Genomic DNA, 256059 nt, shown 5'->3' with positions numbered 1-256059 from the left:
AACTTCGACAATTTTTATCTGATCGCAACCAAATTTTTAGGAATCATAACTACTATAGTAATTATTATATATACCAAAATTCGTAACTCTAGCTTTAAAATTACGCTTGTTATTCGATTTTTTTTATTTGCGGGGGCGGAAGGGGGCGTGGCAAAAATTTGAAACAAACTTGATCTGCGTGCAAACATAACAAATGTTGTCGAAAAAAAATTATAGCTCTATCTCTTATAGTCTCTGAGATCTAGGTGTTCATACGGACAGACGGACGGACACACAGACGGACAGACACACAGACGGACAGACGGACATGGCTAGATCGTCTCGGCTGTTGAAGCTGATCAAGAATATATATACTTTATAGGGTCGGAGATGCCTCCTTCTGCCTGTTACATACATTTCCTGCCGGCACAAAGTTATAATACCCTTCTACCCTATGGGTAGCGGGTATAAAAATATAACACAAAAATATATCAGTGAAGAGCAAAATTTAAAAAGGAGAAAGGAGAAAAAGAATTACGATGCCATTAGGCATTGGAATTTCATTTTAAGTTTGTATATTTCAAATAGTCATTATTTTGAAACGTTTATCTTTGGCACCAAAATGCTTCTGTTGGTTGAAATCTAAATGAAAATATCGAGAACTAACATTAAATTGAAGTGAAAATATTGAAATTACTTTTGGATTTTAAACTAAGAAATTTTTCTGCAGATTCATTTAAATTCTAAATTATAAAACTTCTCTAAAACCATATGAATTCTGAAATATAAGCTTTCTATTTAGACATTTGTTTTGAGCAAAAACATATTTGTTTCCCCAGCAAATACCTTGGCTCCACTGTGCGTTGGTGGGAAACGTCGATTGTAGGCTTGTTGTTACTGGGTTACCTGTGTGCTCGAGTACGCATTCTACCATACTGCTCACAGCTCTGTGCTCCGTGCTCTGCGCTTCGGTCCAGGCGAACATGTGTCTTGCAAATTAAACGCACATGTCGCTCTCTCATCGGCCCCTTGAACGCACCTTTTTTGAGAGGAGAGAGAGAGGGAAGCGGGGAAGCGCATTGGGCCAAGTATTGGGAGTCGAGACTTGGACGGCACCATTTTGCAAACACGTTTCGCTTTTGTATGGCAATTGTTTTGATTTTGCACTGCCCTTTCCTGTTGCCAGTTGTCGGGTTGTCCAGTTGTCGAGTTTTGCCTGTACAGTGTTCACTGTCCGCTTTGTTGGCCACTCTGCTGTCAACTCGCTGTTTTTGTTTCTGTTGCACTTTTCCTTTTGCTTTTTATGCATTTTGTTCAATTGTGACACATTTTAACAATTTATGAGGCAAACACCCACCGCACCCAACGTTTCGTTGCCAGCGCAACTTTGACAACTAAATTCAAAGCAATTCATACATCACCTGCCGTGGCAACGAAACCCCTTTTCTTTCTCTCTCTTTTCCTCTTATAGAGCGGGGGCACCTGTTTGAAAAGTGCGTGTGTCAAAGTGCGTGCGTGGCATGCTTGACATTTGCAGCTGCAACAGAGACTCTGTGTATGTGTGTGTTTGTGTGCTTGTGTGTTGGCCACAACGGTATTCCGTATCTATTCCTTTGGCAGTTGTCAGCTGCGCTTTTGATAATTTCATTCACTTGCTCCACTGTTCAAAATGTTCGTATTCAGCTGCAGTTCAATTGAGTTGTTCGACGTGCCGCAATCGACCAGCACTTGGCCTAGGTTAGTTTGGGTTGAAATGCAAAATTATTCCTAAATATGTTAGCTGCTTTCTTTCTCTTTTTAAACTATTTTCTTAAATGATAATTTTATAAAAAACGATAAAATATTAAGTTTTTTTAGTATTTATTAAAAATATTTTTTATTTATCATAGTATTTTCATATAATCTTTTATATGTATTGTTGTATTTTTTGCATTATGTACGTTGTTTTCTTATGTGTCTTTGTATTTTTGGTTATCTTAGTATATTAAATATATTATTATAGTATTTTTATTTAGTGTTGTATTTTTATGTATTTCAGTATTTTTTATTTATTGCCTAATGTTTTTTATTTAATATGGTATATTTATTTATTACATTTATTTTTTGTTTTATTATTTTACATATGTACTCTATGAACTATTCTTTATAAAACATCATGAGGCTTAGAAGTGTAACTTTTAGATTATAGTCTTTATTTTAGTATTTTTGTGTATCATAGTATTTTTAACGTTTTATAGAATATTTTGATTTTTTGTGGTTATGTTATGTTCATAGTATTTGATACTATAAATTATTCTGTATAAAACAGCCTATTTTTAATTTTAGAATTTATGTGTATCCTAGTATTTTTATTTGCTATAATATTTAAGTATTTATGATAGTATTTTTAATTTTTATGGTATTTTTGTATTTATTACAGTATTTTTCATTTATAATATTTTTATTGGTGTGTTTATTACGGCATTTTTATTTATTTATTATTATTTATTTATTATAGTATTTTGTTATTTATAATATTTTTGCTTTATTATTTTACGTATGTACACTATGAACTATTCTTTATGAAACATTTTAAAGCCAAAAAGTTGCTGTAAATATTATTTATTATTTTTATGTTTATTTCTCTAGTATTTGTTGAAATATATTCCATTCTTATTGGATGACCTTCGTTTCTCCTTTAGAGTTCATTTTTAATGAAATTCCACTCTACATTCACATTTCATCAAGTTGAATCACCCGCTCAACTAAATACTATTCTAGGTGAATAAATAACGAATAAAACAAAAAAACAGAGAAGAATTTTATGGTTAGTCGTAAATTCATAATTCGGTTTGTGGGGATAGAACGCTGCTGGATCGATCGAACGATCGCTTTGAGTGACTTCCTTGTTCAGTTCGGTAATTTACATAAATTGAAAATGGAAGATGGAAGATGAAGACGGCCGCCCGAGAAAGCCACAGTTAAAGAGTTGGACGGAGTTGGCGGGGCCAAAGATCTGAAAAGCGTCCGTCAGCTGGACGACTTGAACAACACGAGCGAACGAAATCAATTTTTAAATATATTTTTATTTGCCGCCATCAACTATCGAAGCCAACGAACGAACATTCGAACGATCGATCGATCGATGGACTTGGGTCAGCAGCAGCATCAGCATCAGATTGAGTCTGAGAGTCGATTGAAAATATAGCAGACGCAGCAGCAAACTGTCATCGCATAAATGATTTGTATTTTTGTTTTGGTTATTTATGTTTCATAAATTATCGGATATATCTATGCGATGTGTTTGTCTCTGTGTGTTTGTGTGTGAGAGTAGCCAACGGATGCCGCTGTTGGCTTGCCGATCAAGATTTTATTTAAATGGAACTCATCAACGCTCATTTGGGTCTCCGTTTCCATCTTCCATCTCCCATCTCTCGATCTTCCATCTCGCATCTCTTGATCTTCGTCTCGAATCTCCATCTTTCAGCTTTGGACAGGCGACGATGATGATGAAGCTCTGTTGTCGCTTGCCTTTTGTCTCTGTTCGTCGGCTTTTGACTTGCAACGCCTTTTGTTTTTTTTTTGTTTTTTTTTGTTTTTGGGTTCAGCGCTTTAATTATAGAGGTCGGTTTCCCCTTCACTCCGCTCCCGCCCCCGCCACTCACGTTCCGAACTCTAGACTGATGATGCCTTAATGTCAAAGTTGTTTTGCTGCTGTGCTGCTTTCCACACGATTCGTCTTTAATTAATGGATTTTGTCGTATTAAACTCATTAGTTTGCTTTCGTAGCATAATTTTAATTAATCACTCAAAATCTACGGAATCTTCTCCTCCGAATTTGATTTGGAATTATCAACATATTGGCCTTTTGCATACTAAACGAATAAACGAATCGAGAGCTACCTAAAAAATAAACTGAAATGAACACAACGTTTTTAAAATCTTGAAAACGAATTAAAAATGCGTGGAGCCCCGGCTGAGATCGACAGTTTTGCGTTGCTCAATTGGTTTTTAATTTCAAAATGAAATAAATCAAAATTAAGAAAACCCGAAAAACGCTTCGCCAAATTAACATTCGCCCGCTCGCCGCCATTCGATTTGATATATTAAACTCAAATGTATATTTCATCATTAAAAACAGCGGGCAAAAAAAAAAAAAAACGGCAGAGAACGAACACCAAAGAAATAAAACGAAATCAAACAAAATGTTGTTGAAAATGGAAACTAGTTTTACAGGTAAACAGCGAACGAACAACGATCGAGTGAGTGTGGGTCCCAGAAGAGTTGAATCCGAATCCGAATCTCAATCCGAATCCGATGAGATGCGAACAGATTCGCCGTCATCGTCAACGTAATTGCCTTGTCTCTGTCTCTCGCACTCGTTCGCTCTCCTTCTCTCTGTCTGTCGTTCTCAGTCTTTCGTTCGTATGATAAATAACAAATCAAACGCTAAAATGTCGGTAATGTATGTGGCATGTCAGAGGCTTCGCTTATTTATGGCCTGGATCAATAAGAATAACGCCCCAATCAGTGACTATAAATTAACGCAAAGACAAAAACGAGAAGAAAAAAATAAAACAACTTCAAAAAACAACAACAACAACAACTACAAAAAATGTCGACAGTCGGACTGAGAATGTTTCTCTGTTCTCAATTCTCCATCTCTCTTCTTCAATCTACTCTCATTTTGGGAGTTTGGAATTGGATTTGGGATTTTTGTTTTTTGGGGGGAATTGAAAATGTTTGAAAAATGCTTTAGGAAATGTCGCGATGACTTTGACTTTGAAATGTTTACCCACAAACATTTTTCGTGTTGATCTTTGCAGGTGCGCTTAGCTAAGAAACTGTAACAGGAAATTTGAGTTTGAATTTCAATTCCAATTTGCATGTAAATGGTTTGTTATCTTTTTAAGATACATCAAAGTTGCTGGCACGTTATTTACTGCAGTTCAAAATTGTAAACTATCGAGAATACTTCAAATGTTTGGTAGATTTTTATTCTGATTTATTCTCTGTATTGAAATATACTTTCTTTGATTGGGAATCTTAAACGTCAAAGATTCAAACACTTTCTTTACTGCAGCTCAAAATTGTAATCTAACGTTGATAATACATCAAATTATGGGAAGTTTTATTTTTTTATATCACTGATTTATTCTTTTTATTGAAATCAACTTTCGTTGATTTAGAATCTTAAACGTCTAAGTTTCTGTTACATTATTTACTGCAGCTCAAAATTACAAAACTTTTTATTACTGATCTTTACTTTATTGAAATACATACTTAATGCATGATTAAACTTTAACTTTAATTTTATACTGATAATACTTACATACTGATCATTCATTCATACATACTGATTATACTTACATACTAAATTTATCTATATACTATATATACTAAAATATTGAATATACTTACATACTGAATATATCTATATACTGTATATACAAACTTATTAAATATACTTACAAACTGAATATTCTTACGTGCTGAGTATATTTACATACTGAAAATACCGGGATACTATATAAATATACTTATATACTAAATACACTTACATTCTGATTATGGTGAATCTCAAATACTGAATATATTACTGCAGCTCAAAGCTTCTCATGGTTTATAAAGTTTAATTTTGTAACTGATTTTTGATTTTTTGACAATTAACTTTTGTTGCTTTGAATTTGAAAGCAGCTGAAGTTACTTTAATGAAACCAACTTTTTGGAGATATGAAATTTATGTTCTTAATAAATTTGTGCAGATTATTGCGATTGAATAAAAAGAATGCTTAATACCTGAATCTATTCATCAGTTTTATTCTTAAGTAAATTTATACACTTAGTAATTATGTTTAAATAAAACGTGCTTGAATATATTCACCAGCTTAATTCAAAAGTCAACAGAATTTTCTCATTTAATGATTATGCTTAAATCAAACTTATGCTTGAATATATTTCATCAGCTTAATTTTCACATCAAATAATTCTGCCTAATACTAGAATATATTTCATCAGCTTAATGCCCAAGTCCACATAGTTTTCACATCAGTTTATTCACGCTTCTAAACATCATTATTAGCAAGTTTCTTGGCTGCAGCTTCCTTTTTTTGGGCAGCATTTCGAATGCGGTGTTAATGTGAGTGCATTTTCAAGATCATCAGTCTACTTAAACGTAGTTTTCCTGCCTCCTGTAAAACGCTTTCTTACACGCTCTTGGCATAAGCCAAGTTCTTCCTATGCAAACGCCTTCGACTTCAACTTCGGTTGCCGTTCCGCTTCGCTTCGACCACAAATCAACTGTGAAATATATTCAAATCGCACCAGGAGCGATAATAAAAAAAGAGAGAAAAAAAATAGTAAAAGAAATAGAGCCAAGCAAGTGCTAAAAATACGAAAATGAAGATGTAAATTATAGCAAATGTGAAGCATTGACCGGTCAAAACAACAGAGGGAAGTCTTGACCGAATAGAGAATAGAGAAGAGTCTGGCTGCCATTTCTGAATACCAGAGGCACAGCTAATGCTATCAATCTACAAGCAGATACATGCAACTTCTAGAGAGAGAAAGATATATTGAGGGGAGTTGCCAAGTAGCCAAGTAAAATGCAAGCAGTCTTTTCGTTCGTATCGTTTCGTTTTGTTTTTTTGGGCAACACCCTCCACCATGAAGCCAAAATGATTGATTGCTCATCATTTTTCATTCTTAATGAAAATGCACCCCGCTGGCAAAGAGTTGTTCGCTCGCTCGCTTTGCTGGTTGGTTGGTTGGCCAACTGCTGACTGTCTGACTGTCTGTGGCACACACACACACCTGAGATGGAGTTGGAGTTGAGAAGGTGCAGAAGTTGCGATTATCGCGCATATCTGACGGCACACAAACACCGTTGCAAAAACTTGGCCAAATTCCACCTTGGCCGCCAACGGGCATAAAAATGGCTGCCAGCTGCGCAAGATTGGGAGTACGATGGCGTCCATACACTCAGCTATAGCCATGGCCAGCTGCTTGCTCTGGCTCTTGGCCTGTCCCTCCATCCGTAGTAGTAGCAGTAACATAGAAGAGAGCCCGCCTGGTCTTGCCTGCCAGTCAACTGTCAACTGCGCCGTGCCTGTGTCATGCTATGCATCATCTTCTGGCAGTTATTAACCTTTGCCTGCCTCTCTCTCTATCTCTTTTACTACTTCTATCTCTTTCTCTATATGTTAGGTACATTTTGTTTGCAGGAAACGCGCCACTTGCTGCTGATTTAGTAGCCATGCCATTCACTAAAATTAAACACAACTCCTTGACTATAAAGCGAGCAACTAAAGTGGTCACTTTTTTTGTTATAATTTTGTAGGCAAGTGCACTTATTATGTGGGATATAAATGAATCAATATACTAAATATATAAATTGGCTATTAATACGGTCTACTATTAATATATTTACCTTTCAAACTATATAAATGTTTATAGTCACTGTAATGAGCTGTGAATAAAGAGGTTAGTAAAAAATGTAGAAGATTGTCCATCTGTCCGTCCTTTTGAATACCTATGACTATGAGAGATAGAGATAGAAATTGTTATGTTGGCCCGTAGAAAAAGATTGCTTCAAATTGATGCCTCACTTAATTCCGCCTACGAAAATCGACACAAATCGAATTACAACCGCAATTTTTAAGCTAAATCGGTGACTTTTGGTATAGAGAATATCAACTATAGTATTTGTATTACATTTACGATTCCTGAATTCCATAAGAAATTCTTTTGTACGGGAAATAAAGTTTACTTACTACGGGTCTTAGGAGCTTTGGCTGACAATCTGTCATATTGTACGCTTTAGTATATTTTAAATGTATTACTATATCAATATACCAAATATACCATTTTAAAGTATTTTTGTGGTGTATTAATATGGTATGTTTAAAATTAATACCACACTGTTATGCTTCTACTCAAAATGAGTATCAAGTTGTACGCTTTAGTATATTTTGAATGTAGTACTATATTAATATACCAAATATACCATTGAGTAGCAAGTATCTCACAGTCGAGCACACTTGACAGTTTTCTTTTAATTTTTTTTGTCTATAATATTTGTATTAGAGAAATACTGAACAACTTTAGACTGCTTTTAAACCATTAGTTGTAATTAAATTGAAATAATCATTTCACAATTTAACGCAATCAATAAATACCTTTTGAATTCCACACAAGTCAGCAGTTAATTTAAGTGTTTATAGTTCTAGGACTTTCACAGTTTTGAAGAGGTTTTTGGGTTTTTTGATCAATCAAATATTGAATACGTGTCGTTAACTAATCAATCTTGCACGGATTTTTGTATAATAAAAATCTGACATTACCTAGTTCTCTTTTAATAAACTCAAGTGAAAAGTGGGAAATTTCTTAAAATGGGCAAATCCCTGACATTATCAATGAACTTTTCGGTATTGATAAGCCAAAGAGCGATTATCAATTGAGAATTTCCTAGCGAGAGCTTAAGCACTAATCTTTGATTGTGATTATAGATTAGCTTGGGATTATTTAATGGATTAATTGAATTAATAAATCAATTTCTTTTGTGTATAATATTTGTTAATAAATCTTATGTTTTAAATGGGTTTTTGTTAGGTTGAAAAGGAAACTACATTGGGAAATTTTTGATGTTGTTTTATAGTTGCTGCAACTTGAATTTATTTGTTATATTTCGTTTGTAAATTACAAGTATTTTACTGTACGTGGATGTCGACGTCAGCGCCAGCAGCGAAGTCGACGTTGACGCCTGCGTGGCGGCCATTACAACAGTTGTTGTTGTTGTAAATGTTGTTGTAGTTGCTGTTAATATTGCTGTGGCTGTTGTTGCTCTTGTTGCTGTTGCTGCCAACGCGCATCATCATTAATCATTTTTATTTGCACGCCGCCGCATTTGTTGGCATTTTCTGTTTGAAATGCGCCCTGTCAGCCCAGGCGACGCAAGGGGAGAAGGAGGAGGGGCAGGGTCGTTGGGTGGTTGGGCGTTATACTGGCTTGACGGGTGGGCAATGGGCGATGGGGGGAGGTTGGCCTGCTAGCTGGTTTGGCGCCTGGTGAGCCACCCTTGTCAACGGCAAGCCGAAAATTCCAGCAAGTTTGTCACATGCCTGACCAGCAGCGGCAGGCAAAAAGCAGCCAAGCATCACTCCATCAACCACTCCAGCATTTAACCACTGAATCCCAGCCACCCACAAGGAGTGAAGCAGCAGCAGCGAGCCTGGCAGCCATCATCATCATCATCAGAGTAAACAACAAAACATGGACAGTAAATTGTAAGCGTCATAATGTAGTGAGAGCGGGAGAGCAACAACAATAACAACAACAACAACAACAATCAGAATAACAACAAAAATATGAAAAAGAGCAGAGAGATGTCGACGGCAACTGTATAAATTATTACATTGTGTACTCTTAGCGCACATAAAAATACATTAATAAATATTATTTATGTATATTCCGTATTCAGAATACTCGTTACATACTCTCGCAACGCGACAGTAGATGACTCTCTGCTGCTGCTCTTACTGCTGCTTCTTCTTATCCAGTAACTGATGAGTTGTTTAATACACTGAGCGAAAGGCAGAGTGTGTTAAGTTGCCCCAAATATAAAAGGAAGTGTAGGGAAGAGGAATTTATAACCTGAAACTAAACTTAGTTTTTGGTCAATCCTAAGAAAATTTGGTTATTTACTACCAAAATATACCAAAGACATAAAATATAGAAATAGTTATTTTATAGACGAAAATGAAACGCTGTTTTTGTCTAAAAAAATAACATTTTGGTATACTTTTATTTGTAATGTTATTAGCTACATATCTGGTATTATTATAAAACCAAAATATACCAAAGAAATTGTAATTAAACAACGTTTTGTTTTGATTTTCGGTACCCGTAAGTTTGGTTGCGATCAGATAAGAATTAAAGAATGGGCTTAAGAAATTATTTTCTTTGGGTAAAAACGCATACGAGTATATTGGTCTATCTGGTATATTTTGAATGTAGTACTATGTATATAAATATACCAAATATAGCGTTTATAAATATTTTTGCGTTAAATTTGTATTTTGCTTGTAGACTATAGTTTTATTGGAGATGAGTGATGGGTGTAGCTTTCTTACTTGTCATATAAAAATTGATTCAATTTTTTTAATTTCAAATTTAAATTATTATAATATAATCTTTATGTTAATTATCTTTTAAATTTTTTAATGATTTCATATACAAATTTTTGCATTTTAATAGTGCTGAAGATTTAATTAAAAAATTTTGTTTTCTTTGCAGGAAATTTAACTCAGTTTTCTTTTCTGGGACAAAGTTTATTACTGAAAATTTGCAGTGAGTATTTTTTTAATTTACATTTTTATATACATACATAACTGTTATTTACTATAACTCTCTGAGTCACTCTAAAATTTCTCGCTGTGTGGCTTCAGTGAAAAGTTGTACATAAAGTCTCATCTTCATTTCATATTTTTGACATTTGTTAAATCAAAAAAATGTATTGTGGATTCTTTCTGTTTTGTTTATGTGTCATTTTTGCCGTTTGAATTTATTTGTTTGTTTGCCATTTCGCGCGAATGCAAATTTGGTAATTGTCTTTGTTTCCCTTCTCGCTCGCTCTCTCTCTCTATCTCGCTCGCTCTCTCTCTTTTATGCTTGCTTTATTTATTTATTTGAGCGAAAAGAATTTATTTTATGGTAAATTGGGCTTAAATCGCAAAGTGAGTTATGCGAGTGAATAATGAAACACTTTCCCTAACGACTTTTGCTTTAGTTTTGTATGAAATGAAACTGAAATTGTGCTAGCAAAATTATTTATTGTATGTAGCAACATAAAAATTGAAAAATGTAGAGCTTGCTTTTAGTTAATTAGCTTAGCGCGATGAACTTTTCATTTTGCAGACAGAAATCAATACCAACTTCCTTCAAATAAATCTCACAATCAAAGCGAGTTCGTTCCTCTTTGAGTATCTCAGTCTTTTCGTTTGTTTGTCTAACGCTTTTTGGCCATTCAATCTTGAGCCGTGCAGAAAGGCAATGGGCCATTAACTTGATATATGTGTGAGCTGGTCGCCTAATGATTGCCGAATTTCTAATTATACGCATAAGAAATTATATCTGTCAATAAATTTGCCACTGTGCGGCAAAAAGGGCGTATGAAAAAAGGACGAAAAAGAAATCAGCAATGGCCATAACTCACTCAACACACACACGGACACATAGACACAAACAGACATACACAGACAGGACTAGCGTAAATCCTTCCACAAAACTCTGACAACGGGAATGGCGCACAGTGCTTATAAATGATGAGTTCAAGTCGAAAGCAAAGGCGCATAATGACCTAGGCCAGCAAGCACAAATGGGCGGGGCACACACTATGAGAGAGAGAGAGAGAGAGAGAGAGAGAGAGGAGGGATAGTGTGGAAGAGAGAGAGTGGGAAATAGAATCAGGAAATATTTGGCCGAATGACGCATAAAACAAATCCAAGGCTCTTGAGAGAGACCTGACCAAGGGTTGTTGTTGTTGTTGGCCCCACAGAAACTTGACGAACCTCGCTTGATGAGCCAAGCGAAATCGTCATCATCATCATCATTGCTATCATCATCATCATGATTATAGTAGTAGTCCAGTTGAAGCCAGAAAACGAAGACGAAGACGACGTAAAGTTTTATGAAACCCTCAAGTTGAATATACTTTTGGGGAAGCAGAGTGGGAAATGTCGGGAGAAGGGAAGAGGGGGAAGAGGAACTTGGGCATGAACATGGTGGCCCATATATTTTCGCTCGTCTGACATTAACGGCTGCTATCGCCCGACGCTCAAGCGACGACGATGTTAGCCTGGGCATCATTACTGGCAGTCCACGATTTATTGACAAAAACCGAAGCACCGAGACTAGAATCAACCGAAATTTAGAATCGTCTAACGTCCAAAGCGTCCAAAGCGTCCGAAACGTCTTGCGTCTTGGCCTGCCAAAAAAGGATTGCTTCTCCTTCCCTTTCTCCTTTGCTTTGCCCGCATCTTTCCCACTCTGTGGGTGTGGCCTAATGCTTTACGCCTTCGCTTTCGCCTTTGCCTTCTACTTCACCTCCGAGTTGAATCCCATTTGTTTCTATGGGCCATTTCGTTGACGCTTTTCGGTTGCCACTTGAAGGGCACCAAATGACGTTTCTCCCTCTCAGGCACATGGAATGCGTCAGCATTTATTTGATATGCCACATCAAACTAAAGTCTACACAAATATGTTGTGAACTTTATAGGAGTAGTGTATGTAATAGAAGTTCGTTTGTTATTAGTCAGTTGTTCTATATGCTAGCAGAATATTTAGTGGAAAGGAATATGTTTTATTATATAATTTATTGTTATAATTCCACAAACATCTTTAACACAATAAAAGTTGTGATTATCTTCAATTCAGTTTATAATTTAAACTATTTCAGAGCTTGCTTTTATTTCATTTTATGCAATTATTTGAATAGGTTAAAATATAATAACTCTGAAAGTAAAAGAATAAAGTACAATTATGTAACATATATTACTAAACAGGAACGTATATTTAATATATTTATTATTTTTATAAAAATCTTAAGTCACGATTTATAATCTACTTTTCAATACAGTTTCTTATTCTTTCTGTATAATAATTCTTTTTTTATCAAGCTGTTTAATTAATAAAATTAAATATATTTTTGTTCTAATTCGGATTGTATTTTTTTATTAATTTGCTAAATAGCTAAAATTTATAATAATAAATGATTTTTCGACTCATAATCCTGAATTGTTTTGTAAATGAAAAATGCAAATATTTTCATAAGCAAACTTTCATTAACCTGCAATGCAAGTCACAATGGAAAACTTGTTAAAAATTTTCCGAATTTCATTGGCCAGAAGAATGTTTAGTTAAAACATTTTAAATTTCAAATAATAGATAGTATTTCGACTTATATTCCTTAATAGTTTTATAAATGCAAACTTTATGGTTTAAGTTGAATTATTAAAATTGTATTCTTTCGTGACATTGAAGTCTTTCTTAAAATCTTTTTTGAAAGGTTCAACAGTAAGCAATTTTAGAAAATGACTTTCGTGCCTACAGCAAAAAAGTTTCTCAATGAATAATGATTGAACTTGAAAATTGTTAAGACCAGATATCTTTAGATTAGCGTTTATAAATAAAAGCTATACATTTTATAATATATCTTATCCATTTTATTTGCGGAGAGATTTATTTATGTTACCCATTTTTAATTAAGATTTAAATAAGATAAAAACAATTTTAAAACCTTTTATTTTTGATTTTTAAGTTAACATTAAATAAATTAAATGCTTCCCAAATTTAATAAAGGTGTTCTACTCAAAATGTGATCCATTTAGTTTAAACACTTTTCAAAATGTTCAACCTTAGTGCATTGAGTTTTAATCATGTGCATTCTTTTCCTTAAAGAGTCGCATTAATTTAGTGCAGTTAAGTTTTTTGGCACATGAGCAGCTTGCTCCCCTATCGCCTATCGCCAAGCACCCACACCAAAGCGAGGCTCTAAAACAATAAATAAATAACACTCGACGTAGTTTCATTGCAATTTGTGTGATATGTGGGTGCTGTAGTTGTGACGAGGAGGGAGTTGAAGGGGGAAGGGAGGAAGCCTAGTAAACTGCTGGAGAAGCTGCGCTGTGCCAGTTGGCTAATGTGACTACCGCAAGCTAAGGGCAATTTCGTCTCCCTTTCCCTTCCTCTCTGCACTCCCTTGCAGTTGAGCTGATGATTCATATGCCTCTACCGCAAAATGTCTAAGCTTTGCCTCCCTCCCCCCCTGGTTCCTCCTGCTCTTCCTCCACTGTGTTGTCGTCTGGCAAGTGTGCAAGGTCTAGCTCTGATGATGTTCCTGGCCTGAGCTCTGTTCTGTGTTCTGGGGCCCATTCATTTGGCTGAGAGAGCGCCTTCGGCATATTTTTAATTGCCTAATTTTGCGACTTGAGTGATGGGAAATGCCTGCTCCGAGGGTTGTTGTTGCTGCTGCTTCAGTTCCGAGTGCTTCCTTCAAATGTCGTCGTTGTTCAGCGTGATAAACGCGCCCGTTTTGGCATTTTAAAATTCGTCGCCAAAACAGAGAAATCATCCCCTCTTTTGCACCCCCTTGGCTGGCAAGTGGCTTCATTTGCTGTCGCTGAAATATTTCAGGCACACACAGGAAAAAGGGAGCGTTGTCAACCAGCGCTCGCGGCAAATTATGGGACAATATTTTAGGCTAATGTTAATGTTTTCCCAAAAATTTTCTCATTGTGCCAGCAAACCAAGCACACTCCTCTCCCCCTCCTCCTCTCCCTCCCCTTGAACGCCTTGGGGCCAAATCCGTTAAATTATTGAGCTGAAGGTACTTCTCAATGCGGTTCGCTTGGCTTCGGCTTCGGCTTCAGCCTCAGTTTGGGTCGCTTTCGTTTGCCTCCATCTCCATCTCCTTCACCTCCTTTTTTGGGGTTGGGGTTAAATGAGCAGCGACACTTTATTCTCATTGTTGTTGTTGTTGTTTGGGTTTTGCTTTGCTTTGCTTCTCCAGTTGCAGCTCTCAAGTTCTTTTTTTTTTTGGTATTCTTTATTTGTTGGCAGCACAATTTCGAGTCGAGTTGCTCAGGTTCTGTTAAATGTTTCGGAAAGGCGAAATGAATGAACGGGAAAGGCTTCGCGAATGAATTAGTTGTTGAGTTCACAAAGTGCAAAAGAGAAGGAGAGTTCAAGAGAAGCGAGACAGAGAGAGTGAGAGATGTTAAGAGAGGTAGAGCCATAGCTTGAGCTCAATCTTGGAATCTTTTTGTAGAAATGGTATTTTAAGAAACAAGTTATTATTGTAAAGTCTTCAAAATGCAGTTCGAAATTATTTGAAAATTTTATGGCAATAATAATTTGAGGATATGAAATCATTAAGTGCACAATATATTGACAAATAAGATCAGAAATTCATTAGAATAAATAAATAAATAATAATGCATATATTCTAATATTCTTAGATGTTCAATATGATGTATTCATTCAATTAATTTTATGTTTCTTAAACCTTATCAAAGACAATCTTCAAATGTTCATTAATCTAAATTATTTTAAAATTTTACAACAAAAATTGTTATAAGATTTTCAAAATATCATTGAAGATAGGATTCTTTAAAGTAAAAGCTTAGACAACAATTCTGAATATATAAAAATCTTTAAGTTTTCATTAAATTATTTTAAGATTTAAGAACAAAAATTGTTCAAATATTTATAGAATATCATAGATAGATATAATATCATTTATAAAATATAAAGATAGTATTATTAAAGTAAACAACTTGGACAACATTTCCTTTCTCAGCTATTCTAAAATTGAACAAAAAAACATTCACAAAGAATGTTTCAAGTCTTCAAGTCTTCATTTAATTATTCTAAACTATTTTAAGATGTAACGACAAAAATTGTTCAAAGATTTATAAAATATAATAATATATACATATATATATCATAGATAGATAGAATATCATTTATATAATAAAAAAAAAAATAGGATTATTAAAGTAAAAACATGGACAATATTTATGAATATAAAAAATTCTTTAATTCTTTTTTTAACTAATCTAAATTTTATTTAAATTTAATGATGATTTTTTTTTTAAGATTTTTGGAAAATCATTGAAGATAAAAAGTAAAATTTAAAAATAAAGGTTAAAGATTGTATTCTCTCTATATTAATAAGTATTCAAATTGAAAATTGTTATCTATGTCTCAACACTTTTTAATGGTAGAAACGATAAAGTCTCTATTCCAAACTCGTTCAATTTATTCCTTTATTATTATCTAGTTCTCAGAAAAATAAGGAAAACCTTTCTTAAACCTCATAATCATCAACGCAAAACTTGTTTCCACAAAATTTCTTGTAGTTTCTCTGAAGCATATTAAATTCAGATTTCTGCATAAGCAAAACCATCATTAACCTGGAATAAACTTCTTAGCCCGCTCCACAATGGAAAACATGTTCAAAATTATCCGAATTGCATTTGCCAGAAAAATGTTGTTTAGCTTTGTTTGCTTCCGTTTTTTGTTCTGTACTTTTCTTCTTTTTTGGGTGCAGCACAGAGAAATAGTTGCAGGTTGTCGGTGGGTTGATTGTGCCCCAAGCCCATCACATTGCAGACACGGTGTGTGGCACACGTCGCAGCAAGATAAAGTCCCGTTGAAGGAAAACACCACAAAAACCTGAGCCCCAAAAAGCTCTAAATCTTCTACCAAGAGTGGTGGGGGAGGAAGGGGAGGGGAAGTGAATGGTAGCTCGTCCAGCCGTGTTGCCATTATTTTCTCTAGCTGCCGCCTTGTCTCGAGCACCATAAAACACTTTAATAGTTCTTTATACCCCACACACACACACACACTCAACCTCAACCCTCAGAAGTCTGACTGACGTTCTTCTTCGATATTTTCTTTTCGACTTTTGGCTGCGGGCTCGCGTTTTTCGGCGCGTTTTAAAATTATGGCAACGCTGTCACTTCAATGGAGAACAAAACACAAAAAAGAAAGGAAAACGAAGCTCCACCTGCTGCCTTGGGGCCAATTGTATTTTTCCTTTACTTACTTTCTTCTTTTTGGTTGCTGCCTTCGTTTAATTTCTCGAGAGCAGGCGTCTTTAACTTTTATTTTTAATGATTTCTGCAGAAGCCTTTGGGGACTAATTCATGGCAAGCGACGCGCATATGCCTCGAGACGCAACAAATTAACCCCGTTCACCTGCCGGCCTCGAAGTCGCAGCAACCCTTAACCCTTAACCCCTTGGCTCATCTCACTCTCTCTCTTTCATTCTTTTTCGCTTTCTTTTGCTCACTTGAGTCAAGTGCTTAACCGCTTCAACACTTTGATTTGATTTCAGTTTCAGTTTTCGCTGCTTCACTCGAACTCTTTCCCTGGCTTCTCTCTTTTTCTCTCTCTCTTTCTCCGCTTAATCAATTGCTTCGGCTTTCCAACTTTCTCTCTCCCTGCGACCTTGTCACATGACACCTGCAACCTTTTTGCGCGTCGATTTCCGTTTCCGCCGCGCTTTTTTGGCTTTTTGCTCTCGCTTGTTTTTCCCGCTGCACAACAATTTTTGATGCCTTTTGATCTTGTGTTTGGACTTGGCGTGTTTTTAAATTAAATCCTGTACATTCGCTCCCCTCTCCTCCTCCTCCTCCACCTCTTCCCACTCACTCGTTGCGCTCTTAAAAATGGCTTCGCCATTTGCTGCTGTTGTCAGCATAATACGACAAAAAATTGCACGCTATGTTTGATGTTTAATTTTATTAAAGGATTTTTTGTTGTTGTTGCCAGAATCCAATTAAAATTAACCGCCGGCACTGTTTGTCAAAAATATTTCAAGACATCCACCAGGCCTACAACAACAACAGCAACTACAATAACGATGGCAAAAACAATATCGAAAGCGTCTACAAACATCCTACACACACTGAAATAAACAACAGGTGCGCCTCGCTAAAAAATACTTTACAATAATATGACTTGTACCATTATGATATTCTTTTAACTTAAATGAAATTTGCAACATTCCAATTAATGAATTTATAGAGCAAGTGAAAAATATGAATACTCTCTATACTCTCGTTATACTATTAGACCAATAGTATTATAATTTTGGAGGATGGAGTTACATTGAACATTTAATTGAATTAAATGACTTATCGGGACTTATTTTCTAATAATTAAATGTAAATGCTTGCAGCTCATTAAAAAAGATTAATTTTTTGATGAATGTGGAATTTTTAAACAACCTAAATATTTAGGTTTATTTTTTTTAAGCATGTAGATTTTGTTCAACAATAATAGAAATGAATGAAATTTATGTTCAAACTGGAACTTGTTACTAAACTGAATACTTATGTATATTATTTTTATGCTCGTGAAAGTTTTCCTAAATTGGATGGAATGAAGTGTATATGATATTTATGAGGAAATTTCAAACTAAACGAATTACTTAGGTATATTTGCTTTAAGCCTAACAATGTTCATTAAATAAGTACGAGATTTTTTTTTTTAAATATACCAAATTTATATGCCACAAAAATACTAAAATATACCGAAGGCTATATTCGGTAAAGTACTACATTCGAAATATACCAGATTTATTATTCTTAAAATATACCAAATATATATACTCGATAAAGTACTACATTCGAAATATACCAGATTTATTATTCTTAAAATATACCAAATATATATACTAAAATACTAAAATATACCGAAGGCTATATTCGGTAAAGTAATACATTCGAAATATACCAGATTTATTATTCTTAAAATATACCAAATTTATATACTAAAAATATTAAAATATACCGAAGGCTTTATTCGGTAAAGTACTACATTCCAAATATACCAGATTTATTATTCTTAAAATAAACCAAATTGATATACTACAAAAATACAAAAATATACCGAAAGCTATAATTGGTATGTCGATAAAGTAGTACACTCAAGATATACCAAATTGTCAACCCAAGCTACAAAATTATCCTTGCTAATCGATTTTTATACCCGCTACCCATAGGGTAGAAGGGTATTATAACTTTGTGCCGGCAGGAAATGTATGTAACAGGTAGAAGGAGGCATCTCCGACCCTATAAAGTATATATATTCTTGATCAGCGTCAACAGCCGAGACGATATAGCCATGTCCGTCTGTCCGTCTGTCCGTCTGTGTGTCTGTCCGTCTGTCCGTCTGTCCGTCTGTCCGTATGAACACCTAGATCTCAGAGACTATAAGAGATAGAGCTATAATTTTTTTTCGACAGCATTTGTTATGTTTGCACGCAGATCAAGTTTGTTTCAAATTTTTGCCACGCCCACTTCCGCCCCCGCAAATCAAAAAAATCGAATAACAAGCGTAAATTCAAAGCTAGAGCTGCGAATTTTGGTATATACTATAATTACTGTAGTAGTTATGATTCCTGAAAATTTGGTTGCGATCAGATAAAAATTGTGGAAGTTATTAAAGAAATACTTTTGTATGGGCAAAAACGCCTACTTACTAGGGGTCTGAGTTGCTTTGGCTGACAATCTGGTGTTTTGTGCCGTCTATGGTATATTTTGAATGCGGTGCTATATCGGTATCCCACATATACCATTTGGTATATTTTTAGTATTTTTGTAGTATATTTGGTATATTTTGAGAATAATACCGCAAAATATATTGCTTTTATTCAAAATGGGTAGCGGGTATCTCACAGTCGAGTACACTCGACTGTAGCTTTCTTACTTGTTGTTAATATGCGGGCGCGGAAGTGGGCGTGATAAAGACTTTATGGCGTCGGAGATGCCTTCTTCTGCCTATTATACTCTTCTATCCAATAGGTAACGGACAAAATAATATAGTTTAGATATAAATCCTAAATATTTACACTTTCCTCTGCTTGTTCTGCTTAAAATTGTAGAAATTAAACATTCGTCAAGGATACAAAGACAAAACGAACACTCTTACTACGGTAGCCGAGCGGAAAAGGTCAATCGTGACAATCGGGATCATTGTTTGACTAGAGATTTTCGGTTTGAGTGATTTACGAGGGGAAAGTCGTGACAGGGTCGAAAAGAGAAGAGAGCTCGCTATTCATAAGGATGACAGTTGAGATCGGTAGACGCATAACTGCAACAGTTTATCCTTTATCCTCGGATCTCGAAGGGAAAGTGAAATTGAGGTCATAAATCAATAGACGACACTGCGCCGGACAATTGTTTTTGGGTCGGGTTATTGTTAAATGCAAATGCTAATTTGCAACTGTGTCAGCGAGTGTTGTGCCAACACACACACGTTGCACATGCGTCGCCCCCTGGAGACAAAAACATTGTTGTTTTGTTGTGACATTGATGCAGTTGCCGGGAAAATCGCATTTGCCAACATTGCGTCGTCGTCGGCTGACGGATTAGTGCGGATTACTTTGCAACCGAAGCGCAGTCAAACCTAGAGAACGCGTCTCTCTAGTGAAAGTTGTGTCAGGTAGTTGAGCAAATCTTTTTGTTTTTGTTCTGTAAGATTCTTGTGCCGTGACGCACGCAGCGAGACGGAACAATTTGCTGCTCAGGCCCGAAAATGTGTTGGCTCAGTAGGCGTTCTGTTTGGCTACGATTTTGACCAGGATTTAGGCTCATTAAAGCGAAAGTGAAAGTGAGAAATTAACTGAAAAGGTCAAGGTTGAAAGTCTGCAAATAAATGGATATTTAAAAGGTTTCCAAAGCATTTAAATATAATAAAGACATTAATAGCTAGTAAATAAAATAAACAATAACAACAGAAAAAAATATTTTAAAAAAAAAATGATAAGTAAAGGTCAATTGTAAAGGTCCATAACAAGTTTACTAAACGCATGAAAATACAGTCATGGAATTACTAAAATTACTAAAAAAAATTAATTTGATACACAAATTAGCAAAAACCAAGTAAAAAACTGAAATCGACTATGCTCGACTGTGAAATACTGCGGTATTATTCTTAAAATATACTAAAAATACCGTAAAATACCGAATGGTATATCAATATACTAATTTCTGCCTGTTGCATTCATTTATTGCAAGTACAAAGTTATAAAACTACCAAATATACCATTAAATACTAAAGAATATCGCATGCTATATTTGGTATATAGTATATTGATATACCAAATATTGCTTCGTCTTCGCTATGGGTATAAAACCATAGTACAAATATTAAATATGGTACATTAAAATGCTAAAAGAAAAATAAATGAATCCAAGTATTAGATAGTTGAGATATTTGATTAAAATTGTTACTTTACATAAACTAAACTAAATCTATTTAAATATTTGGATATAAAGGAGATTTTAAAAGATTGATTTCATTTCCAAAATGAAAAGTTGAAAAGTTCTAAAGCTGGCTATATTTATTCTCATTTTAAGAAATTCAATGAAATGAATGAAATTTTTTTGAAAGTTTAATGAGCATTATTTTTTTCTTCACTAGTTGTTTTTCGAAAATCCTTTGTTAGTATTCGAAGTAATTGGATTATCAGTTCTTAAGAATTTATTTTATTTGATAATGCTAGTTAGTGCGACTTAATAGTGAAGCATAAAATTGGACTACAATATTTTCGCAATAGTCAGTATAACAATTTTAGAAAGTATCAAAAAATGATGTACATATAATTTTCTGATTCAAATTACTTCGATTCACTTAATTGAATAAAAGTCAATTCTTAAGCAGGATACTAAATGATAAACGCTGCTGTCTCTATACCAAACTATTTTTCTATCTGTGGCTAACTGTGTGCAAACTCTAAACAGGATCTTGTCAAGATCTTTAGCAGATAGTTGCATTACGATCACGTTGCTATTGCTTATGCTTGGTGAACGTTCAGGTGGAAAATGAAAAAGCGACTTTGAGCTGATGTAAGAGCGCGGCTTGTGTTCGTCTTGTGTCTATCATAAGATGTGTCTATCAAACGCAATGCGCAGTCAATTATCAAATTAATTAGCTAAGCCTATCAAAGGTGCTGTGGCTAATTGCGAAATTTTGCGCGATATGCTGTGCACCGTGGGACACAGTAAAAATCAAGTGCATCTTCTCGTTCGGTGATTGCAAAACTGCAAACTGCAAACAGAGAACGGGGCAACAAGCTGACAACTTGAGCTGCTAATGAATGATTGATGTGTGTGGCAATCCGCAAAGTGCATACCAAAGAGAGAGAGACTGGTAATTTGCTGACCTTGCATTTGCATTAATCATCATTGATTGATCACTCTGCAGTCACTAAGTACAGAGAGCGAGAGAGAGATCGCTCCAGAGATCGACAGGGCGGTAGCTGAATGTGGCAGCAGCTTCAGTCAAACGAAAGAATTTGATAGCAGTGACTGACTGACTGACTGACTGACTGTATGACTGACTGATTAACTGTTGGACTGACTAACCCGACTGGAGTTGGCTGCTTGAGTGACTTGGCTGAGTGACTAATTAGCGCGACGAGCGGCGTCGTATCGGGGCCTCTGATTGATGGCACCGCGAAATTTAAGAAGGATGCCAGCCAAGCTGTCAAGTCATTGCGAAAAGGATTAGCTTGGGCGATCAAATGGTGCCGCCGCCGCCACATCCACAACAGAGCTTCCACATTATAATAAAGTTGACACTGCTCCGACTTTGTTGCAGCAGCATCAGCAGCAGCATCAGCAACAGCCTGATGATGGATCAGACTGAATTGCTCTCGCTCCATGCGAAAAGAAATCAACTCGAAAAATAAAGAGACCCAACTCCAACTCTGGCAAGTTTTGAATCCAACTCGCGGAGCATATTCCATCAGCTGTCACAAAATATGTCACTGTCAGCCGCATGAGATTTACGCGAAAAGAGTTTGTGTCGAGTTCTGCGAGAGTTCTTCTCTTCTGCTTTTTTTTTTTGGGTGCGTTTTCGTGGCCAGATTGACAAGGGAACGGCTGCTAATCCAATTTAATTTGAATGTCAGTTCGTCTGGAAGACAAGAGCAACAACAACAGCAACAACAACAACAACAACTAATAATAACAAGCAACAGTCGGAGATCTGTTCCTGGATCTCTCCTCTCCACATGGAATTAAGAACTTCTGATTTGCCTTTCACTCTTTCGACTATTTTTTTGTTGCGGCGTTTCGAATTTGTCGGCAAATCTCGCGCAGATTCCCAGATCCACAAATTCTTACTTCTCCCCTTCTTTTCCGCCTTTCCCCTCTCCACAGTCTGCCAGACACATGTTCGACTTAATTTGGTTCACTGCATTTTTGGCGTAATTTATTTTTTTTTTTGCTGTCTTCTCTGCCTCTAACCATTTGATATGGCCCCTTAAAAATAAAAAACAATCGAGCAGTCAACAGAAGCTAAATGCAAAATCGACCAAGCTAAATTGTCTGATCTGAAATATGATATTATTGGACACTACTCTCCCTTTCTTTCTCTCTCCTATATACAATCAATGAATCCCTGCAGCACAGTAGTTTGTTTGGCATCTCATCTCATCCACACTGCGTTGTGATTCGATTCGTTGTGATTTTTAATTCAATTTCGGTAGCCACAATGCACAATGTTGTCAAGGCAATTCTATCCAAGAGCTTAGAGTTTGTCGCAATTTCGAGGAGCAAACAATTCAAGGAATTTCGAAATTCATTTGATGATGCCAAAATCAATTCAAGCTGATGATGAGGTAGAAATACTTGAAAATAGTTTAAAAAATATCTAAATTTAATATATACATGTATGTACATATATTAATAATCATTTCTATAGAATTTCATGAAATTTGATTCGAATTACTGTCTTATTTAAAGGAAACGTTTTCAGGCTTTTGCAAAATAAATTTTAATGAAACAAAAGGAATTTATTGACAGAAATACTTTCAAATAGTTCAAAAGAAATAAAAAAGGAATAATAAGAGTAATTTTAAAATAGAGTCACGAATAATAACTATAATCTTTATGAATCCTGAACATTTCGGTTGCCAACAGATGAAAATTGTAGAAATGCTTTTGTTTGGCAAAAACCCCTTATTAATACGAATCTTAGTTGCCATCACTGACAATCAGGTATAATTTTCACTCTAACACTAAATACATCATAGGGTATATTTTTAGTATATTGTGGTATATTAATTTGGTATATATTATAAATTATACCACACTGTGTTGCATTAATTAAACAAGTGAGTAGCGAGCACATTCGACTGTAGCTTTCCTACTTGTTATTAATTAAACTTGTAAGCAAAAAAATTAAAGGTATGAAATTTTAATTGTATCCATTTTATATCTTTATGTTTTATATTTTCTTATTTTTTACTAATGGTTAATTTTCATCTTGAATTTTTGATTGAAAGTCTAGTTAAAGGGAAGTTTGAATGCAACAAAAAGAATTTCACTAACAATATTATGATTGAGAAAGATATTTAAATAGCTAAAATAACATTAATTCAAAAAGGAACCTTTTCGTTATTATTTGTTAAAAAATTCATTTAAATTGTCTACAATTTGTTGAGCTGCAAATGTTTTGTATTTTGAACTTCATAATTGAATTCTTAATGCTCGATGTGTGGTCCTCTGATAATATATTTTAATAAGTGTTTTAAAACACTATTATAAACAAAAAGTTGATAGATGTGCTTTCACAAGAGGCAACTTTAAATGAAGATTTTAGTTCAAAGCATTTCTAGCTAAAAGTCGTCTCAATAATCTCTGATAATAAGCGACAGAAAGTGCAGAGCAAACTTTAGTGATGCTCAAGTTAGTTAACAGTTAAAGAGTTGCTTCTGCGGCTAATCACATTGTCAGTTGGCAAGTCTGACAAGACTTCAGCAGCCTTCGCTGGCTGGCTGTGAAACAAACTCATTACGCGAAACCGAGAAGCCCAAAGGAAACTCTACAAAGCGAAAAACAAGAACAAAAAGTGGCGCGATGCTTATCAGATGCTTCCACCAAACTGCGACGCTGATAAAATATTTAAAGAAGCCACAGCACACACAAAAAAAAAAAGACACTCGAAAAGGAAGCAGCAAAAAAGTTGACTCGACTCGCGTTTATTTAAAAATCGATCGCATCGACACACACAACACAATGGAGCAACAACAACACACAAGCAAAGGCAAAAGCAAAAGCAAAATGTCGAGTGATAGACAGACACAAAACACAAGCCCAAATTCCAGAGCAGAGGCTCCAATAAATTTCATTAAATGCGCACGCGTGCGACGAACAAAACCAAAAACGAGCCTCAAGAGGAGTCGAAGAGGATCGCGATTTGGAGAAGACCAGAAGATGGAGAAGAAGGAGAAGGAGCTGCAGCTACTAACTCAGTTAACAGCAGAGACAATTGCGATGGACATCTCTCTCGCTGCGCCTCGGAACCCAATTCCAGTCTCTACTCTTTGGCTTTTTTTGTTGCGACTGCCTAACAAGCTGATGAGACATGAACGCGCGCGCTTACCAAATTCCAAGATGTCAACGCAAAATCACATTGTGCGCCATTATTTGCAATTCCCAATGGCCCAAAGGCATCTGGAGCAGTTGCTGCTGCTGCTAATGCAATGCAGTGTCGTCGTGTCTCATAAGCCATAAACATAAATAAAGGCACCTCCACACTTGGAACGAGAACGATTCTATATTATGGGATGACAAAAACCGAAAAGGGTTCGACAACAACGATGATGATGATGATGACGAAACAATACAATGGCCAACTCTTCTCCAGATAAATCTGTCTTATGCAGGCACACACGAATCATGACTTGCAGATGAAACATGGCACATTGTGTGGGGTCAAGCTGCATTTAATCCCCGTCTAGTTTGCTCTTTGCTCCTCGTTGCCACGTTGCACCTCGAAGGCTGTGATTTCGTTGCCCGGCACCATCACATTGCCATTGGAGAACATCGCTGTCGCATCGGCCAGATATGCATTACAGTTGGTTATAATCACATTCTGATCATGATCCGTGCAACTGAAAATCCCCATCAACCTTAGTTTGTTCCGCAGCGTCACACGCACCAAGCAACCCAGCCATTGCTTTAGATTTTTACGGCCCGGCGATAACTTGACATCCGCCTCCACATCGGGTTGATTGGTGAACACAATGGGCTGGAACTTGGTTTCAACTACAGCTGAAGTTGTTGCAATACTTTTCTCCATCGACATGCTGAAAAATTTTATTACGAATTTATCAATCAGTAAATTTCTAAGCATGCTCTGTTTAAGGGAGTTTTAGATTTTGATATAATCATAGAGAAATGTATGATTGGTAAGTGAGATTAGGTTTTATATACGTTTTATATTTATTTATTATATTTCACTTGCATAAGAGATTGATTTATTTCTTTTCGAAAGTGTTCATCTATAATTTACAGTACTTCAAAATTTTAGTCAGAGATTTTAAGATTTGTAGCATAAAGCTTTATGTACTTAAAAAGGTAAAAAATTTGAAAATCTTATTACATACTTTTGTATGTACTCAAAAGAGTTGAGGTTTATATTCGCAAATAAAGCTATTTGTATTTGAGCATTTATCAACATTAATTTTGTAATCATTCGACAAATCTATTAATCTATTATCTATTACGACGCAATGTTCGTTTTTATCACCATTGTTTGGTACATTCTTACCCCAATTCAAATAGCTTGCCTTGGTGCCCGTTGCAATCGAAGTGAATTCTCCCTCTTCAGCTAAGTCGTTAATATCAATCCAATAGTCTCTGTAAGAAGTTAATTCTTTCTTGATTGCATCGAATTCAGCCTGATTTTTTATACTAATCAAATGTGCACCCATTGCCAAGCATTTGTTAACTGCTTGAAACCACTTGACTCTGCCATAATTTGAGATATTAGAAGACTTAAGTAAGTCTGTAAGAAGAATATGATCCAATAAACTTTGATGCTGAATTGAGATAGGATCTTATATATGTAAATGCTATAAGCAGTGTATTTCCTATAATTTAAACCAGAATAGTAGTAGTATAGCAGTAGTTCATACATTTTTATTTTTTTTTTATTAAAAAGAAAAAGTGTTTTATTTATTTCAAACATTTTTGTATTTTAGCTGCTATCGCATGTTTATTGTATATACACAATATCTATTTCAGTTGGTTATCAGATTCGCAAATAAATAACTTTTTATCGACACAATTGTCATCATTCATTAGATGAACCTTCTCCTTGTACCTCAATTCACCGCAATGCTCATTATTATTTTGGTTATTTGGCTCATTTGGTTGCCAATTGAGGTATGAAGGCTTTCGGCCCGTCGCTATCGAAATGAATTCTCCTTCTTTAGCCAAGTCGTTAATATCAATCCAATAATTTTTGTTCGCCTGCAATTTCTCATTAATTGCATTGAACTCATCCTCATTTTCGATGCTAACCAAATGTCCACCTAATGCCAAACATTTGCTAACTGCCTTAAACCAATTGACTTTTTCGGTGTCTTCAATATAATAATATTTCGAACCAATTTTCTTATAAGGCACAGCAAAGTATTCGTTGATCTTTGCAAGCCTTTTCTGTATCTTTTCACTTAGCGATGCCAATTGTTGCTGCAATGTTGAAGCTACAAGTCGCATATTAGTTAAATTCAAATCGGTATTCTCCTCCTGTATTTCTAACTTTTTCACAGTCTTGGAGGCGCACGGTTTATCAGCTTCGAGCTTCAATTGTTTCACTTCACTCTGCAAGTTTTTCGCATATTCTACGAGAGCTTGTATGGGCTTAAGGCAATACTGTCCACATATCGCTTGAAGTTGGTTTGATACTCCAGGGTTCTGGAAATCAAAATCAAAATTCATCATAATGTGTGAGAGAACAAAAATCAAAGAAGAGAAAGCGACTTAATCACTAAAGAACACAAAAAATATTATTCTCGGTATAAATATATATTGAATCGCAAAATAGAGGAATTAAGCTTTGAAATTGTTGTGTCTTGCTTACTATTTCATAGTATATAACATCCTTATAGGCTCTGGGTATTGGGTGTAAAGATTAAACATATCACTTACTTGTGCATTGCTAGAGAGAACAAAGAGACACGCAAGTAGTCCAAAGAATATATTCATTGTGCTTTTCCGATCGATAAACCGTAACTGGCTTAAACTGAAACACGACTAAAGCATTTCATTTAAATTAGCGATTATAAATACGCTAATTTTTAGTAAAGTTTACCAGAGCAAATGCATTTTATTCGGATTAAGTAGACGCCAGTTGTTGGCCGGAGCAAATGAATTTTATTCGCATTTAGTAGATGCTTCGCTTTTGCAATAAAAAGTGAATAAGCTTGTATTCCTATATAAAAGTTTTTTGATCAGAAGCGCGGAGAGAGAAGGAGAAGAAGGGGCAAAATAAATGTCACCATGCTACCCGTAGTAATCAAAGTGATTTGTTCCTCTTTTCTAAATCGTTAATGTCAATTCATTACATTTTGTTAAACTTTATTTTTATTATTTGCTTTGATTTTGAACATGTTAAAATAATATGTAAATATTTTGCACATATATGTTTTTATAATCTGCACAATGAAAAAGTATTTTATTTATTTCGAATATTATTGTATTTTAGCTACAATTATTTACACAAGATAATATTCCTCAATTGAATTATTTTGTGTGTATTTACTTCACCTATTTCACTTGGTGTTTAGGCTCGCAAATAAATAAGTTTTTCTCGTCACATTTGGCATCATTCATTAGATGAACCTTCTGCTTGTACCACAAGTCACCGCAATGCTCGTTATTATTTTGGTTGTTTGGCTCATTTGCATGCCAATTGAGGTATGAAGGCTTTCGGCCCGTTGCTATCGAAATGAATTCTCCCTCATCAGCTAAGTCGTTAATATCAATCCAATAATTTTCATTCTCCTGCAATTTCTCCTTGATTCCATTGAACTCATCCTCATTTTTGATACTAGTCAAGTGTCCACCCCTTTCCAAACATTTGTTAACTGCCTCAAACCAGTTGACTTTTTCAAGTGTTTCAAAATGATAATATTTGGAACCAATTTTCGTATGAAACCCAATAACTTCATCAATTCGCTGTGGAAGATATTCTTCTATCTTTTCATTTAGCGAACTCAGGTTCTGCTCCATTCCGGCTGCTATAAGTCGTATGTTAAAATAATGCAATTTGGTCTTTTCATCTTGTGAATTAAACATATTCTCAATCGTAGAATCGCATTTGTTCTCCGCTTCGTGCTTCAAAATTTTTATTTCATCCTGCAATTTTTTGCAATGTTCTAGCAGCGGCATTATACTAAGAAAACAATAACGTTCACATGTGGCTGGTTGTGTGTTTGGTGGTCCCCAATTCTGTAAATGAAAATCAAAACTCATCATAATCTCAAAGGCATAAGATATAGGTGATATAACAGCAGAATATTGCATTTAAAATATACCATAGAGTGTAAAATATACCAGACAACGCAGTAGGTTTTTGCTGTATCAAATTATTATTTCAATAGGTTTTAAATTTACTACAGACATGGCTAGATCGTGTTGGCTTTTGAAAGCTATAAAGCTACAAAGCAAAAAGAAATAGCAAAACTCTTCAGAGCTAAACAAAATACTGAAAATATATTTAAGATACACCAACACAATGTATATTTGGTATTAATATATACTAACTCGTTAAGACTATGGATTTTTTGGTGTGTACCAAAATTGAAGAAATAAGCTTTAAAATTTTTCAGACTTTTCGCTATTCTATAACTCATTTATAATATCCTTCTAAGCTTTGAATAGCTTATGTAAAAATTAAACATATGTGAAAATATACTTTTTTGGTATAAATCACAAAAAGATTAAATATATAACTTACTTGTGCATTGCCAGATAGAACAAACAGAACAACAAGAAGTCCAAATAATAAATTCATTGTACTTATCTCGATAAACCGTAATTCGCTTAAACTGAAACACGACTAAAGCATTTCATTTGAATTAGCGGTTATAAATACGCTAATTTGTTAATATAGTTTATCAAAGCAAATGCATTTCATACGGATTGAGTTGGCGCTTCAGTTGTTTTGCTAGAACAAATGAATTTGATTCGCATTTACTACATTAGATGCTTTGCTTTTGGGTCTGAGTGTTATATTAAAGTTTATAAATCGGAAACGAAGAGTGGCGTATGCAAATTCCTGCAAAGGGAGAAGACAAGAGTAATTCCTACTGCGGGGGATACAAGGGGGGAGGTTAGTGGCATATCTTGAACGTGGCTATCGTGATGGCAAATCTTAGCATTTGCCCAAAAACGCTGTGCACACAATGCGAGGAGGCGCAAAAAAAGTGTCGCCATGCTAAAAGTCGCTCGATCGACGGTTGCATGCAACCGTTGCTTGCAGTTGTCGTTGTTGCACCAACAACGAATGCTTATATACATTTTGTGTCTGTCTGGTTGCGTCGCTGTTGCTGTCGTTGGCAATGTCTGTGTCCATGTCCGTCCTTTGATGACCACAACAAACTGAAAGCCGGCACAAGTCCGCAGTCGTCTGCGCAACAGTTCAAAGTTTTGAGGGTCCGCTGCCAATGCCAATCCGATTGCAGGCGTACTCCTATAAGGTAGCCGAAGTGAAGCCAACTGAAACTTGCCACAGACGGAGCATCCAAACAGCAAACAGAATACAGCAAACAGATCTCTGATCTCTCGCTCGCAAAAAGTTGCCAGTTTTGCAGCAGCCGCTGCCACATCGAACAAAAGCATTCGGCACAGATCAAATTGGATTTACATTCTCCAATTGCCTCAGGTGGCTGCTATGACTTACATGGGCACTACGTAACGCCTCTAGTTTTACGACCTATAGCATGTTGAAATCCCCAAGATTTATCCATTTCAAAAGGGGGAAGATACCAAAAAGATATCAGAAACTACTTTGATTTGCTTTCTCAAATATTAAGATGGATTCTTCTTTTTATAAAAGTGTGTTTAAATATTTCAAAATTGAAAATGCATAAATATACATACAGGTTATGAAGTTATACACAATTTAAAATTAGATTATATTTGTACATATTTTAAGTTACAGAATATCTAAATCTAAAATATATTGTATATAATTTAAATTAGGTAAACATAATATTTCTTAAAGCACTTTTTTCTTTTACTAAAGAAAATATTTCAAAATTAACTAATCTGCTTTTCATATTACTTTTAGTATTTTAAATAGTTAAATATATTTTTTGATATCTTTTTTTGGCAACCTAAAACTATAAGAATTATAATTCGTTTAAAATTATTTTTATTTTCTTACGCAATTTTAATTTTAAATATAGTTTATGATTTGCAAAAGAATGTTCTAACTTTCTACCGAAATATTAAAGTAAATGTTCTCCATAAAGAATTATTTTTAAAGATAATTACAGAGAGAACAATGTAGATTCTTTTTGTATGTATATTTTGATTTGCAATAAAATTTTACTACAAAAAGAATTATATTTAAAGCCGATTGCAGACAGATCTTCGTAACGCAATTTTAAAGAGTATTTTGTAGTCGTTGCGTAATGTAGAAAAGTTTGTTGTTTCGTCGCGCTGCAAAAATGAAAACACAACAAGAGCTCCCGACATTGGCGATCGATCGCATTTGATATATTTGCTCCTCGAGCTGTGGCAGTTGCAGTTGCAGTTGCAGTTGGAGTTGAAGCTGGAGTTGCTGTGGCAATGGCGATGGCGATGGCGTCGTCAGGCCGCAAGATTCAGTCTCTTGTACTTCAGGCCTTCAGCCGTGCACTTTTGCAGTTGCTTTGTTGTCCATCCGCGTCGTCAGCAGCAGCAACCAAAGCAGCAGCAGCTACCAGCAACAGTTGCTGCCGTTGCAGTTGCAATTGGCGATGACGATGCCGTTGTTGTTGCTGTTGCTGTAGCTACACCTTCGCAGTGGAGCGATCCCCATTGCCGATGCCGCGATGCCAATCCTCGCAGCTCGACGTAGTGTTTATGTCGTTTATGTGAAATATCAGCTGCTCATGTTGAGAATGTTTGCTGCCTTGTTGCGTCTGCCACTTTTTGTTGCACAGCACAGCACAGTTGTTGTTGCTGTTGGCCTCGTCTGTCGTCTGTTGCTTGTCGTTGGCGTTTGCCTGTTTTTGGCCTCAACGTTTTGTTTATGACTCTTGCAGCCATTGGTCAGCCTTAGTTTACTTGGCCAGCAGCAACAGCAGCAATTGCTGCTTGAATTTCAAATCTCATGCAGCATGTTCAAATACCCACACTCGACACAAGTTTGCAACTTGCAACTAGCCTCGCCACACGCCACAATAAACTAAATTATTGCAAAACGCTGTCGTTTATTTTTCCATGCATAGATTTGCACCACATTTCAGACTTTTGCACTCAATAAAAACTTTAAATAAATACGAGTATCACCCAAAAGCCAAAGCGAATACGATCTCCAACGATATTTGATTGTGCTTCTCTGCCCCTTTTTTGTTGAGGGTCAAGTGGTGGCACACAGGCCGAGGATCGTTTTGTTTTAGCACTTGGGGGAAAGATGATCGGAATAGAAGAGTTCACTATGAGGGCGGTTAGAATTTCACTTGAAGAAATCTGGAAGATCAAATAAATAATCCATAAATAATCAAATAGAAATAGCATCAATATAAATAGAATTACAAATTGAGATCATATGTTTATAAAAATTTATATTTTGGAATGACAAATTATGAGCTGCTAATAATAAAGAGGACATATACAAACGTAAATTGTAAGCACTGCTATTTTAATGTTTACAGCTGGATGTTTTTTGTTATAATTGATTTCCAATGATTATGTTAATATGGTCCTAGCGTTCAATACTTTTTAAGTTGTTTCAAAGTATTGAAAAATTCTGCTTTTATATACTGCAATTGGGTTTTAACTGCTTTCAATCTGGTATATTTTAATCTGTTTAGTATAATTCCAATTTACTACTTCATTCATATACAAAACATAACCTTTAGTAAATTATAGAGAAAAAACGAGTCTTAGTCATTTTGACTGAAATCTGGTAAATTAATATCCCAAACATATTCATTGGTATATTTTAGTATTTTTGTGATATATTTTTTGGTATGATTTAACAATATTACCACACTGTACTTGTTTTTAACAGAATTTATAAATCGTTCAGTTTTACAAAAATAATTCATTCCTAGCTTTTTAATTCTATAAATTTTTGTGTTTCTTACATAATATTAATCCAACAATTTTCATCTATAATTTATTATCTACCATTAGCTCAATCATCTGCACAAAAATAGCGCAAAGTGTTCAAATTTGTTTTAGAAAATGCTCGGCATATATTTTTTTGATGAATTCTTTGCGCTGCTTTTTTATAACAATTTATGAGTTGTTTTAATATTAACACAAATGGTGTCGTCGCATTTATTTTTGGCGATTATTTATTGCCAGTAGCAATAATGACGCGCCTCCATCTCTTTCTCCCCTTCCCCTTCGCCCATTTGCTGACGAGATACATTTGTATCTTTTGCTGCATTTGCCGTTGATTTAACTAATTGTCTTGAGCACTTTTCAATCGATGGCTAAAATGGATATTTTTCGTGTTTTTTATTCCAGAAACTATGAAGATTGTCGCATAAAGAAATGTTTCTCTTCGGTCAATTTGATAGAGTGTTGCGTGCTATGTATAAAACAAATATATGACAGACGTTAGTCATAAATATGCCTTGGGTTTTCAGACCAAAAGAGCTGATTCAATGATGAAATTGTCGCTGGGCGACAAAACGTCGCGACTGAATGGCAGCCGAAAGATACAAGAAATTATAAATAGTGGGTGTATCTCGTATGTGTATCTTTCTCTCTTCGATTGGCTTGATTGTGATTTACAGCAATTTATATATTTATTCAAATTTCTTTCACTCTGAGCGTATGTGTGTGTGTGTGTGTGTGTGTTGTCTCCCCGGAGTGCTCAGCATTTTGGGGGCAGATGTGTTTATATTCTTTTTATTATGTAAAATGCCTTTCACGACCCATCAACGCGGCTCATCAGCATTAAATTATGCGGCAATCAAACATCGAGATCAACTCGAAAAATTCAAATACAAATTTCACATTGAAATTGAAATCGAATTCAAAGCGTTACTTCTTTTATGTATTTTTTTTTTATCTCTTTAATTTTATATACGTACATATATTCTCTAGCTTTCCCTCGTTCCTTTGTGTCCTGAATTGCACTAATAGAGACATTTGTGCGCATTTTGCATTGCATAGCAAATAGCAAGGCTACAAGTAGTGAAGCAAATTTTGCAGGCACAGTGGTATAAAGTTTAATATATTGTGTTGAAATTTTTGGAAATATATTTGTATAGTAACTTTTATAATAATTGTATTGTATTGTTTTAAAAATTAAAAGTCTATCCACTCTTTTAGAAATCTATAATTACATCAAGTATTATATAAAATATGTCTTCAAATAATCTATATATCGTAATTATATAATTGACAGTGAGTAGTATAAGCGCACAGTCTAAACGGAAATAGCTAAAAGGCTGATATTTCTACCCAAGTTAGCTTGCACAATTTGATCTTCAATAAAATATTAAATAACATTTTGTACAACAAGTTATGAATTATAATTTAGAAATGATTGAAATTGCAAGACAGTTGTTCTAAATATTTCGGAAACAGTATTTTATATGATCAACAAAATAGAAAGTTTTGAATGGTTTAGAATATTTAATGTAATAGATTAATAGTTTTCCTTTAAATTTGAATGAAATAGAAAATAGTATAATGAATTAATAATTTTTCTTTTAAAACTCAACAAAATGTTTGAGTTAATTCAAAAATGATTCAAATTGCAAGACAGTTTTTCTATCATTAACAAAAAAAAGAAAATTTGGAATAGAATGGAAAGTTTTATATGTTGAATTGATAATTTTGCTTTAAAATTTTGGCATATAATTGGAATGCCATAAAATTTGTGTATGATTGTTTTTCGCTTCACTTTTCTGCATATCTTGTGCCACTGTGATCTGTGGCAAACATTGAACTTGGTGAATGCGACGCCGCTGCAGGGCGTCAGCTTGCACTCATTTGTCTTGGCTGCTCTGGGGCGCTTTGTTCCCCTCCAAAAAGAGCGTGAAGATGAATTGGGAGCGGGAGGGAGAGTGCGAGAGAGAGAGAGAGAGAGAGAGAGAGAGAGAGAGAGAGGGAGGGACACGATAAACGCAGCCATCCGTCAGTTTTTAATATTTTCCATTTGTTTTTCACTTGTTATTTATTGGCCGCCTTTTGCGCCAGCCAAAAACTGTCAACTCGATGTGGCGACATCGATGGAGCTGCCTCAGTTTGTTGCCGCTTCTGTCGCTGTTGCAGTTGCAACGCTCCCTCAAGTTGACATCCACTTGTCATTGAGTGTGGCAAACAACGAAGGCAATTTGCATGTGCAAAAAAAAAACATTCACCACGATGACGATGATGATGATAATGATCATGCTGATGGCTCCGCCTGCAACTTTATTTGCTGTGAATGCAAAATTTTTGTTGCACAAAAAATTTGTCGCTTCGTTGCAATTAATAAAAAGTTGGCGCAGTTTCTCCCCGCCTTCCGGCTCCTTTGCTCCTTTTGGCTGTCGCTGCTTGCTCATGTTGTTAATATTTTGTAAATTAATGTTCGATGCAAGAATGCGGACGTGCAACACACACACACACACAAACACACATACAATGCTGCATCATCATATTGCCGCCGTCTAAGCGGTGGCAGGGCCAACAGTTTTTATTGAAGTATATCATTAAATTTGGCATTTTCACTTGCGCCTTTCTGTTTTTTTTCTGCACATAAAATAACCATATTTTATTTGCCTTATTTTCCTTTTCTGCTCTGTTTTTTTCGCCACTTTTTTCTGTTTTTTTGTTCTTTTTGCTGCGCCGCGACGGCGTCTGTTCACTTTTGTCTTCTCAATGGGCAACGCGTCAGCAGCGATTTGCACAAATCAGAGCCAATTACACGGACCCAGAGCAAAATGTGCAGACACTTTTACGACAAGAGACTGGCTTCTTACATCATCTCGCTGGCTTGGAATTTACATGCTCACACACGCAACGACTGTAAACTCAAAGTACTGCACGCAGATTGACCATTCTAATGGTATCATAAAGAATCCATAACAATACAGGCAGTCAGTTAGCAAATAATAATGCCAAGGGGGGAGCACACAAATGGCTAAAGAAACATGTAGTAAAGTTCACATATGGATAAGCCGAAGAAACTCATGCGGATTAAATTGCCATTGAGAAGTGCTCAAAGAAAAAAGTGTGATAATTGAGGCGTTTTTGTATTTTTATTGAACAGAACATTGTCTCAGCAATTTAATTAATAATTAGTAGGTAATGTAATCAGCTATTTATTTTATTGGAAAATTAAATAACTTTATACAATATTCAAAACAAGTAACACTGGCTACCCATTTTCAATAAAAGTAAATTTTTTTTAAAGTATACTAAGTTTATATACTGAAAAATGATATACCAAATGCTATATTTGGTATGTATATTACAATTAATTTAATTATTATATTACTATTCATAATAGTATATTTTATATACTGGAAAACACCAAAATATGCAAGGTACTTTGTTTGGTAATATAATAATATATGTGATAATATATTTTATATACCAAAAATACTATAATATATCAAATGTGTTTATTCATATAATAATATATGCAATAGTATATTTTTTATACTGGAAAATACAAAAATATACCGAATGATATATTTGTTATATCAGTATATATTTTAGTATTTGGTAATTTAGTATTTTAGTGGTATATTAAATATACTATTACATTAAAAACGTTATGATACATTTGCTACGATACAAGAGTTTAAAATATACCGAAATGTTAACCAAAGCAAATGCAACTCATTACAATTCCACAAATTTTTATTTAAACTCGTGCTTCAGCACTACGATTTGGGGTTTTAATTAGATAATTATTTTATTAACAAAAGCACAGACTTAAAAATATAATAGATTTATAATGAAGCGAAAAACTTCACGTTAATTTTGAAACACCTGCTTTTCGAACGATTTTATCCTATATTTATTTTATAAATAAAAAACGATTATTGTAAATATAATCTATTACTACAATACAATGCAGATTCATAAATTTTACTATACATATTTCTGGTTAGCATACAAATGAAATTTTAATCGCTTCTCACAGAGCAATCTCTAATCAGCCATTCAAAGATTGTAATTAGCATAAAATTCTCAGCATACTCGTATATCCAAAAATTTTAATGCTTTATTGATTTAGCACATATTTATAGCAAATAGTTAAACCGTTGACTATCTCAAATATTTGAAATTTATTTATACAAAAAATGTACCCCAAATAAGCTATTTTCAAATTAAATGGGCGTCTATTTTTAAGTGGAGGGCAAAACATTTTTCAAACAAAGTGCTTGCGGCGATAATCCTGCGGATCAGTGTTTTTATTTTCGCAATATATCCCCAAAAGTGATCCGCGAGTGTGCGCCTTAATGGCATCTGTCCATCCGACTATCCAACCGACTGGCTGGCTGCTAAGCAGATGTAAACTTGAGGCTGAATGACAGAGAACATGCCAAGCATTTTGGCCGCAAACATACACATGTTTTCATTTCTATTTTCATTTAAAACAGAACCTCAAGGCAGGCGTTAAATAAATACTCGTATTGTGCCAATTTAACATAATGATTTATTAGTTTATTTATTTCTCAAATATTTTCATTTGCCAGCAGCCAACAAAAAAAAGTTCTTTCACAACCCATGAAGAATACCATCATCATCATCTCTCATCTCTCATTCACAGTGAAACCACCCACGCAACGAAACAAATCCGTTGTGTCAACACAGAAAAGCAGGAAGTGGGGGCAGAGAGGGAGAGAGAGGGGAAGGGAAAGAAGTGTCTCCGAACTGTTCGACCGCGGGTCGCGAAGCCACTGCACTGCACATTGATTCAATTTACGAGTCTGCGGACAGAGATATTGACGAGATCTTTCTCTGCTGAGAGAGCGATTTGCTGTTGGTAAAGTGCATTTCTTTTTTTCGAGATGTTCCAAAATGCGGAAATTCAAATGCGTGGGACTTTGGCGAGAACGACGAGTAACATTCAGCTGAGAGTTATGTTAATTGTTGACACGTCAATTTGAATCACGACTTACACTTGTCTGCCTGCGACGAGGCGACTCGAGATTATTTACGATTCGCCGGGTGAAAATCGCAATTATCATTTTTTATTATGATTTAATGGTCCCCAACCAAAAACGAAAAAACTCGAGAATGAAGCTGAAGTGAAATGCTTTCCATTTATTTGGTAAGTATTCTCACATTCATCCATATATATATTTTTGCCTTTCACGATATTCAAATATATGAATACACTCGACGATATATGTATTTAATTTTTATTAATTTTCACGCATCATCGGCAAATATTTTACGATGATGGAAGCGTTCTTTTCACTCTCGATAATTGTTGTCGCCAAGAACAACAAGTTAATTAATTTGGCTAAATGATTTCTCTTAATGGGTACAACATGTTTAATGGCATTTTCGGCGCTTTTGTCACAAAATGCTGAGCAGCAAAACACACACACACACACGCGCACAATCAATGAATGACTAACAAACTATGAGAAACGAGATAAAGCTAATGAAACGTTTTAATAGGCTTGTTAAGTTGGCTGCGGTTGGCTTAGTTTGCCTTCTTAAGTTGGCTGCGTCAAAGTAGAAGCTGCACTACTTTAGTGTAAATAACATTAATGGGAACTGAATTTATTGAGCAAAAATTCACGGATTATTACAAAGACATTTTCTCAAATTTTTATGTATTCAATTTCATTTTTATTTCCTTTAAAAAAATTGCTCCTTTTAAAAGGTTTTTAAACGTTTGAATAGGCTTGTTAAGTTGGCTGCGGTTAGCTTAGCTTAGCCTTGTAAAGTTGGCTGCGTCAAAGTAGAAGCTGAACTACTTTAGTATAAATATTTTTAATAGAAACTGAATTCATTGAGCGAAAATTCACAGATTATTACAAAGACATTTTCTCAAATTTTGATGTATTTAATTTCATGTTTATTTCCCTTAAAAAATTGCTTCTTTCAAAAGGTTTTTAAACGTATGATAAGTTGGCTGCGGTTAGCTTAGTTTGCCTTGTTAAGTTGGCTGCGTCAAAGTAGAACATGAAATATTTTAGCAGAAATATTTTTGTTGACAACTAAAACTGTTTACCAAAATATTTACTGATTAACGTAGAGAAACTTTTTCAATATTTTCTATATTTAATTTCATTTTTATTTCCTTCAAAAAACTATTTTTTAACAAATTTGAAAATATTTAATTGGCTATTTATAGCTATACAATTTCTTTGAAGCTCAAAATAGAATGTTTTTAAGAATATTGATTTATAGCAAACTAAAGTGAATGAGTATTTCAGGGACTAGCAAAGATGCTTTAATTATGCTGTTAAATATTTATTATAGACGTTTTTATAGTTTTACCAATTCACTTTGAAATTTTTATAGAGATAGGGTATTCTCTAGTCGTTGCTGTCCTTTCACTTTATGACCAAACCCATAGACCTCAAACCGTTTTTAGCAGAATTTTGCGCAAACTGTCAAAATGACAACTGTCAAATAATTTCAGCTGCGAGCAAATGTTCAAACTCATTAAACAAAACGGCCAAAACACAAGCAAATGACAACCGAACAACAACAACAGCAACAACAACAACAACAAAGTTGAACAAAAAGTTGTCTCTAATTAGAAATAAATCGAAAATGTTTGCTGCCCATTTTATATTTTTGATGTCAATGCTCAAAATTCAGCAGCCATTTCCATTTCCATTCCCATTTCCATTCTCATTTCCATTGCCCACTTGCCATTCGCATTCGCATTCGCATTCAGATTCCGATTCTCATTCACATTCACATTCACAAAATGTTCATTCGCAATTTCCCATTTCGTGTGTTTGTTGAGCTTTCAGTTTCAGTTTCGGCGCATTTTTCGCTCAACAATTTTCAAAAATATCAACTGTCAAATTGTTCGCAGCAAATGTAACTCACATTTTCCCTCTTGACAGTTGCCTCATGTGAATGAATGTGAGTGTGTGTCTGGGCCTGGTTAACATTTTAGATTGCCATTTTGCCGGAGAGCAGATGAACAAGAAGAAGAAGAAGAAGAGGACACACATCGTGCTGACAATTTTTTGACACAGCTGAAAAATCTCGCACGAAAAAAATATATTTCGTCTATTGTTTTGTTTTTGCTAAAATCGCAATTCGGGTTTGTCAACTCTTGTTTGCTTCTCATTCGGGGGTGAGCTGCAGGCTTTTCACTGACGTGTGAGTGGGCGTGGCATTTTGATACATAATTATACCAGACACTTCATGCAGCCTGTCCAAGGCTACTTACATTGTCGCCTTCTCCCCCTCAAATGCTTGACAATGCCACCAAAAATTGAAGAAAACAAAGCAGCCTTCAGAGCTATTCTTTTGTTTGACAATTTTTTGACATTTCATCTGCAATCATAAACTGCGAAATTTTTGGTTTTAATAAAGTGTGTGTTTCCCCCATTCAAATTACTTCCGAAAGGGGAATTTTATTCAATCCAAGTGTCGAATTTCATTTTATTTAACGCTTGCCAAGATTTACATTAATATTTTCATGCTTTTTTGGAAATTAATATATTTTGTTATATTGACGAACAATGAGAGTTATTTCAATGCTAACATTTCAAAATTTTTGTACACACAGTATAAGCAGTAGCAGCTTTCGCAGTTATTTCGAAAGTCATTAGTAAAAACATTAATAAAATATTGAAAGAAAACAAACATATATCTTATTTCAAACCTCTTTGTGGATCAAACTTTAATGATATTGGACGAAAGTCTTTAAAATATATAGAACCTTTTCAATAACAGGATCCAAGTTCGGAAGTATTCGTAAAATATACCGAACAAATACTATAATACACGGTATGCTATATTTGGTATTAGTATACCAAATTGATATACCGAAAAAATACCAAAATATATATATATTATACCGACTAAATACCAAAATATGCATGTTATATAAAATATACCGAATTAATATACCAATAAATACTAAAATATGGTATATAATGTATTATTGCTAAGAATATACCAAATTAATATACTGAATAAATACTAAAGTATGCCATATTTGGTATCTATAAGGACATATTTGGTATATCAATGTAATAATACCAACTGTAGATATACCAAGTCTGGCCAAATGAGGATATACAAAGTTTGTCTACATTTGGTATTAGTGTATTGATATACCAAATAAGTCCCTATACATAAATACTAAATTGTAGTTGTCAATAGTAAAATCAACAGCAATTACAAATTGAAGGAATTTTCAATAAGAAGCATTAAACAAACTAATTTAATTGTTTGCCAAATATAGTGAATAATAGAAATGGAATCTCAAATAGTATGAAACAATCTTTAGACCAATTAAAATGCTTCTCTTCATACACAACTTTATGTCTCATTTGCGCACATTTACCTCGAGATGTTCGCAAATTTGTGAGATAAATTCTGAAATTAGAAGATGTTTGTGTTTATGGCCAAATAAATCAGGTGACAAATTGCGAAAGTCGACTTCTTCCCCACACACTTTAAATTTACACTCGCCACACACGAATCAAAACGAATCAAAATGCCAGAAGCCCCCAAAAGTTGTGCAGTGCAGTCTTTTTTTTGTTTGCAGCAAAACTGAAAGTCGTAAAACTGAATTTTTAATGCCATTCCGGGGGGCAAGTTGCAAGTTGTGAACGATAGATGAAATCGAGAGAAGAGCAGAAGTAAATAGAAGGAGATGGAGATGTAGTTGGAGTTGGAGTTGGTGAGGGATTTGAAGTGAGTTGGGCAGTCGGAAGAGCAGGCGAACCATCATTTCAAAATATCGTATCGTAAATTTTCAAATTAACATCAAAATTGTGAAAATTATGTACAATTCGCAACAGCAACAACAACAACAACAACGATGAGGAGGAGGCCAGAACGAACATTCATAACCAAATTTATTGCAAATAAGAAAAATGTACGCCACACGATGCAGAGACAGACAGAGAGACAGAGAGCTCTAGTGTAGAAGACAGGACATTGGTCGAGCAAAAAGGACACGGCGACTGGGAGCAGTCAGAACAGTGAGCAAGGATAAAGACAAGGACATGAATGTGGCGAGTGTGGAGTGTTTTGTAGGTTCCATTCGCTGGTTCGTGGTCAGCAAAAATGCTGAGGAAAAATACATAGATGAAAAGCAGAGCATAAAAAACGTAAATTCAAGAGCAAAAAAAAAAAACCAACGAACGAGCGAACGAACCAAAAACAAATAGCAGCAGCAACGGCAGCAAAAGAGAGAGAGAAAGAATGATGAAAGACAAACATGCGCCACAAGGATAATGGACAAGCAAGGACAGCGGGGAACGGAGCTCAGCTCAGGACATTTTTGTGGGTGTTGTCCGCACACAAAACTTTTGCACAACTAGCAAAAGGGGGAGGCAACAGTGCAAAGCGGGGGGAAGCTGAGCTGGTTTCCATCAAAACAAACAACGGAGACAACAGTTGACGAGCGAGTGAAGCAGAGAAAGAGTGAGCGAGAGAGATAGAAAAGCGAGGCGACCAAATGATATCCTCTTATTCCTGTACTCCTTTTTTTCTTGTTGCTGTGTGTCGGAATGTTTGTCGAGTTAGAGATAAGAGCAAGGCATGGCAAAGAGAGGGGCACTGAGGGGGTTAAGGGGTGTACCCAGAGCGAGTCAAATCTCAGAACTGAAGCTGCAACTTCTCGCATTAAATGTACAACTGTCAAACCACTGAGTGAGAGAGAGAGAACAGGCTACAAATACATACTATATATATATATATACTATATATCGAGATATAAAACAAATTATCGCAAAACATTTTGGATTGTCTGCATTTTTGGCAGCAACTCAACTAAATGCAGATCTCTAATATGCCATATTTAGATGAGTTTTAAACAAAGAAATTCAGCTGGGAACATTTCGAAATTTCTAGCCACAATTCAAATGATTCTTTAGATAATGATGTCATATATTTATGTGAAAGATACCTCTAATATTTTTAAAAAGTTTGGCTTAGGTTTTCCTTGTTTCTAAAATGAAATGAATTAATACTAAAATATTTCGTAGGCTATATTTGATATGAGTATAAGATATACCAAGTTAATATACCAAATAAATACTAAAATATATCATGTGCTATGTGATATAAGTATAAGATATACCAAATTAATATACCGAATAAATACTAAAGTATACAGTATGCTATATTTGGTTTTAGTATATTTATATACCATATTTAACTATAAAAAAATTGGATAAGTAGTTTAACAATCTGGTATATTTTATACTCGATAGTATTATATATTGTATGTAGTACTATATCAATATACCAAATATAGAATTTGGTATATTTGAATACTTTTGCGGTATATTAAGTTGGTATATTTTAAGAATAATAAGACGAAAGCAGAATAGGACAAGTAGTTTAACAATCTGGTATATTTTATACTCTATAGTATATTTCGAATGCAGTACTTTATCAATATACCAAATATAGAATTCGGTATATTTTAGTTCTTGTGCGGTATATTAATTTGGTATATTTTAAGAATAATACCGCACTGTCTTCGTCTTATTCAAAATGTAAAGCAGGTATCTCATAGCTTTCTTACTTATTTTTTAGTGATTTGCTGTTGAATCAAGTTGTTGAGTTTTAAAAAATGTTTTGTAAAATCAACGGCATAATTCCGAGAAAGCCATTAAACAACAGACTTGGCTTTGGCATACTGAACTTGATTACTTTAAATCACAAAGAAGAACTTGAAATTACTCCTAAGTATACAAAAACATATTCAAATGCTTCAGAAATAGTTTCAACACAATTGAATAATTTCAAAGAGTTTTTTGTAATAATAGAAATTGCAATTTCTCCCCAAGAATAACCTCTTAAATTATTATAAAACTAGTTTTCAACACAAATCCACAACTAATCATAGTTCTACTTCAGTTTTTTGCCTCACTTCACCTTCCAAATCAGTTATCCTATTGGCTTAACTTGGCTTGTATCTGGGCTTATAAAAAATAAGTTGGGTTCTTTTTGGGTTTGTTTATGTAATGTGCAGAATATTGACGAGATGTCCTTCCATTTAATGTTTCACTTGCTACACTTTATATCCAGTTTTCTTTTTTTTTCTGGTATTGACTGCAGTCAATTGTTGTGTTTGTGTTTTCATTTTTGGCCTCTGTAATTTGTGTTATTTGGCCATAAAGTTGATGGTTGGCTCGTTTGTTTGACATTCCGCAGGACATGGCTCGACTTTCCTCTACTTGGGAAAGCAACAACAGCAGCAACATATTTTATTTTTCCTAATGATAGCGCACAAAATGTCTCCAAGGGCCACAAAAGAGAGAGAGAAAGAGAGAAAATGGCAACGCCAAAGGAAAACAGCAAGGAGAAAGAAGAAAAGCGCACATAAAATGTGAAATTTATGTTTGGCTTTCCTTTGTTTTTACTCAAATCGTACATAGATTATACAGAATTATGACGAGCGCGTGTCTATCCATCGAGCAGGACAATGGACTTTGTCCCCCCTCACTCACCACTCAAGAGGGGGGATTGAACACTGGCTTCTTGTCCTTATCGTTCTGTCCGGCGGCGTCCTGTGTAAATAGTTTTCATAAATTAATTTTATTTCGCTTGTGGAGCCATCATGTTGCCGCCATATTTTTCTATGCTTTGCCTTCGTTGTTGTTCTATGGATTGTATGAGAGGAGGGGGAACTGGGGGGAGGGTAACGAGGGGGATTCCGGGGCTTGGCGACCAATTTTCCCCGAACAGTTTCATATTTCTTTCCTAATTGTGCGACATTTTGCGCTCGTCTCTCTGTGGAAATTGACGTAAATTAGAGCACTTTGCGTCGATTTGCGACGATTTGCTCGACACACACACCAACACACACACACACACAAAGCTGATATCGGAAATACATAAATATTTATGTATATGGCCCCGATGTGAGCATGGTTTATCGTCATGCATATATACATGCATAAATAAGCTAAGCATGAATTACGATCGTAAACAAGTGCGCCAAGTACTTTCAATCGCCACTCAAACCAAGAATCCTTGAAATCAAAGAAGCTTCCAAAGTTGTTAAAAGCAGCAACAATTGATTGTTTTTATTAATTATTAGTAGAGTGAAGCTCAAGCTTATTTTGATTGTGAAATTGCTGAAAAGGAAAAGAAGTTTTTTTTTACAACAAATTAATAGATTTGAAATTACTCCCTAAAGTAAATCTCTGAAATTACTAGTAATTCTAAGTTTAAGTTCAGAAAATTGTAAGAAGTATAAGAGATTACACTTTGTGGTTGATGTAGGTAACTTCTTAGTGTATAATAAACTTCTTATACAAATTTCATCAAGATTGCTTCATAGAGAACCTAGTTCAGATAGTTAACTTAGAGCGTTAAAGGAATATTTAACTGGTTTTCATATATGTTCTTTCGAATAACGTAAGAAGCTCATCTAACAAGTTTCGTTTCATTCCACTCATTAAGTGCTGAGTTCACTTGGTTATTTCTTAATTTTCTATAAATCTATGTATTGGTTTCATTTGTAATAATAAATTTGTATTGCTTACATTGGGATTTCAGGAGCTGAGCTGCTATGGTTTAGTTATCTCATTAAATATTCTAATGGATATTCAATTATAAAATAATCTTATAAAAGAAATAAATCCTTAAGATAATCAGTTTTGAATTTTAAACTCTGAGCTGTTATAGATTTAGTTATCTAAATATTTCAATAGTTTTCCTTATATAAAAAATAATCTTATAAGGGAATCAAATCGTAATCAATTTCATGATACAAACACTTTCAGACATTCAAATTAATAGTTTCGAATGAGTTGACTTCGCGTTGACTTCAGCTGAGATTGGTAACTCATCATAATTGTGATAGTTCCGCATTGGCAACTGTTGCCGTCAGTCTTGATTTGGAGTTGCTGCATTTGAGTTGGCGACAACATCGCGTAATGTGCAATGTGCAACCCTTGTTGTAGCTGGCTTGCTGCAAATGTCCAAAAATATCAAGGCCCCGCACCAATTATGAATAGAACAATTAATCTCTAATTATGGCTGAACATCTGTCAAGCGAATTATTAGCGAAAAATGAAATGAAATGAGCTGAACTGAAATGGAAATCAACAGCAGCAGCAGAAGAAAAAAAAAACACAACTTGAGATCGTGCTGACGACCTCACAGATCATGATGATGCTGCTGCTACCTCTTTGCCTCATTCCCCTCCCTCTCTGCCTCCTTGGCGACCTTCTGTTGATCTGCTTTTCGCTGATCGGATTATGACAAGCAACGACAGAGCACAACGACAGACAGACAGACAGACTTGCGGCGCATTTGCAGACAATGTTGACGACGGCAACAGATGCAACGTGCAACGTGCTACGTGCCACGACATGGGGCACGGGGGCCACAAACTGAAGACTGAACATGTTTCGCTCTGTGTTTTGGCTGGCAACTGTGGCAACTGTGGCGACTGCTGTTGATTGCCGTCTGATCGTCACTTGATTTGGATTAAGTGAAAATTCATTAGATCATTTTCAATGAATCGCTCTGTGAGGCGCACAACCGCACAACAACAACAATTTTCGACTCGTAAGTTGCAACTTATCGCCAACTTAAGTATGCCAATTAGTTTGTATTAGCGCCACGATCTCCTCGCATAGAATTTGCAGTTGAATCGCCGCCGATTAATGTGAGGAAGTCGCCATCATCGGACGATCTCCGATGGAGATCTCATTGTAAGCTCATTAACCAGATGACAGCTACACGACAGAAAAAATGAAAGAGAAATACAGCTAGTTTTGATATTATTGTTGATGCTTCATATCCGTTTTATCGCTTGATCGATATGCAATCTGACAGACCTGGGAAATCTATGCGATCAATGTGGGGGAAATGAGTAAGGAAAATCTTGTGATGATGAGTTTAGAGTAATTGACAGTAAATAGGAAATTATTATAATAAGTTATTATTGAACACAAATAATTTCAAGGAAAAGAGAATCCAATAAGAGTTTATTTGTGATAAAATAAGAGATGAAATATGTTCGTATTATAAATATTATTTTGAATTAATCCATTATTTATTGATACAAACATAAGAGACAAAATATATGCCAATTATAAATATTATTTTGAATTTAATATTCATTACACTCAACTCCTTACTAGAAACCTAATTCCAAGGAAAACGAATGTTTTCTTATTATTATTTCCAAACCTTGACTCAAACCTTTCCAATAAAGTGATAATTCATGCATTATCCGAATTTCAAAATTGTTTCCAATATATTTTCTTTTATTATTGAAATGTTAAAGAGCGCACAAAATACACTGACATAAAATATAATTTTACAAATAGACTAAACCGCAACTAATAAATTGCTAATTAACTAGAATGTCAGAACTCAATATTATAATATTTCAACAAAAAATTTATTTTTTGCAAATACATCAAAGGTCATTATTGAATCAGTTATTATATCAAAATATGTAAATATATTAAACCACTGTTCGGCGGTTTGAATCGAAAGTTTGTTATCTCCTAAGACAGCAATAATCTGTCTGCGAGATTCCGCAGCAGTTTTTCCCTGTGCGAAATAAAATTTCAAAATTGCCCGAATTTCTGCGTTTGTGAACTCCATTCCATTCTAATTTTTTAACGTGGAAGCACATGTAAACAAACTATATGTAATTTTGATAAGGTTTGTGATACCAATACCTTTCAAACGATATACAGCATTGCCAGATACGATTATATTTGACTTCACAAGCGCGAAAATTGAATGTAAAAACCGATATGTCATTACCAAACAACCTAATATTTATTGTGTAATTAGCACAAAGTAAACCCAAAATATTGTAGAATACTAACATTTTAATATATTTTTTGCAATATCTTTTGTATAGAAGTTTAACTAAAAACACTTCAGGCTTATTTTCATATTATTTTTTTTTTTTAATATAGTATTCTCTTTTACAAATATTCTTAAGACCGATTTTTCAATGTCTCAATAAGTCTTATTGTTCGTATACACTGATTTATAAGGACATTTTCATAATGTTGAAAAAGCTAGATATGTTATGTATCTATCTATATTAATATATGATCGCCAGCACTGCTATTTCAAAGTTCACTAATATAAGTACAGCTGTAAACTTTGAAATAGCAGTGGCAGCGACCAACGCGTTTACAATTGAAACAAACATACTACTATATAGTATATAAAATTATATATATTATATATATTAATAATTTGTTGTTGCCACCAGCTACAAAAAAGCTGCGTTTTTTTTACATTTACAATGAAAAGTTCTACATAACTTTATTGCTACTTTGCAAAATTTAATTTCGTTTTAGAGAACTTTGTTGAGCAAATAATTTTAAATAGACAATAGCTATAGATTACTTTTTGGATAGATTCAAATGAACCTTACAGTCATCGTACTATCTAATTTGTTTTTAGACGAAGTAAGCAACTGATTAAGTGTTATTTGCACCTGGGAGGCAAGAACATATAAAAATATGTAAAGGAATTGATTTTCAATAATCAAGTAATCAATAGACAATTTTATTAGCAATTACACATAAGTTGTATATAATATAATACAATTATAAATGCCAAATTGTCATCAATTAAATGTCAACTACAAATGCAACACGCATCAAGTTTACAACTCATTTGCGGCATTCAACTGACAATTGAGTTGCATTGATGGATTACTGTCCAAAAGACTGGCAAAAGCAGTTGCCAAAAACGCAGACAGGATAAATCGTTTGAGTGGCAAATAAACATGCAAATGCTGCAATGAAGCAGACCCAAAAAAGGGGGAAAAGAGAGGAAGAAGAAGACTCTGACAGGCAGGACAAACTGTATGTAGAAGCAGCTGTTTGTCCTTGTTGACTGGTCAAAGTGATCAAAGCGGACAAGTGGAGTCCATTAAAACACTACCAAACAGAGACAGAGAGAGTGAGAGTGAGAGAGAGAGAGAGAGAGAGAGAGAGCAAATGATGGATGTGCCTAAGGCGAAATGCAGGCGAGAGTTGTGTGCAAAAAGCAGCCAAAAAGTCACAGGATAAAGGATAAAACAGAGACGCCTGACGGATGGCCAAAACACTGAAGCTCAGATAAATGAAGTTCAGTTGAGAGTTGAGAGAGTTTGAGTTTGAGTTGTGCAAAGTGCAGTGAACGAGGGCGAAGTGCGGATGCCTGAACTGAATACCAATCAGAGAAACAATTGCAAAATGGAGCGAGTGCTGGACTCTCGTGTCCTGCGGAGGTCCTGTCTGACAGGATGTGATGGCAATTTAAGTCAGACGCAGTCACTCAGAGTGGAGAGTGGCGACTGGAGCGGGGGGCGTGGGGCGTGGCAAACGCCTACTGCCACAGCGGACGCGGACCAATTGTTCGCACGAATAGCAAAGAAAGGAGTGAAAGAGAGGGAAGAGAAGAGGAAGCAGGCGCTCATGAAGTCATTCACTCAATTTATCGTTTGATGAATGTCCTGGCAGATAGCCGTGTCCATGCACACACGCAGCCAAATGTCCTCGCATGTCCTGGGTGTTGATGCTGATGCCATCGCACACACACACACACTTGCACACACACACACGCACAGAACACATTTAATGGCCATTTGAGCAGTTGATAAACGTTTCGCTCGTTTGCGTTGATGAAATGTTGTCGTTGCTCTTGTCGTCCTTGCTGCTGCCGTTGTTGCTGCTGTTGTCCTTGTTGTCCTTGTTGCATTGTTTATTTATGCCTGGAGCATATGGAGCAGCATCCTCTCTCTCTCTTTATACAGTCTGCATTTTAGTTTTTGGCGCTTATTTCTAATTGTTTTTGTTTAGCTTTTTGCTACGCTGCCTTTTGATTTACGATTCGCTCGCTTTTTTGGCAGCTCACTTCACTCTTCTGTAACTCTTCTCTCTTCTCTCTTCTCTCTTCACTCTTCACTCCTCTAACTGCAATTGCTTTGCTGACAATGACACTATTATGATGTCAGACACTGACAGGCGACAAACTCGTTCACATCGTTCACCACTCGCAGCCTTCTATTCACTCTTCATGCTTCACTTGCCACACTTTCCTCACACACACACACACACATTGCAACTTCCTGCAGCGTTTTTTGATTGATGATTCAACTTGCAGTTTAACATATGCATAGAAGTTTTTAGAAGTGTTTTGTTAGGCGATGTTCTACATTTAACAGTAATTAATAACGAGCTAAGAATATAAATATTGGAATTTTTAATACTTGGAATTAAGCGTGTCTTTTAAATAGAATATATATAGTATAGTATTATAATATTTTTATGTATTTTAGTCATTTTATATAAAAATAAGAAAAAAGTCAAGTATACTCGACTGTGAGAGACCCGTTAACGCTTTTGAATACATGCAGTGCGGTATTATTCTTAAAATATACACAATTATAACATAATTAATATTAAAATATACCTACATAATACTAAAATATACTAAGTGTCATATTTGGTATAAAGATGGAATACTATATTAAAAATATACCCAATTGTCAGCCAAGGCAACTATGTAGTAGGCTCTATCACTTATGGTTTCTAAGATTTACATAGGTGTTCATACGGACGGACAGACAGACAGACAGACATGGCTAGCTAATTGGGTCAAAGATGCCTCTTTCTACCTTTCCTATAGTTGCATATTTATATATACAGATTATTTTCAATTTTTATATGAAATTCGCTTCAGATTTAAAGCATTGAATGTTAATTAATGTCAATTCAACCAATTTCAATAACTTGTAATTGCGTAAATCTATGTTATACCCATAATTTTAGACACGACTGTAACTGTTAATTCTTCTCTTATCTTTGCAGTTGTCAGTGTTGCAAAATGAGCTCAGTAAGTTAAATTCAAGATGGCGCCACAGTGGTGTATTAAATTAAGTGCGTGCTAGTGGTAAACAATCAAAGAAAGTGACAACCAACAAAATCAGTGTTGTAAAACGCGCTAAGTGATTTGTGTTAAAGATGGCGCTACAGTGGCGTCTTGAATTGAGTGTATGCTAGTGTTATGCGTGATATACAATGAACACTGAAGAAATAATTCAATAAAAGTTGGAAAGGAATACATTCCATTATTAATATGTTAATAAATAAAGAGAAAGGTAAGTGCATTTGTTTTTAATAAATATATAATTCTCTTTTATATTTATAAACATAAAACGACATTAATCAATACTGAAAACCACAAATCAGCAATTTTGAGTATATGAATTACAAAAGAATAGTTCAGCTTTGCAATATATTTCACTGTATATACTTATCTATAGTACAATTGGATACACTTTCATATTGTGGTCATGAGTTTGTGCTCTATAAATATTCGGGTGCTGAGCCACAAACCAAATGCCATTTCAGCAAAGTAAGTGGCAATTAATCAAAGCGCTAAACGAGAAAAATTCGCGAAATGGAAATGGAAAAGCCATAAAAACATATGAATGAATTGTATATTGTATGTTCGTATTCATATATTTTTGTAATCGATAAATCAAACAAATTACAACGAGGCAAAAACAAAACGAGCGAATACAAAATGAAGTAAAATTAACAAAAATGTGATAACAACAAAATGACAAAAGTAAAAGCAAAAGAAAACGAAAACGATGCGTTTTGCTTTTTAAATTTATCATAAAAATGCATTTGCAATTCCCAAAAAAAATAGAATAAAAAAAAGCTAAACAACAAAATTCGAGAAAGTAACGGGAAATTTCACATTCATTTGGGCATTTTTACGAGGTGGAGGAGAAGAGGAAGAGAGGGATAAAAAAAGTGGGGAGGCAACAACAATTCAACACTAATAATTCGCTTTTATTGAGTGTTTCTGGTGCAATAAAAAATATTTCTGTTTCTGTTCGGATTTCTCTTTGCCTGGTCATAAAATATTTTTGTGAATACCCTGGGAAATAAGTGTTTCATAGGGTATGCTCAAGTATGAATTAATTTTACGTTTGAAAGTTTAGAAATTGTATTTCTGATATTTCTCAAATAAAAGTTAAAAATAAATTCATTGCAACACATTTTATTTAAGTGCTTTAGATTTTGCTCACGTGTTTTTTATTACAATCAAGTTTATTCTACTTTAAGTTTAAGTATTCTTTATATATTTTAAGAATTTAGATGAAAAATCTAACTTAAAAAAATTCATATCGAAATTAACTATTTTATTAGAACAATTAATTAATTTTATTTTAAATATAAGTACTTTTTACAAAACTTATTAAATTTTGTTTATTCTCTTTTTTATTTTCTATTTTTCATATTTTATTATTTTATTCAAGTCTAAGTATAAGTCTTTAGTCTGTATTAAATAAGAATAGCTATATATATGTATATATATTATTTCTAAATTCCTTATCATATTCCTAATAGTATTTTATAAATAAAATGTATTTAAATACCACTTCTATTTATAAGACAACTCCTCTCAAATTCCGCCTTTCATAATAATCGCCAGTCAGTTGCTGTACTTTTGAATTCCTAATAAATACAGGGTATCTGTAGGTGCGGCACACTTCTTCTCTCCAAACTTATTTGTGTTTTTTATTCAAAAGCTTGAAGTTGCATCGAAACGCAACAAATGCAGCGAACGGATTGTGAATTTTCGGTTGCACTGAAAACAAAAAGTGAAGGAGGAGGAGAAGGGGGAGGGGCTAGGGTTACCAGAGGAATAGGGTTGCCTCTACGTGTTGGGGTGAAGGGCTTTTGGGGTCTATTAAAGCAACTTAACGAGCCAACAAATTACTACACGTCATAAAAGCAAATCACAAACCAAAAAAAAAAAAAAACCCGAGGAGCCAATGAATTGCTAAAAATAAAATCGAATTCGAAGCGAAGTGAATACGTGTGAGTGTGTGTGAGTATGAGTGAGTGCACTCATGAATGCCCAGGCATAATCATAATGATTTAGGAGCACAGCTGTGTTAGCGGCTTTACCTGGATTTTCATATGCCAATTTATGTCTGCCATCAAAATTGGACAGCGAAAAACTTTTTTGTGGTTAACTCAGGCGATGAAAGTGGTGATGAAAACGGAAAGCTAAATAATTATTTTTAGTATAGATAACTTAGAAGTTTGTGCTTAAAATAGTTTAGGTAAAACTCTTATTAAAATGTAAAGTAACTAGCTAAACGTTGAAATAAATTTAATAGAAATAATATGGTATTTAAATGAGTCTTAGAGCCTGTCCATACATTACTTAAAATCAAGAAAAACCTGATTTAGTTATTCAAGAGTTTTTCCAGAACTTTTTAGATAATTTAAAACAATTTTAATAACATTCAGTTGGTTTATACATTTATTGAACAGAAGAATTGTACAAAATGTTATAACATTTTAAAGATGTGTTTTTAAGACTTTAAATATATAATATTTTATAAAGAATCTGAGATAGAAACTAAATTAATAAAAGAGACTAGAAATTTTTAAAATGTTTATTAAAGTTTTTACCGAAACATTAAATAAAGTTTTTGAGTATCTAGGTACATTATTTTTCCCATCTTCCCCTTCTATAAAAGGCACCTTCAACTTCTTTTCACACTCGCACTTTAATCAGTTGTAATTAGTATTACAAATTTTGACTTGGTTTCATTAACAAAATTACAAAACGATTACAGATTATAATATTAAGAACTTGTGTCGCATTAAACACTAAATTAAGCCATAGATTTGTCACTGGGTTCCTCATCGGAAAACGGAAAGCTGTTCTTAGTCTGTTGACTATTCCTGCTATCCCGGGTGCTCCTGATAGTCCCGGTGATCTTGCTGTTCCCACTGATCTGACTGTTCCGGTTAGTCTCGCTGTTCCCTTTGCTGACATTACTGAACCGGCTGCTCGATCGACTGACATCGTCGCGACTGTAGACCGAGTGAATGGAATATCTTTGGCGTGCATCCGCTAAACGCTTCTCCACCGATCGTCGCTTATAGCGATGCACAACTCCTTCCCGGACGAAACGTCCGTCATCATTTAACCGCATGGCATCTGGATGACGTCGCATCCAGGTGCGCGGCAGTTGGGGATTGAAGGGTTCATGGGTCAAAATCGGCACCTGAGCACCGTAATAGAAACGAGGAAGCACCGTCGGTTCCTCGACATCGATGTGCAATGTCCCCGGCTTGTGGGGAGCTGCGTGTTTTCTTTTCGGAACTTTTCGCGTCTTTTCGATCAAATGATTGTAGTTCCGGGACAATTCTTGCGTCATCCGCTTCATGTACTCTACTTCCCCCTTGACAGCCATTTTAAGATTCAATTCACGCATTGCATCGAGCATTTCCTCAAGATTGTTCTGGAGTCCAGTTTGTTGCTTCACCGACAACACGAGACGTTTTAATTCACGACTTCGCGCTGTGCACAAATTATCAGAAAGCAATCGATAAAGGGCTTTGGTAACCTGTCGCTCTTCTTCACTCCGTTCGTGTCCCTGCAAAGAACCCCAATTCAAGACTGTCACCTCCGACTTGATAATATCATCGACCACCTCTTGCGATGGTTTATAGCACCACATTTGACTCAGGTGCTTTGTATATCTGTCCCAATTACCACATAACAACGACTGCGATCGACAGCCACCAAGTTGATACCGCTCGCTGAGCTGAAAACGCCTCCGAATGCCATTGGCTCGAGCTAGGGAATCGGGTCCGATTCCTGCACGCTGGGAAATCTTTTCGGAACGCGCGGGTTTCGCTGCCTTTTCGATTGGGAGCGGCTTAGGGAATTCCTCCCTTGACTTGTCCTGCCGCAGCAGCTGCTGCATCATTCCGAGCAGCTTCTGCAACACGTCCGGGTGAAAGGGATTCCGCACATTGCCATTGCAATCGAAAATTCCCGCATAATAATCGCAGATGTTCACCTGCGAGAACGGAACGCGGCTCAAGTTCCACGCATGTCCTCGAGGATTCAGTATCCTGGCGAAATTCTGCAGCGTCAGCGTGTACAGAAACTCAAACACAATGTCCGCGTGGAGTCCTAGAACCCTGCCCAGTGCCAGGATAATGTTCCGATTCGTCGCATACCAAAAATCCTTGTGAGATTTCCCGCTGAATCTTGATTTTAGTTTCGTTGGCATTTCATTGCGCCATTTCCATTTGGTTCGCTCAGAGATGTTTAATACATTTTTGACTACGCCAGGGTTGCAACCTCTGATGCTGCTCCCAGGGTTGCCACTGCATTGGGCAGCTGTCAACCGCTGAAAGCATTTGCACAGATTGTTACCCAGACTGTTGCCACCTTTGCTGATGAAACACATTTTCCTAATTCTGCTAAAATGAAACCAGTTTTTTCCTATCACTTTGACAGTTCCCAAAAATATTACTTGATTTGTTAAGGTGTTTATACTATATATATATTTACAAATAGTCCTAAAAAAAAATTAATTTATTACGATTAATTACAAAAAATTATTTATTTATAGGCTAAATTCTTAAATTTAAATTTTAGAGAGCAAAAATATGGTATTCCTTTATAATAATTATAATAATATTTTCCAACGGAATCAAACAATATTTATAATAATAATATATTCGAAAGTTTTAACTTAAAATTTGTAGAATGAAAAAATACGGTATTCTATTGTAATAATAACAAATTTCAACGTAATTAAAAAAATATTTTATCATAGGATAGTTGAGTTTTATGTTTTAGTTAAATTTTTATCACAAAGAAAAACATTACTTCAAAAGCTATTGCTAACTTTTCAATATTCTACAAAATTAAGATTTTTCGAAAAATTACATATTAAAAAGATAAAGATATATCGATTTTATTATTATTAATTTATTATCTTAAAAATTTGTGTTACTTTTAATAATGATAATAAAACCAAATAAATACTATTTTTAATATAATCTCCAAAAATATTCTTTGAACCATAATTTTTGTTATTTAGTTTTCAAAAACTTTGAAATATTCCAGTTAACTTTAATTAATTAACTTCGTATTTAAATTATTCGACGTAGATCTTTCATTTTGATACTCTCTCTTTCTATATCAGAATACTAAAAATGTTCTTAGAAGTTAGAATAATTCAAAAATAAATTATATTTCAGTGTATCACTATTTTAACTATGTGTGCTTTATTGCATGTTCATTTTACTCAGCAATTTAAGTTCACATTCCTAATTTATATTTTAGATATCAAATTGTAAATCAATAATCAAATTCCGAATTCTTTACATTCCGCGTAAATAACTTCTACTTAAATCGATAATTATCGACGCTCTTCGATTGACAATTGTCAATTATGCAAATGAAAACGGTAAAGCGACAACTGCAGAAAAAAAACACACACACACACATAACAAAACGACAAGTGAAGAGTGCAACAATAAAACATGTCAAAAGATGAGACTCATCGTGTGAGTGTGGGGGAGGGGTGAACATTGTCTGTCAGTATGTGAGTGTGTGTGTGTGTTTGCAGTAGCTACAACAAAAACAATTAACGCACACAACAAGACAAAGCAGCGCAGGCAGCAAAGCAAAAACAAAACAGCAAAAAAAAACGTAACAAGCCGTACAAGTAGCAGAGCTCATTGGGCGAGCAAGCGAGATGCCATGAGGCGCTGCGCAGGCAAGTGCGAGCAGCACAGCTTGACAGCAGTCAAGCAAAAGGGGAACACAAATAAAACACACACACACAGAGAGCGCAACAAGAGAGAGAGCGAGCGCGAGCGGGAGAGCGTAAATCTGCTAGCAGGGGTAACGTGCTGGGGAAGTGAATGAAACATGGCAATGAAACAGCGCGCAGCGTCTGCAAAAGGGGAATGTGAGAGAGACTGTGAGAGCGAGAGAGTGCCAATTGGCATACGCTCACGCTGAGAGCAGTGTGCAGCGCAGCGAGAGCGTCAGACAACGTGTTGTTATTGTTGGCGCTCTTCTCACAAACAAATACAGACGCGCTGCATGTGCAAACTTTGCCGGCAAACGCTGGCAGCGACGCCAACAGCGACTGCAGCAGCGCCGGCGACCTCCAAGCGCTTCACCCCGCTACACAGTCAACAAACTGTTAGAGTGGGCATTTGTTTGTGTAATGCGGCTAATAAGAAAGAGTTGTACAGCGTGGGTATTACAAAGCTAATTGGCAAGTGTTAAGTTTGCACAATTCCAATAAGCATATAGATAGTCTTGCTTTCTAGTTAGACTCCACTTGGCATTGTTGCTAAACAGCTGTCTCGCTTTCGCACAAGCATCTGCTTGATCTCTTCGCGCCTAACTAGATGCTTATTGGATCTCAAGCGTTTTTATCGATAGATCACAGCTAATTATCGAATCGCTCATATTATTTAAGCAGCTGTCGAATTGTTATGCACTTTGATCTACAGAATTATGATTCGCGCATGATTAACACCTTCTGATTGGCAGCATCACACACTATCCAATTGGTTTCTGGTTGGATTCGTCAGTTCTCACCTTAGTTCAATAGAGTTGCGAGTTCAAAGGGCGCCGCCGCCGAACAAAACAAACAAATAAACAAATTGAGAGCAGATATATTAAATACTGAACAATTGAAACAATTCAGTTGAGTTCATAAGCAACAGGTTCGTCAGCCGACTCCGTTTGAAGTCCACACAGAGGAAGCCGCCTTTAATCTTGGCCAGCATCTCGATTTCCAATTGGTCCAATTGAAAGATACTTCCGCAGTCGGCGCCTTTGATGCTTTCTTTTCACTTTGTGGGTGGCAACAACCACCCAACCAACAAATTCTAGCCCACTCAGTGGCGCCCTCTGGCGGCCGATTGCCACACATATTTATCACGCTAATTTTTAATATTTTATTGACTTCTCACTCGCTCTCTTTCTCTCTCTCCCTCTTTTTCTCTTTTTCGATGTTTTCGAGTACCCTTTGAACTTGTTGCTTCTTCCTCTTCAAAAATATTCAGATCGTAAATTCCATAAAATTATGCGTAAATAAAGTCCACTTTTGATCTCGCCGATAATTCGAAATGTTTTCAATATTATTCAGTCAATATTTAGCAGGCAGTTTTCCATCATCTTTTTGTTGCCATTGTTCTTTGTCGGAAAAGAAATAAGCTATTAACTGAGTGCAATTTCCTCCAGTTTCGTTTGGTTGAAAACATTTTTTGAAGAAATATTTGAGAAAAATTTAAGAAATTTTATAAATAGATTATGAAATATTCTAGCAAAATACATAGAAATTGTCTATAATTCTTGTAATTTATTTTTGTATTTAGCAAGAAATGTTCTCAAGATAATAATTATTTAGGAAGAAAATATATTTTTATTTGATTTAAAACTAGATTAAAATACTAAATTTTTAGTTCATTCAAATATATAAAACTTAAAAAATTTGGCTAAATCAAATAAAAAAATTAGAATCCATTTTATAGGAAAAACAAATGTTGAAATGTGATTTTAAAATAAATTAAAATATGTTTTCTTCTTATAAAAAATATGATATTTTTTTCGATTGAGCAAAATTTTTTAAAATTATATTTATTTCTATTATAAATTTGTGTTTTGTTTTATTTAAGCATTTTTTGATTATTTTTTTCAGAAGTATTTTTGAATTATTTTTTTTTTTTTAACTAAAAATATACCAATTAGTATATTATTTTATATTACATAGCTAGCTCAAATTTCATAGTAAAGCACAAGTTCTAAAATCGATAATTCTGAAAAGATTTTTTTATCTAGACTTTAGTTGTTTCGTTGATATTATGATAAGATTTTTGGTCTCTAAAATTAAAAGATTTTATTTTTATTAATAAGAACTTAAGTCCTATATCAAATATTATTGAAATCAAGATATGTTTTCTAACTTTAATTTTTTCATGTTCTTGCCGCACTTTTTAGACCAAAATTCGCAAAATCTTGATTTTAGAACTTCTTTTCTTTTGTGAAGTATAGATATTATATTTTTTTTTTAAATAATTTTATTGGCTAATGATAATTAATAAGGAATAATAAAGTTGTATAATATTACTTAGATACCTTATTTAATATGTAATTATATTATTATTATCTATTGATATTTATTATTTATTATCTATTTAACTTTTGTTGTACAACTTTCCTTGATTATTCTTAGTTTATTTTTTGATATTCTAGACCTTGAAATATATGTAAAAATATTCCACTTTTAATTCTAAACCTTGAAAGAGTTGTCAAATTATTCCACCTTCAATATTCCCAGCACATTCATGTTGTCGGATTCTTTTAACCTTTCCCATTCCGATTAATTCCGTAAAATTAGAAATTAAATAGCAATAGTCTAAAGTCATAGAATGGCGTCGTATCTGAAGGACTTTGAGATGCAGTCGCGTGAACAATATCATCAACAATTTTTGGGCGGCTACAACGAAGAGTTCTTTCAGCGACAACAACAACAGCAACAACAACAGCAAAGAGTATCGATGTCTGATATCGGCACAGAGACCGATAGACTGAGCAAGAAGAAGAAAAACGTGAAGAAGAACAAGAAAATGGAAATGCATGAGAATTTCTTCTGGATTTCAGTGAGCGGATATCACTTGGATCACGTGGGACTCGTCTATAGTTTCTTTGTGGATATCGGACAAGTGATCGATAGAATATTCACTGAATCAAATTTCATGTATCTGAAGTATGCAAACATCACGGATTGTGAAATAGCTCTGAGCTACGATGGCCAGAAAATTGGCTACGCTGGCGATATTTTGGTTCGTGTGCGTCCCGAAAATCCCATGATCGATTACAAGTTGCACACAGTTATCGAAGAAGAAGAGGAGCAAGAGACGGAGACGGAAGAAGAGCAAGCTAAAGCTGAAGAAGTGGCTCAAGTGATTGATCAATCGGTTTCCATATGTGTAATCGAAGTGGAGAAACCGCAGCAAGTGCAACAAACGCTTACTATCGACAAAGTAGTTTCGATAGTACCGATAACACCGAAAACTGCGCGTAAAGCCCGCAAAACAGGTTTTCTTCAGTGGCTCAAGCAAAAAGTCTCCTACATATTTTACTATTATTAAGTTTACTTTATTTTGTATTCATATTTTTTTGGGGTAGCGTGTTTAGTTTGTCGATTAGAGTAGCTATCGATTAGTTATCGAATAAAATGAAAATTCACAACGAGGCAGCAAAATCGCATTGTTTCTATAGAATTTGTAATTACAATAAATCAATTTTATTATCAATTTATCAAATGCTTATTATCGATGCAGTAGTTTCGATAGTATCGATAACATCGATAACTGCGCGTAAAGCCCGCAAAACAGGTTTTCTTGAGTAGTTCGAGCAAAAAGTCTACATATTAAACTATTATTAAGTTTACTTTATTTTGTATTCATTTCTGGGGAGTTTAATTTGTCGAGTAGAGTAGCTATCGATTAGTTATCGAATTAAATGGAAATTTACAACGAAGCACGAGGCAACAAAATCGCATTATTCTATAGAATTTGTAAATACAATAAATCAATTTGAATAAAAGTAATTTTTCAAATGCATACTATCGATGCAGTAGTTTCGATAGTACCGATAACATCGATAAGTGCACGTTAAGCCCGCAAAACTGGTTTTATTTAGTGACTCAATCAAAAAGTCTTCTACATATTTTACTATTATTAAGTTTACTTTATTTTTGGGGAATTTAATTTGTGGAGTAGAGTATCTATCGATTAGTTATCGAATTAAATGAAAATTCAGAACGAAGCACGAGGCAACAAAATCGCATTGTTCTATAGAATTTGTAATTACAATAAATCAATTTGAATAAAATGTAATTTTTCAATTTTATCAAATTGTCATTATGCGTAATTAATTCCTATGCACAAATGCGTTTTACTGCGATAGCAAACGAAGAGAGGGAGGTGGGCTGGTGTGGGCGTGGCAACTAATCGGACATTTGTTTTGTCAAAAATAATGCTGCTTAATTATTATATTTGTAATTTATTTGCGCCCAACGCTTATCGGATCCAAAATGCTAAAAAGAGTCGCCAAACGCAATTGCGAATTTTTGGGTTGGAGTTGGAGTTTGGAGTTTGGAGTTGGAGTCGAGAGTCGGCTTTAATGCCGCATTAATCCCGCACAAAATGCATCAGGCAGCAGCAACAACAACAACAACAACAACAGCAACAATTATACTAACAACAACAATGAATAAAATAGAAATGACAGTAACAAACAACAAAAGCAATTCAAATGCAGCCCATAGAATGCATAATTAATTTTTATTTTGATGACAACGTCAACGGCACAACGCACAATGCACACACACACACACACACACAGTCAAATGACACATACACATATTCATACACAACACTCACACACTCAATCATTCAGTCAGCTTTTGAGTGCACCACAATTATTTTGGATTGCATAACTCTCGTCTGCATTTGACTCGACAGAAAGAACAAGCCAAGAAAATCAATAGCACCAATCAACCAAGTACTATATAGAACTATATAGAACAATCTGCTTACCATATGTTTTATAAGTTACACTTTACGGCTGAAAGTTTAAAGGAAAAAGTAACAAATAATGCTTGACAATGAAGTGAATAATTCATTTAAATAACAAGTAACTTTTTAAGCTCTTTAATAGCGTTGAAAAAGAAATTAAAAGAACAAAAATTTCAAAATAGAAAGGTTAAAAGAACAGTAAAAGAAAATACTATAAAGATTTCGGAGGCTATATTTGGTATATTATAACATAACTACATTCAAAATATACCATCGAGTGCAAAATATACTAAATTTCCATTCAATGCAACTAAGAAGGTGTTTTTTTATCAAATTTTTTTAGGAATCATTTACCGAAAAAATAAAATTATTTAAGATCAATTTTAAATCTTTTAACATTTATATAATCCTTGACAATTGAGTGAATAATTCATTTGAATAATGAACAACTTTTTAAGCTCTATATTAGCGTTGAAAAATAAATTCAAAGAATAAAAATTTCAAAGTAGAAAGTTTAAAGGAACAGTAAAAGAAAATACTAAAATGATTCTGGAGGCTATGTTTGGTATATTATAACATAACTACATTCAAAATATACCATCGAGTGCAAAATATACTAAATTTCCCATTAAAAGTAACTAAGAAGGGGTTTTTTTTTTTATCAAATTTTGTATACTATACATATTATTGTATTTACCAAGAAAAAAAATTATTTAAGATGAATTTTTAATCTTTTAACATTTATATATATTTTATATAATATTATAATTTTTTTTAAATTTTAAAAATACTAAAACTTAAAAAGGACATTTAAAAGTTTAGGAATCAGCTTTGTAGCAACATTATAATGTGATAAACAAGTATTTAAACAGTTAGATAACGATATAATATATTGACCGGGAAAAAAGAGAAAACTGAGAAGTGAGTGTGAAGTGAGATTGAGTGGGGTGAAGAAGAAGGGAGACAGACATAGAAGGGTGCGAAAAAAAGAGAAGAGAAGCCAGGATGACAGGTTGAACACAAATTAACCTCATTTGACAAAACAAAGCGAATAGCATTCAAATGGATAATTTGTTAAATAAATTGTGCGATTTTTATGAATGCATTAAATATTTGTTGTTGTCAATGTGTTGTTGTTGTTGTTATTGTTGATATCTCGTTGTTGTTTTTGCAATTGTTGTAAACTCGTTATTTGCATTCGATAAATAACATAAAATTATATTTCTTTTGTTTGCTTTACATAGTTTTGATACACTAAAAAAGTGATGAGTAACATGAAAAATTAAAAAAGTTTAATTCACAATAAATTTGAAATGTATTTAAAACTGTTTTATTATTGTTAATATAATTTAACTTAAGATAGTACTTAAATTTAAATTTAAAATATTAGCTAGTGTATTAAAACTTCGTTTATTTAATTTGTTTAGCATTTTTTGTTGGCTTTATTAGATGGTTAGAGGTGAGATTTTCGTTAACAGATACAAATCCGTTTTATTTGTTTTTTTGTATTTAGTTTTTGTTCGCTGCTTTGTTTTGTTTTGTTTCTCGACGCAATTTTGTTTAATTTTTATGGTTAGCATACTATTTGGTTACTGGCTTCAAATATAACGCGGCTGTCACCAATTACTAAGACCCCCTACTTCCCTTTTCCACTGGAAAGCATCGCTGATTTCCGTATGAGGGCGGCTGCAAATCCTCTGAAATTATTGCGTTCATTAAATTTTAAACAAAGGTGATTAGATTTTATAATTCAAATGAACACACACACACTCGCACATTTGTTGTACAGTTGTGCTTATTATTTATTTAGAACAATTGCACAAAGTATTTTTCGTATCGCATTTAGTTGTTCCCTTATTTATTAGTTGTTAGCCAACCAAAAAATATAATGCATTTTATTTGTTGTCATATCGTTGCGTGGGATCAACTATTTCAATTGTTTCCATTTTTGTTGTTGTTGTTGTTGGCCAAAAAATTTAATTCATTTATTTTTCGGCAATTTTTCCTTTAGTTCTTTATAATTGTCAATTTTAATTAATTTCCCCATAAAGGTCTAACTACAGTGTAGAGCAGTAATACGTGGGTCGTCGCATTATCTAATATTCTCACACTCACAAAGTATTATGTTATTCAATTATTTAATACCAGCATAATTTTAATTAATTTTCTATTTAATCTCTGCATCGATATTATTTCGCCTCAAAAAGCGAGCAATTTTTGCTGGGCTTAATACGACACTGTAAACTAATTAGAATTTCCCCCTTACCATTTCCTTTCGCTTGTTGTTGGGACATTTCCTTATGATCAAAGCATTTAACAGCTGTAGTCTCTATACTTCTAACATGGCTCTGTTAAATCACACGGACATACTTACATACATGGCTATGGCTACGAACTTAACAGCTGTAAACGCTGTATTCTTAACAGGCTGCCACTGCAGTGCACTGCTTGACTCAAAGGCCAAACATAAACATACCAGCAAACATACGAACGAATATATATTTACGTACACCAAACTCTAAGCTCGAGCCAACAAACAACAACAGCCATACATACACAGTGTGTATTACACACATATGTTACATACACACACCAAGTTCGAAACTCCAACAACAAGTGCATTTATATGCGTGTGTTCTTTTGCCTTACTTTTACCTACAACTTACATATGTACGTAATGTGTGTAAGAAGAAAGGCACAGATAGAAAGCTCGCCTCTTGCTGTAGCATAGCTTAAGTGCTTGCGAAAAAAGCTTTCGATCAGTTTGTTTCTATTGTGAAAAGTAAAAGTGAAGTGTTAAATTGTGTTAAAAATGTATTATTTTGTGCTCGTTTAATACAAATACATAGTTAATCATTGTGCGTGCAACTAAAGTGTAATGTGAAGAACTTTGCATCAATTGAATTAGTCAAAGCGTAATTAATTACAGCATGTTAGCATTTGCTTGAGCAAAAACAATGTGAGTACAGCTTATTTCTTTGTATGTACGTTTGTAACATATGTATGTTTGTACGCTTGGATATTACTGCAGGCAAATGCTATGCTCCCTTTTATGTACGTATGTTTGTAAGCTGGCATGTTACTACAGGCAATGCAATGCAGAAAATAAGTAAACAGTAAGAGAGGGTAAGAGATCTGTAAGGGCTCAACATTATTGAGAGCGCTTCTCTTCATGTTTTATATGTATGTGCCTTTGTGTCGCTTAGAAATCTTTTTACAGCAGTGATGTGCCTGTCATATGAAAATAATTTCGGCATGGCAATTTTGGTACAAAATGTGTGCCATTTTCAATAAGAATGTACCAATCAACACAAGAGAGTACAAAAAATGTCCCAGTCTTAGTAAAAATGTACCAAATGTGTCAACTTGAGGCTTTTATGTAAATACTTTGTGTGGGTCATAAAATTTGCGTAGATCTAACTGCTTGCGATATCATTATGAATACATATATTAAGAAATACCAAATTAAATTTTAATATTATTTTCTTATACATCGAATTTTTCTGAAATATCTTTCAAATTGAATGTGTAAAAAAATGTATAAATATGAATATAAATTTCCCCAAAAGAATATTTCAACTGAACAAAGTTCGCTGGCTGTATTTCACTGCAATATTATGCTTTTTTGTGATCTACTACAAAATATATGTTTATGTTATCAAGGATACTAGCGAGAGGTTTTTCAAGAAGGATCATTTTGTGAATACTAAGGGTTGTCAAGTATCGGCTTTCAATCCATTTTCAAGAAAAGTTTTGGCGCACACAAGCAAACTGAAACCGTATAAATGTACCCAAAAGAAACTGTTATTAGCGCAGACAATAAATGGTAGCAATTTCTTAGTGCTACCGATGAAGAGAAAAAGCATATTTCGAATTTATAGAGTGAAGGAAATATCCGATATAAAGTGTGAATACAATGTTATAAAAAGAATTACTGATAAATTAAATAAATATAGCAAGAAGAAGACTTTTTCATTGAGCAAGAGAAGAAGACAAATCGAAGTGAAAAGTGGAGCGACAATCATAAGAACTAAATGTTTTGGGCTTCAGAAAGAAATACTTTATCACGATGTACATTTCTTTATGCCTCCTTTAGGCAAAAAAACAAAACAAACGAGCCGAAAAAAGCGACTTTCTGTGCTTATACTTGGCATCGATTCCATTTCGCATCTGCATTTTATAAGATCGATGCCTTTATTACGCACTTATATCAAATTATTGCCACATGTGGAATTCTGGGGTTATAATCGAGTGGGTGACAATTCCTATCCCAATCTGATGCCTTTCTTTAGCGGCTTGAATACCACCGAATTGGAAAAGGATTGTTATAATGATGAAAAGAATTTCGACAAGTGTCCACTGCTCTTTCAGCACTTTAAATCTTTTGGTTATACTACGAGCTTTGGTGAAGATACTTATATCGGTGGCACGTTTAATTATCAAAAGGGAGGATTTGAAAAGATTCCCACAGACTTTTATTTGCGACCTGTGATGGTGGAAATTCATCGTCATACAACCTACGAACTTGAGAGAGAACAGAGCATCAATTGCAGTGGAGATCGCAAGTACTCCGATGTTCTGTATGAATTCATTAGGAAACTCGTGCCACACTTGCAACAATCGCCGCACTTTTCCTTCTTTTGGCAAACACAGGGAGTGCATGATTATTTCAATTATTCCCCTCTTGTGGATAAGGATTACTTTCGCTTATTGAGACTCTTTGAAACGGAGAATATTTTAAGCTCAACGCTTGTGTTGCTTATGTCCGATCATGGCTTGAGATACGGAGATTTTCGGACAACTTATCAGGGAATGCTCGAGGAATCGCAACCGCTTTTGATAGCAATTTATCCTGAGTGGTTGGCAACTGATTATCCTTTAGCCTTGTCTAATCTAAAAAAGAATTCCCATAGTCTCATCACAACTTATGATTTGCATGCCACACTCAAGGATTTAACGAACTTGAATTTACTAAGCAATGAAAATGTAAAAAATCGAACAACTTTGTTGCAACAACTTGGGTCGAATATCCCTCGAGGTATTAGTTTATTTCTTCCGATACCAGAGATCAGAAATTGTCACTTGGCCAGCATTCCAGCTCAGTTTTGCCTCTGTCACAAGTTGCATCAGATTTCCTCTAGAGATAAAAGATCCGAGCGAGCTGCTCGCTTTATGGTTGATAACATAAATATTAGATTGAGTAATTATTCACTATGTCCACAATTGATGCTCGAAGAGGTGCAGGATACTTATCTTATCAAGCAGGATAACGATCAGCAGAGCTTTGGCGTCAAGGTGCGTCTGAAAACAATGCCAGGCGGAGGTTTGTTCGAAGGTACAGCTGTATTTTTTGGGGATTCTTTAACACTCAATGGTCCTGTGCTGCGCATCAACAAATATGGCAATCAATCTCGATGTGTGCAGAACTATAAAATTGAAATGTATTGTCATTGCTCGCTGCATTAAACAATTTGATAGTTTAGTACAAACAATTTGTTGATATGTTTGTTTTTCTTCCTAGACTTTGATGGAAATGAAGTGCTCCATAATTATTGTTTTTGAATTCAGTATTTCGTATCATTCATAATTAGGGAGCTTAAGGATTCTTACGCTGTCTCAATCAAACAATTCTATAAGCTTTAATTATAAGTTTTATTTAATTTTCAATAGTAGTAATTTCATTTTATTTTATTTTACTTTTTCAAGTTTAAATTACGACCTCTCTCTTAATAAATATCATCGATAACATATATCATCCTTATATGCGTCTGTCTTTCTGTCTGTCTTTCTGTCCGTCTGTTTGTCCGTCCGTAAAGATATAGCTGTAATCAAGGCTGTTTTAAATTTTCAATTAAATGAGTTTACTAAATATGGCTCTAGGTATATTTTAGTATTTTTGCGGTATATTATTTGGTATATTTTAAAAATAATACCGCACTTACTCTAAATTGTTCCATCTTGCATACCACAATACTTAAATTTTTACTTCATTTAAACCAAAAACTTAAATTCAAATTTCTTAAAGATTTGAATTTTGAAGAAATCTTATTTATAAGCTTCTATTGTGTAGCAAAATTTGTTTATTACTCAATACTTAAATTTTATTCGAGTTTTCATACAACACAGTAAGCTTTGCTATTCGTTTATTGGTAAAAGACAACTAAAATGAGAAAACAAAAGAAGAATTACACAATAATCGGCAAGAATAAGGCGCGTTTAATATGTCTGCTGGCGATTGTGATTTGCATTCTGCTCTACTTCAAGTTGAATACGGTGTTATTCGATGCAGCCTGCGATCGGGATCATTTCATGGAAGGATATTTCGTAAACACTTCAGGATGTCATGTGCTCGCTCTGAATGCATTTGCTAAGACGGCGATTGAACATTTGAAACCTTTTCCCCCCATGAAATGCAGTAAAAAAAAACTGCTCGAAGCCAAAACAATAAATGATGAAAACTATTTGATTTTATCGATGACAGAAAAGAAAATACTTAAAGCTTTCGCTGTGGAAAGGATTTCCGATATTAACTGCAACTTCAAGATGGTCAAACGGATCAATGATAATGTCAACAAATACACGGAAAGTGGAACATTTCGATTAGGCAAACAGAGGAAACAAATCAAGCTCAAAAGTGGATCGATTATAATACGAATTGAGTGTTTTTCACCTGGAAATAAAAGTGTTTATCATGATGTGCATTTCTTGTTGCCAGCACCAAAAGCAAATCCTCTACCCAAGGCACATTTATCTGTTATGATCTTGGGCATCGATTCAATTTCTCATATGCAATATCTGAGAACAATGCCTTTACTACGGTCTTATATAGAAGGTTTGCCGCATATTGAGTTCTGGGGTTATAATCGCATTGGACGCAATACTTATCCGAATTTGATTCCTCTCTTTAGTGGACGGAATGAAACGGAATTGGAACAAGATTGTTACAGCAGAAAATACGGTTATGATAAATGCGATTTTATCTGGCAAAAGTTCAAGGCAGTTGGCTATAATACTTGCTATGCGGAGGATAATAGTGTCATTGGCACTTTTAATTATGGCAAACGGGGATTCAAAGCAGCTCCAACCGATTATTATTTTCGTCCTGTGATGCTGGAGATTGATTCACACACTCGCTATAGCATCGATAAAGATGAATATGTTCACTGCTCGGCAAGTCGCAAATATGCGGATGTTCATCACGAATTCATTTACAAAATGATGCCACATTTGAAGTCAGGACCACATTTCTCGGTGTTCTGGGAAACTCAAGGAGTTCACGATTATTTTCAGTATCCCAAGTTCTTGGATACGAACTATTTAAAGTTGTTGAAACGTCTGCGATCGAAGCATATTTTAAGCAACACTTTGGTTTTTCTGATGTCCGATCATGGCATTCGTTTTGGCGCTTTTCGTGCTACTTATCAAGGCATGATGGAGGAATCGCAACCTTTTTTGACTGTCATTTATCCCAAATGGTTTGAGACTTTGTATCCCTTAGCTATGGCGAATTTAAAGGAGAATGCTCACAGTCTGGTTACAACTTTTGATTTGCACGCAACTCTCAAGGATTTAACAAATGTGGAACTTTTAGAGAACGATCAAATTGAAGAACGAACTTTGCAGCTACAGGAATTGGGTCTAAATATGCCTCGAGGGATTAGTTTATTTCTTCCAATTCCAGAAACTCGCGATTGTCAATTGGCCAACATTCCAGCGCAGTTTTGTCTCTGTCATAAACTTAATCAAATAGCCACAACTGATTTAAGATCTCAGCGAGCTGCGCAGTTCATTGTGGAAAGTATAAATTACCTCTTAAGGAATTTTCCGCTATGCCAGCATTTGGAGTTGAACGAGCTGCAAGATGCTTATTTACTGGAGAGAAGCAATGATGAGGAAGTCTTTGTAGTTAAGGTGCGATTGAGTACGTTGCCAGGAGGTGGATCCTTTGAAGGGACGACAACATTTGCAAGAGATTCTCTAGCGCTAAATGGACCCATAATTCGCATCAACAAATATGGCAATCAATCGTATTGTGTGCAGCATAATTATCAAATTGAAATGTATTGTTATTGTTGAAGGAAAATTAAAATTTCAATATGAAAAAAACTATTTAATCATTTGTGGTTTGTGTTTAAAATATAAATACAATTTTTATTTATTTTGTGACAATACACATAAAAAAAATTATGTTCCGATAACTGGAAAAGTTAGTTGTTTGATCTTAAACCAATATTTTTGACAAAAGTAATGTTTAAAGTTTGATGGCTTAAAATTATGTTAAATTATTTAATAATTCCAGCTTAGTAACATTGTTTATTATATCTACAGGAATTCATTTATTATATACACACATAGAAAAAATGTAGATGGAAATATCTTGATTTAAGATCTTATTGGATCTAAAAAAAAAAACCATCTTGAAATGTGATTTTTATGTTGAAAAAATCTCATTTCAAGATTGTTTTAATGAATTTTCATTTTAAGATTAAAAAGATTTTATTTTCAAATTAAATCTTGAATCAATAATGTTTTTATTCAATTTTTCAGGATTTAACATTTTTTTTAACTTAAAAAAAAAAAAACAATTTTGAATATGATTTTTAGGTTGAAAAAATTACAACTCAATATTTTTATGCTAAATTTGCATTTTAAAATTAAAATTTTGATTAAAGAATATTTGATTTTAGATTTCTTCCATATTAAAATACAACAATCTTAAAATGGAACACATAATAGTTGAAAATAGTTATGAAAAACACTTTTTAAAACTATTTACTTTTTATTTAAATTTAAAATCCATTTTTATGGAAATTCAGAACTTCCAATTATATAATATAATATATAATAATATAAAATATATAATTTTAAAGTAATGTAACAAGTTTGCTATCAAGTAGTCTCAGTTTTTGCTGTTCTAACAAAAATCCAAAAAAAAAAATGAAAAAATCAAACAAAAATTACACAATTGGAGCTAACAAAAGGCGTTTAATATGTCTACTGTCGATTGCAATTTGCATTCTACTCTACTTCAAAATAAATTCTGTATTATTCGATGCCACAAAACGGGATCATTTCATGGAAGGATATTTCCTGAACACCTCAGGATGTCACATGCTCGCCATGAATCCTTTTTCGAAGACAGCTTTATCATATTTCGGTCAAATGCAGCCTTTGGAATGCACGAAAATCAAACTATTTGATGCCAAGACAATCAATGGAAGAAATTATCTAGTTTTGTCCATGTCAACTAAAGAAATACTCAAAGCATGTGAAGTTAAAAGAATTGCTGATGTGCATTGTGAATACCGGAGAGTGAAGCGATACGATGACAATTCGAATAAATATTCGCATACCACAAATTTTAAATTAACTGAGGAGTTGATTGAGGTGAAAAGTGGAGCAACAGTTTTAAGGATTCAATGCTTTGGCATAGGAAATAAAACAGTTTACCATGATGTGCATTTCTTTATACCACCTCCAAGTGAAGAACCTCCTCAAACTTTTCAAAAGAAACATTTATCTGTGATGATCATAGGCATCGATTCGCTTTCGCATTTGCATTACTTGAGATCGATGCCATTGTTGGATGCGACGATAGAAACTTTGCCACACGTTGAGTTCTGGGGTTATAATCGTGTTGGAAGGAATACTTATCCGAATTTGGTGCCTTTATTCAGTGGATTGAATGATGTTGAGCTGGAGGAGAAGTGTTACATAGGCAAACACGATTACGATGAATGCAATTTTATTTGGAAGCGTTTTAAGGCAGCTGGATTTAATACAAGCTACGCTGAAGATACTTTTATAGGCGGCACATTCAATTACGGCAAATGGGGATTTAATAAGTCACCAACTGATTTTTATCTGCGAACTGCAATGCTTGACATCGATAAATATTGCAGATACAGCATCGATAAACAGGAGGATATACATTGCACTGGCAATCGGAAGTACGCAGATATTCTACATGAATTTCTACACAAATTGTTGCCGCATTTAAAGTCTGGGCCACACTTTTCCTTCTTCTGGCAATCTCAAGGTGTGCATGATTATTACGAATACGCACAGTTCTTGGACAAGAAATATCAGCATTTGATATATCTTCTAAAATCGGAACGTATTTTAGAGAATACTTTCGTTTTTCTTATGTCTGATCATGGATTGCGTTATGGTCCGTTTCGTGCCACTTATCAGGGAATGTTGGAGGAATCACAGCCACTTTTAATTGCCATTTATCCTAAATGGTTTGCCAAGAAATTTCCCTTGGCTGCCATCAATCTGAGGAGAAATGCTCATCGACTTGTGACCACATTTGATATGCATGCCACACTGAAAGATTTAACGGACTTGCAACAAATTCGAGATGTGGAAATTAAAAGTCGCGCGGAGCTGCTCAAAATCAAGGCATATAAAATACCTCGAGGAATAAGTTTATTTCTCCCGATTCCCAAAAATCGAGACTGTGAAATGGCGGGAATTCCTTCTGCTTTTTGTCTGTGTCAGAGTTTTAAGAAAATGGAAACTAAGAATGAAAAATCAGAGCGTGCAGCTCGTTTTATCGTGGAGAACATCAACACTTGGATCAGCGGCTATACAAAGTGTCAAACGTTGCACTTAGCCGAGGTGCATGAAGCGTATTTGTTGCACAATTCAAACAACTTGCAAACGGACTTTGAGGTCAAGATACGAGTCCAAACATCGCCTGGCAAAGGAAACTTTGAAGGAATTGTGCGTTTTATGAGCGATGTCCTGATGTTAAATGGTCCCGTGTTGCGTACAAATAAATATGGCAATCAATCGCATTGCATTCACGATTATCATGTCGAGATGTATTGCTATTGCTTGTAATGCGTATTGCGATATAATTGTAAATTTCAGCATTGCAATAAAGCGACATAATGCATTTCGAAAGCGACAAAGTTATCGCCCCTTTAAAGTTCGATCTCTGCTTTGGACACGCGCTAGTCACATTTTCATTTTCATATTCATTCCCATTTCCAGTTTGAGTTTCAGTTGCCGTTGTCGTTGTCGTTGCTTTTGTCGGTCACTCACTGAGCCGAGCTCCGCGTCATTTCAATTTGACGAACTGATAAATGTCAAATGGTTTATGACACCGTCGTGTTAGCTTTATACACTAACCGAGGGCGATTACACTAGGTAAAGCGGTTTACGGTTTACCAAAATGGTATCAATTAAGAAAATCGACCAAGTCATTTAGTTCATGTATGTAGTTCAAACTTTGTTTAAAACTTAATTTAAAAATGGTGAAAACTTATTTTCAACAATATTCATTAAAGAAAATATCTATTAAATTGTTAAATATATTTGATTTTGCTTATTGTCTAATATACCCTCTAATACCCTAGAGTTCTTCTTTCTTTCTTATAATTTGTATTACCTGAACATCGAATCGTTTATTTTAAAAAAGTTGATTTACAATTTCAATGATGAGCTTTATTATTACAATATGTTTACATACATTTCATTTTACCATCTTCTAGAGGGTGAAGCAGGTGGAAAGATAATTCAACATATTATTAAAACAAATATTATTTCCTTTTTATAATATAATTTTTAACATAAAATGTTTTTTAATTTTTAAAAATTAAGTCAAAGGCAGTTTAGAGAAATACAGAAAATAATATTTCAGATATATGTGGAGTTTATTAACTTAGAGTATTCTGTCTTCGTCACACTAAAACTTTGATAATTCTATCTTGTTTTTTTATGGAACTTTTTGTTGTAGTCGTAATATGCGATTTATGCTGTGAGTGCTTTTGAGGTTTCTGTTGGTGTTGTTGTTGGTATTGTTGTTGTTATTACTGATTTGGGTGTCGCGCTTTATGATCGTTTTTCTCTTTTTATATTTATTGTCATCAAATGTATTTGATGTTGAAGCTTTTTGTATAGATTTGAATTTATGATTTTAGCTCTCGTCTCCCAAAAAACACAAAAAAACAAAATCCAAATTTTATTTAGGTTATAATTTTCGATTGTGAACTATAAATATTTGTGTTTGTGTTAGGTTTCGATTTTTTTACGACCCCACGGAATGCGGAACGCGTTGCACTAAAAGTGGTTTTCAACATTTACAAATCTCTTAAGTAATTTATGTAAATTAGATACCAATCGAAACGATCCCAACAGATCACAAATTAAAGCCATCAATCGAGAGCTAAGCAGCGGGCGGTCTAATTGAGAAAGTGAATTGCGTATAACTATGAAAGCTATAGTCGAGTGTGCTCGACTGTGAGATACTCGCTTCCAATTTTGGATAGAAGCAAAACGGGGAGATATTATTACTAAAATATGCTAGACTAATATATCACAAAAATACTAAAATATATCAAAGGCTATATTTGGTGAATTTTTAAATATACTGAAGGCCATATTAGGTATATTGACATTCCAAATATAATGAAGACTATTTTTGGTATATTCATTTAGTACTTCATAAATATATACTGAAGTCTATATTTGATATATTGATATAGTACTACATTCCAAATATACTGATGCATATATTTGGTATTATTCTTAAAATATACCAATTTAATATACCACAGCATGCAAAAATATCCAAAATTTACTGATTTATTAATATAGTATCTTATTCAAAATATATTTAGTATATTGGTATTAATCTTAAAATATACCAAATTAATATACCGCAAAATATCAAAATGTGCCCAAGGCTACATTTCGTATATTGATATACTACTAAATTCAAAATATACTGAAGACTATTTTTGGTTTATTGATTTAGTACTTCATTAAAATATACTGAAGTCTATATTTGATATATTGATATAGTACTACATTCAAAATATACTGATGGACATATTTGGTATATTAGTATTATTCATAGAATATACCGAATTAATATACCACAACATGAATAAATGTCCAAAATATACTGAAAACTATATTTGATTTATTAATAAAGTATTTTATTCAAAAAATACTGAAGACTATATTTGGTATATTGATAATGTACTACACTCAAAGTATATCGAATGCTATATTTGGTATATTAATATACTACTGCATTCAATATATACTAAAGGGTGTGAAATATACCAGATTGTCTTAAAGGCCTTCTCTTATTTTTATTCAATGATATTTCCTATTTCTGGCAGACACTCAATTATAATACCCCTCCAGCCTATGAGTAGCAGGTATAATTAGTTGATAGTTGATGGCAATATGCATTTTGGCATTTAAATTGTTGTTGCCTAAAGACAGCTGACCAATGGCTGCTGGCATTGGGATTGCCCGCAGCGGATAATTTGCGTCAAAATGTCAGTTAATTTGAAGAGCGTCGCAGTTCACGCTCACGCTCTTTACAGCACAATTCCCCTGACTGCCTGTTGCCTGTTCGATTGTGATGAGCGACGTGCAATTGAATTAAAATTAAAATATATACTCGTATGGCGCAAAGGCCAAAAGAATTGTATTCGTTATAATTTGCAATTTATTTACGAGTACTCAGAGAAATAAAGAGCAGTGAAAAGGGGGAAGGGGGAGATAAAAATTATAAATTTAAAAAATAATTAAAAACCATTTGGCTGCACGCTGGATGCCAATGCGTATGGATATTCAGTTTGGTTTGGTTTCGTTTCGCTTCGCACACAACACACAACTCGATTTCAATTAATGCAAAATGTCCTAAAATGAACGCATTTCTCACTGATTGTTGGCGATTGTCAAGCGGCCTTCGTTGACAGCGGCCAACAAATTGAAATGCGCCCAGAACGTGATCCCCCATGTGACACCCCCCTGACTCCCCTTTCCACCACTCTCTCTTCAATCACTCGTCTGCTGCTGCTGCTTTTATTCCTTTCAGTGCATTAAATAATGGGATAAAAGTATACTATAGTATATAATTTAAGCAATGCCATTCGCCATTCGCCACTCAATTTTTTGAAGTTTCCAAGTTGTCACATGACATTTTTTCCAACAGATTAATTGAAATGCTCAGCAAGCAAATGCTAATTTGATATATTAAAGTAATGTTTCTTAACTTCAATTTATTATTTCAGGTGAAACAAATATGAATTTGTGGCAAGTTGCTGCTGACTTTAATGTAAGTACAAAGTTTTATTTAATATTGATTTTTATTTAAAAAAAAAGTCGTAAGAAGCACTTAACGTTAGAACACAGTTTGACACTTTATATTTAGGTGTAATTTTTATTCATTGAAATGATTTCATGCATTCTTAATTAATATTTTTGGTTGAGAATTCAATTCTGTCGAACAACACGTAAAACAAGAACTATATCGATAATTTTCGGTATATTTTAGTTGTTTTGGTATATTATTTTGGTATACGAGTAGCGGGTATCTCAAAATTTAAAATCAAGCGTCTTTCGAACAGCTTTTAATTTGCTATCTATCTAAATACTTGTATAATAGTAGTACATAATAATAGTATTTTTCAGTTTTAAAAGCGTAGGTTGTAAGCACTGCTATTTCAAAGTTCACAGCTGTGTTTTGAATGTTTCTTTGTGATATCATATTAGACTGATTTCACTGCATATAAAATCAAAACATTAAACATTATTCTTATCACACTTACACTCTTCTTTACAATATATAATTTGAAAATCAAATTCGTTTGAACAACTTTGAATTTGCCAGCTAGATTGCCATTTGTCATTATCATTATTACAAATGGGTTTTTCACATCAACAATATTAAGTTCAATAATAAAATCGAAAGAGAGAACATTTCAACGCCACACACATTCGCTTATCATCCGCGTTCGATTTTGTTCCGTGCATGATTGTAAATTTCGTGGTCTCTCGGCAACAACGTTGTTCGGTTCACTCGACGTCCAAGTATAAATCTCAAATTGGGCAAAGAGGTAATCACTCAAATCGCTCTGATTTTGGTTCAGATTGTTAACGCCATAAATATGCGATTGTCACGTCTCTCTGGCTCTGACTCTCAGTTGTTTTTTTTTTGTCGTATCGATCGTGACTGAGGCTCATAAATTAATTCAATCAATGTCAAAAGAAATTGTTATTTCACATCAGCAATGGGCATAAATCTCACCGAATCGATCTTATCGCTAATTGATGTGTACGTCAAAAGCGTTCGAGTTGAAGTTCGGAGTTGGGAGTTGGGTTTGGGGCTACGGTTCAGCTTTAGTTCGACTCCAATGGGGATGACACACTTTAGTAACAACGATTAGTTGGAGTCATAAATTCAATTCTCATTATGTAGAGCAGTTCAATGACAAGCAAAAGTGTTCTGTGAAAAGTGGGATCAAGTTGAGTACTTGGCAGAAATTCATGCGATGTATTCATTGTCAATCAATAGCTCATCTGTCAGTTGACAAATGATTTGAAAATCACTCTGCAAAGTCGAGACGAGGAAAATAATCATAGACGGATGTATGTGGGGGAAACAGACACTTTAAATGCTTGCGATATTGTCAATCAAAATTCAATCGAAGCCATGATTCATGACAGCCAAGAATGGTTTCAAGAGCGCATCGAGACGGATGGGTTTGATGGATGGCTGAATAGCAGCAGGAGCAGCTCTTCGTTCGTAGTGAATGCGTGTTGAATGTTGTCGCCACAAAAAGGAAAAAAAAGGTAAAAGAAAAGCAGTTGTAGGCACTTGTGGCACTTGAGTGGTTGGCTAGCAAAAAAAGCATTTAGCATTGGCATCCTGCCACATGAGATCCTCCCATGTGAGTGTCAAGTCGTCGACATCTCCATCGTCATTCTCCACTCTCTTTCTCTCTCTTTATATACTCGACATCGTCGTCATCAGTCAATGTCAGTGAGATAGTTTTGACATTTTTATGAGCAAATGATAAGTCTCTCACTTCGAAATGGGTGCTTCTTGTCTGATGGCCAATGTTTGACACTTGCCAGCCAGCCAGCCAGCAAAAAATGTATTCGCATTCGCATGCGAGTTGAAGTCACATTTTATTATTTGCCTTCAAATTTATGACTTCAAATTGGCACTGGACTGATTATCTCATGTCGTTCCTTGTGCTGTGCGTTTGTCTTTCTTTTTTCGTTTTTTGTTGTTTGTAGTATTTTAAATTTAACGCTGACAGAGTGTGACCGAATCTACGGCACACTTGCGCAGCAATCAATCAAGCGAGTGACCTTATCTACTGCATTAGTCTGACAATCAATCACAGTCGTTGAATTTATTATTCAAATTGCTAATTGTGTGTTGAGTTCTTATGAATGAGACAACTTTGCTTCAAGTTAATAATTATACCCGCTACGGAAAGAGTTGAAGGGTATTATAACTTTGTGTAACAGGCAGAAGGAGGAATCTTCGAGCCTTGAAGTATTTACATATATTCTTGATCAGCGTCAATAGCCAAGTTTAGCTGGTTTGACTGATAATCTGGTAATTCAATATTTTACTTCTTCGAAATACCAAATATATATATCAGTATATTTTACTTTTTTTATGGTATCTTGTTTAAACTATTTGTAGAAAACAAATGTATCCATCCGTATATTTTGGTATTTTTATGGTATCTCATTTGAACTATTTGTAGAATCTAGTTTCATTGCAGATGGGTAGCGGGTATCTCACAGTCGAACACAATCGACTTTAGGTTTTAGCTCCTTTGGCAGACAATCTGATGTAGTTTGTACTCTGTGGTATATTTCGAATGTAGTACTTCAACATACCAGATATAGCCTTTGGTATAATTTCAGTATTTTGTCGGCGTATTAATTTGGTATATTTTAAAATACCGCTCTATATTTTGAATGTAGTACTATGTCAAAATACCAATTATAGAGTTTAGTATATTATTAGTATTTTTGCGGTATATTAATTTGGTATATTTTGAAATTAATGCCGCATTGTTTTGCTTTTATTCAAAATGGGTTCTGAGTATATTCGGTATATTTTAGTACTTTTGCGGTACATTATTTGGTATATTTTAGGAATATTATCGCACTGCTTTGTGTATCTCGCAGTCGAGCACACTCGACTGTAGTTTGCTTATTAAATTTTGGTGAGGGGAGATTTTGAATTCTTATTTGTGCATCTATCTAAGCACCGTTGGGTAATAAATTTTGAAAATGATTTCCTGATATCATCTATATAAATAAACATTATTTTTTGGGTGCATCCAAGTTTGACCATTAATAATTGCCGTGCTGCACTGTTGTCAAAAATTGTAATTGTGAATTTGTTTTGTGCAATTGTGAAATTTTCATTTTTGCCTACTAATATTGACTTCCGTTTCCGCTTGAAAGACCAAAGTATATTTCCGTCTCCATGTTCTCCTTCTCTTTCTGTTCGTCTCACATATATTTTATAATTTTTATGTGTGTGTGTGGCGCCAACATTTCACTGTTTCCCCCACTCCAAACGAGCCGTGAAATTTGTTATCGCCACATTTACAAACAACCAAAAAAAAAAAGAAATCAATTTTCCGTGAAACAGCAACAAAAAAAAAAGGAGAATAATCAAAGATACATATAGACTCTGTGTATTTATGTATTACAAATCAGACAAATAAATTTGCAAATAAATACCCACATAGCACAGAGAGAGCGCGAGCATTTGACATTTATTAATTAAAAATGGGCAAAATGGGTGAAAATTTATATTAATTTTATTCAAATTGTCAACGGCAACAAAGGAAGCTAATTTCAATTTATTTTATTTGTCTCTCTCAGGTTTGTCATGCAACACACAAAACCCTTTAGATAAAATTGACATTTCTAAAACGCAGTTCACATTCGCATTTCGAAAAAGAACAAAAAAGTGCAATGCAAATAAATAAAAAAAAAAGAAAGCAAACAAACATAAATTCAACCATTGTGTTATCTGAATCAATATAAATCACAAGTATTAACCCAATATTAGCCCTTTCAATATTCCGGAATAAATTATCTTTTTCACTTCGCAACTAGCTAAAACAAATACTCAATTTAAAAACCAAATTGCACTTTAATTGTTTGTAATTGTAGCAAAACAAATTTGACGAGAGATTAATAGTAAAGGAAGATGACTTTATTGGCTTAGTTTCAATTAAAAGAGCGAAGAATAAAGTTATTACGAGATTTGCGCCTTCGAGTTCTAAAAAATCGAAGTTTGCGACTTTTCTTTAAGAGAATAGTTGAATAAATTGCAAGCATAATAAACTGCACTAAAACCACAAACCAACAAAGTGCAATTGCTAATAATCTAACAGCTTGGAATTGATCGTAGACTACATCATTGCAACCAATTTTAATTAGTTCTCCTTCTTCAGTTTGATTGTCGTAGCAAGATTTGTGCACTCTGCGCAAATAATCCAAATAAGTCCTTGGTCCATCCAAGCCACAACATTTCAGCTGAGTAGGAGAAATATTATATTTAAATTTGTATTTTATAACTCTCTCACCTTTCGCTGTATCTCAATCCAGAACTCGTTGCCATGCTCCACAAAATTATGCCAATGATCGGTTAGAAATTGTTTGGCTTCCTTGTCGCTTATGCGATAGGCAAGGCGACAAACAAAAGTTTTAAAAGTGCGATAAGAAGAATAAACTAGCAGAGGTATATACTAAGAAAGTAATGAGAAAATAAAGTATATTCCTTAATAATGTTTCATAGTTATTTACCACTGCAATAATCCATTCACTTGTCATGTAAATCAAACTTATGCTCAGATATATCACCAACATCTCAAGCAATATTGCTGCAGTCAGCGATATATAAACTTTTATCACAATCACTTTCATTGATCTGAAGTATAAATGTTCCTTCAAGCTAAAGATTGCGGGCAGCGTTATTCGCATGGTTATCACAATTATCATCTGTGTAGAGGAGATTTTGTAAGTTGGGGAAGAGATGAAGAGATGATTGAAAGTGGTTACTTACTGCAAATACCATTATCAAAGAACACTTTACAATCTTGGGCAGCATTTCGTGCATATTTGCTTAGACTTCCCCTTTGACAGGTAGAACAAAGTACAACTAATTTGGGTAGAAAGAAGAGAAATATTGAAATAGAAAAGCCTAATTTGCTGATTCTTTTTTATAACTTCAAGCACATTCACAATTAGATACTAACAATGATGAAGTACAAAGATTTAAGCTCGTGAAATGTTCTTAAATAGAAATTTGAAGTTAGCTTTATTAACTTGGCAACACTCTTCATTATGCTCATTATATAATAAAATAGAATAGAGTATAGTCTATAGGGAATGCTTTGTATAAGTAATATAAAAAATATCGCATCAAAAATCATCTGAAAATATAATATAAAATGTAGGGAATGCTACGTATAGGTAATATACAAAATATTGAATCAAAAATCATTATATAATAAAATAACTCTGAAAGGAATGCTACGTATACGTAATATAGTAAATATCGCATCAAAAATCATCGTATAATAGAATATATTCGATATGGAATGCTACGTATACGTAATATACAAAATATTGAATAAAAAATTATCGTATTCGCAATCTATAAAAATATCAAATCGTCAAGTACAATATTTTTCTTTTAAACTTGTACTAATAAAAAGTCAATTTTTTCTTAGATAGCTCAATAACTCAATTCCAATTCACTCTTTTTGTTAGGGCATCAAATCGTCTGCTCATCAAAGTTAGACTTAAATACATGTAAACAGTTTTTTATCACGAATTTGTTTGTGCTCAATTATTTATTTATTGTATTGCGAATGTAGGCCTGCTTTTGTTTTATTTTATTTCGTTTTTTTGTAGTCTTCTGTGATATTTTTTGTGTGCTTTGCTGTGAACAAATTTCCATTGTTGATTTATGGGATTTGTTATATTTGACAGTTGTTGCAGTGCCATTGTTGTTAGCTGTTTGTTGTGGTGTTGTTGGTGTTGCAATTTTATTATACTCAAATGGTATGTTAGCTGCGGGTACCAATATCTATCGAGAGGAGAATGGAATGAGAGCTATTCTATAATCGGCTTTCTATATTAATTTAAATTTTATTTTTGGCATTTTATTATAATTACTCTTGATAAATGTAAATAGTCATCGTTAGCAGCATTGTTTGTTGTTTGCCATCGTTGTAGTTGTTGTTGGTGTTGTTGTTGTTACTGCACTTGATGTTGGTTTATTTAACGCCTACCTCGTTAGGGGAATTTATTTCCTCGTTTTTTGCTGCTGGCATTTTATTTCTATTACCTCGCAACAGAATACCAAAAATATTTTCGCGGTTTTGAATGTTTTTAATTGTATTAGTAATTGCTGTTGCCATTCTAATTTGTTGTTGCTGTTTTAGTTGTTGTTATTACTAAAAATTAACATTCTATGCTCTTTGTTGTAAGCACTGCTGTGAATTGAGGCCATTCCATTCCATTCCTCCTCTTCTTCCACACCAACAAAAAAAAAGCACAGAAATATTATAATATTTTGGCCAAATATTTATAATATTTTAATGCTAATTTTCAACAAATCCAAACGCATTTGCTGCCACTGGCTGTCGCTGGCTCTGTCCCTAAGCACAGCAACAACAACATTTACAACAATCGCAATGCATTTTTGTATCTGCTTTTGATATTTTAATTTTACTGTCACATTTGATCATAAATTTACCGATTAATAAATAATTTGCGCTCTGGGTTTGAGTTCGCGGATTCCCAATTCCAATTCCGATTTGGATAAATTGTCTGCTGTCTGCTGTCCACTACCCACAAAGTGGTGTGTCGGGTGGAGAGTGAAGTGTGTGGTGCACTCTTGTGAAGAGAGTTTTGTAAGCCTGCCGGCCGATTAGTTGCGGAATATAATTTAATTTTAATTGGTTTATTGGAGAGGAGGTGTATGCGATACGGAATGTTCTACGTTCTATGTTGGGACTATCACACACAACAACAACAATAAGCGACAATAAAAATAAGTAATACAATTTAGCTGCTATTTATATATTTATGCTGCCGAAAAACACATCCAAATGCCAGCAGCCAATTGAGAATGCTCTCTAATCGCTTATTCTAATTTAATCACTTATAAGTGCACAGTGGGTACTCGCTAAGAGCGCCAATGCTGCTGCTGTAAGCCAACTTAACAAGAACTTGGCACATATTTTGGCACAATTTTAATGAATGGTGTTCGATTAAAAGAATTAAACAGAATGATATGATCCCAAATAATATAAATTTCATATCGAATAGTATTGTTAAAAATATTTGTAAAATTGGTCAATCTCGTGAAGCGTTTGAATAATAATATTGAGGAATTGTTTTACTGATTATCCCATTGAAGCTGTAAAGAATTTCGCAATCAATATCGCCATTCATACTTTTTTAAATATCGTAAATATATAAAGTATTTACAAACATTTTCAGAAATATTTTCGAGAGTAATTCCTAGATAAAATTGTAACTTAATACATAAAATATCACTAAAAATTAAAAGTCCATTAAATATATGTAGTAATTTCATAATGTTTATCGTATTTGCTACCATGGCAAATATCGTAAATTAATAAAATCCTTGTATTATGAACAGTTGACAAGTATTACGAGCAAAATTTTCTTGAATTGAAGACCCGATATTCATTGGAATTTATCTTTTATTATTTCTACTAATTTCCTTATAAATATCGTTTATAATACTAGTGCGAATATAGGAAATATATAAAACTTTTGAAAATGATTTCGAACAGCAAATTTCCAGCAAATTTCTCTTGAATTATTTGTGCTAATAATTTTAAATTAAGAAACCTAGTATAACAAGGTAGAATCGGTATAAGAATTGTATAATAAATATCGTTTTACTGCCATGGGAAGTATCGTACAATTGAAAATCTTTGAAGTCAATGCCTTTTGAGCAGTTGACACGAATTTCTAACAATGTTATCTACAATTAATTTAATACAATTTAATTTAATACAACGTGACGAATATCGTAAAAATTTTATGCTTCTGATATAGATTTCTTTTGAATAGTTGACAAATATTTCCAAAGTTCTCTTAAATTGTATCACACGCTAAAATTTTATACACTTTGATTGTGAAATTAGCAGTTTGAATACTTTAAAGATGGTGGACAGATATTATGGTAGTTATGAAGCCATTTCGATACAATCAGTTGACACAGTCTCTCAAAAGACGATCAGCACCGACTCGCATACGCCAAACATTCACATAACCCGCAACATGGTGCACGATCTGCACTGCCTGAGGAAGAATAAAGATGCGAGTACGCACTCGATAATTTCTCCACTGTTGAATGCACCAACTCCGCCAGTTTCCGAGGCTGGCGAAGTTGAGATGATGTCCGAAGAGACTGTGAATTTCGAACAGACCGAAGACATGATGCCCAATTGCAAGCATCAAGTGATGATCATATTCGAGGGAGGCGACATCAATTGTGCACTCTACTTTCTGATCAAATCGATGGAGAATCCATTCGCATGCAACGCAGTGGCAACAGTGCTCGTTGAGAAATCGCTGCTCAATGAATTTGTGTCGCGTGTCAAGCTAGGAATGCGACCCATGTTGCTGAACGAGCCGAAGGTATCGAAATTTCGCAATACTCTCGATGCACTCGAGAAGTTCAATATCGAGACGATACATTGCAAGTGTCGCTATCCTGAGATGAGTCCCGTGTTGGTCTTTGATTGCCAGCACGGAGAGTTGGGAGAGGGGACAACGGGTGTGATTTGTGTGCGAACTTTTACTGCGATCTCTGAGATCATTGACATCTGCATGAAGGAGAGTCTGCTCTTTGCCACCAGCTCAATGTGGAATGAATCCGTTGAGCAGCTCTATCAACTCGTTGTCGCCCTCAATTGTCCCACGTTCTTTTTCAACTGCAGCGATGTCAGTTTGCATCCCATACGCGAATCTTTGGCTGCTAAGAAGAATTCTGTTTGCATTAGCGATGGTTTCCACTACGAAACTCTTTTGATTCAGGATGAAATGAAGAGTATCATATTTCCAATTGGCGCTCATCTTTATCAATCGCAGCCGGAGAAAAGTGTCATGATTGCTCCCGTTTCCTTCTTGAATGAATGAGAAGCAAAAGATGCTTCCTCGATCGTCTCGATCGCAGCAACGTGTCACATTTTGGGGTTTTTCGAACAACAAACGTTCGCGCGTTTAATTGATCTTTGTGGCCAAAAATATAAATTTTAATCAAAATTTCGCGGTTTATTTTTGAACAAATGTGATAAGGCCTTTAATGCTAATTGACTTTGATGATGATGCGATCGAATGTGCGATCGAAATGTGAAGATCGAATATGATGGCACCTGTCAGCGGCGGTAATGCGAGTAATATGTATATAATTTATATTCTTTTGTCTTTTTCATTCCGCTGCTATGGGGAACACTTAATGACTGTGTGTTATGTAAATATGATATGAGTGGTTATCGAACGGGTTACGCTTCATGACTAAGAAAGCAGCTTGTGTTTTGGTATAGGGTATACATTTTATTTCAATTTAAAAGTTATTTAATTGGAAGTGAAATCCATTAATATATTGACATACAATTTACATATAAATAATATTTTTTACAGTTTAAAAATGATTCAATTTTATTTAAATATATTCTAAACTAATAGAATAATGAATATTATGTCTTAATATACGCAGTTTTTCAAATAATAATAAAACTAAGTAAAAACTTATATAATGATTATAACTAATTAAAATATACTCCAAACTGTTAGCATTATTTCTATTATTATTTCTCACACTTAAAAAGAGTCTTTCAAAACAAATTTCTTATAATATACAAAATATTTCATACATTTTTACATATTTAACAAAATGTTTTCAAATGGTTTGCGTAATTTCTTTTAATATAGAATAGACATTTTCAAACAATTTTGAACTATATATATTTAAATTAAGAGTGAGTATATTAAATATACCAAGTATATTTGTTTTATTTTAATTAAGAGTGACTTTGAAATGTTAAACATACTTAAGCGAATTCTTATTATATAGCTTATTAAATATACTTAGTGACATCAAATTATGTAGTATTTTAAATATATACTAAGTATATTTAAGTCACTCTTAATTGAAATAGATGGCTTAATATATTTGAATATATTTTATATAACTTGGTATATTAAATATACTATATTATTTAAAAGTCGCTCTTAATTGAAATAGATGACATATTATATTTTAATATAGGAACAGTTTCAAGTAGTTAGAAGACAAACAATGTAAATAATGTTTTCAGGGTATTTGTAAGTCGACTACTTTTCTCTAATTATCAATCCCACTTGCTTCTCATGTATCTGTTGTTGTTTTTTCCGGGGATACATTCGCGATGCTCACGATATATTTTTGCAATTTATGATCGTCATTTAAGAGCGCCAAGCCGGAGACACAGCGACTCAGCTGGTCAATAAAACCATCAGTTTACGAGTGCTTGATGACTCTGCCAGCTGCCAGCTGGCTGCAGCAGGATGATGCGTGAGTGACTTGATCGTTGCTTGGTGATCGTCATCGTTGTGATCATCGTTGTGATCGTCATTTGCGACGCACCTCCGAGCGAGCACTTAAAAAAGGCATCCAAAAATAAGCCAGGCTCATCATTGCGATTATCTCAGTTTGTATTGAATTTACACAGCATAAATCTTGGCAAAGTGACAGAGAGAACACGGACCACCCGAAACAAATGCGCCCATCAATGTCACACGAGGCGACAAATGTTGCAGTTAGAATAGCTAAAGTTCTGACTGCAGTTGGAGAGTGTTTTTCGACGGGGGGAGAGGGGAATGAGTTCGGTCTCTAGCTGCGTTGAATTCATTATAAAATGCGGTTTGAATTATTTGTCAAAATGCCCGTTATACGTCTGTCTGTCTCTCTCTTTCTCTCTCTCACTCTGAGTTGCCCCCAATGGCTGTGACATTGATGTTGACATTGATGGACAGCCAGGAATGTGGAGCCAGAGAATTGGGCAGCCAAACACCAATCCGATGCGACAAAATAAATGAAATTGTTAATGACCAGTGAGTCAGTCAGTCAGTCAGTCAGTCTCTCAGTCAGTCAGTCAGTTAGTCATTTTGTCCCTTTTCGCTCCTCATTTAATATGTTATTTTATTGTTATATTCATCAGTTGGCCATCATCAGTTGGGTCAGTTCAACAGTTCGTCAGACTTTTGCCATTTCATCAGCATTATGCAAATTGGGCATTATCATGAGTAATTGCTGCATTGCCGCATCGTTAATGCTGTCTACAATGCCAATTACCTGGCTTCATTTTCCTACTCCCAAATGCACCTTAGCACTGCATTCAAATATGCATCTTCAAAACTTTGGCTTTTGCATAAAATACAAACATGATAAAAGCTTCTTAACAGCAGAGCTGTGATGTCATTGACTCGGTTTTAATTGTCTGCTTAAAGATTTGTTGCTTATGCGCCAAATTGTGGATTAGTAAATAAATTAAGAGTGCAAGCAAATGAATATGCAAATACTTATGAACAAAGTAAGGATGTAACCACTTTAGGAATTCAAAATTCAACCATTTTTCAACTGCTTTGTTAATATCAATAATAAGAAGTTATTTAGGAAATACTTTTGTATAGAAAAAAGCCTACCTAGTTGCTTTGGCTGGCAATCTGGTATATTTCAGTATTTTTTGTATATTTTGAATGCTATATCAATATACCAAATATGACATTTGGTATATTTTTTCGGTCTATTGATTTGGTATATTTTGAAAATAATACAAGTATTATATCAATAAACCAAATATAACCTTTGGTATACTTTTAGTATTTTTGTGGTATTTTAATTTCGTATATATTATGAATATTGTATCTCACTTGACTTTATGCAATATGGCTAGTGGGTATCTCGCAGTCAAAATCGCTCCACTATAGCTTTCTCACTTTAGTTAGTATTTTTTAGTATGTATTGTATATACAGTACTGATCTGACCTTTTCTCATTATATGATAACTTTATACTATAATTTTGGTTTTGAGTTCGCTGTTGATTTAGGCAACTATTTTAAAGTATATTAATTGATTATTTTCTGCATTTTAATTAAATTTTTAAAATAATACACTTTTTATTGTATGAGAATGTTGCACTTATATTGAGAAGTTTGTATCAAAGATGACGACAAAGCTTTAAATTTATTATCAGACAATTCAAATACCTTTGCTAGTTCATAAAGTCATCTAAATAATTAAATCTATCACATGCACGAAGTAACAAAAAAACATGCACTTGTTTGCATTTCTTTAAGTTTTTCAAAGTGTTCAGTTACCTCATCAAAGTGAGAGACTGAAGCTGCATCTATGTTAGAGTCAGAATGAGAGTCAGAGTCAGAGTCAGAGTCTGGCTGTGTCTTAAAGCACAGTTAACCCGTTTTGTCCGCTCTGCATGCTGTGCAGCATAGAAAGAGAGTGAAGTTACAGTCTAAGCTAAGGACAAGGCCAAGTCAAGAAGAAGTAGAAGCAACTGCAATTGTGACTGTCCCTTTAGCTGTAGTTGTGGCTGAAGCTGAAGGAATACAAGAAATGCAATAGACGGACATTGTTGAGGGTAAAAGAGGAAGTGAGAAGTGGGAGGAGAAAGAAGAGAGGAGGGCAGCTGTCAGTTTCAATCGTGTCTGCAGAACTTGTCACTCATTCAATAGTTTGAAAATTGCAAATGTCACTTACAACGCAACTCACACACATAGAACCATGTGTGTATCTATGGCTATGTGTAAACATTCTAGCCAAGGATGCGACTGAGACAATGTTGCTGGAGACGTTGCCAAAGGACGACAAAGTCGTCTCTGCATTGGAGATGGGGAGAGAATGACGCGCCAGCAGACGCTGTGAATTAAAACAAGGCCAGGAATAAAATAATAAAAGGACAAAAGACAAAAGCATAAGAAAACTCGAGCGAGCTCACGCCCGTCGTTGTGTGTGTATGTTGACCCATATTGGAGGTTGGGTAAGCTCAGCTGAGCAACTGCAATATTTTGTGGACCACCCACACACACACATACACAGAAAGAGAGGGTGAGACTGAGAGAGGGAGATAGAGAGAGTAAAGCATGTACGCATCAAAATCAGACTTGTAATCCAAGTGCAAGTTGCGAATCCAAAAATCCATCCATCGGCTGCAGCAGCAAAAGCATCTTCCTTCGTCTTCAAGGCGAAGGAACAAAATTCGCTGGAGCTGAAGCAGAAGCTGAAGCTGATGTCACGTAGATAGACACAGACATGCAACTGACAGACAGATGGAGAGACACTGTGACACGACACATTGACTGACAGCTGCAGGGCCGAGTCGACGTCGTCGTCGTCGTCGTCTCTACTCAACTCTCGACTTGAGTTGAACTGAACTGAGCTGAATGCTCACTGGGTGAACGGGGAGGAGGGGAAGGTCTATGGGCGTGGCATGACGAGTGCAAGGATTGTGCAAGAAAACGGCGTGTGCAAACAAACCCAAAGACAAAAGCAAATGACGAACGTTTTGTTGGTAATGCTGAGCGACTGACAAAGCTACCGAGCGGAGACGGGATAGAGGGGAGGGAAACGAGGGGAGAGGGAAACCACTGTGAGACACTGTGAGCTAGAAAGCACTTAGATGAATATTGAGAGTGCCAAAGCAGTGGCGATTCTAAAGACGCTTCACTACTTTGATGCACAGTTGCTGTGTGCATTTTAAGGCAGTTAATGAATTGCATTTTATGTACCAATGATACTGGTTTTATGTTGAGAAACAATCAGAGCTGAAGCTATATATTTTGATACGATTAGGTTAGTAAACAGTAAAGAATTTATGTTGTTTTGGAAGCAAGTAAAAGCTTCAGGTTGAGAAGATTGCATTGTGAAACTTTTAGAAGATTTTTATGTTTACATTTTTAAACGAATATGGAATATTTTTATAATTTTCTTACTACTTGCAACAATTTCAAAGATCTGCGTGAATTTCTGTGAAAAGCTTTTTTATATTCTTAGATATTTCATTGTAAAAGCTTACCTTATGCATTATTTATGTCCTACTCTAAACAGCTAAGAAAACTTTCTAAATCATTCATCAATCATCATTCCATTATTACAAAATTGATAGTGAAGCTTATGCAAACATTTTTAATAAATACTTAAAAGAAGTATCCAAATTTATAATAGATAATTATATCCACTAAATCTTAAATGGTTTGTCAAACAATTAAAATATTGTATATAAACTCTTACCATACCTATTTACCCTTATACGGGTTCCTAATTTAAGTAAAATATAATGATTAGTTATATAACTTTACTCCAACAAAGTTGAAGGCAAACGAAAGCTTTGTCGCAGCGAATTAACTTCTTTCAGCAGCTTTTAAAGCTCATTGTTCCCAATCGAACATACGTACATATCTTTTATTTCAGTTGATCATTCATCAAAAGCTTTGCTAATCAAGTAAAACATTTAAAGACTGTATCAAAAAATCGCGTTGAATTTCAAGTGTAAACATTGAAAAAATTAATCGCAAGTACAAAATTGTGATCACATTTTTCTAGGGTAAAAACAAATTAAGGACACTCATTACCGCACCCCCAAAAAGTCTCAGATTTTAGTGGGGAGGGGAAAACGCTGGATGTTTTGGTGTTTGGGGTGCAGATGATAGAGGGTCAAGTGCAGTGTTGTCCTGGCGCTGATTTGTCCTTTTGACGAAACATTAGGAGGACAGAGGCGAGAATATGAGACAGCAAGAAGAAGCAGACAATGAAGGAGCAGAAGTAGAAGCAGTAAGAAGCAAGGACGCAAGCTGCACGAAAAAGTGTTTTTAATTTAATTTTTTTCACATTTAATTTTTGCGTTCACAATTTTTTGATGAAGTTGAAAATCATAAAACAAAACAACGCACAACGAGTGGAGATGGGAGGTGGAGGTGGGAGGTGGGTGGACAGTTGACCGGGATGGACGCGCAGCAAGGCACTGAAAAATAAATAAGAGTAATTAAATTTTGTAACAAACATGACGAGATAATGGACCGAAGCCATTAACAGTGCCCAGAATGGAATGGACCGTCAGTCAGTCAGTCAGCGACCGCTGCAAAGATGACGAGAGAAGAAGTTGTTGTTGACGACGATGACGACGACGACGATGATGAAGGCAAAAGAAAAGACAGGACAGCACAGGACAACAGCAAGGACGAACAGCTGACGCCAGGAGCAACTGGCCGATAGACTAACCCATCATCCAGTCATACATCAAGGGGTCAAAAGCAGCTGCTTTAATGTCCTGTGCATTTTTCACATATACACGTAACCTATGCCAAGTTATCACAACCTCACTTTCAGTCTATCTCTCTCTCTCTTTTTCTCTCTCTCTGTCTACATATCTCTCTCTCTCTTTCGTTCTCTCAATCTATCTCTTTGGCGTAATCCTTTGTCCCAGCAGCTAAACTAAACTCCCCGAGGCAAATTTTTCTTGATTTCCCAACGTCTTGGCTGTCGCAAGTTTAAAGAATTATTGCATCATTTATAGTTTGGGTTTGGTTTAGGAAAGCGGGGGCAGCTGTTGGGTCAAACTCGTGGCTTGACAGACAGCCAGAGTTTTACAGGACAGCAGCCAGCAGCAGTGATGATAGAGCATCAATAAAAGTTGAAGCTCAGCTATAAGGTTGAAAACGGAGCAAGAAAAAAGCTTAAACGAAGGAATGAGTTGTAATTAAAGGAATTGTGTAGATAAATAATTAAAAGTATAATTAAAAAACATTTATAGAATATTAAATAATATTTGAATGATAATTAAAGTAATAATTAATTGAAACTATTAACGAATAAGTATATATAATAATATATTTTAAGGATATTGAAATATATTCGAAAAGTAATTAAAGTGATTTCGAGAGTATTAAATAATATTTGAGAGATCAATATAATGACAAATAATTAAAAAGTAAGAAAGAATTCTATTTGAAAGAAAATCGAAGAGATAAATAATTTAGATCATTAAAGAATTAGTTAAAACTTCAGAATTATAAATAATATTCCATTTCAGAATTAGTTAAATAGATATTTACAATTATGAATAATATTCAGAGATATTTTGGGCAATTAAATTAGCAAGAACACGATTATAAATTCAATTAAAAAGTAGTTCAATATTAGTTTAAAACAAATACAAGTAAAACATGATGATGATATGATATTAAAGAAACTTCTTGAGACTGATTAATAATTTCAAAAATACTTTAGGTAAGAAATAGTTCTTCAGATAATATATCTTCGTTGATAATTGATTCATATAAATATTAAACTATTAACGAAACAAACAAAAGTCAAACAAAGTTGGTCAACAAAGCTGTTAAGAATTCAATAATCAATTCAATTAAGAAAAATTTAATATTAGTGTGGTAAAGATAAATGTTAAATATATTATGATTAAGAATCAAAAAGGAAAACACACGAGCTGCATCAAGTAAGAAATAGTTTTGCAGATGCTATGACTTCTTTGATAATTGATGCTGAAAATATTTCATAATTGCTGATAATTCAAATGGCATCAAAGATTATAAAAAGCAAAGCCATAGGAATATGTGGCCAACTATTATAAAAAAGATCTTTGCTATCATGCAAAACTATGTTATGAAGATGCAAGATACGCTCCGATGTCTGTCCAGCTTTATATTATATTTTAGCCAGACTAAAGCGCAATATATGTGTATGTGTGTGTGTGTGTATGTGCTGCCTACTCCATCAAGTTTGACGTGAAAGTTTGTGCTCTATAAGATTTGCGGCAATGGAGCTGAGAGATGCTCGCAATCATCCATCCATCGTTCAAGCGACAGCTGCACAAAATTGGCCAAGCAAGAGGCAAGTGGCAAGTGGCAAGTGGCAAGCGGCAAGCAGCATAAAGCGACTGAATGTGAATGCAATGCGCGGCATATGCAGCAGCTAAAGCAGTGGCAGGACTTGCCAAGGACATGCTGCAAAGGCGTTCGACGATGGATTACGCTGCTTCCGTTGACCGAAGCATCCCAGGGAGCATTCACAAAGAGTTGGGATTGGGCCAATACAGCGTCATCGCTTCCTCACTCCCCTCTCCTTGCATCCAACTCCAACTCTTGCTCGTCAGACTGACGTTGTCAGGGCGCTGTTTACTCGCGTTATCCTTTTGGCACTGACCGCTTTTGTTGTTTTGTTATTTTTCATGTCAGTCAAGAATTGGCAAGCAGCGATGAAATATGTTATGCTGTAAACCAAGAGTGAGAGAGAGAGAGAGAGGAAGAGCGATGCTGTTTGGGTAGATTCGGCAAGAACTGAAGAAGGACGCAGTCGGAGCACATTGCATCAATATTGAAACGTCAACATCAACTCGCCAGCGGCGAAATGGCGCTCGCTGCATAGACAAAGCAAGCTTGGAGACACGGAAGAGCACGAGGACGAAGACGAAGACGAGGACAACAACAAGGCAAGGCAAGGACAAGGCATTCAACGATGAGAACGACGACGACGACGACCCAAAAAGCTGATGAAGAGTTCACATTTTTCTTTGTGTGATTTGACGAATGAGCTGTCATCTTGCATTGGAAATGCTCCTTTGCCCCCACACACACAGACACACACACACATACTAACACACTCTAACAGCTGATAGCTTTTCTTGTTTGTTCTTTTATAAAAAGTTGCTGACCATTTCTTTTGATGGTTAGTTAAGAGCAATGCTGAAAGGCAGGCGCAAGCAACCTGCTAGCCTTCAGCCTTCAGATAGACAACCGAACAGATCGAAAGACGGACGGACGGACACACAGACGGACGGATAGTTGGTCCTTGTTTGCTGCTGGCTAAATTTCAAATTGCCAAAGACATACAAGTTTGCTCTGCTTATTGCGTTTTCAATGCAGTTTTTTGTGGCTTTTTTTTAAAAGGCTTTGTTTGAGATATTTTTGTATCTATGACAAATTTGCTTCCTGAATGACTTGCAAATGAAGAAAATGTTTATGATGATTCAAACTATATCTAGGTTCTAGTAACTTTGTTTGGCGTTAATTTCTGTCTTAAAATATATAAATTTGTTTATAATATTTGGGAAATCTTAATTCAGTATTTTATGTTACGATATTAAATTCATTCTGCAATTATCAGTAAAAATATGCTATGAAAATTCAGCAAGTAGAGCTCCCTTTCACTTATATTTATTTATATAGAGAGAAAAATGTCAACTTTTTATTAAAAGAGAAATTATTTTAAATGTCATCAGCAATTCTAAAATTTCCCAGCTCATTTCTAACCCAATAACTCAGCTGATGAGCTCAAACTTGACCAATTAATTGCGTTATCGATTTGAATAACTTGTTTGGTGAAGTGCTGCAAAATACTTGTTGAGTTATTAGTTGATGTGAGTTGCAAACTAAAATGCTTGTGCAGTTTAAGAATTCATTTATGGGTCACAGCGAGTCACAAATCACTTGAGAGACATCCGGCTCAAAACTTTACGAAGAGTACCTTACACCTAAGTAATGGCAACGCCAACGCCAACAACTCGATGACGATGATGGTCAAAGCCGAACAAACCGAAAAACCAAAAGCTGAAGCCATGGCCAATGCCAATGTTGATGGTGATGGCATTCATCGAAGCGTGGCCGGGGCCATCACTTGGCTCGTTTGCTCATCGTCAAGACAAATGGAGAATAAACAAATTACTTTCGGCCTTTTTTGCAATTCCAAAAACGTCACTGCATATTCTCTGGACAAGCAAGTCCGACTAGGCCAGGCCAACAACAACAACAACGAGAACAACAACAACAACAGTTGGTTGTGTGTCGTGTTTGTCCACTTGCAGTTGATTTTCTTGTGGCCTTCTTCTCTACTGTTGTTGTTGCTGTTGTTGTTGTCGATGTTGCAAGCAACGCCTCCTCTGCTAAACTTTTAAAACGTCAATCAATTGTCCAAAGTTGTCGGAGTTGTCTGACATGTTTTAAATTAACTGACGAAGACGAACCCAACACACACACACATTCACACACGATTTATGGCCCCATACTCAAGATGGCGTATCCCCCCGCTCCTCTTCCCCTTCCCCTTCCCTACACAACTTTTTGCCTGGCCAAAATCCAGAAATACAGCTAAAAAACATACGTGTGTCAAGACACAACTTGCAGCAGGCAACAACAAACACACAAAGAGACAACACAGACGGACAACGAACAACGACGAACAACGTCCAGCAGCAGAAGCAATCGCCATGAAAATGGCCACATCACTTGATATACTATACTCTATCTCTATCTCTATATATATTTATATATATATATATTTGTGTATATATAAATTGTTGTCGTACGAGTTTTCGGCCTGCATTGAAAACATGGATTACGTGGTACTTGTTAATGCAACGCAGAACGAAGACTAGATAAATGCTTTTTGCTCAATTGCCCCATCAAAACGAAACGGTAGCGAACACATTGTGCAGAGATGCATAAATAAATTCTGATTTAAATATGGGTTAATATTGATAATGCTAATTAATCATTAATCAAAGTGTTTATCATGCGGTTTCCTGTTTATCTTGCAGGCAAAGCAAAGCAAACTAATCGATTGATGCAAAGTTCGAGGATTCTAGCAACAGTTGGCATTTAAGGAAAAGAAGCGAGTGAATTTTCGTGCATTTGGTGAGTCAAGAAAAATGTATTAATATTTATATAATATATTTTGAATATATTTTAAAATTCGAGTTGTGCGAAAAAATCAAATTGATTTTGATATAGAGCACACTCTTCTTTAAAGATGTTGGGATTCTCTTTAAACATTATTTTCTTTATACTCGTTTCAAAAATCTGTTGATTTTTTACACATTTTTTTAGTTGCACTCGGTAAATATTTGTACTATTTGCTTTCCATTGACTTTCCACACTCATTATTCTCCACATGACATCACTCGTCATAACATATAGAATTATTCATTGTATTCGTTACATCTACTCGTCGCTTTCCCTTTCGTTAGTTGTAATTATATTTAAACTCAAATATAGTTGAATATATTATAATCTGATAAATTATCATCTCATCTTTAAAATTGTCAAGGTTATCTCTTTCAACTATTGATTATAGATTATAAATCTATTATAGTCAAGAATTATATAGAACGAGTTTATGTTTAACAGTTTTGGGATCCTCTTAAAAAAATCTAATTATATCTGTTCACAAGTGTATTCTATTATAATCTAAGTAATTTATAAAAATTCTTTTTACCATTTCATTAATCAAGCTAGAAGCACAAAAATCTATTATAGTTTTTCTAACTTCGACATTTTTTCTTCACTTTTGACTTGAGTTCATATTGTCAGAAATTATCAGCTAACAATCGCATCCAAAACTTTTGTATATTATGGAAAGCTTATAGAGTAGAGAATGAGGGGCATTCAACATGCAAATGCAGGGACAACGAGAGATTGTATATCGGCAGCTTTTGTATTGTGTGTGTGTGTGTGTGCTTCAAAACAATGCAAATATAAATTATAATATAATAATAATTACTGTCAAACAATAGAAAATTAATTGCGAAACAATCAACGTTTCATTAAAACAAAATGGATTTGACATAATTCAAATGCAGAAGTGCATAAGTGTTGCCCTCCATTGACGAGCCGCCGCCAACCTTCGTCTCCCATCCTCCCCCCTGATCAATTCTCTTTTCCACTTCCCCCGCAAACGCGTTCGTTATGGTTTTGATTCCGATTCGAAATCCAGAGTGACCTGCAGACGTGTGTCGCCCCCGCTCCCGCCGATGCCACCGTCTGTTTGTTATGTATGTTGAATCATTCATTTGGAAAATATTTAATTAATTTTTGCCAATAATGTTGGGCAGCGCGAGAAAAAAAAACACACACACACACAGACCGCAATTACGGTATCCCAATCCACGAGTCGAGTTTTCGCTGACTTTTGGCCATGTGATATATTAATGCCAGCATAATGATGCTGGCCATCGGACTTGTCGCTCATTTAATGACCACACCACGTCTCTAGCAACGAGTATCTGCAATAATAACCAAATGGACTTTAGTTGCTTAACGCATTAAATACGGAAGTTCAGAGTTTAATTCTTATACATTTTATAGTTCTACTCGCTCTTAATTAGTACTCGTTACATCTACTCGTTGCCGTCTGTTTCTAGAGTAGACTTAGCATAATGTTGTTTATTGGATGATTTTTTCCAACTCGTTACTTAATAGTTATCATATTTTTTCATTGCCTTTACTCGTTACATTAATCAGTTTGCCCTTTTTTAAGTGCACTCGTTGAATATTTATACTTTTTACTATTACTCCAAAATATAGAAAAATAATTCTCTTAACCTTATTCGTTACAACATGTCAGCGTATTACTTGTTATATAATTGTACTCGTTACATCAACTCGTTGATTTCGTTTACGATGATTACTTGGTTAGGAAGTTTCAGTGTGTTATAGTTTTATTCATTGTATAAATGTACTCGTCACATCTACTCGTCGCTTTTCCTTTCGTTCGTTGAATGACATTCTCTCTTTCCTTATTTTCATTACTCGTTACAATAGTCTACAACAATTTGATTGCTTGCAACAAGCGTCGAACTCGTTGCAAATGCATGTTTGATAGGTACAAGTTCTCCGACTCGTTACTGTCTGTCTCGTTACTCCCTTATTCATTGCGTGCTTGCAGTCAAAACAAACAGACTACTCGTACAACTTGTGCAACTGTTTGGGAATGTGTTTAGATGGCGACGCTGAGACGCAGAGCAGAAGGACAGCTCTGAAGGACAACATGAACCGGACTTCTGACGGATGAACATCGAGATGGACGGTCAGTTGGACAGCATGGCAGAGCAGAGAATAAAATAGAAGAGGATAGGAAAGGAATTGAAAGTAAAGGACTAGACAGGACACACAAGTGCAGCTGTATTATTCCGCTGAGCAGTGTAAATGACTGCAAAATGTGAAAATAATAATGGACTAAACACTAAAATTTACAACTTAAGGCAGATGGACGATAGACAGAGGGAGAGAGATAGAATGAGAGAGAGAATAAGAGAGGCGCCGAAACTCAAGGGAAGCCAAAGGACATTCCAACAGTGGGAAAGGAAGATGAAGAAGATGGTCTGACTACTGCAATTAGATGGCCAGTTGAATAGACATTTTGGACAGCTAAACGTTTGTGCTCGATGGATAGATGAATGGATGGATGGATAGACGGAATGGATGGATGGATGGATGGATGAAGAGTTGGGTTAAATAGGTAGACAAGTAATTGCAACGTACGAAAGCTGTTTGAATTGCCAGCCAGCATGAACATACTCGCAAGAACTCGGAGAACTTTGATTGACAAACAGTTTGGAGGGAAGGAATGGAGAATTTTGCGGAGGGAACAGAAGAAGGAGAAAGCTTTCCCAACAGATGTTTAAGCAATTGAAGTTAGGGAGTATGAAGTGAAGCAAGTTAATTGTGTTGAGTAGTCTGAAGGCAATCTCTAAATTGATACGGAGTTCCATTATTTTTATTTAATTGACAATTGACAACAACACACATAACATACACACAACACAAGCAAGCAAAATGGCAGTGAACGAAAGCTATTTTGATAGAAAATGAAAAATACATGGCGAACAATTATTTTATTGCTGAAAGCAAACTGAATGGCCTAAGCCAAAGGCACAGGATAACCCAAGGACAGCAGCACATAAAACCCTTCCAATTAAATGCATTTGCATGCCTGTCAGTGTCATCAGTGGAACACACACACATACACACAACACACAAAACACACTAAAATAAAACTTAAAATGTCAACTATTTTGCCAAGTAAAAGATTTTTGCTAAATTTTTGCATCGAAGTACTCTCACTCGCTCCTTCGCTGTGTTCACTTGAGAATCACAAATGAAATAAAATATTTTATGTATTGTACATGACAAAAACGAAAAGAGGAAGAACAAAAAAAAAAACAGTGTGTAGAACTAAAAAGTTTTGTAGTTGTCAACCGCCAGGCTTTTTGCTCATTTCACTCGCTCTCCCAATTGATGAGCATCTTCTTCGACTTCGACATCGACTTCGAGATGTGAAAATGAACTTGCAGGCAAAAGCTGCAAAATGAATATCTATCTCGGAGTGCTTCGGTTCATCATTTGCTGGGTGGAAACGACAAGTCGATTCGACGGGATTGTGTCTGCTGTCATTTGTCCAAACTGCATCCGCCAATGGTTTGAGTTGAATGCATTCTTCTCCTCCTCCACCTCCGCCTCCATCTCTTCTTCCATCTCCATCTTCATTTCGTTGTCGAACTGTGTTGCTTCCAGTTTTGTTATTGGCAGTTTTGTAGCTAAAAATCTCGAAATACTTTTGACATACAAGTATGTACGTGTTTGTTTAGTTAACTCAGCGAGTGTGTGAGTGTGTGAGTGTGCGAGTGTGTGTGTGTGTGTGTGTGTGTAGAGATAGTAGTAAGTATTGCCATCTTAGTGTTTGAGTATTTGAAAACTGAACATTGTCGGCTGTCTTGCCGACTGTCACTCAGTCGAAACTCTTTCTGCAAATGTTCATTTGTGCAAGTGTCTCTCTGGCTCAGTCACAAGTCCGATTGTAAAATGTCAGTGGCCTTTTACACACACACACACACACACTCGCACACTTTTCACATTTTCAAACTCTCAACATTGCCAAATAAATGTTTATCGAGTAATATAAAACATACTCGTGTCTCCCCAAAAAACGACAGACAAAAATATACGGTGTGGGTTGTGTGTGAGGCCAGCAGATCCATTAAATGGATTGTTCTTGATTTTTGTGTTAAAAACCAAAACAGCAATGTCACTCAGAATAACTGATTCCCCATTATATTTTGAGAACAGAACATGGCTATGAGAAAATAAGAGTGTTATAAAATAGAGAGAGTAGAGGTTAAGTATAGAAAGAAGGTAAGCAAATAGAATATATGCTTGCTTACTGTTATACCAGCCAAACAGTGAGGAACAGCAAACAAGTAGGATGGAAAATAGAGAAGATCTTTAGAGAGAAGAAAACAAACATTTACGAAAGCAACAGCAAAGAAGATGAACAGAAAATAATATAGAGATTAAGGATAGAATGAAAATAACAGAAAAAGAATAACTGATTCACATTTTATTTCGAAGAGCATAGCGAGGCTGTGAGGAATGAAGTTTGATAGAAAAAGAAGTGAAGGTTAAGGATAAAAAGAAAGTGAGAAGAAAAATTCACGCTGATGAATACAGCAGCAAAGAAGAAGGATGAATAGAGTAGAGTTTAAGGTAAGAAGAAATAAAACAGTTACGAAATCAACAGAAAAGAAGAAGGACAGCAAATGAAGTGGATGTTAAGAATGGAATGTATGGGAGAGGCAGGAAAATACCAGCATAGAATAACTAATTTCCATTATATTTTGGAGAGTAAGGCTGTGAGAAATGAAGCATGGTAGAAAATAAAGTAAAGGTTAAACGGTTCAATAATCTTTGTGTGGCTAATATTACGTCTGTGAAACGGTAAAGAACACAGCAGTAAAGAAGAAGGTTGGAAAATATACAAGAGTTTAAGGTAAGAAGAAAAAAAGAAAACATTCACGGAAAAAACAGCAAAGAAGAAGAACTGAAAAGGAAAGAAGAATTTAAATAGATTTAAGGATAGAATGAATAGGAGAACCAGGAAAATAATATTAGAGATAAGAGGAAGAAACTACAATAGAGGTTGGAAAAAGAAAGCTATGCTCAAATGTTATGCCAGATAAAAAGCTTCCTATATGAATAAAAAAGGTTTGATTCTTAAAAAAATTATTGAGAAAATGAATTCCCAAAATATTTAAAAGACTTTTAACCCATTTGACAGAAATGCTTAACAGCTTTAAAAGTACATTGAATGATCTGGTTGACGTAAACATTTCAATTGCTTCAACTGCCCGACGTAATTGCATTGTGGATGCACTCATTAAGCGAGAGAAAAAGAGAGCGAGTGAGAGTGAATGAAATCCGCGAAGGATTCGTGACATTCCCAAACGGTCAAGTCCGCTGAAGACAGTTGGCGGACAAACCACCGAAATGGTTTGACGTTGACGTTGACGTGACCGAGACGAGACGAAACGAGACGAGAGGAGGCGAAACGAGACCCACAGCATATTTGGCCTCTGTCATGCCGTTATCTTCTCTCCCCCTTTAATGCTGTTGGCCCCCCAATCGTTGAATGGTCAGTTTTTGCAGGTGACGTTGACATGGCGTGTGATTTTGATGTGCAGAGTTTTGTGCGCGCTCGCTACTGACCGCCAGGGGGCGCTGGTTGAGTTCTTGAGGCCAGACAACAGAGACAGAAGAGAGAGAAAGAAGAGAGACAGTTTTTAACAGACGCGCGTATGACATTTTTCACTTAAGTTGACAGTTATGTACAATGTACACGGCTCCAGTTTGCTGGGTCAGCATAGCACTCGCTCAGCTGTCATTCATGGCATGCCGTCGTTTACCGTTATTAAAAAATTATATGCCCGACAACAACAACAACAACAAAAACAACGGGAACAAGGCAAACAGAAAGCGGAAGAAAAATAAATTCAAAAGTTTCACATGCAGTCAAGATGTGTGCCACAACACAGCCAAAGGACATTTGGGGAATGTTGTGACGCTTGACACGTCACAAGTTTATAGTGGCTTTTGACAGCTCGGACACACTCTTGGCCACTTCCACTTCCACTTTATATATACCATTTATAAAAAAAAGTTCTCTAGTTTTTGCTATGCGTCATTTTTCCTACTTGACGTTGACTTTTTAGCTCTGTTTTGGGACATTTTCCACAGATCTAGTCACTGTTAGCTAGCGACTCTTGGGAACATTTTTCTACATATTTCAGTTTATTCCACTTCCCTTTTCTATCGAGCGGGGTGGAGTGGTGGGTGCGGGGAGGGGGAGCAGCTTCGTCAATTGAGCCATCGGGCATTTTTATACAAAAATGTTTGTAGTTTAGAGCCAAAAACTTCACAGCGAACAGCTTCCGTCCAGACACACGTCAAACTTCGTTGCACCTGCCCTTTGCTCCCCCTCCCCCTCTCTCTCTTTCTCTGCTGACCATCATCATCTATGCTTTGGCCATTGGCCGCAACACTTTTGGCCTTTTTGTGCTGCTGCTGCTGCTGCTGATGATGATTTTGTGGTCACTCCTGTTAATCCTTAGAGACGTGTGTCGAACATGAATTTCGTTCGCAGCGCATATAAATAATAATTTCTGGCACATGCCACATACGAAGAGAGAGAGAGAGAGAGAGAGAGAGAGAGAGAGAGAGAGAGAGAGGGGAGAAACGTGTCCCTGCATATTGCCGCAGACAGCTTGTCGATCTTTATAATGTTGTAATTGAAAACTTTTTCCACCGAAAACATTTCTTTTAAAATATTTCATACTTTTGATATGTCAACCTGCCTGAAAGCTGTCCACCCCCCTCCCCACTTCCACCCAAATCCCTCCCAAAAACGAACCCAACAACCAAACTGACCAAGTGCGACATGCCTCAAATTGCTACGGGCTGAATAAACTCATAAACTTTGTCATGCAGGAAGAAAAGACTTAGATAAATAAGCAAAAGTGCAGAGCAATAGAACAACAAGTATACGACTAGTATAACAGCCTTTACTCGAACGCGAATTGTTTTTAATTTTTATAGAAAAATTATAAAAAAATAACGAATTTCAAAAAAAAATGTTTCTTGAAAAGTCATTAAAGGTATATTTTTATGTTAAAATTGTTTTTAGTTTCTCTAGTTTCTAGTTTACAAAAATTAAAAAAAGCATGACAAATTCATTGTAATTTCTTTAAACACTTTAAAAGAAGAATGAAAAGATTTGAGCAACTAAAGAGCACATTGTTATTTAATTGCTTACACATTCATTTAAGAAGAATCTTTACTATTTCAACATTCAAATATTGAAATACTTCAGCGCTACCAATCAAAAACATTGCGACAAATTGTTAACGCTCCATTTTATGTAACCAATGCAAATATTTACAGAGATTTAAATATTCCAACTATAAAAGAAGAGATTAAGAAATATAGTAAAAAATACACAGACAGACTTCACAATCATGAAAATAATTTAGCCCTAGCTCTTTTAGACAATAGCTCAACTGTTAGAAGACTTAACAGATTTCACATTCTTGATCTCCCTGATAGGTAAATTTTAAGTAAACAAGATGTTATATTTAATAGCAGGTTTCACTGGAAATCTGCTATTCCTGTTATGTAAATATTAGTCATAAAATTTTCTTATTGTCTTAAAACAGATTGTAAATAAAAAATTAAACAAAAAAAAAACATTTTTTAAGCAATCATACAGCCATATATACTATTGTATATTTATATTTGACAAGTAGATGACTAGCAAATCTTTTTACTTGGAATTTCCAAACCAATTGAAGCTTACACATAGTAAAAAGGATTGGAAAAAAGGATTTGAATTAAATTTGAAATGTAGTTCCAATTATAACTGTGAAGAAGATTTACTCAATGCATACATATTTTAAGATTAACGAAAAATAAACATTTTTTAAAATGTAATCTCTTCAAAATAACTTCTGCTTAAAATTAACATGTTGTTTAAAATAGTCGTTAAAGCAATCATTCAAGCATTTTTGTTATTCATCATTTTTTATTACATCAAAATCTTTTTAAAATCAAAAAATTCTAAAATCAAGATTTTGGTTTGTAGTTTTCTTTCTCTGTGTACATAATCATTTAGTTTAAAAACTTAACTAACTTTTAATTTTTAACCTTTTACTGATAATTAATTCAAACAAATTTCATTTAATTTAATATATATTAAAAATGTCTTATGTGTGACATTAATTCGTTGTAGCGTCAAGTAAATGCATTCTCTGAATGCTTGCGTCGATTTACGACATCATTTTTGAGTTGATTGTCTTTGCGAAGTAAATAAGAATGATTTAACATCAAAGTGTTAAGTGCGGGAATGCATTCAAATATTCCAGACTCGCAGCAGTTGGAGTTGGAGTTGGAGTTGGAGCTGAAGAGTTCAGGCGTTTGGGGGCCTTGGGGCATCATCTCGGGCCGTGGTCAGTTGGCGTTGCCGTTGCCGTTGCTCTCGTTGTTGGTTGTGCCGCAGTCCCCTTGTGGTTAGTCGCCTCGTCTTTGTGCTAAATAATGATGGAAACTTAAACGGCATTGCACATGAATGAAGTGAGGGCAAAAAGCAAAAGCACAGCCAGCAACAACAACAACAAACTGACAGCTAAAACTTTAAGCGAATGTCCTGCATTCTATTTTTTATTGTCCTCGGAGAATATGTGTTAGTTGTGAAATGTTGCTAGAATTAAACTTGTTGAGAAATACACAACTACAATAAGTATATAGAGAGAGAAAGAGTGAGAAAAAAACCCTGCCACCATCATGCGGCAAAAATAGATGGCAACTTTAATAGTTCTCAAGTTCTTTTTTGACGTTCTCAACGCAGAGTCTTGTCAATTTGCTGCCTCTCAAAGAGTTGCCCCAAGTGAGTGACTGTAACTAGTATGTGTGTGTATGTGTGAGTGAGTGTGTGCGTGAATGTGTTTGTGTGTGTTATCTGCTGCTGACCCACAGAAGAATGTTGGCAAAAACGTGACGATAATAACAGATAATCTTAGATTAAGAAGTTTGTCTCTTCACACGATCAAGTTAATAATAGGTTTGCTATAACTTTCTATCGTCAATTTTTGTATAGATTATTATTACTATATTATTTTTAACTCTCAACAGTAAATCTAATTCATTTTTTCAAGCACATATTTTTCATTTATCGATATTATCCATACCCATAGAGAAGAATGATGGTTAAACTTTGTTGCTTTGTTTGACACTTTTACACTCCATTGTATATTTTCAATACACAATATTTTAGTATACAATATTTTAGTATTTTTTGGTATATTAATTTGGTATATTGTAAGAATAATACCCTAATGTTTTGATTTTATTGAAATTGTTTAGAAAATGGGGGCTTCAAAATATTTTAGTATATTTTTGGTATTTTATTTTGGTATATATTTTAAGAATATTATCGGAATGTTTTGCTTTTATTGAAATTGGGTAGAAAATATGGGCCTTATAATATATTAGTATATTTTGGTATATTAATTTAGTATATTGTAATACCGTAATGTTTTGCTTTTATTGAAATTGAGTAGAAAATTGAGCCTCACAATCGAACACTAAAGCTTTCACCCTTGTTTTTAAAGTTTGGACACTATAGCAATATTTATTTGATATTTCAATTGATAGGATTTTATATACTTTATATTATTACATTTCAAACTTATTTCTATGTGCTTGATCAGCTTTTCTTTAGTATAACTTGACCTGCATTTGCGTCTTTTTTCACTTTTATATTATTCTCAAATTTCCTCAATGCATCATGTTTGTTTTATAATCGAAAAATTGTGGTTTAATTTATTATTTATTTTTGCTAAAATGTTCTCAATGGTCACATTTTAATTTTATCCGTTCTTCGAGCATTTTTCATACATCAATTGAGAGCATCTCTAGGCGGTGATTTCTATGTTTAGTTTTAAATCAATCTCTTGCTCCTCGCTCCTTGGCCTCTGCCACGTGCCATCGCATTGTCCTGCTGTCCAGTTGCAACGACGTCGCTGCTTCAGCTGCTGCTGCTGCTGCTGCTTGTCCAATGTCCTTATTAAAGTCCTGACGGTCCTGCCTCAACTTGTGCTCGTCGTTGCCATTGCAGTTGTTGGTTTGTTGTCGTTGTTGTTTTTGTTGTTGCTGGCAATGTCACTCCTGCTGTTGATGCTGTTGCCGACGTACTCGTCGTCGTCGTCGTCGTTGTTGTTGCTCTTGTTGTTGCTGCTGTTGTTGTAGCCCACTTATCATCCCCGGTGACACTTTATAATTTCTTTACTTTTAGTGATGTCACTATTTATTTCATTTTTCCATCAAAACTTTTAAGTTTTACAATAAATTTTCAGAGGAAATACAAATAGAGTGTCCAGCTACATACACACACACCCACACACGCACACCCACACACACACACGCACACACACACACTCGTAAAGGTTGCACTAGGGGTTTCTGCAGGACACACTTTGAAAGCAATGCAGCCGATGCGGTGAACACTGATGGGAAAGGGGAGTGAGGGAGGCGATGTCGAGCGAATGGACTTTCACATTGTAAGTGACGTCCATGTCACTGTCAGAGTGGCCTCTCCTCATCCTCATTCTCATCCTCACAGCACAACGACGACGTCGAGTATACTATATATCCTTTTTTCTCTATTTTTTTCATACATTCGCCTCTTCTCCTTTTTTATTTATTTTATCATTTTACGGCAACTTGACGTGAAGTAATTCTGTACTTTACGTTTATTTCTCCTTAAGTTTTGCTTCTATTTGGCTTTTTTGTTTCCTGTTTGTTTGTTGCGATTGCACAAAAGTATTTAGAAATTAATATTATATCGATTATTTCGATTGTGCCACCTAATCAAGTGCCTGCTATGAACAGTTGCTCAACTTGATTAAGTGATTTCTTTGACAGTTCAAAGCGACCTAAAAGCAGAACATTTAATCATCAAAATAATAGTTATTAGGTTGAAATTACTTTGAGTAAGAATTATAGTAAATATTTCGTATAATAATTATGAGAAACTTCTTTAAAATAATAATAATAATTTGGAATTAAATGTACTCTATGAGTAAGATTTTTAAGCTATAGAAATTATATTAAAACCATAATTATTGACAATTATTTTGAGTTACTTAATTTTTATATAACAGTAAGAAATTCAAAGATTAGAAATTCATCAAAAATATTTAATAATTAAAATATTGTATATGTAGTTTTATTTCTTCTTTTTTTTGTTGAATTTTATTACTTAAAGAAAAAGAAACATTTTTAATAAATTGCCATATATTCAATTTAATATTTGAATTTAAGCTGTCTTAAAATTAGCTCTAAAGAAATTGTAAATTCTATTTGAGACCTTCTTTAAAAAATATGTTTTTTTTATGACTATCACATAATTATTAAGAAACTAAAGCAAATAAGAAAACTACAGTTGAGTGTGCTTGACTGCGATACTTGAGACCCATTTGAAATAAAAGCAAAATAGTGCGATATTATACCGAATAATATTCCGAAAATAATACTAAAAATATACCGAAGGGTATATTTGGTATATCGATGAAGTTCTATATTGGAAATAGAGAGCAATATATCACATTAAATCATTTATACATTTTTGGTAACAAAATATCTAATTATAAACTTCAATTATTTTACAGTATTAAAGGCATGTTATTTGAAAACAAACTATTGCTTACTACAAGGAATAAATTAATACGCATATTTTCGGTAAGTCTATAAAACAAATTTTCTATATAAAAAATCTGTTTAAGATGCGAAGTTGAATTTCTAAATAGTTTGTGATATTATCACTCTTTTTGTCATTAACGTTTTCTTCTCAAACAATAATTATACATTTTTAAAGAATAGTATTCTAAAAAAGAGCATTTTGATATCATAAATGTGACCCACTTAACGCAGTTTAGTTAGTTTGTAGAGACAGAGACAGAAAGGGGGAGAGAGAGAGAGAGAGAGAGAGAGAACCGAGTTGAGCAGCTGCCAGAGCTGATGATTGCATAAATTTTGTATCTACCTTAACTTGGCAATGTCCAGATGTGGCCAGAATGTGCTATCAGCTGGCACTTTGGCTCATCTCATTATTACTTTAATATGCAATATGCAGTGGCAGTAGAAGGGAAGGGGAAAGCGGAAAGGGGAGAGGGGAGAGGGAAGAGGCGAGTCTGTCTATGAGCATGTGCATATAAAACTTTTAAAGAACTCACATTATGTGCCCGATACGAAAACATTTTGCACTTGATGGCCTGATGTCTGCTGGCAGCTCCCTCTCTCCCTCTCACATATACTGTTGCTATCTCTTTCACTTAAGTTGAGAGTGTCCAGGATTGCAGCTTCACTTCTGTTGCTGTTGCTGTTGCTCAGTGTCCACATGACTTTGTTTGAAGTAACTTTTGCTGGCATCAAGTAAACAATTTACGACAACGCTGATGATGACGTCGTCGACGTCGTTGTCCCGCTGATGATGCCCAGCCAAAGGAGCTAAAGGAGCAGGACAGGAGCAGAGACGCAGCTGTGCGTTCAGTGTCCGCTGCACTTAACGCTCAACACGCTCGCAACACTTTCCACGCTCAGTCGCTCAGTTTGTTTCGCTCTTTTGTGTCTGTGTCTGTGTGTTGCATTGGTAAACTATATTTGAAATCCTTGCGGCGCTTTGGGCCAAAGCGGATTCGTTTCAACGCCCTCGCCTCGCCTCTTCTCTTCTCAGTAAGCATAAAAGTCAAATGCACTTGCCTCCCTCGGCTTTTGATGATGCTGAGGGAATCATTTTTCAACACTTCATGCATTGCCGACATAATGAAGTGGCCGCCATTCGCTTCCTTCGTCCTGCGTCCTTTATCCTTCCGCCTGACAGCTGTGTCCGTCGTCGTGTCAGTCGCCTCAGTCAGCCTCAGCTCTCTGCATTTAGCCACAATATCCCTTTACGCGCATTTGTTTTTCTCATCATTTTCTTTTTTTTTTTGCCCCATCTTCTTTTTCATCTTTTTGCACTCGCTCTTTGTCGACTTTTATTATTTCACTTGGCGTTTTGCTTTTTGCCTCGGCGATAGATCATTGCGGTCGGCCAACTCTGTTGGGCCATGTCCTTTATCCATCTGTCCGGGCATAATGAAGAGACTCGAGACTCTCTCCTCTCTCCTCTAACCCCGTAGAAAACTTCCTCCTACTTCCTCCCAACTTCAGCTCAACTTCAGCTCATTCAAAATGGCATTTTTCTCTGGGGGCTTTTCTTTTTGGCGCTCGCTCGCTCGCTATGTTGGCACAATTTTTACAACTGTTTTGTATTTATTTAGGTTAATCCTTTGCCTCATCCTCAGTTCTCTCTCTCTCTCTCTCTCTCTCTCTCTTTCTCTCTCTGTTTTTGCCGCACAAATCCTCTTTTATTTCAATATTTGTCCCGTCTTTGTGGATTTTTATGAGTAGACATTTCAGCTGCAACTTTGAGCCCCTTTCTAATGCAATGTACATAACTCCACGAGGCAACTTCTTTCCATTATCCATTATCCATTACATTCATTTACATTGCCCAATCACTCGACCAGCGCGAACCCAAATGAACCTCTTCAAAACCACTTGTAATCTGCTAGAAAAGAATATTTTAGGGATTGGGGCATTACATTAAACTTAATTAGCATAACTTAGTGTAACAATCCTTATAAGAAAGGTGCATTAAATAAGTAGACTTCTGAAATTATATCACAGAATGTTTTTGTAAAGTTTGCAAAACAATCTATAATGTGAATTGGATTTAGATTCCACTATTTAATATAGAGAAATTTTTATTTTATTATTATCTCAACGATTTCATAACATAATACTTAAATTAACATAACATATTGCTGTGGTTTTAAAAGTTAGAATCTTATTATATTTGATTACAAATAAGTTCATTGTTATATACATACAGTTCCAATTCAGAGTTGGATTGAACTGTCAATATCTTATCGTAGCTTCTACAATGTAGTAAAGAGAGAATACGATATAATACTTGAAATGTCATTTATGATATTTCACTATAGTTTCTAAAATGTAAAAATATTTCCTTCATTTCATTTATTTTAGATTCATTTATTATCAAATCTAGCTGCACTTATCTTGTAAAAAGCGTTCCAATAGTATTCACAATATCAGAATATTATAATTCCATTAAAATACTATTGTTTTAGTATACAAAGATAATATTCATAGGTTATACAATAAATTAAAAAAAATTCAATTACCATTTCACCATATTTCTCTAGACTTTCTCAATTTTCAATCCTACTAATTTCTTTTCATATTAATGAAATTTATTCATACAGCTTGGTGCACTTGGGTCGTAAACAAAACTTCCAATAGTTACTTTATTTTCAGAAAGTTTAAATTGAAATAATATGTTAACATCTCTTTACCTATCTCATTATACAAAACTTTAGTTTGATGAGAGATTTTGCTGTGATCATAATAGTAATTGTTTATCACATTGCCTTATTGGATGAATACTCAATGAATAGTTAATAATTAATTTAGCTTAACAGCGGAGCATTGAATTTAAAATTAAACTGTTCTTAGTAACCAGAATGTTAATGGAATTTTAACATGTTTGCTAAGCTGTGCATTGAATTTAAAATGGAACTGTTCTAAGTTAACAGAATGTTAATGGAATTTTAACAGGTTTGCCATGCTGTGCAATGAATTTAATATTGAACTGTTCTTAGTTAACAGAATGTTAATGGAATTTTAACATGTTTGCCATGCAAAACATTGACTGCAATCAAATGTGAATGCGAGTGTGTCCAAAGAATGCCCAACTCTGCATTGCTTAGGCATCAAACAGATGTTCGGTCAACTTGTTGGCTATTCAGATGCGAGGCGCCACATCACAGTGCCTATTGGCAGTTATCTGCCAGGCAAATACGAAATAAATGGCTACATGAATGCAGTTACAGATCCATTGCACAAGATTGAAGAGCGACTGCGAGTTGCGGCAGTAACGTGCCACAAATTATGAGTGTCTCTCTCTCCCTTTCTCTCTCTCTCTCTCTTGCAGTAGTTGCACAAACAACAAGACACAAACTCAGATACACGCACACTGACATGCTCGGCTCGTTTATCGCCCATTCGCGCATAGTTGGCAACACTTAATAATTGAAAAGGAAGCAAACGATCCCAGCGCCAGTTTGCATCGCGCTGCTTCCAGGCCGTGGCGCCTCCTTTCCCCCTCTTCAGTGTGGCATGTAGCAGCAAGTCTAGTCGCTCGCTCGCTGCCTTTTTGCCGCCAGTCGCCTGTCCCGACGCTGTCCAAATGTTTGTCGATAAATTTACGGATGTGCGAGTGTCTTGTGCGCGTCGCTAGCGCGTTTTGGCGGATGCCATCACTCGCAATTGCCCAGCCTTGCCCCTCCTCCCTGTCCCCCCCTCTCTGCTAGCACCCGCTCTTGCCACAGTCTGAGTGGCAACGTCATATATACGTATATATATGTATCTGCAATTGCATGCATGCGCTCTTTGGGAAATTTGAATTTGATTTTGGAACGAGTTGTGACTGCAGAGAAGATGGTGTGAAGAGGGGGAGAGGGGAGCGGGGAGCGGGGAGCGGGGGAGGGACTGTGGCAATCTGCGGCGCGTAAAAGTTATTGACAATGGGATGTATCTGTCGGGTTGTGTCATTAATGGCGAATGCTTTATGATCACATTGCTGCGCAATTTTCAACACATTTTGCGCTCGTTTTCCATATTTCTCCTCCCCCTCCTTCTGACTCACCTCCCCGCTCCGCCCCGCTCTTCGACTGTTTAACTGTCGGACCGCCGTCGATGATTTTCATGTTTATTGAAGTGTAGATATTTTTATCTATTTTACAGGCACAAGTGTTTATTTCGACTGATTACATGCCTTCTCTCTCTCTCTTCACTCTTCACTCTCCTCTCTCTCTTGATTCTTGGGAAAACTGCCTCCAAAATTATTGCCAAAATAATATCAGAAGAAATATTCATTCGCTCGCTGTTCAAAGACCAAAAGTTGATAAAACTTATGACCAAATGTTATTCCATGTGCTGCGCTTCTCACATCTCGGTTGCACTTTTCACAGTTCTCAGTTCTTAGTTCTCAGTTCTCACTCGCAGACAACTGCCATATCATAAATTGGCCATTGTAATGGAACATTTGCCAAAATTATTGCCAACAGTTGAAAGGAAAATGCATTTCTCGCCTTTTTCCTACCCATCGTCAATATTTACTTGTTTGCGCCAAGGCTAACATCGGATCGGAATCGTGGCGTTTATTATGATAATGATGATGATGAGATCGAATAACAAAAATCTATTCAAGGTGAGAAGACAACTAACTGACTGGCAAGAGGGGGAAGTCCATAAATTCGGATGTAGAACAAATGTGCATTTGTTTTGCCTTTCCGAGTAGTTGCGAAATGTCTACAAGGAACATATTTAGTTCAGCTTTTGCGGTGTTCCGACTTTTTGCGATTTTCATTGGCATTATTTTGTGATGAGCTGATAAATTCAGCGATAATCAAAGTTTATTTTAAGTAAAAAGATGTAATGGAAAATTTGTAGTAGGTTAACTTTATATTTATTTTGAACTTGAATGCAAAAAATCCGAGTAATGTCGAGGCGATAAGTTTAATAGAACATAGTAATATAATTTCACATATTTTAGGATAATAATATATAGTATAAAATTGTAGTAAATTACCTATATGGACTCTGTATTTATCTTATAAAAATAGGAAAAAAGGTTGATATAAAATAATAATAGACTAGCAAAAAATATGAACCTCTAATCATAATAATCACAAGCAACAGAAAGTAATAGTAGATTGGTTGACAATTGGTTAATTCAAATAACATTTGGTATTTACCTAACATTGTTAAGCAAATTGTCATAATTTTATATAAGCAATGTGATATACTAAAAAATTATAGTAGATTTGCTCTGAGTATTACGTATTTATTCTACAAAAATAACCAATATTATGTATATGAAACACTGGTAGATTAACTATGATTTTTATTTAACATTGCTATGCCAACAATCACAGACTTTTCTAGGCATAAAATAGGAACATTCAAACACAGTTTTCTTAAGCAAAAATATGATATAGGTAAAGGAATACTATATATGATTATATGACAAATTGTGAGTGTGGTTCAAGCAGAAATTTTAGTATTAAATACTAGTAGTAGATTTCAATTATAGTTTTCGGTATTTACCTATACCAACAATTAGAGTTTCTTCTATTAAATAGAGGTAGTTTAGCTGTGTTTGGTTTTTTGGATTTTTTTACATTTTTATGCCAAAAAGTAAGGTTTCTTCTTGGCAGAAATTTGAAATAGACAATCATAGTTTAAAGATATAATAAAATAATACTTAGAAATAGTACTACAGAAATTTCAATACAAAGTAGTAGTATATTAACATTCTATACTTTGCATATATTTCCCCATTTTGATGCTAATAAATTAGCTGACTTACTAAATAAATAGCGTCAGTTTTAAACAAGGCATGAATATATAATATATCGAACTTTCTTGTCCACGAGAAAAGTGTTCAAATGAACCTTTCTTTTTGGACTTGATTTGAAGAGCTTAAAAAACTCAACTGATGGATAACAAATTGCAGCCTGGCTAAGCACACATGTCAGAAGAGCAGAGGGGAAGGGAGAGGGAGAGGGAAGAGGACAGGACATTGTCTGGGTGTAGGACATGCTAAGGATTCGAAATTCTAAAACAAGCATTGACACATTTGCAATGTTATCCACTCGTTCGCTCTCTCTCTCTCTCTCTCTCTCTCTCTCTCTCTCTCTCTCTCTCTCTCGCTCTCTTGCTTTCTTTATCCAACTGTCTGTATCTCTGTATCTCGATGGTATGCAGAAATCTGGACGAGTTGGCAATAACTTGGAACTTGGCGACTGATAAATGATGTTGGGTCGATGGCGCGAAGTCAGCTATAGAATTTCTCTATTTCGGTCAATCGAGCTCGCTCTCTTCTCTGATGCTCTGATGTGTGATGTGACTGAGAGGGGGTGTTGAGGGGGGATGAAATGAATGTGCGGGCATTCCATCGGTTGACAGTATTGTGTCCTCATTCGACGTCGCCTCGACAAGCAAAATATGTGGCCAAGATGTCACTCGGAAGAGGAAGAAGGGGAGCAAGGAGGAAGGAGGAAGGAAGGCAGCTGGAGTCGAATTGCTAGCGATATGTTGGCTCATGTTCCCTAATGTTTGCACTCCCCCTTCCCCTTCTCCTCTTCCCCCTTTTAACCCCTTCTTCAGCATTCGCATTTAAGTCCATCCAATATTTTGCATGTTGTCGTGTTAGTCTCGTTTTCATCCTCGCTGCTGATGTCCTCGCTTTGACAGCGCGACCGCTGTCCCTCCCCTCCTCTCCTCCTCTCTCTCCTCCTCTTCTCTCTGCATTGTCTTATTGTTTGGCGCTTTTTTTGTTGTTGACTGTTGGCTTTTTGCTCTCGCTTCTCCGTTTGACAGTCGTAAGATGAAGCGACAGTCCGCGCGTTGCGACAATCGCCACACATTTGAATTTTATTGGCTCGCCTGTCACACTTCCATTTTCCACACACACACACACACACACACGCACACAGTGAACTCAACACACACACAAAAAACTGAAACAATTCCAAGATGATGTAGGAAAAACAAAAGCTGTTGAAAGATAGCAAACGGATGGCGAAGCGATTAGTTTTTTCTCTCTTTTCGATTCCTTCCACATGCATCTCCTTTCATATCAAACATTGCTCCACTAAGCTTTATCTCTTTTGCTCGGTATTTAACTCGATTTCTTGTATGAGGATTAGTAAAGCTAGAAAAAAGATATATAAAAGTGATGGAAACACGATGTTAGCAATTAAGTTGCGAGAAAAGTTATATGTATTTTTCAATTTTATTAATGATTAAAAGTGTACCTAAAAGGGGACAGAAAAGTTGAAAAAAAAATTAAGGAAATACATCAGTTATTACATTTATTTTTATTTACATTATTTCATATATTCATATATATAAATAAATGATTAAAAGTTTACCAAGAAATAGTCACACAAATTTATAAAAATAGAAAAGTATATGTGTATATATCAGTAATGCATTTATTGATAAGTTGTTGGGAATGATTGAAGAAATAACTACAAGAAAATAAGAAATGTGCTAGAAGTTGGTCTTCCAAATATATACATATATTATATTGATCAGTAGTTGTGCATATTTATCAGTCAGTAGTAATGGAAATGGAAAAGCTGGATAATGAGGGAAAATATGAAATTAAATAAGATTCGGTTGCATTAAGCCAGCCATACAAATCTAATATAAAAGTAAAGCTGGAAATATATAATTTAATTCAAATTATTTAGAGAAAAGAAATCTAATAAAAATAAAACATCATAAACAAGTTAATAATTCTACACTTTAGCCACTTACAAATTTAGTTGTCATTAAAAAGAATGCAAAGTATTCAATACAAGATCCAAGTTTTGAAACAGATTAAGGCAAAATATTTCCACTATTCAAGATACACCTAAATGATTGCAGATACACATCACAAGATACAAGATACGACATCTAAGAAGACGTCTTCAGACACAGAAATACCGAAACAGAAAAGGTTCCAAATGTAGTTATAATATGCAGACAGTGAGAATAAGTGATCATAAAAAGTGTATCTATTTCAACTTTTTGACTTTCTTCTTTAAATTTTAACTTATAATTTAGAACAACAAAACTAACAATAAAACATAGTTTTAAAATCCAGATGTGATTATTGAATACTTCAGCTATTTATATAAATATTTTTGGCAGCTCAATTGAATTTTCCATCACCATTTCTTTCTTAGTATCACATTAGTTATATATATTAATTATTTTCTTTCCTTGATTAATTTCTTGCTTGTTGATTCTATTAAGTTGCATTTGCGCACCTTTAACGCATCTGTTGAATGACTGTTTTGCTTGGCAAGCCTACTTTATTCCGCTTGTCGTCTTTTAATAGAGATATTCATCTCCCACTCGGCTGTTTGGCTGTTGTTGGACACACAACAACAGCAACAACAAAAGCAGCAACAACAGCAGCAGCAACAATGACAGCCTCCCAAATTTGTTAACAATTTGAGAAAACAAGCGACGATTTAGCTGCCTTTGTCTTTGTCTCTTTTTCTCCCTCTCTCTCTCCCTCTCTCTCTCGCTCTGTCTGTCTGCTGCAAGTTGCGTTTTGTTGCAAGCTGCAACGGTGGCAACGTGTTGTTGTCGGTGTAATGCAACGCCTACGTCGCATTGAAGCTGAAGCAGATCTTGCAATTTGTTGCGCCACAAGAAATGCGGGTGACAAAACGTTTGCTGTTTGTTGTACACAAGATGCAGCACACGAGTTGCACGCTGCAACAAAACGTTGCAAGCAATCGTCACACGGCAGGCAGCAGACACCAAACAGCAGACAGCAGCAACAAAACGTTCAACTCGCGACTCACTTTGAAGATCCCTCAAATGCGATTAGAAAACATTTACCAAGCTCACAATCTCTTTGGCTTTTCACTTGTCGCCAAGCCAAACTCAAGCGTGGGATAAACTTCAAGTTGCAGTTGCAAGAGTTTCTAATGGAGTCAAGCTCAAAGAGCAACATAATGAAGAGACTAAAATGGGAGATATGAACTTACCATGTTATGATTGATTTGTTTTGAAGGGGTCAAATATCATTATAGAGAAGACAGAAAATTATAGATTGCATAGCTAAAAGCAATTCTATTAAATATAATTTAATTTTTATAATTTGCTCAGAAAAAATTTAACTATTTTAGTAATTTGAATTTTATACTCTGTCGACATCAATTGATTTGTTTAAATCAAACATTTTTATGGATTATGAAACTATCATTTTTAGAACACTTCCTTAGTATAAATTCTTTCCCAATTAACTCTTATTTAGAGTGATTTCTTCTTTCTTGTATAAAAAAAAATTCCCATCAAATATTTCCTCATTCACTTGTAAGTTCTAAAATTCTTTGACAAATTTTGTGTTTTTTTAGTTAAGTCTTCATCATTAAGCATTCTTTTCCAATTCACATCTATTAAGAATACGTGCTTTATGCACCTTGAACTCATTTTTAGAATTTTGTATAAAAAAAAACTTCCTTTAAATGTTTCCTCATTCGTTTGCAAATTCTGAAATTTTTTGAAAATTTTACGATTTTTTAGTTAAAAAATTTCTATTTTTGTGTTCTTTCCCAATTGATACCTATTAGGAATATTTGCTCTATGCACCTTGAACCCATTTTTAGTACTTTGTTTAAAAATAAAACTCTCGTCAAAGTTTTCCTCATTTGTTTGCTAGTACTCAAAGCTGGACTGATTTTAGTTTTGACTTATTGTTGTGATTTTTTTGTTTAACCTTTCGAATTTACTTGTGACACCCACTTAGAAAATTTTCTATATGCACCTTGAACCCATTTTTAGTACTTTTCACAAAAAAACCTCCCATCAAATATTTCCTCATATATTTGCAAGCTCTCAAAGCTGGACAAAAATAAGTTTTGACTAGTTATTCGAGAAGTTCTCTCACATTATTGTGATGTTTTAGTTACGACTTTCCATCTGAAGTTCTTTCTCAGCTCACACTTACTGAACATACTATAGAATCTTTTCCAAATGCACCTTGAACCCATCTTTAGCATTTTGTAAAAATAGAACTCTCATAAAACATCTTCTCATTCATTTGCTAGTACTCAAAGCTGGACTTATTTTAGTTTCGTCTAATTATTGTGATTTTTTAGTTAATCATTTCCAATTCAAATTCTTTCCCTGTTAACACTTTGAATCCTTTCTATATGCACCTTGAACCCATTTTTAGTATTTTGTATAAATAGAACTCCCATAAAATATTTTCTCATTTATTTGCAAGTACTCAAAGCTGGACGAAAACAAGTTTTTAATTGAGTTCACGCGGAATTAACCCCATGATTGAGCCTTGCAATGCCACTTAAAAGGCATTCATTGTAATAAGCAGAGAGTAATCTGTTTTGTGCCTAGGCAAAAGGAGCGCAACCTGAGACTGAAACTGAGGCAAGGACTACGTCAGAGAACTGAGCCTGGGGGACAAGTCGCATGAAAATGTCGCGTCATTCACATTGTCATTGTCATTGCTTCCTCCTCTGGCTATGTTCTATGTCGCTGTCTATGATGCGACTGTGGATCGGCCATCAAAGTGTTGTCACTGTCAGTGCGAATGTCACAGACACATCAGGGATTAGCGCAAGGACAAGGAGACAACGTTGTTGTTGGGAAGCCGAAAGCCGGAAGCCGGATTTAAGGGTTTATGCGCGGCCCTGACAAAATACTCGTAGAGCACCTGCCGCAACCCCCCTTTCCTCCTCCTTCCCCTTTCCCACAGACTACCTCAGTCCAGCCACAACAATATTATGCGTTCGTCCTTTTGGCAAACAAAACGATGTCAACCGCAATAACAGCAACAACAACAACAATAATGAGGGCAAACATCAACAACAGGCGACGGGGCGACGATTGAAAGTCAAAGGCTTGGGCCGCGGGGGAAAGACGAAACAGAGAGCGATCTCTCACTCTTTCTCCCTCTCCCTCTCTCCATCTCTCTCTCTCTATGTGTGTTGTTGTGTCTAGTGCCCATTTCGTCATTACTTCAACCACATTTACATGTGTCAAACCCCGGCGAACCTTTGAAGCGTCCCGGATGTCAAAGCACCAAACTGTCAGCGGCCAACCCCCGTCTGACCAGCCAACCCCCCACTCCCCCTCTTTCCCTCGCTTAGCAGCTGCAGCTCATCTTGCTGCTGCTGCTTCTGTTGCTGCTGCGTCAGTCAAAGTCGTGAGCTGTGGGCTGCTTTCAAGTTTTGTGCCAAAACCCGGGGAAGTTTCTTCGCTTTTGATGCACGCATCATTCCCCCTTCAACACCCCCTTCCCTCTCCTTGCTTGTGCGTCGGCATTCCCCATTTGCCTCCTCATTACGTATGTCCTGTGGCATTGTCAACATGTCCTACGCATTATAAACGAATTACTGTCGTCTCCCCGGTTCGTTGCTCTCCACGCTTGTGTGTGTGTCTCGGTGTGTGTGTGTGTGTGTGTGTGTGTGTGTGTGTGTGTGTGTGTGTGTGTTGGTGTGTGTGTGTGTGCTTCTGTTTTGAGTTTAGCCGGCAAGTTGGTTAATCGCCGGTAAATTTAATTAGACATCGGTGTGGGTAAATTACGGTAAATAAATGTCTAGCAAGATGGGAAGACCATAATGGGTGCTCTCTTCTGCTTCTTCTACCCCTCTCTCTCTCTCTATCTCTCTCTCTCTCTCGCACTAGTTCTCGTTCTCCACTTTTAATCCATTCCGAAAGGTAAATAAAGTGCCACAGAATAAAGAATCTCGACTCGTTAGACGCCATGCAAATTGAATCGTCAGCAGGGCTTCCTCTTCTCTTCATTCTATCTATATTCAAGGCAGAAAAGATTGTTAATATATCTACACTCCAGTCATTGATTCTCAAGAAAGATTTAGGGGGATTTAGTGAAGTGTAGAGGATAATCATAGCATTCTGTTCTATAAAATAGAAGCGCATAAAACGTGATAACTAGAAAAACCAAATAAGCTAAAGCAAGTTTATTTTGTATAGAATTGAACTATTAAATAGTGCTCTATTGGTTAAGATGGCATCAATTAGGATAGATTCTCTATAATGGCATTATTTTTCTATCATCCCATACCGTCCAATCTTTGCTTTCTCTAGTTAAATGACCATTTATTTCTCTTACTCTCTATTGCTAATTTTTATATTTCTTAAGAGCTTCATCTTCTCGACTTTATGCATAAATAAAGTCATTATGGTTACATATTAAGCCACCTGTTCTCTTAGCGTCTTCATGTTATAGACGTTGTATGAATTGCCTTTTTACCATATACTCCCTTAAAACAAAATTAGTTCCACTAGAGTTATTTTTGAAGGTCAAAGACACGATTATTTATACTTATATGGATAAAGTTAACAGATGTTGAGATTAAAACAGCTTTTTCAATCAAAAATGATTGCTATAAACAACAAGTGAGGTGTTAATATGGTAATTTTTAGAAGTTCTCAAAAAAAATTAAATTAGAGCATATTTCATAGACGAAGTTATATTAAGTTTAACTTAAAGGGAAGTCAAATAAAGCCAGAGAATATTTTGCAAAATTAGTTTTTTACCTATTTGATGCTCATCAAGTAAATGTGAATGAAATTTGAATATCGAACTTTATTTATGCCTCAAATTTACTTTAATAAATTATCAAGTCATTTTTTTATGGATGAACTTATATTTACTTCTTTTAAAGTAATTAAAATTGATCTAAAGAGTATTTTACAAAATCAGTTAAACATATTTACCTATTTGATTCACATCAAGTGAGTGTTATTGAAATTTGAATATTTGCATAAACTAGATCGAACTTTATTTATGCCCCAAATTTATTTCAATAATTGTCAAGTCGTTTTTGGTTTGTACTCGATGCCAATTGACATGGCGACTGTTCGATCGAATGCAACTTCCATTTGATTATCGTGCGGTTGTTTCGTTTCTTTTTTTTTTGCGCGTATACTTGTTATTTTTTTCGTCAACTCTGAGGCGCGACAGGGACACGGACAGGGACACGGACACGATGTCCTCGCGATATCCTGACGATGATGATGGGCAACGGAGATGGGCGATGGGCGATGGCGACGCATCGATTGTGAAATGTCAGTGTAAAATTTTATTACTTCAATAACTTTGCCGTTATGAGGACTTAATTTATGAGTCGCAACAACAATGACACAGGGCGCAGGACGCAGGACGCAAAGGACGTCGAGGCAAGGACAACAATTGCGAAAAAGCTGCAACTGCTGCAATTTTTCCAACATGTCCATCTACCTACCTCCTATGGCTATCTCTTTCGCTCTCTCTCTCTCGCGTTCGTCCTGTGATAATGTCCTGTTTAAATGCAATAATTTCAACTGCAATTTTTGCCGTGGGGTCTGCGTCCTGCGTCCTGTGTCCTGTGTGAGTGTGACGACCAACTGACTGCCAGCTTGCATTTATTTATTGCTGACTGACGTGGCTCGGGTTTGTGGCATGAGTGTGTTCGCTTCCTCTTCTCTCTCTCTCTCTCTCTCTCTCTCTTTTTTGTGGGGCAGGTGCAACCCCAGTTTTACCAGTTTGCAACAGTCAGTCGTCAGTCTGTCTAGTTGCAGTCATAAAAACGAAAGTTATGACGTCGCCCCTTGGATTTATGGGCATTTTGCAGAATTATTGTTATTTATTTTATTGATGTCTCTCAGCTCTCAGCTTTTGTGCAATTGCTAAAAAATATCGCATTTCGTTGCATACATTACGGCGACTAAGAGAGACAAAGAAGAGTGAGAGAAAACCCTTCGAAGCAACATTTGCTACATTTTTGCGCTGTCAGCGCAATTTATGTCCTTGACAGCGATAGGTATTTCCTTTGAAGTCGCCCTGCCCCATTTGCAGAGGGTGGCAAGTCCAGCTACAGCTACAGCTCCATGTTGCAGGTTGCACCTCCACACACAATTGTCTGACTGCCTATCTTTCTCACTCTGTCTAGGTGTGATTTAACCTCATGACTTGAGACTTGAGACTTGAGGCTCCCTTCAAGTTGCGAGTTGCGAATTGCGAGTCAAGTGGCTTTTCCATGGCTGGCAAACGTCGCTCACAAATCGCGAATATTTTGACGGAAACGTGTCATAAATAGCGCCGCTTGTGGCAATAAAACTAAGCCTTACCTCAACCTCTTCACTCCTCCCACCTCCCTCCTATCTCGTGTTGATTTAGTTGTTTGTCTGCTTTCGCTTCAAATTGCAGTTTGAGGTTTAGCAAAAAGGAAAGAAATGAAGTAAATAGCTTTGCTTTTTTTAGTTGGATTTTATCATATTGAAGTTATGTGAAGCAGGTGCTTGCAAACCTCAAGTAATAAGTGATAATAAATAATGTATTTTAGTTCTGATTGAAAACTTTCAAATTCGAGTTTTGAATGCAGTAACTGATGTTGTAATTCACTCCATAATCATGCCTTCTTTAGGAGATAAGGCTCATGAAATGGCTAGACGTATAAATTAAACTAAGTCTTTTAGAAACCGACCGGGTTTACTTACAATGTTCAGAAATCTGTGGTGTAATCATAGTTCTAGAGCTTGTTTGTTTAACATCTTTTGAGAATAATCCCTAGCTTATTTAATGCAATACTTTGTTGATTAGCATGAAGAAAGCATTTAATATTTTTCTATAATCTTAAGTCTTGAAACAGTTTCTTTATGAAACAGTTTCTTTACCCTCTTACTTGTTGTTCATCGTTTTAATATTATACAGAGCACACAATATTATATATTGAACTTGCGATAACAAATCATTTCAGATGAACTTGCCTTTTATTTGCAACTTTCTTGTCTAGTGTCATCAATCTAATCTCTTTCTATAATCTTAAGTCGGTTAGATCTGAATCATTTATTTATCTTAATAATTCCTCTAATATATTTAAATTTAAGTATTATACAGTGCAAAAGTTGAGGTTGAGATAAGCAAATGATTTAATGCTTGAATTAGACTTTTAGTGTCGTAAAGTCACTCTTATCTATTTCCTTAATCTTAAGCGCTTGAAGATGAATCAAGCTAACTCTTTGAGCATTCCTTTAAACATAATATTGATTTCGTTATCACTAAAATGATACTATATATGTACATAATCAGCAATGTCAACTTTGAGCTTGCAATTTGAGAGTGCAAAAGTTCAGTGATAAGCAAATAATTTGAGATTTGACTTTTTGAGTAATGATGACGAATCAAGCTAATTTCTTTGGGAATTCCTTTAAGTTATATATAATCAGCAATGTGTCTTTGAAGATGAACTTGACTTGATGTGGTATTTTGCTGTTCAGTGTTAACAAGTTACAATGATCTCTGTCTATAATCTCTAGAGTTTTTAACATAAATCAACAAGTTCCTTATGGATTCTTCTTATACATCAACCTTGAGCTTGTCAACCTTGAGCTTGTGAATTGATTTCATAGAAGATGAATTCGCGTTTTATTTGATACTTTGCTGTTGGGTTTCATCAAGTCACAATAATCTCTTTCTATAATCATTTTTGTATGAATTTATTATCACTTAAATATTATACATTATCAACAATGGGAACTTTAAACTCGTGATTTGATTACATTAAAGATGAACTTTTGATGTGTCATTAAAATAAACTAATTTGAATCGTTTGCTATAATTTAAAGCGTCTCGCACATGAGTCATGAAAATGTCTACGTCATCAGTCTTATGTTGAAAAGAATTAACAATGTAAATTGCAGTGCATTATTTTAGAAGCTGCTTTTTCAGTTTTGAGGTGTGAAATGCAAAGAGAGCAAATCACAGTTTCATTTTAGGCGCAACATTTTGGCAAATAAGCCGATAGAAAGTGGCTTCTACACATCGACTTGAAACACAAATGAACTCCACTCATTCCCTGCTCTTCTCCTCCTCCTCTTGCACTCCGCTTGCCACTTGACTTCAGTCCGGCAGCTGGCACTTGATGATGACGGAATCGTGTCAATATCCATTGGCGCCGAGGCACGTGTGTGAAGCGTAAATTCCATCGCAATGCTAATGGTTAGCAGCCGGCAAAAAGAGGGAAAAAAAAAGAAACTGGCACGCCGAGATTTCAGTTCAGTTGAGTTCAGTTTGAGGAGTTTCCATTTCAATGCTAGAGCAGAGAGGAGTAAGGGAAAGGGAAGGAGAAGGAGAGAGGCACGTTGTGTTGATGTTGGCGATTTTGGTTGCCAGCAGCTTCAGCTTCAGGTTCGACCTCAGCTCCCTGTTGGCCATTAGCACGTGCAAACATTCCAAAGATTGAACCGATGGCAACAGCAGCGTCAACAGCGACGTCGACTGCGACTGCGACTGCGACTGAGGCGGCTGCACATAATTTGCGCAAATTACCGACAGCGCATTGCCATATTTTCCATTGGCAATGATGCCGCAGGGTCTCTTGACTCGCTTTCTATTTATGGCTCGGCTGGCGAGATGATTGCGTTGCTGCCGCTGTTGCTGTTGCTGCTGCTTCTGTTTTTGGCCTGGCCCAGACAGGTGCGAAACAAGCACGATGGAGAGCCACGACGATGCTGCCACGTCTATGCGCCAGGACAAGGTTTATCAGCAGTCCTGGCACTCGCTGCCTTTGCCGCTGTTGCTGTTGCACGAACTGCACAAATCATTTCCGAATTGCAAGAAAGTTTGTCTCGGCTGCGAAGGCTGCTGCTGCTTGGCTTGCCCACGACATAAGCTCCATTCATAACTTTGCCTTGTTTATGTTTGTGGGATGTGATGCGACCAATGCGTTGCGTTGCCCCAACTGCGTCTGCAACAAGCACGCTTCGTGCCTCTTGCCGCTCACACTCTGCCAAAATAGATGCTAGAGTCACAAGTGCACGCAGCTCAAATCATCTGCCAGCTAGGGTATATGCTAATCGAGTAAGCAACTGCGAGGCAAAGCAACAGGGTATCCCGCAGTTCAATTTAGAAAAAGAACAAAGAGTGTTCAAGAGAGAGAAAAAGAGAGAACATTATAACATTATAAACGATACCCTGAATATTCTTTCTGTTGAATTCTTCGTTTCAGGTAATATTTATTTAGCAACTCAAACATAATTGAGGTATATTTTCTAGTAGAAAAGTCAACTAACTGAAGCTCTGATTAGGCATGCTTGGAAGTCAATCAATGAAAGAATATAAAATGCTTTATAATATGCTTAACGCTCTAATACACACATTATTTATTATTTGACTAACGAGATCTTTTGAAGTCATTTGAATTAACATATAGTTGTCAGTTGAGAATAATCCAATTACAAATATCAATATGTTTATGACCAACTGACAAATATAATTCGATTAAAAAAAACTTTTATTTTTTATATAATACAAATTATATGATGAGTGCCTCAAAAAAATTCTGGGGCTTAGAGACGTTTTTTCGTATTTTTCTATCAATTATTCTCATTCTATTCAGTTGCTTCTATAATATCTTGCTATTGGGACATTAAGCAACAAAAATCATTGAACAGAGCTATAGAATAACATTCACTTATTTTTAAAATGCACTCATATATGTATAGGGTATTTTCAAGTCTAGACAAATACTATAAACAACATGCTGTGATGAGTAATTTCTTCAAACAAAATACTATGAATGCTATTTATGAGAGCTTATCAGCTGCTTTTGATTCTCTCTGACCCGATTTGGAACTCTCTCGCTGTCTCGCTAATCAGCTGCTTTTGATGAGCTGCTCTTTGTTTTTATAGGTATATAGTAATCGAGTCTACTAGTTAGTGAATGTGAATTCCATGCTGTGCATCATTTCGCAACAGCTTTGCCTTGCTCTCTCTTTCTCTCTTTCTTTCTTTGTTTCTATTCCTTATGAGGAGCCTGTTGTCCTGTGAGTAGGACATGAATGCGCGCTACGTGTGAATGGCATTTGCCAAAAAAAAATAGCAGCAGATGGCAAAAAGCCTCCACACTGAGTGGCTAGCAGAGTGAGCTTAGACAGCGGTGGCATTGATGCGATGTGATTCCGATGCCAATTCTGATGTTGATGCTCACTCTCTCTCTCTCTCTCTCTCTCTCTCTCTCTCTGCTCAGTTCTTTCTTGTTATGCTCGACGCGCTTCCATCACGATTTTCATCCATACGATGCAACGTCACGCACAACCATATACAATAATATCCAATTCGCGCATCACTTGCAGCCTGCTCCCAACTTGCCACACACACAAACACACACACACACACACTGACGTGTCATGTCGCATGCGTCAAATGAATGTTTCATACTCGGCACATTCCACGTGCCACTTGTGCACCGCACTCGAGGGGGGGAGGGGGGAGACTCATCTGGTTCTTCTTTTTTTTGTTTTCAGAGTGGGAGCCAACGTTTGATTAGTTTTTGTTGTTTTTTGTCTTGCCTCTTGATCGACTTGAGTCAGACGACATACTCGGCATGCGAAATGATAATTGACAATGCCTAAAATAGGTTCTCAGACTACGAAAACTGAGAGTGTTTGATGCGTGCGGTAACAACATGCGGATTATTTATGAATAATTTCTGAATATCTGCATTACCCAAACCACAAATTATTTATTGCAACTTGTTGTGAAAGATGTATTTGAAAAGCTTCGGACGAAGGCAGTTATCAAGATTTCTATAAATTATATGAGTATTTACTCTTCACAATCTTTAGTAATTAATTAATATTCAAAATATTCATAAATGATATCATTTATTTCCCAATTGCTTGAAATCATTTCGCTTCTTTTGACTTAAATGTTTCAATAATCATAAAAATAGTTTTCAATGTTTATTATTATTTATATTATATATTCATATTATATTCATAAGTGATTTTATTTATTTCTCAATTCTTTGAAATTCATTACAATTGTAAATTTGCACATATTATAAACATATTATAATTAGCATAACAATCGAGACCGCATTAAGTTCTAAACATCTTTTACTCTTTCTCTGTATATTCGATGTTGTGTATTTTATTTGGAAACCGATATTAACAATCAAATAATTATTAAGATACAAAGTATGTATTTAAATGAACAATAAGATAAATTGTGAAACTACAACTCACAAATAAACTCGAGGGCGTTGTGACATTTCAATTTACTCATACCGTAAACCTTGTCTACTAATTTTAACTCAACGCAATCCCCATCGCCTCTGGGTTCCCAATCATGCCACGATCTATAAGCGATAAAATAGCCATTAAAATACCAATGATTGATCCAATAGTGCTCAGAAGTCAAATGTTCTGCGATCAAATTGAGCTCAAGGCTCGACGTAATCCAAACCAAATGTGCCCCCAATTGATTACATTTTTTTGTAGCTTCAGAAAATGGTTCCCTAGATGTGCTAATATAATAATATTTTTCGCCAATTTTACGAACATCAGGATAGAGCAAAATACGAAAATACTGCTCGTAACCGTTAAACCTTTTTTCCATGCTCTCGACTTTTGATGGTATTTGATCAACTTTGTCCAACCTTTTTTCTATACTCTCGACTTTGTCCAACCTTTTTTCCATGCTCTCGACTTTGTCCAACCTTTTTTCCATATTCTCGAATTTTGCCAGTATTTGATCAATTTTGTCATCAGGCCTCTCAAGCGAAGCTTTCGCATGTCTTAAAAGAGGTTTCACAACTTGAAGGCAATAAGTACCGCAGGTGTTGTGCAGTTGCTCAGGCACATCGCATTGCTAATAAAAAAGCAAATATTTGCACTTTAGAAATATTGCACTAAATACTGATTAATATAGTACCGCTCACCAAATCACAACGAATCGCTTGCACAGCAAATATTATTATTATTAGCGGGAACGGAATTACTTGCATCGCGCTTCAACTTTGCGTATCAATGATTAAACGTAAACTGAAGCCGACGGATCTCATTTCATTCAAGAATAACTCTAAAATGTATGTAATAATTGTTGTCATTGCAAATAATCTCAGCTTATATTGAGGTCAACGCACTGGGGTTATCTTAAAAAATATGCATTCAACTACTTATCAGCAATTGTTTTCTTCTGTATTCTGTTTTAATTATAGAATTTTCATTATATATACTTACCTATTCTTATTTCAATTTTAGTAGATCTCATCCTACTAGTATTCTGTTTTTTATTTTAGTATTTACATTCTATTTGTAAATAAACACAATACTCAATTCTAGTAGATCTAAAATACAAAACTTTTTATTTCCTCTTTCTTATGAAACAGTTTTATTGAATGCAACCTCCTACATTTACGATATTTTGCACATTACCAACACTGGAGAACTATATATATGTATATCGATTTGAAGCAAAAGTTTTGAAACAGTTATTGGCATCATCAATTGAAGTGTAAGTAAACAACATTAAAAATAATTGCAACTAAATCCATGCGATTGCGCCGCCATCACATTTTAGCGTACAAATGGCGCTGCTCCCAGTGTTGCACAGGACTCAGTCGCAGTCTTCGTCTCCATCTCCATCTGCAGGACTCGCATCCTTTTGAGCAACAGAAGGAGCTGCCGCTGCAGTTCGAAGAGTGGCAAATGTAACGGCGCAAAAGCTTTCTCGAGTGCATAAATCTGTCGCTAGAATTTCCTTTTCCAAGTCATTTTATGATTATGTGAGAGATTTTTCCGGCACAACTTGCAAGCCATCTGCGAGTGTGTGGGTGTGCCAAGTGTACGTGTGTATGTGAGTGTGTCTGTGTGAGTGACTGTATAATGCAACTGTAAATTCGATGTGCTCAAGTCGTTTCAGCATTGCATTTGAAGCCACTTTGATGCTTCTTTTGACTTGAATGTTCCAATAATTATTAAAATCGATTTTAATGTTTATTTTCTCTCTGTGAATTGCGATTATTGCAAAGTGCAACAGCAACGATCCGCTGTTATTACTATTTAATAAACAACACAGTAAACAACATAATTGTGTTTTATTTGTAATATCCTATTCCAGCAAGACATGTCCTTTTAAAATGCGGCAGGATATGACCGTGATATAGCTTACTTTCGATATAGGTCATTCGGTCATTCCATAACTCGACCACATCCTTAAGAATCTGGAAAGGACACATATTTTTATGATCCAGGGAACCAGCACTATCGATTGGCATTCAAGGATTTTAATGATATTCTCAAAAAAACCGCCTCAAATTTTGTTAAGGGGTAGGGCATGGAAAATTAGTGAAAAATTGGAAAATCCCCAGTATCTCGGCCATTTGAAGGACGATCGGGATGTCCTTTGGCACAAAGATAGCTTTCGTCAATACAAACCGAATGACATTTTCAAAAGGACAAATATCCTTTAAGGATCCGAGTTATAAGGACTTTTTCCTATACAAAAAATAGCCTATATCTCGGCCGTATCGTGTCGGATCCTTTCGAGTCGTGTGTCAAACGACATTTATTGGTGAGGCCTATCATCCTGCCAAAGGACATTCCAATCGTCCTTGTAGTTCCTGAGTTATCCTGCAATTTGTAAATTTTAGCGTTTTCTCACGTGCCGCGGACCAAAAAATTACAAGGTCTGGATTCTTAGATGACCCCATATTTTTTTGATGCAGATCGGTAGAGTAGGTCCTTATGATCATAGCAATATATGTCTTTTGAAAATGTGGCAGGATATGGCCGAGATATAGCTTGTTTTCGATAAAGGATTCTTAACACACCCTTCAAGTATGCTATAATTTTATTTAGCGACAATCCCAAATTTGAAATTTCAAAATAACCGCAAAAAAGCAAATCCGTTAAAGTTAAAAGATAAGTTTTTTTTTCGTATCACTGCCACATCCTTAAATATTTAGCAAGGACATTGATTTTTGTGATCAGGGGAACCAGGACTATCGATTGACATAAATGGATTTTAAAAATCTCTTCAAAAAATTCGCCTGAAATTTTTTAAGGGGTAGGCATAGGAAAATGACCAAAATTTTCAAAAATCCACTGTATCTCGGCCATTTGAAGGACGATCGGGATGTCCTTTGGCACAAGGATAGCTTTCGTCAATCCAAGCCGAATGACATTTTCAAAAAGACAAATATCCTTCAAGGATCTAAGTTACAAGGACTTTTTCCTATACAAAAAATAGCCTATATCTCGGCCGTATCGTGTCGGATCCTTTCGAGTAATGTGCCAAACGATAGATATTGGTGAGGCCTATCATCCTGCCAAAGGACATTCCTATCGTCCTTGTAGTTCCCAAGTTATCCTGCAATTTGCAAATTTTAATGTTTTTTCATGAGCCGCGGACCAAAAAATTTCAAGTGTTGGATCCTTAGATAACCCCATGTTTTTTTGATGCAGATCGGTAGAGTAGGTCCTTATGATCGTAGCAATATATGTCCTTTGAAAATCCGACAGGATATGGCGGAGACATAACCTGTTTTCGAAAAAACATCCTTATCACACCCTCGAAGTATGCTATATATTTTTTTAATTGACAATCCCAAATTTAACATTTCATAATAACTGCAAAAAAAGCAAATCCGTTAAAATTAAAGAAGAATCATTTTTGTGCCGTATCTTTGCTATATCCTTAAAGATCTAACAAGGACATATATTTTTGTGATCAGGACTATCGATTTATACTAACGGATTTTAAAAATCTTTTACAAAATTTCACATTAAAATTTTGTAAGGGGTAGGCATGGAAAATTAGTGAAAAATTGGAAAATCCGCCGTATCTCGGTCATTTGAAGGTCGATCGGGATGTCCTTTGGCATAACGATAGCTTTAGTCAATACAAACCGACTGCCATTTTTAAAAGGACGAATATCCTTCAAGGATCCGAGTTATAAGGACTTTTTTGTATACAAAAAATAGCTTATATCTCAGCCGTATCCTGTCGGATCCTTACGAGTCCTGTGTCAAACGACATTTATTGGTGAGGCCTATCATCCTGCCAAAGGACATTCCAATCGTCCGTGTACTTTCCGAGTTATCCTGGAATTTGTAAATTTTAGCGTTTTCTCACGTGCCGCGGACCAAAAAATTTCAAGTGTTGGATTCTTAGATAACCCCATGTTTTGTTGATGCAGATCGGTAGAGTAGGTCCTTATGATCATAGCAATATATGTCCTTTGGAAATCCGACAGGATATGGCGGAGATATAGCTTGTTTTCGAAAAAGGATCCATGACAAATCCTAAAAGTATGCTATGATTTTTTTTCCCGGCGCCAATTTTAAATTTGAGAGTAACTGACGAAAAAGAAAATCCGTTAAAATTGAAAAATATTAGTTTTTAATTTTTTTGCATTATTTCTGCAAAATTCAAGAATTTTAAGGATTTTAAAAATATTTCAATTAAAGATTTCATTTACATTCAAATTAAGGTTTCATAAATATTTAGAACACAAAGCTTTAGTAAGAAATATATTTATAATATAAGCTTATTTATAATCCTTTTCTGGCTTTTTACAGATGTCCTTTTGGGTCCTGAGATCTCACAGTTTTTGATGGACGCACTCAATTGATTCCTTGACAGAAAACTCGCAAGCTGAAATGAAATGGAAAAGAATACATTAATAATTATGTAATAATAATATTGAATATAAATAATAATTTCTAACTTTGAAAGGATATTAATAGATGTTTAAATCAGGAAGTAATAAACAGTGGTGAAATAAAGAAGAGAAATTGTTGTTTCCTTAAATTTTTGAGACGGAGATTAACGACAGAAGTATTACTTTAAGATCGCGTCTATGCCACAGCAATATAACGCTGAGCACGTTCGCATTGGATGGACGATGTCACCGAACCGGATGCGAGACGCGAAATGTGTTTTACCTGGACTGAGGACCAAGACTTTTTGTATAGAGCACACTGTCAACAACGTCATTGCCATCATCATTATTTTATTTTCTGCTGCTGCTGTTGATGATGTTGTTGTTGCTACTGTTGTTGTTATTGGTTGGTTATTAGTTGGAAAGAGTTGACGTAAATTATCGATAGCCATCGATAGTTTATGTCACACCATTGACTTTGATATACGACGAGATTTTGCACAAATCATAAATAACGGCAAATGCGATAATAAATTTGAAATTTCCTGGCGGCAGCAGCAAATGATCGTCTTCGTCTTCGTCTCCGTGTGGCCACGACAGTTTCTCGTCTCCATCTCTCTCGCTCTCTCTCTCTCTCTTGGCCAGCAGTCCCCCATTTGGCATTGGCAAACTCAAAGTGCGCGGCTAGGCCGGCCAAGTGGGCTGACATGACGTCGTCGTCGTCGACGACAAGAGCAACGTGATTGCTGCTGCTGCAGTGCATCGCCTAGTCAAGGGGGGTCAAAGGGTGGACTGCACCCAAGAGGTGTTTGTCGTACGTGCAATTTATTCATAAATGTTTTAGCCCACATTCAAAGCTCGCACAAGCTCGACGATTTGACGGAGATGAATTCATCTTTGATAGATGATGGATGTGCCGGCTGCAGCGGCAGCCAACATAAGTCATCCGACCAGACCGAGACCCAGTAGCAGCCACAGTCACAGTAGCACTCACAGCTCTCTCTCTCTCTCTCTCTGTCTCTAACAACCCTGGCTGCCCAATTCCCCGGCACGGTCAGAAGAAGCGAGCTGGTCGCAAGGCAAGCGAAGAGTAGAGCAGGGTAAGGAGTCTTTTGTGACGTCTGAGAAATGTGCAACATCCACGACGTGGCGCACTTGAAGCATCCACTACACACACACACACACACACACTGAGAGCACTTTATACTTGCATCAGTCGAGAGGTGGCATATGTGTGTCGTTGTCGTCAGCATCGACATCGGCTATCAATGATATATGGGCGCCGGCTATGTGCGACAATAAGGTAAAATAATGTCGCAGGTGTTCCACAAGACGACGAAAGAGTTTAGATTACCTTATTCTATCAAATCAATCATAACGAGCTCCAATTGAAATTGAAGGCATTAAAAATGTGCTCACATTTGTCTAAACTAGAGAGAGAGAGAAACTAAATTGAAGTAACGATTTGTTCTATTCACTAGTTTAAGGCAACCTTTTAGGAATGTCAACACTGAGTTGGGAACTGGCACACAAAGACATTTCTCACGATCCCAGCGCGCAGATCCTGCTGTCAAAGTCTGATTGAGATTGGGTTTCAGGATGTGGCGTGCAATCGCAATCATTTGCTGCTATGATCACTCTCAGATAGCTCAATTCACAGCCAATACACACTCACACAACAAACAGCGAGTTTGTTGCCACGTTCTGTTCGAAGTTCGAACTAAAAGACTTTGACATGTCTCCCTTCTTCTCACATCAACTGTTCCTCCTTCCCCCTTTCCTTCTTGCTGCTCTGTTGAACTCTGTTGGCGGAGAAACGTATTTATTTGTCTGTTTTGCATGCATTTCTTTGCTAGTTTCCGTTAAGTCCAATTAAAATTGCCCTATCTGCGATCGGCCAACAAATTGCAGCTGAGGCAATTGCCGACCAGCAGCCAGCAACCAAACAGCCAGCAGCCAAGCACCAGCTGCCAAGTCCAAGTCGCAGTCGAAGCCAAACCAGTTGGCTGTCCAGGTCTAAGCAACCAACTAACCAACCTGCAGCGGCAACAACAAATTAAGTGACAAAATGTCAATGCGAAACAAGCAAACACAACAAACAGTCAGTCGTCCACCAAGGAGACCCCAAAAGGTCCAATGGCCAAATCAACGATCATTACTAGCAACAGAAGAACTATACGACCTGTGGGATACTCTAGCGAACTTAGCTAACTTTGATAAATACATAACACGGAAGAAAAAAAAGAGAAATAATCATAAACTAAAAGAATAATTCATCTAGAGTTCACACTTAAACTTTAGCATTGAAATGCAAGTTGAAAATTAAGAATAAACAACTTAAAATATTAAAGTAAAACCCTTGATACGCTTGCTTCTCACATTGACATCTGCAGATATCCATCCACTTTATGCCTCACAGATAAAGCAAGTCAAAGCAGAAGAAGCTCTGTTTACACTGCCCAAGCAAAACAAGTAAGAGAGCTACAGAGAGAGTGTGCTCGACTGTGAAATACCCGCTATCCAATTGGAATAAGAGCAAAACAGTATTAATTTTAAAACATACCTAATTAATACACCAAAAAATACTAAAATATACCAAAAGCCATAATTGGCATATTGGTTAGTACTGCATTCACAATATACCATACAAACCAAAAATACAGTGCGGTATTTATTTTGAAGTACACCAAAAAAAATACTAAAAATATACTGAAGCTCTATTTGGTATATTGATAGAACTATATTCAAAAAATACTGCAGAGTACAAAAATACAATGCGGCTTTAATTTTAAAATATACCGCAACATACTAAAAATATACATATCAAGCACTGTATTTGGTATATTGATATAGTACTACATTCAAAATATACCAGATGATCAGTCAAAGCCATTTTCAAGAATTATAAAGACAATAGTTTTTATTGTATTCACCAAAAATCGCGACTATGCTTGTTATTCGATGTTTGTCGATCTGCGGGGCGGAAGTGGGCGTGGCAAACATTTGAAACATTTGATCTGCGTGTGAACATAACAAGTGCTATCGAAAAACTTATTTCTATCTCGTAAAGTCTCCAAGATCAAGGTGTTAATACAGACGGACGGACGGACAGACAAAAATAGCTATATCTTATCGGCTGTTAACTCTAATTAAGAATATTTATAAGACTGTGTTTCTGCCTGTTACATACATTTCATAGATGCACAAAAAGTTATAATACCCTTCTACCCTATGGGTAGCGGGTATAAGAAAAGGCAAAAGCCTCGCAGAGTGTGCTTGTGATGCACGTGAAATTTATTAATGTAAGCAACTTGACACATTTGGCAGCACGGGCAGCGCTGATGTTGCCTGTCCCCGGCAAGTGTCATGTGCGCACAAAATTTGCAAGCAACTGCGACAACAGCAACCAAATTAACAACAACAACAACAACAACAGTGCAGCCAATCATTCAGATCGAGTTGATCGCAAGAAAGAAAGAGAGAGGGAGAGAAAGAGTCGGAGTGAACGAACGACGAGGCAGGCGACAAGAAAAATCAATTAGTGAGCGACATGTGACGATAATAATGCCAACAATAAAAATTGCACTCTTGCCACAATGTGGCTTAAAGCCAACAAAGATAGAGAGAGCGAGAGAGAAGGAGAGATAGATAGGTAGTTGTACTCACCTCACAGAGTATCTGTATCTTTGTATCTTTCCTCTGAGTGTGTGTGTGTTTCGAGTTTGAAGCCGTTGACTTTGATCAGCTCAGCGCCTCAGTGCAATCGATCCGCCTTCACTTTGTGCCAGCCAATTTCAATTTCCGCAGAAGAAGTAGAAAAATAAAAATAAAAAAAAACTAGTCGCTGGGAACTCGAATCAAAACTCTCCCGTAACGTCAGCATCGAAGTGTTCCCGAACTGTGGCGGAATGCAAATAAACAAAATGAAATATGTAAGTGAATGTGTTGCAGTTGTTGAAGGTGTGTGTGTGTGTGTGTGTGTTAGTGGGATCCCAAAAAGAGTGAGGGAACTGCCCCAGAGAGCCTAACGAATGGGGGCCAAGAGTCAACCTGCGATCGTTCGATACAAAATTGATTGTTCGTCGTAAATTGAATTTGTGGCATTTGCCAGTCGCGAAATTTATGTGCGTTTCCAATAATTCTCTCTCTCTTTTTTTTCAATCAACCTCAAAACTCAAACACACAGCCGACCAATCGAGCAAACGATTGCAGAACGGCGGATGGCCAAAAGGAATTTGTTGGTTAGCAGAAAACGAGCTCACAACAACAACAACAACAACAACAGCAACAGCAATAACAATCTCTGGATATTGTGGAATTGGATCAGGTTAGACGAAACGAGTTCTTGGAAAGCGAAAGCAAAAAGAGTGTGAAATTATTGAAATATCAAATGATAAGGTAGCTAATTAAAGATGTAGGTTTATGAAAAAGATATTAGCATTCAAAGAGCAGATGATAATTAAATGAATTTAAAGATAGATAATTATGTCTTTAAATTAAATGGAATGATTTGATAAAGTAGTTCAAAGTGCCAATTTTGTTGCAACTGAAATTATTTGTAATTTTCTCTAAAACAAATTGCAACAAAAAATAAAGAATAAGATGATTATATATTAAATGAACGAATGATTAGATAAACTAGTCTACAAAATAATACAAAATATAAAATTCAACTTTGTTGCATCTGAAATTCAAATCTTCTCTAAAACAAGTTTAAAAATAAAACAAAAAAATAAAGCAACAGTCGAGTGTGCTCGACTTTGAGATACCCGCTACCTACTTTGAATAAAAACAAAACAGTCTGGTAAAAATTGTAAAATATACCACAAAATATACCAAAAGCTATTTTTGGTATACATTATTAGATTCAAAATATACCAAATTTTCAAAGTAACCTAAACTCGTAGTAAGTAGGAGTTTTTCCCATACAAAAGTATTTTTTTAATAACTTTTACAATTTTCATCAGATTGCAACCAAAGTTTCAGGAATCGTAAATACTATAGTTATTATTGAATGAACCAAAAACTCTTCTATTTATAGGTAGCGGGTATAATAAAACCCAAAGTAGCAGCAAATAAAATATGTTAATAAGAAAATCCCCTCGTAATATTTCTTTGCTTATTAAGACATAAAACACGCCTAAGAGTTCACAATTTAAAGATATTAATCTAGCAACTCCCTTTTCGAAACCCAACACAAAACAAGGAAAAAAAAAACGCAGCTCGTGCTTTTGGCTGCAGGAAATGTCTGAAGTGTCGTCGAGCCTTCAAATGCGTTTTCGACACGCGATGAAATGTTCCGTCCGTTTCCCCTTCACTTCGCTTCACTTCAGTTTCCCCCACCTTGAACTCTTGCGAGTTTTTCCTGGCATTGTCTAATGCCATTTTCTTTTCATTTGGCATTCAAGGCCTCCTTAGGTTTGGTGGGTTGCAAAGTTTTCTCTCGCTAGCTAGCGACAATTTTTCGCGGCGGTTGTTTTCTTAATTTCTGATTGAACTTTTCTGTTGACGGAATTGAGTGTCATCCTCGCTTGCCCCCCCTCTTTGTGTCTGTCTGGGTGAAAACAATCGAGTGAATGAATTTGTACGAAACAGATGTGTTATTTCTCTCCCCCTGCTGCATGTGGCACTGCAATTGTCTTTTTCTGTATTTTTGTCAAACCGCAAGACGCAATTGTCTGGCATTTGCCTCCCGTTCTTCCCTTTCTCCCAATTCCTTTTGCAATGCCAAAAATTAAAGTCCAAAACATTTGAACGAGAGACAAAAAAGAAGCTGTCTGCATTTTGGGCTATTTTATGCAAATAAGTTCAATCACCTTTCAGTCAATCAGACAAACTGTAGCGGAAGGATCCCTCTCAATAGAGAGAAACTGCTGCCTGCAAATGGAATCGAAGTGAAGCAGAGAGAAAGAGAGAGAGAGGGGGCAGAGGGGGAGAAGGGAGCATGGCAGCTCGTCAATTTTCGTTCAGAGCACTTTCAATTTATTTTGCAGTCTGTCCTCTGCCTCCCACTTGAGTTATTTACCCTTTTGCCGCTGTCACAATCTGCAACACCCATCTGCTTTGATGCCCACACGATGGACCTTGTGTGTAGATGTGTGTGTGTGTGTGTATGGGCGGATTGGCTGTCAGTTGGACGGTCAGTCTGTCACTCAATCGAGTCTCGAACTCGGACTCGGACTCGAGTAACGAGTTCGTCTTCTTTTGCTTGCCCAAAGGATTTTCAATCGAATCTGTCAAATATCACAACCTTCAATCAAACCCGAAAAAGCTCTGCAGCAGCTCATTTTTCTTTCTGCTCTTTCTGCTTTCGCTCGAAGATGATGAAACAACCCCGCAGGACAGCAAAGAAGAGAACAGAACAGGACACGCATGTGACAACAAACGAATTGACAATGGACAACGCTGACAACCCTGACAAGCAGCATACAAATCGCCACACACACACACACACACATACACACACAGAAAGAAGGCGGAAGGATAAATCATTCTCGGCTACCGGTTTTATGGCCAACGACGCGTCGTCCTTTCGATATATGTTATATATTTCATATTTTCAATTTATTTTCGCAATTTATTCCAACACATTGTGAAACAATTTATGGCTGCAACTAGCAGAAAATCGAAAAGAAGCGAGCGAGCGAACGAGAGATCAAGCTGCAGCTGACCCTTTGGCCCCCTAACTCCCTCCTCCCTCCCTCCTCTTCGTTCACAATTCTAATTAGACAATCTTGATGGCACATCAACGCTGGTCAGCTGAACGAAGGTGAACCTGAATCCAGCAGACATCAAAGTTAAGAGCTGCTGCTGCTGTCGTTGACGAAGATGTCAAGCACAAGTCGTCGACAGGATAACGCTGAACCATCTTCCAGCTGTCTGTCCTTTCGTCTGTCTGTCGAGCGACACACATATTTTTCTTTTCTTTAGGTTTTTGCTTTCATACGCCACTTGCTTTTCATTTATCACAAATCCTTTATCTATCCACTCAGGGACATCATCTTGCACAACAACTTCGCCATCGCCATCGTCTTCATCTTGGCCAGCATTCCCTCTTCTCTCCTCTCCTCGCCTCGCTCCTTCACTATCGGTCTTCTGACCTCTTGTTGGTTGAGCCAGCCACCCGCATGTGCATTGGAGCAGATAACAAAGATCCTTCAACGGATTGACAACTGGAGGCGAGTAACTTTGTAATTTCTCATGCTTCAAAGTCGAGACGACGCTGACGCCAACGCCACCAACAAGCACTCTTCACTTTTTCTTTACTTTTTAGATCCGTTTCGATATACAGTCCCTCTTTTTATTTCTGCTATAGACAATAGTGTTGGGGTATATGGAAAATGTCATTTAATTTGTGAACATCGCGAGATGGAAGATGACAATGAGAAGGAGTGCAGAAAAAGGTCTCGGAAGGGTTTTTAGAAATTGAGATAAATATATAAATGAATGCAGCTTTGAAAGAGTTAATGATTTAACATTTGTAGGGGAAAATATAGAAATAGAGAGAGAGGAGGAATCCTTGATTTTTTCACAAAGTTAACTTTTAAAATTATCCTTTTCGGTAATTCAATCCTAAAGATAATAGATGAAATAATAACTACTATCTTTCATTTAAAAAAAGTGTTACCATAATATCTGTTCTTTAAAAAAACATTGCTTTCATGAGAAAATAAAAAAGGAATGCACAAAAAGGTTGACAATAGATTTAGAGATATAGATAAATATAAAAAGTTAACTTTCCGATAATAAAAATAATTTATAGAATCCATTGTCATAAATTCAGCAATTATATTATCCTTTCCTCAACCAAACCTAACTCTACTCTTTAACTACTTTTCCTTTTACTTTTCCCATGCAATCAGAGTATATTCACTATTCGTTCTCACAACTTCACGCTGCTATATATAGCACATATAAAAACGTGTATATATATCTTTAGTCATGTATATACATAGAAATATGATGTGTCTGCCCATCGGTTAACATGCCTGCGTAGGTGTGTGTGTGTGTGTGTGTGAGTGAATGTCCTTTGTGCGGCAAAAGGTCCTTCATTAGAAAAATTTTCAACTTGTCATCTTTTTCGTCATCAACTCAACTCAATCTCAAGTCAAACCAAACGGCTGTTGCCTTTGCTGCTCTGCTGTCGCTTTACATCTCGTCAGGATGTTTCTGCAGCCTGTCCTCTGTCCCCCGCTCCCTCCCTTGTCCTTCGCCTGATGTGTGCCAACTTGTCCAATATTGTCCCTTTTCCTTATGCTTTTCATTTGTCCATCTTCTGCTTGTACTTCTCTGCTTCTATTTCTCTACGTTCAACTTTCATTTCTTCTCGCTCCTTCAGCCCCCTTCTCGCCCACTCTCAGGCGTCGTCGCATCCTTTTGGCCTCTTGGCTTGTATCCATCCTTGCCTTGCCTTGCCGATGCCAAATGCGCTCCTTTTCAAATAATTTTTGTTGTTTTTGTGCCCAGCCGTCTCTGATGAAGGGTCGTCTGTCGTCTGTCGTCTCATCCAGGACAGAGTTCGTCACTTTTGAGTTTTGGTTTGACGAACTTCGTCCTCTCGTTATCCTCGCTTCGAAAAATTAAATAGAAATTTGACTAGCTGCTGCTACTGCTGCTTCTGCTGCTATTTTCTGATGATGCTGCAGGTTTTTGCCAGGTTTTCCGACACAAAAAAACACAAAAACCAAAAAAGCCCACAAAAAAAAAACTTTATCAAATTCCTGTTAATTAAAATGTTGATTTTAGTTGCGAGGCTAACAAATTGCAACGACACAAAAGGACTCACACACAGACAAACAGACAAATCTATCAATTTAAAAGTGCAAGCACAAAAGGTTTCTCGGCTGCCTTTAAAAATGAATTTGTGCAATTACAGACAGTTGGATATTAAGGATTTTGTGGGGCATCCTCTCATGAACTGCAATACAGCAAAGGTTAAACAGGAAACGAAGAGAGAAAGGACTTAATAAATTTGAGCTTAAAGTGAGCTACAACACACAATGGATGTAAACAAATAATTGAATATACAATGAACAAGTTGCAAGTTCAACTCATAATCACAAGTTGCAGCTTTTTAATAGAGAAACCATTAGAGTGATGGCTCCATTTGTTTTGAAGTTGTCAAGGATTAAAGACGCCAACAGGCAAAACAAACTAATGTCCTTTGCATGCTAACGACTTTAAAGTGCAGTGAAAGTAGTTCAATAGATAATTCTTTTGATGAGTATAGGAAAAAACTAACACTTGGCATACTAAATTATCAATTAGTTGAGATAATAGAAACATACTACATATAAAAATAAATCCTTAGCCAATCGCTGACTTTTCTTATGGTATTCAGACATGAATTCACCAAGGATGTGTTACAATGAAAATAAAATTTACTAAATTGTAAGTAAGTCAAATAAATAATAATTAATCAACAAATTTCCTATAACTTATAGGAAGTCAATCTTCTCTTTGATTGTAGATTTCAATCAACCAATCGCTGACTTTTCTTATGGTATTCAGCCATGAATTCACCAAGGATGTGTTACAATGAAAATAAAATTTGATAAATTAAAAGTAAGTCAAATAAATAATAATTAATCAACAAATTTCCTATAAAATTATTGACTTATTGGAAGCCAATTTTTTTGTAGATTGTAGATTTCAATCAACCAATCGCTGACTTTACCTATGGAATTCCATCCTGAATTCATCAAGAATATGTTGCTAACAAAATATTTACTATAAAGAAAGTGTGTTAAGCAAATAACAAACAAATTTGTATGTCTCAACAGAGTTCTATCAACCAATCGCTGACTTTTCCAATGGAACTCCGCAATGAATTCCATCAGAATATATTGCAATCAAAATATTCTTTACTGAAACTGTGTTAAAGAAACAACAAAAAATAAATATATAAGCAACTTTCGCTCTCTTGTTTTGTGTGGTTTTATAAATTCTTAAAAACTTGTAATATTTTTTATTGCACATGGTACAAAGTGTCATCCAATACACACACATACACACTTGCTTTGTCTGCGTTTATTGGACACGCTTGACATTTTGTCCAGTGCTGGACATTAACTGTACCGTTACATTATATTATGTGGCAGTGTCAACACAGCAGCAGCATCAGCAGAGCAGCTGACCGAAGCTAGAGAGGAGGTGAAGAGAAATGCGAGGGAAGGAACGACAACAAACACAGGACGAAAAAGGAAAATGAACCAAAGTTGACAAACTGACGAACTCGGCGGCGGCGCACGCTTCATTCAATCTTTCAAAAGAGGACAAGAGGGCGTCGAGGTGGCTCGATGAAATGAATGACCAAACGGAAGGAGAAGGGGACAGAGAGCAACCAACAGCCAGGCAACAACTCAACGAACCCAACGCCAACACCAACAGCAACAACATTGCTCACTCTACTCTCCACTTGAGCAACAACAACAACAACAACAAGAATACAACTAAATACACTTCAAAAGAATAAGTTGACAGCTGACGATGACTTGTCAGAGACAGGTTTCTATCCTTTCATACACACATAATGTGCACTCCGCACTCTTTTCTTTTTCCTCCCCCCCAAACTACCCAAAGTGTCCAACGTCCAGACAATCAACAGAGGGATAGAGCAGACAAGAAGGGAGAGGAGAGGAGAGTAGAGAGGTGAGAGTAGGAGAAAGCAGAGCAAGACTGAGGCGAACGCATGTCCTGCCAGTTGACGGACATCAGCAGGACAGGACAGGCCTGAACTTTCCTATCCTTCTACAGCACTGAGCACAGCACAGCACAGCAGTTGTCTTCTCCCTCTTCCCTTCTCGCTCCTCACTCAACCTGCTGTTACCTTAGGGATAATGATTTTTCAGTCAAGTGAAAATAATTTTTAAAGTAAACAGACAATTTCAGCTCCTTTTGCTGTCTTCTCCTGTCCTGTTGCTTGCATAAATTTCCAACAGGACGCGCCTTAGCAGCAAAGTGTGGGCAATCAACTTGCTACTGAGAAGGAGGGGAAAACTTCAAGTTGACCAAATAATTGCGGCTCTTATGAAACTGTCCGGCAACTACTTATGCCCAGGCCAAGTGTGCAGTTGACCAAGTTTAAGGACACACAAGTGGAGAGAGCAGCGATTGAAAGGTTCAAGCTGGTCTCTTAATAATAACAATAATCATAGGTAGTAAATAATACAACTAAGACTTCGATTTGCAGTCGTCCTTGGCAGTGTAAAATAGAATGCAACGAAAACCGATTTGCAACTCAAGTTCAGCGCTAAATAGCAAAAGCAGAAGGACGTCAATCTGTCAACCCGTTTGCTCATTTGCCCAGACAGGATGTCAGTCAGTCAGTCAGTCATTCAAGCCAGCAGTCAGTCACTCAATCCATTCAATTCCATTTCAGACCTGCTGAGGTTGAGTGCCTCGGTTCCGTTTAGTTTCAGTTTTGGACGAGGCGCTGTCAATTTAAAATAGAAAATTTATAGAGCAGACAAAATGATGGACAGCCCTCGGTGTGTGCATGTGTGTGTGTCGCTCTCTCTCTCTCTCTTCCCCTTCTCAATCACTCAAGCTAGCTCTCTCTTTCGGTCTGTCTGTCTGTTGCTTTGTGCAAGGTGAGCTTGGGTAAGGTGGACTTACATTGTTAGAGAGCAACTTTGGGTGGAACGGAACTGCAACTCGCCAACTGACTGACTGACTGACGGACGGACGAACTGACTGAGTGAGTGACGGACTGGCAAATTGACAGACAGCTTGATAGACAGATGAGATTAAATAACTTGTAGAGGTTTATATTATATATACTTATGTGTACCATGTACACTCTTACTTACATATATCACACACAAATGCGCGTCCTGCGCACGTACCAAATGAATGCGAATCCTTCATCGTCCTGTGTGCTGTGCTCTGATGTGTGTGGCAAAAGTTTTTGCGCTCGCCACGGCGATTTGTCAGTGGCAGGAAAACTTAGTTTTGGAGTTTTGCTTTTGTTTCGCTTGTGTTTCGTCAATCAAAATTACGTGACGTTTTTTGCATTCGTCGTCATTCAATGGACGTCATAAGTGCCAACGAACAGATAGACAGCGTGTGTTTCTGTTTGGGAGACGAATGGGCGAGGCACGTGTTTACATCTAATTCCAAAAACTGTATCGATTGAAGCTTCAATTCCGAATGCTGTAAATAAATTGTAGAAATTATATATTTTTAGCTAGCCAAAAGTTAATGCACATTAATAATGCATTTCGATGCATGATAATTTGACAAACAAAAACCGAAACTGGAATGCAAGCGAGCACATCCGACAAGTTGATTGATAGATTTTACTCACTTGGCGACACAACTCGAGCGGAAGTGGCACTTGATCCATGATGCTGCCTGCCTTCTGCCTATTGCCTCCTGCCTCGTTTCGTTCTCTCGTTTATGCGATGCCTTGGCTTGGCCATTTGCTCGATGATATATCACTGACATCTGAAAAATATGAAAAACTAAACAGTGTGAGTGTTGTGAATACACAGCTTGCCCCTTCCCTTCCCTTCCATTTCATGGCAGCCTTCAGTTTAGGCCGTCGAGACGCGATTCGTGTGAGTTTTGGATGCGGATTTTGCGAAACAAATGAAGCAATAAATTTTGCTGACAAAAAAACAAGCAGCGTATCCAACAAGTGCATATGTGTTGGTAATTGTATATGAGTATAAGTTCGTCTGTCTGTCTGTCCGTCTGTCTCTCTGGCAGCAAGTACATGCCGCTAAGTACGCGGGAATTTAGACTAAGTGCCTGCATGTGAACATGAATGTGGATGGATGGATAATACCCCCAGCGCTAGCTGACGCTTCGATGCGGACGTGGACTCTGCTACTCTCTATATATATACACATCTCTGTGTGTGTGTGTGTGTGTGTGTGTGTCGACATGACCAAGTCAAGTCAAGTCGCATAGCCGACCGTGTGTGTTTATATATCACTCACATGTATGTCAGATGACAAACAACTGACAAGTGACAAGCTTCAGCGTCACCGTCAACGTCGCCAGTCTTTCGCCTGTGGACGATGCTGCTGTCGCTGCTGCCGGGTTCTCTCTGCTCCTCTCTGCCTCTCTTTTAGTAGCTGTGCACAACCTGAACTGCGTTGCCCCCGCACAGTGGAACTCAATTAAAGCCGGCTGAGGCTGAAGCTGAGGCCAGCCACGACATTTTATTCATTTATGGTAGTTGCCACACAGCTGAATGGCCACAGAGCACTCGACAGCTCAAATTGAATCTGCAAGCAAAAGAGCACAACATGTTTACTAACTATCAAGGTGGATATTAAAATAGTCATGAATATGTATCAATAAGCATTGCAGGTAGCATTTAACCGAATTAAAATATTGTTTATCAAGTCTAATGTGCTTACGACTGACTTCTTAATGCTTAAAGGCACACTAAAGATAACTAGCTGGAAAACAATCTCACTTAATGGCATTTTTAAATAACTGCTGTCTTCGTTTTGCTCTACCGAATTATACTATGTTAATGGTATAATATATATATCAACTTTTTAGTATATAAACTTAACATAGACCTTGTGAACAAAGTGTAAAATTTGGTATATTAAGAAAAACCTATAAATATTTTACGAACTGTTGAATAATATTCAATATTATGAAATCATAATGACTATAATTTATCTGCTAAGAATATTCGTTCTCGACTAGCTAGTTTTTCATTCTTATACTTGGTGTCAATCACACAATCTTCAATCCATTTAGTTTAATATTTAGTAAATACTTTACGATCTGTTGATCTGTTGATAAAAATTATCATATTATAATCACTATAATTTGTCTAATAAGAAGATTCGCCCTTGACTCACTTCTTATGCTTGATCTCAATCACAAAATCGTCAATCAACCTGGTTTAATATTGATATTTAGAAAATACTTAACGAGCTGTTGAATAATATTAAAAATGATAAAACTCTAATCACTATAATTTGTCTATTAATAAAATTCACCTTCTTTCTTATGCTTGATCTCAATCACACAATCTTCAATCAACCTGGTATCCACTGTGCGAATGAAGCAACTGATGTATCTCATGGCGACACTTTGCTTTTTTATTCTGTGTGTTTTGGCAGCGAATTATGATGATTATGATGATGAACGCGTGGTTGTCCGATTTGCTTGGTCGCCTCTTGCCAATTGCAACTGTCCGTCTCTCTCTCCCTCCGTCCGTCCGTCCTTCCGTGTGTCTGTCCATCTCATCCAAATCCCTCTCGCAGATTGTCAACATGACAGCATCAGCAGCGACAACGGCGGCAGCAAACGTTAAAGAAATGTGGCAATTCTGAGGAATTTCCTTTTTGCCACGAAGGCAGGCAGGCAGGCAATTGTCTGTTGCGTCTGCCTCAATTTTATTATTTTGTTTTGGGGAGAGGAGCTCTAGCTGAGCCAGTAAAGCCGTGTGGCGAGACGAGATGTAAATCACTTGATGCCCTCGGCAATCCGAGCGAGTGTCAAAATATTAAGAAGCCCAATTAGACGTTGCCACCTGTCAGCAGTTCGTCATCTCCATTCGAGAATATGACATTCATTCATACGCCACAATGACGAAGTAGACGAAACGACTCAGCTGACGATTTATATTGCGTTCGTTCGTTCGTTCACTCGCTTCCCACCAAAAACTGACACGAGAAACAGACGCACAGATAGAAAGAGAGTGAAGCGTCAGACGCGACGGCCATAAAACGATGCGGCCAAATGTTGCGCGGATTTATGAATTTATGCTTTATTTTCGTTTTTGGACCATGACACATTACATATTTATGACATCAACTTGTGGCCCACAAATGCGACAACAATTCTAGTAGCTACATGAAAATGAAATGGCCAAGAAATTGGTTCCAAGAACTTTTGCTGGATATATTGGCATCAAATTCGCGGAACTAATTTACACGCAGCTATTCTACGAGAACTTGTAGGAAGAGTTGTTCAATTTGGTACATTTGAAGGGAATTTCGTTTACGACTTACTATTGCTAATTATATTTTTTACAATTGTAGCGAAATTTGTGCTTTAGTTCGATGCTTCATAAGATGGTACATTATATTTAGTGCATTGTGGTGGAAATGGGTTTTTTTTTGGTACATTTGTACCGAAATTGATACTCGATTCATCCCATAATCTTTGGCAGATTTCTAAGGAATTTAATATATGATTTTGCTGATGAGCCGCATTTTGTACAATTGCATCGAAATAGGTAAATATTTTATGTTAGATGGGATATTCTATTAAAATTGTTACTTTACTTGAAAATGGTAAATTATTTATTGGTTGGTATATTTCTAGTATATTTCTAACTTTTGTACCACTTTTGGTACATTTGCGACTCTCGTTTCACATTTGGTACATTTGCAACGTTCATACCACTTTTGGTACATTTGACACATTTATCTCATTAGTACATAAAAAAATGTTGGTACGTACAAAGAGTATTCACCTAAGTGTGTTGCCACTGTAGCTTCATTCAAGTTGAACCAAAGTGCAGATAGCAAGCAAGTGATCTAATGCATGAGGTTGGCCATCCACTTGGCAAGCATCACTCAATCAACCCAACGAGACGACGACAGCGATGCGCTGGCAACAGCAACAACATTAACATCAACATTAGCAGCCATAACAATAACAACATTGGCACTTTTCACAGCAGCAGCCACAGCATAGCACAGCACAGCAAAGGAAAAGCAACAACTAGTGTGCCGTGCGATATGAGGCGTTTTTTTCTTTCGCATTTTCAATTCCGACATTTCTTGTTGTGACAGTCACGGTGACAATTTGCAGCAACGCGTTGCATGCGACAACATTGTCAAGATATGGTGGCCGCGGACTCTTCACACACACGACAGCAGACACATCTTTGCCGAGAGAGATTGCTTTACTTGAATTGACACATATTTTTGGCCAATTTGTTTACGCACAATTGCAAACTAGTGCACAAGTATAAATATATACATTTATAAACACTTTACATTTCACAATTCATGAAATTACGCTACACACTTGCACACACTCGTTTTTTGGCGGAAATTTTCTAAAGTTCTAAGCTGCGATTTATGACAACGCAGGCAAGGTTCGGCAGTATCGATAGTGTTAAGCACGCGTGACTTCACAAGCTATCGATATGCTCTCACGACACGCTGCCTTGTCGAACATTCGATTTTAGTTTCAATTGTTGGCAATCAGTGCTTCACTCTAGAGGTGAACTATCGATAGTGAGCGATTATTTTAATTGTTAAATGTAAAAAAAGCTGTAAAATGAAATTTAAACAAAACTTTATTATATTCTTAAATCTTAAAAATAAAAAATATATTTCATTTGTTGCTTTAGGTGATCTCTTAAATTTGACGAGTTCCCACTCGTCCTGTATTCCTTTCCGCAATTCAGACACTTCGCCAGTTTCTTATCGACAAATCGCTTGAAGTACTTCCATACCTTCGATATCCATTTCTTACGTTTGAGGGCTTCTTGCTGTGTGTTTCTTGGATCCGAGTCAGCGCTGCTGCATTCACATGTTACTTCGCCGTCACTGCTAGGAGTAGTTGAGTCGTTTTGCTTTAATTGAAAAAACACGTTTTGAATACTTAAAATAAAACTTACAAATACTCTTGCACTTACCTTTTTTCACAATTGTTAGGAACTTATCCATCCTATAACTAATTTTGCTTTCCACTATATTTTTGCTTTCCACTTTCAACTATATTTTTTCTTTGTGATTTGAGACGCCGCGTGCAAAACTATCGATAGTGCGGGGCTGCCATCGATGGCGGTGCGATAGCGCCAAACCATCGATAGTGTCTATATTGCCATCAATAGTTCTCCGTCTCTAACTCAAATACGACGGCACGCTTTGCTCTTGTTCAAGCTAGTTGTGGTTGTTGCTCTTGTTGTTGTTATTGTTTCTTGTTATTATTGTTAGTACAATATTTGATTATTGAACGTATTTGGTTTCGGTTTCGATTCATTTATCGAGATGCCGAAGCGCAAATACAAGAATCCCGTAAACAATTATTTCATCTATAACTATGATATACACAAGAGCACATGCAAAATTTGCTATTTCGATATGGCCGGTCGCCAGAACCTGATGCGACATCTGAAGCGCAAGCACCCGGCCACGTACGGAAAGCTGATGATCGAAAGGCAGCGACGTCGATCCGCCAATCGGCCGCATCAAACCGGTAAAAAATCAGCAACCGATTCGACAACAGTAACGTCTTCCTTAGCAGCAGCAGCCGGTGGTCCGTTGTCATCCATGTTCAAATTCGAAACGGAGCCGCATAAATTGTTCATCAAATCAGTAAGTGTGATAGAGCGAAGGAGAGAGAAAGAAAGAGAGAGGGTGAACCGTACTCTTGTTTTCGAGGTTATGTTCCACATTTGTCGAACCTTCTCAGCTAATGCACGATTTTGTTTCAACTATAGGAAAAATTGACATTCCGACTTGATGAACCTGGCCAACAACCGCAACAGGTAACAACAAACTATACTAATCAAATAGATCGTTAAATTAACAGTAGAAAACATCCCCTTTAATGGACAACTCCATTAGCCGGATAATTCCTCTTAATATGTTTCCTGAACAATTTCGCCTCCTTTAAGTGGACATCTCCCAGTTTTCACTGCAGTATAGACCAGCTTTATCAATAATCTTGAGAAACCCTTTATAATTGTGCAGATTTGCGTTTAACTACCAATTAATGGGTTCGTTGTTTAGAAACTTAGATTGGATTTCTTTCCAACCGAATTTTTGGTGTTTTATTCATTTGCATTTCATACTAACTAAAACATTTCCCAAGCAATTTCTGAAATTGTAGTCATAAAAATAAATAAATTACAAAAAAAAAATCTCTTCACTTGAAAAAAACCCTTATCAACTCCGAAATGGATCATTATAGATGCATGAAAGCAACCCCGCTGAACTGTTGTTTTTTTTTTTTACTTTTTCTCACTACAAATTAAAATCAGATTACGCTTAACATCAATATGAATTGTTTTAAAGAATTCCCATTATGATTTAAATGGGGAAACTTAAGAAGAAGAAAGAATTCCCTTAAGCATAAGTCCTGATTCCGATTCACAATTACTAATGCCTACCCAAAATCTTGCAGATGCCCATGTCGAAGACTTGTTCCAATAGCTTCGATGACGACGAGGACGCCGAGGATCCAACGCCCATTGGACAATTCGAGAGCGTTTTTCTGGGCAAAACTGAGCTGCGCGACAGTCACTTGAACGATTTCTACGAATTGATCACATATCAGGACAGTCATGCCGAGGAGGATCCCTTAATCATCACCAATTTAACGCAAAACATTTCCGAGACGCCGGCAAATACTTTCTCCTCATCGGACGCAAGTTGTTCCAATCCGGATGATGCATTTTTCCTACAATATCTGGGCAATAAGTTTGGCAAATATTCCAAGAATACCCGCAATATGGTGCAGTTTTATATTAGTCGCATACTCTATAAGGCGGACATGGGATACTATGAAAATGGCGATGTATCCAAGTTGTTCGATGCGGATATTTAAATAGCACAACATTTCGATTTTAAGTGGATAGTAAAATAGTAATAGTGGATAGTGTTAAAACTAAAGGAATATGATTAAGATAGTGATAAACAAAAAAAAACAAAAACTGGGACTAACCCTTGGGACTTATCGATATGCACATATGTTTTGTTGACCCGCACACACTCTTTATAACCGAGCTGTCAACCTCTGAAACTAATCGGTAAGTGTGCTAAGCTTGTGATATGCAATACATATGTATATGTATACCTTATATTGTACACATTGTACTGATCATAACATGAGTTTATAGAACAAGCAAATTTGTATAAAAGATGTGCCATAGAGAAAACTTAGTATACTATGGTACTATCTTATATATGTTCCAGAAAATTGGGTTTATACAGAACAACTATTGAACATAAGAACTGTCATAGCAAATGCAGGGTTTAATTTATCCGTTATATTTGTCATGCACTTTAAGGACTAGTCTGAAAAATCTATTTAGAAATTAGTTATATTAGTTATTTACTGTCACACTTAAATTGAAAAGAAATAAGACAAAAGTGAGTGAAGACGCTTTTAAATTCGTTCGTTAATAAGCTGGCCAATTGGAATTAATGTTAGAAATATGCGAAGCTAACTAATTTTAGTGGTACACAATTAAATTTAATTAATAAGTATTTGTACTCGAACAATAATGAATTCAAGTGTTAAATTTGGTGACAATACGATCAGCTACTTTAGTTGACACACATACACAAGTATATTGCGTTTTTCTTATCCTAAAACAGGTGTTCCTTGGACTTGCCCTTCTTTTTACTACTAAAGCAACTTGCAGGCTATAAGAAATCCCCTCTATGTGGTTTTATGAGAAGCATTCCAGGGTCAATCATTTGTTGTGGAGGAAGCTGCTTTTGGGCCTCGCTGCTCAATCAAGTTGAATGTTTATTGTTTACTTAAATACTCACTAAAATATGTGTGTCTACATTATGATAAACAATTCGCCGCACAACTGCGGGATAACGACAATAAATCCATGAGCTGACATTGTGGCACGCCAACGCAACGCAACACAAGGCAAGGCAACTGAAGCTTAAGCTCAGGCTGCGATATGGAAGCAAGGACAGGAGGGGAGATGAGGATGCTTGCAGGAGGAGGTAACTTGGAGCTTGAAGCGCATTTATTATTTGATTATAAACAGCAGCCCAGCGCAGCGGCAGCAGAAGCATCACCGAGGCGGCGAGTGTCGAGCGGGGCCATAAAAATCACCTACTGACAGATTTATTACACAGCGAAGAAGCGACTCCAACTCGACTCGACGCGATTCAACCGGGCAACAGCTACAACGGCAGCAGACGCTTTAGCTTTGACAACAAACAGATACGGCAACAACAGCCGAAGCAGCCACAGTGTGTGGAAGCAGGATGAGGAGGAAGAGGAGGAGGAGCAACTGCAGCCGTCCTTCGAGCTCATCATCGTCATCATCAGGCAGCGATGCTGACAGCAACACGGCAACGCCATCAGTGTAATCAACTTGGTGTCGACCAGCTCCAGTCCAGCCGAGGAATTGGAGTTGGAGTCGAGTTGCAACGAGAGAGAAAGAGCAGATAGGAGGAGACTGACCAGTTGGTGGGAAGACAGCACTTTATGGGTGGCATGTGAAACGTTTGCCGCTGTTTTCCCTGCTGCTGTTGCTGTTGCTGCTGATTCAGCTGAATGCCGAAACAATCCCTAACTCTTTAGCCCCTCATTAAGCGCACAAATTTCACAAACATCGACAACAAGTCGAAGTCAAAAGACTCTGCAATAGATTAGCATAACAATGTATCGCAAAGAAAGCAGAGGAAAATAAAGGAATGAAAAATTTTTGAATATAAATTAAATAATTTTTATACCCGCTACCCATAGGGTAGAAGGGTATTATAACTTTGTGCCGGCAGGAAATGTATGTAACAGGTAGAAGGAGGCATCTCCGACCCTATAAAGTATATATATTCTTGATCAGCGTTAACAGCCGTGACGATCTAGCCATGTCCGTCTGTCCGTCTGTGTGTCTGTGTGTCTGTCCGTCCGTCCGTATGAACACCTAGATCTCAGAGACTATAAGAGATAGAGCTATAATTTTTTTTTCGACAGCATTTGTTATGTTTGCACGCAGATCAAGTTTGTTTCAAATTTTTGCCACGCCCACTTCCGCCCCCGAAAATCAAATCGAATAACAAGCGTAATTTTAAAGATAGAGTAGCGAATTTTGGTATATATAATAATAACTATAGTAGTTATGATTCCTGAAAATTTGGTTGCGATCAGATGAAAATTGTCGAAGTTATTAAAGAAATACTTTTGTATGGGCAAACACGTCTACTTACTAGGGTTGTTGCTTTAGATGACAATCTGGTATATTGTGCCGTCTATGGTATATTTTGAATGCGGTACTATATCAATATACCAAATATACTATTTGGTATATTTTTAGTATTTTTTGCAGTATATTCGGTATATTTTGAGAAAATTATCGCAAAATATATTTCTTTTATTCAAAATGGGTAGCGGGTATCTCACAGTCGAGTGCACTCGACTGTAGCTTTCTTACTTGTTCAATTTCAGTATGAGCAATAATTCCTAAATTAATTCCAATTTGCAAGCTTATTAACGAACACATTTGAGTGATTCATCGAAATTAATCGCATATCGAATGATGAAAAAGGCCGTGCGTGAGTTTGGGTCCGCTGCATTAATCGCATATCGATTGATTGTGAAGTCACGCGTTCTTAACGCTATCGATGCTGCGATCATTATTGCCTGCGTTGCCATAATTCGCAGCTTAGAAGCGAAGCTAAAGTTTGAAATATATCTAGTTATCAATTTATAATATACTACTATGTGCAACTCAGAAGAATTAAATATCACAAACGAACCACAAAAGCTGAGAGACTCTTTTGTGCAAGGCAAGGCAGCATGCAAATAAAGCAACTGGCGGCAAATTCAGTTGACAATCAACGTTGACCTCAGACCTCAGACAACGTCGACTTCCTTTCATTGCCTTCAATACTCATCAATGACACGAAATGTTTTAACTACAAGCGACAAAAAGGAAAAGAAAAACTTTGTCCACGGCTGACGCGAGAGGAGGAGAAGAGAATCGAGAGATCGGGGATGAAGCGGTGGTGGCATCCCAAAAGTGTCAAATGTGTTGTGTGATTTATGCAGTCAGTCGCATGATTTGTTTGCAGTCCGTCTACTTTTCGTGTTTATCTGCAAAAATATGAGAAAGATAAATTGACGCTGGTCGTCGACGTCGTCGTCGTCGTTGTCGTTGACTTGGCATCCAACTTGTCCGTCCGTCCGTCTGTCTCTATCCGTTGTGTCCAATCGCAATCAGTTGGCGATTTTCACTCGGCAACTTTTACTGCGCTGTCCGCAACGTCGGCTGCTTTCATTCGTCACCTGGTCGCATGTAATTTTTCAGGTAAATTATTGAAACGTCCCTAACGATGCGGCCACAGTCTCGAAGTCTCCACTCGACTCGCATCCATTGCAATCCGTTGGATGCATCAGGAAGTGTGTCCAAGACTCCGCTGCACTTTGATTTGTGTGCCAAGCCAATGATATATATACTATATAACTTTTATATACGAGTGTGAATACGCGTATGAATACTCGCAACACTCATTGCAATGAGTGTTGGCCACAGATTCGCATCTTTGCCTCTCTTAGTTGGGTGCTAATTTATGAACACTGCCTTTTTGGGGTCGACACAGATAACTAGCCTTATTTATATATATGTGGGAAAGAAATCGTTAAGTTAACTGTCCGAGTCCTTAACACTAAAAATGATACTATGTGTATCTCTCAAAAAAAAAAAAAGATTGAGAAAATAATTCACGCACTTATTAAGTTGTCAAGTGAATTTAACGAAATTAATTTAAACTGATTAATTTTGAAAGAAAGTTGTAACTAATTTATAGATTTAAAGTTTTAAATTATAAACTGCAGTAACAAGCAGGAATTGAATTGAATTATATGAATGATGGAAATTATAGTACTCAACTTTCTTCTAATTTAGATATATGAATGTGGTAATATAGATTAAAAAAGAAAATTCATTATATGTATAAGAACTGCCGTCTTAGCTTTAATTAAATGTTAGAAAATTAAACACTCATTTGCAAGCTTAAATTTGTACTAGAAATGGTTTAAAAAATGAAGATAGAATTACAAATTTATCAGTAGAATTAAAAAAAAAAAGAATCGAAGAAAATATTTGAGAAAAAAAAATTAATAAAATTGAAGAAAGAATTCTACATTTATCGGAAGAATTTTAAAAAACGAATTTTAAGTAAATATTAAATCAAAACTAAACTAATAAAAATGGAGATAGAATTACAAATTTATCAGTCCAATTTAAAAAAAGAATCTCAGCTAGATGTGTATTTAAGAAAAAGCAAAATATTATTGAAATTTAAATTTCTAAACTGATTTAAACTTGCATATTAATTTTTAGCCAAAACTTAAATTCTCATAGAAATTCATTGCGAAAATTGAGTACTTAGAATATAATACATTGACTAAAGAAATAGTTCATTAACATATAGTAGATCCACACTTTCAACCTACAACTTTAAATCATTCTCCTGGATAAACAAAGATAAGTATTGACCTTATTTAAACGGAGGATTTTAGTTTATTGTTTAGCCTTTATGACCCAAATGTATGATTACCAAATAAATAATTGTAAAAGCAAAAATAAACAATGTAAACTAATCAAATGAAATATAACATTTCTAATCGAAGATGCAACCAATTTTAATATGCAATAAATCTAATGTAAAATAAATACAATCTGTTTAAACTAAATACAATCTGTCTGTTAAAAACTGTTTAAATTAGAAGCCATTAACTGAATCCATTTATAGGTTAACAACGTCATAAAAATTGATTAAGAATCTAATAAATAATTGTTAATGCTTTCCACTTCTAATCAAAGTTCAAGGTGCAAATTTCTCAATGCAGATAGAACTAATTTAATAAGCAATCTTAATGAATTAAATGCAATAATTTAAGAAGAAACAGCTCTATTAATAAAGAAATGATTCAGAGAATTGCAGTTATAATATGCAAGATAAATGCTGACGTTGAGTTAGAAGGGAAGTGTTGCAGCAGCATTTAACCTTTTTGCAGCGGAGGAGAATAAACAATTCGAGTTAGCTGTGTGGATGGATGTCATTTCCTGGGCAGCAACAACAAAAGCAACAGCAACTGCAGTGAAGTTCCCTAGTCCAATGGCATTTCTAAATGGAGACCATAATCAAGCGCTAATAACCTCATTTGTATGTCCAAGCGGGCCATTAACTTTTCATTTGCCACGCGAAAACGAAAAAGCAAAAAAAAAACACCAGCAAAGTGAACACTGAGCAAATGCAGGCAGATGGCGATTGTCCTCTTTCCCTCTCTTTCTGTCTGCTGTCTCTTTCTAGTGACTGAGACCCGTTGCCAGTTGGGACATGGACATGGACATGGACGTTCGCTGTCAGAGAGCTCGCACTCGGAGTCGAAGTCGGCGTTGGCCATAACTTGCGTGAAACATGTTAATAATTTACAATTTGGTATTCATAAATAAAATGTCATCCGCCAAGAGAGTAACAGAGAGAGAGACAGAGAGACTCCTCCAATCCCAGCCTGGGTAATGAGCGAATGTTGATTGAGGTTATATTTCATGGCAAATGGGTGCCACGTTGCTGTTGTTGTTGCTGTTGTTGCCTCTGGCTTGGGAAAGTCTCACAAGAAACTGTTGCTGCACAAGCGCATGTTAACTCTCAGTCCAAGTCGCTGTTGCAGTTTCTTGACGTTTGACACAAAAGTTGCCCCGCCAAGAGCGACCAACTAAATCCGCCAACTGCCATCGTAAAACAGCCGCAGTTGCAGTTGTTGTTATTGCTGCCACAACTCGAAGTTGCCTCTGCGTCTGCGTCGCCAACTTAACAATCCTTGCCTCGCTTTGGCTACTGGCCAATCGCCTGGTTGTGTCTCCATCTCCATTTCCATCTCCAACTCTGTTTCCATTTCAGTCACTGACTCAGCTCAGCTCTGATTAAACTCTGGCCATTTATCGTCATTTATGGTAATTGTTTGAATTGCAATAAGTGGCAACTCAGTCGCTCTGCTTGCAACCAACTCTTTGCTCGATCCATCTGACCAGCTTAGCAGGTCAACCAATTAGGAAGCCAATCGAATTCGAATCGAAATGCAGACAGAACTCTTTCGACTTCTGCTTCTCTTACGCATATCTTTTGCATAAATTTAATGGCTTTCCTTAACCCAACTGCTCATAAAAACCCATTAAAAATGTATTGCAAAAGAAACTCTATTAATATTCGGCAATTTCGTATCTAATATACATAAGCAATACATTCTGAATATCTAAGCAAGAACGAAAGAATTGTTCTTATTAATCAATGTTGTGCTTAAAGTCCAATTATCGACAATCTTGATTGTAGATCTTTCCAAAACTATGTACTAACTTAAGCAAGTACTTAAGTACATATGTAGTATATAAGTATATATAAAGTTTAAACTAACTTTCCTAAATATAAATGTAATTTCTAAATTGAATTATTTCATTGCATTTGAAATCTAACTAAGAAAGTTGTATTTCACATTTTAATAAAATTTAATAAGATGATGAAATAAATGTATAAATATAGCTAATGATCAAACAAAATTCAATGTAAATTTTGGCACTAATAGTTTTAATTTAATATAAATTATTAATACAATTTTAATTCACCTTCAAAAGTATGAAATTTGAAAATGAATATCAAAATGAATAATTTAATCAATTCTTCTTATTGAATCTAGAATTCTTTCTCCCTAAACTTTAGCTAGTAATAATATAGATGATTTTCATTCACTACAATAGCAAGAGTCTAAAATTGGATCTAAATGAATAATTTAACAAAATCTTATTGAATCTATAGTTCTTTCTCCCTTAAAGTAAGCTAGTCATATCATATAGAGTATGAGTATCTGACTGTAATTTGTTAGTTGGCAGCGTTGAAGTTAGATCTGTGGCTAGATATGATAATAATTTGCACGATGCTCTGACATTTGGCATTTGGCAGACTGTTGTTGGCTGTCAGCAGCAAGTGAAGAGAGCCGAGTTGGGTGCCGTTATGCACGATGGGTGACATTTAATTGCAAACAGATACATTTTGTCAGGACGCAAGTGACGTGAATAGATGCAACTGGCAACTGGGAACTGAGAAGAGCATCCGGCAGAGAGAAAGAGAGAGAGAAAGAGAGCTGGCAAATTAAGTGGGTGCCGATGTTGCATTTTGGGAGGCGACAGAAAATGTGGAAAGACTTCAACAGCGACTTCGTCTCGCGACTGGCGACGTTGATGCTTCAGTCAGTCAGTCAGTCACTCAGTCAGTCAGGGAGTCCATCAGTTGTATCTGCATCTGCATCTGCATTTGTATCTCTTGTCGTCGCGTCGAGACATTTCCGCGTGAGAAATGCGCAATTTCTGTTTATTTAATGCCAATGCATTTCGAATGCGACGCCAACACGCCATCAGTTTTCAATCAGCCAGCTGAATAGCGACGCCTTCTCTCTCTCTCCCTCTTCTTTTCCTCATGATTTACTACGCACTTGTTGCACCACCGCCACAGCAGTGGCAACAGCAACAGCAACAGCAATGTTGCAGCTGAAAATCACTTTGCAACTTTTGCATCTTCTCATCATGACGCTGGCCCCCAAAGTGGTGTCAACAGCTCTCAACGCTCGCTGACTGATGAGTTACTCATCCGGAAATGTTTTTCACTTGCCACTTGCGTCGCCGCAAGGCAGCCACAAGGCAGGCCCAAAACTCCCTCTCCTCCTCCTTCCCTCCTCTCTCTCTCTTGCTTTGCTTCTCAGTTCAACAAGTCCAAGAAAAGCCAACAAAGCGTCTTTGTCAACGCCTGACAAATTGGCCTCGCAAATTTTCACAAAGATTCAGGCCAAAATCCGTCGTCGTCTCGCGCTTCTTAAATGCTTTAAGGAGAGGGGAAACAACGAGAACGAAAGAGGGGAACTGTGTTTCGCCTATTTTAGATTCTTGTGGCCGCTTTTGTTTCCAGCTGCCAAATGCCACAATTATGGATATGCATATGAATGTCAGCGAAATGTTCAAGAAGTGAATGAGCATAAGTTCAGTTGAAAGACAAGATGTTGGAACAGATACGGAGGAGAAAGAGATTCAAGATGCTGAAACCTAAGTACATTTTAGAGAAGTTGTGGGACATTAATATAACCTTAATGTTAATGCAGAAGAATGCGTATTACTATTGTGAATTGATTACTATACTCAAATGCAAACCTATATGACAAAAATATATCGCATTTTTTTTATCAATTGTAAAAGCTACAAAGTTCAAATGATTTTACAAGGAAAAGTATTAAATAAATGTTAAAGTCACATTTAGCATATTTGTGCTAATAACATAAAATTCAAATACTGGGAATAAAATAATCATTTGAATGAAAACATAGTTTGAATATTTAGATAACACAAACATTTAGGCCAATCATTTAGCAATCACATAAATTTGTAAAACTAATAATTTGATTATTTGACTTTTCTATTAAAAGTAGATTCGAAGAGTTGAGAATGAAATGAAATGGAGAATAGATCGAAATTTATTGTTGCAGTTAAATGTGCTTTAAGATACATGTATGATGAAGCTTTTATCTACTGTGAAACCTAATAGCTCAAAGAAGTTTAGGAAAAATATAAAATTATTAGTATTAGGTCGAAGAAGTTTAGGAGAAATATTGCCGAAGCAAGAAAAAATTAGTCCTAGATACTCTGGCTCATCTTATTGCAATAAGGATTGTATTGGTTATGTCAATAAAATAATAATAAATATTAAAATTAATAAAATAGAAAGTCTTGGATAGAAAATTCTGAATCTGACAATATATAAAGGAACATTGAGAGAAAATATAAATTTGCAAATTCTAAGAATTACAACCTGTCTGAAAATAAATCCAAATCATAAAAATTGAACTAGAATCAAATAATTACTGATTAAAGTATGAGTTACAGAATTGTGTGTGATTATATCTACCTCAAACAACTATGTCAATAGGTCAAAGAAGTTAAGTTAAAGATATAAAAGTAAAACCTATCAGTTGGCGAAGCTAAAAATAAGCTGTTTCCAAATACAATTGCAAGTCGAACTTAATTCAACTACTAATTAAAATATTTAAGAATATAAGCTGCTGTCCAGACATGAACACTCTTGCTTGTATCACAGTAAAAGCGAATTATGCGTATTGCAAATATTTATGCGGAATGATTCACATGACTCGCAACTCATTTTGGCTGCTGTTCGCGGCAATGCCGAAATCCTTGACTTCGCAGCTGCCACTGGCAGCAGGAGCAGGAGTGGAAAGTTCGGAGGAGAGGAGGGGAGATGTGCTGAGGATGGCAAGGAATGCAGCCAAATGCGAGGCAAAGTGACATGAAGCGATGCAAAATGCATTCCCAGTGATGATGTGATATGTTGTGCCGTCGCTGAAGCTGATGCTGATGTCTCTCCTCTTGCATGTTGACGATGTTCTCTCCTAGTTGTTGTTGCTGTTGTCTCATTGTTGAGGATGAGCTTGATGAGCATGATTACGACGAGCGAGCGAGGCAAAGCAGCAACAAGGACAGCCTGATGGTGACAATCTCAGCGACGAAACTGATGAGGTTAACAACGATGCTGGAGATGATGAGCCGTATTATGTTACGTTGTCTTACGCTCCTCGCTCTCCTCTCTTTCCACTCACTGCAGCGTGTCATAAATGTCGCACGCCACGTTACTGATGCAACTGATTATCGTGTGTGTGTGTGTTGTGGAACGTAGAAGTGAAGCGAAGCAGCGAATTTGCATGAAGCACGAAACGTCATCGAAAATGCATCATTAGCAGCTGGGAATTGGGCAAACAAGTCTATTTGTCGCCTCACAGCAGCGACTTCAACTTCAACTCCGACTGCAACTCACGACCCATGTTGCAAATATGTAAAGGAGACGCCGCCAAGTCTTTTGTTGACCCGCTGCCACAGCGTGTGGCAAACGATCTGTAAAATGCAAATGCAACACAAGCCTCCTATTGGGATTAAGCGCAACTACAATGGAAGGTCGTCACATTTATTTGTTAAAGACTTCTCTGGTTTACACTTCTTTCTCTCCTCTCACTCTTCATCCTGCTTAACGCCTGCCACGTCCGAAGCCTACAAAGGAAGGTCGTCACATTTATTTGTTGAATACTTTACACTTCATTCCCTTTCTTACTCTCCTAACGCCTGCCACGTCCGAACCCTCCACGGAACTCTAGGGAACCAGCTCCAGCTCCCACCTCTCCAGTCTTATCCTCATCGTTGCGTCGATAGGTGGAACGATCCTCACGCTCCTTGAAGTCGCGTTGAAGTCCGCGTGTTCCATCGTCTCGGTTGTTGCGAGACATTCGCACCGGTTCCTTGCGACGTTGCAACGTCGAGGGAACAACTTCGGAGGGCATGTGGAGATACCCACGCAAGTATTCGATGCCATCGTTGTTCAGACACCAGTAATAATGACGCCAGGCGATCTGCTCCGACACATAGCCACGTGACTTGAGGGATTTCAGTATTTTAATCACTTGCAAGTTGGTCAAATGATTCAGCGATTTGTCCGGATGACGCTTTTGCAGTGCACGCTCAGCAAACATCACGGCCGAGCGAAAGAGCACCGTGTAGATGGCATTGCGATCCGATTTTTGCATAAACATTGTGCACAGGATGATTAAGAAATTATTCGATTTGATTGAAGAAACTTTCAGTCCGACTGCGAGCTTGTCTGAATTGAAAAAGAACTTCCTTGCTTTACTTTTGTTCATAGCTAGGTTATAGGTAGTGTTGGAAAACGTTGAGGTAAGCGGCTTTAGTTGGCTGTGTTGCATTTCAGTCGAAATGTTGGTAAATGACGTAAAAGTTACTGTTTACATTTGGCGTTGACACTTGGTATCCACTTTTTCATTATTATCCACCAAACGCACTCTTATTATTATAGTATAGTAAATATTATTATTTTGTGAGGATATTATGTCGAAAATACACAGATCTTAAGCAAAACAAATGACGTTCCTCACTTTTATGTGCTCCATTTATATATGTATGTTAAAAGATTTTAATCAAAAGAACTGAATTTGTACGATTTAATTCAGTTTTATGTAATTATTATGGATGTAGGTAAATATTTCCTTAGGTGGAAGACCTTATTGTAAATTACTTTAGGGTTGATAAGACTGGCTGAAATTAACTCCTTTAAAGCTGAATACCTTTGTAGCCAGTGCTTTAGTAATAGTGTTAGTGTGAATTTTAATTATACCGAACCTTCTTTAAGGTAACATTTGTGTTGAAAGACTAATCTGTTATTTTAAATCAATAAAACCAAACATTTTCACTTAATGCATTTTCATTTATATTCATCCAATTTCAATAGTCTGATGTAATATATTCCCAAAACTGTTATAATTTACCTAATCCGAATCCTTATAGAACTACAGTAATCAAATATTGTAAGTGGCTCCCACTTTAATAATAATTTTTAAGACATTAATGTTCAGGACATTATCTTTACCATAACCACCTAATAACTCCCTTGAGTGGCAACTTTATAATATGTTAAGAAGTGTCATTTAATAATAATCTTAGCAGAGATTAAAGTCACTGGAGCTCAAGGCACCTTTAAGAAGTGTTTGAGTTAACCAGAGCTTAACTGTCCCAAGTGAGTCCCCATTTAATGGCAAATGGCAGTATGGCATTAAAAGTCACCTCACAGGAAATAGTCAGAATAGTCGTCCTTGTCCTTGTTCATGCTCTCGTCATCGTCAGCAGCATTTTCATAATTAAAGGATTCAATGTTGGTTGGGTTGATGGCGGGGAGAGGGAGGCGGAAGAAAAGTCGGCTATGCGCATCTATATTCATATATTGATAAAGTTGTAAAAGTTGAAAGTTGCGCAAAACAATAAAAATAAATTCTAATGAAGATGGCCGGACAGCATGGCGCAAAAGCAAAGCAAAAGCATCTCTAGGAACCAGGATCCAGGCTAGGGCGCCATTTGTGCCAGCAATTTTCTGTTCTTACATAAGCAGAGAGCCAGATGAGGCATGAGGCAAACTATGAAAAGGATCAAAAGGCGGAGAGAGAGAGAGTGGAGGAGAGACAACATGTAGTTTGGGGGCGACTGCTGCACTTCCGTAATTTTGCGCCGAGGCGAAAAGCGAGAAAAACAATCGAATAAACTGTCGGAGCATCAAAATTCAAACGTCAAAAGGAGGCGAAGTCTCAGACTCCTGTCGTCCTGCCAAGCAGCCCACTGACAGCTATCCAGTCAAGCGTCAAAGTTCCTAATGCACACAACAAATTTCTTACACAAGCAGAGCGGGGAAGCAGGCTGGAGGTGCTGGCTGTCCACTGACGGAGACGGAGACAGAAACGACGTCGGAGACGACGACGACGACGCATCAGGCAGAATGTCGTGGACAAAATGACGTTGTCACGAAAATTGCAGAATATAAAATTCCTAGTTCCGGCGCCAGTCCAAAGCCCACAATCTCCCCTTCCCTCTTTACCCTCCTCACCACCCAAACCACATGCAACTTCCGCCTGCGTCGCTTCGATTTTTGTCCAAGGACACAGCGCAAAATATACACTATAAAAATATATAAAATAAAATAAAGAAGACGATGGCGCAAAATACAAGTGAAAATAAGTGCGGAAAAAGGGTCAGGGAGGTGAGGGAAGGGCAGCAGCAAGTAAGAAACTTTTCAAAAATTATTGAAATGTCACGTAGCAACTTCTCAAATTGCAAAAATCCTGACGCTGTCGTTCAATGTGCTCTGCGGATTGATAGAGCGACCCGACTCGCAGTCACAGTCGCAGTCGAGGACTCGCAACCAAAGACATGTCCTGAAGGAGGCGAGGGACTGCAACAGACCAGAAGAGAGAGCAAGAGAGGAAGAGTGAGAGCGAGCTTCAATCTGCTGCTCGGACGCTGACACTAAGACGCCAGGCAAGCAAGGACCAGGACCAGGTCTAGGTCCACAGTCCAGCCTCCTCCTCTTCACCCACACCCTGACTGGACTGGGCGCAAATCCAATACACAAGCTTTTTCCCAACTGAACCGCAATTCAACGTGCGAACGACAGTTTGACCCGAGACATTTTTGGGTGGCACAACAACACGATGATGATGATGATGACGATGTTGATGATGCACAGGAACAAGAGCCCAGCTGCCGCCCAGCAAGCGTCTCAGCGTCTTGGCCATTACGAGCACAATAACAAGAGAGGAAGAGTGAGAGAGAGAGGAGGGATTGAGAGAGAGGAAGAGGCAGTCAAGACGCCTTCGACGTCCTCGTCAATCGTCAAATGTCGCCAAGACGCTGTCAAATGCAGCAAAATGACGGGCAGAAGGACATTTGGACAGGCAGCAACGGATGCGAATGCGGATGCGAAGTCGAAGCCTGCGACGGAGATGGAGTCGGGAACGGAGACGAAGACGAAGCCGGAGCCATGCCATGTTGTCGCAGGCATTAGGCAACTACTAACAGCAAACCCAGACCTCACCCAAAGACCCTCCCAAGGCAAGAAATCTGCGAGCAGCGCAGAAAGTTTTCATGACTTTTCTTTTATTGCACATTTCAACAAAACGATTGATGGCTTCCATGACACACACACAGCAAGTGCAAGACGGAGGAAGAGAGAGCGAGAGGAGAGAATACGAGACGAAGATGGAGCGAGATGGCGCAACAATATTCACAAGTTTTCTTATGGTTATGGCTCGGAAGGCGAAGACGAAGGCAAAGTCGAAGCAGTTGAGGAGAAGGTAGTTTTGCTAGCGACGACGATGCTGTAATATGATGGCGCAAGGATTAGTCTGACGTGGCGCATTTCTTTTATACTTCTTAGTTAGACATTTTGTTTCATGTCGTCGTTGCCCCTACACTCCACCCCCCTTTGCTTCCTCACTGGCCATTTTATTGACGTGGCCCTCATCAATGCGCCGTCCACTGAGTAACAGCAACAGCAACGTTGAGTAGAGCTTCACATATGGACTTGTCTATCGCTGCTTACAGCTGCAAGTTGAAGCCTGGCACTTTGTTATTGTCCCTGAATACTCTAACCTCACTGAGATAATCCCAGAGTTGCCTCGGAGAGTCTGAGAGCAATAGGCTAAGCACTTGGCTATGAAAATTCTTTAATAAAAGGAACGTTCTAAATATTCAGCAGGATTTTAAGTGCAACTAAATAAGAGAAACTTCTGATCATACAAAGAACTAATCTTTAATAGAGGGCCAAAATAGATCGATCTTGAGAAAGTATATAAAAGAAAACTTTAAGAACAAGTTCGTTGATTCTTTTCCTTTTATACAGGGAGGGAGTAATTTTGTTCATACTTTTGTGGATCATTTTGAGAACTAAAATACGAGATATGGACAAAATAGATAGCTTTTAGAGTAAATAAGGTATTAAATAAGAGTCAACTTTTAGTTAGATGAAACGTTTGTGATAATTCAGAAAATTGAGACGGCTTTTTTGATATTTTGATATATTGATATTTTTCTGATTATTGAGCAAACTAGTTAATCTATAATTCAAGCATTTCTTAACATTTAACATTTCTTGAGTAAAAGTTTATCCAAAAATCAAGACGATTAAATGGCTACATCTCTATCAATTAAATGCCAGAGCTTTGGTCCTATAAATATCAGCCTTATTTTCCCAAGTTTAGCTCAGGACAAAACCTTAGTTACTTTATGAAATATAAGAAGCTTCACTTACCCCATTTTATAATTCCAGCTTTGTTTTCCGTAGAGCATTCAGTAGTCACATTGCTGGCAGATTGATTTGCCTATCTTGTGGTCAGCATCAAAGTTTCTTTCGTGCTTGGCAACATTTCCTCATGCCGTTTTCCAACTGCTTTTTCCTGCTTCCTGCGGAGCAACGGCAAAGGAGATGCGCGGACGTGGCACGTCTCTGATGACAAGCAAGAACAATTTTTGACTGATGCGCTATATGTTGTACGTCGTGGCATCGTCCATCGTCCTTCATCCTTCTACAACATTCTCATCTATGTCCACGTCCTCGTTCATGTCCGAGTTTCAGTTTGAGTTTGAAAAGTTTAAGCAACGAGCTTGAAGTTTGAACTCTGACCTCAACCCCCGCAAATTCCGTGTTCATCTCTGTCCTCTTATCCATCTAATGCATTCATCCATGTATATTTCATTGCGTATACGTATTGATTGATGCAGACTTTTCCCAGTGTAGATAAACGTCGAACAGTTCGGACTCTGAAAGAAATAAGAAAATGGCAAAACAAATTTGATTTTTATTAAAGTTTCTCAGTTAAGCGAATGCAAAGAAATGCATTATTTGGCGACCTGATTTCGATGCGATTATGTAAGCTTAATTCAAAGACATAATTTCATATTAGGAATGAACATGGTCAGTCAATAAACGACAGAAATTTGCTTGCAGCTTGTTAGTTGAACATGCAAAAGGGGGAAAGAAAAGAAATTGGAAAATGCGGCCAAGGAGTTTGTCGCCAAGATGCAATAAGGCAACAGAACTGACTGAAAGACTGACAAAATGACCAGGCAAAAGGCTCTTGTCCTGGGAGGATTATGGAGCTACAGACTAGAGAAAGAGACAGTAGAAGAGAGAGAGAAGACAAGACACATGCACATCAGGCGGCTGATGCTTCCTGCCATATACTTAAGGATTAGAAATTTACTGAAATGTTCCAGAAAGAAAGAGGAAGCTGGAGCCAGAACTTGGAACATACTCGTAAAATGCAACGACTGCAATGGAAGTAGAAAATGGCAAAAGGCAAAGCAAAAGAAAAGCGAAAGAAAAGAAAAGAAAAGTCAATGAGCAGTCGAAGAGAAACTTGTCAGTTGCCGTCAATCAGGAGACAGCAGACGGGACAGACGGACAGACAGACAGTTGGCGACCCAATAGAATAACATTGCGACAGTGCTAGAGAGAGGGAAGCAAGGGGAAGCAAGGGGGGAGTGTGTGGGCGGCATTGGCATCTTTGGCATTGGATGGACTTGGACCTGCAACTGAACCTAGACCATTGCAACTTTTGCTCGTCAGCAACAAAAATTGATGTGCTGCAGATGAAACGCCAAAAAGTTTGCCCTCAGCTACTAGAGAGAAGTGAGGGCAGAGAGGAAAGGAGGAGAGGGAAGGGAAGTGAACATGGCTAAGAAAGCAAGCGAGAGAAGCAAAAGCAAAAGATTAAAAAACGGAAAAATGTGCATGGCTAAAGAAAAACATTGAAACGACCAAGAGACCAAAAGCAGGCGACGAAGCGTCGAGTTCGTCCTTTACTCCCCCCTCCCGCTCTCTCCACTATCTCCCCCTCTCGACTTCTGTTGCTGCCCGTTCAACTGACAACGACAAAGACGAAATGAGGTCGTCCCCGAAGGATGGCCAAAATATTTTACTGATTGTGTGCAAACTTCGATACAATGTTGAAGCTCCCCAACTGAAGTTGACGTTGACTGCGACGCTGACGCTGACAGCGACTGCGACTGCAGCTTCGATGCTGACATTCTGTGACAATATTTGGTGATTGCGCAAGATGCAAAGTGTCAACTGCTGCTCCACACAAATGGAGCGAAACTGAGAGCAAGAGAAAAAGAGTGTGACCATTGATTAAAAAGAATACAATGTTGAACTAAAGAAAATAGGTGGGAAAGAAAAAGAGTGTGAAACACTTAATTACTCTTTCTCTCAGTCTTTAACTATTATTAGCAAAGAAATGTGCAAAGAAATGGAGATAAATTAAAAGATTGCCTCAAGAAGCTGCAACAAATTTTCACTGTGTTTAATTTCATGTTATTCATGTTATTCCCAAAATTTTTAAAGAGTTGATGCATAAATGTTGAGTGTTAAATATAAGAATGAGAATATAAGAATAGAAATAGTTGCTTTCGCTGACAATCTGGTATATTTTCCCTCTATGATACATTTTGATTGTAGTAATATACCAATGATAGGCTTTGGTATATTTTTAATATTTTGCGGTTTAATAATTTGGTATATTTTAAAATAAATACAACACTGTTTTGCTTTCATTCACAATTTATCTCTCTTACTTGTTTATTTTAGACTTAATATTTATCCACTCGCTTTATCCTCAGTAAATTTCTCTTGAAAATTGACAACATGTGGAATGTTTTAGTAAAGATTTTAAAAGTATTCTATTTTTCTGATTTTCTTTACTAATTTAAGTCATTTATAAAGAGTTTGCTTCATATTTAAACAAACACTACATGTAGGCAATCTATCCACAACAAATTTACGTAACTATATCTCTTTTATATAACTATACTATATATATTTTAATGAATCTCTATTTCAAAGTTCAGCAAATATTCAACACTTTCTTAATGATTGAAATTACTTATAAATTAAAAGTATTTAATTAATATTTTAGTACATATTTTCTTAGTATTTAATGCATTTAATCTCCTCACTATCCCCAGTAAATATCTTGCTTATTTCTTTTGAAAATTCTCTTATAAGTTGCAACCATTTTAAAAGCTTTCAATTGACTTCGCTTTAATAATAAAATCGATTGCTGTCGGCAATATGTTGCATATATGTATGTATAGAAAGTATATTGATGAACATAATTGTAGAGCTACTCTTGCATCGCAGGTATTTATACGAGTATATGTAGGGATATTTTTGGGTATGACAGGTAGTATATAGGATACGTAAATGTTTTGTCGCTCATCCAATAAATGTCAGATTTGAAAAACCATGAGACTGTGTGGCAAATGGCTGTGGCAAGTGGCCAATTGTCAATGGCCGATCCGATGGTCGTCTGACATGTCAAATAAATTAATTTGTGCAACGAGAAACGTCAAAACTAATTACAACATCGCAGTCGCAGTCGCTGTTGCTGCTGTTGCTGCTGTCAATTGAACGAGCAGTCGCCGGACTGCGGTTGCTGCCACGTGGGGCAAGCAGCGAAAGAAGGGAGTAAGGGGAGGGGGTTATTTCGTGGATAGACAAAATATATTAATGACGTGTCAAAATTAACATTTCATTATGCGAATTTATGTGTGCGCATTTAAAGAGTGAGCAAATGCATTTCACGTCTCTCGCTTTCTCTATCCTAATTCCCTCACACTCATTCTATCTCTTTTCCACTCGCTCTGCTTGATGTGGTCATCAATCTTGGGACTATCGCAATATGTCCGCTGTCAATCAATCAAGAGAGAGACACTGTTCGACGCTGCTTCGTCGGCTGACCGCCAATTCCAATTGATTTCGTCAATTGATTTTAACACCCATCAGATGTCAAAGCCAAAAACAAAATGGCGTCATTCACTCCACTTCAGCGTGTGTGTGTGTGTGTGTGTCTGATGCTGTGTGTGTGTGTGAGTGTGCGTGTGTGTCAGTGACACGTCAATATTTTATTAAATGACATTAAACTGTCTCTATCGGCTTAATTAATTTATTGTTGCTGTATTGTCGACTTTCACACACATCCATAGACTGTCTCTCTCTCTCTCTCTCTCACTCTCTGTGTCTCTGTCTCTGTGTGTGTGTGACATTTTTATTATGCAAAATCAATAAAACAATCTCTCACTCACTCACTCAGTTGAGCTCAGCCAAATGTTCGGTCATGTCCTTTTTGACACCGACAGCCCGAATGGCCGCCGTCGCCCAAAAAAGGCGAAAAAATTGCTTTAAATTGTTCAATTAATTTCGAGTTTTTTTCTCTTCCCCTTCCCCCCTTTCCCCTCTCCGTCTCTCAGCAGTGCACTGCATGCCGCATGTTGCATCAGCGAAGCAGCCCAAAGTGAAAATGAAATGAAAATGAAAACAACAAAATGCATCGCCTGACAGTTTGTCAATCGCACTTTGCTGCGACAAATGAGTTTGCCACCACACACATTCCCCCTCCCTCCCTCACTCCACTCTCTCTCTTTCCCCCTCTCTGTGCAGTCGCCATGCCTCCCAAAAGGGGGACTTAAAATGTTCTCATGCCTTCGGAGCGACCGTCGAGTTCATTAAATGTCCACTTCCTTTTTGCCCTTCTTTTTTACGGGCCTTTTTATATAGCATTGTGTTTCAAATAAATTCATCTACTTTTTTTTAGATGACAAATTAATTAATGGGGACATTAATGCAATGCTATCTCTATATCTCGACTTGAGAGATTGCAAAAATATGCAAATAAAAGTAAATACAAAATATAATAAATATAAATATTACAAAATATAGATGAATACATAAAAATTATAGAAATGTGTAAGTAATAAATAAATAAAAACAATTAAGATAATGTATTGAAAAATGTGAATAATAAATATAAATATAAATATACTAAAAAATGTTTGATCCTATACTAAACTGAATTTATTTAAATATTAAGAATATAATTATTGAAAAAAAAAAGAAAAAAACATTAATAAAAAAATAAATATCAAGTAAAAAGCTATGAGTTGCGTATTTATTTAAAAATATACCAAATTAATATACCGCAAAAATACTAATAATATACCAAAGGTTATATTTGATATATTGAATTAGTATCGAAAATTATTTAATTATAAATAAAGAAACTAATAATCAATAATTGAAAAAATATGTAAAATATTACGAGTAATGAAACGACAAAAGATGCACAGATTAAAAATGAATAGAGTTAAAAATAATAATTCAAAAAGGTTTTAAATTGAAATGCCTCTTTCGAGCAAATAGAATAAATATTTTTATATGTTTTAGCCCCATTTTTTGTAACGATTTGAAATATATTTAGAAAACACTGGCCGTCAATATCATTTTGGCACTCTAATCATAAAATCCATTGTCTAAGCATAATGCGAAATATAAACGAACACATTTTTTTCTGTGGAGATCTCTGGGATTCTCCCCCGCCCCTTGCGTTCTGTTGACAGTCTGTCAGTCGAATCATACGCTCATATATTCGTATTGTCATAGGAGGGTACAGAAAATCAAGAGAGAGTGAGAGAGAGTCGTGTCCAGTGGCTGTCATTGTTGTTGTTGCCTGCTGATGAAATTTCTATTTAGGATTAATATGTCAACGCGCCGCTGGAAAGGTGGAAAACTTTCAATGCCAGAGCAGAGCAGAGCAGAACACATTCACATGAGAAAACTTTTGATGCTTTTGATGTGACGGACAAGTGTTACGCACTCGTGCAAGTGGAAGTGACCAAAGAGAAGGAGGAGAGAGAGAGAGGAGGATTGGCATTGAGTGGAGCTGACATGTCTTACACTTGAAGTCTGAATGGTCGCTGACAGACCTGGGTGTTGATGAGGATACACAACACACACACACACACACAGTCACACACTCTAGCTACGATTCTGATTCCGATTCCGATTTCGATTCCGAGTTGAATTAGTATTTTACTCCGCCTCCAGGTGAGCTTCGTAATGTGTGTTGTGCTGAATTTTCATTGTCATCGTTCGATGGCCATGTCATAAAATGTATGAAATGACGCATTTGAATGACAATCTCTATGGCCAGCAAATCATTTATTTCTTGCACAAAAATATTCGGTTTATGTAATTAGTTTGGCATCTGACGCACTCGAATTCCAACTCAAACTCACACTCATCGTATATTCGGTGTCGTATTCGTTCTCGGACTTTGACTGCTCTGAATATTGTCCAAAATAATTGATTCAGCTGTCAATCAAGTTGTCTGACGCAGCAGGCTGACGAAAGTATGAGTTTTAGGTGGACAGTGAGGTTGAAGATAGGTCAGGAATTATAGCATTACTCTTGGTATTACTTTAGTAACTAAAGCTTACTTTACTTGGGACACAAAGAAGGTTTAAAAAATAATAATAAAAACCAAAGCTTACTCAATTTGAAAAACAACGAAAACTGAAAAAATAAGAAATATTTTAGCTAGAATTTCTGTCACTTATTTCTCTTCGTTTTTCGAATATAATAATAATAGAAATAAGTAACTGAAATTGTGAAATGACTTCAGTAATAAAATAACTAAAGTTATTTGAAGGTACATACGTTTAATTTGTGGAATAAAGAAATAAAAATGTTTTAGTTGAAGAGAAAGTTCCAACGCTTGTACCTAAATATATTTCTAAAACAACGATAGAAATCTGACTTGATTTCGTTTACTGAAAGTAGATGTAGTTCTGAAGAAACTTAACCTGTTAAGTTTTATCGAAAGAGCTCAAAATATTGAAATAACTGGTTCTTATGAATATATGAAAATATTGAAAAAATGTTTCATTTACTATATCGACGTACCAAATATGGCTTTCAGTATATTTTTATAATATGATTTTTTTGAAAATTGGTAACTTTCTACCTTGTTTTAATTTAACTTCAGTGCTGTAAAACATGCAAAATCAAGGTGTCACATTTCAGTGTTGGTTAATAACCACACGAGTGTTGTCAGCAGTCGAGAGTCAACAAGAGTTTGCAGCACATTCGCATTCACATTTATTCATTCGATCGGTGCTGTGGCACAAACATAGCCAAGGGCAGCTCAAAGGACTGAGGCAGTTGCAAGCATAGAGTGGAGGCAGAGGAGGAGAAGGGAGAAGCAGCTGACATAATGCCATAATAAGGCTGTCAACTGTTGACGTTGACATTGTCAACTCACTTGTCAAAGGCGCACATCAAAGGCAGACGACAGATATGGATAGAAGGATCCCGTTTGTTGTTTAGCGAGTGTGTGTGTGTAAGTGTATGTGTGTGTTTGTTTGGTGGGTGTGAGTTGCTTGTGAGAGAGCACTCCTCGTATTGTTGTTGTGGCTGCATGTCTGTTGCTTTAGCTGCTGATGGTTGCTGTCATTGTTGTGCTTCTTGCCCCATTGTTGTTGCCTCCTCTACTTCTTCTTCTTGCTCTTGCGGTTGCTGTTGATGACGTCCGATAACAATGTCGAATGCTTGCCGCTGATTAATTCGCTTCAAGCTGGCAAAACAAAAGGACTTTTCCGATAGCCGCAATCGCAGCTGACAATCGCCGTTGCCGTCTTGCGTCGTAATTACTGCAAGTCCGTGCATGCTCGTGCATGTTCGTGCATGTCTGTGCATGTCGCCGGCCTTCACACAGGTGGCACACGCTGCCTAATTAACATTTTGGCCCCGCAACAACGCGACGACGATGACGATGACATTTATTGAGTTGGGACAAACTTGCAACTGCACGAATTCCTTCTTCATCCTTCGTCCTTTGATTAACGATGTCTTGGAGTCCGCTTCGGCTTTGTCTGTCTGACAATTGGGCTTTTTCAACACCCACTCACGCCTTGGAGATGTGTTTGATTAGCAACTCGTCGGACTTTGGAGTAATCCATGCAACTAGAAATGTCCCCAAAGGCGGAACAAAACGGATTCGCCTCCTTCAGAGAGTCTCGCTTGACATTAATTGGCCAACGGTTTTGCGCTAATGCACCAAATTGGCTGTTGACGCCAAATCTCACATTCTCATTTCCATTCACCTCTAACTGCAGTTGGCTGCGTGACACATGAACAGCTAATTATGAGCTAACACACATTATTGCATTTCCTATCACAATGTCTCTGCGATTGCATTGCAACTGAGTGTGTGTGTGAGTGTGTGTGAATAATTTCGGGTTGCCTTTTGCCTCGCTTAACCAGCGAAACAACTGATTCATTGCTCGCAAAACGCCAGCAATAACTTAAAGTGCATTTGCGATTCTCTAACAGCTTCTCGAATTGAATTTCGTCAGTTGATCTGCATTACTTCCCGCTGGCAGAAGGCGATTAAATTGCAGCAGCTCATTGAGTTCAATTTTAATATTTAGCAAGAAATTCAACTAAATTGCTCATACTAAGTACTATTTAAGTTATTTTAAAAATAGTCTACTCTATTGTAAAACACTTTATGAATGAAATTCAAGTGAAACGCCTACTTTCAACCACTAAGTCGACAATTTTGAATAACAAGCGCCATTTTGAAGTATTTTGGTATAGACAACAATAGCTACAGTATTTATGAATCCTGAGAATTTGGTTGCGATCGGATAAAAATTGAAGAAACGCCTACTGCAGTTGGGTCTTTGTTGCTTTGATTGAAAATCTGTTATATTTTATAATTTAATGACCTTCGGTATATTTTCGTATATTTTTAGAATATGATGTTAAACTTTATGGTTTATTTTAAATGAATAAGTATGTCGATAATTTGGTATATCGACATAGTTATTCATTCAAAATGCCTTTGATTTAATTTTGTATATAATTTGAGTATAATTTTAGAATATGGTCATATATGGTATATTTTAAATGTACTACTATATCGATAATGCAAATATATCCTTCGGTATATTTCGGTATATTGATTTGGTATATGTGTAGAATATAGTTTTGTTTAAAATAGGTAGCTTTCTTACTTGTTTTTTATAATTTGAAAATCTGTTACTCTATCTTCTATAATACCTTTCTACACTGCTTTCCCACTTATATTCACATTACTTGCTTTTTCTTTCCCTTCTACTTCACTTTTTTTATGCATTTATATTTAAAAGTCCTTTACCTTCTCACTTTACTGATTTCCTTCTCTATATATTTATACTCTTGTTATTTAACGTGCACATCCTTGCCACATAAATAAGTTTGATTTGAAGTATTTAATAGACGTATGTGAATAGCTGCTGCGCTTTAAGTTTTAACCCAAATTGCGAGAATATTTCAGCACGACACACATTTCCCAGTCAAGACACACACACATACACACACACTCCCTCACACACACACATACACTCAAACACTCGCAGTCTGAGGCAAAGCGAGGCATCTATAGAGATTTACGCAGACCAAGACAGCGAGCAGACAGAAGAAGAAGGAGGAACTACCCCAACTTAAGGCTGGCCAAGCACAAACAGTTGCAGCAGACGCAGCTCGAAGTTGGAGGGGAGAAAAGAAGAAGAAGAAGAGCGGAGTGCGAGGTGCGGTTTTTGTGAATAAGGCAAACAAAACAAATTGCGAACAAAGTGCGTCCTTCATAGCTGCGCAGCTCTGTGTGTGTGTGTGTGTGTGCGTAGTCCTTTCGAGCAGAGGGCGTGTTTATTACGAAGCGGGCAAGCCTCGTCCTTCCTGCTTGCCATCTTTTGTAGGTGGCAAGGACAATGAACTTGTCGCTTTCAACGTCGCCAAGCTCGTCAGCATTGAAGTCAAATGTCAGTCAAAGGCGACGACGACGACGACGACGTCGGCGAAGAAGTAAACGAAGCACATTTGTTGCCCCCAAGCAGCTTGAAGGATGTCAGTCACACGGCGACAACGACGTCGTCCTGGCATAAAGGATGATGGATGAATTTGTGATTTGCAGGTTAAATAAATATGTCTGCTCTGGGGCCTGGCCTCTGGGATTGCGAGCCTCTGACATTGCCCGGCTCCAGCTAATGAAGTGATTAGTGCAACGCCTCTCCATGCAACATTGCTCATTAGTTGGCGGCTAATAAATAGTCCTTTGCCTCTCTCTGATCAACGCCAAAATAAAACGAAGCACTTTCCATCGATCACAAATATTAAGCACATTTGTTACTAAGGTTTTCTCACTCTCTCTCTCTCTGTTTCTGAAATAAAACTTCTCAACTTGCCACACATATGTGTGCTTGCCCCTTAGATGCAGATAAATATATGTGAAACGTGCATTTGGCCGAGACAAAACCGAGTGGGCGGAGAGCGGAGGGAGTGGGCAACATTTGGGGGCAGGGACTGTGGCAAGTTTAGTTGTGTCGTGGGCGTTTTGCGAGTCTAATCAATTCCAATTAGCTCGCCTGGCTCTCTCTGATGTATTCACCGAAATTATTATTTATCATTTGCTTATTTGTTATTTATCTCTAGCATAATTCGTCCCAGTTCCCTTCCCTTACTTTGCTTCTCCCATGTAAGATTTTCTCGCTTGTCCAGCTTCAATCTGTTAAATCTTTCTTGTCTGACCATATGGATAATCGTTTCGCATCAAACACGGATGTTAAATATAAAGCATATGCTTAACTGGGAATATCTTTACTAATATTTTCACCTATTTACTTTACCATAGCGTTGTCGAAAGAATAGTTGAAGCTAACTTGCCGGTTGAGTACATTAGTTAATAATTTTGCTATCTTGATGAATTTATGAACATTTCTTCACAGGGATCTTTTAGTTATCTATATTATTTTTAAGTGTTTACCAAAGAGACGAAGATAGATTGAATAAAGTAGTCAGCATTCTTTTAAAATGAACCCTCATAAATACATAATTGTACTTTGTAAACTAAAGGAATTCATTAAAAACTTGAAAACAAAATAAAACTATATTTGTTTCCCTTCATTTGGTATTAAGATTGCACTGTTAAAACGAGGTAAATGTTTAATTGTCTGTCGGTTTTAAATGCCGTCTACTTATTAATGCAATAAATCAAATTGTACAAAAACTGTAGCATACTTTTTAGATCATTACTGAATGAACCTTCTTATAGTAAGTCAAATGCTAATAAGAATATTCAATAAATTGACAACTAAGCAATGCATTTTCAATAAAAATTTGATAGCTAATTGATATATAACTAATATGCTATTAATAATAAGTAAAACACTTTAAGTGAATAATAGAAAATGCGATTATACAAGTGGATCAGATTTTATTGACTGAATTGGGGTCACTTTGGAATCTTCTACTTAAGAAAATGAATTTAAAACAAGAACAAGGAACAGAATAAGTGATTTGTTGTGGGAAAAAAAGGATTTACATAACCTCTTTCATGCATAACCACTTCATTCATATATATACAAGATATTTAACACTGAGGTAAATTTGCTACTTATAGTGAATTTTGATTTCTAACTAATCGACGTCAATTGATTTGAATTCACTGAATTATTGATAGCTAAGATGCTTCATCAGACTAAAATACCTACTTTAATATTTCCATATAAATGCAGAACTCATTAACATAATATCCTGCTAAATTTAAGCGCATTTCGCTTTGTTTAAATGTCAAAATTAAATGTCACTTCAATTGCGAATTAAGTTTAGACACATAGTTTAACTAAAGCAAGTGCTAGTAGTTGTTGTTTAAGCCAATCATTAATATTGAGCTGCTGCTGCTGCTGCTTCGAAGGCAATTGACAGACCGCGAGACGTGAACGAAGACCTCAAAATGCCCCAAAGGACGCGTCACAGAGAGAGAGAGAGAGAGTCAAGAATGCTTATATTGAACATGCAACCTTATTATGTATTATAATTGTAGTTGTGTGTGTGTGTGTGTGTTGATGTTGTTGTAAGTTGTTGATGTGGCTATTAATTAATGCGTCATGGAATGACATACCCAAAGCCCAAGCAAATTTATGAAGATGTATTTACACACACACTACCACATACGAGGTGTGTATGGATATGTGTGTGGTAAAAGCATATTTATGGATTATGGAGGGGAATAAATCTGCGCCGAGTTTTATCAGCTGAAACACTCACCCAGAAGTTTTCTCTTCTCTCTCCTTCTTCTTCATCTAGACGAAATGATGATGGAATATGCGTATTTTTTTAATTAGCAACATTTCCCACAGATTTATGAGTGTGTGTCGTCCTTAGTCCTTAGTCCTTGGCTGGACGTCTTTGATTTTCCTCTTCTCTCTCGCTCTCTGTGTATTTTCGCACTCTAATGCTCATCGTTTGGGGACTTTTGGGAATTATCTGCAGACGTGCCAATGGGCCAATGATTTATGCATTCGTTTAATTGAGAAGTTCGAGACTTTGACGGCAAATCCTTGAAGCTTTGATTATAATCGCACCTGAGCAGCAGCAACTAGAAAAAAAGCAGAGAGATATATGTATAAAAGTAATTAGACGAATGACACGAAGTAAAAGAGAGTGAGAGAAAAATGCGCATGGAAATCGAAAAATAAATAATTGAGATGATAATTCCACATAATTAGCAAATCTCGAGTGATGATTTTCAATTATTATTGGCGCCAATCTGACTTTGCTTTCCTTTCGCTTTCCCTTTCCCCCTCTCCCCCAAGACTTTTCGTCTCTCAACTGGATTTTCCTTTTGCACTGCAAAGTTTTTGGCTCTCGCATCTTAATTAATTCCTGTTTGATGAAAAACACTTTTACAAATTAATGTCGCCGGGCAAAAGTTTTACCTGTTTGCCAACTCACCATCCTTCCCATCCTTGTTGTCGTCCTTGTCGCTGTCAGAGCCCGTTGATGACCTGCCTTGCTGCTTGTCCGTTCGCTTCCGTTCTCCGTTCCGTTTTTCGAAGTCCATTTTGTCAACTTTTCACAGCGAATTCAATTTTTCTTCATAATTTTTACCGTGTGCACACATTGAATACGTCCTTTCAATCAACTCGAGGCGAGTCACGACACTCTCCACACAACAATCGTCCGTGTCTGTGTCCGTGTCTGTGTCTGTCTCTGTATCTGTGTCCACGTCCGCGTCCAACTGTCAGTCAAGTAGCCGACACTCAAACGAAGACCTCTTCCCTCCTGCTCCCTTCCTATCCACACGTCACTCCCACTGACTAACTGTCTGTCTGTCTCTGGCTCCCTTTGCCTCAGCTCTCTCTCTCTCTCTCTCTGTCTGTCACTTCAGAACTTTATTCGCAGCTACAGCTCATCCTTCACACACACACACACACACACACACACACAAAGACAGGGAACAGTTGAAGGACCCCGGAGCCAAAGTCGAAGCCAACTCGCTTGAGAGACATTGATTGACTTTCTTAATAGACTTTACGTCTTGTCAAAATTAAAGAAAGCGTCACGCTGAAAGCTGCCTTACTTCCTTTTCCTCCTCCTCCTCCTCAGCACTTCAAGCACTTTCTTCCCGTTTCGTTCTTCTCTCCTCCCCAAAAAAGGGTCTAGACCCTTCCTCCATTTACCACTCGTGTTTTGTGGCGACTTTGGTGTTGTTTATGGGTTTAACTGCAGGCGGCAAATACGAGTATGCGGCTTATATAGCAATAAATGCGGAAGACTCAAAATGCTTGTTGAGGGACAGAAATGAGTGCACAAATCTTAAGTGAAATACAAAAGTTTTGACACTTCATCTGGCCAAACCCAAAAAACTTATTAACTGCTTTTGCTCAAAATCAGCTGACAAATGTTTCATATGCCGACCTAAATCATTCTCTGTGATAGATGAATAATCTTTGAATGATTTGTTGAAACTAATCTTCACTGTTTGCAATTGCATTCAAATTTATTAAGCAAAGTTGAGGAAATTGTACTCACAGTTATGACATCAAAATTAAATAAAGCAAATAAATTAAAACAAGTGTGTAGAAATTTCATAAAATAATAAAAAATGTCGAGTATACTCGACGGTGAGACACTTACTTCGCATTTTGAATGAAAGCAAAACATAATTAATATACCCAAAAAATACTAAAACGGCTATAATAAGAATATTGATACCGGAGATTCTCCTTACGTTCATTTCGCCTGAGCACAAAGTTATAATACCCTTCTACCCAATGGATAGCGGGTTGAATAACATCAAAAAATTTAAATGAATATTCACATATTAAACAAATTACTATTAAAAATGTTAAAAATAAGATAAGTTAGCCGAAACAAGAGCAGAGAAATCTATAATTTAGCTGCAGTTAAATTTAAATTTCTCGTCGACTTTAATTCTATATAACCTTCTTTCTCATTTTAGCTGATATACAAAAACTATTCTGCTTAGCTACAATTGTAGTCAACTATTTATTACTCGCATTGCTAGCTAATAAAGTTGAATTTGTGATACTCGCTGCGAATTTCTCAGTGTCGCTATCTTGGCTATCAATCTGCTGTGAATTTCTTCTTTAAGATTCCCAAGTGCACACTCAGAGATGCCTATGCGAAACATATTGCTTGGCAATTGCAAGTAGAGAGAGACGGAGAGTGAGGAGAGACTTGAGCAGTGGGAACACTGAGAACACTGAGAACTGGCTACAAAAGCCGCTTATGAATTATGACACTTCAATCATATTAATTGCCAATAAATCAGGGCATGGCGAGAATAAAGAGCGAAGAATTTGCGCCTTGTACTTGCAATGGAAAGAAGAGACAGAGAGAGAGAGGGCGAGAGGGGGAAAGAGAGAACAAAAGCCGCCGCCAATCATTCAGATTCACCAAATTGGCCAACATTGAAACAGACAGCGTAAAGCTGCAAGCGAATTGGAACAAGCTCAATGCCTGCTCCGACCTGACAGATCTTCCATCAAACGTGCGCTCACGTCAAACGTCAAAACGGCGTCGTGGCCAAGAACAGAGACAGATACAGAAAGAGAGAGGGACGGACAGTCAGATAGATGGGACAGACGGAAAGTGTTGTGAGTTATGACGAGGACGTGAGCAAGTTGATCCATCAAACTGTTCAAATCCGATGCCAGTGCACTCGAACAGCGATGATGACGACGACGACGAGTACTGGGCCATGTCTTCAACGTCACCAGACATGACGGATGGTTGTGACTGTGGCCGACACCGAGGCCAACACGAACATGCTTCACTGATGACCACAGCATCGTAGAGGAGGAGAGAGGAGAGACACACAGAGAAAGAGGGAAGTGAACTCGCCTTTCAATGGCACCCATGACGAATGCCTCACGCCACACAGATAATTTGATTTGTCGCTTCAAATGCAAATACTCGGATACTAGTGTGCGACCTAATCCATAAATAACTAGACTAAATATGGCATATGAATTGTATTAGCGACTAAGATTGATCTGAGCAGGCTTATATAATATTTATACTCAATATATGAGAATGTGTTTGCTCGAATGAAGTCAGGGGAATTGCATAATGAACTATAATAAACTTACTAGTAGGTAAAATAATATATCAATATTCTATGATAAACTTAGTTAAAATAATATAACAATATTCTATGCTAAAATTGGTAAATTGGTATAACAATATTCTATGATAAACTTAGTTTAAATAGTATTACAAAATAATAATATTTTTACTTAAAAGTGCAAAAAGTTAAGAAAATATTTCAAAATTTGTAGAGAGCAAATAAAGAACCGCATTTGAATACGGTGACTCATTGAATTTTTTAATTTTAGTTAAGAAAATATTTCAAAGTTTGTAGATAACAAATAAATCTTGCCGAACGGAAATCAATTGCTCTGACTTATGGAATTTTTGTGTTCATATCAAATATAGTAAGCAAATAAATTTAATATAAATACTTAACGACACGCTTCAATGCTAAATTGTAGACAAAGAAATAGTCGACAAAATTAAAATAAGAGTGCAACAATAAATTAAATGATATCAAATTTAATTTAGAGTAACAACAATGTTGTCTAGACGAATTTTTTTCGAAAGCGAAAAATAGTATGAAGAATAATAGTACAAAAAGTGATGTACAAAATGTAGAATTTTTGAATCTCGTTTTCATCTTATAATAACAACTTCGATTACAGGCAAATTTGGTCTCGTAAGGAAAGTTAACAAATTACAACGAACGATAGATGGCGCCAGCGATTAAATTAAACTGCCTTGAAATTTAGTTGTCTAATTAGCAATTTGTGTTATAGAAGCAATTGGCACACTACTTAAATGTATATAAAGTTAGTTTAGAAATTACCTTCTGACTTGCCTTTTACTTTAATAAACAACACAATTTATTTATGTATTATATTGAGCTGGTATTAAATATTAAATTTAATTTACAGAAAAGAGAATGCTGGCTGCCTTCGACTAAAAAAAACAGAATTTAAATCCCAACTTCTTTTATTACATGTCTAAGATTTAAACTCAATTCTTTTAAGTAGTATCAACGTTTTGTTAATGACTTTTGATTGGTCATAAATATTATACATAGTACTTAACATAACATAAGTAGTATATCAAAATTTCATCTCTCACATTGCCATTCTTTCAAGCACTAAAGAAACTTTCGACTTTTATATATTTAATGGCCACAAATTGTCAGTACTTTCGCCCAAGCATAACGCATATTAAATATTAATGAGCAGCGTCTGCAATTTTATGGCATGCGGCATGCGGCAGTCGCGTAACCTTTAACCTCGAGTTCAACTCTTTAATACGCACACACATAAAGCAGCACAAAAAATAACATTTCGACATACTTTAAAGGCAGACATTACACTGCGAAATCGATTATTGATTTCACTGGCTGGCAAAATTCGCAGCTGGCAGCCTAGTTTGGCGGCGAAAAGGAAAATCAGGAAAAACGCAAAACGAAAAACGAAAAAGGACACAAAACAAACACAGCGAATGGCTGGGCAAAAAAAGAATGGAAGAAGGAAAATAAACTGAAGAGGGGAAAAAAAAGGAAACCGGCAACTGGCGCCCGCAAATGAAGGGCGAAATTGGTTTGGTTTTTGCATGTGAATTTCACACAAAATCAACAAGTTGCCATCGGTTCGATGAATGGAACAAAGCAGGAACAGAGTAGGGAGGGAGTGTAGGGAGAGTGTAGGGGAGTGTAGGGAGAACCGTACTCGGTGTTCGGTGGAAGCCAGCAGACGGCAGGCAGACAACGCTTGGCAACTCCCAGTCTCAGTCTCCTTTTGCTCACGCACACGAATCCCAGAGTCGAGAGGGTGTAAGTGAGTGTGTGTGTGTGTGTGAATGTTGAGCATGTCTATGGGAGGAAAGAGGGAGAGAGAGAGGGGGGAACTGGGCGACAGGCAACATTAAAACGTGAAAAAAATCGCTAGCTATTTGGGGTTTTTCGCCAAAAGGAAACTGAAACCGAACTGCTAGAAAAACAATTTTTCCTCAACTTTTTGCCGTTGCCGTTGTTGTTGTTGCTTTTGTCTTTTTTGCGACACCGTGCCCCACAATACTGCCTTCTCTTGCCACCCTCTACCCTCTGACCCTCAACTCAGCACGTTTGCGTGGCCTTTGCCTTTGCCACTGCTGCTGCCACACGGCGAGGCATGCGAATTTAATTCCTCGATTTTGCTGCGGCCTTGCCCTAGTCCCACTTGAGTCTGTCTCTCTGTCTGCCTGCCTCTCTCCCCCCCCCTCTGTCTCTTCCTCCGAGTGTGTGTGTGGGAGGCAAAGGCTGTCTGGCTGTAGGCGTAGGCCGAAGCTGAAGCTAAGAGCTTGCTTGCCACACACATGCAACAAGCTGAGGAGATGAAAAACCGTTTTGGCATTTTATTGTCTCACCTTTCGCAGGCCCTTTTTCCAGGCTCACCTGGCGGACAGACGGACGGACAGACAGACGGACGCAAATTGTTCGGCTCTCAACATGAATTACGACGCCCGACGATGCGTCATCAATCAATCAAATGAAAGGGCCACGCATACATTGCGAGTACGTATACGCCCTGTGGGCCCGCCTTCACACTCTCCTCCTCCTCTTCATCATCATCATCATCACCAGCTAACTCTCTTTGCTATCGTTGCGTTTGCTCTGCTGTCGTGTTCTCTGCCTTCCATCAAACACATTTCACACAGAGGCTTGTTCAATTGATCTGTGCTTTTTAGAGCTGCGTTTGGGTTAGGTTCGATACAGATTTGAGTTTAGGTTCAACTTGGGTGTGTTGGGTGTGCTGTGTGTTTGCTCGTCAATCAGCTGGCATGATTGAACGTGTTTATCTTTGTCAATTTTTATCATGAATCACACGTTAAACTCTGTAATTTTATAATGTTGCAATTTGTTCCGATAGCATATTTATTGCCTAGACATTTCAAGTGCCGGTGAATTGCCAATTATAATTCCGACTATTTGGGAGGGTAGAAGGGGATTTTTTTGAGAAAGGTCAGTTTAGAGACTCATTTAAAAGTGAAAATTAATCTTTAGTAAATGGATGTGGATTGGTGTGCATAATAACAATAGAAAAGTAAGTAAGTAGCTTTCTTACTTGTTTAAAACAAAATAATAATAGGAATAAGTTTCGATCTTTGCATACAGTTTATTTATAGTAAAATTACTACGAAAGACTATTCACATTTGCCTTATAACTTTTTAAGAGTGACTTTTGAAATATTCATAAATGAGATCTCAGTTTTGTTAAAGAACTCTTCTATCGCCTTGTCTTGTTAGTATTTCAGTATCTAAATACTTTTTAGTATGCAATATTTTATCTTATTTTGATCATGTTCCCTCTCGTCACTTCTCTATTAATACTTAAGAGTAAAAAGTATAAGTATAATTTAAGACTAGTGCGAATATTTTACCTTTAACTAGTTTAATTACTAATTAATATTATTGACGTATTCATAGTAGAACTATTTAAGACTTTTCCTTTTGCTTTTTTCCTTTTCACTATCACTTCTTTCCAGAATTTAATTAAGTAATGGTTGGTTATACTTTAATATAGTAACTCATTTCAATTTAAATTCCCCCCTCTTTCTGTCGCAATTCATAAAGTAAAGAGCAAGCTATGGTTATCCTGCAGGCACAGCCATCGACTTACAACAGTTTAAAGTTTGTTTTGGCTACTGTTGGCACATGTTGTTGGCAATTCGCGATCGCAATAGAGTCGTAGAGTCGTGCTTTTGGCCACTTTTGACATTCCAATTACCCAATTACCCAACAATAGCAATCGTAGCAATAACAAAGCACAGCTAAAAAGCCACAGCAACAAGTTGAACTAACAAAAGCGAGTGCAACGCGTAGGTTGAATCGATTTCCAATACGTTGTCGATGTCTGCCTCTGTTGCTGTTTGTTGCTGCTGCTGCCTCGTTGATTACCACCAACGATATCACGTTTATTGGAGGCCCCCTGGGGTTAATTGTATCTCCGTCTCGATTGCCAGTTTGTGCCGATTAAGCGATCACCCTTCCCCTTCTTTCCTTCCCTTTCTTTACAGCTGATGGACAGATTAAACGCGTATTTAGATCAAAAGCTGCGGAAAAGGCTTTTGTGTGATTTACGATCGCATTGGCAATAAATCAAGTTAAGATCGCAACGCTTTTTCGGGGCGCCAAATGTGCCGTAAAGTGAGTTTAGTCTTTTACACTTGGCAGCAAGTGTCAGGGGGCATTAGAAGACGTCCACAGTCTACATCTCAGTCTGAGGTAATTTGAGATCTCATCGGAGTTTAACCAAAATTTCAGTAGCGCATAAATTCCATGCCGCTAATCGGAACTTCATAAATGTCAGCAAAAATTGAAGAGCTTCCTCTTCCCCCTCTTTTTTCCCTCTCTTTCTCGCTTAGCAGCTTCCGCGCTTCACTTTTTTTTTGGGTCTCCAAAATTCAGTTATCGGTTTCTCTTTTGTTTTTTGGCCCAACTATTTTGTTGCATCTTGATTTTCGGTTCTTTTTTGGTTTTGCACTTTGATTGGGTGTCGTCTGCGTTCAGTTTGGCGTGAAATGTCCGAGGCAATTACTTGAGCCGATGTCACACTTGATGAACGAGCAGTAAATTTGTGGCATGTGGCTGTGGCTTTCGATGTTGTATCGAATTTCATCAGCACTGCAAACGGGAAGTCGCAGGCAAACAACAAACGCTACATGAATCATCCTTGAAAAGGACAACCGACGATTACGTAGATTTCTATTGTGCAGTTTTGATTTAAGATTTAGCACCAATTTAAATAATTATATTTATCGAATTCTCCAAAGAATTCTGACGAAATAAACACAATACTAATACGAATTATTATCGATGATTACTATAAATCTTTGATTCATATTCCTATACAATTTAAATTATTTTGACTAGTTCTGTCTATAGAGTGAGTCGAGTGTGCTCGACTGTGAAATACCCGCCCTTTGATAATGTCAAAAAAGTGTTAATTTTTCTTAAAATATATTAAATTAATATACTGCAAAAATACCTATATATACACACAGCCTATATTTGGTATATTGATATACAATAGATACTTCAATGCAAATATTATCACGAATAACAACAAAACATTGAGATATTATTCCTAAAATATACCAAATCAATATACTACAAAAATACAAAAAGTTATCAAAAGCTATATTCGGTATATTGATACAGTACTATAATTAAAATATACCATAAATTACAAAAATACCAGATTATCTGACTACCAAACCGAAAAAAATTCATTTTTATACGAATATTAACGAATATTATTGTATTAAACTTCGTGAAATATTCTTCACTATTTAAAAGCCATTCAACAAAATTGTAAATATATAATATATGTCATGATATTGTGAACAGTCTTAATAAAATATGTTAAATATTTTGAAGAAATTTGTCAGAAATATTTAAATATTTTGGAGACTTCTTTGAGTTGAGCAAATTGACAAATTTGTATGCAAAATGTAGGCTATATTTATATAAATATCGCTCTAGAATTCACTGCATAATCTCAAACAAACATGTATAATAACTAATTAGAATCACAAATATTTTATGCATTTTGAAGTCCTCATAATTTAAAGTCAAAAGTCAAGTGGAGGAAATTCTATCATAAAGCTGAACTTTATCCTTACTCAATCAACTGTCAATTGCATTGTCACATTTCGCATTCAAATTAACCTCAATGCGAGCTGCAGTTTGAGGCAGTGCATCAAAAATGAAGTCAGCTTGATGTCTGATGCATGCGTTGCATGCCACATGCCACATGCCACACATGCCACATATGCCTTGCCTGCTGTCCGAGAGCTGTCCTGCATTGTTAATGTCTTCGTTTAGCATTTAATTTAACTGCGGTCATTCAGGGATAAATTGCGAGTTTTTCGCACAGCACAGAATGAGGCCAATGCTTGTTGGTCATCAAGTGTTTGTTTGTTTGCGTTGTGTGTTGACCGTGTGAGTTGTCTCCGTGCTGTTGCACGTTCCACATTTGCCATGTGACGGATTACCAAAAGAGGCCAAAGAGGAGGCGTCCATCGTCTGTGGCATGTGCGGCATGTGGCGTGAAGCATTGCGCCGTTTTGCTCCTGTTGCTGATGGCGCTGCACAACTCATAATTCACCCGGATAACAACACACGAAGTTGCCCAAGGATGAGGAGAAGGAGTTGGAGTTGGAGACGAAGTCAGAGGCTTCTGTTTGCCGTTTGCATTTGCCCGGGACCGACGATTGCTCTGCTGACGTTTTGACACCATTTTCGGTACGATGATATGGCATTCATCTTGACAGGCATAACTGCCGCCTGATGCCTGCCTCGATGCCTCTCCTTCAGGACTCTCTGATGCGCCTCCTGCCTACTGCTTCCTGGTCATGATGATTTACTTTCACCTTACTCTCGCCCTGCGGCTGACTGTCCGTTCTCCTTTGCTCCTCTTGTCCGGCTGTGATGCATTTACGTCATTTACTTGAATGTTGCAACGCATTTTCTGCCACACACACACATATGCACACACGCATGACAACATAACCTCACTTGGCCGCACACGCAAGGACATTTTACAGAGGTGTGGCCAAGGGAGGCAAACTCCTGACTGCCTGCTGCCTGACTGAAACATGTTGCGTCGTCACCAGCAACTGGCTCCAACCAAAAAAATGTCCTTGACACTTAATTCACGCTGCATTAATTCGAACTGAATGAAGTTGTTGTCTCGCGCACAGTGGCACGAAACACTTCAAGGAAACTGAGGTAGAGGAAAATTAGTTAATACTTAAAGTATTAGCAATATGAGCATTACTATTTATTTTATTACATTATTATAGAATCAATTTAGAACTTTCTGATACTTAAATCATTCAGAAATTAGCATTTAAGTTTTTTATATTTTGTAGCATTTAATTTAAAAGTATAAGTTTTATTGCAGTGCATTGTTATGTTTTGCTTACAAATTTTTAAAAATAAAGTAAAAAAGAAAATAAGTAAATTAAACTTTCTTTGCTTTATGGATTTTTGAACCATTTGAACTCTTAAAATATAAGTGAAAAAAGATTCTTATGGAAATGTTGACCAGAAATTTAGCTTTTCAGTAATTACTATTTGGTTTCATACGTTTCAGTATTAGCAACAGACTTAGATTTATAATTGGCATTATCAACTCTATTGTTTATATCATTAATACAGGTATTTATATGGTGTAAAGTCTACGTGTTATTAAAAAAACTATTCAGCATTGATATTATTATTATTATTTGTGTTTGTAAGTTAGATCAAGGTCTTCAGGCTGTCACTGATTAATGGGTACATCTACTTTTGTAGCCACTGTGCTGCCAAACCACTCGAATGGGCCAAAAGGGGCTTCGCAAAACTTTTAACCTCAAAACACTTTTCCAAGGCCCAGGGACGTCTAACCCAAACCCATAAACTACCAGCTCCAACTCCAACTCGAACTCTGGAGAACCCCAGGCAGCAAACCATGTGTCCACACATAAACGCACTGTAATATTGCGACACGATGGAACCAACACATGCGTTAACCGAAAAAAGCTCGTAAATTACTGGACAATGCTGTGAAAGGGGTGCAAGGGGAATGGGTTGAAGGCTGCTGGCAAATATAAACATCAACCTAACAACAACAAGAGCAACAGCAACAACAACAACACTCATCGCTCATGTTGGTGATGATGCATTTTGCGGTCTGTCACACAAAATGCAATTTGACGGAGCTGTGCAAAAACAGTTTTTCAAGCTATCAACCAATTTGGCCACGGCTGCACGCCGGACCAAATGTCCCAATGTCCTGTTGTCCCGTTGTCCTGTCGTCTGACACTCCTCGCTTTTCCCTCAACCTACTTCGACTGCAGAGCCTGGTGCACATGGTGACATGTGAGTGCTACTGAATGCCATATCATGGCGAGGTTCAGCATGACGAGGATGCTCTTGTTGTTGCTGTTGCTGTTAGTTTACTAGGATGTTAGGTGCTGCTGCATTTGTCCACGCACCCACTAAACATTTTTCGCCTGGCTCGTAATTTTTCTGCTGTTGTTCTTGTTGCTGCTGCTGCTGCTGCTGAAGGACACACAACGCAACGCAACGCAACGCAACGAGTCCTGCCTTGGTCCTCTCGCCTGCTGTTGCCCTTTTGGCCATGTTTTTTCAACAGTTCTAATATTTTGTATCTCTCTCTCTGTCTCTGCCTCTCTGTTCTCTCTGTTGTCTGTCTGTCTGTTTTCTAGTGCGTCCTGGACGAGTGTTTATGTTGGCGGATTCATGTCGTCACTGCGTGAAATGTGTGTTTGTTTGTGTGTGTGTGTGTAGAGCAGATGAAACGGGAACAGAACAGTCTCCATTCCATGGCCTGCCTGCCATTGAGCATTGTCCAGGCTAGTTTTGAAATTTATGTAGCGCTCGTGAGTTGGTTTATTTTTTGGTGGGCCACTGCTCAACAGCATGACCATTAACTGCCATTGTCCGAGTGTGTTCATGTCACAGAGACGACAACCAGAGACGGAATGAACGGAGAGCGAAAAGCGAGAAGAGCAGCATGGAATGCCACTGATGGCACTGCTGTTGATGCTCGTAAATGTCAGCTGCGCGTGTTTTCGCCTCGACACTAAATGTCTTCACTGGCAATTACAGCGCACAGTACACTGAGCGAAATGAAGCGAGTAAGAAAACTACTAACGAGTGTGCTCGACTCTGAGATACTCGCTATCCATTTTTAATCAACGCAAAACAGTCGAAAGCGGCATTTTCTTTCCAATATACCTAAATAATATACTGAATATATACTAAAATATGATAAAGGTATATCAAGAACGGTATTTATTTTAAGATACCAAATTAATATACTTAATGTATACTAAAATGTACCAACAGATATTTCGAAAGCGGTTTTTTCTTTGAAAGATGCCAAAATAATATACTGTATATATACTAAAATATATAAAGGTATTTTAAAATACCAAAATAATATACTAAAATATACCAAAAGGTATACTGAAAGCGGACTTTTCTTTGAAAGATATTAAAATATTATACTGAACTTATACTAAAATATGTCAAATGGTATATTTGGTATTAAAATGTGTCATTATACTAAAAGTTGCCACAATAGTATACTAAAACATATCAAAAGGTGTATTTGGTATGTAGATATACCATTGCATTTAAAATATATCGTAAAGTAATAAATTATTGTAGAATTTATAAAACTTGAGTTATTATTCTGTATTCCAAAAACTTTCAAAGCTTTAAAAGTCTTTAGTCTATTAAAAATAATACCTTCAAATAAATAGTATTTAGAAAAATGTTAAATTATAACGGCAACTAAACATACAAAATTAAAAAATGAGTTTCTGTTTTATTCTTCTTGATTTGAGATTCTTTCATCTGTACTAAATCATATTTCTTTTTATATTGAAATCTCTTTTGATAAATGGTTTATATTAAATTATACTGAAATAATTTACTGTAGATTAAATTTTGATACAGAGTGTTTCTTGATATTACATTGTTTCTCTCTCTGTATACATTTATCTATTTTGCTACTTTTTTTTGTAGTGCGCAAATTCAGCTGTCAACTGGTTGCTATAGCTATTTTCTAGCTGAATATCAGTCATCGCACCACAATTAAATAACTGACGAAATGAAACAAGTTGTGTTCGCTTTGCAGCTCGCAAGTTCTTAACTCACAGCTCACACAAATCCGTCAAGAGCTGCTTTTAGCTGACTCAGTGAACTGTGTTCTCGCTGAGTGTCTGATGGCCAGGCCATCAATTTATTGCCGATCATCATGCAATGCGACTGAGACTGCGACTCGCATCGCATCGAATCGTGCTTTCGATTTGGGTTGGGCATCAAACAAATCATGTCCTGTCACAATATTGACGGTTCCTCAGATACGAGTGCTAAAAATACGCTTTCGCTTGAGATTCTTATTACATTTTTTTTTGATGCCGTCGTAAACCTGTAATCAAAGCTGCCTGTTGCATCTTTTGCCTTGATATCCATAACAACAACAGCAGCAACAACAACAGCAACAACGAAAACAACTCAAATAAAAATATGCTAAGCAAAAACATAATTCAAGCCTTGCACTTTTCCCTCTGCTGTGAAGCGAAACTTTGATCTGTTGAATATTTCATGTTGCATAAATTGCCCAAAAGAGCTACTAACAGCAGGATTTCCTCTCCATCTCCTGCTCTGCTCCTTTTTGCTATTTTGCTAGACAAAAAGGCGAATATGAAGTTCCGTTGAGGATGAAAGCGAACTGCAACTGCAACTGAAATGTGCGAGTCGAATGACTGAACAAATTGACGTCATTTTGTTTGGATTTACCATTCTCACATTTACATTTATATTTCACATTCACATTCACATTCACATTGGTCATGAACCATTTTGCAAGTTATGACTACGCCGATTATTGTTACGAGTGTCTTTGATCTATTCACAATGCAAACCACGAATGAGTTCTTAAATTGAAAGAAATTTGTTAATTGTTTGAAAAGATCTAACAAGATTTTTTGTTGTATTTAACATACTATAGTATTTTAACATAATATAGTATTTTAGTTGTTTAAGAACAAGTAACATGGCACATTTTTCTTTTTTTAAATTCTTAATTTTAAATTATTATTCTTTGTTCTATATTATAATAAAATTGAAAAGATTTTATATAATACTCTACAGTATTTTATAATATATTTTAAATTATTTCCAAAGAAATGTTAAGCTCGCAGTTGTATAGACGAATTTATTGATCGTTGATCTATTCACATTGCAAAGATTATTATTACTCTGAATTTGCTACAGGGCCTTTTGCAGTTGACTGTTCTTTTTCTAACATTTTGAAAACACTTTTAAAGGGAATGGTCTTCTCTCAATTCTAGAAAAGAATTATTTGATCATTGATCCATTCACAATGCAATGATTATATATTCTGATTTTGTTAATTGTTTGAAAAGTGGCAACATAGTTCATTACAGTTGTTTCTAATACATTCGAATTTATATCTATAAGCAATATCTATAAATTTAGAGGGTCTTTTGCAATCCAAATTCTTTTCTTTATACCGTAAACGTTTTCTTTGATCTTTGATCGTTGTTCAACGATTATTTATTTCGAAAATTGGTGAGAGTTAAAAAGATGAAGGCATAATTCAGTATAGTATTATCTAATATAATTTGAATAAATTTATAGGGTCTTTAGCAGTCGAATGTACTTCACTTAATTGAACAGAAGGCATCAAACATGTCTTCAGTTCATCTGCTCACAGAGTTGCCTGTCCACCACAGACATGGACGCAGTTAAGCCAATCCCTTCTCTTCGCTCTCTTTCGCATAAGTCTGAAAATATGAGTACTCAAAGTTCTCTCTCCCTGCTCTTCAGTGATGAAAAACAAAAGTGAATTTGGTGAAAATTATCAAATTTACCACAGTTGATTGACTGCACTTGCGATGGGAGCAGATGCAACTGGCAATTGGCAACTGGCAACTTGCAACTGGCAGCTGACCATGCGGCTGACCCAGCCCTGAATCAGCGCCATGACTGTTGCTTCCTTTTGAGTGAGAAGGAAGAGCGGGGGCAAGTTATGTGTGTGTGTGTGTGTGGCACCTCAACGAAATGCCTGACTGCGAAATGAGTGTGTGCCTCGCTCTTGCTGCTGTTGTTGTTGCTGCTGTGGACTCTCCCCTTGGTTTTGGGCTACTAATGGACTTTCGCAATCAGCTGTCAATGCTTCGTGTGGCTATTTATTTTTGCACGCTGCCTGCCAAGTGTCACCGACTTTGCGGCGATTCCATCAATCAATCGCCGTCGAATTATAAATAACCAAAAGCCGACGCTGACCTGATCCCAAGTACCAAGAGCACCAGTTTCTTCACTTCACTTCAGTCACTCAACACACAAACTCAACTCAACAAACTCAACCCTCGGTGACGATTTTGAAAAATTGCCAATCAAAGAAACCGCAGCCAGCAGAGTTTTGCAGCAGTCACGTTGCAGTTGACATCGCAACGAACTTGGACATCAAACAAAGGAAATTTCTCAATTCTCTCTCGCTTTTGTTTCTGTGTGACCAGCAAATGCTTTTCTGATGAATTACACGGTGAATTGTGCATTGACAATTGTCCGTGTCAGGCGGCAAATTGTTTTGTGGGCCACACTTAATTGCCTCCGATTGTTGCCACACATTTCATTTGGCAAAACCTTTTGCCAAAACACTTTTCATCAACGATTTTATTTGATTTTAATGAAACTGCAGCTGATGTGTCAAGGTCAAGGGATGAATTGAGTTGCAACAGCTGTCAAAGATGAATAATTATTAGAAATCGATGCTAATGTTGTGTAAATAACTGTTATGGAAAAAATGTTTGATTTTTTTTTTGGGAGGTCGCCTGATCGATTTCATGAGAAAATCGAATGAGCTGCACTTGACAAGTAAATACTAATAAAATTCCACTTGCTTTCACCACTCCACGGAGCGAGAGACTCTGGCTTATGGCAGCTGCTTATCTGTCAAGTGCAGCGAATCAATCAAAAGCAAATTGAGAAGTGGCCAAAGCTGAACTCGATGATGAGTGTGAGAGAGTCGAAAAATGTATCTGAAAGATACAAACAGCATTACAAAGTCAATGTGTTCGTGCTTGGTCGCATTATCATTTACATCAAATGTACAATTTAAAGTGTCTCTCGATAATGTCAATATCATCATTCAACTTGAGCAACAGTCGGGAGAAGCGAGTTCCAATTCCATCGAACTGTGCCGGATTTCACTCGATTGACAGGCCTTAACCGCAGTCTCCATCTCTTTCTCTCTCCCGCTCTCTCTCTCTGTCTGTCATCTGGAAATCGAAATCAAAATCAAAATCCGCGCAAACAATCGACTGCATTCGCACTCGAATCGAATCGAATCGACTCGAGTCGAGATCGAACCAAGTCACATAGTCACTCAGTCGCAACTCGATGCCATCAATGTCATTATCAATATCAACAACGTGATTGGACACAAAAAAAAACTGGCAAAGGCAAATGCTTAGGCAATGAATTGATCTGGCTCTCAACTCCTCGCTGGCATCGTCATCGTCATCGTCATCGTGTAAACACAGACGCACTAACTGCACTCAATCAAAATTTTGATTATTTTGATATGGTAGGTGCTTCAGACGCCGCTTGCCCATTGATAAAGCTACACACATCCACACAACACAACACAACACAGAGAGGCAAAGCATAACCAAATAACCAAAGCGAACATAAACACACACAACGTATGCAACGGGATGAGTATTTACTCGGGACCCGAGACCCGAGATCCAGGGCCTATAATAACATCGATGCCTAGACCCAAACCACACACTGATCTCCCTCTCCCTCTCTCTCTGCCTCTCTCTCTCTCTCTCTCGCTGCATCTTCTCTTGGGTCTTGTTGCAGCTGCAGCTGCATCTCAATCCGCTTGTCAGCGCAGTATCCATATCCATGATATTCGTGGAAGTTCCACTTGAGCGCCTCAATTGTAAGAGAATACGAATTTAATTGCAGAACACAAACATTACGAACGAAGAGAACGCACCACAAAACTTACAACACTATAGTACAGCAGCGTGAACTTGCCCCATATGGGTGCACACATGGGTGGGGCAGCGTGGCAAAGAGGTTTCAGCGGAAAGAAAATATTTTAGTGTGTTGCTTGCTGCTTGGAGATTCTATTTATGCAACTTGATTATAATTGGATTATGCATAAATTCAGTCAACTCAATGATTACGCAAACGGCAACTAAACGATTCATTGCGGCGCATCTTTTGCGTTAACTAAGTGAACTGCATTCTAAATTAGCAAACAAAATACAAGTTTACAAGAAATCACCTGAAAATTCTAGTCGATTCTTATCTACATATATGTCAAAATTAATGAAATTTTTCGATATTTACACACCAATCTTCTTCATCAAAATTGGGAAATTAAGTGCTATGTACAATTAAAATTGGTTTGCGTTTAGTATTTTTTGATTTCTAAAATTTCTTAAAATAATAATAAAGGTAAAATCTGCTCTACAGAAATATGTACATTTGCATTGTAAAATAATAAATAAAGATAAAATATATCTTTAGAATACAAATTTCATATTATAATTTGTGTATTTAAAAATGGGTTTAACTTACATTTTTCTTTTATGAATAGTCGAGTAGAAAAACTTATTATCATCATTGTATTGAATTGCATTCTCTGAAAATAAAAGAAGTGTAAAATTAGTTTTAGCTTATATAGTAAAATTTTTTATTGTTAAATAATGTTTGAATATTATAGGAAGGAGGAATATATATATTCTTAATCGGCATCAGCAGTTGTAAATGTGTTTGGGATGAGGTAAAAATTATAGAAGTTATTTAAGAAATTCTTTTGTATTACATACAGTCTTCGGTATATTTCAGTATTTTGTGGAATATTTTAAGTATTTTTTTGGAATAAAGTTTTATTGACTCGACTCTAGCTTTCTAACTTGTTATTGATAATAGAGTTTCTTAAAAACTATTGGATATTCCTTATAATAAAATCAATCTAAATTTAAGTTGACTTTAAAGAATATTTATTTTAAGATTCTATGGTAGAAAAATAAAAGTAGCTTTTCTGCTTGATAGATCAGTTTATATGAAACCAATGAAAGTAATGCATTTTATACTCCATATATAAAAGAACTGCTAACCCACATAAAACTGTATCATTGTAAAACCAAACCTAAGTTTGGTTCAAAAGTATTTACATAAACAGTTCATTACATTTCACTTCAGACACAGACATTGAATAAAATGTAGAGTAGATGAATAGAAGAAATAGAAATATAAATAGAAAAGAGAAGTGAGAAAAAGCTCATTAACCTTTATTTGTGTGCTCTCATAACAACTATTTGTGCACTTGAATCACGACGATTCAAAAAAAAAAGACGAAACAGAAAAAGAGTAACCAATGAAGCAAACTCAAGTGCCACAAAAAATAAAATAAAACACAGTCTGGGGATCGGGATCGATAGTCGATGATCTGTCATATGTGGCCCATTGTGTGTGTTTTGGTTTTGGGGTCTGAAAACTCTGAACTTGTTTTTCAGTTTCAGTTTATAGAGTCAAGATCGACATTGGACGTGTGTTTGATTTGTAGTTTTGATTGATTGATTGCTTGACGCGTTGCTTGTTTCTTATTTGAAGTAATGATATTTCGATTTTTGCGACAGCGACAGAGAACCAAGAGAGCGGAGAGAGGGGGAAGGGGAGGGAGATTGAGCGTGATATACAAATTTCTCGATTGGTTCCCACAAATAATGACATTGCGATATTTTACCCAGCAGCAGCGCACGCACAAATTGACAACAGCGCAATGTTGCCACGTCTCACAGTTGTCTTGCAACCTGATTGACAACTCACTGAGAGAGAAAGATGTGGCAAGATCGAAAGAGAGAGAGGGAAAGAGAGAGAGGAAGGAAGGGATCGGTAGTGATCTTTGGTGCGTGACTTAACCCAAAAATAAAAGAGGAAGGAATCTGAATCCTGGCCAGACTAATCAACAATGCATCGATTTAAAAGTGAAGCCTGAAACGCTTTCTGTGAAACGCCGTCAGCTGATGCTGCAGATATCTGCCAGTATATATATATTTTGTATATGTAATACTCCACTCCACTCTCAAGACTCTCTCGCCTGGAATCTGAATCCGCAACTCTGACTTCGATTCGACTTCAGCCTTGTCTCATCGTCGTCGTCGTCTGGCGCTATATCTTTAGCATCTCTGGCCATAAATAAGCGCAGACAGTAGAATGTATCTCGCACAAGGGCCTCAGCTTTAGTCTCAACTCCAGCTTCGACTTCGTTTTTGGTCTGACATACGAGTACGAGGAGTAACCAAGTAGACATCAACTCTTCTCTCTTCTCTTCTCTTCCCTTCCCTCTTTTCAAGTCACGTGCAAGTCAAAGGCGAAGGCGAAGCATTTCGCACTGTCGATGGCAGATTGGCAAAGCTTCTGAAGTTGAGTCTTTTGGGGAGCATGCAAACTACTTTGTAGCACACCCAACAATTGAATCCCGAGTTCCTTAACTTTCACAGTTTCAAATGCGTGAATTGGGACTGGCAAAAGTTGAGTTGAGTTGTGCACGTTATAGTATAACTATAATATTACTTTTGGGGTAAAATAATTATGGTGTAGTACTTTGTTGTTCATTCTATCAGTTTGTATTATGCAAGTTAACTTAATATTTTATAGCAGAGACATTTTGCTAATAAATGCAATGAAATATATGTCGAATTAGAGTATAGATTAGAATGTAATTTATTTATTTACTCTATTTTTATTTAAAAAAAGGTAATTTGAATTAACACAAACTTATTTGTAACGCACTGGCTGCAAAGATAATTTATCACCCAATTATTTAAGTTTAAGTGACGAAATTTGCTAATAAAATGCATATCTAAATTAATAGTTGAAAAAAATGCACTCTATGAAGATCATTAAACATTTTATAATACTTACTTTTAGGGTGATTAATCATAATCTTAAGAAAATGCATTTTAAATGCATGAAAATCATTCAAGTATGATCGATTTTAATGGCTTTCTATCTCTGTAATAACTACGAGATATGATTTGAAATATTGACTATTTTTAAAAGTAAAATACTTTTGGCTTAACTAAAAACTTATATTCTTAAAAGAAGATTATTGACATTCAAGTTGTTTACTTAGTTTTCTATCTGCACAATATCTACACAATCTTACTTGAAATATTGAAATGGGAAGTAGAATACTTTTTATCTAAGCTAATTATTTACATTTATAAAGAGGACTTTATGGTGTTTTAAAAAGATTTTATTTTATAGTGCCTACTAACAATATCTTAACTTAGTTTGAACTTTTTTGGTAGTTGAACTTTCACTTCGTGCGAAATGTTAGTCAGTGACAAAATCAAAGACAAGAGTTCAGTTCTACGAGTACCAATTAGACAAGTTGTTAACAACAACGACGAAATTCAAATCCGAAAATCGTACTCAAATACCAAACCCAAATCCAAATCCAAATCGTATCGGCGGCAAATCCAGTCAGAGTGTGTCTGACAATTTGGCACAGAGAGAAATATCGCAAAATGCCAAACAAAACTCGTGAACTGTCAACATGAAGCGCTAAAGCTGGAGTCGAAGTCGAAGTTGGAGTTGAAGTTGGGTTTGCGTGTATGTCGCTTGGCTCATATCAGTCAAGAGGAATCTCTTCTTTGGGGCACAGAGAACACAAGCAGACAAACACCAAACTGAGACTGAGACTGAGACAGAGATTTGGGACTGGGATTGGGATTGAGATTGGGTTTGTAGTTGGAGCTGGCAATTATTTACATTAACACGATCACAACTCAGAGACACTGCACATGCATCATCGTATGTTGTGTTCTGTGTGTGTGTGCGATGTCGATCGCTGATCGCAGACAGCCAGAGCTCAGAGCTCTTCCTTGGGTCGGTCTTCGACTTGGTCTTGTATGCATATTAATTTATTGGAATCATGTTAGTGAGTCGATATTGATACAAATCCATTTTCGATCGCGCTGCTGCGATACCACACTGTTTGTTTGCAGCACTTACAACAAGGCAGCAGCACATCTGAATTCTTAACTGGGCGCATGCTGTGGCACAGCAGACAGGAGGCAGCAACAACAACAACGCACACACACACTCGATTCTGCTACCAAGTGCATTTCCCCCTCGACTGCCCCCGCAAATTGCATGCAACGCGATCGTATTGAGCTTTAATCGCCTGGTCTTAGGACCAAGGCTATATCATGCAATGTGCAGACGGAGTGGACAAGCATCGGACACGATCGAACAGATTGGACAACCTCAAGCAGACAAAACAGCTAAACGGGAAGCAGAAGCTGCAACTGCAACAGCAACTGCAACAGCAGCTGCTGCTGCTGCATGCCACATTTGATGGTTGCTGTTTTCTAATTAAATTGAATCGATTAAACATTTGATTTACTGCTGCACACACACACATACGACTAGCTCGTCATTAATCCAACAAGAGATTCGCCAGGCGATTTCAGTTCGTAAATTCAACTGAAACATAGTACAGCAAATAGTTAACAGAGCTAAGCTAAGCTGCAGCTGAGAAAAAGTCTTGGAAAGTAATTCAACAGAAGCTGCAACTTTCGACTGTTGGGTTGGATTCTTTTGATGATTACTAAGAGAAATAAAAAGAACTAACCTCATCTAAAAATGTACACGCCAAGCCTCTAAATGATTTCTTCAGACCGAAGGTAACCAAAAAATAAACTTTCTAAGGATTCTTTCATTTTATAAGTCAGCCAAAGCAACTAAGACTCGTAATAGTCGTTTTTGCCCGGATCGAATGAGAGAATCGAAAATAATACTATCGAATTCATTTTTTTGAATACTTGACCAGATAAATTCTATTCGTGTGCTAATATACAAATGTGGAATATAGAGATTTTTATCTCAAAGCTTTTCTCTTAACAATTTGAAAATTAGTTAATGAAAAAATGTAGCAAAGATAAACTGAGAGATGGCTCTATTAAAAGCTTAAGAAATATGGATAGAAATAACAACTATGGATGTTTATCAAACTTAATAAAGTATTAAAAAAGATAATACTACAACCCATAAGCTAGAATTAAAAATTTGTCAAACCTAATCAAGTATTAAAAAACTCAATACTACAACACTAAAAGTTCATCTTATTAGTCAATTTACAAAGAGTAATAAAAAAGTTAAAACTCTTTGCTCATTTTCTGTACCACATCTGGAGTGTTCTCATGCGCTTGATCTTCTTCTGTATCTGCAGAATGGCATACATGAGAGCCTCAGCTGTGGGTGGACAACCAGGCACATAGACATCGACTGGGATAATGCGATCACAGCCACGCACAACCGAATAGGAGTAGTGATAGTAGCCACCGCCATTGGCACAGCTGCCCATGGAGATGACCCAGCGTGGTTCCGGCATCTGATCGTAGATCTTGCGCAAAGCTGGCGCCATTTTGTTGGTCAAGGTGCCGGCGACAATCAGCAGATCCGTTTGCCTGGGCGATGCACGAAACACAACGCCAAAGCGATCCATATCATAGCGAGGCGCTGCAATGTGCATCATCTCCACAGCACAACAGGCCAGGCCAAAGGTCATAGGCCACAGCGATCCTTTGCGTCCCCAGTTCAAGAGATCATCGAGACGGGTCAAAGACCATTCAGTCCATCCGATTTGATTGCGACCAAAGGGCGAATAACCCTTCGTTGGTGGCACTCCGCATTTGTCCACATCGTGCATGGTTTTTTGTTGCCGCATCAATTGGAAGTTGACCAAAGGCTGAAGCTTGGTTGTAGTTGTAGCTTTGCCTGCAGCGCGATACAGTTTAGCCATGGATAACATCTTCAGATTGTTGAAATGAACGAAATTTGTCGAGATTATCGCTTCTCTTTAAAGTAAAATTTACTGAATTGCTTTCAATTTCTTTCCTTGAACAATTTCAGATGTCAACTGAGCTATGAACAATTTGTATTTTTTCAACACTTGTTTACTGTGTTAAAAAGTGTACTTTACTTTGCAGTAATCGATTGAATATTATCGTTGAGCAGCTATGACAACCTTGGCATAGATAATAGCTAAAATATTTTGACAATCTTACACGATCAAAAAGATTTGAAAGAAATAGATTAGAAGAAGTTTATTCATTCATAAACTAGATGAACTTTCTAACAAACTAGACCAGCTTGAAAACTTGTTGATAATATTGTTGCGATAATATTGTTGAGAAGAATACAGTGAAGTGATCCTTAAAATCTGTCTTCTAATCTTTAGATTAAAAGGTGTGCAAATGCACTTCATAATTTTCAAGAATAGTAGCAGGGGTCTACAGTCGGTTTTTTTCAATAGATGGGTCATGGCAACTAATTGATAAATATACGAAAGAATATTATCGATGAGATCGATAACCTTGACGATAAAGTTAATTTTGTAAATCTTTGTTTATATCTTCAGATTAACTCTGATGCTAATACCATAAATTATGGAAGGAACTTACTAAATTTCTTGAGTCAAAAGCATAAATATGAAATTTATTTATATCTTTAGCTGAAAGAACTTCAATCCTTAAGCTTGCAATATAATGCTTTAGCTTCAACTTTATCCTCGTCATCATCACACATCACTGTGTTGACAAATGACGAACTGAAAGTTCCACAAACTTCTCATTTTCAGGGGGTCAGTAAGACGTAAGACGAAAGAGGACTTTTAATCATTCCGTTCGCGTCATGTCGCACTAATAGCCTCAATTAATTCGTGAAACATTTTCGTGGCATGATGATTTTGTGGTGATGGTGAAATATGAACAAATGGTAGCCTTAACAAATTTATAGAGATTGTTGTTTACGAATGTCTTTGGTCTAATGGATACAAGTTATCACTGGGTAAAAAGAGAGAGTATAAAAAATAAGTAAATTGACTTTTTTTATATTTGCCATTTCGAACGAAAACCTACATAAGAGTAATCGCTTAGAAATATATGGATTACCTAATGCATATTCTACCAAAAATATGTTTATTAATTACTATCATAAATATGATATAAAACCTTTATGAAAATGCATCTTGCTCTCGTTGTCTATTTGTTGTCATTCTACCGCTTTTATTAATTCTTATTCAAAAGTTAACTACATTTGAAAAACAATATTAACGATCTTGTGCCCATCCCTGTTAAAGAGCGCAAATTGAAGTAAAGTGTAATAGTAATTAAATAAATGTTCGATGTAATTGGGAAAGATCGATTTAGTTTCTTTTTACATGATCTACATTAATTAAGAACTCATTTTTGCTTCTCAAAATTTAACGATCGCGGCATTACACCGAGACATGCATGCGCCTGCTGTTCCATGAAAATTTGATCTTCGGTTTTTCCGAAAGCAACACGAGCCCATTTTGGATCTAACAGATGATTGCTAGATGAGCCACGAAGCCGATGATAATATGGCCGATTCTCTTTTTTGCCCTCATCGAAAAGCAGATCCTTACCGACGCATAGCGAATCTTTCATAATGTTGCTTGGCGAAAAATGTGCTGGCGATTGCTCCGATGATAAAAATTTACTTGGTGTTTCGGTTTCGAATGGTAAAGTTTTCTTTCCATATTGTAAGTTATAGCCCCAATTAGGAAGCAATGATTTACTTGTACGCTTTGGCGCTGGGGAATGTCCGCTTCTGTATGCAAGTGAATTGGAACACTCAAGATCCGAGCGATCGTTGCGTTCAGTGTTTTCGACACCTTTGCTGTTCTTGCTAAGCTCTGAATCATTCATCTGCTCCTCGTTGATAATTTCGGCCAGATCCTCAACCAGACTCGACGGGCTTGAGGGAATATAGGAGCGTCCAATGGCAGCGAGAGCATTCTTTAACGGAGTTGGCGTCCGCAGCCCAACAATACCTGCAGAGGGAATAGTGTACAGTATTCTTAAGCTGTTCTACAATCTGTCTGCTTTTAAAAGCATTTATTCAATTGGATAATTTAATCGTTTTATAGATTATCATTATGACTGTACTCACTTTTATGAGGTGTTTCAATGCCAACGGGCGTGCTAGCGCGCAAGTTCACATCTTCGAATGTGGTCAGACAGGGTGACCTAAGGAATTGACTCGGCGAAAAGGGTAATGATTTGAATGGCGTTATAACTTGCGATTTGGGCAGCTTGTTTTTATATTCGCTCTTGAGTTCAACATACGGATGTTGTGTCGTTGCCAGCCCATTGTCGACAGCAGCATTTTGCTTGCGGGATCGCTTCAAGATATTGGGTGTTGGTCTGGGGCCCAGCTTTAGATCCGTGTATTGCAAAAACGATTGCGCCGAAGCTGATATCGATACCAGTCCATGGCCAGCCTGTTGTTGTTGCTGCTGCTGTTGTTGTGGCTTGGCACCAATGCCGCCTATGCCACCGGATTTGATCAAAGTGACGAGATGCGTGCGAGAGCTTTTCAAATCGCCCGTTGTTAGCGTATTCACCGATCGTTGCTCAACATTATATTTACGACGCAATGTCGAGTTCCAATGATTTTTAATCGCATTATCTGCGCGTCCTGGCAAAAGTTTCGCAATCTTTGTCCACTGATTTCCCAGCTTGATGTGAGCATTGTAAATGATCTTATCCTCCTCCTTGGTCCAAGCGGTCTTCTTGATATTGGGATCAAGGTGATTGCGCCAACGTTCCCGACACTGTTTGCCATTGCGACCATTCACAAATCGCGCAATTAGTGCCCACTTCTTGGTCCCAAAACGTTGCACCATTTCAATAACTTTCTCATCCTCATCGCGAGTCCACAGGCCTTTGATGAGCCTCGGATTAATCACTTTGGCCCAACGCTGCTGGACTTGTTGCTTAAGCCGATCTTTAAAGTGTGTGCCAATAATGTCCCAGCGTTCACCGTGTTTCTCCACCAACGATTTGAGCAAAACATCTTCGGACTTCGACCAACGCTTGCCAAAACAACAGTTTGAACGTCTAGTCGTCGCAATCTTTGATGTCTGTGTCTGCAGCTGAAGGTGAATTGTTTTACCCCTTGCCAATTGTCCATCATTATCGTCGTCATCATCATCACCATCTTCGTCATCACCGTGAGTATCGACAGCAAAGTCTGCCTCCAGTTTTGCTTCTTCTTCTTCTTTGTTTTTTAAATGATGATCGGCTACTTCGTGGCCGTCCTTTTCACGATCGCTATATTCAGATGCTTCGGAGTCCTCCGAAATAAATTCCAAATCCTCATCGCCAAGATTAGCGTTACCCACACTGTCTGCCATGCTGTGTGAGTGTCTGCTTACGACTTTCGTGGCGATCAGAAATAAAAGATTTCAGTGCGCAACGTGCAGTCGCCGAAATTTCTAGTGTAAAAATGAACGTGTCCACGACAGTACAAACTAGAGGTAGAGAACTATCGATCGCACTATCTATGTATGTATTTCTATCGACAAAATATCGATATTTACTTGTATCGAATAACTTCCCTCAAAAGTTCGTACCCTTAATTGGAGCGTCTTCCATCACTAACATTGTTAAATTCGCTAGTCTCGAAGATCGTGTGCAATCCAATAGCGTTGACCGCTCAATGTAAACGGATTGCGAATGAACAGTAGTCCAGGATGATTTGACAGTTGATAACCACGGCTGCCACTTTTGGTGCAAATGTAAATGTAAATGTACTGGTACATTTTTTATGCGTTGGTACATTGGATCACTTTTTTTTTAATTTTGGTACATTTGGAAATACATACATATGCCTTCTCTAGTATTTCAATTTGTATGAAATTTTATGTTCACACATATTATTTTAACAAATGGCTCTATTCCACCAGACACAAATTTTGTATCAGTTGGAAATTAAACCATGACTAACCCTGAAAAAAATTGCATACAGTCGATTTGCGATCTATCCTGTCAATTAATTGGCAATTGCAATTGAGAAAATATTATATGTATGTATGCGCCAATGTAAGGTCTATCACAACGTAAACAGTTATATATTGTGAATTACAATTTGTGAAATACAAAAAATCATTCGTGAAAAAATTTGTGGTATATTTTTGATAAAATTGGTACAAATATTATTGGAATGGCAACCGTGCTTACATTATGCCAACTGTGAGATGTAATTTTATTTTCTTCGTAAAAGTCAACGTCAATCACATCTTGTAGGTCGGGTGGGGGGTTTTTTGTTTTTATATTGCTGGAACGCTTGCTGAACATTTTGCAAATCTTTTTTTGTAATCACAATAAACTCTCATATCTCTGAGTAGCTAGTTATGAGAGCGGGTGATTGCTATCGATTCTTAATCGGACTTCTCGGCTTTTTTGGTATATTCCAACTGTGTTGAAATGTACATTTTTTAAATAATGAAGAAAACGGGTGTGGCACTTTTTGGGGGCAAACAATCTATAAAAATTATAGCATCAAATCACAAAAATTCCATTCCCAAGAGAGAGAGAGGGGAAGAGGGAAGCAGCGACAATGACAAACACGACACGTTGACGTCTGAGTCCAAGTGGAGAGTTGCTTGTCGTTGTTTTAGTTGTTGCTGCAGCAGTTGCTGCTGTTGTTTTTGTTGTTGTTGTTGTTGCTGTTGTATGCCTAAGCATGCTGGGCATGTCAACAAGCGACTCGAAGCCTGTTCGAAGCCTGCAACTGCCAATGGACCCAGCAACAAGTCAACGCGCGCTGACAGCAACATGAGCGCAACAGCAACATCAGCAGCAACCAAAACAGCAACAACAACAACAACGTGAAACGAGACGAAGCGCTGAACGATCGTCGATGATTGGGATTGAGATCGGCATCTCGGCATCGGCATTGGGATCGGAATCAGCAGCAGTTGGAGTATTGCTGTTGCTCTGCTGGTTGCTGGTTGCTGTTGCTATTGCTCTGACTGCTGTTGCTGTTGCTGCTGCTGTTGTGGTTGCTCATCTTCATCGCACGCACTGAGACACACAAACCGCGTGTGTTTTTGTCGCAAATCGCGAGATTGCGATCTCATTAAAGCGAATTATTTGTGTTGCTGCTTATGTTCGAGCCTGTTGCATCTCTCACTCGCTCTCCCAACAGCAACAGCAGCAACAGCAGCAACAACAGCAACAACTTGAACAGCAGCAATGCCAATACAAATACCAATAAGAGCAACAGATTCTCCAGCAAACAGATCTCAGATTCAGGAGCAGGCAATGCCATTGGGTTTGCTCTCACTCGATTCGGTTGCTGCTGCATTCGTGATTGTTATCGCAACAACAACAAAGCTGTTGCTGTGTTGCTCTGCAGTCGCCGATTTGCCAATCGTTTAGGCTACCATTCCCCCAATTGCTGTTGCTCTTGCTGTTGCTTCAGCGAGTAAAATGTGCGATTAACGCTTGCTGCCATCGAAATAATTTATGCTCAGCCCGTTGTCAATAAGTTTTAGGGTTGTCACCCATTCCCCGTGTCACACGATCGCCTCGCCAGCAACAAACTCTAAATTATGCCCAACACTTGAACTTTGACTAGCCAAATGCCCAGCCTCAGTTTCTGCCTTAAGGCCAATCCCACAGCTTTGAACAACATTCCCTTTTTTTTTGCCTAACTTGGCTAGAACTATGTTTGATCATTATTTATAGATCAGTGCAAGATCAGTTAAGCCACGGGGATTAATGAAGTGAGAAAACGGCATGGAAAAGTTTATTGAAAAATTGTGAGATACTCGCAATAATCTGCGATCAACATTTTAACATTATTTAGGCACTGATAAATGATGTTAAACTATTTGCTAAGTACAGGAAGAAGTCTAAAGGAGTTGACTTAACTCCCTTTCAAATTTATGACATATATTTTTAAATTTTTGAATAATGATAAATAAGTCATGGATCAGAATTAATCAATTTAATGAATGAGTTGATATGACCCCAGAAATATGATTCACTTTGAACAAAATTGAATGTTAACCTACGAAAACCTTTGCAGACTAATCTTCAACATTAGTTCCTTTTCAAATTTACTTAGTACTTAAAGGAGTTTTAAAATGTTATAAAGAAAATGCCAAATTTGTCCTTTAACTGAACTGTTTTTTGTAATAATCAATGAAGGTAAATACTATATATAAATTCCCCATTATTAATTAATTCCCCATTATACTTTAGTCCAATCCTTAATGACAATATGAATATTGAAAGCTTCATCTTTAACGTATTTAGTTGTCTATTCATAAATTTGAAAACTAATTATTAAAAATCACAGACTAGCGACCAAAAAAAAATAGTTAAAACGTTCAACCAAATAAATGTTGTATTCTTTCAAATACATTCATGGCTTCATCTTTCGCCTACTCGCTTTTCTGGTCAGCTTAATTTATAGCAATTTATTAATAGCGTAAGGTAATGCTTTGATTTACCTTCTGACACATGATGGCCTAAAACCTTTGAGAGTCGAGCGAGAAGCAGAAGACATCAATTCAGATGTTGCTCCTGTGTGTCAGCAGCCACAACAGATGAGTTTGGTCGTAGAAAAGCAGAAGCAACATTTTGTGTTTCGTCCCGGGAGTCTAATCAGTTGGTAATTTGAAGGGCACAGCGAGTGATAGCGAAGCATCAGAGATGCTTCACCAACTCTGCTTGTGACTTATTGCAGGTGACTTTTTTTCAGGGGTTTGTGGTTGCTGGATGAGTCAGCCCTTTCGCATTTTAAGGACTTGGTCATTTGTCCGCTAGCCGGACATTTCGGGTGTGGCGAATAAATGAATGGAGAGTGATTTGGTGGGAAGAATCCTTGGAGAATTTCCGAGATTTGCAACGCTTGATGGATGAGCAAAGCAGCGAAAAACTGGACAAAAATCCATTGGCAACGTGTCTTCCGGCTGATCAATTTGCTTTATTGATAATAAATTTAATTGTATGTTTGGGATGCGCATTTAAATATTTAGTTTAAATCGGAATTGAAATATCGCGTTGCGAGCGCGTTGAGAGATTTATGCGTTTGCATCAAACTGTGAGATTAATTGCCAACCAATTGAGAAGCAAGAAAATACAGCTGAAGTGTAAACACGCGGACCCGACAGCATAAATATTGATAAATACTTTTCAGTTCAGCTCAGTTTTTGGACTTTTCCCTTTGGCAATTAAGTATTTTCTGAGCATTTGCCGCATTCAATTGTAATTAGGCGCTAGATTTAAGGCTGCTGTGTGGCATTCCGCCAACGTTTCCCCAAAAATGGGAATCTGCCCCGTTCTCCATATTTGCTCGCTCTCTTTTCTCTATCAGTCTCTGGGATTGTCGACGAATTCCGATATCGTTTTCGGATTCGGATTCCGTTGCACGTGTCCTAAAACCTGTTGTTGTTGTTGTTGTTGCTACTGCTGCCTGTTGCATGTGGCATGTTGCATGCTGCCGTTGCACATGCGTGGCTAGTTTGACTTTGGCTAGTTTTCTATTAATTACACTGATTTATGTGCTCATTGTCCATTGTTGCTGCCGCTGGCCACTCACTAAACAGTCCTCCTCCTCGCTCTCTCCCTTCCTCTCTATCTCTATCTCTCCCTCTCTCTGTCCCTCTTCCTTGCCACGCTTTCTGCCTACTCCCCTGCTCGGATTTTAATGGATCGTTGCATCAGACAAAAGAAAAAAGAAAAGAAATTCGGCAATATTTGTGCCTACCCATCTGACCATTGTTATCGTCGTCTTTCGACTTCACTTGATTATAATACTTGCATCCGATACTCGAATCTACATAGATGCTTTGATAAATAAGGAGTTACTCACCCACAGCTTTGAGCGCCTTCAACTGCAAAGAAAAATAGAGAAACACACAATAATTAGTAAGTCTATTAAATCTTCAACAAAATCAAAATCAATTTATTATAATAAGCATAATAACTACTTTTTTTGTCAAAATTATTATAAAAATAAATATATTGTATAAATATCAAAAGAAAAATATGAATATTAGTAAATTGTTTTTAATATTCTCAAATAAAAAATATAGGTCTCTGACACCTAAAAGTGAAATTGAAATGAAATTCGAGTGGAAGTGTTTTCTGTGGCACTCCTTTATAAATAAATGTAATTTCTCATAACAAAATACAATATTTAAAAATAAATAATTTTATTTCCCCATAATATAAATTGGGTTCAGCATAAATAGGAAAATACAAATATGCTTCACACTTTGTTAAACTATTTTATAATACAAATTATATTTCGATTTTTTCAGAATTTGAATTTTTTTAAATTCTACACATTAAAATCAAACTAAATATTCATTTTCGAATAAGTCACAAAATAAATGGTATCAAATGGGTTGAAATATCTTGTACTATCTTCAAATTTATCACTTTATCATTGAACGAATTTAATTTTCAAAAATATTCTACCATTTAATACCCTTAATTTCTCCAAGTGTAAAGCATTCTTCTCTCAATAGCAGCGTGTCGTTCGTTTCTAAGCTATAATAACAACAACTAATTAAGTATGTTAATTCGAACTAAGTATTAGAACTCTGGGGGAGAGAGAGAGAGGAGGAGAATTTGTTGAGTAGCAAGCGAACTGTTTATTTGTAGCACTCGCTTAATGGGTGCCAAGTGGCAATGATGATGCACTCGGCGCGATAACTGTTTTGACGGATTGTAAACCCATCGACAGCACATTAGGCACTCAGCATACGCGGGCGGACAATTGATTTTGGAGTCGTGGTCGACCCAAACGGAGAGTGATGAGGGGGAGGAGGAGGAAGAGGAGGAGGAACAGAGATGGGGACGTGCTGCGGTGGCCACAGTTGTGGCCAAAAGGCAAGCGTCACAAGTGGCGATGGAAATAATTCAAATATCGACAAACAAATGCGAATGCCACGCAGTCAAAAGTTACAGATACAGATACACAGCTATTAGCTATAGATACAGATACAACTGCAACTGCAGTCTTGTTTATTCGTTGCCTGTGCTCGAGTGTAAAATTTGTGACTAAATTCAAGTATGAAACACAACCGACAAATTGGTCACAAACATGAGCAATAAAATTTAAAAAAGAAATTACTGAACTGCACTTAAATATTGCAATATATTTTGTATTTAAATGCAAACTTAATTCATCTCTTAATTTAAATGTTATTCCTCAAAATTTCCGCTACTTCAATAAAATATTCGTATAAATTTGTTACTTAAACTCCAAATAAATCATCTTTTAATACAAATGTTTTTCTTCAAATTTCCCCAACTTGTATAATATATTAAATTATATATTTTACTTAATTCGTATGTTTTAATTCGTATGTTTTTCATCGACATTTGTCGGTTGTCTTCAAGTGTATCTTTTGTATTCGCTGTAGTTTCGACAATAAATTGCATCTATTTTGCAAATCATTTATAATGCGTTAATTTTGGTGCTTCGCCATGGCCATAAAGCAGTTGGACTCATAAATTGGCCCAGTCATGCCCATGGCCAGCTCTCCTCTCCCCCTCTTCCCCTTTCGCTCTCTTCTCTGTTCGCTTGTCTTGATGCCTGATGGAATCCATGAGATACAATTGTTCGGTCTGTTGTTGTGGCTGAGATTTTCCATGCACGGCAACAACAACAACAGCAACGCCACCGACAACTTCGCCACCGCACGAATTGTGCGAAAAAATTATTTCTGTTGTTTTATTTATGTTTACAAACTGATTTATTCACATGCCTCGCTCTTCCTCCCCTTCCTTCTCTCTCTCTCTTTCACTCTCTCAAATTTATTTTGACAGACATGCATAGCGCAAGGATTGTGTATCTCTGGAACTCAGAGTATCTTTGTATCTGTATCGCATCTCTGCAGTTGCATCCGTTTCAAATCTGTTGGCATCTGATGCGCGAAGTAATCAAGCAAACTGCAATGCAATTGGGGCTACTCATCAGTTTGCTATGTTATACGATAAAGGAACACGTTCAACTATAGTAGGGAAACTTAATTTTGTGAGTTGATCAATGGTAATAGTATTAAAGTATTACTTTTAACTCAGATAGCTCTCTAAATAAAACATTTCTAAATGTATTTGAATATTGAATATGAATCATATCTACAAAGTATTTACTATGAATTGGTTACTTATTGTTTAACAATGTTTTTTGTATACTTACAACATCTGAATAATATTATTATTTTCGACATACATATTACTACATTTAAATAAACTATATAAAAAAACAAACATGATTTCCCTAGATCGATCTTAAAAGTATCCTATTCAAATGACTAGCTGTGTAAGAAGGGAAGCTTAATTTCAGACCTGTTTTATATACATAGTTAATCAATAACTTAGAGAACATTTTTAATAAATCATTTAATCTTTTAAATCACATATATTTGATTATACTTGAATACTTCAAGTGAAGCATCACTTTAAAGTATATTGTTAAGAAGTAATTATATTATTATTTAACTCAAAGCGAATCAATATTGATCTAAATCATTATTGTAGACAAACTGTAAATGAAGTCGTTATCATATTTATTTTTACAATTGTAATGTAAAATGTTTATACAACTGTTCACCATAATTGCTGATTTAATCAAAAGCTAAACATTTTAGCAAATTACTTCTGCAGCGATTACTACAATGTTGAGAGTAAAAAGACTTAAGACAATACTATTTAATGATTGTTGTTAAATAAATAACAGATAATCAGTTTATCTATAAAATAAAAAGGAAATGTTTGGTTGCTATGTTTGAATTTGTTACAGAAATTTGCAATTCAGCGGATTATTTCTAGTATTTAGTATAACACAATATTAAAGTGTCTTTTTAATTTTGAGTGAAATATATATAAACTAACTCACGTCAAGCTAAAGATATTTTATTTGCTTGCAAAACACTTGTAGACATATGAAATTAAGTAGATTATTAATATATTATTTCTGCAGTGATTAGTTAGCTCATTTCTAGAGTATCTTTTAGAACATAAAGACAATATTTGAAAGCTATTAAACGAATAGTTGCAGCAATTGTATCTACTTTCAAAATACTTTCAGAATTTTGGAATAAGCTTCATTTTAGAATCGTGATACAGTCGAGATACATTGCAGCTACTGGCTTGCCAGCTTTTTTTTTTAGGCTACTGACTGCTGGCAACTGGCAGCTGGTTGTGGCTTTGGCTTTTCGTAATTGATGTCCTCATGGATCGGTCAACCAATGAGCATAAACTGCCTGCTGGCCACGACATAAAAGGAAGCCAATTGAGCGAAGAAACCTGCTTGGCGAGTCGACACAAAAAAAATGTAACAATGGTAGCAGCTATCAAACTTACAGCCCGGCCATGTATCAATGTCAAGCGAGTGGTAAGCAGCTCTCTGGCCATTGGTGCAACAGCCGCAGCAACAATGCGGCAGCCTAGCAAAGTGGCCATTGTCTGTGCATCAAACGGGGGCGAGATCAGTGCAGCAAATGAAGCAGCAATGAAGCCAGCGAGAGGCCACGGCCCAGATGTCAAGCTCTTGAGAAGACACGAGTCCGGTAGCTGCTCATTGGTTGAGCCTCGACTGCCATTGTTTATGCCTATCGAAAGCAATCGATCGCATAAACTTTTCCCTCTCTCTTTCTTTTTTTTATGCTTCCTCTCTATATAGACTCGCCTAATCGTCGTTGCTGTTGTTGTTGTTGTCGCTGTCAGAATGTAATCGCATGCCAAACAAAAACACTCCATAAGAAATAATAAACAAATCATTGCGTTGAGGCGTTGATTCCTAGACAAACATTTGCACAGACAACACTCTGACATCTCAGCCCCATCAACATCCGATCTGAACCAAGCTATAGACACTATGAACACATTCCGGCTGCTGGCCACCCGCACACGATGCGATATTGATTCGATCGCGATCGCGAGCCTGTCAAACCATACAACGAGCTAGCTTGCCAAATTCCCCCCTTTCCCAAGTACCCTCCCAATCACAATTCCAATCCCAACAGCGCGAGCTGTCGAGCCACTTGATTTGAGTTTTCATAATTGCATGTCTCGGCACGGAAAATTGCACACAGCGTACAAATAGAGTGGGAATGAGATGCCAATATCTTTTCGGCTAACCAAAATGCAACGATCTTTCTCTTTTCACTACAGCACTGGGTATGCAATTAGATACGGTAGGATATTCAAAATAATATAAAAATTGTGAGAAGACATTTTGAAAACAGTCTAATTATAGTAGAGGCATTTCCTAATTGAAAATACTAATATTTTTATAGGTATAAGTATTTAAAAATATATAATGTAAATAATCTAATTTAAGTAAAACTGATTTTATGATATAAATATATTGCAAATAAAATAAATTAATAAATTTAGAAAATATTATCCGAAGCCATTCCTTTAGATATTAAGAAAAGTTTCAATAGTCTTACAACAAAAGCCAATTTTGAAATTTAACTAAAAATCTAACTATTTTCTGTTTATACTAATGAAATAATGAAATTTATCAAATATTATAGTAAAATACGCTTTTGCTTGCTCTAATTAAAGATACCATAAATTGATTTAACAGTTTATGAAAGTTGTCTGTAGAAATAAAACTAACAATAGTGATATAAATTACAAGATTATAGAAGGCATTTTAAAGAAATTTTTGATCTACGATGTCACAGAACACTTTTATAAAAAATATGTAATGAATTATTATAAATATAAAATAATAAATAATGTAACAATAAAAATAAATAATGGAAATAATGTAGCCAAAAATGTTTAATAATGTATTTAGGTCACCAGAAGCGTAAATAAAAAATGAGATTTTATCTAATTATCTGAAATTCGTAAAAATACTTTTGAATTTACTATTTCATCCTCCCCATAGTAAATAATATATATAATGTATTTAACTATACAATTTTACCTAATTATCTGAAATTCGTAAAAATACTTTCGAGTTTACTATTTCATCCTCCCCATTGCAAATACTATTATTTATTTATAATATTAAATTAAAAACTTAATACTACATTTAATTTTAGAGAAAAGAGATGGATGGCTGCTGGGGCCTTCGACACGTAAAAAATATTATTTTAACTAATTTTTGCTATAATATATATATATATATAATAAAATATTTCAAATAAATTGCTTGCTATTCGACAACTAATTTCCTCTCTTTCTAATTTGTATCATTATGTAAAATTCAAACTGAATCTTTAGACCTGCTACTACAAAATCACAATACTGAAATAAATGTGAATCGCTTCTAATATTATGCACTGCACTGTGCTCGCTTTGGCAATGCTTGGCAATGTCTATCAAGCTGGCAGGAATGCCAACTGCTGTGCAGAACACAGCAGTGCCTCGTCGTCGTCGAGGGATCTCAGCTCCCACAACCATAGAGCAACAGTAACAACAACAACAACAACAGCAACAACAACAACATTTGCTGAGCATGTTGGCTCCAATTCTCGCGCCTGTTGATTGCTTGAGTGCATATGAGTATCGCAGCTGCCGCCACAATCGACACGCAGTCGACGTCGCAGTCCGCGTCGCAGTCGCTGTCGCGGTCGCTGTCGACGTTGTTTAAGTTGGGGCAAACTGTCAAAGATATCCCAGCTTGCCGCTCCGATTCACACTCATGATCTTTGGCCCCAACTGGGGTCGATCGACTTTTCTCTGCTTTGGCTGCTTATTTTGTGTTGCGTGCAGATCGCTTGATTGATGATTTGTTTATTTTGATATGAGAAATCTCTTCGCACTCGCCGTGTTCATTGAGGGAGCAAAGGGGGGAAATTGAATTGAATCTTTTTTTTTTTTTTGCCAATGGGAGTTGTTCTTCATTTTTTTTTTCCTCCGTTATTTAGAATGTAGCCTCCAAATGTAGAATCCCCAGTGCGAAAGTGCGAACAGCATTGTTTTTAATTTATGAATTATAATTTATTTTTTTGTGGCTCAGCATTTCGCCTCGCTGAAATATGAGGCCACATTTCACATTTTGAGCAGCATGCAGCAAAGATTTCCACATCGATTTTGATATATAACAGCAATTAAATTGATCGTTCTGTTTTTTTCTTCGAGTATGTGTGTTGCCCACGGAATGTTGCAGATAATACTAATTTGATTCACAAAATTTGCTTCTCAGTTTATCAATCATTTGGGATTTTGCCATGGAACTGTTGATGGACACGCATCACATGTTTGCCACAGCTGTTGAATCACAATAAGAATTATCGGGGCAATAATTTATTTGCAATTCTGCATTTGTAAACTTTGTGCAGACTGCCAGGGAATATCTTATCAAATGATCGATGGATTATATGCTCATTTGCTAGATTGAATCATGGAATGAATTAAGTCTCATTAAAAACTAAAATATGTCCCATATTGTATCATTCTAAGATTGAATTATGAGTTGAAGATTTTTGAAAGATTTTAAAGAGCTCTTAAATTGTATTATATTGATAGTCTGCAGTACTTAAAATTTTCTATCAAACTTAGCACATTTTCGCTATATTGTTTATATTGTTATGTTGTACAAATAAAGCAAAAGTGTTATCAAATCAATCGTGTCAAAAATGTTAAAGATTCAATATATCTCTGAAATTTACATTTTCAAAATTCTTTAATTCTTCTACTTGTCACATTCCAACAAATAATAGAAATAACAATTCAGATAAAAATTGCATCGCTAGAAAATGATCATGAAGATCAAGTTAAAAGAAACAATTAAGAAAACCACAATCACATTTTGAATACAAACAAAACAGTTTAGTATTATTCCAAAAATATACCAAATATATACCATAGAGGTCAAAATATACTAGATTGCCAACAAAAGCAAGTAAGACCAAATTGCATTAGGCGTAATTTGCAATACAAAAGAATTTCTTAAATAACTTGGCAACAAGTTATTAGGAAAAATAAATACTGCAGTTATTAAACAAAATTATCCTATGGGTAGCGGGTATAAAAATTGATCATTCAATCGAACAACAATTTAATATTTTTCATTTTCTTTAAGGTAAAGTCAAAGTATATTTGTATAATTTGACGATCAATTTATCTATTAAATTACACATTATGACCTGTAGACTTTAGTTTTAACTTACAAATATTAAAATAAAATAACTAATTCATCTATCAGAATTACTTAATATAACTTATGCATTTGTCAACACTATCTAAGATCCGAATTCATCTCTGTACTTCATTTTATATAGTTGCTAATGGCATTATTAGTTAGCTCTCCAATTGTGGGCAAGTCAAAGTCAAAGTGAAAACCCTTTTAAATGTTGCATACTGTGTCTGCTCCATTTCGGAAGTTGCACTTCTGCCACAACTCCCGAACAAAAGTCACTCGAAATGCAAACAGACGGCGAGAGCGACACCCTTGACCAGGAGGAGAAGGACAACGCAATGATAATTGCTTGGGACACATTTCTTATGCCTGTCGCTGACACTGACGCCTTCTTAGTGGCCACTGGCTAAACTCGGAATTGGGATTGGGATTCCGAATGAGAATGAGAATGGGAATGGGATGCGTAAGCTGTTATCAGCGGAATTTTAAAGCGCATCTTGAGAATAAAAAAAAGGGAACATGGACATGGGCAATTCATCGCTGAAGTCTGCGGTCTGTCCGAGTCTGAGAACTGAGAGCTGAGAACTGAGAACTGGAGGCTGTCTTGGCTAATTCGCTGGCATTTTCCTTCTTTCTTTTTTTTGGTCGCTTCTCTTTTTGTTCCTCAATTGCCAGCCTGTGTGTGTTTTTTGGGGGAGTGTGCCAAGAAATGAAATTCTTGATATCTTTTGTTTGTTGTCACTGCCGACGCTGTCCTAACGCATCTTTGTCCTTTCGCTTCGTCTCTAATTAAAAAAAAAGAGGAATAAAGTTAAAAGTGCCAGGAGAAGCCGAGTGACCGCACTAATTAGCCTCAAAGCCAGCAACATTTATTTGGTATGCTTTTGATTTGTAAAAGATTTGTGCAATCCTCCTTAAAAAAAACACCCTCCAACAAAAAAAAAAAAGAATTCAGCTACCGTTTTGGAGTTGGAATCTGCTGGCATTGCATTTCTTTCAATAATTACAACAGTTTCGCTTGCATTCGCCGAGATCTCTTTCAATTTTGGCATTCTTTGGCTGCTCTTGTCAGTTGTAAAACAATTCGATAAATCTGTAAACATGTCACATGCAACCGAATCAATTTTCGCATCAATTCGTGGGCATTGTGTGAAATGAAATGACAACTTCAACATCCCAACTTCCCAACTTGAGAGCACAACTCCAAGTCCAACCAAGGACATTCGGTTGGACATGTTCAAAGCAGTCCAGTTACGAGGATAGCATTTAAAACTAACCGCAAAGCTCAACGTATCAAAAGTCTCCAAATAAAATTGAAAATGTCAGAGCAGAGACGTGGTCAAGAAAGGGGTTCAAACTGATTTGAAAGTTTAACACTTTTGTGGTATTATTTATAAAATATATATTAAATTAATATACCAACAAAAATTTTGAAATATTTAAGGTTATATTTTAAATACTGCTCAAGAAATATACTACAAAATATTAAGATCTAAATTTTATGAAAAAATAGTGAAATATGAGTTTATATTTTTTTGTTTAAGATGTTGAACTTTTGAATTTTTTAATAATATTGATATGTTATATTGAATTTATGAATAATATTGATAATATTATATTTAATAATGGAAATATTTTCTCAATCAGATACATTTTAATTCAAATTTCTATAGAGATTAAATAAAAAAGAAAAATAAGAACAACAAATAATAAAATTGACTTATCAAAGTAATACAAAAATATTGTAGAATCATACAATAACAGGATTAATAAAGAATATAATAAAATTATTACCTACGTATTATATTCTTCTATTTCTATCTATATCTTAATAGATTTATCTATTGTTTAAAACAAGAAATACTTAATACCCATTTTCCATTCATAGAGTATGTAAAATTAACGTATCGAAAAAATACTAAAATATATCCATTTTTATTGCAGTATTATTCATAAAATGTACCAAAAATAATAATATACCGAAGCATACATACCGATACAGCATTACTTTTAAAACACCATGGAGTACCAAGTATACCAAAAAAGTTTAAGTATATGAAAAAGTATATACTAAAATTATTTATTTACATGTTAATTCTTATATGAAATAATATAATAACTAAAAAAAGAGAGTGCTAGCCGCTAAGTCCATCCGCTTATACTTAAATTGATTTAAATAATATATTAAATGAAAGATTCTTCCAAAGCTGCAAAGTTGAATTGAATTGCGCTCGTATTAAAAACTCTGGAAACTGGACTGTGCTTTCCATATCTACTACTGATAATACTAATAATAAAATATTTTTGATATTTTTTTTCCTCCGCTTCCCCCTTTTGACTACGCTCCGCTCTAAGTCGGCAAACAGAACAAGAACTTTTATCGCTATTTCAGCTGCTGTTGCTGTTGCTGATGATGCAAGGATGACGCTGATGGCTTGCCTTTGCTTTGCCTCGCCTCCAGCTTAGCTTGGCTCTGACTCTGACTCTGACTTGATTCTGTTGAGCGCGATTCAAGTTCTTGTCGACTGTAATTAAAAGCAATGCACTAAACATGTGTGGAGCGTATTAGAGAGAGAGAGAGAGATAGAGAAGAGGAGGAGAGAAGGGGAGATGACTGCACTTGTTTGCACACATCGAAATTGCGCAGACACTTGATGACAATTTCAGTTAAAAGAAAAACTCGAAACGGGGGAAAACATTTTAATCAATGTATGTATTCTTGACCAGAGAATAAAAAATAAAAAAAAGGGGGGAAAACGAAAAGAAAAGAGAAGCTCAAAAGAAGACGAATAACTTTTGACCTGTCGCATTGCATTTTGTGCTGTGTCGGCGTCTTTTGGCCACGAAATTAGCAATGGCAAATAGAAATCACACAAGGACAATGATAATAATGTGCAGGGGTCCTGCTAACGTTTGCTTTTGGCTCTAATGATAAATACCTCCCCACAATTCGTGTGAAGCAAGAATCGAAATCAATTAGCCAATTGCACTCGAAAGATGCCCATCGCCTTTGACTTTGACTTCGAGTTTGACACAAGCCTTGGCGGTTAGTGTTCGTTGTCCTTACGTTATCCTGCCTGCTGTCTGTCTGTCTGAGCAATTGTTATGTGGGACTCAGTCTGGTGCTTTGAACCGAGGGTTGCGACACAGTACATGAAGAACGTGCGAGGACGTGTGCCTTCGACAGGAGCAACACAACAATTGAGGTGATTGTAAGCGAAAAATCCTTGGAATCCGATTTTTCTGTTCTTCTGTTGTGCTGTGTGAAGGGTCTATGAAGCTATCATAACTACCGAGACTCTTTAAGGCCAGGCCAGGCTCTTGACCGCATTGCGATGCAACTTTTATGCAGAATTAGAGCGCCAGGACGCAACAAGGACATTCAAACAGCTAGGCGGTGAGTGTGTGCTTGAATTATTGATGAATACATCCCAACAGGATTGAGTCCAGCTGAAATCACTCATGAGCTTGAAAACTACCCAAAAACAAGAGGAAAAAAACCGAACTAGATAGAGAAAGGATTCGTCCTTTGAGGCATCATGTCCTGTGAATGGGAATGGATAATGTATTGCACATCATCATGAACAATGATTTCATGATTTCGTTGTTGTTTCTACTGCTTTTGTTCTATTCGGACGCTGGTCAAGAGGAGAGAAGAGAGAAGAGACCGCGACCCGAGGGAGGAACTTCTGCTTTTGGGCATTCTACTAATGGGTCAACCGTCACTTCGGACGGACGTCAAAGTGTCTGTAAATCACCCACAACAACAACAACAGCAACAACAACGAAAGCCACCCAAAAAAACGAGTAGGACGAAAGAAAAAAAACGACAACGAAAACGAGAAAACGTAAAACAAAACCAAACCCTGACAATGGATATTCGAGTTTGAGGTCAGAGGTTGAGGCTTGAGGTGAGTCTGCCACTGGACACAAGCACAACACAACAACAAATACATCACGACTCTGATGAGGGGAAAGAGAAGGGGAGGGGAGTCATCAGAGGTAAGGCTATCTCACCTCTTTTCCGTTTTTTTGTTTTGTGTATTGTCAGTTTTCGTTTTATCCTATGCCCTGTGCTATCCTGTGCATCTAATAAAGAAGGAAAGCACGTAAATTACTCTCAAAGGTATAATTTAGTTGCTCACTTGCTATTGTTGTTGTTGTTGTTGTTGTTGTTACTGTTGCTGTGGCTTTGGCTCAGCTTTTGATATCCCTTTGCATCAAACTCTTGTGACATGCAACACCATTTTCCATTTCCATTCCACATTTGCTTTGGCACAGACTGTACTTTGACCTTAACGTAGAACTGTTGCTATTTCTCACTCTGTATGTAAAGTCAACTCTGACTGATTGTTTGGTAAACAGCACGAGCAATGCCGTCCAGGACTCATTTGTTAGATTCCTAACTTGATCACAAGTGAGTTGTATCTGAAACTCTATCCTCAGCAGTAAAACATTCAGGCCTTACAAATGTTGCCTACTTTATCGACATTTTTATTTTTATATACATTTTTCAAATATGAAAATTCAGGGTTCACTCCAATCGATCTGACTAAAATATATATATAATCTATATATACCCAAGAATTTGACAGCCGTCATAAATATGTTGCACTTTGTCAAAAGCTACAAGTTTAAAATACATTCTCAATCATATAATGAATATTCTAATTTTAATATCTTAAACGAATAGAATGTAATTACATATGTAAAATTCAGAGTTTAAAAACATACAAATATTCTTTGAATATCCATTAATCATTATTATATAATTATTATAGAGTTATTATAGAAATTACATATTACTAAACTACCAAATTCCATTTTATAATCTCCTTTTCCCTCGATTATTAATTTGATTAAAGAGACAACCCTGAATTCTTTATTTTATATTATCCACAACACAATCAATAACCACCTGTGAAAAATAAATATTATTCTGATATCATTACACTGTAATATAAAATAAATATTATTCTGATATCATTATACTTGTAATATAAAGCGAGCTTTATCTTCCTTATAAATAGTTATTCCTTTGCCAATTTCAAGATGCTTTCAAAAACCTTCACCCTAATCATTATAAGCTTTATTTCGCACCTCAGCTTAATGCCAAAACACACTCGAAAAACCTTTGTACTCAACCCATATTAAATAACTAAGCTCGTTTTCTAATAAAACTCAATCATATGTAGTTGAAAGCAATGTCTATAGTCTGATAATCCCCCATCGTCGTTTCAGTTTACCTAAGAGAACTAATGAGAGAGTGAGATTTGAGATTTGAGATTTGCTGGGGAAGCTTCTTAGCATGCCAACAAATATTAAAAGCCAAAAGTAATATTCATTAAAACGGCGATAAAAAGTGGCCAACTTGTTACATGTTTTTTTCATCTTTCTCTTTCCTTTCCTCTTACTCTTTTCGGTTTCTCTCTATCTCTTTTTGGTTGCAACCCCTTCCAAAGTGAAATTCATGGCTATGTCAAAAAAGGGTTTTGGCGGGGGAGAAGAACTTGGGCCTAGACGATGACCCGGCGACGTTGTCGTTAGTTCGCTGTGTGAACATTTCATTTTAATGTTTTGCCGAGAAGGAAAGGGGATAGGGGAGAGGAGAGGGGAGTGAAGAGCCGCCACTAGCCATGTGAGACGAGTGTTCGGACGCTGCCCCCGTTTTGCTTCTTCATATTTCGTACTTGAAACGTAATTACTTTAGAAAATAATCGTTAAAAGTAATGGTCTGTATCAAATATATTAAAATATAACGCAGCCAGGAGCAGCAGCAGGACGAAGCTGAAAGCTTGCCAACGTCAGCAGCAGCAGCGGAGTCGAGTCGAGTCGAGACTCGCCAGGCATTTGCACTCGTCATGTCAGAAGTCGTCAAATGCGCAGCAAAAGGAGTCGAAGAGAGAGTTGGAGAATTGGATGCTGGGTGGGCGCCATAACGCTCCATTGGTTGCCATTTGCCATTGCCATTTGGCATTTGAAGAGGAGAGGCGAGAGAGAGATGAAAGTCCGTCCAGTTGGCCATCAGTTGAAATGAGTTTTTATCAACGTCTGTCTGGGGCAGACTTTCCCACTCCCCTCTCTCCCATGCTCTCCTCACATTAGTGAGGCAAAATTTTATTGCACCTCTGTTGCCCGAGCTCTATGTATAATATAATTCTCCCGTTGACATTAAAAAAAAAACAAGAAAAAGAAGAGAAGGCAACGCAATTCGCGTTTTGTGTGGAATAGTTTGTTGTGCGGACTTCAAACTTAGACATCACTTTCATAATGCATAAGGCACAAACATTTCTACTGCTACTGCTACTGGCCGCCAGAGGGAGCCTCTCCTTTTGTATTATGTTAAATTTAATTTCTTTTGTTTCGTTACTCGCACGTCATTTGCAAAATGAAATTATTACAAAATGTGTTTTTCTCATTTGGCTTTTCTTTCTCAGTTTTCTCTCTCTCAGTTTCTTAGCTTTACTTCACAGTTTTTGGCTCTTTATACCATTCGCATTCACATTCACATTCACATTTCTTTTACTTCTACGTTTTCCTTTTCCTTTTACTTGAGCTTGAGCTTCATCTCAAGCAACGATTCCCGCGGGCATATCATCTTGCTCCATCATCAGAGAGAAGAGAAGAGAGGAGAGAAGGGGGAAGAGACAGGAGATTTGCCCATTTTTGGTTTTATGTTCATTCCTTTTGTGCTGTTTCCCTCCCCCCTCACTCTGTCTCTTTCCTACGCAATTTCTTTTCATTTGCCTTTTGTTTTTCGCATTTCTTAATCATTTTTGAGTGTCTTAATTTAACTTGTATACTCTGCTTTTAATTTCGAGTGTGTCCGCTTCGTCTGTGTCTGATCTGTGTCTCTGTGTGTGTGTGTGTGCAGCTGACCCCCAACCCCTCAAATTGTTCCTGATAGTATCATTAGCATTTTCACAATTTTCTCGCCTCGTCCAAAATTGCAGGCAACAAGAAAAAAAATAGAGACGTGAAAATTTAATTTGCAAATCAACTTGAAATTCATGAAAATTCAAAATGAGTGCGAACTACTTATAGTATTTTTTTTAGTATATACCAACAATAGTTAGTATCTAATTGAAATATGTGTGATGTGCAATTTCAGTATTAATACAAGAACTTAATCTTGGTTGATATTCAATGAATTTAGAGAAATTTTTAAATAATTAGAGTTGAGTCTTTTATTATTAAGGAAAATAATTTTCAAAAATATTTCTTTCACTTTCGAGATTATATTTATAAATTATTAAAACGTGAAACTTTTAATTTGCAAATCAACTTGAAATTCATGAAAATGAGAGCGAACTCCTTGAAGTTTTTTTTTTTAATTTCAGTATTAATAAAAGTCTTGGGTGAAATTTGAGGAATTTCGAGAATAATTAGGGCGAGTTATAGTAGAAAAATAATATTTAAAAATATGTCTTTCAGATTGAAAACAAAATTAATATATTATCAGGACTCAATTCTTAATTCCTGTTTACAACTTAATTAATTAAATATTATAATATTATGGAATTTAAAAGTTTAATAAAAGAAATCTCTATTTTCATTTAAATTATTGAGTAATTCAACATTTCAACAATTAAATAATTTCATGCTTTCAATAGAAATTATACTTAATAATAGAGAAATTTTCGTTTCTTTTCATCAACGAGAAAAACTAACTAAATGGAGTATTAGCCTTATGAGATTTATTAAAATATTTCCTAAAATTTTAGAAAATAGAAACTGAATTACTTCTATAATTATCAGATATATTTTTAGATTATTTCCTAAAATTATGAGTAATATTTATAAATTTTTTCCTTCAATTCTTTTCTACAAATATGAGAAATATTTCATTAGTTCATTCCATTAATTCTCCTTATATTTCCCTTTAACTTCTCTGTAATTCCTTTGCTATGTATTATTCATATTTCCCTTTTAGCTTCTCTACGAGAATAATTCCGCTGCTATGTAACTTAAACTTATCTGTAATTCCAACAACTCAGGGTTTTTCATTTGGTTTACACTCTGCTTTGCATTGTAGGAGTTAACAATGCAGAAAGGATGCAGAATCATTTATGACCCGAGTCGCGTTCTAACAATCAAGTCAAAGAGTCTGACAATTCAGCAGCACTTTCGAGTCGTGGTATTAATTTCAATCATAATATCACCTACTACATACTTTTCCCTCCACTTCTCTTCATCTCTGCTGCATCTCCCACAGCTGCTGATCCCGACTGCTGACTCCTCCTGACTACTGACTACTGACTGCTGACTGCTGTTGGCTAAGTCCACACAACAAAAAGTTGACAAATGACATGGTCGACTCAAAGTAATTTCTTTCAATTAGGACGCTGCTCAAGCGTTTCTCTCCTCGTTGCTGTTGCATCCACTTTTTGTTGTTTGCGCGTTGACATTGACATAGCGCGCATGTGCAACACGCTTCTCGCTCTCTCTCTCTCTCACACTCGTTCTCTTGCTGTCTCTCTCGAATCAAATCGAGCGTCGTGTCAGTTATTAATGTTGCACATTTTGTGCCTTAATGGCTAATTCAAGAGTTGACAGATGTGCGTAATTTATTCGCGTTTCTCTTTGCCAACTATCTGTCTCTATCTCCCTCTCACTCTCTCTCTCTCTCTCTCTCTCTCTCTCTCTCTTTCTCTGATCCTTCAGTGCGGTGTCCACTTGATAAACGATCCTCGCATTCTGGTGTTGAAAAATCTTGCAAAAATATGATGAGGCCATCACGATGGCGGCCAACAGATAAGCCAAAAGCCATAACCATAAGCCAGAAGAAGCAAAAGCAGATTCAGTTTTGACAAACGGCATTTCATTTGAGCCAACTTTATGAATGCGGCAGCGAGATCAGTTTCGGTGTGAAAAGTTCTCGACGCTTTGCGATTGGCGGCCAATTGAGAAGGCTTTAAAGGCTTTAGAATTGTGAGCGATTGGTCTAGGCGAATTTCTTGTTAAGATCTCAGTTTTTGTTGGTGTGAGATTCCAACCGAAAAGGGTTTAATAACATTTATACTTAACTCTAGTTATAATTAATAAAAAGAATTAACATTAAAGTGAATCTGAATTATCATTTTAAATTATATGTATAATATAATTATGTCTATTAAATTTAAATAATTAAGTAAAAAAGTAATAAAAGTAAAGTAAGGTACTCGCTACCCATAAAAGCAAAACAGTGCAGTATTATTCTTAAAATATACCGAATTAATACCGCAAACATAGTAAAAAAATATACCACAGTCTGTATTTGGTATATTTATATAGTACTACACTCACAATATACCAAAGAGTGCTGTTTGTCAAAGCCCTCTTACTTGTTACTAAATTGAAATAAAAATTCAATTAAACCTATCTAACATACAATTAAAATTAAGATTCTTTGTGTTAAGCCAATTCATTAAGAATTTCTAGTCCAAAGCAGAAATGTATTTCAAAGCTGTTCTAAATAAATTCAACTTTTAAAATAAAACAATTTTGTTATGAGTCAATTGCTGAAATTAATCATTCAACAAACGTACAATTTGAAATGTTTTGAGTTAACAAGTTGAGAGAATTTAGAGTTTGCATTCAAAGCCGAAATCAAACCAAGTCAATTCGACTTCATAATATTGCAATAATGTATGTCTAGTTTTTTTTATTATTGATATGGAAACATTAATTAATTATTAGTTTAATGTAAGCACTCGGATGTTAGCTACGCGCCTCTTTAAATAACAACTTACAACACATAATCCTCTTTCCAAAATAAAATTTAGTTTAATCACATGTTCATATGTAGACTATAAACATTTTTATGAACTATTAATGAGATAATAGATCTACACTTATCTCAAATATACTTCGAATACTTTACTAAGTTAAGCTAATGACTGAAGACTCGTCATTCAAGTCAGCAAGCAAACAAAAGTCGAGTCTTTAAATCAATTGAACTTGCATTCTCCTTTTAAACGCTCGTTAATTTGCAATCCAACTACATTGGATAATCAAACTGAAATGAACTTTTAACGCTGTACAAATATGGCAAATCAAATCTGGCCAACACATCAGCCACATTGTCGATTTGCCAGCAGAAATCGCAGCAACCGAATTGAGATGAGAAGAGATGAGATGAGGTGTTGGTTTTGGTGTTGATATTGGCCTTGGCCTCCACAACGAAGCGAAACGAAGCGAGGGGAGGCAAGGGGAGGTGTCGCTTTGTGGTCACACAAATTGCCAGCGGTGGCCAAATCGTCAACAGCAACAGCAACAGCAGCAACAATGCAAATTGCTTAGATTTGTGTTGGACCACAAAGCGTCCCGACATGGTCGGGCACCTGACCAGCCAGGGAGTACAGCCAAGAGTGGGGGTGGGGCAGAGAGGGGGAAGAAGAGGAGGAGCAGAGGAGCAGTCAGCAGAGTCATCAGACGGCGACTGGTGTTGAAGGATTCACGATGTGACAGTGTCCGTCCTTTGACATGCGGCATAATGTGAATGTTGCTGATGGAGGCAACAAGCAACCAGCAACTGACTGAAAGAGAGGGAGAGACAGAGAGGGGCAGTGAGGGGGGGGGGGGAAAGAGAGAGACATAGACATGCCTTACAAAGAGAGCTCAAACTGTTGTTGACAGTCGACAGCAGCAACAAGGACAACAGCAACAACAACAACAGCAACAACAGCAATAAACTTGAAGTTGACAATTGTAAAAAGCGAGGCACATATGAACACACAGCCCCCTTGTTGCCACTGCCACTGCCAATGCCCCGTACCCCCTGCCACACCTCCTCCCCACCGAAAGCAAGAAGAGCAGCCAACAACAGCAGCAACATCTAACGGCAATCATAAAATCAACAACTATGAAATTCATCACCGGCAACAGGCGCTCAGTGAAAGCCGCTCGTTGACACTTCCGCCACATGCCACATGCCGCATGCTGCAAACTGGAGTCACTGGATCAGCATCACCAACTGCCAGTTGTGTTGCTGTCGTTGTCGTTGTCGTTCCACCAGCAACACAACAGCAGCAACAGCAGCAGCAGCATCATCATTCACGGCGGCAACGGCGACGGCTAAGTGAAATTAATTGCATTGTTTTTGGCCAATGAATTCCTAGTTGCCAGTTTTTGTTTTTCGGCTTAAACGCCTTGACGCCTTTTTGCCAACAAACAACAGCAACAATAACAACTGCAACAACAACGACAACAGCAACTACATTGAGTTGCCCCCAAGCCTGAGCTGCGCCACAGTTCATCACACGTGATTGCCGCAGTATGTTGCAAGCATTTGAAGCGCGATACGCACAGTGGTTACAAACATTCGCGAATATTCATTTATGGAAATTAAGAAGAAATATTTTGTAAGAATCTTTTCTAAAATAACAATTATCTTAACTGCTCATATTAAAGTTCCCAAAAGATATTAAAAATAAGACTCTCAACTTTTTACAATCATAATCCACATTGTAATTAAAACTTAAGGAAAAATGTATTATTTTCTAAAAAAAAAGCATCTTAAATTACTTAACTTTAAAATTGGTATATTTCAAACTAAATGAAGGTTACTGGTTATATTTTTGGTATATCAAAAGATTTAAGAATTTCTTAAAATCAATTCTGAGACATTTTCTAACGTATATTTAAAACTTAAGAGAAACTTCATATCTTGTTATTATTTTTTTCTTATTTAAAATGTTCTTTAAAAAAATCATAAATGTATTGAAGTCTTTATCTTGCTAGTAATAATAAATAATCACATATTTTAAAAAATAACTTATTAAATTGACAAATAAATTTAAACCCTTGCTCTTTTAAAATACTCTACACCCTATAAAAAAAAAAGTGTTCAAGTTAAATTAAAAATGGCTTAAATAAAATTAATTTACGCTTTCTATTTGAGCTTTTTTCATAAGAAATATTTTCTACAATAATATTTACATACTTTTTAAAATCATTTCCATTTAAATATTCTAGTCATCTTTCTCTTTCTATTTCAGTTTTGCCATTCAAATGTTTTAACTAGTTTTCTCTATTATTTCGCACCACTGTGCAGCATTTAGTGTTTGCTGTTGTTGCTGCCTCGGTCTGTTGCCACCGAGTCCATTGCCTGCCCCCCAGCATGGAGCTGCTCTTGCCCCTTTTGCAGTGTGGCAGCCACACACACACACACAGAGTCGTGTGCGTTGTCCTCGTCTCTGTCTCTTCCGTTGTCGCTCGTTGGTTTATCGCGCTGCTTCAGTTAGTTACCATCATCAACATGTTGACATGTCTATGACTGCATATCTGTGAGTGTGTTAGTTTGCCTGTGTGTGTCTCTCATTGTTGTTGTTGTGCGCTAAGCAACGCTAAGCGAAGAGAAGAGGAGAACAGACAACACACACACACACAGAAAGAGCGTTTATCACTCATGCTTATGGTCTTGTTTTTGCGGTGATATATCACACTTGACACTCATTCATTCAGTTTTAGAGTTTAGTGTTTTTGGCCTCGTTACGCTTCCCTCTCCTTTAGCACCCTGTGATACACTCCCTCTCTCTCTCTCTCTTTCACTCTTCCTCTTTCGCTCTGTGTTTCGCTCATTTGAATTGCATCACTTTTGAGACAGGCAGAGGTTTCCATCATTCCAATGATGTACCAGCTTCTTCTTCTTCTGCTTCTTCTTCGTGCTGACTGCCTGTTAATTTGTGTGAACAGCGCACAGGGTGTCACAGGGTGGCTACTGTTCACATTCACACTTCTTTTTCACCCATATTTGTCTCAATGTTATTCCCATTCTGTTATTGTTGTTGTTTTTGTAATTTCTGTTATTGTTGTTGTCTCTGTTCTCTGTTTTCTGAGTTCGTGTTTGTTTTTCAATTGCTCCGCAAATGTTTATGCAGATGAATTGTATTTTGAGTTGTGTTTTTGTCTGGCTCTGCCCAAGTCATGGGTTAAAGGAGTAGGGGGGAGGGGGGAAAGTAGTTTTGGGTCCTTTTGCCAATTTGATGAATGTGGCAAATGTTTGCTAAGCTTTCCATAATGTGACTCTAAGCTCTGGCCCCCGCAATATGCTCGGAATTTCGATTAAACGAATGGAACAGATGGAAATTTCACAGAAAATTGAAAGGTGATTAAAAATATTGAAGCCTTATTAAGGTAGGAATAAGTAGAAAGAACTAGCTTAGGATATGATAAAAATTATAAATAGTAGGAGATATTTCGAATAAGAAAATATTAAAGAATTCTTGGAACTATATAAAATATAAGGTAAAAATGTTAACGATCTCTTAAACCATCTTAAATGTTTAACGTAAAGAAATAAGAATATATTCAAGAATTCTTGGTACTATATAAGAATACTTTAAAGAAACTTCTATGTCAAAAGTGAAATAAATATAACTATTCTCATTATTATTATTATTATTACAATCAACAGGTATTATAAAGATTTTTATAAAAAAAATTTAAAATAAGAGATTTAATTTTAATGGAAATATTTAATGATAAATTTATAGATAATAATATTTAAAGATTTCAAAAATATGATCATAAGTTTGAGGAACCTCAACAAATATTTTAAACACTTATATGAATATTATTCCCTTATCTTTAATATTTAAAATTTGTAAATTATAAAACAAAGATTTAATTTAAACATTAATATGTAATGGCAAAGTTCGAAGAATTTTAAAATATTCAGTTGATAATGGAATATTATGTGGACTACAAAGTATGAGGAGAGATTTTTAGAAGGAATAATATTTGATGCCTTCAATACTAATATCATAAATTTAAAAAGTTCCAATAGAGTAAAATAACTCTAAGTAAATTGACCCTCACTTCTGTCTTCAATTGTAAAAACCCAACAAAATCGAGCTGTCGAAGTCAAAGCTGTGCTCAAAGTTGAGGACTGAACAACAACAAGCGTTGCCCCCCCTCTTAGAATATAAACCCCTTTGCCTTGCGTCTTATGGCAAATTAATTGCCAGCTACAAAACCAGAAAAACAAAAACAACCCGCGGCAGTCGAAAATGTTGCCCAAAAATTGCTGACAGACGCTTTGCCACAACTCATAAACAATTGCAACACAAAAATTCGGTTCATTTCAGTTCGGTTTTGATACTAGAAAAATGTATAGAAAACGTTGCATGAATTTGATTTAAACTTTTCACTCGTAATTTCAATTGGGCAATCGGTGAGATGAGGAAGGGGAAGGGAGTGGGGGATTGGCAGTCAAATATGAAGTTATTGCTGGCAGAATGTAACTGCAACCCTGTTGCAACAACAACAGCAACAACAATGCTGCAACGGATGGCGTCTAAATTTAACAGCAAACAAAAAAAAGTTGCACACAAAACAAATGTTTTTGACGCATTTTTTGTAGTGTCAGTTCATGACGAGCGGGGGAGGAGGAAAGGAGGGGGCGTGGCTGGCGCCAGGCATTTACAGCTTTTATGACGCTGCGTCGCCGCGTCGGCGACAGCAACAACAACAACAACAACAATGAGAGACGACGACGTCAACGTCCGTCACCGCAAAGGTGTCAGAAAATTGCATGCGGCAATTTCAGATCCGTTTGACAGATGGAACGCAAAATGGGGACGGGGAATGGAATGGAATGGAACAGCGTGTGATAAAATCGTGTGTCAATTCGATTTTTGACGTTAACCGACGCCTAAACAACAACAACAACAACAATCGAAACAACAACTTTGTTGTTTTTTTTTATTACCTTAGAATTGGAATTGGGTGACCGTTGTTGCTGCCACAGTTTGTTGCAATAGAAGCGGACGCGCTACATGACATTTGTGGCAGTGAATTGGCAGCTTGCAGCTGCAACCTGCAACCTGCTGCAACTTGCAACTTGCATCAGCATCACACCAAAGAGTTCCATGTGGGCGAGCTAAATCAATGTTTAACCGGTTCGCATTCATTTTAAATCGATTCCAATTCGATTCGATTCGGGTTCGGTTCGGACTTCAAATGATCCGACATAGGAGAGGGAAGAAGGGATCGATATCAATGTAACACTATAAACACTAATGCAGTATACTAAAGAATCAATCTTTTATAATTTTGCCTTAAGTTAAATATTAAGGAAAGATAAGGAAGTGTTCCATTCCATTCTTGGACCTTAACATAATATAAATAAAATTTCAATAAATGAAAAGAATTATCATTATTAATGAGAGATTAAATTAGTATTTCTAAGCGAAATTATTATTTCTTTCCTTGAATATGAAATTTCTATCAAGGATCTGCTTTCACTTTTGTGTTCCATTCCAGTTATTCTACCTCAAACCACTCAGATATCATTTTATGAATTAATTTCGAGGTTATGTTATCCTATACCTATTTTAAAATTTATCTTATCTAAGAATACTACAAGATTATAATCATTTAGTGAAAGCGTTATAGTTGAAAATCCAACTATATCAAAAAAACAACAAAGTTGAATTCAATTTAAAATTAATTGTCTAAAGAAATCTTTTATTTGAATTAATTTCGAGGTTATGTCACTCTATACTTATTTTCAAATTAAATCTCATCTAAGATTATTATAAGATCATTATTTTTTTATGAAATCGTTATGAAATTACATTATTATATAATATGAATTTTCAAACTATATCTAACTATAAAATAAGCAAACTAAGTTATTTAATGCAACTTAAAATTAAATGACTAAAAAAAACTATTATTTTCATTAATTTCAAGTTGATGTTACTCTACACTTATTTTAAAATCTATCTCATCTAAGAATAATATAAGATCATAATCATTTAGTGAAAGCGTTATAAGCGTCATAGTTGAAGTAAATCCAACTATATTAAAAATAAGCTAAGTTGCATTCAATTTAATATTAATTGTCTATTATTATTATTATATTATTTGAATTAATTTCGAGGTTATGTCACTCTATATTTATTTTCAAATATATCTCATCTAAGATTAATATAAGATCATTAACTAATTTTATAAAATTAATTTTTAAACTAAATCTAACTTTATCATAAATAAGCAAAGTTGCATTCAATTTCCAATTAATTCTATAAAAAATCTATTTTTTTGTAAGACTGAAAATATTTGCTTAATGCTTGGATAATATTTGCTTAACATTTGCATGCCAACCCCTCTTCCTCTCCTCCTAGCATACAAAGTTATTCCTCCCTCAAATCATTTCATCAATGCAAATACACAAAAAAATTGCATTGTGCAATTGAAATCAAGTTACAATGTTGTCGCGAGATGAGCGTGGCTACAAAAGCGGGGAGGGAGGGAGACGGGTAGATGGGGGCAGTGAGGAGAGCGAAAAGAAGGGGATTGGTAACATTCCGGTATGTCACATTTCTAGCCCACAAAAATATAAAAAAAAAAAAAAAAAAATGAATATGTAGCGAATCCAACTTTTGACGTGTGACAGCAGTTGGCGTTGCATTTTGGCCGCAATTGTCAGGTGCCGCGATATTCGAGGACCTGTCAATCCGATTACAGATATTTGAGATATATACGCGACTGCAACGCAAAATGCCGAAGGGGAGGGGCGATAAAAGGGGGGAGCAAATGCACAGTAAAGCTGTAGACTAGACTTTAAAGAGATGTGCTTAATTTAAATCAAATGTTTTTTTAACTAAATTCTAAGTTTAATAAAAATCTACTGATTACAATCTTACAACTGGAAGTACTTTTCTTATTATAAACACAACTGAAAAATGTAGACCAAATAAATCAAAATGTTCAATAAGCCTTTCAACTTAATTTCCCTCACATAATTAGTATGACGTCACAAATTCAATGAGACGCTACCTCGCTTTTACATGTTTATCGTCAAAGCATGGAAGCAGTTTTAGTTCCCTTAAGACAACTGGAAAGTGTCGAGAAAATCAAACGCGTCGCTGTCGTTTACTTTTTTTGTGTGCTTGCGTAGCTTTCGTTAAGTTTTGACGAAACTAATAAAGATGCGTAATGGTTGCCTGCGCACAAGTATTGGAAAATAATTACAGGCAAAGTGCAAAGAGCGACACAAGAAGACGAGAAAGGGGGAGGCGCAAAAAGTGCGAAATAATCTAAGCTTAAAAGTACAGTTAATTTATGCAAATCATAAGCAGCAACACTTACCAAAGGCGCTCATAATTGTCAACGTTTGACTAACACACACACACACGCACTCACGAAACGCGCACACACGCATACACAAACGACTTTGTCACGTGCGAAACGAAACGATGAACCGCTAACTCCCCATTCCAGTCGAAAACGCAGCGCAGCGACGTCGCAGCGCAGCGCATTCAACAATTGGGCTTAAGCATGTTCTTTTTTTTCACAACACGACGCGACGCGGCAAAAGTAAAAGAATTAAAAATGCGTTTGTAAATTTGCGTATTTCGATGCAACGGCGATTTTGCAAACAACAACAGTAAGAACAACGAACAAAACTTTTGCGCTGCCTTGGCTTTGGGGCTGCGCTTCATTTTCAATTTCAATAAATAACCTTGATTTAAACGGCAGCGACGTCAACAGCGTCGCTAACACCAACGCACTGGCGACATTCTCACCCCCACAGTCGTTTGACCAGCTGCACACAATGCACAGCCACAACTACAACAGCTACAAAGAGAGCGGCGAGCGTGAGAGCGAGACAGTTGGTGAGCCAGACCGGCCCCCACACACAAACACCTGTCACACTGCACATTGTCCCACTGCACAGCTTGGCGCTCTCTCGCTCACGGTGTGAAGCGCGCTCTCTGCCTCACACACACACACATTCAGAAGGAGTTGTGTGTGCTGCTCTCACGGCCATTGCAGTTGTTCCGCTCCCCATTTGTCTCAGTTTCAATTTCAAGTGTTTCTTCGCCAAAAGCTTTCTCCTCTCATTCGCAACGTCAAACGGCAAAGGGCTATAAATCAAAACAAAACTGCAGCTGGCAACGTCGACGCATGCGCTACGTTCACAGCAGCAGCAGCAGAGGTTGCTCTCTCAGAGCACGCACACACACAGAGGCACACACGTAACGCTCTCTTTCTGTCTGCTGCCGGCATATATCAAATTAATGGGGAAAACGTCGTCGGTTCTCTCTCACTTTTGTGCACGCCACAATTCATTTTGATTGCCATGGCGCGCGCTCATTTGTTTCGCTCTCGCTACGTTGTCGTTGCTGTTGCTGCTGCTGGTGCTGCCTCTGCTGCTGCTTCTGCTGCTGCTGCTGTTGCTATTGCTGTCAGCTCTCAACGTTGTCAGTGTCAAAAAGATGTTTTAGTCGACAACGGCAGCGCTGAACGAAATCATGTCGCATATTTTCATTGTTGAATTTTTCGCAAGGAATTCAACAGCAGTAGCAGCAGCAGTCGAAGCAGCGCAGTAACGTCGTGACGTGCTGTCGGCAGCGTTGTTGACCCATCACAAAATTGCAACGTGCGCGTGTCAATCAGTCGACGCTAATGAGTTGCTTGGTCCGGTTAACCGATTCAGTTCAAATTCCGTGCTAAACTTCATAACCGTTTCGCGAGTCGCGCGCGTTTTTCTAGTCGCCCCATCATCATCAAAAAAAACAAGAAAAAACACAAATACGCAACAGCAGCAGCAAAAGAATAATAATAAATTTTGTGGCAAGCGTCAGTAAATCATTAAATTAATAGCCTCACACACACACACATACAGAGACGTACACACAGCTGTTGTGGGGAGTGCGTGTGTTGTTGGCATTTGCCAAGGAGGAGCAAAGGAGAAGGAAGAAGTAGAGGCAAAGCTGCTCTGCCTTGGAAATTGGCGGCAGTTGACCGCAGCAGCAGCGACGACGACGACGACGACGTCGATTGCACTACACAACCACAAGCACACACACACACACTAATACACACGTGCTGGCAGTAAAACATATTGAGCAAGCAGCAAGAGAAGAAGAGTGAGAAGGGACGTCGCGCGTTTTCGTCCCGGCCGCCCCATTGTGACATTTGATTTATTTGACGTGTGTGTTTTTGATAGAAGCTCAACACGAAACTGACACGTTCACACAGACACACACACACACAAACACATTCGCATACACGAAGACAAGGCAAGCAGACATTGAGTCGACGGCGCCGCTCTCAAGAATTTCAAACGTGAAACGAAAATAAAATGAAATACATTTAATTTGTATTAGTATTTGAACTTGTGTATTTGTATTTGTATTGGAATTGGTATTTGTATGCGTATGTTTGGCTTAGTTAAGTGCGTTTCGCGTATATAACAACAACAACAACAACAAGAACAATCAAAACAACAACAGAAACTACAACTAAAGCGAATCGATGCGAACATTTAATTAGTGTGAGCTACGAAAGAGAGACAGAGAGAGTTAGAGTGAGTGAGTGAGTGCTTGCAAACTTTGAGTCAAAGACAACAAAAAATTGAAGTGAAACTCAAAACTCAACAAAAAACACAAAAATACAAAAACGTCAAAATGATGCTACACGAGGCTGTTATGCTGGAGATTTATCGCCAGGCGTTGAGTGCAAGGTGAATTAACTGTTACAATTGCGTCATTTGTGGGGGCAACTCAATTAATTAATCTATTCATTTTCATCTTAGTGTGATTAAATAATTATTTATTAAAGTTAGTGATAGAAGTTTCTATTTTCGAAGCAAGTTTATATTACTTTATTACTAAATTCGAATATTGGAATATTTAGTGTTGATATTTTTGGTTTATTTTGATACGATATTTTTAGATTTTCTTGATTGAGAGAATTTATATTTAGAGATTTAATATGAAATTATTAAAGACAAATCAATAAATTTAGAAGCATTTTAAACATAAATAGAATTAAATAAATGTGTTAGGAGTTAAAGTTTACACTTCTTAAGATATTAAAAAGCAATTTAACACTCAGTTTTATATAAGTCCCTAATTATAATTAAAAAATAATATTTACATGCTAGAAAAAAGTCCATTTAAAAAGAAATGTTAATAATTTATTTCCTAAGTGCCATTATAAATACATTTTATATATACATTATTAATTATTTGTATAGCATTATTAATAATTTGGTAGTTTCAAGTTCAAATTAAAGACAGCAAGTTTGTTTGGTGATTAAAACATATATATTTTGACGTCATCTGATGTTTATAAATCTTAAAACGTTTGACATACTTTTCTTATCAGTTTCCTTAACAACCAAAATAATGTTTGAATATTTTCGAATCCCAACTGGCGCATTTGTTTGATTAATTTTTTGTTTCTTGACATTTGCTTTCTTGATAATGAATTGAAATTCGCAACAATATTTCCACAACATTTTTAGAAATTTTAAACAGTGTGCTACAAAAGTTTTCTACTTAGAATGCAAATGTGAACAGTAAATGTTCGGATATACAATTTTTATTTTTAATTTATCATTTTGTAGTAGAAATACATTGAGGGAATCAGTTGAAAATATTTTTTAAAAAAATTTTACACATTTGTGTAATGAAAATATATTCAAGGAAAGACTTACAGTATGAATATAAAGAATGATTATTTAATGAAAATATATTTTTTGACCTTTTATTTTAACTGCTGCATAATTTCTTTCGTAAGTACTAAGAAATATAATAATCTATCAAATAAAAAGTTCAGGAAGTAGTTAAGTTATAGTTATGAAGTTATAGAAACTGATCATTAAGGTGGTATTCAATGAATACTATTCATAAGTTTGACTTTCCGTATGTTCTACTTATAATTTTAGCTTTCTTGTAACTCCCTTTAAAAAGGAATTCTTTAATTATGGATATATTTAATCATTTTTATTCCAATATAATTTTTCTTTAAATCAATGATAAGCTTAAGTGATAAAGTTTCACAATCAAGTTATCTCATCTATTATTTAACTTTTGTATTTAGATGAAATAACTCCTCTAACCCAACTTCCTTCCCTCTCTCTCTTTTTCAACTTTGCAGCGAGTTGGCAAGTCCGCGTTGTCAATCGCGGGAGTCGAATGCCTCGGCAGCTGGCGCTGGAGATGCGCGTTGTCCATCGAATGAATCGCACTGCTCGGCCAACGATTGTCTGACCCCCGCACCTACGCCCACGCCCACCACAGCCGCCTCCCCTGTGGGTCTGCCCCTCACCGCCACCTTGGCTCCCTCGGCAGCTGCAGCGTTGCTGCCTCCGCAATCCGCTGCGATGGCCGCTTATCTGGCTGCCGCACAACAGAATCATTTGCTGCTGACCAATCCGCTGGCAGCGGCCGCTTCTCTGGTGCAACAGGCAACGCAACAGGCCGCTTCGCCAGCTGCCAGTAATCCCCACGAAGAGGAAGAGCCTCCTGCACTCGACTTTAGTCGGAAGCGAGCGACGTCGGAATGCGAGGCAGCTGCTAGCGATGAGGAGCAGGAAGAGCTGGCGGATCAGGAGTCCGCGCCTTTGGATTTGTCGGTGAGCACACGAAAGCGACAGACGCCGAACCTGGAGCAGGATTCCCCAGCTAGGAAGTTGCCAAGAAGCGACTACAAATCGCCCTTGCCACCAGGCAGTTGGGTGCCTCCCTTGAATCCCTATTTGGCGGCTGTGGCAGCCAAGTCAGCGGCGGGTTTAAGTGGCAAACTAGCGCCAAGTGAGGCGAGCAAAGCCCTGGAGAAGATGAGCGAAATGAGTCGCCTGGAGACGCCGCCACCGAGCAATCGAACTCCCGCTTCCAACAACAACTCAGTGGGAGCAACTGGAGGAACTTCGGGAGGCGGACGTCACAGTGCTTGGCAATCGCATTGGCTAAACAAAGGTGCCGATGCTGCTAAGGATGTGTTCAAGTGCGTCTGGTGCAAGCAGAGCTTTGCCACGCTCGCCCTGCTCACCACCCACATGAAGGAGACGCAACACTGCGGCGTTCAAGTTCCTTCGCCCTCCTCCAACTCGAATTCCACGCCAGGAACAACACAACCTTCGTCGGCATCGCGAAACAACAATGCCACATCGACCAACAGCTCGAATTGCTCCAGCAACAGCTCGTCGACATCCTCAAGTTCCTCCAAGTCCGAGCTGAATATGCTCATCAAGGAGACAATGCCGCTGCCCCGCAAACTCGTCCGTGGTCAGGACGTTTGGCTGGGCAAGGGAGCGGAGCAAACCCGACAGATACTCAAGTGCATGTGGTGTGGTCAGAGCTTCCGTTCGCTGGCCGAGATGACGAGCCACATGCAGGAGACTCAGCACTACACGAACATCATATCGCAGGAGCAGATCATCTCCTGGAAGTCCGGTGACGAACGACCCTCAAACGGGGAGCGTTCCTCTGCAGCAATGGGAGGGAATAACTCCTCAGGGGGCACGCCCACAGCGCCCAGTGTGAGTGCTGTGCTTACCTGTAAGGTGTGCGATCAGGCATTCGCAACGCTCAAGGAGCTAAGCACCCACATGGCTCAACAGTCGCATTACAAGGATGCGAATGCCGCTTCCAGTTGCGCTTCTTCCTCCGCTTCGCCGCCAGCTCCGACTGCAGGAGGCGCAGGAAAGCGTGGACGACAAGCACGCAACGAGAAGCGCAAGAAATCGCTCCCAGTGCGAAAACTCCTTGAGCTGGAACGCTCCGGAAGCGGAGGTGGCCTTGACTCGGCCTTAAAACCGTTGCGGGACTTTGCAGCGGCCACGAAAATAACGTGTGAGAAATGCGGCAGTAAGATTGAGACTGCGCTGTTTGTGGAGCACATAAGGAAGTGCCTGGGTGACAGCATTCCCATTCCCCCGAGGCGAGAGCAACAGCGTCTGGCCAGTCCCAGCATGCAGTCGGAGAAGCCCAGCAATAGCTCCTCCACAGGCGGAGGTCCTTCGGTGTTGAATGCCCTCGAGCAACTGATCGAGAAGAGCTTCGAATCGCGTGTGGGACGCTTAGCCCCTGGTTATCCGGAGACTGGCACACCGCTAGGAGCTAGCATATTGAAGCGTCTGGGAATCGATGACAGCAGCGACTACACAAAGCCCCTGATGGATGCTCAGGTCATGCAGATGCAGTTGCTGCGTTCTTCGTATCCTTCGAGGGATCGCAGTGCCAGTGAATCGAGTTCTGCTAGCCGCGTAGAGTCCGCTTATACGCCGGACCGACAGCAGGCGACGCCACGTCGCACTCCAGATACGCCAGCGTCCTCGGTGGTAGCAACTCCTTCGCTTCCACCACCAGCGAGCAGCATCAAGTCGGAGCCAATCGAGGCGGAGCAGGAACTGGAAGCTACTAGCAACAACAATAGTCGACATCTCATCAACGTCAAGAAGGAGTTCAGCATGGACTCGGTAACGGGCAATGCTCGGGGAAGTCCCAGCGCCAGCAGCGAACGCTCGAACAATTCACCGCCCGCTGTGCCAGCTACGCAGACAACAAACCTGGCGGAGAGTGGAAGTTTACTGGCTCTTAACTCCATGTTTGATCAGCTGAGCAGCGTAGAAACCAACAACAATAATACTGGTAAGTGGCATTATCGAGTTTATAGGGGGACAATCTTGTGGTAGGGTCAGAAGGTTGCATCCCAATGAAGCACTTTTTTTGTAATTGCTCCAAGAAAGTGTTAGAAGAAAGTCAGGGAACAGGTTAAGGATTGTATGAGGTAGTAAGATAAGGCAGAGAGTCAGGGAATAAGTTAAGGATTGAACAAAGTAGTGAGGTAAAGAAAAGAGAGTGAGCTAAGGATTGAACCAAAGTAGTAGTTAAGGAATAAATTCTATATTGAACAAAGAAGTTAAGTAAAGCAAGTAAGTCAAGGAACAAACTAAGGATTTAACAATGTAAGAGAAAAGAGAGTCAGGGAATAAGCTAAGGATTCAACAAAGCAGTAAGGTAAAGCAAGGGCTTGGTAAACCTGCGAGGTTGCAAGGTTCTTTTACTCTATCAGACATTTTAATCCAATAATAAAATGAATAATGATGTTTCTACTACCAGACACACTCATTGAAATCCTTTCGTCTTAGGATTACTCTAAGATTATCCCTTCATCAAACCTAACCTAAATGTTTCCCTTATTCTCTATTTCTTTAGGACTTTGCTTCAACAACAACAACAACAACAACAGTACTGGAAATGGCAACTCAAAGAAAGCGAAAGCACATCCGCTGGCAGCATTGCAAAAGCTCTGCGAAACAACCGATCCTCCAGCCTCGAACACACGCAGTGCCTCCTCCGCCTCCTCAACCACACCGAGCTTGGGTCTAGGCGGAGTGGGAGGCAATGATCTGGTTGCCTTCAGCTGGGCCTGCAACGAGGCGGTGTTAAGTGCGAGCACAGCGGGAGCAGCAGGCGGCGGAGGAGGTGCGGGAGGCGGGGAGCTGATCATCAAGTGCTCGTTTTGTGATACGCCATTTGGATCGAAGGGCGCCTATCGTCACCATCTGTCCAAGGTGCACTTCGTCAAGGATGCTGCTGAGGATTCGCCCACCACAACAACAACAACATTAGCAGCAGCGGCGTCGCAGCTCAAGTCGCCGGCGGCGGCGCAGTCACCGAAATCGCTGCCGATGGCCTCGCCAAAGCGTTCGGCATCGCGCAGTCCGGCAACGCCGGCAGTCCAACAGCTGCCGCAGACGTCGCCGTCGACGTCGCTGTACGATGAGAGTCCGCAGTCCAAGTTCTTAAAGTACACGGAGCTGGCCAAGCAGTTGTCCTCGAAGAATGCCTAAAGTGAGGTTAAGTGCAATCGCTGCTCGCCGCTGCATTGATTTCCGATCAAAAACGAAAAGAGAGCGCCAGTAGAGAGCACAACTTAAGCTCTCTCAATTGTCGCTCTCGCAAGACGTTCTCTCTGCAGAAGCATTTCCCCTACTTTGCTGAATAAGCAGACAAATTTCCCCTCCCGGTGCCTGGGGTAGTGACGTCACAGCGCTGACGTCTCTCAGTTTTATTGTTTGCCAAAACACACAATCAGCAACAGAAACAGCTAGAGCATGCCATCGCATTCACACGCACGCCACTCGTGCGAAATTCAATTACCACCACTTTGACGAACTGCTGTCCATCAAAAACAACGCCACACACTCGCACACACAAACACACGCGCACACTCTCTTACAGTGCAATTACAGGCGTGCGCAAGAGCGAGACGGTTGTAGTGTGCACAGCAGTTTGACGAAAGGCGACGACAACAGTTCGTCAAAGTGAAAAACAACAAACACACGAAACGAAAACGCAAACGGGCAAGCAAAAACAAAATACAAAAGCAAAACATGCTGACCCATGCGATTGGATGGAGCAGCAACACAACAGCAGCAGCAAGCAACAACAATGCTCAAAATGGGTGGGGGATATATATTGAGCAGCAAAACGCAACCGGTTTGAGCGCAAATCGAGTGATGAGTGAGTGAGCGAGAGAGAGAGAGGAAGAGCGAAACCAATTGAGTGGATTTTGTATGAACAAATTGCGGTTCCTGGTCAAAAAAGCGTGCCAAAAAATTAAGAAAAACTAAAATTAATAAATTTATTAATATTAAGTAATTACAAAAATGCAACGCAGTATACGTAAAAAACTTTAAACAACAAAAAAATCTCTCAAAAAAAAATTTTAAAACTCATTTTACGAGTGAAAAAAATAAATACAATTTGTTTTAAGTTGTTTTTAGTAAGCAAAGAGGCAAGTTTTTTTGAAGTGTAAATAATTGAATAGAGATTTAGCACTTTCCTTCCAATATTAAGAATTATTAAAGAATTAAACTATTAATAAAAAAGTCAAGAATCAAAATGTAATCACGGCAACTCATGTATACGCATTAATTATACAACAACAAATTATATACTTAACTATATTAATTATATACGAACATTAAATACAATGTATACCAACAACACTCAAATCTCAAAAAGAACTACAAGAAGAAGAAGAAGAAATGTATACCTATTATATATATAAAATATATGTATTTAACCTAAGATTAAACCTAAGACTTCCAACTATGAAAAGGACAAAAATCCTATTATAAAACAAATGAAAAAACTTAACGCAACAAAATGTCAAACATTTCATTGTCATCAACAAGAAAACTAAAACAACAACAACAAGAACATCATCAGCAACAAACTTGAACTAATTTAAAAACAAAAAGATTAACTTATGATAATATTATATATATATAGAAGATATGTCTGTATCTGTATCTGTATACGACTTGTATTTGAGTTTTTGTGATATTATTTTTAAAACTCCTTTTGCTTCCTTTTCGCCTAGTTCTTAAGTAAGTTTAACGAAAAATGCAATAAACATTTCAATGCAAAAACAAAACGCAACAATTGTTTTTAATCTCTGAATTATGATTTCTCTGGACTCGAAATGAAATTTTCATTTCTATTCAATTTATTCAATTATTTCATGGCGATAAAAACATAAAATCGTATGGACTAATTCTAGAAATTATTTTCAAACAATTCTAAAATTTGCAGAAAGTTTTTATAAGTTTAAAATGAATTTTATTTATATTTCCTTATTAATCATATTAATCCTTTTAATCAACATCAAATTTTCAGTTCAATTTTTTAGAATATTTTCCAACTATTCGAAAAATTTCAGAAATTATTGGCGACAAATTTAAAAAATATGAATTTCTTTTGGCAGTCGCAATTTAGTGTAAAGATTATTCAACACTATTATGAATAATTTTATTTTTATGATTTTAATAATTTTCAAATTAAATAAAAAGTAAAACTAAAAACTAAAATAGCTGCATTATTTTTTAACTTAATAAATTCAAGGAAAAAGTTGAAAAAGTTGGGAAAGTTTAAGCTATTTTAAAATTATTATATTAACTTTGAGGTAATTTAATTTCTAGAAACTCTTTTTTTTTGTAATTTTTAAGTATCAAATTAATTATACAATAAATATAGAAAGTTTACATATCAAAGCGAAAGCTTTTTCAACAAATGAATAATTATTTATTATAAAACAAAATTATTATTTATACAGTTTTTTATTTAAATATGGAATTTTGTTGATTTGCTTAACAAAGTAAAATTCGTTTCTTATTAGTCAACACTTTTATTTCTACATTCAAATTAACTGTTTTATTTTTGAAGGTATTCAAAATGAGTTATTATAGTATTAGGGATTATTAATCTACACTTTTATTACCTTACTTTTTAACATTTCTTAATTTAATAAAAAGATAGTTGCTATAAAGCTTTCTGATTTTAAAAACTTACTTAGAAAAGTATTATTTTTATTTGAAACTGTTTTTATTGAACTTGCCCTAACCTCAAATTGAATCCTTTGCCTCCTTTAGCATCCTCCTCAAGGATTCTCAATGTGGAATTGTGGAGAATTTGCATCAATTGTGAAGCAGACAGCAGAGCAGCAAATCAAATTGTAAACTAATATTTGCTAATAAACACGCCAAGTTAATTAAACCTGAATTATGGGGCAGCACATGTGTGGCAAGGCAGCACAGAAAGAGGGAGAGGGGAGGAGGGGGGACAACACATGGGGCAGGAAGAGGAACATGCGCAAAATGTGAGCGCGATTCGCTGATTTATGGGCAACAAAGGATTAAGATGCGAACTTCATGAGCTGCCGCACACACACACATACTTCCCCCTCACACACATACACACACATACACACACAACTTGAGTGTGTATTTGTGTGTGTCTCATATCTGACTTTGATGACGATCCGCAAAACGCCAGCGAAATCTCCTCGAAAACTTCAATTGCCAAAGGATTCATTTTCACTTAAAATTTATGATGTGTGTGCCACACAGGGGGAGAAGGTGAAGGGGGCGTGGCAGCTATGAGGCGTTTTGGTGTCACATTTGTGTTAAGCGAGATAATTTTTGCCACAAAAGTTTTCGCTTACCATCGACGGCTTGCTTCTGCTGCTTCTTCTTCTTCTTCTCCTTGAGACTGCTTGCCACCAAAAGTTGCAGCAACACCTTTGGGCCGCCCCTCCCCCTCCTCCTCCCCCTCCTGCCCTTCCCTTTTGACTGTTCTACTGTTTCGCTTAATGAGATACAAACACATAAATTCTGAAAAGTGTCACTTCACTTTTTTGGCCTCTTTGATAAGCCAACAAGCGAGACCCGCCTTTCTCACACAATACAAGTGGGCGGGGCACATGTGTATCTATGGCTGTGTAAGCGTGTGTGTGAACTGACAACAAAAAACGCTCGAGGCGCTGACGGAAATATCAAATTTTGAGCATTGAAACAAATGCTAATGCACAGTAATGGCCAAAATTATGTGCCTACCTCGCTTGAATTGAGACAGCGCTGTGATAAATGAATGCTTAAAGTGTGGTATATCTTTATATTCATCTGTTTAAATATACCTTTGGTATATTTTCAGTATTTTCCGTTAGTTAGTATATTTTAAAGTAAAATAAAGCACTGATTTGCTTGTATTTAAAATGGATTGCGAGTATCTCACAGTCGAGCAAACTCGATTGTAGCTTTCTTTCTTAATATAGAAACATATAATTAATTTTTCAATGTTCAATGAAGTGGTTAACCCTTAAGTGATTGTCTATTCCCCAAATAAAACAATGTGAGTTTTTTTAATTAATAAAGTAGTAGATAAATTATAAATAAGTAAATTATTATTATAAATTATAAATAGTGCTTAAGGAAAAGTGGTTTATATGAAATTCGATTGAAGCTTACGAATTTTTTTATGTATTATATATATGCTGAATATAAAAATATGAATTTCGGTACAGACAATAATGACTATAGTATTTATGATTCCTCAGAATTTGATTGCGTCGGACAAAAATTATAGAAGTTATGTTTAAAATTGAGCGAACTTTATATGGGAAAAATGGATTATTACTACGGGTATATTTGTAATTTATGGTATATTTTGAATGTGATACTATATTAATATACCAAATATAGCGTTTAGTACATTTTAGTATTTTTGTGGTTTATTATATTACTGTTGTTCTTTTATTCAAAATGGGTTGCGAGTATCACAAAGTCGAGCACACTCGACTATTGTTTTCTAACTTATTTTAAAATGATTTGTGTAAATTACTTTAAATTTACACCTTACTAAATATACTTGGAAGTTTATATTTTACATATGTAAATAATATTTATTCAATATATTGGCATACTTTAAGAATTGAATAGGAACATATGTTATATGTATAATGCATTCATCAAATCAAATATACAAAAATCTGTTCAATTATTAAACGATTTACTTTTATTTTTTTGTCTTTTAATAACATAATTTTCAGTCTTTCTACAATTTAATCCTTTTCTTCCTTTACCATCTTCCTCAAGGATTCACTATTCAATATTTTTTATTTTTACTTTGAGCCATTTTTAAAATTATATTTTACATATAATAATAAAGTGCTTAAGCTTGGATTACTCAATCTTACTTTGTTTCAATCCTTTTGCAAATTATTTGCCTGCGTCTTGAACTATGCCACGCATAAACAGTTTAACTGCAAGTTCCTCCTTTTTATCTACCCTCCCCTCTGGAGTCCTTGCATAATGACTGAGATCTGTCGTTGAAGTCATGCAGCAGGATAATAAAAAAGAAGAAGCAGAGGCAAAGGATGCTTGAGATAAATTGTACATAAGTATATTTTCGTAATTCCTAAAACAACGAAAAAAAAAAAAAAGAGAAGAAGAGAAACGCATACGCAGACAGCTGAAAGTAACGCCTTCCATTAGCCGCCACCCGAGAGAGGACTAATGAGACTAGCGGAGAGACAGGAGAAGAGGGAGAGGAAGAGTGGAGAGAGAGGGACAAAGAGTGGAAGGGAGACAGGAGCAGCGCCTGCAGTGCGAACAGCAAAAGTTTTGCAAAAGTGTCAGAAAATGTGAATGCGATTGTGGGTGGCGAGGAGGGGAAAGGGAAGGGGTAGATGTGTATGTGTGTAGGGTTGACTATGTGTGTGTGTGTGAATCCCTGGCATGGGTAATGTGCCGAGGTAAACGCCAGCAACGAGATGGATGATATCTAGACGAATGATGCATGAGTCGCATTGGGATGAGGAGGAGGGGGAGAAGGAGGAGGAGGAGGAGGAGGGAAAGCGACGCCATTGCCACAGCGTTGTCATGTGTTGCCAGAGTTGCCACCCCACATACACACACACACAGAGAGTACGTAAATTCCGACGCTTCATTCGCCGGATAGACGAAAAAGAGGAAGAAGAAGAGGAGGATGAAGAAGACATGGCTGCCATTGCCACAGAGGAAGGACGCAGGCGTATGAGCAGAGCAGCGAATGAGCATGCGAAATGCACACACACACACACACACCAACACACACACACCTACACACAACATATCCAACTCGAATCTTGTCTACAATAAATCAAATTTTATTACACTTTTCTTTATGCATGCCACAGGATAAGGCAAGCGTATGGCAAGCACTGATGATGAGCACACACACACACACACACACACACACATATACAGAGAGTCAGAGACACCTACACACACACACACACACTGATACACAAACTGCTGCTGAGATTTTCACATGCTCATTTAGTGAAGCGAAAGCCAAAGCCAAAAGCATGACGCTGAGTGGGCGGCATTACACAGACAAACACACACACATGCACACACTCACACACACACATACATGCATCCACTTCTGCGTATGTATTTAAGGCACTATCTCGACTTCCTTTGGCATTGGCAGCGTCATCAGATGATGAGCAGCATTCAAATGACAACTCAAAATGTGAGTTTGACTTATTTTTCGATGCTATAAATATTACGAGAGGAAAACCTATCCATAACACATTTATTTTTTGATACTCATCTCTACTAAATGTATAGAATTATTATTATTATTATTGTGACTTAAGTCACAAAGTGAGTTTAAGTTTATTCGATGCTTTTAGGATTACACACTAGCCTTTAAAAGAAACACTATCAATAGCAACTTTATTTTTGAATATTTCTTGATAAAATAAGTACAAAATATTTAGTAATAAAGTTGCTTATTTTATTATAATAATGTTATATTAATAATGTTATACAGTCACTTCTAAAAGAAACACTATCAAGAGCAATTAAATTTTTAAATATTTCTTACGTGTAACATATAATAAACTTTAAGAGACTTCTTTTACTCAATTACTTAATACAATTGCATTCATATTCAAATAAGATCATTTTAATATGAATGCAATTGTATTAAGGAATTTATTTTACCTTAAAGTTGAGTCAGTACCTGTAAAACTTTTCCTGCAAAATATTATCACTTCATAAGTTAACGAAATTTATCTTTTCTACATCATCAGAAAAATGCAATTAAAAATTAAATAATACAAAATTAATATATTTAAAGATGTATTTACAGAAAAACTCATAATATTCTATAATAATATTTTATATTAAAATTATATTATACATATTTAATTTAATTTATTTAATAGCTACTTTTCTTTTAATTTAAATTATTAACCAGTTACATTTCTTTCATGGCATGTTAGAATACGTAAAAAGTGGAAATATAAGTTACTAATAAATATTACACAAGTGAAAATTCCCTTACAAAATACTATTGAAATAGAAACTAAAATTGATCTATTATTAATAAAACAAACTGTGAATAAATTAATAAAACTAACAGATATATTGCAATGAAATTTTATTTAAAATTCTAAGCTAGTCATTAAACATTTGTTTCTTTTTGTATTTCCATCAATATATTTATATTATTAATTAATTCTTATTATATTTATATTTATTATATTTATATTATTAAAGAAAACCTTATTAATATTGCTTTATTCTCATTATGTTTATATAATATATTATTGTTTTAACATTTGTATTTTTTTATATTCTTATCAAAGATATTATTTTTATATAGTCATAATTTCATATTTATCATAAATATAAATTCAGAAATTAGCTTTTTGTAAACAGAATGTTTGCCTTCGCTGCCTTTGCTGCCTTCGACTTCTATTAAAAGCTTTTCCTACTTAATTTCTTGTTACCCAACTAAGTTACATCATAGCGAGGTTCGACTGTAAGCTTGTATCCAAAATATATTTCGATTGCGCTTGCGAATTATTTCGTCTCAGTTTTGTGCAATTAGGAAACGCTTATCATCGATCGACATGTTTGCAATGTTGCAATCAATATTGTGCAAAACATTACGTATACGCAGCGTAAAAGTAACGTATATGTAACATGGCATCGTATCGGTTGGGGCATTATTTTAAAATGTTCCAAGTGTTTGCGACGACGTTATTGTGAGAACTTTTGCATTATGGCTGGTGAGGCATAAATCAAAATTCCATTACGCCCGAAAGGTTCCCGCCCAGTATCAGAGACAACCCATGCTGTGATTTATTAGAACAAGAAAAAAAACTAGAAATAACTCGAGACGAAGAGAGAGGGAAGGGGGAGGGGGGGGGGAGGGAAAACAGCAGCAGCAGGAACGCGTTTCTTTTGATAAAAATTTTGAACTAAATCAAAACTTCATTTCACATCGGTGCCATTTCTTGCGCCAGCGCTCGCTCAGTTTAGTTCAGTTTTCAGTTGAGTTGAGCTGCCCCCCCCCTTCCCTCTCTGTGTCCACTAGTGAGTGCCACGCCCACCAATCTCGGGTTGCAAACAGGAACAGCAACAGCGCAAAAAGCGTAGCGAGAAAACTGCACACAACACATCGCAACAAGAAATGGCGGCAAAACTAGAAAGTGTAGCCAAAGGAGCGAAGGAAGAGAGGTAGGAAAGGGGGGAAGAAGAAGAAGAGGAAGCCTTCAACGGTGTCGCATTCAGCGAGGATGCCGCATCGCTGCTGTGTCCTGCGACTTGACTCGACAAAATTCACTCGCTCGCTCTCTCTTTTCTCGCTGTCAGTTCAATAAATCATTTGCGTTTTGACACGACGACGTCGCTTCTCCCTTCCCCCTCTCCTACCCCCTCTTCTGTGTTCTTGGTGCAACGCTGCAGCACCAATGAAAATCCATAAATACGAAAACAAAGCAAAAACGTCGTCTGCCATTGCCAACAGCAAAGCAGCCAACACAAAACGAGAGACGAGAACCGAGAACTGAGAACCGAGAACTGAGAAGGACAAGAGCCAGAGCTTCTCCTGCTTCAGCTTCAGCTTGTGCACATAAATTGCAAGCTGCGGCAGCAAAAAAAACCCCCGCTGTCTACTCTTCACTTCACTCTCTCCCTTTCTCTCTCTCTCTCTCTCTTTCTCTCTCTCTCTGTCTGTCGAAGAGTGCATAGATCAGAGCGTTCCTTTTTGGCGGAGCAAAGAACATGATGAGAATGTCCTCAGCGTCGTCAAGATGCAGCCTCAATGTATGCGTGGGATGGAAGGGAAGTGGGGGAAGGGAAGACAGCGGGGATTGAGTGGGGGGTTGAGGGTGATATAAGGCACCTGGCAAAGCCAATGCACAACTGACAATGCCAAGCACTTGAGGTAGAGCACCTAAAATGCGAGACAAATGAAGGAGAACATAAACAAAGCGAATGGGAGGGGTAAAAGAAAGGAAGGGAAGACTGAAAATTAAGAAAATGAAATAGAAAAAGACTAAGAAGAATAGCAGAAGACTTACAAAACAGGTCAAAGATATAAAATGAAAAGGAAAGGTGGAAAAGAAAGACAGAAAAGAATAGCAACAACAATAGAGTGAAGGAAGAAAGTGAAGCGAAAAAATGGAAGGGAAATACCTAAAAGAATAGAAGAAAAACTTCAAGAACAACTGAATAGAATAGTGAAAAATAAAAGTTAAGAAATAAAGTGGAGAGAAAAGGTGGAAGAGAGACCCAAAAGGAATGGTAGAAAAAGTTTAAAACAGATTAATGGAATAAGACATATGAAAATTAAGAAATAAAATGAGAGAAAAGTAGGAAGAAAGCGATGACACAGAATAGCAGAAAAACTAAGAAATATATTAATAGATACATGAGAGTTAAGAATAAAATGGAGAGAAAAGATTGATTAGATCGACCAAAAAGTATAGCAGGAAAACTAAAAAACATATGAATAGAATAGAGAAGAAAAAGATATAGTTAGGAAATAAAGTGGAGAGGCGAGGTGGAAAACAAAGACCGAAATCACTAGAAGAAAACTTAAAAAAAAAACAGATTAATGGAATAGAAAAGATCGAGAATTGAGAAACAAAGTGAAGAGAAAAGGTGAAAGACAAACACCAAAACGTATAGCAGAAAAACTAAAAAACAGATTAATAGAATAGAGTAGAATGAGAGATATATAAAGTGGAGAGACAAGGTGCAAAAGGAAGACCAAAAAGATTAGAAGAAAACTTAAAAGAACAGATTAATAGAGTATACAAGAATGAGACTTGAGAAAGAAAGTGAAGATAAAAGGTGAAAGAGAAAGACCAAAAAGAATAGCAGAAAAACTAAAAAACATGAGAGTTAAGAACAAAAAGGGGATAAAAGGCGAAAGAGCGATCAATGAAAGAGAAGAAAAAAGCTGTTAGACACAAGCAGAAGGCCAAAAGATGGAAAGACAGAACAAAAGAGAGAGAATGGAAAAATAGAATAAATAAAAGAAGTACCGGAAAAGATTCTGAATTCTTGCCATCTCTATGCTCTAGATGCAGTTTTATTCTAGTCTTGTACTACATTAGATTTCTAACAAATATTTTCGATATATTTATGTAGTTTGATCTTTGTAACACTGCAGCTGAAATAGTTTGTATAGTATGTGAGTAATGGTATGAAGAAGCTTTTATTTTTAAAGAGAGAGAGAGAGATAGGAAATGAGCAAAAGACAGAGAGAGGGAGAGAGAGAAAGAAGTCCGAAATAGTTGGAGACCAAGAATGGCACGAAGCAGAAAGTACTCCATAAAAACAATGCGAAATTCCAATACAATTTCATAGTAAAGTATCCATAAAATATCGTATGCAAAGCCAATATAATTTTTCAAGTCTGTTACCTTATGATTCCTGCAAAGTGCAGTGCAATAAAGTGATCGACTAAGTACAATAAAAGAGTTATACGATGACAACTGATGATGCATCCAGAGTCTGAACTCCAGAGGAGGGTTAAGAAGTAGAACAATGTGGATTTATTTGACTTTGTTGCGCAGTTGTCAACCGCTCAACGAACTCAAATCGAGCTAAGTGAAGCCCCTTAGAGTTCAGCACATTTTCAACGTCATTGTCGAAGTGCGTACAAAAGTTGTTGATATAAATCAAAACCTTTTTGGACATTTACGATCGTAAAGTTGAAAATACACAAAAATGCCAAGAGAGAGTGTGGCAAATGAAAGAAATAAAAAAACAGAGAGAGAGAGAGAAAAACAGAATATCAACATAATATGCGAGGCATAAAAATCAGCATTAAATGTGACCCGGCAATAAATTCACTCGCGTCGTGTGAATAATGAAAACCCCAGACGAATGAATGGCCAGATATGAATATCGCTCTCTCTCTCTCTCACTCTCTCTTGTATGTCTTTCTCTCTCGCTCACTCGCTTGAAGTGTCCTTTTGGCGTCCTTGTCCCAAAAGAACAGAATTTGCAGTCGCTGTCGGTTTGCTGTAATCATTTTGGTTGTTGTTTTTTTTTTGTTTCCATGCTGACCATATGAAGACATAATTTTCTCTTTTGGCGAAAAACACACAACTAGTTAAATGAAAATATTGAAAATAATGAAAATATACTCGCTTGCCAGCCGGATAAGTAATCCACTCATTGGCAGAGAGAGAGAGAGAGAGAGAGGAGAGAGGGGGAGGGAGGGAACGAACGTCAAGTGGATTTATTGCCTGATGATTGCGAGTGAGTTAATGTACACTCCGCATCACTTCAGTGGCTACATTGGCTACAGTGGCTGCCAGAAGGCAACGCATTAAGGTAACCACACTTGCAGCTTACGCATTTTTAATGCTTTATTTATATTATGAATATTTTTAGTACAAGAAAAATGCAATCAAGTGTTTGCAGATTAATTATAAAATATTGAAAATATTTGTTCAATTCAAACGTTTCCAGATTCATTTCAAAATATTGAAACAATTGTTCAAAATAATATTAAATAAATCTATACATATTTTTACTTGATAGTTGTATCTTCAATTTTATATATGGATATTTCTCTGGCGAAAGAGAGCATAAAAAAATTAAAAACATTTTAAGAAACAAGGAACTATTTTTGTTTAAAGATCGAAAACTTTGTAAATCAATTTTGATATCTTCTTTTCAGTCTAAAATAAGATTAGCATAAAAATTTTGAGTTCAAATATTTCCAACCTAAAATTTCTATTTCAAGATTGTTTTTTAGTCAATACTTTGCAATTTACTTTTGAATCTAAAATAAAACATTCTTGAACCAAGATTTTAATTTTAAAATAATATGTTATTAATTTCACAATGCGTACAAATCTTTCAGATTTCAGATTTTTTTTAAGCGCAAAAATCTATTTTTAAGATTGTCTTTTTTAAGATCGAAAAATCCAAAATCAAAATTTGGACTCTACTTTTCAATCATTATTTTTATTTTTTTTTTTTGGGTTGTGATAATCTAGAGCTTTAAGAATAACCAATATTTATTTTGAAAATTGTTTTTTAGTTAAAGTCTTTTTTTATAGTAAATTGCATAAACGCCTTTTTTATTTAAAATTATATTATATATATTATATTGTAAACCATTTAAAATGTAAAAAACGAATATAAAATTAATTATATATAAAATTATTATATAATTTATAATGCTTATTTATTTTACTGTACGAGATTTTTTTAATATAATGAAAGCAAACAAGTATTTATTAGAAAAATAATCATTTTTCCATATTGAATAAAATTTAATATGACATGCAATAAATTTAGGATTCTTAGGATTATAATTTGTAAAATAAAAATGGAAGAATATAAATGAAGCTTTTCTATTTACATTAAGAATGTATTTTAGTATGATTTATTTACCAAATATTATAGTTAAAATAAAATATATATAAAAACTAAAATTTTTTTATATTATTCTATTATTAATTCTATGACACATCTTATTTAATTGATAACTTTATACATGTGCTTAAATTGAAGTATACATAGTTTTATACATTTATTTATTTATTTAGAAATTTAAAAAAAAAATGCTGACAAACGTTTCTTCTCAACGTTTGTTGTTCGCTCTAATTAGAGTTGTTTGCACTAAAACTTGAATAAAATATTTAAGGCAAGAAAAATCAGAAACTAGCAACTACAGAGGTAGAGGGTGAGGAGAGGAGAAGGGAGGAGGGAGTTAGGAGGGAGGGAGGGAGGATAAAGCGGGGCGTCAAACAAACAGAATGAAATGCGCCAAGCGACAATTTCTAATTACAAATTCGCCACAGCATTTAACCCGTTTTTGCTGTTTGCCTTGCGCAGCATGTGAAGAGCATAGAGGGATGGGGAGAAGGGAGGTGAGGGAAGAGAGAAGGATGAGGACGTGGACAGGACATACGTGTGTAATTTCCATTTGGGGCAACACACACACACACAAAGACACACCTTTTGGACAACAGTGCAAACAGCCAAATGGTTGAGAGGGAAGAGGAAAGGGGAAAGGAGGAGGCCAAGGTCCAAGAAATCCTGCGAGGGGGAAGAGAAAGAGAGAGGGAGAGAAAAAGCTCAGCTTGCAGCATTTTATGCTGATCCCTGTCAGGCAACAAAACACACATAATCTTCAAAAAGGAAAACAACACGACGATGATAGAAGCGCACACACACACAAACAGAGTTGAAAAAGGGGTGAGTGAAGTGGGTAGTGCCCATTTCCAGGGGGGAGCAAACAAAATATTTATGCTTGCAGAGAGAAGCGATAAACGTGCAGCACTCGGACTCTATCCTTGTTTTTTGCTGCTCTTTTTTCTAAATGTTTCATTCTTTTTTCTGTGTACATGTTAAAAAATGCAGGCAACAACAGCAACAAGAGCAACAAGAATGAGGACAACAAACATCAACCAATAATGCAGACGCGATTATGTCCAGTTTGCTTTCGCACTCGCTGCCAAAGCCAAAGCAGGCAAAGCAGCAACTCCGAATGTGAAGTTGATGCCACAACCGGTGGCATGTGGCATGGGGCAACGTGGCATCTCCTTGCTGCACACACAAATCGCTGGCGCAAAAGAAACTGCAAAAATTAAAAGCAAACAAAACACGATGAAAACGACAAATGGCACCTCACAAAAAAAAAACAACGAACAACAGAACAGAAAAAAGAGAAAACAACAGCAACAGCAAAGAGGCAAAACACCTCCCCAGAGGAGAACAACAACAAAAAATTGAAAGTGTTGCACAATGGGCGTTGCTTCAAGTCCAGCTCACACACACACACACACACACACACACACACACACACATACAGGGACAGAAGAACACACTCAGGGAGACATTCGGAGACGAAGCTGTGTCCTGATTTATGTCACTGACGAGCAACGCATACACTGAGCGAAACGAGCATAAATTAATGCAAACATATAAATATTCCTCGAGGGAATGAAAATATTTTCAGCAATTAACATTTTAAAAAATGAATAAAGAACAAAAAATTGTCGAACATTTAGCCATATTTTAAAAAATGAATATACATATAAAGAATAATATTTTAGTAAACCATTTTAAAAATGAGTACTGCCTAGTTTAATAACTTATTTCTTAAATTTTTCATAGTACAAGTATTACACTACATTATTATAAAAGTTTATTTTTTCAATATTTTTTTTTAATTTTAATTCTTTGAAGTGAATAATACATTTTAAAATTATGTTAATTAACTTTATATACCATACTACATGCTATATACCACGCCATATATAATACTATATATTAAACCATAATATATTCTATATACCGCACTTTATTCTATCTACCATACCATATAGTATATACCATACTATGTACCATATACTATAATATATACTTAATACCATACAATATATTATATACCATAACTTAAACTATATACCTCATCATATTAGTATATGATGAGGTATATAGTATAATAAGTTAAGTTACTATACCATCTATTCAGATACGATCAAGACATTCAATTTATTAAGAGTTAAGTTCTTGAATATCATATTTTAATATAAATAATTATAATAAGATAATTATTTAAGATTTCTATAATAAATTGGATGTTATATCCCACGGATGAACTTTCTTAATGTACATAAGTTCTCATGTTATGTTAAAGTTAAAACTCTTAACAAACCTCACGAAGTGGTCAGAATAAATAAAATAGTTTGTATATTTTTACTATTTAGTTTAGTTTGAAGTTTGTATAGACCACTCCAATAAAGGAATAAATCAAGTTATAACAAATATTATTATTATATTATTATTATTACTAAAAATCAACTTTGTTTTGAATATACCACAGAATATTTTGTTTGAATTTATTTACATCTTTATTTATGCTAAATTTCGGAAAATTCATTAAATATTGTATTCAAAAACTTAAGAACATTATACAGATAATACTCAACTCAAGTATCGAAGTGTTTAAACTACTAATTTGGAATTAATCTACATATTTATTTATGCTTAATTATGAAGAATATTCTTAAGCATTTACAGACAATTCTCAATTCTTATATCGAAGTGTTTAAACTACTATGTTAATTGACAGCTCTTCGCGCAGTGTAGTTGTTTGACCAAAAAGTGTAAATAGAAAAAGCAAGTATCAAGAAAAGCAAAAACAAGAAAATAACGAAACAAGTGTAAAAAGCGAACAAGATGAAGGCAGACGCAGAAACTTACGATGACGACAGAAGCGACGATGTCGAGGATGTCGGCTCGCTTCCGGCTGGAGAACGACGACGATGACGACGACGACGATTCCGACGATGGCGATGTTGCGATGTTGCTGATGCGGCTGACGAACAACAGTGACCAGCAGAAGAGGCAGGAATAGGAGAAGGAATGGGAGATGGAGATGGAAGTGGAAGTGGAGGTGACTCGTCTAAGCGAAGCCTCCACCAAGAGGCAACTGGACAGACAGACAGACAGAAAGAGAGACAGAAGCAGAGAAGAGGAGAAGAGGAGCTGCGCGCATTCGTCGCGTTGTCCTGTGTCAGCCAGAGGGTCGTCTCTCCTATCTATGTGTGTGTGTGTGTGTGTGTGTGTGAGTGTCCTGCGTCCTGCGTCCTGCGTCCCGTGTGGAGTTTTGTCTCGTGTCCTGTGCGCGGTTTTGTGTGCATTTTGGATTTCTTTTGTTTCCCTTTGGCTCAGTTGAGTTTGCTCGACAGCCAGTCAGCGGCGTCAGCGCCAGTTTACCCCCGCCCTCTTCCCCCTCTATACTCCCCCTTGTCACCTTGCAGCTGCTGCGCTATTTTCTTGCGTCGAAGGACATTTTGCGCCCTGGCGCTGTTTGCTGTTGTTGCTGCTGCTTCTAACAAAATTTAATACTTATTGTGCCTTTTGCGCCTTCCACAGCCACCTCACTTGTGTCTCTCTTGTTGTTGTTGTTGTTGTTGTTCCTCTTGCTGCTGCTGTTGCATAAAGAAACGCAAACAGAATTTATGTTGTGACATTTTAAATTGCGCAATTTTTATGAAATCCTTTTGGCTCTTCGGGGCGACTCCCGTTTCGAGAGTGTGTGTTGTTGTTGTCGTCGTCGTCCTTCTGTTTCCAGCACATCCTTGTGCCATATACCATACTATATAGCAGACTACAGGACTACAGACTACAACAGCGCCATCTTTCGGCCGTCTGCCGCGACTCTTGACTGCGACTGCGACTGCAGCGAAAAATGCGACCCAATGAAATTTTTGTGTGCTGCATTTCTCGCCGAAAGCTTTGCGCTGTCTCTCCCCTCTCCGCTCTCCCCTCTCCGCTCTCCCCTCTCCGCTCTCCCCTCTCTTCTCTCCTCCTTACTTGAAGCCGCTGTCAGGACAATGTTTATTTATTTTTATGTTTAGAGTCCAGCTAGCAGCAGCAGCAACGGCTAGAAATGTCCGACAGCTACAGAATTGTCCGAAGCGACGTGGCCAAAAGCCCCAACCATGATTTACGATGATGATGTGCCACTGGAACGCGTCTCCAACAGCAACCAAGGACTCTAAGGTCTAAGGACTTTCGAGCTGTGAGCTGAGAACTGTGAGTGAAAAAGGTGTGGGATACTTTTCATTCCATTTTTTTTTTTGGCAGAAGCGTAATCCAAAATTTAATTGTGGATTTGTCTTTGTTTTCGAAGATCTTTGGGTGATCGAAAGTATTTGCTCAAATTATTAATACGTTTGAATATAAAAGATTCTGAGCTCACATTTATAAATATAATATTATATCTCTCAGAAGCCTGTATTACAATTAGTTGTAGACAAAGAAAAGCGATTAAATTGAGACTAAAATCTTGAATAATGTCAAAATTGAACCAAAAATGTAACATCTTAAATCAATATTTAAATACATACTATAAAAAATAATAATACAAAATTTAAAAACGTATGTTATGTTCACAATTTTCAATGTACCACAAATGTGCCGACCTGACTTTCAATTAGTTGGTCAGTAAAAGTGACGCCTCAAAGCAGTTTCAGGTAATTACTTTTACATATATTAATATTATTTATTTCTATTAATTATTATTATTATGCGCAGCCACAAATTTACCTCTCTTATCAGCAATTAACAAAATACTTTACATACATATGCATGCGCAGCCACGCACGCGTATCAAAACTAACAACGAAGAGAAAATGTTCTGATTAACCTCGCTTATTAGCGGCGCCAGCTTAACTAAATGGCAGCACTGGCAGTCTCATGGCAGTACTGCACTTTGGTGCCAAACCCGATTTGCACGAAAAACGACCAAAATTGGAGGCATGTTCGTCACTTTCGCTCAATGTGCAAGCTCTCGGCATATCGCTCGCTCGCTCACCTCACTCGCTCTATCTCGCTCTTTCAATTTTTATATTTCCATACAAATTTGCCTTCTTTTCTGTTGTTACGCTAATTGGCAAGTGCTTTCTTAGTACAAAGCGCAGCTCTGAGAGAGCTTACATTTAAAAGCTTTCTCGCAAGCTTTCCACCTACGATCCGCTGTTGCTGCATAAATTCGTGATGGACAACAACAAACACGCTACGAAGAGCCATTATTCGTAAGCCTGCATTTCGCTTTGCAATTTTTCGAGCTTGACGTTCTGTTGTATGTATGTACATATGTATATATGTTTGTATGTATGTATTTATACAGCTGGTCTTAGGTTAAACACGGACTTACTTGTGTTAAAGTTTGTCTAATATTAATTGTTTGGTTGAGAATTTAAATGAAGTTGATATGCAAAAACATTTGGTATTAAATGATACTCTAAATACAATATTCAAATGATTATACAAATTTAACAATTAAATATAATATTATACAATATATAAAAATATAATTATTTACAAAATTTAAATATAATATTCAAATGATTATACACATTTTACAATTTAAACCTACCCCAAATAAGGTTAATTTTTATTGGTAATTAGAATATACGCACTTTGTTTTTTTAATTTTTGATAAGAAAATTTTGTTAGGTGTTATTATTAGTTTTTTTAGATTTAATCTGCAGTTTTTTATTTAAAATAAATAATACTCCATAATTGATTTATTGTATAATACTATGTTTAATTTCTTCAATTTAATTCAATTTTAATTCCCAAAATGTAGTACAACAACCTTATAAGTTTCGAAAGTAAGGGAGCCACAATAGTGATTACTTTTTAAGAGCAAAGTAAGGGATTAAAAAGTATTGTGTTTTATATATTTTTTGCATCGAATTGGCAGCAACTTTTTGGCAATTGCAGTTGTGTTGTGTTGTTGTTAATAAAAATTTATGATTATTGTTTTCACATTTCTCATGTTGTCAATATTAAAAACATTATTTTTGCACGCGAATTGTCGTCAAATGGGCGGCAGGACATCGATGGATATGGAATATGGATATGGATATGGATATTGCGACGTGTTTGTTATTGAAATTCGTTGATGGAATTCGGAGAGCAAAACAAGGCAAAACGCACCGAGTGGAGAATCCATTCAATCGCCAACTCATAACTCAGGCTGAGCTGGCGCCAATTCGATGTGGAGAACTGGACACAAATCCATTCAAGAAGTGGGAGGAGGGGAGGTGGGGGAGGTGGCATGCATTGTTGCAGCAGCAGGATTCGGCACAATTGTCAGGGCAATAAATCGATGTGTGTAGGGCTGTAAATTGTTGTCCGATGCCCGATGAAAAAGTGCATATTATGCAATTCGACAATACGCCAAACATGTCGACCTACCGTACGCACCCAATACACACACACATACGTACACACATACAGTCAACTGCAAGCGGAAACGGAAACGCGCTCTCAGCCTCTTCAGTCTCAACCTCTTCGCTTCTGTTCGTCGTCTTCTTCTGCGTTGCAGCGCTTTGCATATCAATGAAAATGCATAAATTTTTTCGCCTGACCTGCCGTTGATTTTTTTTCGCCGCTGCACTCAACGGCTTGCATTGGCCGCAGTCCAACCCCTTCCCCTCTCTCTTTCCCTTTTGGGTAACTGAAACCGTCCATCAAGAAGCATAAATCAGTTTGCTGTGCAACACAACACACACTCAAAAAAAAAACAAAAAAAAAGATTACTCCACCTACAATGCTCACACAGGATGCTTCACATTTGACAAAAAACGCAACAGCTCTTGCC

General features: G+C 36.5%; 14 protein-coding genes and 2 long non-coding RNA genes across 22 annotated transcripts; 8 read left to right on the top strand and 8 right to left on the bottom strand.

Moving 5' to 3' along the window:
• Positions 1 to 26462: 26462 nt before the first annotated feature.
• LOC132791850 (accessory gland protein Acp29AB-like) lies at positions 26463 to 27584 on the bottom strand. The gene is made up of 2 exons (XM_060800950.1): positions 27474 to 27584; positions 26463 to 27239 (listed from the first exon to the last, which is right to left on the bottom strand). The coding sequence occupies exons 1-2, from the start codon at positions 27528 to 27530 to the stop codon at positions 26556 to 26558; spliced, it is 741 nt and encodes a 246-aa protein (XP_060656933.1). The 5' UTR covers positions 27531 to 27584; the 3' UTR covers positions 26463 to 26555.
• Positions 27585 to 27885: 301 nt separating this feature from the next.
• Positions 27886 to 29397, bottom strand: LOC132798910 (C-type lectin domain family 4 member K-like). The gene is made up of 2 exons (XM_060810939.1): positions 29284 to 29397; positions 27886 to 28775 (listed from the first exon to the last, which is right to left on the bottom strand). Exons 1-2 carry the CDS (start codon positions 29338 to 29340, stop codon positions 28092 to 28094), a joined length of 741 nt encoding a protein of 246 aa, XP_060666922.1. The 5' UTR covers positions 29341 to 29397; the 3' UTR covers positions 27886 to 28091.
• A 23774-nt stretch (positions 29398 to 53171) lies between these two features.
• LOC132798827 (uncharacterized) lies at positions 53172 to 54945 on the bottom strand. The gene has a single exon (XM_060810812.1). It carries the CDS (start codon positions 54883 to 54885, stop codon positions 53293 to 53295), a length of 1593 nt encoding a protein of 530 aa, XP_060666795.1. The 5' UTR covers positions 54886 to 54945; the 3' UTR covers positions 53172 to 53292.
• A 3810-nt stretch (positions 54946 to 58755) lies between these two features.
• Positions 58756 to 59705, top strand: LOC132792958 (uncharacterized). The gene has a single exon (XM_060802502.1). It carries the CDS (start codon positions 58880 to 58882, stop codon positions 59600 to 59602), a length of 723 nt encoding a protein of 240 aa, XP_060658485.1. The 5' UTR covers positions 58756 to 58879; the 3' UTR covers positions 59603 to 59705.
• A 4795-nt stretch (positions 59706 to 64500) lies between these two features.
• On the top strand, positions 64501 to 66508 carry LOC132798770 (uncharacterized). The gene has a single exon (XM_060810742.1). The coding sequence runs from the start codon at positions 64580 to 64582 to the stop codon at positions 66497 to 66499; it is 1920 nt and encodes a 639-aa protein (XP_060666725.1). The 5' UTR covers positions 64501 to 64579; the 3' UTR covers positions 66500 to 66508.
• A 600-nt stretch (positions 66509 to 67108) lies between these two features.
• LOC132798810 (uncharacterized) lies at positions 67109 to 69121 on the top strand. Its single transcript, XM_060810796.1, has one exon. The coding sequence runs from the start codon at positions 67199 to 67201 to the stop codon at positions 69107 to 69109; it is 1911 nt and encodes a 636-aa protein (XP_060666779.1). The 5' UTR covers positions 67109 to 67198; the 3' UTR covers positions 69110 to 69121.
• Positions 69122 to 69931: 810 nt separating this feature from the next.
• On the top strand, positions 69932 to 71958 carry LOC132798769 (uncharacterized). Its single transcript, XM_060810741.1, has one exon. It carries the CDS (start codon positions 69971 to 69973, stop codon positions 71879 to 71881), a length of 1911 nt encoding a protein of 636 aa, XP_060666724.1. The 5' UTR covers positions 69932 to 69970; the 3' UTR covers positions 71882 to 71958.
• A 7084-nt stretch (positions 71959 to 79042) lies between these two features.
• LOC132798258 (uncharacterized) lies at positions 79043 to 80006 on the bottom strand. Its single transcript, XM_060810049.1, has 4 exons — positions 79896 to 80006; positions 79637 to 79831; positions 79417 to 79578; positions 79043 to 79366 (listed from the first exon to the last, which is right to left on the bottom strand). Exons 1-4 carry the CDS (start codon positions 79947 to 79949, stop codon positions 79058 to 79060), a joined length of 720 nt encoding a protein of 239 aa, XP_060666032.1. The 5' UTR covers positions 79950 to 80006; the 3' UTR covers positions 79043 to 79057.
• A 2950-nt stretch (positions 80007 to 82956) lies between these two features.
• On the top strand, positions 82957 to 84388 carry LOC132798871 (uncharacterized). The gene has a single exon (XM_060810874.1). The coding sequence runs from the start codon at positions 83042 to 83044 to the stop codon at positions 84017 to 84019; it is 978 nt and encodes a 325-aa protein (XP_060666857.1). The 5' UTR covers positions 82957 to 83041; the 3' UTR covers positions 84020 to 84388.
• An 8772-nt stretch (positions 84389 to 93160) lies between these two features.
• Positions 93161 to 129665, top strand: LOC132789895 (uncharacterized). Of its 5 annotated transcripts, none has more exons than XR_009632751.1 (4): positions 93161 to 93307; positions 93363 to 94413; positions 94484 to 94580; positions 96486 to 97864. It is a non-coding gene; the product is annotated as an uncharacterized LOC132789895 (long non-coding RNA). The 5 variants fall into 5 exon arrangements; XR_009632752.1 differs by having other exon boundaries at positions 93161 to 94413; positions 96486 to 96865; positions 96930 to 97860; XR_009632753.1 differs by lacking the exon at positions 96486 to 97864 and adding an exon at positions 126383 to 126434 and having other exon boundaries at positions 93161 to 94413.
• On the bottom strand, positions 129425 to 230332 carry LOC132789891 (uncharacterized). Of its 3 annotated transcripts, XR_009632746.1 has the most exons (10): positions 229628 to 230332; positions 205304 to 205325; positions 192173 to 192236; positions 174715 to 175045; positions 163042 to 163550; positions 142603 to 142893; positions 141966 to 142105; positions 141469 to 141811; positions 133325 to 133556; positions 129425 to 129651 (listed from the first exon to the last, which is right to left on the bottom strand). It is a non-coding gene; the product is annotated as an uncharacterized LOC132789891 (long non-coding RNA). The 3 variants fall into 3 exon arrangements; XR_009632747.1 differs by lacking the exons at positions 133325 to 133556; positions 163042 to 163550; positions 174715 to 175045; ... (1 more) ...; positions 205304 to 205325; positions 229628 to 230332 and adding an exon at positions 145100 to 145699 and having other exon boundaries at positions 129436 to 129651; XR_009632748.1 differs by lacking the exons at positions 133325 to 133556; positions 163042 to 163550; positions 174715 to 175045; ... (1 more) ...; positions 205304 to 205325; positions 229628 to 230332 and adding an exon at positions 143629 to 143647 and having other exon boundaries at positions 129436 to 129651.
• LOC132789881 (uncharacterized) lies at positions 146492 to 148310 on the top strand. Its single transcript, XM_060798199.1, has 3 exons — positions 146492 to 146970; positions 147096 to 147143; positions 147782 to 148310. The coding sequence occupies exons 1-3, from the start codon at positions 146644 to 146646 to the stop codon at positions 148202 to 148204; spliced, it is 798 nt and encodes a 265-aa protein (XP_060654182.1). The 5' UTR covers positions 146492 to 146643; the 3' UTR covers positions 148205 to 148310.
• LOC132791643 (small ribosomal subunit protein eS10-like) lies at positions 158344 to 159084 on the bottom strand. Its single transcript, XM_060800659.1, has 2 exons — positions 158509 to 159084; positions 158344 to 158447 (listed from the first exon to the last, which is right to left on the bottom strand). The coding sequence occupies exon 1, from the start codon at positions 158981 to 158983 to the stop codon at positions 158513 to 158515; it is 471 nt and encodes a 156-aa protein (XP_060656642.1). The 5' UTR covers positions 158984 to 159084; the 3' UTR covers positions 158344 to 158447; positions 158509 to 158512.
• Positions 196720 to 197587, bottom strand: LOC132792588 (NADH-quinone oxidoreductase subunit B 2-like). The gene has a single exon (XM_060802020.1). It carries the CDS (start codon positions 197418 to 197420, stop codon positions 196779 to 196781), a length of 642 nt encoding a protein of 213 aa, XP_060658003.1. The 5' UTR covers positions 197421 to 197587; the 3' UTR covers positions 196720 to 196778.
• On the bottom strand, positions 198823 to 200831 carry LOC132799005 (myb protein-like). Its single transcript, XM_060811108.1, has 2 exons — positions 199586 to 200831; positions 198823 to 199466 (listed from the first exon to the last, which is right to left on the bottom strand). Exons 1-2 carry the CDS (start codon positions 200829 to 200831, stop codon positions 198853 to 198855), a joined length of 1860 nt encoding a protein of 619 aa, XP_060667091.1. The 3' UTR covers positions 198823 to 198852.
• Positions 230333 to 230758: 426 nt separating the features above from the next.
• Positions 230759 to 238704, top strand: LOC132789875 (protein tiptop). Its single transcript, XM_060798186.1, has 3 exons — positions 230759 to 232007; positions 233429 to 235923; positions 236491 to 238704. Exons 1-3 carry the CDS (start codon positions 231952 to 231954, stop codon positions 237126 to 237128), a joined length of 3189 nt encoding a protein of 1062 aa, XP_060654169.1. The 5' UTR covers positions 230759 to 231951; the 3' UTR covers positions 237129 to 238704.
• Positions 238705 to 256059: the final 17355 nt, after the last annotated feature.

Source organism: Drosophila nasuta, chromosome 2L (genome assembly GCF_023558535.2).
Source record: "Drosophila nasuta strain 15112-1781.00 chromosome 2L, ASM2355853v1, whole genome shotgun sequence".
NCBI lineage: Eukaryota > Metazoa > Arthropoda > Insecta > Diptera > Drosophilidae > Drosophila > Drosophila nasuta.
This window is presented reverse-complemented; position numbering and strand designations above follow the sequence as displayed.

Bases quoted from the DNA above. Each gene is read 5' to 3' on its own strand.
- LOC132791850 (XM_060800950.1), bottom strand. From the start codon at position 27,530: ATGAATATATTCTTTGGACTACTTGCGTGTCTCTTTGTTCTCTCTAGC. The intron at 27,240-27,473 runs GTAAGTGATATG...TTTGATTTCCAG, and splicing joins TTCTCTCTAGCAATGCACAA to AACCCTGGAGTATCAAACCA.
- LOC132798910 (XM_060810939.1), bottom strand. From the start codon at position 29,340: ATGAATTTATTATTTGGACTTCTTGTTGTTCTGTTTGTTCTATCTGGC. The intron at 28,776-29,283 runs GTAAGTTATATA...TTTCATTTACAG, and splicing joins TTCTATCTGGCAATGCACAA to AATTGGGGACCACCAAACAC.
- LOC132798827 (XM_060810812.1), bottom strand. From the start codon at position 54,885: ATGTGTTTCATCAGCAAAGGTGGCAACAGTCTGGGTAACAATCTGTGC.
- LOC132792958 (XM_060802502.1), top strand. From the start codon at position 58,880: ATGGCGTCGTATCTGAAGGACTTTGAGATGCAGTCGCGTGAACAATAT.
- LOC132798770 (XM_060810742.1), top strand. From the start codon at position 64,580: ATGAATATAAATTTCCCCAAAAGAATATTTCAACTGAACAAAGTTCGC.
- LOC132798810 (XM_060810796.1), top strand. From the start codon at position 67,199: ATGAGAAAACAAAAGAAGAATTACACAATAATCGGCAAGAATAAGGCG.
- LOC132798769 (XM_060810741.1), top strand. From the start codon at position 69,971: ATGAAAAAATCAAACAAAAATTACACAATTGGAGCTAACAAAAGGCGT.
- LOC132798258 (XM_060810049.1), bottom strand. From the start codon at position 79,949: ATGCACGAAATGCTGCCCAAGATTGTAAAGTGTTCTTTGATAATGGTA. The intron at 79,832-79,895 runs GTAAGTAACCAC...TCCTCTACACAG, and splicing joins CTTTGATAATGGTATTTGCA to ATGATAATTGTGATAACCAT. The intron at 79,367-79,416 runs GTGAGAGAGTTA...TCTCCTACTCAG, and splicing joins GGATTGAGATACAGCGAAAG to CTGAAATGTTGTGGCTTGGA.
- LOC132798871 (XM_060810874.1), top strand. From the start codon at position 83,042: ATGGTGGACAGATATTATGGTAGTTATGAAGCCATTTCGATACAATCA.
- LOC132789881 (XM_060798199.1), top strand. From the start codon at position 146,644: ATGCCGAAGCGCAAATACAAGAATCCCGTAAACAATTATTTCATCTAT. The intron at 146,971-147,095 runs GTAAGTGTGATA...TTTCAACTATAG, and splicing joins ATAAATTGTTCATCAAATCA to GAAAAATTGACATTCCGACT. The intron at 147,144-147,781 runs GTAACAACAAAC...AAAATCTTGCAG, and splicing joins CTGGCCAACAACCGCAACAG to ATGCCCATGTCGAAGACTTG.
- LOC132791643 (XM_060800659.1), bottom strand. From the start codon at position 158,983: ATGTTTATGCAAAAATCGGATCGCAATGCCATCTACACGGTGCTCTTT.
- LOC132792588 (XM_060802020.1), bottom strand. From the start codon at position 197,420: ATGTTATCCATGGCTAAACTGTATCGCGCTGCAGGCAAAGCTACAACT.
- LOC132799005 (XM_060811108.1), bottom strand. From the start codon at position 200,831: ATGGCAGACAGTGTGGGTAACGCTAATCTTGGCGATGAGGATTTGGAA. The intron at 199,467-199,585 runs GTGAGTACAGTC...TTCCCTCTGCAG, and splicing joins CATTGAAACACCTCATAAAA to GTATTGTTGGGCTGCGGACG.
- LOC132789875 (XM_060798186.1), top strand. From the start codon at position 231,952: ATGATGCTACACGAGGCTGTTATGCTGGAGATTTATCGCCAGGCGTTG. The intron at 232,008-233,428 runs GTGAATTAACTG...TCAACTTTGCAG, and splicing joins CGCCAGGCGTTGAGTGCAAG to CGAGTTGGCAAGTCCGCGTT. The intron at 235,924-236,490 runs GTAAGTGGCATT...CTATTTCTTTAG, and splicing joins AACCAACAACAATAATACTG to GACTTTGCTTCAACAACAAC.